The 288,358-nt window shown below is 46.7% G+C and overlaps 6 protein-coding genes and 1 non-coding gene across 9 annotated transcripts; 3 read left to right on the top strand and 4 right to left on the bottom strand.

Annotated features, from left to right (window-relative positions):
• Positions 1-66,875: 66,875 nt before the first annotated feature.
• On the bottom strand, positions 66,876-196,990 carry USP24 (ubiquitin specific peptidase 24). Of its 2 annotated transcripts, none has more exons than XM_083157587.1 (67): positions 196,558-196,990; positions 173,644-173,809; positions 171,067-171,134; positions 170,142-170,285; positions 168,668-168,790; positions 168,544-168,579; positions 168,088-168,153; positions 166,416-166,481; positions 165,254-165,328; positions 163,465-163,623; positions 162,472-162,586; positions 161,573-161,676; positions 160,478-160,585; positions 160,224-160,319; positions 159,989-160,150; positions 158,676-158,783; positions 158,400-158,549; positions 148,988-149,119; positions 146,988-147,099; positions 145,210-145,286; positions 144,951-145,091; positions 144,819-144,872; positions 144,285-144,400; positions 143,898-143,964; positions 142,589-142,699; positions 141,441-141,539; positions 139,390-139,560; positions 139,180-139,265; positions 138,968-139,061; positions 138,732-138,878; positions 138,535-138,632; positions 138,352-138,447; positions 137,730-137,958; positions 137,480-137,642; positions 136,230-136,385; positions 136,017-136,087; positions 135,777-135,937; positions 135,531-135,592; positions 134,946-135,137; positions 134,724-134,841; positions 132,077-132,221; positions 131,463-131,582; positions 130,749-130,874; positions 130,036-130,134; positions 129,761-129,843; positions 128,479-128,620; positions 116,478-116,597; positions 115,645-115,862; positions 115,356-115,480; positions 108,051-108,192; positions 107,121-107,268; positions 101,130-101,225; positions 100,936-101,039; positions 100,589-100,702; positions 100,195-100,291; positions 99,996-100,112; positions 99,295-99,387; positions 99,092-99,194; positions 98,817-98,932; positions 95,281-95,394; positions 75,170-75,235; positions 74,601-74,664; positions 74,390-74,468; positions 72,938-73,013; positions 72,012-72,098; positions 71,746-71,856; positions 66,876-68,763 (listed from the first exon to the last, which is right to left on the bottom strand). In XM_083157587.1, the coding sequence occupies exons 1-67, from the start codon at positions 196,831-196,833 to the stop codon at positions 68,701-68,703; spliced, it is 7,743 nt and encodes a 2,580-aa protein (XP_083013713.1). In that variant the 5' UTR covers positions 196,834-196,990; the 3' UTR covers positions 66,876-68,700. The 2 variants fall into 2 exon arrangements, with proteins under 2 accessions (XP_083013713.1, XP_083013714.1); XM_083157588.1 differs by having other exon boundaries at positions 138,732-138,875.
• LOC146034729 (5S ribosomal RNA) lies at positions 103,261-103,379 on the bottom strand. The gene has a single exon (XR_014460133.1). It is a non-coding gene; the product is annotated as a 5S ribosomal RNA (ribosomal RNA).
• A 59-nt stretch (positions 196,991-197,049) lies between the features above and the next one.
• LOC146026710 (ubiquitin carboxyl-terminal hydrolase 24-like) lies at positions 197,050-214,241 on the top strand. Its single transcript, XM_083157589.1, has 3 exons — positions 197,050-197,110; positions 213,763-213,870; positions 214,001-214,241. The coding sequence occupies exons 1-3, from the start codon at positions 197,081-197,083 to the stop codon at positions 214,193-214,195; spliced, it is 333 nt and encodes a 110-aa protein (XP_083013715.1). The 5' UTR covers positions 197,050-197,080; the 3' UTR covers positions 214,196-214,241.
• A 4,530-nt stretch (positions 214,242-218,771) lies between these two features.
• On the bottom strand, positions 218,772-230,024 carry PIF1 (PIF1 5'-to-3' DNA helicase). Its single transcript, XM_083157584.1, has 13 exons — positions 229,698-230,024; positions 227,907-228,476; positions 226,965-227,094; positions 226,424-226,549; positions 225,412-225,565; positions 225,216-225,330; positions 224,132-224,238; positions 222,869-223,008; positions 222,385-222,491; positions 219,905-219,992; positions 219,658-219,803; positions 219,387-219,578; positions 218,772-219,162 (listed from the first exon to the last, which is right to left on the bottom strand). Exons 2-13 carry the CDS (start codon positions 228,471-228,473, stop codon positions 219,124-219,126), a joined length of 1,911 nt encoding a protein of 636 aa, XP_083013710.1. The 5' UTR covers positions 228,474-228,476; positions 229,698-230,024; the 3' UTR covers positions 218,772-219,123.
• A 149-nt stretch (positions 230,025-230,173) lies between these two features.
• CFAP144 (cilia and flagella associated protein 144) lies at positions 230,174-236,066 on the top strand. The gene is made up of 4 exons (XM_083157586.1): positions 230,174-230,640; positions 231,946-232,005; positions 233,696-233,799; positions 233,873-236,066. Exons 1-4 carry the CDS (start codon positions 230,502-230,504, stop codon positions 233,984-233,986), a joined length of 417 nt encoding a protein of 138 aa, XP_083013712.1. The 5' UTR covers positions 230,174-230,501; the 3' UTR covers positions 233,987-236,066.
• Positions 236,067-236,553: 487 nt separating this feature from the next.
• On the bottom strand, positions 236,554-246,029 carry EBNA1BP2 (EBNA1 binding protein 2). Of its 2 annotated transcripts, none has more exons than XM_083157583.1 (10): positions 245,911-246,029; positions 244,702-244,789; positions 243,919-244,002; positions 242,704-242,864; positions 241,676-241,799; positions 239,865-239,954; positions 239,484-239,559; positions 237,349-237,430; positions 236,932-237,106; positions 236,554-236,855 (listed from the first exon to the last, which is right to left on the bottom strand). In XM_083157583.1, the coding sequence occupies exons 2-10, from the start codon at positions 244,774-244,776 to the stop codon at positions 236,805-236,807; spliced, it is 918 nt and encodes a 305-aa protein (XP_083013709.1). In that variant the 5' UTR covers positions 244,777-244,789; positions 245,911-246,029; the 3' UTR covers positions 236,554-236,804. The 2 variants fall into 2 exon arrangements, with proteins under 2 accessions (XP_083013709.1, XP_083013708.1); XM_083157582.1 differs by lacking the exon at positions 245,911-246,029 and adding an exon at positions 245,830-245,897.
• On the top strand, positions 245,979-286,528 carry CFAP57 (cilia and flagella associated protein 57). Its single transcript, XM_083157581.1, has 23 exons — positions 245,979-246,118; positions 248,408-248,585; positions 250,202-250,518; positions 250,745-251,031; positions 255,839-255,998; positions 256,100-256,252; positions 258,097-258,236; positions 269,830-269,995; positions 272,314-272,427; positions 273,212-273,424; positions 275,191-275,364; positions 277,291-277,452; positions 277,662-277,817; positions 277,971-278,064; positions 278,183-278,373; positions 279,295-279,468; positions 279,623-279,781; positions 279,856-279,999; positions 281,368-281,484; positions 281,972-282,106; positions 283,570-283,713; positions 284,279-284,414; positions 286,188-286,528. The coding sequence occupies exons 2-23, from the start codon at positions 248,429-248,431 to the stop codon at positions 286,370-286,372; spliced, it is 3,678 nt and encodes a 1,225-aa protein (XP_083013707.1). The 5' UTR covers positions 245,979-246,118; positions 248,408-248,428; the 3' UTR covers positions 286,373-286,528.
• The last annotated feature ends 1,830 nt before the right edge of the window (positions 286,529-288,358 follow it).

The raw sequence follows: 288,358 nt of genomic DNA, 5'->3' as shown, positions 1-288,358 counted from the left end.
ATATAAGTGTGTTCAATTATATACCTTGAGGCACATTAGGGCCCACTCATGATTCACCTAATCACTTTTTTTTTTCAAATTACATTTTTATTGAGAATTTCAAAGCATCATATACACGTTTATAACAACAATTCAAAGATAATTTTACAAATCAAGGATGGGGTGGGGATGGGTACAGAAGAGAACCTGGGACCAGGGGTACACCATTCATTTGCAGTCAATAGCCTAAAATATAGAATGTATACTGAGGTCATGACCATCTTACTAACATAGTATATGAAGTGTTACATAGGGAGGCTTCACAGAGCTAGTGGGGGGGGGGGGGGTTTGTCGTGGGTACTGCGGTATTCACTGAAAACTAGTACTTTCAGCTTCCGAAGCATTTGTACAAGTCAGCAGGTTGTGTTATTGTTGATTGGGGTCCTAATCCCCATTTTTAATCCACCTGTCAATGCTCACATTTTCTGGTGTCATGCCATATTTGTTGTCTCTGACTCCATGGCGGCCTCAAAGTTGGACTTTGCAGGGGTCGTGGCAGCTTTATTGTATAGCGTGAGGCCAACCTATCATCCAGATGCTATCATGGCTACCAGTGGCAAATGCCGAATTTTCAAAGGGAGGTTTCCCCAAAAATTGGTTACAAAAAAATTCCAAAATACGCCATCAAACCTATCCCCCCCCCCACACACACACACACACACATACAGCAAAGGCAATGGTGACCATTGACACCCCACACCCACATTCAGCACAGGCACCATCACCCCACCACCACCACAGGTAGCACAAGCACCTTCACCACCCCCCACCCCCACAGACAGCACAGGCATCATCCACGCATGTGCGCCAACGCTTGACGAGTCAGGCAAACCCGTCAGAAAAGAAAGCTGGTGGTTGTTGTCAACACCAGGACCGAATGGCAGCTTTCACCTCGTCAACAGAGTTGAAGTGTTGACCCTTAAGGTGCTCTTTCATCTTTGGGAAGAGGGTTGCAGCGCCTGCAATTCAAGGAGGTTCTGCCACACCTGTCGTACAGCCCCGACCTTGCACCTGCGACTTTCATCTCTACCCAAAGCGGAGAGAGCACATTAAGGGTCAGCACTTTAACTCTGACGATGAGGTGAAAACTGCCGTTCGGTCCTGGTGTCGACAACAACCACCTTTCTTCACCGGCGGGTTTGCCGGACTCGTCAAGCATTAGTGCACAGGCATGGAAAAGGATGGGGACTATGTTGAAATGTGAATAGTGCATTACATAGAGGAGAAACTGAGTTATCATGTACAAATAAACAGTTCAAATGTGTTCACAAAGAAAAAAAAACTTATAGCCATGGAGGTATTACTTTCCAATCCAGCCTTGTAGTAACTACTCTCCAAATATCTATAAACTGTGATAATTCTCTATGGTCTATTCTATCACAGACATGCATAAGCAATGGCTGCCATTGCTGGGGAGGCAGGATCGGTGGCAAATTGACGGGGAGGGGCCATTTTCTGGGCTGGGGAGGGATGTAATCTCTGCTCTGTACCTACCGTATGTGCCACTGCCCTGCCATAAAGTGTATAGGAGGGAGGTGTTACAAGGGGCCGGGGCGATCGCACTGATGCCCCCCTACCCGGATCCACCCCTGGACAGGTCTAGTAGAGGATGAAGAAATGTGCTAGGATACTAGATACTGTAAGTATGGAGCAGGACGGAGCAATGCCGGCACTCTCTTGCGCTCAGGTCCTTACCAGATGGTGCTTAGGAAAGTGAGCCAGCATCTCAGCACAGCCCCCACAACCTGAGTCTATTTCTCTAGAAACAGATTCTAATTAATCTGAATCATACAAATCACACTGAGTACACTGAGCATGGGGCCAGAATGCCTCTGGAAAGAAGGGGAAAACAACAAAAATGAAACATTATGTTGATGAAAGCAGTATGTCAGATGTTCTTTTACAGGGTCATTTGCATTGAAAATTTGGGGCAAGGAGATCGTTTTACCATGTACTTGGCTGTGACTATAAGTCACCAGGGTTGTAACCACCCGCTGATGTTCTGGGCAGTGGGATAAAGGGAAAATAAGCAGAGATTGTTCTCGTTAACTCACTCTCTGCGAAAACTCAGTGTGCGTCAGAGTGTACGCTCAGATGGGGCAACGGAGTCAACAAGGAACACCAGCATAGGGTTGGTCATCAACATTGATGATTACCAGCTATCGATGGCCTGAAGGCAAGCAATGGTAAGCAGGGCTGGACTGGCCCGGGAAATCCTCGGTGGACCCTACTATTTAGGGACCCCGCCCCCTTCCTTTTATTCCAGAGTCAAATTATACATTACTAGTCTATTAGAGGGTCAGATTCGGGTCTGGCCAATTGTTTGTGTCACAAGTCCAACACTTGGTATCTGGTCCCTGAGTGGACAATGTCTAGGTCGACCAGTAAGTTGGCATTGACAGAAAGTTGACATACACTAGGTTGGCATTGACAGAAAGTCGACACAAGCGGGAGGAGATTCAGGAGGATGTGGGGGGGGCTGAATGGAATGCAGCTGGTTTGCATCTTGCATTCTCATGCCCTGATTTGTAAGTAAAGCAAAAAAGAACACAACCGGGCAAATACATGCTGCGCTGCAGGTGGGGCAGATGTAACATGTGCAAAGAGTTATTATGGGTTCAGGAGCGACAGAACTGGATGTGCTGGGGGGAATCCCCCTGACAATGAGCAGGATGTGGCACAGCGACTCCTAACAATGAGCATGTACGAGGTGAAGGGGGGGGGGACGCCTGGAAGTTTCCCAGCGTAGGTCACCATAGATATACTTGCGCCATTGGCCAGCCGCCTTTCCTGCTACGCTCTGGGCCAGATGCACTAAGCTTCAGAAATTGATCAAGAGAAGAGCGATAAATAACCAGTCAATCGGCTTCCAATTTCCATTTTTCAAACACCGTTTGTTGCATGGCAGTTAGGAGCTGATTGGTTGGTAGATTATCACTCTCCACTACATCACTTTTAGAAGCTTATAACATTTGGCCCTCTGACCCACCCCTCCTTACCATTACCGTTCCCCCTCTGTATCGCTAGGTCAGCTCAGGACCGGCGCCACCACTAGGCAGTATTAGGCATTTGCCTCGGGTGCCGGCAACTGGAGGGCGGTAATGAGCATCAGAAAAAGCAACAGCAGCGGCAAAGCTCATGCTGAGGAGAGCAGGAAGAAAGGAGCTGGGAGCAGGTGAGCCACAACCCCGCCCCCCCCTGGAGCCCCGCCCCCCTGGAGCCCGCCCCACACCAGCGCATTGCGGACACAGGAAAGTACTTAGAATATTAATTTATTATACAGGTTGGGTCTCCCTTATCCATGTATTCCAAAAAACAAAAGTTCTGAAACCGTGGTTTTTCAGACTGTTTTGGGGGGTTTTTTCATACTTTTTTTCATACTTACCTCGTTCCCCAAGGCGGCCTCCAGGATCCTCTTTAGCAGCATCTCCGGTCCCAGGGGTGCATTTATTTTATATAAGACATTATTAAACGATCACATAGATGGGATGGGTCGTAAGACCTTTTACGCTATGCAATTGATAGAATGCCACAAGTGTGAATAAATCCTTTAAAGGATACAGTAAATAACAAGCAAGACTTTACCTGTTCAGACAACACGGTAAGAAGCATTGCCTCATTCTTGGGTATTAATTAACGTTTCTGTCTTTTTCTCCAGAAATTCCCTACCCATTTTCCGCAAAGGGCATTGTACCAAAGCTTCGTACTGCTGGCAATACTCATTGATAGGAATTGTTATTAGCCTCTGAGCAATGACAGGATAATTACAGGAAGTTTTAAATAAATTGCATCAGAACAATTCACAACATTAGCTGGAATCTTGGCGGGTCCGCCAGGATGTAGGATAAAATAAATAAGCCGCACGTACCCCTGTCGTATCTCTAAACAGTACAATCTTGTGTAAATATGCTTTCAACTGCCGTCGAACAATAAGTCCCAACATGGAAATAGTTGTATTTGTGCACGAAATACACTAAAACGCTCCAAAAAACAAAACAAAAAAGACATCAAGGAAGTGAAATCTATTAAGATTTTATTTATTTATTATCAGAATAAGAAATCTATTTGGAGATTCCTTTTTAAGAGGATAGGCACACGGGAATGATAATTGAAGTGTAGAGACTGATTCCAGCCAAGAGCACCCCTGCACGTAGCCGAAAAGATGGTGTGGCTTCATGGAAATCCCCTGATCACTTGGTGTGTGTGCTGCCTCCGGAGACTAGCACTGCCTGGCTCCTTCTCAGTGATAGGACCCGAGTGCTGCAGGGTAATGTAACAGTGCAGCACCTGGCCCCTTTCATTGTGGAGGAGTTGGCATTTTGATGTAACATCCCGGAAGCGTGATGCCTGAGTGTGCCCACCCCTGTGACACCTCTGCCCATAAGACTGAGTATGCCCATTTCGTCTTATACTTTTTCAAGACATTTGCCGTCTACCGCAAACATAATTATCACATATGATCTAACATATGCGATAATTATCACAAAAGACAACTATTGCGTTAAGAGCTGTCTTTTGCGCTGCCCCGGCGATGAGCGGAGGGTCCCGGCGGCTCCCCCCTCCCTCTCTTACCTGGCTGCTGCCTGCTGCTGCTCAGTGGCGTAGCTACGTTTTGGGCGCCCCCCCTTCCTCCCGTCGCCGCCCCCCCCCCCCCTCCCACCGTCGCCACCCCGCAAAGCACCCCTACCCCGCCGCCCATGCAAACCCCCCCTCAATCCCCCACAGCCTTACCTATCGCACTGGTCCCGGCGGCTCCGTTCTTCTGCTGAGGACCACCGAAAATGGCCGCCCCCATACAGCAGACAGTTTCAGACAACTGTGTGCTATATGGGGGAGGCCATTTTGTGGTGGTCCTCAGCAGAAGAACGGAGCCGCCGGGACCAGCGCGATAGGTAAGTCTGCGGGGGATTGAGGGGGGGTTTAACTATAGCACCGCAGCCCCCGGCGCCCCCACATGCACAGCGCCCCCCGCGGTGGCGGGGGCTGTGGTGCTATAGTTACCGCTGCTGCTGCTGCAGGGGGGCTGGCTCTCCTCCTCCCTGCACCCGGAAGAGGATGTAAAGTGCAGGGAGGAGGTCACAGGTCCCTGTTTAGAGAATCTCCCCCAGAATCTTATTGGTTGCAAATAGTAGCATCCCATTTGAGAAAGAACTCCCATCTTAGTAAATTTCCCCCTATGTGTGTGAACTCCCAACGACAACTCCGTGAGCACAGACAACGGGCAATGGATGCAGTGTGATTTAGATGCATGTGCAATAGAAAAAAATCGCTCAACTGCATCCACCATCGAGATTACGCCCCATTCAGTGCCAGGCCCATTGTATTGTATTGTCAGAGTCCAAGAAAACTGATATTTTATACACAAGAGTGCAGTGTAAGACAGTAAGACAGTAGAAGAAAGCTGGACAGATGCTGACGCATAACTGACGCTGGTCAGTTCCACAATAATGCTGGGTTAAATTTTTTATCACTGCCGGTGACAATGGGCCTTATTCTAGTTCACTCTTTCTGACCAATTCCTTCTTAGATGGACAAAACCATGTGCACTGCAGGGGGGGCAGATGTAAATGTGCAGAGAGAATTAGATTTGGGTGAGTTATTTTGTTTCTGTGCAGGGTAAATACTGGCTGCTTTATTTTTACACTGCAATATAGATCTCACTTTGAAGTAAAACCCCACCCAAATCTAATTCTCTCTTCACAAGTAACATCTGCCCCACCTGCAGTGCACATGGTTTTGTCCATCTAAGAAGGAATTGGTCAGAAAGAGTGAACTAGAATAAGGCCCAATGTGACATTTAAAATTTTCTCTCTCCCTCTCTTTCTCTTTCTCACATAAGGTGCATGGTGATATTTTTTTTTTTATTGTTTTACAGTTTTGTTTTCCGTATATAACATTAGGACAAAGTGAAGGAAAGGACGTTTCTCGAACGTGACTTGTTCAGGGGAACACTATACAAAAATAATCCATTATATTTTACCGAAAACGTAAGAAAACCATAAAATGATACCCAATTTTCCTACCGATTGCATAGAAGTTTGGGCCACACCGGTCTTTTTATACAAAAAGCCCATTTTGGCCGCCATCCCAGCACTGAAGACAGTCGTATCCATTGCACGACTGTTTCAAGGGCGTTAAAAAAGGTATGGAATTCAACAGGATGCCAGAATATATATCATATATATAACCTTAGTCCTTTATATATATACCTTACATAAATTTCCAGCACACATCAAAAGCCTCATTTTTCCATCTGTTTTATTTCTTAACCTGACTTATTTCAGCACAGTTTGCTTGTGTCATTATAACATTAGCCCTTTTTTTATAGACTCTGGATGAAGTCCAGGTCATCGTTATAGTCTGAATGATCCAGTGCCGTAGACAGATACATTGTATCATCAGTGATATCTTCCAGTACAATGCCCATGGCCAGTACACTCCTATAGTGACAATGCAATTCGGGTGAATGGACCAAAGAAAATATACAAAAACGATCCATTAAAATAAATGACGATCTATAAATAGGACGGATTTTGGCGCAGACCTGATATTAATAAATCTGTCTCGCTGTTCCATTGCCGAGAGAGGGCCAGTGGTCAAAGATTGAGACTTTAGTTTTTTTTCCGCGTTCCCTACCGTCTAATAATGAATATAGAACATTCCGTATATCAATCCTTAAAGGCTTAACACAAAAGGGCGTGATTGGGATTGGGCTATCCAATTGTAATGCAGGCTATAAATCCCAGTCTCCCAGGAAATCATGGAAGCCACGCCGGCGTGGAAATAGATTGTCTCTGGTGCACCGGTAACCTCAAATTAACGAGCGGCAACGTGGCGCTGATGGCTGTGTGTTAAGGGAATTTCATATTCTCACAATCACTCTGTGTGATATTTTATTTACATCCATCCACATATAGGGCCTAATTCAGAGTCACTCAGAAGGGGCCTAATTCAAATTTTTGCCCATCTCCGGCTGAAATAAACGCCAGTTTTCACTGACTTTTATTTCCGAACCATTGGTCTGCGACCATCAAATGATTTCTGTCTGGTGAGCAGGGATGTTGATATATATATACAAGTATATATATACAAGGCCAAATTTACTAAGATGGGAATTCTATGTCACATGGGATGTTGTCATGGGCAACCAATCAGAGTCGACTTTGTATTTATTTAGCACTCTATAGAAGATAATAGATTGTATCTGAGCGCAGCAAGCCATGCGAGGGTACACATTACACTAATTGGGGGTCCATGTTGACAGTTGCCGACATAATAATGTGAAAAATTCATGTCCACCTTTTCATACGTCTAACTTTTTCATCTTGACCTTTTGATCCTGTTGAACTTTTCCATGTCGACTGTTTGACCCTGTCAACCGTTTGGGGTAGACCTGTTAACTGTGTATCTAGACCAGTGTCGGATCCACCAAGAGGCACTGGGGCGGTCGCCCCAGGGCCCCCACACATCAGGGGCCCCCACACTCCAGGATGGTGGTGGGTGGGCAGCAGGCAGTAGGGTCCGGGCAGCGCGTCCCTGGGGTCCAGGCAGTGCAGGGTGGCCAGGGGGTCCCTGCGGCGCCTGGACAGTCAGCGACCTACTCTCTTGTCCCGCTGTCCACGGGGGGGACCTAACCCACTCTCCCCACCTGATCACCCCATGTCCCAGGCGCCATGAAGCGGCCGGGCCTGTGCAGCAGCTCCAACGTGCAGCGAGAATACTGCGGGGGGAAGGGGGGGTGAGAGGAGGGGGCCCCCACAATTTTTTGTTGTCAAGGGCCCCCGCAGACCTTAATCTGGCCCTGATCTAGACACTGTTTATCAAATACTCCACACCCCTCCCCCGTCACTACTTGGAACATCCGTCTCTCAATTTAAATGACACTTTGGTGGCGATGCCACCAGTAGAAGAGCCATCCTCAATGGCACTGGGATCTCGCGGTTGGTGGTGGTGGTCGGTGGGGGAATGTTGCCCATATGTGCCACCGTATAATTATAGCATCATTTTAGGTTGTATTACTTTCTATAACCATAGAATATTCTTTCCAGAATAAGTTACAATACCTTTAATCAAAAACAAATATTCTGTAACATCACTTAGTTCCAACCCAACGAACACCTCTAGAGGCGTCATGTAACACTTCCACTAAGAAGAAAGAAAGAGCGGTGTAATATCAACACACTTGTAAGGCAAAGGTTGTTCCCAACACATTAAGGTGTTTCACCGCAAAAGACGGTTCAGCCTACCCCATCAAGTAAGACTGTACCTAACACGTGACCTCTAATGTCTACATCGTCCTGGTTTCCCGCCTGAAGAACAACCTCAGCGACTGCAGTAATTGCCGTAAGTATTTTTCCCAGACAGAGAAATAAATGCCGAGGCTTATCCCACGGAAGAAATGAAAGCTTTTCTCAGGTAGAACTAGGCATTGAATGGGAGCGTAAGTGTGCGGAGAGAGTCATCACAGTTCTCGGGTTTTTCCGCTATTAGCTCAAATAATCCACAGACGGAATACGGCTCAGAGATGTTGGACGTGTTTTTATAATATTACACCTCCAGCGCGTGTTAATGATGCAGTCAGCTTGTAATGAGAGTTACAGATCACTCTGTGGCTGCTTTGCATAGATATTAACCCCTCCAGGACTGCAAATTGTATTTTGTTAAATAAGTAAAATAAGGTCAGGGACCCTCTAGCATTCACACAACCTACTTTGAGATTGATTTTGTAGGAGATCAGTCGTGGTCCCTTCTGACACTTATGGGTACTTTGTGCTGCTGGACACCAACGGCATACTGCAGATGCGCAGTGATCAACCACACAAGCATCGATGGCAAGTACCAATATTCCCAATATAGCAGCCCCCAACAGCTGACCTGGGCCGCCACTGGGCCTATCATACAATCCCAGGCACAGATAATTAGTACCCGTGCCACACCTCTCTGTGCTCATGCCTGCACATCCCTGTGCCACACCCTCAAGTGTGCCTATTGTGGCATTACTATCCACACCCCCATAAGATCCTTCAGCCCCACACCCCAATCAGGTGGCAATTGATTACCCCTTAGTGCAGTGGCGTAAATTCATCCCAGTTGCCCGGAGGCAAGGTTAGTATTGGTGCCCCCCTAATAGCTCATTCAGTAAGGTGTCTGTCTCCAGTAAGGTCATGTAATCTAATACAGGGTGTGACACTTGCAAACATTATGGTAGAAGGGGGAGTAAGCCACATTAGCAATATCAACTGCTTTCAATTACCTAATTCAAACTCGAAGTGGAGTAGAGGTGCCCCCTTGGGAGCAGGAGCCCGGCGGCAGATGACTCCATTGCCTCCCAGAGTTCTGCCTCTGCCTTAGTGGTATTATCCCCATGTGCATTGCAGGTTGGTGTCCTAGGAGGCTGATCCCAACCCTCTGCTGCAACCCTGACCTTACTTCATAACATTGATTCCAGAATATTCCTTCTAGTTTAATCAACAACGGGCTCTCCAATTTTGGTAACCACATGTTCTTGTGTGTTTATTTTTTAAGTCAAGCAATGACATTGTAATAATATCTTATTAGGAACCACATTTTTGGGATTCATACATTTTATCCTGCGTATGCAGTACTGTGCTATGAAATAAAAATGATCATAGGAAAATGAAGCAGCATGAACCCAATTTATACAAATTATTCTGTTTTGTAAGGTGAGACTTACTCAGGCTGCAGTCACAGAGGGATGCCGCAACCGATGATCGTGAGGTGGTATGCAGGCAGGTAGTGATATGCAGGCAGAGGGTGGTATGCAGGCAGGGGTGGTATGCAGGCAGGGGACGGTATGCAGGCAGGTAGTGATATGCAGGCAGGAGGTGGTATGCAGGTAGGAACAGTTATGCAGGCAGGAGGTGATATGCAGGCAGGGGGTGGTATGCAGGCAGGGGGTGCTATGCAGGCAGGGGGTGGTATGCAGGCAGGGGGTGGTATGCAGGCAGGAGGTGGTATGTAGGCAGGTGGTGTGCAGGCAGGAGGTGGTATGCAGGCAGGAGGTGGTATGCAGACATGAGGTGGTATGCAGGCTTGGGGTGGTATGCAGACAGGAGGTGGTATGCAGGCTTGGGGTGGTATAATGGCAGGGGCTGGTGTGCAGTCAGGGGGTGGTATACAGGCTTGGGGTGGTATGCAGGCAGGGGGTGGTATGCAGGCTGGAGGTGGTATGCAGGCTGGAGGTGGTATGCAGGCAGGGGTGGTCATTACTGAACTAGGCCCTATAGATGGAAGATGGAAAAACATTTTGTCTGTGCTACATACTGAAGTGACTGAGATATAAACATCTTTTCCAAATAAATACACACCCACATTTTCTTTAAAAAAAAGAGCCAGGAAACACAACCAGTCTCCAAGAGATCCCAAACCAAAGCAATTAGCTGTGGGTCTGATGCTGATGGCCACAAACCAGAAGGGTATAATTCCTCCACTGTACCATCCTCAGCACCAACCACTTAACCATATAGCGCAGGGCACCAAAGAGTTTTATCCTAGATCGCCACCGGTCTCCCTTTCTGGCATACTTGCAATTTCCCAGTCATTAGTGACATTCGCACATATATTTTTTCATATTTGCATATCATTTATTTTTAATAGAGAGCAAATGTCTATTTGAGTTGTTTGTTTATTTAGATGCGTACGACGGGTTCCAGCACATAGAAGAGATCACTTTGGGTAACCCGCGAGACAGCAAAGTGTTAATCGCTTAATGACAGCAATCATTTCAGCACAGTAATATCATCAAATGGCATTTACTGGCGGAAGAGAAACTCATTTCAGGAAAGGTGACATCACACGGGCTAATTTCCCTTTCATCTCAGGTTATTTTATCTTTACATACTTTCTCAATTACCTAACTGTGTTTAGATGACTTATATCTCGCTGTGCAAATTGCCCGTCAAACAGCGGGAGGAAACAGCTTCAGTCTTTGTTTCATTGCTCGTTGCAAAAGTTTGCAGTAAGTTTATTGTGAAGATGATGATTTTTAAAAGCTCAATAGTTCTGTAGTTGGTGTTTCCTGCATTCCCTGTTTAACAGATACCAATAAAGTCGGACAGTGGACGTAAAATATGTTATGTGCACGTTTCATCGGTTTAGTACATACCTGCTTCTGTCTCAGTGGAGTATTGTGCACCTTTTTCTAATACAGTACTAAAAGCATCAAATTCTAAACTATAAAAAGTTACAACCTGATGGTCTGTGAGAACTTACGGTTCAGTGCGACTCTGCAGGATATCCTTTAGTTTTACTGTAGGCTGCATATCTATTTGATAAACAATATGGGGCTTGTGTTGCCTACGTCTAAGCAGCACGGATGGTGGAGTGGTTAGCATTACAGACTTATAGATCTGAGTTCATTGGTTTGATTGCCACCATGGCCCTAACTGTACAGAGTTTGTATATTCTCCCCGTACTTGTGCGGGTTTGCTCCGGGTACTCCGGTTTCCTCCCACATTCCAAAAATATACTGGTAGGTTAATTGGCTCCCAACAAAATTTACCCTAGAATTGTAGTTCCACACAGAAAAAAAAGAGAAAATGTATAATGTATATAAAAATATAATATGGAGATTTGAGGTGATTAGCCAAATTTCAGACAAAAATATAGGCCAACCAATTTTAATCAGGTACCTCATCTGGTGGGTCCCTAATACCAAGGTTCAAGTCCAGTATATGGGACCCCCTAGGTCAGCACAGACCAACCGCTCCCAGGCATCATACTAGGGTGAGGTTTAATAAGGTGCTAAAGAATGGATTAACTGTTATAATATCATCATGGCCTGGCAGGTGCAACTCTTACCTGTCCACACTGTTTGGCGGGGGCTTCCTCAGCGGTCTCTGTTTCTCCAGCGGGTGGGCGATGTGACTCCTCATTCTCCAGTCTCTCCTCTTCCTCTGTTGGCACCCGGGGTCTCTCCATGGTGTCTTGATGGAAACAGTAGAACTGTCTGCCAGAAGGTGCCATCTTGTTAAAGCCCAGCCAATAGGAAGTCTCCTAGCCGTTCTGGAGCCAGAACCCGGGAGGTTAAAAGATGGAGTCCTGACTGCAAATAGATGCCAGTACAACACATTCTAGCTGTGAGCAGGTACAGATTCCTGATTTCCAGCTTATCCTTTGGATCAGTACACTGTTTTCTTCAGTTCTTTCCCTCCGGTCCAGTTCCTAGTTATTCTTTGGTATGCAGTATTCTTCAGTTCCTTACCTCCGGTCCAGTTCCTGGTTATTCCTCAGTACTTCTAGTACCCCAGTAGTTATTCTTCAGTTCTTCAGTCTGGTCTACTCAACTTGATTCGAAATATACCAGGCTTTCTACTTCTGTCAACATTCCTGCATGTCTATGGACATCATCCTAGTTTCAAAGTCTTCCTTTGACCTTCCTGCAGTCAACTCATCTTTAATTATTTTTTTTCCAATATATAGAGGAACAGTAATTCTTCTCTCGTTAAAGTTTCAATACAAGAGGATCGCAGATCGCAAGAGAAGGTTGGTTCCAGGTTTCAAACTGGGCAATAGAGTGTGGCTCTCTAAAAATATCAGACTTCGAGTTTGCTTGATAAAGTGTGCACCTCGATTTTTTGGACCTTACAAGTGTCATCTACAGATGACATTTACCTTCTTTTTTTTTTTATTGACGCCCCAAGTCTTAAATTGTTTTTAGAGCAAACATCCTAAAGCTTTTAAAGTATGAAAACCATTGTGGGGTGGAGTTTGAGATTAAGAAAATCTTAGATTCAAGATTTCGATTTTGGGCAGCTGCAATATCTTCTTGACTTGGAGGGGGTACATCCCTGAGAAGAGAACTTGGGTAGAAGCTTCAGATGTCATTCCCTTGCCTGTATCTATTAAGTCATGGAGGGCATCCTGGATGCTGTACGAGAAGGGGTGAGTGCCGAGCATTCTCACATTATATATAAGTATATATATATATATATGTACATGCACACACATCCATACAGACGAACATACCCCCCCCCCCCCCTCCATAAAATACCTGCGTTTGTCCCTGGAATCACGATGAAGAAGTGACATCACTGAGAATACAGCCTTATACATTCAGTAGGAAACAGTGACATCACTGAGAATACAGCCTATACATTCAGTAGGAACCAGTGACATCACTGAGAATACAGCCTTATACATTCAGTAGGAAACAGTGACATCACTGAGAATACAGCCTATACATTCAGTAGGAAACAGTGACATCACTGAGAATACAGCCTATACATTCAGTAGGAACCAGGGACATCACTGAAAATACAGCCTATATATTCAGTAGGAACCAGTGACATCACTGAGAATACAACCTATATATTCAGTAGGAACCAGTGACATCACTGAGAATACTGCTTATACATTCAGTAGGAACCAGTGACATCACTGAGAATACAGCCTTATACATTCAGTAGGAACCAGTGATATCACTGAGAATACAGCCTTATACATTCAGTAGGAACCAGTGACATCACTGAGAATAACAGCTTATACAGTCAGTAGGAACCAGTGACATCACTGAGAATACAGCCTATACATTCAGTAGGTACCAGTGACACCACTGAGAATACAGTCTATACATTCAGTAGGAACCAGTGACATCACTGAGAATACAGCCTATACATTCAGTAGGAACCAGTGACATCACTGAGAATACAGCCTATCCATTCAGTAGGAACCAGGGACATCACTGAGAATAACAGCCTATACATTCAGTAGGAACCAGTGACATCACTGAGAATACAGCCTATACATGCAGTAGGAACCAGTGACATCACTGAGAATACAGTCTATACATTCAGTAGGAACCAGTGACATCACTGAGAATACAGCCTATACATTCAGTAGGAACCAGGGACATCACTGAGAATACAGCCTATTCAGTAGGAACCAGTGACATCACTGAGAGGTCTTCCCTGTTGTTCATGGAGATATGAAAAGATATGAAAAGTCCACTAATAATGCCGCAAAACCTGCGATTTTATTGTCTGCAGGCTACAGGGATAATTCTGGTTAATTCAGTACAAGTATCTGCAATAGATACAAAAAGTTGGAAAGACAAATGAACAGACCATTGTGTACTGTATAACAGAGAACATTGTGTGTATCTTTGTCTGCAGCTTACATGTCTAAAGCTCATCAAAACTTCAAAGTCATTTTTGTCTGGGAAAATGACAATGTCCCAGATTTCATTATTTCAGAAGTACGACATACAGAGAGCTCTTTCTTTGCAATGAAACAGTAATTATGCACCATTGTCTACATGTAGATCACCACAATGCTATAATGCCTAACATCTGTTTAATCGCCTTCAGTTGTGTTCTCTGAGCAGTGTAGTCCGGCCTTTTCTAATTAACGTTTATACATCTGCCAGAGAGAACAATAATATACTGTAATCCTATTGCACATGTATTGTATTCCCAAGAACTTGCAATCTCCCCTATGTCACCACTATATTGTGTATTTTACCGGGTAACTACGCACAGGTATGATGGAAAATGCCCAATGTTGGGCTATCATATCTGCAGGTGATGTACGCTCTGTACACTGCCCATATACATCGTACTGCATATGCAGCTAAGTGATGGCTAAGATGTCACAAGGCACATGTGATCCACATTGTGTATACACAGAAGTGCAGCAGTGGTTGAGACGTATCATCCCAGAAATACGCTGGAAATTAATTGGAACTTCCCAGACGGTGGACAAGCGGTGGCCAGTCAGATGCTTTGTCCAATGGGCAAGTTACGGGTGTCTTAGGTGTGACGTGTCACTGATTGCAAACTCAGTCACTTAATTGCTCATTGGAACTGGTGACCATATTGATGTATGAGACATGGGTGACAAGTTGTTTGGTGCCATGCAGGCGTATTCTGGTACCCACCTTACACACCATCAGGTCATTGATGGCATTCCGATTGATGGTCATGGATCTTAGGTAGGACACAATCTGTGAAGAAACAATCCTGTAAAAGAAGCAGGTGCACAGAACCTCTACAAAAAGAGAGGAACCAACCGAACAAGCCTAGATGATCTTCATTGTCCCCAGTGGATGGTCATCATTGGTGCTAAGCACTGGGGGGATGCAACCCAAATGGAAACACTCAAAGGGGAATGGGAAAGTAACTACTGTACATGCACAAAACACCGACAATGCTTACAGGCCTTACATAGAAACATAGAAACATAGAATTTGACGGCAGATAAGAACCATTTGGCCCATCTAGTCTGCCCCTTTTTTTACCCTTCAGGTAAACTCAACCCTTTTTAATCCTTATTTCTTTGTAAGGATATTCATATGCCTATCCCAAGCATGTTTAAATTGTTCTACTGTCTTAGCCTCTACCACCTCTGATGGGAGGCTATTCCACTTATCCACTACCCTTTCTGTGAAGTAGTTCTTTCTAACATTTCCCCTGAACCTACCTCCCTCCAGTTTCAGTGCATGTCCTCGTGTTTTATTACTTGTTTTCCTTTGAAGAAAATTTCCCTCCTGTACTATGTTAAAACCCTTGATATATTTGAAGATTTCTATCATGTCCCCCTTTTCCCTTCTCTGCTCCAAACTATACATGTTCAGATCTTTTAGTCTATCCAGGTAAGTTTTGTGATGTAGGCCATTAACCATTTTAGTTGCCTTCTTTGTACACTCTCCAATGTATTTATATCCTTCTGAAGATACGGTCTCCAGAATTGGACACAGTATTCCAGATGAGGTCGTACCAATGACCTATAAAGTGACATTATTACGTCTTTTTTTCTGCTACTGATTCCTCTCCCTATGCAACCAAGCATCTGACTAGCCTTCCTCATTGCTTTGTTACATTGCCTCCCTGCCTTTAAGTCACTTGAAATAGTGACTCCTAGATCTCTTTCCTCCTCAGTAGTTTCCATTATATTACCCTTGATACTATATTGAGCCTTTGGGTTTTTGAGTCCTAAGTGCATAATTTTGCATTTTTTTGCATTAAACTGTAGTTGCCATTCTCTTGACCAATTCTCAAGTTTACGTAGATCATCAGTCATTTGATTTACCCCTCCTGGTGTGTCTACTCTGTTGCATATCTTTGTATCATCTGCAAAAAGGCATACTTTCCCTTCAATACCATTTGCAATGTCACTAACAAAGATATTAAAGAGCACTGGTCCAAGTACAGATCCCTGGGGTACTCCACTGGTAACATGTCCCTCCATAGAATGCACTCCATTTACGACAACTGTCTGTTTCCTATCCTGCAACCAGGTTCTTATCCATTTAATTGTTTTGTAATCCAATCCCACACTTTCAAGTTTATTTAGCAGCCTGCGATGTGGGACAGTGTCAAATGCCTTACTAAAGTCTAGATATGCCACATCTACAGCCCCCCCTTCATCTAGTATTTTGGTCACGGAGTCAAAAAAGTCAATGAGACTTGTTTGGCATGATCTCCCTGCAGTAAAACCATGCTGTTTTGGATCCTGTAAGTTGTTTAATTTAAGATATTCCACTATTCTTTCTTTTAATAGTGTTTCCATTATTTTCCCTACTACTGATGTAAGGCTCACTGGTCTGTAGTTACTTGATTCTTCTTTGCTTCCGCTTTTGTGCAGTGGAACTACATTTGCTTTTCTCCAGTCCTCTGGAACTGCACCTATATCTAGTGACTGGTTGAATAAATCTGTTAATGGCTCTACCAACACATCTTTTAGTTCTTTTAGTATCCTTGGATGCACTCCGTCTGGCCCCATTGATTTATCCACTTTCAGTCTTGAAAGTTCTGTTAGGACTTTCTCCCTAGTAAATGTACCTCCATCTACCTTATTTTTATAAATGTCCTTGCAACTTAACTGTGGTCCCTTCCCTTCTCCTTCTATAGTGAATACAGAGCAAAAGTAATTATTTAGATGATCTGCAATTGCCTTGTCTCCCTCCACCAAATTCTCAGTGTCTGTCCGCAGTCTTATTATTCCTCCATTTGATTTTCTCCTTTCACTTATATACTTAAAAAAAGTTTTGTTTCCTTTATCTACTGACTGAGCCATTTTCTCCTCAGCTTGTGCCTTGGCACGCCTGATCACTTTCTTAGCCTCTTTGCGTCTGGCAAGATACACTTCTTTGTCATTATTATTTTGAGTCTGCTTGTATGTCCTAAAGGCCATCTTTTTTGCTTTTACACTAGTTGATACCTCTTTTGTAAACCACACTGGCTTCCTTTTCCTGGTACTTTTCTTAACCTTTTTGATACAAAGGTCTGTTGCCATTAGTATTGCACTTTTTAATTTTCTCCACCTCTCCTGCACTCCTTTCAAGTTCATCCAATCCGCTAATGAGTCACTTAAACATCTCCCCATTTTTGCAAAGTCAGCCTTCCTAAAATCCAACACCTTAGTTTTTGTGTGACTGGAGTTGGACCCTGCCTTGATACTAAACCATACTGCTTGATGATCATTGGATCCCAGGTTCTCACCCACATATATGTCTGATATCCTGTCACCATTTGTGAGTATTAAATCTAATATTGAGTCTTTGCGAGTAGGCTCCCTCACCAATTGCTTGAGAGAGGCTCCCTGTAGGGAATTTAGAAATTTGCCACTTGTAGATGTTCTTGCAAAAGACTCCTCCCAATTCACATCAGGTAGATTAAAGTCTCCCATGATTATGACTTCTCCCTTTAAAGCCATTTTAGTGACATCAAGCAATAGGCTCCTGTCCAAATCCTGCCCCTGGCCTGGTGGCCTATAGATGACCCCAGTACGAATAATGTCCTTCTCCCCCATTTCTATGGTCACCCAAAGGGCCTCAGTTTTTTCTTCAATGTTTTGTATTAAAGTAGCATTTATGTTTTTCTTTACATACATTGCTACCCCTCCTCCGATTCTTCCGATTCTGTCCTTCCTTGTCCTTATTCCCGGTACCTACAATTAAGCACAAGACAAGCTGCCAACCTAGATGGCTACCTCACCCCCTCTTTTCCCTTCGTGTGCCACCCAAAGTTATACAGTGCCTAGGGGCACTATCTCCAGCTGGCCAGGTGCATGACAATGGTACTACAGGAAGGGTGTTGTGCACTCCCTAACACTGGTTCTGATTGGATAATTGCATATTGACCGCTCCAACTGATAGTACTTAATCAAACAGCATTGTAGTTTCATTACTTCTAGTTTTCTAGTTACAGTTTGACTCCAATTGCCTCGGTCTCAGTGATTAGGATTGATTGACACCATTTTTTCTTTCACAGCAGTTGCTGTGGCGTCACTGATTTTCTGAACTGTCGTGCGATGTTAGGATACCACATACACCAGGGACGGGGAACCTTTGGCCCTCCAGCTGTTGTTGAACTACACATCCCAGCAACAGTTTTAGTATGGCCAAACAGCAGGGGGTGCCCCTATGCCCGTGCATAATGTGCATAATGTGCCTAGTGGGAAATCCACCGATGTGCCAGCCCACGGTGCCCTTGTGCCCCGCTACCGTATCGTCACACCTGCCCGGTGAGAAAAGCGCATTGGGTGTTTTTCACCATGAATCCTTTGTAATAAAAGTTAAAGCAGATTTGATGTTTATAGGTGTGAGTATATACACAGAGACAGGACTGGTTTTATTTATCCCCCCACCCACCCCCACCCTCCTCTCCAACCTGACAAGTTAATATTTAATATTTCAGCCTTTAGATCTGCAGTCTCCGCTGGATGCAGACTGACACCTATCAGGATGTGTTGTCAACTTACTGTTATTTGACAACATTCTATATAACTCCGATTTATAGGCACTAAGGTGGTAGAATGCCAGGAGGCTGGTGGGGAGGCTCGGGGTGGGGGGGGGGGCTGTCCCCGGGTCCAGATGGTTGGAATGAACGTTTTGTTCCCTCGAAAGTAGAAATGTGAAATCACGTATTGATCTAAAACATCAGAGCTGGCGAGGGGGGCACAGGGGCTGGTACATTGCTGCCCTTCTGGATACCATTATGGATATCAGCCGGACCCTCAGGGATCTCCCCCTCCGAGGAAGGCTATCAGCATGGATTGCTATGAGTAATGCCTTTATGAGAGCAGGAATAGGCTTACTGCATCGGAGAAGGTTTGCTGCGCGCCACATGTTGCTTAATATGTAACAGATCATGTTCTGCTTATATGATGTTTACAGAACAGTCCCGTGTTCACCTTCATGTACCCCCCCTTTAACTCCTTCACTTCCAAACGTGTGTGTAAAGTACCTGTTCTCCTGAATTCATTAATGCTGGATTACAACCACTTAAGGAAAAATATTTTTTTAAACTTTGCAATTTCAGGGGGGAAAAATAAGGGGGGGGGGGTAATGGAATTGCAGGCACACCACCCCTTCCTGCATACCACCTCCTGCCTGCATACCACCCCTTCCTGCATACCACCTCCTGCCTGCACACCACCCTCTGCCTGCATACCACCTCCTGCTTGCATACCACCCCATCCTACATACCACCCCCTGCCTGCATACCACTTCCTGCCTGCATACAACCCCCTCCTGCCTGCATACCACCTCCTGCCTGCATACCACTTCCTGCCTGCAAACAACCCCCTCCTGCCTGCATACCACCTCCTGCCTGCATACCACCCCCTGCCTGCATACCACCTCCTGCCTGCACACCACTTCCTGCCTGCATACAACCCCCTCCTGCCTGCATACCACCTCCTGCCTGCACACAGCCTCCAGCCTGCACACAACCCCTGCCTGCATACCACCCCTGCCTGCACACCACCCACTACATGCATATCACCTCCTGCCTGCATACCACCTCCTGCCTGCAAACCACCCCCTGCCTGCATACCACCTCCTGCCTGCAAACCACCCCCTGCCTGCATACCACCTCCTGCCTGCATACCACCTCCTGCATGCATACCACCTCCTGCCTGCATACCACCCCCTGCCTGCATACCACCCCCTGCCTGCATACCACCTCCTGCATGCATACCACCTACTGCCTGCATACCGCCCCCTGTCTGCATACCACCCCCTGCATGCATACCTTCCCCTGCCTGCATACCACCTCCTGCCTGCACACAGCCTCCAGCCTGCTTACCACCTCCTGCCTTCATACTACCCCTGCCTGCACATCACCCACTGCATGCATATCACCTCCTGCCTGCAAACCACCCCCTGCCTGCATACCTTCTCCTGCCTGCACACAGCCTCCAGCCTGCATACCACCTCCTGCCTGCATACTACCTCCTGCCTGCACACCACCTCCTACCTGCATACCACCCCCTGCCTGCATACCACCCCCTGCCTGCATTTTCAATCGTATCAAACTGCGTTGCAATTTTATTTTAAGAGGAAGATCATGATGATTGGTCACAGTGTTCCTCTGAGATTGCAGCCTGAGTAAGTCTAACCTCACAGTGCAGTCCTTGGCCTGACCACTTCTGGAAAATGGTGGCGACACACCCCCATTTCTGAAACCGCCTGCCTCCACGTCCCTCCCCCATCGCAGTTTTACAAGCTACATCAGGGATAGAACTGATGCCAGTGTCACCAGGAATAGAACTGATGCTGTTGCCACCAGGGATAGACCTGACACTGGTGCCACCAGGGATAGAACTGATGCCAGTGTGTCACCAGGGATAGAACTGATGCTGTTGCCACCAGGGATAGACCTGCCCCCGGTACCACCAAGGATAGACCTGACCCCGGTACCACCAGGGATAGACCTGACACCGGTGCCACCAGGGATAGACCTGACACCGGTGCCACCAGGGATAGATCTGACACCGGTGCCACCAGGGATAGACCTGACCCCGGTACCACCAAGGATACACCTGACCCCGGTACCACCAAGGATAGACCTGACCCCGGACCACCAAGGATAGACCTGACACCAGTGCCACCAGAGATAGACCTGACACCACTGCCACCAGGGATTTACCTGACCCCGGTACCACCAAGGATAGCCCTGACACCGGTGCCGCCGGGGATGGACCTGACACCGGTGCCAACAGGGATTTACCTGACCCCGGTACCACCAGGGATAGACCTGACACCAGTGCCACCGGGGATTTACCTGACCCCGGTACCGCCAAGGATAGCCCTGACACTGGTGCCACCAGGGATTTACCTGACCCCGGTACAACCAGGGCTAGACCTGATTAACAAGACCGATTGGATTAATGCGGTCCTTGTAGGATGCAGCCAGTCCAGCAGAAAGATGGTGCACATAAAATACAAAGCAGATGCAAATAGGAAATTCATCTTTTTAATGACAACACTTAAAAACATATGTTAATACTTCCCCTTCCCAAACTGCGTGTGAAGCATTGTGTATTTGTATAACATGAGTGTGTACAGCTGGCCACATAGTCTCCCGTTCACAGGCCGCCAACTCCCCCAGGCAGCAATCCTTCCTGGTTACAGGTGCTCACTCCTGTGACTTACAGGTAATGTCAGCTGATGGCCCCTGAAGTAATCTTGGTGCAGGGTTCCAATATACAGTGTGCCATAAGCACTATCTGCTGCCAGCGTTCTATGGCCAATCCCTAGCTCCAGTGTCATATCTGCTTGTCGACCTGTTATGATGTCACTGGTGAACCTGTGCTAGTGACCCTGCCTTCTGGCTTGTCTGACTTCTCCCGGTCTCCAGTTTGGTCCTATGCTTCCACTCTCCATCCACAAATCCCAACTGAGCATTTTAGGGAATAGATAGAGATCCATGATTGTGGGTTCCTGGCAGCCAGGTCCATACTGCCTTGTGTTGACCCCTTGTGAAGATTAGGATACGCTTTAGTCTCGAAACCTCAACCCTACAAGTGCTAATCCTAACCTGCAGTAGAAGTCTCCTCTTCTAGCCAAAGCGGTATATGTGCACTGCAGGTGAGGCAGGTGTAAAACCCCACCCAAATCTAATTATCTCTGCACAAGTAACACCTGCCTCACCTGCAGTGCACATGGTTTTGTCCATCTAAGAAATATTTTGTCAGAAAGAGTGAACTAGAATAAGGGCCACAGTTCCTGCTGGAGCCTGCTGAAAAATAGCCCTGCCTGTACCCATGACCTATTATCCTCACACAGCCTCAACGGTACTTGTGTAGTTTCACTGCGGCAGCTTACGCCAACGGCTGCCTTACTTGTGTAGTTTAACGGCGGCAGCCCATGCTACGCTATCAGCGTAGGCTGCCACCATGAAACTACACAAGTAACTACCATACTGCTGCCGGGAACTGCATCTCTGTCCCCGGCGTCTCTGGCAAGCCTAGTCAGCGCCTCTCTCACACCGCTGGCGCCAGCATGATCCCCTCGCTTTGGCGGAGAGGGGATCATGGTGGCGCCGGGGGAGAGGCGCTTCATCTTTTTGAGATGCAGGAGCTTCTCAGACGCTCCAGTAATGAGACGCTCCTGCGTCTGAGTAGCTATTTCGGCAGGGTACAGCAACCCTGCCGACAGGGTTAGGGGTTCTGTAGCGCGTGCGTCTCCTGTCCAAAGAGGCGGTGCAGATGCAAGTGCATCTCATTCACAATGAAGGAGGCTTTTGCCAGTGCTCCATGTTACATACTGGCAAATGCCTCCATTTGAAACCTCCACTATCCATGGCTTTTCAAACCCCCACTATTCACGGGTGCCTGAATCGTGGCGAGCGATTCCTCCCAACCTTTTCATACCCCCACTATCCACTTCGGCGTGGAGTTGATTTTATACAGTGTGGCGAGAGCAGCGAGCCACCGAGCGCGTGCGTGGTGAGCACAGCGAGCCCTGCGAGGGGTCGTGGATTACATGTAAGGTAATCTGGGTCCCCTCATGGGGTTTGCTGTGCTCGCCACGCTTCAGGCTCGGTGGCTCGCTGCACTCACCACACTATATAAAATCAACACCACGCCGACGTGGATAGTGGGGGTATTAAAAGGTCGGGAGGACGCGTAACGCGTCCCCTCGCGGCGCACGCTGTGCTCGCCACACTTCCAGCTACTGTGGATAGTAGGGGTGTTTCAGGAACACATTCACACCTGCCATATCATACATGACCTACACAATCAGCTCATACCTCACCAGCTCCACCCTCCCTGGAAGCAGATGGTGTTTCGTCCTGGAAATCTTTCAATAAAACATATTATTAATTGTCCCACCAGTCAATAGGAGATGCCTTCATGACTTTCCTATTTCTGTTGTGAATAAGACAACAAACTTCACCCCTCCTGCTCACTGCCTAGGACTAAAGGCCCCCATACACTAAGCCGATTTGGTCCGATTTTGATCGATTCCGACAGATTGGGCCATGAAATCAGACCAAAACGGCTGTGTGTGTGACAAGCCATCGGGTTCGATGCGTGGTCTTGTGCGCATCGGACCCAGACCCTGTGGTTGCACCGGCGGGACATCAGATGTCTCGCAATTGGACCCCTTAGTGGCACATGCTTTTTAGCACCCATGATGTGTTGGGTCCGATCCTAGGTGTGTGCCAGCGGTGAAGCACCGCTGGCACACACCGATGTTCAGCCAGCCGTGTGGTCCATGGGGTGGGCAGCTCATAGTGGCAGACAGCTTGTAGTGGCGGGCAGCGGGGTTGGTCCGAGCAGCTGCCGTGTCTGGGAGCTTGTAGCGGCATTTTGCCGGGTGGCAGGGCGGGATGCGGCTGCTGAATATTTTGAAATGACTGTAAGGACGTAGATTGGCTGAGAGAATTCTCTCAGCCAAACAGATAGAAGGCTGCTGATATGCTGAGAGAATTCTCTCAGCCAATCTACGTCCTTACATGAGAGAATTCTCTCAGCCAATTAGTGTCCGGCCAGTCATTTCAAAATATTCAGCAGCTGCATCTGGACCCGCCACCCGGCAAAATGCAGCTACAAGGCAGCTTCCAGCCACCGCCGCTGCTCGGACGCCCGCAACTATAAGCTGCCCGCCACCTTGAGCTGGGCGGACCCCACTGCCCACCCCCTGCTGCCGTAGCAGCTTCCCAGGTATTACATGCAATAAATCGCATGCAATTTTTTGCTTCTAAAAATGGCACAAGTGCCAGATCGCATGTGAGCCTCCCGGGGAGCAGCCTTGGGGGCTTTCAAGGGCAAACTGGTACGACTTGTCCAGTGTATGGGGGCCTTTATATTTTATTCATATTCAGTCTATATCCAAATCTTATTACATACATCTAAAAATATGCACCTAACTCACAAAGGGTGCAACAAAATCTTTAACAATCTACACTTACAGTATTGTCTCCCACAGTGACTGATGCAAATTCCCACTTACTGGCCTTCCCAATACATTGCAGACATACAATCTATTTTGACGGGTAGTCTAATTTTCTAATAATATTCTTGAACTGCTGCTCTGCTGTTAGTGTATTTAACTAATAGACTATAAATAGGTTCACCTGCGAACAGTCATAAACAGCACTGTACCAATAACATGTACCACGAACAGTCATAAACAGCACTGTACCATAAACATGAATCTATTCACTTGTTGCAAACAAGTGCCAAACTCAGCCAGCCCATATCCTCAAAAGACATTCTCCTCGCCTGTCCTTAAGCATTCCCGGAAAACTACCATCTTTAGACAAGTTAATTAAATTGCCAAACTACCCTCCAGACTACCGTAGGGTATTGTATGAGCACATACAAGAGAACTATTCACTTTTCAAAAATTACTAATTACATTTGTAATATATTTTGCAATAAATAAAAGTTGTTGGGTTTTTTTTTTTTTTGCATAATCTTGACCAGGGTCATGGGCTTACCCACCATGTCCAGGAAACTTCATCAAAGGGTGAGTCCCTAACATTCTAAGTGTTAAAGTCTAGGATGTAGATCGTCCCCTAAACCAGCCCAGCCAAACCACTCCAAGGCATCATGCAAGTGGAGCAATTGAAGTAACAGTGAAGAGTGTTAAATAGCTAAGAGCAGCTACTGCATGTGTTAGGAGTGTTCTGGAGGTGAAAGATAATTGGGTGAAAAATGTAACATATATACAGTACAAAACAAACAATGTGAGTGCTATAGCATGCTAAACTAAGGGTTATGCCCTAGACTTGGAAGGCTAGGACTTACCCACTGAGGGTACCTAGGTGGGTGGGTAAGCCCAAAACCCTGGCCAAGATGACGCAAATGTATTTGACCATTACCGCCTCTTTTGTCTATGTCCGTCTGTTGATACATTGATTTTATTACCGTGTTTGTCTTCATTTCTAAAGTGCATGTACTGGCGCTATATACAGCAAATAAATGTTATTAATAATAATAGTCATCATCATCATCAACAATCTGTTTAAATCAAGGGCAAAACATATTTTGCATGAAATTGGGTTTTCTAAAGTCCACATGCTGGTTCATGTATTTTAAAGCCACTGCACCTCGGGCCTGATTCAGGATCAGTTATAATTTAGTGAAACTTCGCGAAATCACAACTGCCGGTCGTAGGCTATGTGGGGCCACAGCACAGGGAAAGGCAGCCCTGCAAGCCATGTCCCTCCCCTCAATCGCTTCCCCGCAAACACTCAGTCGCTACTCTTCATTGCGTCGTGGACTGCTATCGCATTTCTTGCAATGCGATCGCAGTTCACGGCCCCCTGTATGTGCATGTCAGCAAAAAGTGAGATTTGTAATTTTTGATAATGTGCGTTTTGTACTGAATAAGGGCCTTTGGATGCAATTTAAATTGCATATTAATAAATATTTTTTCTACTAACGGCATCTGAATGATGGTGGACGTGGGCTTTAAAATTGCATTATACACTGCACTATTATATGTCCTACAATCTAATTCATGTTTCCCACTTAATGCATCTCCAATCTTTCAATCCCCCCTCCCCCCGTAAAAAATTATATTATAACAATGAGTGCATTTCATTCAAACAACTTCTGCTCTCCTTTCTTCATAAATGACACAACAGCAGAGCTGTAACTCAATATATACACACTCTGATCTGTTATCACAGTTACATTCAAAATCTCTTCAGCTGAAGGAACTTGGACAGCAGTCAGCAGTGACTGTAGCAAATCACTATGAAATGAGTGGAAAAAGATCTGTCCTAGTTCAGCAGCCCCCTCTGTCTTTCTTTCTTGGTGCCCCTCTGACAGCTGGAGCCCAGCGGCCAGTGTCTCCACTGTCTCTCTGGGCGTTACGCCACTGACGCATTCTCTTCACGAGTTTATTTTCATTTCAGATTTATGCCGTGATACATGGTATAAACTTCATGCCAATCTGCCAGACGAGGGGGCCCAGGTTCATTTGCAGTGTGCGATGGTTTCCTATACAGTGAGCCATTTAACATATCATTAAATTCATTTTGAAGTTGTTACTTCCAAACGTATTCCCCACTCTCATCTATATTACAGCCAACAGAGTACCAGCCTCTGAGCGCTAATTGTGTGAAATGTAAAGTACAGTGTGGGGCCTCTGAGCACTCGGGAGTTGCAGCTTATGCTTTAATTAAAACCATATTTCCTAATGAGGTAATGTTCCCCTTTACCCAGTTTATCTGCATGCAAGGAGGCAGCAGGTGAGCCATTGGGGGGGGACATCTGAATAGCATTGCCGGGCGACTCTGTTCAATGTTAATGTCGTCATTTATCACTCTTGTGTTTTTCTTGTTCTCATTCTTTATTTGATAACTTGACACATGCAGCCAACTCCGCCGAGAACACTAGACTTCAGTTTGCGGTTTCCAGTAATATATCCCCAGGTATTAAAGAAACAGTGTAACTGTTAGAAAGGAAGCTAATAAAACCTGCCCAAATCTTTCGGAAACATTCAATAAAACATATTTTAATATTTTAACATTAAATAAATTGGAAAAACATTGCACACGCGGAAACATGTGTCACTATTGAAATATTTAGTGGAAGAGGTGATGGGAACAGTAGCCACGCACCAAAACACGGGGTGGTAAAACAAGTAACATTGGGGGGGGGGGGATTTACTAAGAGGTGCTAAGTGTCAAATGCGATATAACCAGTGGCGGATCCAGGGGGTGGGGCTGCAGCACAGTTCAAAATTCAAATATGGGAGCCACACCCACTGCCAGTGAGTCAGTTTGGAATGGCAGTTGGTGGCGGTGGGTGTGGCTCCCTTATTTGAATTTTGAACTGTGCGGCAGCCCCGCCTCTGGATCCACCAATGGATATAGCCAGTGCCATTTGACACATTGACTACACAGGTGTATGAACGCAGATGACACAGACAAAATCACCTTCCTTCTTGGTATCAGCAATTATCTAACAATCTTGCCATCGGTGACAAAAATCATGCAGATGTTACTAAAACATGATAAGTAGGGATGCCAATCCCGGGGCATTTTTTCAATTCCGGAATTCGAGATTGAAAAATGTCCAATCCTGGGATTCCACCCTGCATATTTACTTACATGTGCAGTGCGGCCAGGCAGATGGGCGATGGAGCCTTGCGGCCAGCCGATGGAGCCGGCCAGGCGAATGCAGCCAGGGTGGGTGGGTGATGGAGCCGGACGGGAATGCAGCCAGGGTGGGTGGGCGTTGTCATGGAGGCACACCCAGGATGAGTCAGGCAGAGCGGCTGTGTGGCCTGCGCAGCGTGACCTCTTATGTCATCACGCTGCGCAGAGCCGCACTGTCGGGGATGGGAGAAGCCGGGCAGCATCTGAGCACCCACTTAGACGCTGCCTGGCATTCAAACTCCAATCCCGGGATTGAAATCCCAGTGTTTTAGGGGCCAAATCCCAGGATCCCGCCGATCCTGGGATTGGCCACTCTAATGATAAGATCAAGTGTCGTACATGTTACTCTCATATGGGCAAGAAATCTGCGATAGATGTTCTATCCGATGGCTAAACGATTCGTTTTTGTACACTCCAGCGGATGCCTAAACACTATGAACCGCCCGGTTATTTAACCAGTGGGGTAGTTTTATTGAAGGTAAAGCAAATGCAGCCGTACTCACTGTTATACGCAGTGGTAGATGAAGTGGAGTTTGAGCGGAGAGTAGTGTCATAAAGGGCACCAGCTAATAGAAAGGCACTGAGCCGCACTGGATCTAAGACAAAGACTACCGTGACATTCTTATATAGGCTCAATATGCCTCTGCACTTGCTCATTAGTAACCTCAGAAGCCATCTTGGAACAGGGAATGAAGCCTCCCTGTTGGAGAAGCAACATGGAGCCTGTCCAGCAGCACACTCCACACATGTCAGTGCTTTTTGCTTTCTGCTTCACCTCAATTCATGCAAAACTCTAGAAGAATGATATCCGTTCATTAAGTACCACTATAATACAACTTCACCATTATCTTGTGAATACTTATAAAAGCATATGCGTTTTTTTTTTTTTTTTTTTTAATTGCCGATTTGCCATCTGGAGAAAGTATGAAGATTCGAGTGTCAGGGGCGCAGTAAGAACACAGTTGTGACATTTAGACCACAAACAACAAAATGTCGTCATCTTACAACAGCACCATAAAAAGCAGTTTCTTTGGTCAGGGCAGAAGGAGGTTGCTGTAAATGTTTTCCTCAATGTTCCTGAATGCAGTTGTCACCATATGGCCCTTATTCTGATTGAGTCAGATGGCTCCGTGTGCGGTCGAACGGCCGATGTTTGGTATTTGCGCATGTGCAGAGGCGTATCTGCGCATGTGCGAACCTCTCGCATGTCCGAACATGGAGTGAGGTCCGTGCAGAAAACGATTGTACGGAACCATACGAGCAGGGGGTGGAGAGGGGCGTGAAGGGCTGTTTGGGCTCATTACATATACGTACACCCTGCGTTTCATGGGTGTTCCCATGAAAACGATGGGCGTACGTATGGTAATACGGCCATGACGCACGTGTGGGGGGGGCGGACAACTGACATTGCCGGATGTCAGCTACCCACCCATATCCCTGCTTTCATACGGAGAAATGTCCTAGTGGTGCACTCGGTGCTGTCTGACCGCTCGGTCCATCATTCGATGGTCGGCGACCATTGGAGGATGGGGGAGGTTCCCACAGATGGAGGAGGTGTTCACATGAAACATCCACTCGCGTTCCATACACTCGGCGTATTACCGCATTCGGACGGTGTGAGCGATCTGTACGGTAGGCGGGGCTAAAAACACTCGGAGGCCGTCTGAAAATACGCATCCATCCGAGTCAACTAGAATAAGGGCCAATGGGAGAGCATGCAACGCTTGTTTACCTAATAATTATTTAAGACTTATTTAACTTTCCCTTAAATAAACTGATCTTAAATCTTCTCTGACATTCTTTGCATTGTTGTGTAATGCTTTATTAATACATCACTAGAATATATAATCAGAAACATATGTCCACAATGGACTGTCACACTTCGGCAGGTCATGCACTCATCATTTGCTAAATAACACTGGCTGTGGCTGGCTAGGCGGTCAGCCTCCACATGCTGGACCTGGAAGATCATTAATAACCCATCGACATGGGAATTAAAAACACAACCCCCACCTCCTATTCCAAGTAAAACTGTAGTTTATGATGAATTGAAGATGATCATAAGATGAAGAACCAATCGTAGATCTATATGATGCAGCCCATCATCCACACTCATTTCCTACTCTCATTCCGAGTCACTGGACTTTTTATGGACAGCATCCAATATATGGAATTTGCCACCTCATACGACAAGACTTTGCTGTAGAATCCAAAGGTTCAAACTGTGGTGTATTTATAATAGGCACAGTGTGTGTGGTGCATAGGAGTCCCTGAGCCCAGGGGGGTGGGGGTAGAAGGCACATGCTGCACCCATTTTTTAATACTTATCACTCCAGATTGGATGGACAATAATTTCTCATTATTTATCCTGTAAGAAATAGAATTTATTTAGAATTTGGTTAAAAAATATAAATTATTTTTATTTTTATGAATAATTGTTATCTGCAGGAAAATGGCACAGCAATGGGCACCAGGTTTGGGCCATAGACACCATTTGAGGCAAACCTGATTTCCTGGCATCCTCATTTGACAGTTCATCATTCCTAGGCATTGTCATTTGACAGTTAAGCTCTCTACTGCCAGTATTGCTATTTTTTTTAGATTGTCACTTTTTGTTAATTATCCCTTTGAGTGCCAAGTGAATTTGTCAAAATTGGTGTAAAAATGGGCAAGCAAACATTTTTATCCATCATCATGACCTGTAACGTTTACCTTATATAGGAAATATAATCTTTTTTCAAAACATTTTATATTTGAATTTATATATAACAAATGTGTGGGAGGCTGGGATTTTTGGGTGCCGGATGGGTTCCCGACAGTCGGGATCCCGACAGTCATTTACCCGACGTCGGCATCCCGACTGTCAAAACGCCGGCAGCCGGGTGACTGACGGCCACCCGCTATTTTCCCTAGTGGGGGTCCACGACCCCCATAGAGGGAGAATAGAATAGGTGACTCAGGTAGCGAGCCACCGTGCCCGCAGCGTGGCGAGCACAGGGAGCCCGCAAGGGGCTTTTTTGCACTCGCCATGCTGTCTGACTCCAGGCAGTCGGGATCCCAACATCGGGATAATGACTGTCGGGATCCCGACTGTCGGAGTCCCATACCACACCCTGGATTTTTAGCTGATATTTTGCACAAAAATATGTTGGCATTCCAAGGTAAAGGACTAAGACAGACCATAGGTGGGGTGTATCAGGCCTTGGAGAGAGATACATGGGATGAGTTACTTAAAGCAACCAATCAGCTCCTAACTAAAAAAATACTTCTGTGATAGATAAATAACAGTTAAGGCCCCATACACTGGGCAATTTAATTTCAATTTGGGTTCTTTTCCTGTGATTGATTGAAGTTTTCATGAATATGCACTCACACACACTTCCTCGCTGACTCACACAATCACTCACTCACACAATCCCTCACTCAGTCACTCTAACACACACACACACACCCACACATACACTCAATGATCTGACTGAGGGGTAGATGTATGAAGCAGTGATAAGGGAGGAGAAATGAGCCAGAGGAGAAGTGGCGCATGGCAACCAATCAGCTGCTCTGTATAATTATGCAAATTATAGATGGTACTATTGTGCTGATTGGTTGTCATGGGCCACTTCTCCTCTGTCTCGCTTCTCCTCCCTTATCACTGCTTCATACATCTACACCTGAGTGTTTTCCAGACTAGCCCACTCATCTGACTAAGTTATCACACCCATTTACTAATCCCATGTAATGAATTCACTCACATCCATGCACTGAGTAATCACTCTTAAGGCCCATACACACTAGGCGATTTTGAGCTCAAAGTAGATAACTTTTCCCGTTTTGAGCTACTTCGAGTTTAAAAGTCTCTTTAAAGAGTGTGGGTGGGTGTTGAGCGCTGATGCATGCTCTCGCATCATCGCTGGCCATCGGCATGTATTACAGGCTGACTGAACCACTTTCCATAGTCTCCTACTATGGAAAGTGGTCCCCCAGCCCAAAAACACCCAGCGTGTATGCAACTTTAACCAATGAGCTCATTAATTGAGTGATCCAGTTAGTAAATAACTTCACTTAATCAATGACCCCACTCACGCATTTCTCATTGACTCTATGATCCCTCTCGCTCAATGATCTCACTCATTCACTAATCCCACTCATTAGAGGATTTTACTCAATAATCCCTTTCACTGAATGGTCTTAAGGAATATTTTAAAGATCCCGTTAACTGATTTCATGAATGGTAACTCACTGCGGGGTATAAGTGAACCAGAGGAGAAGTTGCCCATGGCAACCAATCAGCTGCTCTGTATACATTTCTATTATGCAAATTATAGATGTTACTTCAGTGCTGATTGGTTGCCATGGGCCACTTCTCCACTGGCTCGCTTCTTCTCCCTTATCACTGCTTCATACATCTACCCCTAAATGATTATTAATCACTCAAAAAAATCATGCTGCACTGCAAGGGGGGACATGTATGATGGGCCTGATTCAGGTCCCGGCTCAACTGTGACATACAGCAAGGTTTAGCGCTTTGTGCAGGCAACATACCCATACCACGCATGTGCAGTATGTCTGTAACATTGGAGTTGATTCAGGTTGGTCCGCAAAGCACATTTGGCTTGCTAATGAACAAAACGGAGTTAGATTTGGATGGGGTGTGTACTTCAAACTGATATCTATATTGTAGTGTAAAAATAAAGCAGTCGGTATTCACCCTGCACAGAATAAAAATAACTCCCTCAAATCTGACTCTCTGCAGATGTTACATCTGCCCCACCTGCAGTTCAGCAGGTTTTTGTCCATTAGCAAGCCAAATGTGCTTTGCGAGCCAACCTGAATGACCCCCCACAATACATTTATTTGCTCTTCCTGCATTGCATCATGGTTTGTTCTAGATAAAAATGACCTATTTTATTTGCTTTGCTCTTGACCCCTAAAACATCTAATTGTCTTGTCTATATTATAGTGGCGCTAATTCTTCAGCCAGATCGATTTGACTTTATGTTGAGGGAACTGTGTAGCCTCTCGCTGGTGACAGGCCCGCTTCAACACTTCAGCCGCAGCACATGTCGGTAAATACAGTCGGCATACCACCACTTTAGAGGACCTCACTGCATGGAATGCCTCCTGCTCTTGCCCCGAGACATATGTGTCCAAATCAATCATGGGCCTGGCTGTTTCAATCACATCTGATATTGCGGCCCGTTGATTGGGCATGTAAACGTAAACAGAATATTAACTCTGCCCAGTGAGGATTTCATCAGATAACGCTAAGTGAAAGCAGAACAGAAAATTCTGTGTAACCCGAGGGGCCTCAGTAACATATGTTGATGAAAAACAAGCTGTAGCTTATAAACATCGCCCTTTAAAGGGCCCCCCCACCCCGAACTTAGTACACTACTGTTTCGTAATTCAGCCTGGAACATTCATTCGCTGTCATGGAGCCCCCTTTGGCCAGTAAATCCAGGTCACTAGAGAGGACTCTTGCGTTGGCCAGGCCGGCTTACACGTCCCCGTTAACAGAAGGCAAGGTTTTCATTTTGTTATTTATAATTGCGGTACAGAGGTTGGAGCATAAATGGAACCAGGTGTTCACTTTTCTTTAAAACATAAAAACAACTTTGACACACTCCAGGTTGTTTGCGATCGCCTGGGCCTGGGGAACCGGTGATATATTGCTCTGGCTATTTAAAGCGACCCCTGCATTGGAGCTTACTTTTTATGTGACCGTTTCTCTGACTGAAGAAGAAAGGAACAGAACCTGAAACAGATTGAAGAACTTTCTCGGAAATGTTACAAAACCTGCAAGTTATTGCCCATATCAATGTACGTACATTGGAAACAGTATACATAGATTGGGCAACTTGTCTTCCTTCTTGTTATTGTCTCAATGGAACACATGTTCCATAGTTAGGAAGGTTTAAAGGTTTAAACATTTTACAGGTTGAGTATCCCTTATCCAAAGTGCTCGGGACCAGAAGTATTTTGGATAACAGATTATTCCGTATTTCTAGATATTTATTATTTTATTTGCATGAAACAAAGTTTTAAAACATGAAATAAAGTTTGGGTGCAATCTCAGGTATTGAATTTGAATGCTAAGCAATCATTTTCTTGTACATATTTAGTGCCAGTTACATATCGTGTCCCCAGTAATGCCATTTACAGATGTCCCCAGTAGTGCCAGTTACATATCGTGTCCCCAGTAATGCCAGTTACAGATGTCACCAGTAGTGCCAGTTACAGTTGTCTCCGGTAGTGCCAGTTACATATCATGTCCCCAGTAGTGCCAGTTACAGATTTCCCCAGTAGTGCCAGTGACAGATGTCCCCAGTAGTGCCAGTTACAGATTTCCCCAGTAGTGCCAGTTACATATCATGTCCCCAGTAATGCCAGTTACAGATGTCTCCAGTAGTGCCAGTTACAGATGTTCCAAGTAATGCCAGTTACTTATCATGTCCCCAGTAGTACCAGTTACATATTTCCCCAGTAGTGCCAGTTATATATCATGTCCCCAGTAGTACCAGTTAGAGATGTCCCCAGTAGTTCCAGTTACAAATGTACCAGTAGTGCCAGTTACAGATGTCACCTGTAGTGCCAGTTACAGGTGTCACCAGTAATGCCAGTTACAGATGTCCTCAGTAGTGCCAGTTATAAGTGTCCCCAGTAGTAAAGTTACAGATGTCCCCAGAAGTGCCAGTTACAGATGTCCCCAGTAGTGCCAGTTACAGGTGTCCCCAGAAGTGCCAGTTACAGGTGTCCCCAGTAGTTCCAGTTACAGATGTCCCCAGTAGTGCCAGTTACAAATGTCCCCAGTTGTGCCAGTTACAGATGTCCCCAGTAGTGCCAGTTACAGATGTCCCCAGTAGTGCCAGTAACATATCATGTCCCCAGTAGTGTCAGTTACAGATGTCCCCAGTAGTGCCAGTAACATATCATGTCCCCAGTAGTTCCAGTTACAGATGTCCCCAGTAGTGCCAGTTTTATATCATGTCCCCAGTAGTGCCAGTTTTATATCATGTCCCCAGTAGTACCAGTTAGAGATGTCCCCAGTAGTTCCAGTTACAAATGTACCAGTAGTGCCAGTTACAGTTGTCCCCAGTAGTGCCAGTTACAGATGTCCCCAGTAGTGCCAGTTACAAGTGTCCCCAATAATACAGTTACAGATGTCCCCAGAAGTGCCAGCTACAGATGTCCCCAGAAGTGCCAGTTACAGGTGTCCCCAGAAGTGCCAGTTACAGGTGTCCCCAGTAGTGCCAGTTACAGGTGTCCCCAGTAGTGCCAGTTACATATCATGTCCCCAGTAGTGCCAGGGTCATAACTAGATTCTTCTACTGCTCCCCCAGACTCCCGCTCTTGCTCCAATGTTCCTCAGAGTGGGCGATTTTGGACTGCATGTGGAAATCCCCATCTAGAAATCCTGCGTTTACCACTGTGGTAGTCTGATATGGAATATAATTAGTGAATAGTGTACCCCCTCGGGCTGGTGTACAGATGTGTGTAGCAAATACGACTTCAGTCGATTACTGGACTGTGACTACCCGTCACCATCTCTTACAAAGCGATAAGTAAACTGACCTGCAACGACCTGCAGCACTCAGGTAACAGAGCATTAACATGAAACCGCTCAAACGCATCTAATCTGACTTCTGTCAGCAGCAGGATAGCAGGAGACACTACATACGTCTCACTCACCTACTTATAGCGTAAGGGCACGCAGTGGACTAATAGCCAGATGGGTGCACTGTACATTAACCAAGGGGCTTAAATGCCCTTTTAGACATACTCCTAAATACCTTGGAATCAGGCTCTGCCGAAACAACAAACATTGGGCCTGATTCAGACTCACAGGCCGGGCAGTTAGCGATAGACTGCACATATGTAGTACCCCCCTTACATTAATTATACTTTTTTACCTACATGCCATGGGGTTTCTTGCAGTGGCGTATCTATAGATTTTCCGGGAAACCTTTCTGATTGTCCCGGAAACCCCCCTCCTCTTGACAAGGGCCTTAACTTATGACAGCAATAGCACCGGTATATAATATGATCAATAGAGCTGGCACCACACCATGCAGTGTAAGGGACAGAGCGGAGCTGCTGCACATGCCCAGTGTACCAGCTTCTTCTACCACATTTACTGTATGTGTGGATCTGAGACCTCAAACATAGCAATGGACCAGAGAGCAGCTGCCAGGAGGAAGAGACAGGAGCCTTACCATGAACTGGGAGATTGTGAGCTTAGAAAATTCTACTGGTTCTATTATGTCTGTGTATTTATTCTGATATGTTTAAATGTTTCCTGACCACTTATCTTATTTTAACGGAAACAGCCTATACTATAGACCATCTGTACCATCCAGTGTATAAAAAGACCAATTTGAAAGGCTGTTACCACTCCCCCAGACTCCCGTACTTACTCCAATGTGCTGCAAAGTGGGAGATATTGGATTATGGCCCTTATTCAGATTCCCTTACCTCGGACGTGTGCACAGGCCGAAGTGAATGTACCAAACCCCTGCATCGCCGGCGCCACCTATTCCAACGCTGAATTTAGCCGTTTAGCATGCAAAGAAATGTTTTACTGCATGTGAACATCCATCAGCATGGGCGGGGTTTGGTATGCCGACCATCGAATGATATGGAAAGCGATTGCCCATCCACGAGTGTTTTAGACCACTCGTACATATGAGCGAAGAAAAGCAGGGATATGGGCGGGCAGCTGACATCCGGGTTGCCAGTTATCCCCCCCACACACACACACACACACATGCATGTCACGACTGCATTTCCATACGCACGCCCTCAGGGCCGGCGCCACCACTAGGCAGCCTTAGGCATTTGCCTAGGGCGCCGGCCCCTGGAGGGCGGCACCGCACGCTGCCAAGGAGTGAGGAGCAGGAATGAAGCAGCGGCAGTCGCCCTGTGTGAACAGCCTGAGCCCAGCATCGGGGAATTTATTGGGGTACTGATGGAGGGGAGCCACGGCAATCACGCCAGCCCCTAGCCAGTGCTGGCTGCAAAGGAGGCTGATAGGTAAGGCTGGAAGAGCGGGGACTGGTGACAGGGTGGTGGGCCAAGGCGTGCATGGAGTTGGGGAGCGCTGCTATGTGAGTCTGGGCTCCGTGTTATTACACGCACCCAGTGATGTGCGGAGGTGGCTGTGAGAGTCACTGTCACAGCCACCACTGCACCCCCACCCCAGCCGCTAGCAACACCTGAGTCTGACCACTGCCGAAGGGCATGGCAGCTGACGTCCTAACCTCCGCCCCCCCCTTTCCGACAAAAAAAATTACATTATACTAACCTCACTAGGGGAGTGGGGAGCCGGGACGGGACACGGGGATGGGGAAGCCGGTGAAGGGGTAGACAAACCGGCACTTCCAAAAGCTTAATTGACAGAGGCTGCTGTGATTGGACAGCAGCTGGATCTGCTGCCCAATCACAGCAGCCCCTGTTAATGCCCCTGTCAATGAAGCACTTCTACTGTACACGCGACTCGGCACCCCCCTTCAGATTTCTTGGGGGGGGGGCGGCAGGGGCAGCTTTGCCTAGGGCATCTACAAGCCTTGCACCGCCCCTGCACGCCCTGCATTTTCATGGGAACGCCCATGAAACACAGGGCGTGCGCATATGGTAATTACCCTGATCAGGCCGCAATGCCCCTCTCCACCCCATGCTCGGAAGGCCAGGAGCGAGCACTCGGCGACCGGACTTCTCGCCTAGTTTGCACGCTCCCTGCGTACAGACATGCGCAGAAATGGTTCTGCACATGCGTAAAAGCACAACATCGGTACGCTGCCCGAATTCGCATCCGAGCAAAGTGATCAGAATAAGGGCCTATAAAAATCCTGCATTTGCCACTGCGTGCATACAGGTAAATTAAATGATGTACAGTATTTTGTATCATTGTCTGGGTATTAACGTAGAGGGGTAAATTTACTAAGGCAAATACGCCTAAAAAATCGTATTTGCATAGTAAAATACATATTTTTTAGACGTATTTGTATTTTTGGCATTTACTATGCCAAAAATACACATATTCGTATTTTTGGCACATTCGTATTTGTATTTACAAATACGAATGTTTATGTCATCGGAAAATACGAATGGGAATCACCTTTGAAAAGACTGGTGATTCCTAATTTGCTAAGCGGCCGTATTTAAAAAGTGCAGCTGCTAATTAGCGTATTTCGGCCGTAGTGTCCTGCGAAATACGCCATGAAAATAGACTTCAATTTCCTGGCGTATTTGGCTTTAGCCTGCACGGATCAGTCAGATCCGTGCAGGCTGCAACCAGCACCAGGTTGAAAGAGCCGGGGCTGGTATTAAAAAATCAAGAAACTAACCAGATAGGGGTTCCCCGATTTTTTAAAACCAGCCCCAGGGTAATGCCACATCCGGGGGGAGACTTTATATACAAGTCCCCTCGGCCAAAGCATTAACCCTACCGACCAGTCATCCTGGCCAGGGGTCATGGGGAAGTGGAGACCCCCCAATAAAGGGGTCCCCCTCCATGACTTACCTAGCCAGGCTGAAGCCTGGTGCTGTCCTCGATGCCCCTGGGTGGTGGTTTCTATCTGGTTGGTTTCTTGATTTTTTAATACCAGCCCCGGCTCTTTCAGCCTGGTGTTGGTTACGGCCGTGGGAGGGACCCAACGCCGGTTTTTTTATTTATTAATTTTTTTGCTATTTTTTTTTACACACTGCAGCCTGCACGGATCTGACTGATCCATGCAGGCTGCCTGTAGGAATTCGTATTAGTGGCTGTATATACTGTACAGCCACTAATACAAATCAATACGACATCGGGTATTACAAAGCAGTCGTATTCCTGATACACAGTGTTTAGGTCAACAATGACAGAAGATCAACATGCACAAAGTCAACTTTAACAAAATGTTGACATGGAAAAGTTGACATGAGGTTGCAAAGAGAGGTCACAAGGTACGCTAATTGGGGCTCCATGTGCCCAGGGGTTTTGACGGTATCCTGTCGACAGTGTCTAGGTCACCAGTCAATAGGTGGTTGACAGCCAATAGGTCGGCATAAGCAAAAGGTTGCCATGGTCTAGAACGAAAGGTTGACAAAGGCAAAAGGTCAACATATCAATGGTCAACACAGGAAAAGGTCAACACAGTTTTTCTATGTGTCTTTTTTTAACCAATTAGGCTGCAGTTGCGACCATGCGAGGGGACGCGGTACGCTCACACGGTGTCCATGTCGACAGATGTCCACATAGACACATAGTCTATGTGCTATGCCAAACCCTTCTTAATAAACCAAATCTCCATTTTTTTTAATTAATTTTAACCGTTTGAGTGTCAACATCTCCGTAAGAGATGCACAAAATATCCATTAAAAATGCCAGCATCACTCGCATTTGTAATATAAATTCAAATAAAAAAAATGTTGTGTAAAAAAAAAGATTATGGGTGAGATTTAATAGGATGAGCAATTCAGAAAGTGAGAGATTTGGGAAGAAAACTCCAGTTTTTTTAAAGTAGCAATCATTTACACTTCAAAATCAAACTGGGTTTGCAGTGTAAATGATAAAAAAAAAAAATAATGGAGATTTCTTACCAAATCTCTCATCCTAATCTCACCCTATATTTCCTATACAAGGTAACATTACAGGTCAATATGATAAATAAAAATGTTTGCTTGGCAATTTTCCCACCTGTTTTGACAAATTCCCTTGGCACCTAAAGGGTTAAACTTTGTATTGAATAGTCAAAATATTTGGGCTTTTTTAATTTTTCAGATTGGGACATGAACAAAAGGGTTTTATTGACATCTGTGCTATTGTCTTCATTTATAGTAAAATAAAAAATTACACTTCAAACATCTGGCAGACAAGAACAGGAAACTGCCACTATGCGGAGCATGGAAATGTTCCTCATATAGGTCAGGAGTATGGTTAATTTGGACTAATTTTGAATCCAAATGAAATGTTTTACATGAAAAATGAGAAATGTTTTACATTTGTTCCCATATTTGGGGAAAAGCGTTTTAAGGGACGATCGTCTGCTTTTCTATTCTTGGTTGATCTTTATTAAACGTTATTGTTTCCTAAATATAAACTTCATTAAAGGATATTTAAGAGGTTGAAGCCGTCTGGGATGGAGAAAATAAATGCTCTCCTCCCGTGAAGAATCTTGCGACAGCTTTAGGGAACATCTCTAGACAGGTAAATTTCTGTGTTTTTTAAAATGCTAAAGGCGAGTTATTTTGCTCACGCGGGTACAGGAATGTGGAAAATGAGACGTCTTTCCATGTACCTGGCGTTTTCTAAGCAAAAATGCTCGTAGGAATGTATATAACCTTCTGTGTTTCATTATTTATTCATTTTTATTCTGATTTCGTTTAGCTTTTCGAAAAGCATCAAAGCACCGTAGATAAAAAGTGAGAGTAAATGTGTTTGTTATATTCTTTTAAACAGTTCATTTTAAGTTTAAAACATGACTTGCCATTAAATCTCCCCTCCCAGTGGTTCACCCTTGTTAAATGTAACCCTTGTAATTAGCTGGCCGTCCCCGGCACCAAAGTCACAGCCTGATTACCATGAGAATGTTCCCATTGGCGCGACTATCCACTGCCGCTCCACGCCACCCAGCCGCAGCCTTAGGTGCGTGCATCCAGGATACAGTCTGTTCGCCGTGGCCGCACGCAACCGGCCTGTGCACATGTGCAGAAATGACCCTGCGCATGTGCATAAACCCACCATCGGTCCCCTTACGAATGTTCTAGTCTGTGCAAATGTATAACCCCTTTAATGCAGTCAGGGCCGCCACTAGAAATGTTGGGGCCCGGGACCGACACAAGCAACGGGAGAATATACAAACGTAATATTTAACACTATATGTGGGCTATAGTATAGGCTGTATTAAACATTTAAATAATATTAAATAAGTGGTCAGGAAAAGGTTAAACATACCATAATAACTAAATACACAAACATAATAGAACCAGTACTGCACTTTCAAAGCTCAAATTCTCCCACCTCATGGTAAGGATCCTGTCTCTTTTTCCCGGCAGCTGCACTCTGGTCCAGTGCACTGATTGAGGACTCAGATACACAAACACACACAGTAAGCTTGGTAGAAGAAACTGCTACTACTGGGCATGTGCTGCAGTGCTGCCACATCCCTTAAACTGCATACTGCATATCTAGTAAGCATATTATATACTACAGGTTTGCCTACCCTAAATGGCCGGGAGGCTCCCGAAAATCCTGTCCCCCTTGCAGCCCCAAAGAAAGGTAGGCAACCCTCCCGGATACCACCGCACCTCCTTGCATCTCCCTGTGGCAGCATTCAATTACAGTAATTCATGGCTTTTGGGGGAGGGGTGTGGCTAAATATGGGAATCACACCATTTTAGCCCAGCACCCCCCTGGAAGACCCGCAAATTGCAGGATTTGTCATACTGGGGGGGCGGGGCTTGATGACAGCTACATCAAGCCCTGCCCCCAGAAGAGACTTGCAAGGTAGGCAAGTATGATATAGTATTGTTACTGATGTCGTAATTTGTGCCACTTGCTAAAAAAAAGAGGTGGGTTTCCGGGCAACCCCTCCTGCATTTGCCTATGAAATGGTAATATTGATGACTAGCAAACAATGCGTTAAATTTGTTAGAAGTTTTGTCTTTGAACCTGTGGTTGGAATAAGCAGTAACACTATTAAACCTATTACAAAGTGGGAAAAACTTTCAGCAAATGCATAAAAGACTCGTTGAGGCCAATGTGATATTCTATACGATGTTCTGGGATCCAATAACAAAGGCAGGATTTTATATAAAAGTCTTCCCTGAACAGAAAGTCTTTGTTCTCTGATACGTCCAGCCCCATCCCCCCCCTCCCCCCAACTCCTTCACCCCAGGTTTGCGATCGGAACTTTCAACTCTTATATTGTTCCTGCCTTTTGTTTGCAGGGAACAATACACAGTTGTGTGTTCCTGGGTAATATCCACCACAGGGCAAGCTGCCCGAAACACATTGCCCAACATTGGCGCGAGGCTGTTTATTAGTTGCAAAATAATTAGATTTGTGTTTGCCCATTTTTGGAAGCCTTGAAAGCAGCTTTATATGAAAATTCCACACATGTTGTGTTCTAAGCCGGTTATTACATGGAGAGCTTTGCCAAAGCCACGGGCTGCTCTGGCCGAAACCTTTTATAAGTGAAATTTCTTCCCTGCTTCTAGTTCCCGATCATAGACATGAACCCGGCTGTGTAGGTATTTCATTCACTAATTGCCCAGTAATGGGAATGAGAAGGTCTCGGCCAGAGCCTTTGATTTGGGCTCTCATTTCCAGCTGTCTTCAATGGCAGAGAAAGTAATGTTAAGTACGTTTAATGCCAGGTTTCAGCGGAGGTCTTGCAGCCGGGGGTCCTGCTAGGTCTGCAGCCGGGGGTCCTGCTGTGTTTTCTGCGCGGATTATCAGATATATATTTTTATAACTAAATGGAGATGGAAATATTATAATATACAGCTTCCTGGAATCAATTTTAGAGTTGCTTGATTACGTTTCCATTGCACCAAGATGTTCGGTCTTAGTAATATTTACTATAAAGGAAATTATACCCTATTTTTACCCAGTATCATTAAAGCAGTAAACAGCTCACACACAAGTTCCAGGGAACATTCTTCTCTGTGCTGAGCAAGAGCTGTAAGGGGGGGTGAGTGGTAGTTTTGCCCACAGGGCCGCCAATAGGGGGGTGCTGTGGGTACAGCTGTCCTGGGGCTTGGCCTCTGGAAGGGCCCAGGCAGCTAATTTTGCCCACTGCAATGCAGTGCGCTGAACAAAGCAGTTCCCAGAGCACAGGCTTCTTCAACCCAGGAAGCCGGCAGCCAATTAAAATGCTGCACCGGCTTTTGAGCCAATCAGAGCTCGCATACCGGCAGCCAACCAGCGGCTGTCAGTATGCGAGCTCTGATTGGCTCACCAGCCGGTGCTGCATTTTAGTTGGCCACCGGTATACTGAGTTGAAGAAGCCTACGCTCCGGGACCTCTGGGCTGCAGCTCAGCAGAAGAGGAGATGGGGTTACGGTAAGTCAAGCGAGATGGGGGGGCCCGAACTGGAAATGAGTCCCGGGCCCCAAAATTCCTGATGGCAGCCCTGGTTGCCCAGGACCCAGAGAATCTGCCTATCAAAGTGCCCCTGCGGGCTATCAGTGTCCAAGCACGGTACGTGTAGTGTGTAGAGCTGCTTGGAGCATTCCTGGAGATGTGTGCCTTCTCCCCTAATCAGCTGTGCCACCTTAGCATGACATTTTTGGGGACAGGGCCCCAGTGCAGGTTTAGACAACCTGTCTTAAGTCCCATACACACTGGGCGACTTTGAGCGGAAAGCTGCTTAGTTTTGTCTTTTGAGTGGCATTTAGCTCAAAAGCCGCCCAGTGTGTACTTGGCAGCGATGAGTGGTGAGCGCTGATATGAGTTCACGCATCATTGACGGCCACCGCAGCTCATGAGCGACGGCGTGGACGGTTTTCTATAGCGTCCTGCTAAAACGGGTGAAAATCATTCAGTGTGTATGGACCTTAAGACAGATGTAGACCAGATTGATTGTTGTTATGCTGTGACTTGTAGTTCCACAACAGCTAAAGAGTCTAAGGTAGCCTATGCCAGGCATAGACCATATCTGCTGGCTGGTCATGCTGAGATTCACAGGGGTAAATTTACCAAGATGGGTGTTCTATTGAAGATGTCTACCTTTCACATCAACCTTTTGACTGTCGACCTATTGTTTGTGTCAACTATTTGACCCTGTTGACGTAAAGCATGTTGACTTTTTTCATGTGTTGACCAATAGTGGCTGACCCTAATGCTTGTCGTCCTAGACACTGTCATCCTAAATACCACATACCAGTTCCGCCTAGTTGCATGGATGTGCACAGCAAGCTGGCAGAGGAGCAGATTGTTACATACAGTAGATGGGTGGAGTATTCGGGAGAAGAGGAATGGGAAACTACATTTCCACAGCAATGTAATTAAAAGATTCATATTCATATTTTCCCTCGGTAGAACTAGAAATGACCTCTGAAAAAGTTTCAAGGTGACTGCAGGTTGACAGGTGGAGAAGAATCTTCTCATCAGTCATGGTGGATTAACGGCTCATTTTCTGCGACTCCTTTCTTTAGCCTCAAGCTGGAGTTAGTTAAAATACTTTGTAGAGGCCTAATTGAATCTTGTCAGAGATGTGACTGTGTCTTATCTCCCGCACAGCATTAGAGAGGCACCTGAAGCACTAGAAACCAGAGCTCATTTAAGGCTTCATCTTTCTAAAAGAAACAAAACATAAGAATCATTGCTCGTATATTCTATAAAGATTTATAATTTGTAGAGATGTGCACCAAACCTATGTGTTTTTGTTTTGGATCTGTATTAATTTTGTGATTTTCTTGTTTTTTTTCCAAAATCACCCTCATTTGTTTTGGTTTAGATCTGTGTTTTTTTTATATAAATAAATACTGCTAAAATAACATAATTTGGGTCTTTTTTGTTTCGACAGCATTATTAACTCAATAACATTTGTTTTCAGTCAATTGTGACCGCCTCACAACTCACAATATCGTTCTCATCCAGTTTATGCCAAAGGATACAGCAAGCTGGCTGATTACACAGTAACAGACCAGCAGAACAAATACATGGCAAGTTGTAGCACATCTTTATAGCAGAAAAGAAAAGTGGAGCAAGATGAACTCATTCTTGGGCCATCCCACCCATATATAGGGTATTTAAAGGGACATACACACTTTAACAAACCAAGCACTTCAGCTACAGGGATTGCCACTTATGTGGCTGAAGTGTTTGGTTTGTTTGGACTGACACAAAATAACATATAAATAGGCTTTAGGCAGAAGAATTAAAGCTGCCCATACAATACTGCAATGTATCCCAGCAGTTAATGGCCATCTGATCCCCCATGAGACCCTCTAAACCTTCCCGGGCGTCAGGATTGCACGCAATACAATGCATATGGTCCTTTCACATGTGATCTGTTGCATGCGACCCCTGTTCCCTGCTGCCGGGAGGGGGGACTGAGTTGGAGGTGGGACTTGCATGCATACCAGAGATATTTTTTTGTGTCAACAGTGATGTTGCAAAAAGTGTCAGTCAGTGTCATCCACTCTGTCATTAAATCCAAATTCTCTTTTTTAATGTGTACAAAGGAATGTCTGGGCCAAGAATATGGCATCTGAGGTTACCTCTCCTCTGGCACATAGACCTGTAAGACCACATATATACATCTATTGCAGTAACAGTATAGTGTGTGTGTGTGTGTGTGTGTGTGTGTGTGTGTGTGTGTGTGTGTGTGTGTGTGTGTGTGTGTGTGTAACAGGCAGCAATGCCTGCAGAGGTCAGTTCTGTAACCCCAGCGAATGATAAAATGACAGCCATCACTGGATGACAAGTGTCTGGGCTCAACACCAGCAGTTTCGGAACAACATCCAAGGAAATAATTTAGCTATGCCAGGAAACATTTCTAGATTATTCCGTGGCGACTTACAAAAAGTTGCCTGTTGTGTGAAATGGACCAATCTGTCTTCTCTCTGGTGGAATAAGGCATTGTCTATTCACATATCTCATCATCACAGGAGGACATTTTCCTTTTATAAAATGCGTGGCAAGTAAATTTGCATTTATTTCTGGCCGTTCGCATAACTCGCCCCCGCTTGTGACTGAAGATGAATTATAATAGGTCATTTAAGCTGTTAGCTGGGGACTATATAAAGGAGATTTAACAAAGCTTGGAGAGAGATGAAGTGAAGAGAGGTAAAGTTCCAATCAGTTTGCTCCTATGATTTTTCAAACACAGCCTGTAACATGGCAGCTAGGAACTGGTTAGTTGGCACTTAGGGTCTCATTCAGACCTGTTCACTAGGCGTATCAAAAAGGTCAGTGCCACCCATTGCCCCGCCAAACAACTGTGCACACACAAACACACACACCCCGCCGCCCCCATATCCCCTCGCTAGTATGCGAGGGGATGTGTACGAGAATACAACCTCTCGTTTGTGAACTGACTTTTATTTCCACTGCAGATCGCCGAATATGGGGTGGACGCAAAAGTCATGTGATCAGGGCCGGTGCACAGGAGCGCCCCGGGGATGGGGGGGCCTCCTGTGCACCGGCCCTGCCCACTGGCTGAGCACCGGAGTAGAGTCAGCCAAGGCATGGGTGTGGCCATGGCAGAGATGACAAATCCCCCCACTGATTCAATTGACTGTACACAGAGCCGGCTATTGGCTACTGTGTATAGGATGGGCGGGCGGATGGGCATGCTGGGGTGGCCTGGGATGCGTCAGAGCCAAGGGAATCAGCAGTGTCTGCTGGTTTCTCTTACTCTCTCCTGCTTCAGCTTCTCCATTATGCGTGTGACGTCATCACATCACACGCTGGAGAGAAGCCGGGGGGGGGGGGCGCCACAAACTTTTTGGCAGGGGGGAGCAAAATTTATAGTTACGCCACTGCCCGAACCGCCCTGTTTGTTCCATCAAAAAAACAATTATGACCTTAATGAAGCACAAGGTCGAGTTCACTGAAATCATTGATGACATGACCCTTAAACCGACCCAAGGGAAATATTACAGAATTGTGGGGGACTCAACAGTGAAGGAAATTAATATAACAAATTGGAATCTTCTTTATTTTGTAAATTTAATTCAATTGATTATTTATTCTCATTCTTAAAATTACGATATTTGTCATAAAAACATTCCAGACTTTAGTAGGACTGACCCAATGAAGGGGGTGTGGCCTGTTTAAAGGGGGCGTAACTTTACATTTACATTGAAGTGATTTTGTCAGGTATCATGGGGGAGATTAAACCTTCTAAAGCAGGCATGTCCAAACTATGGCCCTCCAGCTGTTGTGAAACTACAAGTCCCATCATGCCTTGCAACAATTTTGCTACTAGGAAATGCTAAAACTATGGCAAGGCATGCTGGGATGTGTAGTTTCCCAACAGCTGGAGGGCCACAGTTTGGACAAGCCTGTTCTAAAGAGTGGAGAAGTTACCATTGGTGGCTCTTACCACCACGCTCCCCGTATCATCCGGTCCCGGACGCCGGTCCCCTGCACGAGGCCAGTGCATGCGCAGTAACTTCATACATACTGCACATGCACTGGCCCAAGGCTCCATTGGCTGTCTTTGCAGCAGCCCGCTGAGGCTTAGGGCCAGATGTACTAAGCTTCAAAAGTGATAAAATGGAGAGTGATAAACAGCCAGCCAATCAGCTCCTGTCTGACATTTTTCAAACACAGTCGGTGACATGGCTGGTAGGAACTGATTGGCTGGTTGGTTATCACTCTCCATTTTATCACTTTTGAAGCTTAGTACATCTGGCCCTTAATCTGGTTCCCGGGTCCGGTGCATGCACAGTATGGCACGCGGTACTGAGCATGTGCAGAACCCATTTTGGGGGCTGCCACGTATTTGCGCACAGAGAGGCATCCCAGAGGGAGGGAACACCTCCCAATGTGACTGCCTTGAGTGACTGGCAGGTCGGACATCCAATAGGAAGTTACTGCCAGCCACAAGCTAGTGCAGAGACAGTGGCGGATTTTACCTGGGGGGGGGGGCTGCAGCCCTGCACCCCATAGGTAACAATCGCCACTGGAAATTACCTATAGCAACTAATCACCTTCTAGAGTAACTATTCATTTATAGGATGTATGTACTTGATAAATCGTAGGATCAAGGCAACTTCTCTAGTCTTACGTTTGATTATGTGTAGAGATATCCATCCTTCTTACAGCCGCAGCAGCAGAATGCTCAGGCCTTTGGTATCGTCCAGAATATTGTGCACAAAATACATCAACTTCATATTAAGTTTTTTTTTTTTTTACATTTCCTTATTCTAGATGCAGTTCTGCAAATTTCAAAGCAAGGTAGAAATGTGTAACAGTTACGCTGCAGCTGGAATTCCCCATCGCCAGCTCCACACAGTGCGTCTGCCAGAAGCCCAGGGTAGGAATAATATTTAACTCGTTCTGCCATTGCTAGAGGTTGGTGGTGCCCAAATGCCAGAGCCGTACTGAATTACAGAACAGGTTGGCGCTGTTGAAAGAGAGAGGGTCACTGTCTATAACTCAGACGAATCATCCAAATTAATGTATATTCTATTTGGTTTTCTCCAGGATTCCCGGAGGTCACAAGGCTACGGCCACATCTGGTAGGCCTGGTTTCCACTGGGCGAACGGTTTCATTTCACTCCAAAACTAATAAGGCCCATTGGCGTGGGCCTGACTTCTTATCTATCCCCGGACCTGTGACATATCTGTAGGAAGGAGCAGACAGATAAGTCCCCCGATCGTCAGACTCCGGAGCCAAAAATCATATTTGATTCCACGTAATTAGTAAATAAGCTTCTCTTTTATGTGTGTGCCAGCATTGTGTCGCTGATGTTCTATCACTACGTAACGGGGACAGAGCAACGACTTCCGTTAGGGGATCCAGGACCACTGATAACACTGCACAGATTCAATAGGAGAACTTTCGCCACCGTGTAAATGAAGTATTGTTTTTCAGGGGGCGTCAGAGATAACGGTTATCACAAGGTATTATTCTAACAGCTTCGCTTTACAAAAACACTTCTCTTTAATCAGAACAAATCAGAACAAACAGCTGGTCGCAGTTGGTTGTAGTTTCTCTCCAGGCCATAGACTGGAGAGAAACTACAATTGAAAAAGTGCAGAAGAAAGTTTATGCAGGTAAACACTGCCCCCTGCTGCTCGTTTCTAACAGCAAGATGTGTTCAAAGTATGCACTTTCCAGTGGGATTATTCACAAACCAAAGGTATAAACATACAGTATATCACCGATTAGGTAAATATATAGAGAGAGTCAGAGAGAGAGAGAGAGTTTGTATATTCTCTATATGCTTGCATGGGTTTCCGTGAGTTGGTGGAAAGTTAATGCCCCTACAGAAAAATGTACCCAAGTGTGTAAGTGTGCGTGTACATGTCTTTCGGGCAGACTAGATTGGCCAAGTAGTTTTTATCTACCATTGAATTCTTTATTTCTATGCTACAGGTAGAACATTTGCTTACTGCAGGTTTGGAATAGTAGAGGTTTTGCTCAGTCACTGTGAAAGCTAATTGGCGTCCCTGGCAGGAGGCTGCAGTTGCAACAATGATATCAGTAACAATGCACAATTGTGTTTGCAGACTTGTAGCTATTTTATACAATACATGAAATCATTTCCATGGCAATGTTGAAGGACAGGCACACCTTGTACTAAAACATGCTAGGCACCAGGACCCAGAGTCAGCAGGGAGGTGCAACCTCTTACCACATGTGCCAACTGTGCAGACTGACAATAATTAAACATAATCTCTGCGGTAGTTTAAATTGAACAGGGCTGATATGAATCTATAAATTAGCTAACACAATTTTATAAATAAAATATATTTAATAAATAATAAACCAGTGTAAGTTATAGAATGTCAAATATAGCATGAATTTCTTTATAACAGCATTACACCATTAATGTAATTGAATAATAGTCCAACATTGGATCATCAAAATAGATAGGTAAATGTTCTCCGTCCTTTGTGTTTGCAAACTAGAATGGCAGCTGCCAGTTTCTAGCAATATAGATGTTAATTCTGCCATTTATAAAATCGTATTGGGAGCGCTGAGAAAATCCCCCAGTGGTTATTAACACGCGAACAATATTCAATGCCTCAGATTCGCCGTAGTTTACAGCGAATCTGGCATTTATCCGGGCTAACAGCTAATTTTTCCTCTGAAATAACGATTCTCCCTATTCAATGGAGACAATTCGCTGCAAGTGAACAGGGAATGTCTGCCGATTCGCCGTGTGCGATTCGCCGCGATTCGTCGGTGGTTTTCAATGGGGTTTTTAGTAAAATTCGCCGAGAGTGTATTCAATGCTCAAATGGAGAACTGCTTTCTCCAGTGATTTTGCCATGATTCACCGTTTTGCATTCGTCATCTGTTTAAGGTGAACTGGAATGTGATCTTTTAAAATAAAGGGTTTTTTTTTTTTTTTGGTGTCAAAAAATGAATTTTTTTCTGTGAAGGGGCATGCTATTTTTTGAGCTTGAGCTTGCAGCACATGAATATATATTTAATTTTTTTTTTTAATTTAGAATTTTTTTTTTTTTAGAATTTTTTTTTGTTACACATTCGCCAGCAGGGAGCCGGGGGTCGTTCATTAATATTCATATATTCACTGTACACTGGTCCCGTTCATTAAATATGCAGGAGCGGGACCAGTGCAGCGGCTCCCTATCCCAGTCCCCTTCCAGCTCTCCCGGGGCTTTCCCTGTGTCCCTGACAGCCCTTCTTCACCCCCACAGTGTCCCAGCGATTGTGCAGCGAATCCAAAACAGGATTCGCTGCACAGGGTGAATTATGTCATTGAATACCTGCCTTTGAGTGCCAACGATGCTGTGAGAGATCCTCAAAATATCCATTATAAATGCCAGCGTCTGTTCTTTTAGTATCAATTAATACAAAAACAGCTATGTCAACTAATTGAAGTTTAGGTTAATATTGCACCCAAAAAAAAAAAGAAGTCTCTCACAGCAATGCTGGCACTCAAATTAAAAATGTTTGCTTGGCAATGTGCACACCTATTTTGACAAAGTCCCATGGCACTTAAAGGGTTAAACCAGTGCCTCAGAAGGGACCATTCTCCACTACGGAAGACATGCGTCCAGTGAGTTCAGTCTGTACTATTACTTCTTCTGTACATCAGAGGAACCACTTGCTTCCAAACAGTGAATGATTGTCAGCACTCTCATTGGTGGAAAGCTCCACTCATCCAGCAATATGCTGCCAGCCATTGACTGTTTGGCTGCAGGTTGGAAGACAGGCAGTTAATGTTAGGCTCTGATTGGTGGATAGCTCCAGCCATCCACCAATCAGCATGCTGACTGGCTGCGGGCTGGGAAGCAGGAAGAGAATGCTGCCTGGTTGCTCCGTGATTCACAATCAGAGCGACCAGTGTTTACTGAATAGATGCCATGCACATCAGTGCAGAGAGGCACTTGAGCCCGCCCCCCTCTGCACGTAGCTCCGCCCCTCCATGTGGCATCTATTGCAAATCAATGAGCTTTCATTCATCATAAGTGATGCACTGCGCAGTTATCTGTGGACACTGAACTCATCCGATTTCACCAGTCTGTCCATGGAGAGAGTAGTGAATCTGGGAGTACTACCCCTGTAAATTGGAATTCCTACAAAGTAATTCCAGGGCAGTGAGTAAGGACTGATGTCCATTGAACAATCAGCTTATAGGCATTCATACAATACATCTGTGAACATATTACTCATTTCATTTATGGGTTGTTATTATCCAAAGTTACTGTATAATTCCACAACACTTGCTGCTGAGAGACAAAGACGCGTACAATGTGGTGAGCACAGGAAATAGTGTGGCGGCGACTGTAAAAATAGGAACTTTCACATTAGAGGCTCCATCTCCCTTGTCTGTGATAGCACCTAACAGGCATCTCTTAGCAGATAGATTTGTACCTACAGCTCTCAACCTGACTGACAGTAATATTATTATAATCCAGCCCCTTCTGTCACTCCAGCCTTTCAGCAACTTTCCAGCCAGCCTGCTTCTGTTTCTCCAGCCAGCACCCCTTATGTGTCTCCAGCCAGAACCCTTTCTGTTTATAGAGCTAGCATCTTCTCTGTCTCTACAGCCATATATCTCATGTTTCTCCAGCCAGTCTGCTTGTTTCTCCAAAAAGCCCCATTACTGTCTTTCTCAACAGCCCCACTTTTGTCTCTCAAGCCAGCCTCCTTTGGTCTCTCCAGGCCGCTCTGCCTCTGTCTCTCCAGCTATCCCCTTTCTGTCTGTCCAGCCATAACCCTTCTGTATCTTCAGCCAGCCCCCTTCTATTTCTCCAGCCAGCACCATTACTGTCTCTATAGCCAGCAACAGTTTGTCTCTCCAGCTAGCCCCCGTTTGTCTCTCCAGCTAACCCCCTTTCTGTCTCTCCAGCCATAACCCTTCTGTATCTTCAGCCAGCCTCCTTTTGTTTCTGCAGCCAGCAACCCTTCTGTCTATCCAGCCAGCATTCATTCTGTCTTTACAGCAATGCCCCTTTTGCCTCTCCAGCAAACCCACTTCTGTCTTTCCAGCAAGCACTTTTTTCTGCCTCTTTAGCCCTGTCTCACCAACCAGTACTGCTGAGTCACTGTGCCACCAATGGTGACGTAAGTAATCCGATGCTGCTTCCTTGGACCCTGCACTATATCGCACATGCATACAGGAAGTATCTCTACCAGACACCTCCTACTGCTTTACCATAGCTCAGCTTCACCACTGGTTCCACATAAGCAGAAGCGATGCTCACCAGCCACATTTGAATCAGGCCCCCTGATGTTAGTTGTGATACGTTCCCTGTATCCTCGCTAGTGATACCGGTAATGATGGTTCCTCGCTGGCCAGATCTGCTGTAAGGCCTGACCAGAAGTTCCTACAGTCAGCTAGGGCATGACAATGATGTCTGAGTTTTCATACTCTCACTTCCTTTATTGGGTGATGTTATGGGGTATGGGTAAATACCGGAACCAGACAGTACCCCTGAACGCCGGAACGGACAGGCTCCAGAGCCGGCGCCACCACTAGGCAAATCTAGGCATTTGCCTAGGGCGCCAGCCACTGGAGGGTGGCATTTTGCCCCCCGTGCCCCGGGGGTACCTGTCCTGCGGCGCTGTGTATTTAAAGCTGGCGGCGGAGGCCGCGAGGGGTCCCTGCAGTCAATAAGAAATAACGAGCTCTATCCGCCGGGCTATGTGGAAGCGCTTCTGTTGTGAAAACACTGTCCGCATGCTGATTGGCTGAGATTCAGCCAATCAGCGTGCGCCGTGCGGCCAGTGTTTTCACAACAGAAGCGCTTCCGCATAGCCCGGCGGATAGCACTCGTTGACTGCAGGGACCCCTCTCTGCCGCCGCCAGCTTTAAATACACAGCGCCGCAGGACAGGTACCCCCCCCTCCCCCGGCACCGGGGCGCCCCCACCCTGACTCGCCTGGGGCGCTCCGCTGCCTTGCACCGGCCCTGACAGGCTCCATTCATCAATTTCTGTCATTCCGGAGCTTGTAGTGTCCGGGGAAGGTGTCCTGTCCGGGGTGTCCTGTCTGAGGGGGAGCTGCCTGTGACACCTGTCACCAGGGAGAGGAGGAGGGAGAGAATAAAGCCTGTATGGTCCAGGCATGTAGCAAAAATTGAAACGGTCCGAACCACACAAAGAGGATGTAATCTGCCCTTCCCCATGTCTCTGATGAAAGCTATCACAGGCATCCCCCCGGACAAGACCCCTCCATAGACTGGATACTACAAGCTCCAGAATGATGTCCGTACCAGCTTTCTGGGGTCTTGCCCGGTTCTGGTTTTTACTTAGTCCCGAACTTATGACACTAACCGGTTTCCCTGACAATAAGTAAGTGTGCTGTATCGGAGCGGTGCCTCCTCTGTGCAGTGTGTGCGCCCTTGGACTCTGCTGTTGTGTTTTCCTGCTCTGGCTGATGGACAGAGCGCTGGTCTCTCTGAGGACTGGGAGGACGTACAATATGCAGCTATGTATACACTGCTGCTGACACAGGATGTGCTCCAGTTATGCTTCCTCTGTTTGCATAAGATACATTATGTCGATATGGAGGCGCTGGGAGATTTCGGTGTTTAATATAATCCGTCACATATAGCAGAAATCCTTCACACCTGTTATTGCGCTATCCCACCGCTAACGCCTAAAAATCTCATTAAAATAGGATGAATGGATATGAACAGGCTCCTTCCCAGCATTGCGCTCCTCCATCCTAGCACAGCATTTATACATTTGATGGTTGACGACCGTCGAATGATTTTTCGCCTGCTCGCAGATAAAAGTCAAGCCCTGTACACATTTCTTGATTTTCGATTTGATTTTGCTTATAAAAGCAAAATCGAATCGAATCCTAAACGAAATCGAATGTTTTCTGTGTCACTTTTGATCTACATTCGATTCGATGCGCGCTCTCCCATTTTCACAAAATCGAACAGAAAAATCTACTGTGCAGCCAAGGAAATATCGAATTCGATCTAGTAAATCAAATGTGGGTTAAAAAAAACACTTTGCGCTGCTCAGTGGATAATAAAGTATGTGTGAATTTTTGCAGAGCAAAAAGAGTACTGGACACACTTTGACAATTTAAAGCTTTATATAAAATTAAATAATTAAACATACATACAAAACATAAGATACAATAAATTATTAAAAATGAATTAGCAAGCAAGGTGGCGTTGGTAGATTATAATAATCAAAAGGCTGATGATAATATGGCTTTTTCCGGATTAATAAAAAATGAGTTAATCAGGGGTTAATCAGGAGTTAATTCCTTATGTTTTGTATGTATGTTTAATTATTTAATTTTATATAAAGCTTAAAATTGTCTAAGTGTGTCCAGTACTCTTTTTGCTCGGCAAAAATTCACACATACTTTATTATCCACTGAGCAGCGCAAAGTGTTTTTTCCAACCCTCTTTCTGTCTTCTAGTGAGTCCCCAGCAGACTCATTAAACACCTGCAGCAGCCGTGGATTAATTATTTTAAACTAATTCATTATCCCATTATTGTTTTTCTAATAGCGCCGGGACTGGTGGTTATTGTAGGAGTATATAACTCCACAACACCCACACACCTCCCCCCAGTAAATCAAATGTGTAAAATGTACCATGAATGTATATCGAATTCAATATCTAATGCAAAAGAACAGATCTAATGTCAAATCGAATCTAACATCAAATCTAAAGCAAACCGATGTGTGTGTACAGGGCTCCAGACTTTTATCTGCCCGAGAGATGGCCAAACAGGGGGCAGGCGCCAGCACACACACACCCCCCCTCCGCCGATAATAAAGCACGCCCCCCACCACCACCACCCCCGCCCATGCCCCCATTCCCCGCATATTTACCTGTATTCGCTGCGGTGGTCCCGGCTCCCATCCTGGCTTCATTCAGATGCTATGAAACACGGACCATCACAAAATGGCCGCCCCCATACAGCAGACAGTTTCAGAGAACCGGCTGCTATATGGGGGCGGACATTTTATGATAGCCCGTCGCAATAGCATCAGAATGAAGCCAGGGGAGCCGGGACCACCGCAGCGAATATAGGTAACGCTGCGGGGGATGGGGCATTACAATAGCACCGCAGCCCCCCGGCGCCCGCACTTACCCAGCGCCTCCCCGCGACCGCGGGGGCTGCGGTGCTGTAGTTACGCCACTGGCGGGCTCTAATGTCATGTAGTGTCAGCCGCCTGCACTTACATGGGAACGCCCCATGTTTTTCTGGGTGCACCCACCATTTTTGTGGGCACGCCCAGGAAACGCTGGGCGTCCCTATGCACCGGCCCCCAAACTGCCCACTGTCCGCCTTCCCCAATGTGCGAACGCTTTGGCAACTCGGATAGTCGCTGAAGGCATTCATACAGCGGACCCGCACAGCTGCACCATCGTTCCCCAGCGCGAATCCATGTTGAATCAGGCCCAGAGCTCATTATAGTATACTGTATCATGAGAACAGTAACTGGCGAGCGATCGCCGAGTGCTTGTGATTCTGTAATGTTTCCATGTACTTCTTATGTGCACGACTTCTGGCACAAGCCAGGAACCTGCCCTGAATCCATCACTTTCTCTGCGCATTAATCTAGCAACAATAAGCAAGCGCTGGACTCCGGCCAGTGAGAAGGTGACTGATCAATACATCCCGGGATCCTATGCACGAGATGTCAGCAGCTCGCTATGCTGAGCTAGGCACGGATATCCCAGCTGCCCGTAATGCCATATGCCGATGTGGACAACATGTTTTCTGCTAAGTCTTACTCACAGCGGCCTCAGCCAAGTATGAGAGCTGCGTACAGCTATGCCGTTCCTGCGTCATCACACAAATATGTGTACCGTGTTTCCCAGCCTCACAATGACATATACTGTATCCTGCTGTCACTTTATAAAAACATGCAAAGGTTGGAAAAATGGCCACTTGGTTTTGCTCGATATTTTAATTAGAGAATTCTTTCAGCACAACCGGGTTACTTATATTTATGCAGCGTTGGCACCTATGCGGGCCAGTTCTGTTAGCTCTCTCTCAGGCTGGGAACATGGGGCCTAATTCAGTGATGTAGGAGGATGTGATATTAATGCAGATATCAGTTATTGCTTGCCCTGTGCGGGATCAATAATGGGCATGTGAGGATCTGTGGATGCGAAGGCGGACACAGTGTCCGGTAAGCCGCTGCATGATTGACATACTGCAGCTGTTTGCGGGTGGGAAAGTGTCCTGGAAAACCCGGTGTGTGTCTGTCCCATTTTCAAGGCATCCTAATGTCTATGGGGAGTATTTAATCAGTGCCGCTATTTTCTCCGGCGGAAAAAGCGGCACTCGCCTATTCAATGCTGCCATAATGTCACAGGATGTCAGCCGCCTACCCCGTCTTCGTCCAGGCGCTCGTAAATAAGTCAACCTACGCTAACTTTTATTTGCAAATGGGTGGAACCATCCAATGATTTTTTTCTCACCTTACACTCGCATGCATGGGTCTAAATTCGCTCGCCCAGCAGGTGTCGTCTAAAGGCCCCATACACTGGGCTGATTTGTCCTAAGGAGAAGTCGGACCAGTGTGCCCAAATCGCACAAAAATAGAAGAATAGTGACTGCGCTTTCAATACTGCAGCCCCTCATCGTCCACAAGACTCCTTAAATCTCAATTACACAACAATACAAAATTTGGGTGATCATAGGCGCTGTATCCCCATTAGCAACTCATCCTTGTTTGGATGTGTAGACCCTCAAAATGGGATTTCACGATACTGGTCAGTCTTCCGTCTGGTTGCCCACAAATAGGAACGGTCAACTGACCTGTAGCATGTGCCCAATGTGCACATAGAGGTTTCTTTAAATCTTCAGTAGTGTATCAGCCACTCAGAAGGACCACAGTATTCCCAACAGGTATCCATTAGAATAATAACTCACCAAGGCTTGGAGCCCTATATTCATTGAAAGGTTTCTTTTTCTTGAATTCTCCCAAATATGCCTATTCATTCACTCCAGTTGATCATAAAAAAAACATTTTATTTTCAAGAGATAATAATTTCCATATCAGATATGAATAAAAGTCCAATAAAACACAGGGAACACCTAGGTGCCAGCAAAAAATGCCCAGGGTACCTCCTTTTCCGGATAGAAGGAAACCCTAATCTGGGCTATAGAATAGATGACAAAAAGTCCAAAAAGTTTGCAGGCTGCCCAGGTGTCCTCTCCTCCCACCAACGCATTTCGGGCTATGAACAGCCCTTTTTCAAGGTGTGGAGGCTCTATTCACCCAGCTGGTTTTTATACCAGTTACTGATAGGTGTATCCTAAACATAACCCTAAAACATGGAGGCAGTACTAATATCTAAACTCTATCGTAATTGTTTAACAATCATTCAAAATTGTATCAACAGTTGGAATATAATAATCGGTACAGAAAACATCATTTTGCACATAACAAAAATAAGTGTGCTCGGAGCCCTCTTGCAGCTCCCCGGGAGGCTCACGTGCGATCTGGCACTTGATGTGCCATTTTTACATGCAAAATAAATTGCATGTAATTTATTGCATGTAGTTCTCCGGGGGAGCTGCTGCGGTGGCAGGGTCCGGCCAGCTGGTGGTTGTGGTGGTGGTGTGGGGGGGGGGGGGGGGGGGGGGGTAGCTAGTAATGGTGGGCAGCAGGGTCCATCTGGGAGGCTGGAGCTTGTAGCGGCATTTTGCGGGGTGGCGGGATGCGGCTGTGTTATGAGTCCCAGTGGACTGCAAGACTAGTAGTAATACTTGCTGGAGGAACAGACAACGGAGGCAGAATGGATGTTAACTCACTGTATTATTAGGAAAATAAATCAGGTACAGGTACAAGGCTTCAGCATCAAGTACAGGAACTAGTAACAGGTACAGGAACAAGTCTCAGGTACAGGGACAAGTCTCAGGTACAGCACTACAGACAAGGCTAGCAAGACTATAACTGTCCCTGAGCTCCGGGCAAATGAGCAAGCCAATCGCTGCAGCATACAGAGACAGGCCCCTCAATCTTCAATATGTGCTGCAGCTGGGAATGGTTAATCTGAGAACAGCCTAGTCCAGCTGATTACACCAGCTGGGACTGCTCTCAGAAACCATACTTCTGCCCAACAGCAGCACCTCTGGCCACCCATAGGTATTGAGAAGTACAAGTTTTGGATTCTGCACACAAAATCAGTTAATGCCCTTTATCGAACGGGCAATTGGCCGCTTTTTATTATTTGTTTATATAGTGGGGGTGCCATCCTGACCAACTGTGGGTCCGCCTACAACTGCTCTTCTCTTTTTCTCTTCTTTTTTGACTAATCGCCCATAGGTATTGCAGACCAAAAATGACAGCAGCACCTCTGGCCACACAGAGGTACTGCAAGCTGAAAATAACAGCAGCACCTCTGGCCATCTGTAGGTACTGCAGTCCAAACACAACAGCAGCACCTCTGGCAAACCAGAGGTACTGCAGGCCAAACATGACATCAATGGCAGTCCTGACAGGTTGCTGAATATTTTGAAATGACTGTCGTCGACGTTGATTGGCTGAGAGTCTCAGTATTCAGCAGCCACATCTCACCGCCCGACAAAATTCAGCTAACAACAACCGCCTCTCAGACGGACCCCCGACAAATCATGTAAATCGCCCAGTGTGACACTATCACAATGCTGATGCGCATTTTCATTGGACGTTAGACGATTGTACTGATTTATGAACACGTAGTAAGATTTCTATGAATTAATGACAGCCATACTCCCGGATGTGGACGATATCTTTTGCAGGACTGCACAGTGTGTAGGCAATATATAGGTTGTCTGGGAATTTCAGGGCATTAAAGAGAAATCATGAGCAATATTGTATTATTTAGAGAGGTGTAACTCTGGGAGGCAATGGAGTCATCTGCCGCTGGGCTCCTGCTCCCAAGGGGGCTCCTCTCCTCCACTGCTTGTTTAAATCAGTTAATTGAAAGCCATCAATATCACTTCTGTAGCTGACCTGTCCTAGCATTATTTCTGCTACACCCTGTATTAGAACCCATGACCTGCCTTACTGAGGACAGACCTCTCTGATTGATATTTTAGTTTTTTTTTGGGGGGGGGGGGGGGGGGGACCAATATTTTTCTTGCCTCCAGGCAAATTGGATGAACTTACGCCACTTTTGGGATCTGTATGGAACCGGGACAAATATACTGTCAACAGTGGCGTAACTATAATTTAAGCAACCCCCCCCCCCCGATAATAATGCCCCACCCCCCCAGGTTTACCTGTATTCGCTGCGGCGGTCCTGGCTCCCTCCTGGCTTCATTCTGATGCTATGAAAAATGGACCATCACAAAATGTCCGCCCCCATACAGAAGACAGTTTCAGAGAACAGTCTGCTATATGGGGGCGGACATTTTATGATGATCCCTCTCCATGGCATCAGAATGAAGCAGGAGGGGAGCCGGGACCACCGCAGCGAATACAGGTAAATCTGTGGGTCTGTGGCGGCGGCATTACAATAGCCCCGCAGCCCCCCGGTGCCCGCACTTCCACAGCGCCTCCCCGCTACCGCAGGGCTACGGTGCTATTTGTTACGCCACTGATTTCCAGTCCAGGCCCCTCCAGTTCAGCCTCTATCTTCTGCCCTCCACTGGAACTGATATGTCATAACGATATCTGGGATAGCAACTACCATACCGTGCTGACTGGGATGTATGTACGCATGACCGATCAAAAAGTACCAATTTCAGAAGGTGTGACACTTTCTTGGCTATAATACTAAACTACAATTGCTTCAGTGAATATTAGCATGAAGGCAGGTCCCAGCATCACCAAAAAGCTGTGATTACCGATTTATTCATCCCAATAGCTGCTGCTGGACCTCAGATAAGATCCCCACGTCTATCAGTCAGGGCATGACCCCCAATACTAGGGAATAACACAGCCCTTAACCAACAGTGCAGAATTCTGCATATGTCACACATGTTATCAACCGATTTATAGAGGTTAAGTCAGGGGTTCCCAAACTTTTTTGAATCACGGCGCCACCACTAGGCAGCTCTAGGCATTTGCCTAGGGCGCCGGCACCTGGAGGGCGGCAGTTCGCCCCTCATCCCCAGCACTGTGGTACCTGTGTAAAAAAACTTGCGTCTCCGGCGTCCCTGCTGAGTGCTGGTGCGTGCAGGGGTGTCCGTGCCGCCAGGGGAGCCTGCAGCGCTGTTATTGTGTATAAGCTTGTCGCGGCCGGCGGGGTCCCTACAGTGAATAGAAAATAACTAGCGCTATGCGTGCGGCGGTGCGGAAAGCGCTAGTTATTGTCTATTCACTGTAGGGACCCCGCCGGCCGCGACAAGCTTATACACAATAACAGCGCCGCAGGCTCCCCAGGCGGCACGGACACCCCTGCACACACCAGCACTCAGCAGGGATGCAAGTTTTTTTACACAGGTACCAACCTTCCTCCCCCCCCCCCCCGGGGCGCCCCCACCCCGACTCGCCTGGGGCGCTCTGGTGCCTTGCACGGCGCCCTAGAGCATCAAAATATTTTCAAGGCACCCCTAGGCCAAATGCTACTTATCGAGAAATTCCGAAAAAAAATATTAAATGAATTGCATTGTGTTTATATGTCACAGTTATCTGGCGAGGGACAGGATTTGCTTCAGTTTGTCCACATACAGTATATGATGATTGGCAGCCACAAGCACTGGTTTTGCCTGGTACATTGTCCTGAGGCACCCCAGGGTGTCTAGGCACACAGTTTGGGAAACACTGGGTTAAGTTATCCATAATAGTTGAAAGTTCTATTACTAGTTAAATAAAGTGCTACTATTTAAACCTTTATTGTTACACTTTATTGTTGGTCCTTATCGAAGTTCTCTGATGACTCTGCTATTGTGGAGCTTATCGTAGATGGGGACGATACTACTTGGTGTGTTGAGAACCATCTTCAACTTAATACGAGGAAAACTAGGGAGCTGGTAGTTGATTTCAGGAAACGTCAGCATACTCCCCCCAACACCGGTGAGGATTCAGGGAATGGATATTGAGATCGTAAGAACTTACAAGTATCTGGGTTTTCACCTGAACAATAAACTTGACTGGTCTGCTAATTCTGCTGCTCTGTATAGGAAGGGGCAGAGTAGACTTTATCTGCTGAGGAGACTGAGGTCCTTTGGAGTGCAGGGCGCTCTCCTGAAGACCTTCTTCGATTGTGTAGTGGCATCGGCCATATTCTATGGAGTGGTCTGCTGGGGCAACAGTGTTTCAACAGCCGACAGTAAGAGACTAAACAGACTGGTAAGGAAGGCCAGTTCTGTCCTAGGAATGCCTTTGGATTCGGTAGAGATTGTGGGTGAGAGAAGAATGATCAGCAAGATGACATCATTATTGGATAATGCTTCACACCCGCTCAAAAACGTTTTGACGGATCTGTGTAGCACTTTCAGTGATAGGTTGCCTCATCCTTGATGCTCAACGGAGAGATATCACAGACCTTTACTTCCGGCTGCAATTAGAATGTACAAATGTCATGTTCCTAGATTCTTGAGTTATATTGTTTTGATCTTATCTAATTATGTGTGTTCTTATTATTATGCTATTACTCTTATCTGTACTTGAACCTTGCTGTAACGATTGAAAATTTCTTCATTGTGAGACGAATAAAGGAATTCTATCTATCTTTGTCAGACACAACAGTAGTTAGCTGGAGAAGCAAAATCAACAGGCAATAAACATACAGTATATAAACCCTTCTAAATCATTGCTGGGAAGTATTCAACTATATATCAGGTAGCACGGACGGTGTAATGATTAGCATTACTACCTCACAGCACTGAGGTCATGGGTTCGGCTCCCACCATGGCCCTAACTGTGCGGAGTTTGTATATTCTTGTGTGGGTTTCCTCCGGGTACTTCGGTTTCCTCCCACAATCCCCAAAATATATATATATACTGGTAGGCTAATTGACCCCCATCAAAATTAACCATAGAGTGACTGTGTGCGCATGTGGTAGGGAATATAGATTGTAAGCTCCACTGGGGCAGGGACTGATGTGAGTGTTCATAATATTCTTTGTACAGCACTGCGGAATATGTGTGCGCTATATAAGAAACTGTTAATAAATAACAATAAATTGTGTTTGTTCCACTCCGATATCCTGCTAGGAGGTGGAGTCAGCCACAGAAGCGATATCCTGCTAGGAGGTGGAGTCAGCCACAGAAGCGGGATCCTGCTAGGAGGTGGAGTCAGCCACAGAAACGATATCCTGCTAGGAGGTGGAGTCAGCCACAGAAGCGGGATCCTGCTAGGAGGTGGAGCCAGTCACAGAAGAGATATCCTGCTAGGAGGTGGAGCCAGTCACAGAAGCAATATCCTGCTAGGAGGTGAAGTCAGCCACAGAAGAGATATCCTGCTAGGAGGTGGAGTCAGCCACAGAAGCGGTATCAATGGCTTTCAATTAACTAATTCAAACTTGCAGGGGAGAGGTGCCCCCTTGGGAGCAGGAGCCGGTGGCAGATGACTCCATTGTCTCACAGAGTTACGCCTCTGGGCAATGTATTTAGAATAATACTCTGTATTGTTGTTTCTGTTTTTTTCTTTTAAGGACCATTAAATTAGACTTTTATTATAGGCGGCATCTAGAATTTCCACGGGGTAACCTCTGCTCTCAAAATCATTGCACATCTCATTTGCTTGTATTTTAATTGTTCCAACATCTGAACAATTTCTACAAACTGTTCTAACTAATAGAAACTATTCTATTCAAACTAACTGAGGAAGCTTTTTTGCGAAAGCGTACGCTCGACTAACTACACACCTAGTGTGTCTAATACCCCACTTTCCCCTCCCCACTTACAAACTGTATATATATTTGTTGTTGGCTACATTGGGGTTTCCGTTGGACACGGTCCCCAATCAGTACACTGACACGGTCTCTGGCGCCAGAGCCGTGTGTGTCCCTGCCTGTTCTAGATCCACATGAGCGAGGGAGTGCACACAGGCACACCTCAGACTCAGCTCTGCGGTTGGAACGCAGGTTGTGGAACTACTGGCTCCAGCAAGCCTAACAGCAGCGCTGAAACGGCATCACATCCGTGTTCAAGCGCGTGCTGGTGGCTGCACTAAGTGAGCCTCAGGACTATTGTGATACATTGTATATGATAAAGTTACAAACCTGAGTTATCCACATTACATGACTTTGGTAATATAAACAAGTCTTCTGTGCCACACTATATCTATTATAAATAATAACGGTGATAACGGGTAGTGGGGTCCCGCTAGGTGAGGATTCTTATCCTTTTTAAAAATCACTATTTGTTGTCTTACGTGTTGTCCAGTCCTTTTTATATCTTCGCAACTATTTTAAATGAACTCAATAAAAGTGATGTTTTACTAAGTATTATTTCTCTAGGTGCACCAAGAAAAGGCACTCTTTTCTGTCCTCCTTAAAATATCCTGTCTGTGCCTCTGGTAGCACACCCTCGCATTTACATATATTCAATTAATCAATTATGCTATGAGGGTCCACCCGTTTGTTACAATAAATCTACCTCTGTGCGACTGACAAACCTTTCTCTAAATATTCAGAGACTAAGCGGTATATTTCTCAACCATGGTTTATAATAGTTACGCCTCTGGGCAATGTATTTAGAATAATAATACTGATGAAGCAATAAAATCATAGGTGAAATTAAAAGTGCATTATTTAGTAAACAATGTCCATTTTCCAGCTTATTTTTGTATAAGTATCAAAGTCTCATGGGCATCCTGAATGATGACAAATATAAACAACAGTTTCCGTTTATGTGGGCTCTGTTGAGTGGACAGCATGGTACACTGTTAATACCCGCGTGGTTCCGGGACTCGGGACCTCCAGCGGGGTGACCTGCGTTGGAATGGAAGCCGCATGCCTGGAGACTTAGGGGAGGAAGGTGTTGAAGAAAGCCATCGCGTCTGACCTGCGAAGTTGCTCCCGGCTTCGGCTGGTGCTTGCAGGCATCTCTGTGTGGGAGATGTCAGCGTGTGACAGTCGCGTCTCTCACCTGCGCTGCCGCTGTCTCTCACTCCAGCAGAAACTTGCAGGTGTTTCGGCAATGTAATTTCGAGATCGTTGGCAGAGGAGTAGAGACTGGGCTGCCCAAGTTGACCTGAGTGTCCAGGGTTTTCTTTGGGCAGTGGACAAATTAAGGCTGGTGCAATTTGTAAATCCTGAATGTAGTCCACCAATGCGTTTTGCTCATCTGCTGAGCTTTTTTTAAAGAGTGAATTCACATTGGGCTGAAAGCCCTGATATAACCAGTGTTTAAAGTTACCTTCATTTTCAATTGGGCCAGATAAATTTGTAACAGATGTGGCAATCATTTGCCTCTCAAATGCACATAATGGATCCATTTGTAATCAGTACATTGCAGGTATTTCAAAAAGACTTCTATTTTCACAGAGAACAACATATACAGATCTCTATATGGATCAACACATCTATTATAATAACATAAAAAATCTATCAATTGTTATACAAATTCATATAAAAAAAATGTGCAAAATATGTTTGTGGCTCAAAATGAACCTTTTGCTTGGCAGGTTATGTACGGAACCATTCTGCCACTAGGATTTGTTTACTCATCAGTGTTCTCAGAGAATATAGAAATACTCTGTATTTATCTCATGAGAATTTTTTGTTATTATTCTCAAGGATCTAAGCTTTTAATAGATAAGTAGTTTATGTGTGTGTGTGTGTGTGTGTATATGTATGTATGTATGTATATATATATATATATATATATATATATATATATATAACGTAATCATCATTTTAATAAAAGTTTTTTTGGGGGTATGGATAGTGGGGGTATGAAAAGGTCGGAGGACGCGTACCGCTGCGCTCGCCACGCTTCGGGTTGACGTTGATCGTGGGGTGGCGTTAACAATTGTGGGGGCCATTTCAGACTTTAGGGTGACTATTTGGGCTCTGTGGCCCATTTAACATGGTTTCCTATGGAAAAATCGCGGGTATTGAGGCATTGAACACTAAAATCGCGTCCAATCTCACTTTTAACATTGATCCCTATGGGAAATCGCGGGCATCACACCCGTTTTTTAGTGCATACGATGGTCGCCGTTCTAGGTAAAGAGTACCTTTTTCTTTTAAAGACAATTAAATTAGACTTTTATTATAGGTGGCATCTAGAATTTCCAAGGGTAACCTCTGCTCTCGAAATCATTGCACATCTCATTTGCTTGTATTTTAATTGTTCCGACATCTGAACAATTTCTACAAACTGTATTCAGCTGACTAAGCGGTATATTTCTCAACCATGGTTTATAATTACTATTTGTATAGTGTAAGAAATTGTTTGTATCAACCTTCTTTTTATAAGTGATCATGGATATAGATACCAAGGAGCTCTCCGCAGAAATTGTTAAATGAAGAAAGTTATCAGTGTGGTGATCAAAACAATGAGTGTAAGTGAGATTATAATTATTAGTATTCAAGTGAGAAACAAAATTGTGTGCCTGCTGCTCATCCCCTTTCCAAATTATAATCAAATCATCACTGTAATGGCCATAGTATACCAGATCCACACCAAAGAGTCCATTCCACACAAACTCCTCCTCAAAGTGGCCCATATACAGATTGGCAAAACTTGGCGTAAATCTGGTACCCATGGCTGTTCCCACCACCTTAAGAAAAAAGTGCTCAAATAAAAATAATTGTGTGATCAAATAAATCAAATCTAAAAGTAATCTTTTAATTTACATGTACAATACATTAGGATGGCAAAATGGAGGGGTTGTGGATCAGTTGGTCAACAGAAAGTTGTTAGACAGTCATTAGGTTGACATGTGGAAGAGGTACAGGAAGACACATGGACTGTAAGCTCCTCCCCTAACAATAATTCTGCTTTTAAAGGGAAAATTTCTAGGGTCTTTTTAGACACCAAATCAGCCTATCAGGGTCGTAATCACAAAACACAACATACCAGTATAGACTTGGCAGAAGCCTGAGCAGCCAATATACCAGCATCGTACAGATTCCTTAACGTATAAGGAAGCCTGTCTGATATGAGTGACACAGTCTGGCATCCTCTGATGCATCTTAAAGCCCTGGTAAAATGGCTTTGTGCATGGTTCCATTCGCCTGTCCATAGGTTCCTTTAAGGGAGGCCCTGTGGTAACAGGGAGCACAGAAGGTTTACTCAGATTACATGGGAATCGACTGGGGGAGAGGGGTGTCTCCCATAACTTACAATCCTCAGGTGGGAGAGTATTTCTGGAAAGCAGCCTCTTAAATATAGAGGACCTTTTACCCAGAGCTGAAAGCTCTTCAGTCAAATGCAAGTTTCAAAGTAAAACTCTTGAGGGATTGCTTCACCATCAAAAAACTGGAGGAGCTGAGCATGGAGGTGGGGTTATAGGGGAGAGGTGCTGTGCATCCTAGGACATCTCAAAGCTTTGCTGATTGGAGCCCAGTCCTATGGATCCACCTACAAACCCAATATCACCCTGTGGGGAACATAAAACCTGAAGAAGAAATGTGTCTAAATCGTAATGCAAAGCAACTAGTACCCACAAGGATTATGTGCTGATTAACGTGATAAATGACTTTCATATCTGTAAGACGGAGTCTGTGAGTCTGTACACAAGAGGATACAATGTAAGAGCTGCAGCTTTTTTCCAATCTAAATTCTGTTATAGAAAGAAGGTTTTAAGAGAAATTCTGTTATGCTCCTTGTACAGACTCATGACACTTGTATAGTGTGTGTGTGTGTGTGTGTGTGTGTGTGTGTGTGTGTGTCTATCACATGAATCAGCAGTCTCCTGGTATATCCTAGTCGCATTGTGTTGTGTTCAAATAGCGTTTTCTGCCACAACCAAAAACAGACCTTAGCAGAGCTACACGGGATCAGGCAACTCACCCTACATGTATCGTGGCTAGACCAGGGATTCTCAAATTTGGCACCTCAGGACCGCACCCAGTTCACTTTTTCCCAGGTCTCCCGGCAGTTGCACATGTGCATTCATTACACATTGACACATTTTAAAAGATCCAAAGGTGTAGTTAATTATCTCACATGTTATACTGTGAGGAGACCTGCAAAACATGCACTGTGTGGGTTCCTGAGGACCGAGTTTGAGAACCTGTGGGCTAGACATATGAGGATTTCTTCAGAACAGATGTTCTCAAACTCGGTCCTCAGGACCCTAAACAGTTCATCTTTTCAAGGTCGCCTGTGCCCAGCTAAGTGACCTGGAAAACATGAACTGTTTGAGGACCTGTGTTTTAGAACATTTGGTACGTTGTCCCCCAATATCTTTTCCAGTGACTACCGTATGAACAGAATGCAGTATGATTTGGGAACAATAGGGAAAGGCAGTGGATTAGTAAGGCAGAAGAACTTGAACATCCTCCCAGGTGGAAGGGTATTTTGTATAATATGGTGCATTTATTGGGAAAGAGAAGACCTAAAAAATTAAGTATCAGTGCAACAAATCAAGAAAATATACAACACAATCAATAAAAAATAATTGGCACAAAACATACAAATCATTGTCTGGGGCCTTCTAATATAAGAGATCCCAAACCCAGAGTTGCCATTGCCTGATCTTGTAGGATGGGATCCAGCAAATTCCAGTTACTGAGAAAGTATATATTGATATCATTATATATTACATAAATCAAATCCAATCTTCGCACCATTTAACATTCATTCTGCGCAGGGAATATAAACTAATGTCCCAGAAAATGTATAGCCGGCATCAATGACTGGGCTCCATGGCCAGACTGAGCTTTGATCAATATGTCTCTGTGTGCTTAAGGCAGGAGTTGACAAAACTACTTACAAGTCCATGACCCAAAAATGTCCTATAAAGAAGCGAGGCGCTCTCTCAAGCCCAGCACTTCGGCGTAGCCGTTTTCTGGCTCCTGTTGCGTCTCGGATTACGGGCAAAGAGAAATGTTCTGGATAAAGTGCGTCAAATGGGGTGGATTTCTTAAAAACGTTTCGGTACGATTTGCTTAAGAATTTTACAGCTTCGTTCTTCTGTAAATTCCGTACTGTGAAAAGAAAATCACATTTGCGAAGAAATGGGCATTCCTGCTCTCTGTTTCTAAATAACGCAGCACAGTGTAGTAAGATTTAAATGTTCAAGAGAAAACAATTCTATGGTAAAAGGTTGCACGAGAGGGTAAGAAGTTCTGGAGAAATGTTCTGGGTCTAACTGACCAATTCAATGATATACATCGAAATGCCCCAACTCCTTTTTCCAATCTCCAAGACTTTAAAAAGAAAACCAAAAAAATTGTACAAAAAAAAAAAATGTACAAAAATTCAGATTTGGCAGCTCTGTACAACGTAAATTTCTCCTATATTTCCTTCTAATCCAACCTACAGGAACCTGTTTGGTTTCACGTCTACTGCACATAAGTGATAGAGTCCCTTGATGGGTTGTAGAAATATTCAGCCTATCATTTATTAGGTACAAGTGACATCACTGAGGTAAGAGGCACAATGTATAGCACACGCCTCTGTGAAGTCACCAGCTGCTAGCGAATTGATAGTCCAACCCACAAAAAAAAACATTCGCCTTATCGTTGAGTAGGTGTCCGGTGTTCTAGGGCGAATGTCTGATGATGCAGGTTCCTATGGCAATATACAAGTTTTGGGAGACATATTAAATACAAAGTATCATTATTATTATTTTTTTCCTCTTTAAAAGATCCGTTGCAAACTAAATTTGTACAAGGTTAAGTCTTACACATTTTTACATCATTTTAATATTCCTAATATTGAAAGATTAAAAAGCTGTGTATGCACCTAAAATCAGTCAAGATTTTTCTCTTTTTAATATTTCGTATAAAACCAAATGAAATCGTCGCAGCATTACAGAAAAAGCAACAACTGTACATTCACTCCTTCAACGCTTGCGAACTAAAAAGAAAAAAAAAATATTCGACCACTTTCCAGGCGTTCCTTTTTTGTTTTTGATTTTCAATAAAATCTTGACAAAAATACTTTGTTTTTATTCCTCTATTTTTTTTTTTTTTTGCAGCAATAATAAAGTCCGGTTTAAGACGTTCCAGATATGGCCTTGAGTGGGTCTAGGTAAGTCGCCTCTCAGGAAGAACCCCGTAGAACGTACTGGGCTGTTGACTCCAGTGGAAATGTTAGGATGAATCTGTTGTGGTTCTCAAAGTGCATTCATATCACAGCGCAACAATCCTTTCCCCTTCTGTAACTGGGGAACACGTTTAGGGGTCAACGTCCTCAAGGTCACTTTTTGGTTCTCCAATTATCATTGGAGAGTCAGGGCCCTAAAATAGACAAAATTACAAAATGATAAAGTGCTTTAAGTGATATACCCTCCATTGAACGCTTGAATAATACCTTTTTTTCTATTAAACAGTACATAAATTTAACATGATGTTAAATAAAAAAAAAACACTTGGCCTTATTGAAAAGACAAATTCTCATGCACCCCCAGCGTCCATTTCCTCCCTCTAACATACCATCCACCTTTGTCCACCAATGCATCTACTCCCTGTACGCCCCTCACTAACGGCTTTTACAGGCAGAAACATCTTCTCATGTTGGAACTATAAAATTCCCTATAACTCTTGCTCAGTCTCTCCTCTAGCATTAGGTTGACTTGTCCGAACCGGATTTCCTCGGCAGCTCCATGGGATGGCTCAAATACGATTAGGCACTTGATGTGCCAAGTTTTGCATGTGATAAATCGTGATTTATCACATGTAACTCCTAGGGAGCTGCAGGTAGAAGGAGCCGGGCAGGAGAGTTCATGGTGAGCCAGGCTGCAAAAAAAAAATAAAAATACCTTAAACAAATGAATGGGTAGCCACTGACTGGATGAGAACTCTTAGCCAATCAGCTGCCTCCCATTTGGGAAGCCGATGAATGGCTGGAGAGAGCTCTCAGCCAATCAGTGGCTTTCCATTCATTTGTATGTTTTTGTTTTATTTATTTTTTGCCCTTCCCCCACCAGCTTGCGGTGTCCCCCTCCTCTGTGTTTTCCCGCCAACTCCCAGCATCCCACTGCTAGGCTCCAGAGTCCCCACATGGGATGCGATATATCATGGGAGCTACAAAGCACACACGATGTGCCTCCGATCCGCACGGTACCATGCATCGGGTGTCATACATATGCGATTTGGTCCTAATTTGCGGCCCGATCCGTTGAATTCAGGTGAAATCAGGCCCAAATCACATAGTGTATGGGGGCCGTAATACCCTGGTGACTGTCCCATCTCCACTGTGAGCAATCCTTATTCCTCTTGTCTCAGCTCCTCAGTTTTATCAGCTAATTGTAATGAAACGCTCCTGAGCATGACCCCCTCCAACCTCACACATTCATTTTGTAGGTCTTGTATACCCGTTTTACTTATTCTCTGTTCTACCCACAGTCAAGCACGTTACAACAGTCAATATAATAAGTAAGGCAGCATCCTTATATGAGGAGCACAGCTGGATAAGTGAGGCAGCATCCTTATATGAGGAGCACAGCGGGATAAGTGAGGCAGCATCATTATATGATGAGCACAGCTGGATAAGTGAGGCAGCATCCTTGTATGAGCAGCACAGCTGGATAAGCGAGGCAGCATTCTTGTATGAGAAGCACAGCTGGATAAGTAAGGCAGCATCATTATATGAGTAACACAGCTGGATAAGTGAGGCAGCATTCTTGTATGAGGAGCACAGCTTGATAAGTGAGGCAGCATCTTCATATGAGGAGCACAGTTGGATAAGTAAGGCAGCATCACTATATGAGGAGCACAGCTGGATAAGTAAGGCAGCATCACTATATGAGGAGCACAGATGGACAAGCAAGGCAGAATCACCATATGAGGAGCACAGCTGGATAAGTGAGGCAGCATCATTATATGAGGAGCACAGCTGGATAAGTGAGGCAGCATCATTATGAGGAGCACAGCTGGACAAGTGAGGCCGCATCATTATATGAGGAGCACAGCTGGATAAGTGAGGCAGCATCATTATATGAGGAGCACAGCTGGATAAGTAAGGCAGCATCCTTATATGAGGAGCACAGCTGGATAAGTGAGGCAGCATCCTTATATGAGGAGCACAGCGGGATAAGTGAGGCAGCATCATTATATGATGAGCACAGCTGGATAAGTGAGGCAGCATCCTTGTATGAGCAGCACAGCTGGATAAGCGAGGCAGCATTCTTGTATGAGAAGCACAGCTGGATAAGTAAGGCAGCATCATTATATGAGTAACACAGCTGGATAAGTGAGGCAGCATTCTTGTATGAGGAGCACAGCTTGATAAGTGAGGCAGCATCTTCATATGAGGAGCACAGTTGGATAAGTAAGGCAGCATCACTATATGAGGAGCACAGATGGACAAGCAAGGCAGAATCACCATATGAGGAGCACAGCTGGATAAGTGAGGCAGCATCATTATATGAGGAGCACAGCTGGATAAGTGAGGCAGCATCATTATGAGGAGCACAGCTGGACAAGTGAGGCCGCATCATTATATGAGGAGCACAGCTGGATAAGTGAGGCAGCATCATTATGAGGAGCACAGCTGGACAAGTGAGGCCGCATCATTATATGAGGAGCACAGCTGGATAAGTGAGGCAGCATCATTATGAGGAGCACAGCTGGATAAGTGAGGCAGCATCCTTATATGAGGAGCACAGCTGGATAAGTGAGGCAGCATCATTATGAGGAGCACAGCTGGACAAGTGAGGCAGCATCATTATATGAGGACCACAGCTGGATAAGTGAGGCAGCATCATTATATGAGGAGCACAGCTGGATAAGTGAGGCAGCATCTAGTACAGGGCTGGGCAACACCAGCCCTCCAGATGTTAATGAACTACACATCCCAGGATGCTTTGCATTAGTTTTGCTATGTGGCCATGCTGAAACTGATGCAAGGCATGCTGGGATGTGTAGTTCATCAACATCTGGAGGGCCGGTGTTGCCCAGCCCTGATCTAGTAGATGACTGAGCCTCTCTGAAACTACACAAAACATTCAGGCTAGATGTGGTACAGCCTTGCTATTCAGCATTCTCATAAGTTACCACACTCAGGTCAAAGAAAAAAAAAAAAACAATCAGATGAATCCAATCTTACAGCAGGACATCCTGCCTGCCCCCTATTGGCCAATATACATTATATAACAGACTTGTCTGTGTGTCTTTTCCATTCCACCTTCTCCCAGGCACGACATGGATGAACACTACAGGTGTTATGGTGATACCCAAACAATACACAACATGTTAGTAGTAAAAGAACAGAACTCTCACCTGCTGCATACTCCTCTCTCCATTCTCATTGGCTGGGCTGCTCTCCGACCCATTGCTGCTTCCTGACTGGTCCTTCTCATTTAGCAGGGCGGTGGCATAGGCCAATGTATCCTGCAGCAAAGCAGCAATCAGTGATCATACAACCGTTCTACTCTCCCAGTACAGTGCTACTCACTACCTAACACATTTATGCAGTGCTTAGATCTGCATGTCACTAATCTATCATCCCCCAATCCCGAGCCCTTAGCCGTATGCCCATACCGTACCTGTGCGGAGATGGTCCGTTGGAAAGTCTTCGCTGTAGAAGTCTCGTTAGACACATTACTCTGCGGAGCCCAGCAGTGCTCGGACATCTGAAATGGGAACCGCACAGTAAATCATCCAGGATCAGAGCTTTCTTACAGACACATAGGACCTGTAATCTCCACTGTTATTATCCAGTGCTCTCTTATTAAAAGCAACGCTCACAAATCGCCCCCTTTAGTTGTGAAGATGAACACGGGGCTAATGCAGTTACATTCCAGTCTTACTGCGCATCAGCCTCCACATCTGTGACATTATCTAGTGTACAGAAACTTCCTAAAACGATACACTGGTTGTTTTATTTAAATCACTGCTTCGCGTACCACAGCTTCACTTCATGATCTCTACAAGAAATCGGAAAGTCTCAGATGGGCGTATTGTCCCCGCTGACCATTGCAATATGAAACTACTTACAAAGGATCTATAATTATGGACATAGCTCCATAGGTGCACACTATTGTCACAGCTGTAGTGTTCATCTGCGGATATCCGTACAGAACCACACCATCGGACATTGCGCCAGCCCTACTGAAGCGGACACTGTCCATCTGAACACAGCAGACCACGTCAGTGCAGCCGAGTTAGTAGACACAGTTGCTGTGATGCTCCCGTGTCTGGTTACAGATACATGGACATCCCTTCCTCCACCTCAGTCTCTGTGTGGGACACAATTTGTCCCATGGTTACAGCTGTTGCTACGTAGAATAAGATTTCCATAGAATCTGCCACAAATGTCAGGAGCCGCCACATCAGAGCTTTCAGTTGCCACTAGGTGGCTTTATGAGAGGAACTGTAGAGACCCCGGGAGCCGTGACTGTATTTGTTGCAATCTAGATATACACTGCAGAACCAGAGGCCACAGCTGGGTATATGGATCTGTGTACTGTACCTTCTTCTGTAACCACTGCACGGCCCAGCTCCAATGATGAGAGTTTTCTTTGAAATACTCCTTAGCAGCCGGACACCTGTTAAGCAAACGAAGTGCAAAGAAAACTTACACATCAACGGCTTTCAGAACACAGAGATATCACAATACACTGTAAGGAAGGTTCCGGCTACGCCACAACTCACAAAATTGGCTCGACAAGCCTCTGATTACGCCATTTTTGACAAAATATGTCTTTGTCGCAACATAGTGTGGCCAGGATGCACAAGGAGACTGCGCTGAATAATCTGATACATATACACGATCACGTTTGATAATGAAAAAAAAAAATCATAGACTCAGACGCACGAAGGTCATATCAAATTAGTCAGCAGTCTAGCGTTGCCTCGGGTCATTGTGCCGATGATCAACAGGAAAAAAAATGCAAAAAAAACCCAACGCTCAGAGCTAGAAATATTTCACGCAACCTAACGTGGAAAGACGGGCTGTTAGGTATCACTGCAGCAACGATGCATGAGAACATAGCCGTAGCGTCAGACAGACTCTTTCCGGGGATAACAATAATAGCAATGCTGCCTCACAGCACGGAGGTTGTGGGTTGGATTACAAGCGGGGCAATCATCTGTGTAAGGTTTGTATGTTTTCCCAGCATGTGGTACTTCCACTTGTTACCACATTTTAAATACATACTAGTAGGTTACAGAAACCTAAAGGGCTGTATAATATGTGCTTTATATATTACTATAATGAGAAATATTATTAACTATAAATGTCCTGAGCAGACGCAGGAAACATCGGTATTACACTGGATAATGCACTCCTTAGTTATCAGTGAGCCACATGTAACCGCTTCCATGTCCTGTGCCTTCATATTCCCAACATTAGTATTAGGGTGCCCAATCCCGCACCATTTTTTAATTCCCGGGATTGGCCTCCTGATGGGGGCTAGGGTGAACATTGTTTGTGGGGACCGGCGGGCAAGATGTGCAGGGCCAGGAGATCAGTGCAGCCAGAGGCACAGGGGCTGTCTCATCCTCTCAAGGCTGCAAGTGTCACTGCCGGGAGAAGAGACGGACCGCAGCCACCTGGAATGTTTTGCTGCTGGGCTCCTCCTACAGATGGAACCGCGTTGTCTTTGCAGGGGATGGCGGCAGAATCCCCCCCCCCACCGCCTCCCCTAACCCTGTCAGTCTCCCTGAAGCGGAGACTGACAGGGTTCCCATCGCCCCACCGCCCGGAAACGGAGACGCGCGCATCTCAGTCAGATGGACGCCGGGCTGCTCGCGGATCGCCAGCGGAGACAGTCTGGCGATTCGCCAGCGAGGGAGCCCGGCTCCATCTGTATGTCTAATACAAAAAGACAAACATTCTTCAGATGTAGTGTGTGCAAGTGCAACTATGAAGACAGGCAGCCCGAGCGGAGGATTTTACCCAGCACACTGGGGTTACACTTACTTCTGGGCCAGAGTGACCAAGAACTTCACGCACTGGTAGCAGCGACTGCTGTCTACATGGTTACTGTGGTGCATCAGTGCTGTGGAAGGAGAGGGAACATTTGGTGGTCAAGGCTGATCTATAGGGAGATAACGGCATAATCCAAAACAAGCAGATAACAGCCGGGAGCACAGGGCAACAAGATGGGAAATGATTCGGTTTGCGGACTTACCCAACAACCCGTCGGATTCAAACGTAAACTGAAGCCTTTGCAACTGGACCGGATCTTCCATCACCTTGAAGAAAGAAAGAAATTTAATTCCCGTTTTTGGCTCACAAAAGAAAGAAAGCCGTGCTTCAATTGAGAAATCAAACCCAAACTGGCCACATCTACCTTTCATAGGATTACACTGCGGACTGAGCACATCATGTTTCAGAATAACACATTTAGGTGGATGTTCTATTCCATTTGGGCCCATACATTTTATTGTATAGAACAGCCTCCGATTTGCCAAAAGTGGGGATTTTTTTTTTTTGCCGCAGGATTACACAACAATTGGACAAATGTTTTTTGTTTTTTTTTAATGGAGAAGTGTTGAAAAAAATCTGCACTTTCCGTAAATCAGAGGTGGTTCTATTTGGCCTATCGTGGAGAAGAACAGGGGCAGAATGTAATGAGGTGCTAGCACTTTATGCAAAAGGAGAGCGGATCTTCTTTGCACAGGATTCCCAGTTTGGAGAGAACACAGGCTTCGCGATAACTGTTCCCCACAGAGTTATAGAGGCATCATATGTACATACCAGTATCTCGTGCAGGAGGGTGAACATGTTCTTCAGCTCATGTGGGGGAGCAGACTCCAGCTGATTCTACAAAGGAAACATACAATATATTTCACACAATTAAACATGTAATAATGACATGACATAACACAGCATCTACTATTGCAGTAAACATTGACCCCTGTCCTAAGGTGACAATTAGAAATGCCAATCCCAGGGCATCTTCTCAATCCCGGGATGGACCTCCCTAATAAATAATAACAAAAACATGCCCAATCACCCCATACTGGCCGTCCCACCCATTTACTTACATGGTGGGGCGGACGGGAGCGGAGCAGACCACAGCAGTGCCTCAGGGAGCGAGCGGGTGGCAGCATTAACAGAGCATGTGGTGCAGCCGGAACATGGAGGTGCAGCCTAGAGCAGAGGCGCGGCATGTACAGGGTGACCACTGACTGTCGTGCTGCACAGAGCCATGCGCTCGGTTTGGGAACAGCATCCGAGCCGGTGCACAGACGCTGCCTGGCATGCACAGTCTAACCCCGAAATCCCGAGATTAAATACTTCAATCACAGAAATTTTGGGGTCAAATTCTAGTGCCAATACACTGTGCGACTTCTCAGAGGGGAGAAGGGAATACGGGTCCATCTGGAACCACATACATCGAATCTATTGTATGCGATCGCAGCTAGGCCTGTGTTTCCGATAATTCTATAGAGCAGGCCTTGAGGTCTCTGACTCCGATGTGCGAAGGACCGCGCATCGGATAGGAATCTGAGGTGAAATGCATTCGATTTGACAACGATTTAATCAGATGTGGTGCCAGGTGCAGTGTCCCGCAGCCCAGTGGTTAAAGTGGTCCTGGAGAGGTGGTAGAACTCATTTAACCCGCAACATCAACCGCCCCCCTCCCCCTCAATTAGGTCGAGCCAGGGTCAGTGCTAGTGTGCCTGAAATCCCATACTATCCAAAGGACCAAAAGGCCGCACAAAACAAGGGACAGTGCTCTCACAAGGTAGAGTTCTGGCTACACAATACTAACCCCAATTCAAATTACATTCACCACCCCTCCCTCTCACCGACACAGGCCCATGGACAACACCTTCTTCAATGCCCGCCTCTCTGTCCACTCAGCAGCATAGGGACAGCAAACTCAACCCCCTAGCCACATGTTGTTACACGGCAGCGAAGAGCACCGACTGTGGACATCATAGACTGACACCCCCACTATAGCACGTATTTGTGTTCACAGATAGTGCAGCATAAGCACAGGGCAGCACATGTATAGGGAAGCATAGTGCAGTACATTTACAGTATAAGGAAGCACAGGGCAGTACATGTATAGGGAAGCATAGTGCAGTACACGTACAGTATAAGGTAGCACAGATATATTGAAACAGAGTTTAGGCACTGGATTGGGGGGGGGGGGACTTAGAGTAAGGCTGCAGTGGAGAAGGGGGGCATACTTAGAGTTAGGAAATGGAGGGTGAGGTTGGAGGTAGGCAGATGAGAGGATGGGCTAGAAATTGGGGGAGGGTAAGTATTAGTTAACAAATCCCTACTGGGATTTCCGCCTCCAGGATTCAGACCACCATCATCCCAAACGACGGTCACCTGTATGTATCTCATTCCTTCTATATTCACTTTTGACACTAAACTACCAACATTTTTACATGGAAAGGGGAGTAAGGGGGGCGCAGCATTTAGAAAAGGAAAGCTTATTTCAATTTTACCAGGAACAGAGGTTCACTCAAATCGTTCAGTGTGGCCATGATCAGGGTTGTTCGGGGTCTGCTGCTCCCTCCACCCCCGCACCTCTCTGGTAGGCAGAGAGAGGCCAGCGGCGAGCAGGTGGAATAGGGCGGCTGCTGATTGGCTGAGATGCCTGTGCCGGGACATGGCCATATCGTTCATCATGCTTAAACATGGTACGATGTGGCGATGATCCTGCACAGTGGGTCGTTGATCTCTATCAGCATGATGAAGGGATCAGCAGGCTCGACAAACGACACGCGGGCATCACAGCCCATACGGTAAGTGTTTAAACGATTGGTCGTTCCGATCGGTCGGAAAGGGTCCCATAGTTTAAAAATAAATCTTAACCATGTGTCCATACCTCCCAACATGACCCATTCCAAGAGGGACAAAATGATCTGTTCCTGGACTTGCATGCCAGTGGCAGTTGGAGAGTTGCAGGGCTATAGCACAGTCCAAAAATTAGATAGGGGACCTGCAACAACTGCCACCCCAAACTCCACAGTCAATGAATCACTGGCAGGTGTTTCTCCCCTATTTGAATTTTAGACAGTGGTGCAATCCCACCTTTGCAATAGCCACTGGCGAAGAAGTCCAGGAGCAGAGCCTTTTGTCCCTCCTGGAATGGGTCAGGTTGGGAGGTATGTGTGTCTACAGACAACTTTAGGTTGGTACAAATGTGATTCACTGAACACTAAAAACAATAATGCCTTTCTTATTTATTATAGACAAGAGAAATCACAAAGAAATGAGTCGCCAAGGGACGCAGTCTGCATCCCTTTGGTTAAAATGCCAGAGGTTGCTATACTTGTGCTGGCATCCTGACTGCCGTCTAAACACTGAAGCCTGCCAGGATTTCCTGATTAGGGATACCGGCATCGCTGTTCTGACCTCCGTCACCCTGATTGCCGGTCATCCATAAGTTTCCCCTCCCCAAACCCAGAGATAGTTCACCCGCAATAATTTCTAGCCCTTAAACAGCTTTCTTAATTAGGTGCAGTTTCACTTTAAGAAAAAAAAAAAAAAAACATGTATTATGACATCACAAGTAATATGACATCACAAGGTCATTATAAGCGCCTCCCATGCACTGGCCACTCATTTGCAGTGAATGCAAGGTATAGTATGAATCCTGAGCTCTGTGCATGGAACATTATATTATATTTATTATATGATTGTATTTATTCATTAACATGTAGCCAGAGAGATGCAGGTGCATTTCATAACAATAATTATATTATTAATATTATATGTAGTAATATTTAACCAGAGATGCAGACATATTTCACATTAATATTACTATTAAAATTATTGGTATTTCCAATTGTTATATTTATTTAATAACGTATAACTAGCATACTGCAAGCACATTTATGCTTATTATATTTCATGCATTATTATTTATTTAGTAACATATAACCAGCTCGTACTCGCAGTATTGTTATTAGTTAGTAACATATAACCAGCTCGTACGCGCAGTATTGTTATTAGTTAGTAACATATAACCAGAGCTGTATGCGCAGTATTGTTATTAGTTAGTAACATATAACCAGAGCTGCAGGCAGTATTGTTATTAGTTAGTAACATATAAATAAGAGCTGCATGCACAGTATTGTTATTAGTTAGTAACATATAACCAGAGCTGTATGCGCAGTATTGTTATTAGTTAGTAACATATAACCAGAGCTGTATGCGCAGTATTGTTATTAGTTAGTAACATATAACCAGAGCTGCAGGCAGTATTGTTATTAGTTAGTAACATATAAATAAGAGCTGCATGCACAGTATTGTTATTAGTTAGTAACATATAACCAGAGCTGTATGCGCAGTATTGTTATTAGTTAGTAACATATAACCAGAGCTGCATGCGCAGTATTGTTATTAGTTAGTAACATATAACCAGAGCTGTATGCGCAGTATTGTTATTAGTTAGTAACATATAACCAGAGCTTCATGTGCAGTATTGTTATTAGTTCGTAACATATAACCAGAGCTGCATGCGCAGTATTGTTATTAGTAACATATAACAAGAGCTGTATGCGGAGCATTGTTATTAGTAACATATAACCAGAGCTGTATGCGGAGCATTGTTATTAGTAACATATAACCGGAGCTACATGTGCAGTATTGTTATTTGTAACAGATAACAAGAGCTGAATGCGCAGTATTGTTATTAGTTAGTAATATATAACCAGAGTCACACGTGCAGTATTTTTATTAGTTAGTAACATACAACCAGAGATGAATGCGCAGTATTGTTATTAGTTAGTAACATAGGTTCCCCTCCCCAAACCCAGATATAGTTCATCCACAATAAATTCTAGCCTTTACACAAATTGCTTAATTAGACGCGGTTTCACTTTAAGGGGAAAAAAAACATGTATTATGACATCACAAGTAATATGACATCACAAGTAATATGACATCACAAGTAATATGACATCACAAGTAATATGACATCACAAGGTCATTATAAGCTCCTCCCATGCACAGGCCACTCATTTGCAGTGAATGCAAGGTATAGTATGAATCCTGAGCTCTGTGCATGGAACATTATATTATATTTATTATATGGTTGTATTTATTCATTAACATGTAGCCAGAGAGATGCAGGTGCATTTCATAACAATAATTATATTATTAATATTATATGTAGTAATATTTAACCAGAGATGCAGACATATTTCACATTAATATTACTATTAAAATTATTGGTATTTCCAATTATTATATTTATTTAATAACGTATAACTAGCATACTGCAAGCACATTTATGCTTATTATATTTCATGCATTATTATTTATTTAGTAACATATAACCAGCTCGTACGCGCAGTATTGTTATTAGTTAGTAACATATAACCAGCTCGTATGCGCAGTATTGTTATTAGTTAGTAACATATAACCAGAGCTGTATGCGCAGTATTGTTATTAGTTAGTAACATATAACCAGAGCTGCATGCACAGTATTGTTATTAGTTAGTAACATATAACCAGAGCTGTATGCGCAGTATTGTTATTAGTTAGTAACATATAACCAGAGCTGCAGGCGCAGTATTGTTATTAGTTAGTAACATATAACCAGAGCTGCATGCGCAGTATTGTTATTAGTTAGTAACATATAACCAGAGCTGTATGCGCAGTATTGTTATTAGTTAGTAACATATAACCAGAGCTGCAGGCAGTATTGTTATTAGTTAGTAACATATAACCAGAGCTGCAGGCGCAGTATTGTTATTAGTTAGTAACATATAGCCAGAGCTGCAGGCGCAGTATTGTTATTAGTTAGTAACATATAACCAGAGCTGCATGCGTAGTATTGTTATTAGTTAGTAACATATAACCAGAGCTGCAGGCGCAGTATTGTTATTAGTTAGTAACCTATAACCAGAGCTGTATGCGCAGTATTGTTATTAGTTAGTAACATATAACCAGAGCTTCATGTGCAGTAATGTTATTAGTTAGTAACATATAACCAGAGCTGTATGCGCAGTATTGTTATTAGTTAGTAACATATAACCAGAGCTTCATGTGCAGTAATGTTATTAGTTTGTAACATATAACCAGAGCTGTATGCGCAGTATTGTTATTAGTTAGTAACATATAACCAGAGCTGTATGCGCAGTATTGTTATTAGTTAGTAACATATAACCAGAGCTGTATGCGCAGTATTGTTATTAGTTAGTATCATATAACCAGAGCTGCATGCGCAGTACTGTTATTAGTTAGTAACATATAACCAGAGCTTCATGTGCAGTAATGTTATTAGTTAGTAACATATAACCCGAGCTGTATGCGCGGTATTGTTATTAGTTAGTAACATATATCCAGAGCTGCATGCGCAGTACTGTTATTAGTTAGTAACATATAACTAGAGCTGCAGGCGCAGTATTGTTATTAGTTAGTAACATATAACCAGAGCTTCATGTGCAGTAATGTTATTAGTTAGTAACATATAACCAGAGCTGTATGCGCAGTATTGTTATTAGTTAGTAACATATAACCAGAGCTGTATGCGCAGTATTGTTATTAGTTAGTATCATATAACCAGAGCTGTATGCGCAGTATTGTTATTAGTTAGTAACATATAACCAGAGCTGTATGCGCAGTATTGTTATTAGTTAGTAACATATAACCAGAGCTGCATGCGCGGTATTGTTATTAGTTAGTAACATATAACCAGAGCTGTATGCGCAGTATTGTTATTAGTTAGTAACATATAACCAGAGCATCATGCGAGGTATTGTTATTAGTTAGTAACATATAACCAGAGCTGTATGCGCAGTATTGTTATTAGTTAGTAACATATAACCAGAGCATCATGCGCGGTATTGTTATTAGTTAGTAACATATAACCAGAGCTGTATGCACAGTATTGTTATTAGTTAGTAACATATAACCAGAGCTTCATGTGCAGTATTGTTATTAGTTCGTAACATATAACCAGAGCTGCATGCGCAGTATTGTTATTAGTAACATATAACAAGAGCTGTATGCGGAGCATTGTTATTAGTAACATATAACCAGAGCTGTATGCGGAGCATTGTTATTAGTAACATATAACCGGAGCTACATGTGCAGTATTGTTATTTGTAACAGATAACAAGAGCTGAATGCGCAGTATTGTTATTAGTTAGTAATATATAACCAGAGTCACACGTGCAGTATTTTTATTAGTTAGTAACATACAACCAGAGATGAATGCGCAGTATTGTTATTAGTTAGTAACATAGGTTCCCCTCCCCAAACCCAGATATAGTTCATCCACAATAAATTCTAGCCTTTACACAAATTGCTTAATTAGACGCGGTTTCACTTTAAGGGGTAAAAAAACATGTATTATGACATCACAAGTAATATGACATCACAAGTAATATGACATCACAAGTAATATGACATCACAAGTAATATGACATCACAAGTTATATGACATCACAAGGTCATTATAAGCTCCTCCCATGCACAGGCCACTCATTTGCAGTGAATGCAAGGTATAGTATGAATCCTGAGCTCTGTGCATGGAACATTATATTATATTTATTATATGATTGTATTTATTCATTAACATGTAGCCAGAGAGATGCAGGTGCATTTCATAACAATAATTATATTATTAATATTATATGTAGTAATATTTAACCAGAGATGCAGACATATTTCACATTAATATTACTATTAAAATTATTGGTATTTCCAATTATTATATTTATTTAATAACGTATAACTAGCATACTGCAAGCACATTTATGCTTATTATATTTCATGCATTATTATTTATTTAGTAACATATAACCAGCTCGTACGCGCAGTATTGTTATTAGTTAGTAACATATAACCAGCTCGTACGCGCAGTATTGTTATTAGTTAGTAACATATAACCAGAGCTGTATGCGCAGTATTGTTATTAGTTAGTAACATATAGCCAGAGCTGCATGCGCAGTATTGTTATTAGTTAGTAACATATAACCAGAGCTGTACGCGCAGTATTGTTATTAGTTAGTAACATATAACCAGAGCTGTATGCGCAGTATTGTTATTAGTTAGTAACATATAACCAGAGCTGCATGCACAGTATTGTTATTAGTTAGTAACATATAACCAGAGCTGTATGCGCAGTATTGTTATTAGTTAGTAACATATAACCAGAGCTGCAGGCGCAGTATTGTTATTAGTTAGTAACATATAACCAGAGCTGCATGCGCAGTATTGTTATTAGTTAGTAACATATAACCAGAGCTGTATGCGCAGTATTGTTATTAGTTAGTAACATATAACCAGAGCTGCAGGCAGTATTGTTATTAGTTAGTAACATATAACCAGAGCTGCAGGCGCAGTATTGTTATTAGTTAGTAACATATAGCCAGAGCTGCAGGCGCAGTATTGTTATTAGTTAGTAACATATAACCAGAGCTGCATGCGTAGTATTGTTATTAGTTAGTAACATATAACCAGAGCTGCATGCGTAGTATTGTTATTAGTTAGTAACATATAACCAGAGCTGCAGGCGCAGTATTGTTATTAGTTAGTAACATATAACCAGAGCTTCATGTGCAGTAATGTTATTAGTTAGTAACATATAACCCGAGCTGTATGCGCGGTATTGTTATTAGTTAGTAACATATAACTAGAGCTGCAGGCGCAGTATTGTTATTAGTTAGTAACATATAACCAGAGCTTCATGTGCAGTAATGATATTAGTTAGTAACATATAACCAGAGCTTCATGTGCAGTAATGATATTAGTTAGTAACATATAACCAGAGCTGTATGCGCAGTATTGTTATTAGTTAGTAACATATAACCAGAGCTGTATGCGCAGTATTGTTATTAGTTAGTATCATATAACCAGAGCTGTATGCGCAGTATTGTTATTAGTTAGTAACATATAACCAGAGCTGTATGCGCAGTATTGTTATTAGTTAGTAACATATAACCAGAGCTGCATGCGCGGTATTGTTATTAGTTAGTAACATATAACCAGAGCTGTATGCGCAGTATTGTTATTAGTTAGTAACATATAACCAGAGCATCATGCGAGGTATTGTTATTAGTTAGTAACATATAACCAGAGCTGTATGCGCAGTATTGTTATTAGTTAGTAACATATAACCAGAGCATCATGCGCGGTATTGTTATTAGTTAGTAACATATAACCAGAGCTGTATGCGCAGTATTGTTATTAGTTAGTAACATATAACCAGAGCTTCATGTGCAGTATTGTTATTAGTTCGTAACATATAACCAGAGCTGCATGCGCAGTATTGTTATTAGTAACATATAACAAGAGCTGTATGCGGAGCATTGTTATTAGTAACATATAACCAGAGCTGTATGCGGAGCATTGTTATTAGGAACATATAACCGGAGCTACATGTGCAGTATTGTTATTTGTAACAGATAACAAGAGCTGAATGCGCAGTATTGTTATTAGTTAGTAATATATAACCAGAGTCACACGTGCAGTATTTTTATTAGTTAGTAACATACAACCAGAGATGAATGCGCAGTATTGTTATTAGTTAGTAACATAGGTTCCCCTCCCCAAACCCAGATATAGTTCATCCACAATAAATTCTAGCCTTTACACAAATTGCTTAATTAGACGCGGTTTCACTTTAAGGGGAAAAAAACCATGTATTATGACATCACAAGTAATATGACATCACAAGTAATATGACATCACAAGTAATATGACATCACAAGTAATATGACATCACAAGTAATATGACATCACAAGTAATATGACATCACAAGGTCATTATAAGCTCCTCCCATGCACAGGCCACTCATTTGCAGTGAATGCAAGGTATAGTATGAATCCTGAGCTCTGTGCATGGAACATTATATTATATTTATTATATGATTGTATTTATTCATTAACATGTAGCCAGAGAGATGCAGGTGCATTTCATAACAATAATTATATTATTAATATTATATGTAGTAATATTTAACCAGAGATGCAGACATATTTCACATTAATATTACTATTAAAATTATTGGTATTTCCAATTATTATATTTATTTAATAACGTATAACTAGCATACTGCAAGCACATTTATGCTTATTATATTTCATGCATTATTATTTATTTAGTAACATATAACCAGCTCGTACGCGCAGTATTGTTATTAGTTAGTAACATATAACCAGCTCGTACGCGCAGTATTGTTATTAGTTAGTAACATATAACCAGAGCTGTATGCGCAGTATTGTTATTAGTTAGTAACATATAACCAGAGCTGCATGCACAGTATTGTTATTAGTTAGTAACATATAACCAGAGCTGTATGCGCAGTATTGTTATTAGTTAGTAACATATAACCAGAGCTGCAGGCGCAGTATTGTTATTAGTTAGTAACATATAACCAGAGCTGCATGCGCAGTATTGTTATTAGTTAGTAACATATAACCAGAGCTGTATGCACAGTATTGTTATTAGTTAGTAACATATAACCAGAGCTGCAGGCAGTATTGTTATTAGTTAGTAACATATAACCAGAGCTGCAGGCGCAGTATTGTTATTAGTTAGTAACATATAGCCAGAGCTGCATGCGTAGTATTGTTATTAGTTAGTAACATATAACCAGAGCTGTATGCGCAGTATTGTTATTAGTTAGTAACATATAACCAGAGCTTCATGTGCAGTAATGTTATTAGTTAGTAACATATAACCAGAGCTGTATGCGCAGTATTGTTATTAGTTAGTAACATATAACCAGAGCTGTATGCGCAGTATTGTTATTAGTTAGTAACATATAACCAGAGCTGTATGCGCAGTATTGTTATTAGTTAGTATCATATAACCAGAGCTGCAGGCGCAGTATTGTTATTAGTTAGTAGCATATAACCAGAGCTGCATGCGCAGTACTGTTATTAGTTAGTAACATATAACCAGAGCTTCATGTGCAGTAATGTTATTAGTTAGTAACATATAACCCGAGCTGTATGCGCGGTATTGTTATTAGTTAGTAACATATATCCAGAGCAGCATGCGCAGTACTGTTATTAGTTAGTAACATATAACTAGAGCTGCAGGCGCAGTATTGTTATTAGTTAGTAACATATAACCAGAGCATCATGCGCGGTATTGTTATTAGTTAGTAACATATAACCAGAGCTGTATGCGCAGTATTGTTATTAGTTAGTAACATATAACCAGAGCTTCATGTGCAGTATTGTTATTAGTTCGTAACATATAACCAGAGCTGCATGCGCAGTATTGTTATTAGTAACATATAACCAGAGCTGCATGCGGAGCATTGTTATTAGTAACATATAACCAGAGCTGTATGCGGAGCATTGTTATTAGTAACATATAACCAGAGCTGTATGCGGAGCATTGTTATTAGTAACATATAACCGGAGCTACATGTGCAGTATTGTTATTTGTAACAGATAACAAGAGCTGAATGCGCAGTATTGTTATTAGTTAGTAATATATAACCAGAGTCACACGTGCAGTATTTTTATTAGTTAGTAACATACAACCAGAGATGAATGCGCAGTATTGTTATTAGTTAGTAACATAGGTTCCCCTCCCCAAACCCAGATATAGTTCATCCACAATAAATTCTAGCCTTTACACAAATTGCTTAATTAGACGCGGTTTCACTTTAAGGGGGAAAAAAACATGTATTATGACATCACAAGTAATATGACATCACAAGTAATATGACATCACAAGTAATATGACATCACAAGGTCATTATAAGCTCCTCCCATGCACAGGCCACTCATTTGCAGTGAATGCAAGGTATAGTATGAATCCTGAGCTCTGTGCATGGAACATTATATTATATTTATTATATGATTGTATTTATTCATTAACATGTAGCCAGAGAGATGCAGGTGCATTTCATAACAATAATTATATTATTAATATTATATGTAGTAATATTTAACCAGAGATGCAGACATATTTCACATTAATATTACTATTAAAATTATTGGTATTTCCAATTATTATATTTATTTAATAACGTATAACTAGCATACTGCAAGCACATTTATGCTTATTATATTTCATGCATTATTATTTATTTAGTAACATATAACCAGCTCGTACGCGCAGTATTGTTATTAGTTAGTAACATATAACCAGCTCGTACGCGCAGTATTGTTATTAGTTAGTAACATATAACCAGAGCTGTATGCGCAGTATTGTTATTAGTTAGTAACATATAACCAGAGCTGCATGCACAGTATTGTTATTAGTTAGTAACATATAACCAGAGCTGTATGCGCAGTATTGTTATTAGTTAGTAACATATAACCAGAGCTGCAGGCGCAGTATTGTTATTAGTTAGTAACATATAACCAGAGCTGCATGCGCAGTATTGTTATTAGTTAGTAACATATAACCAGAGCTGTATGCGCAGTATTGTTATTAGTTAATAACATATAACCAGAGCTGCAGGCAGTATTGTTATTAGTTAGTAACATATAACCAGAGCTGCAGGCGCAGTATTGTTATTAGTTAGTAACATATAGCCAGAGCTGCAGGCGCAGTATTGTTATTAGTTAGTAACATATAACCAGAGCTGCATGCGTAGTATTGTTATTAGTTAGTAACATATAACCAGAGCTGCAGGCGCAGTATTGTTATTAGTTAGTAACCTATAACCAGAGCTGTATGCGCAGTATTGTTATTAGTTAGTAACATATAACCAGAGCTTCATGTGCAGTAATGTTATTAGTTAGTAACATATAACCAGAGCTGTATGCGCAGTATTGTTATTAGTTAGTAACATATAACCAGAGCTGCATGCGTAGTATTGTTATTAGTTAGTAACATATAACCAGAGCTGTATGCGCAGTATTGTTATTAGTTAGTAACATATAACCAGAGCTTCATGTGCAGTAATGTTATTAGTTAGTAACATATAACCAGAGCTGTATGCGCAGTATTGTTAGTTAGTAACATATAACCAGAGCTGTATGCGCAGTATTGTTATTAGTTAGTAACATATAACCAGAGCTGTATGCGCAGTATTGTTATTAGTTAGTATCATATAACCAGAGCTGCAGGCGCAGTATTGTTATTAGTTAGTAGCATATAACCAGAGCTGCATGCGAAGTACTGTTATTAGTTAGTAACATATAACCAGAGCTTCATGTGCAGTAATGTTATTAGTTAGTAACATATAACCCGAGCTGTATGCGCGGTATTGTTATTAGTTAGTAACATATATCCAGAGCTGCATGCGCAGTACTGTTATTAGTTAGTAACATATAACTAGAGCTGCAGGCGCAGTATTGTTATTAGTTAGTAACATATAACCAGAGCTTCATGTGCAGTAATGTTATTAGTTAGTAACATATAACCAGAGCTGTATGCGCAGTATTGTTATTAGTTAGTAACATATAACCAGAGCTGTATGCGCAGTATTGTTATTAGTTAGTATCATATAACCAGAGCTGTATGCGCAGTATTGTTATTAGTTAGTAACATATAACCAGAGCTGTATGCGCAGTATTGTTATTAGTTAGTAACATATAACCAGAGCTGCATGCGCGGTATTGTTATTAGTTAGTAACATATAACCAGAGCTGTATGCGCAGTATTGTTATTAGTTAGTAACATATAACCAGAGCATCATGCGAGGTATTGTTATTAGTTAGTAACATATAACCAGAGCTGTATGCGCAGTATTGTTATTAGTTAGTAACATATAACCAGAGCATCATGCGCGGTATTGTTATTAGTTAGTAACATATAACCAGAGCTGTATGCGCAGTATTGTTATTAGTTAGTAACATATAACCAGAGCTTCATGTGCAGTATTGTTATTAGTTCGTAACATATAACCAGAGCTGCATGCGCAGTATTGTTATTAGTAACATATAACAAGAGCTGTATGCGGAGCATTGTTATTAGTAACATATAACCAGAGCTGTATGCGGAGCATTGTTATTAGTAACATATAACCGGAGCTACATGTGCAGTATTGTTATTTGTAACAGATAACAAGAGCTGAATGCGCAGTATTGTTATTAGTTAGTAATATATAACCAGAGTCACACGTGCAGTATTTTTATTAGTTAGTAACATACAACCAGAGATGAATGCGCAGTATTGTTATTAGTTAGTAACATAGGTTCCCCTCCCCAAACCCAGATATAGTTCATCCACAATAAATTCTAGCCTTTACACAAATTGCTTAATTAGACGCGGTTTCACTTTAAGGGAAAAAAAAACATGTATTATGACATCACAAGTAATATGACATCACAAGTAGTATGACATCACAAGTAATATGACATCACAAGTAATATGACATCACAAGTAATATGACATCACAAGTAAATATGACATCACAATGCTATTGTAAGCACCTCCCATGCACTGGCCACTCATTTGCAGAGAAGTGAATGCAAGGTATAGTATGAATCCTGAGCTCTGTGCATGGAACATTATATTATATTATATGATAGTATTTATTTAGTAACATGTAGCCAGAGAGATGCAGGTGCATTTCTTAACAATAATTATATTATTAGTATTATATGTAGTAATATATAACTAGAGATGCAGACATATTTCTCATTAATATTACTATTACAATTATTGGTATTACCAATTATTATATTTGTTTAATAACAAGTGTCCCAAGGCACCCCAGGGTAAGAACCACTGCCATCGAGACTCTCTCAGCCGGTAGGGTAGGAAAGTGCTGCTGTAGGTGCCCCTTTGTAATGATCAATTGTTATATCTGAATTGCTGTCAATAATTTATATATCTTTTATTTGTATAGTGTCGGTAAACAGACTGAGAAGGCCATAAATAAAATAAATCACAGAGACTGCCGCGGCCCCTAGGGCCATCTGATCGGCTATGGCCAATTCAAGGATACCAAAGATGAAGCCCCGAGTACGATCGGTGCCAAAAGAACAAGCTATAGGGAGGCTGCCAGTCCCACAAGCGTTATCGGATAGGCAGTATAATCCTCCATCCCGCATCCCTGTGCGAATGCCGCAAGTGCCCCAGATATCAACGGAGAGGGCGTGTTCTCGACCATCCCGGCTACCAGTGATGAAGCCAAGAATAAGATCAGTGCCAAAAGACCCAGCGATAGGGAGACTGCCAGTCCCACGAGCACTATCGGATAGGCAGTACAATCCCCCATGCCGCATCCCTGTGCGGATGCCTCCAGTGCCCCAAATAACTAAGAGGGTGTGTGTTCCACCATCGCGGATACCAGTGATGAAGCTGCGAATAAGATCAGTGCCAAAAGACAGAGCGATAGGGAGGCTGCCTGTCCCACGAGCATTATGGGATAGGCAATATAATCCCCCATGCCGCATCCCTGTGCAGATGCCGCCAGTGCCCCAAAAAACAACCAAGAGGGTGCGCGCTCCACCATCGCGGATACCTGTGATGAAGCCGCGACAAGAACATGGCAAGCAGCAAGTGCCTCAGATACAGCTGGCACCTGTGAGGCTGCAACCACCAACTGAGAGGGTAAACGCTACACCATCTCGCATCCCCGTGAGGAGGGCATCAGTGCCTAAAATAGAAGCTGCGATGGCACCCGCAACAAACACCAGTGCTGAGGCTACCAATGGACCTTCCAAAATCAATAGTGGTCCATTCAGAAGGAACAACACATACATCGTAAAGCGTTCCAGCAGGCCAAATATGACAAGCATTGTGGAAGACACCAACACTCCCACATTCAGAAGGAACAACACATACATCGTAAAGCGTTCCAGCAGGCCAAATATGACAAGCATTGTGGAAGACACCAACACTCCCACATTCAGAAGGAACAACACATACATAATAAAGCGTTCCAGCAGGCCTATGATTAGCATTGAGGAAGGCACCAACACTCCCATCGGGTCAAGCATTACTGAGGTCGTCAACACCCAGAGCACAGAGGAGGCCACCAACGCACCTGCAAATAACTGCGCCCCCAGAAACACCAAGAAAGGGGCCATAAGATCATTCTTTATAAGGGCCATCAGAGACCTCTCGCCCCTGCAGGATAACATCTACCATCTCAGCATATTTGGGATGTGGTGCGGAGAACATCTAACCGCACCAAGCTTATAAAATGGGAATCTCCACCGAAGCTATGATGAAGATTATATACACCACCGTCCCTACAGGAGCCATCACCACTCCTCAGTCATCATCACTGGAAACTGACACCACCATAACGTTTGGTAAAGCATGGTGGCTTCTGTAATGCCACTTGAGCCTTTACCTAAGGTTATGGTGGTGTCAGTCTCCAGTGATGATGACTGAGGGGTGGTGATGTCTCCTGTAGTGACTGTGGTGTCAATTATTATTATTGTAGCATAGTACCATAATAAAGCATCCTGCACCTCGGGTCAAGCATTACTGAGGTCGTCAACACCCAGAGCACAGAGGAGGCCACCAACGCACCTGCAAATAACTGCGCCCCCAGAAACACCAAGAAAGGGGCCATAAGATCATTCTTTAAAAGGGCCATCAGAGAACTCTCGCCCCTGCAGGATAACATCTACCATCTCAGCATATTTGGGATGTGGTGCGGAGAACATCTAACCGCACCAAGCTTATAAAATGGGAATCTCCACCGAAGCTACGATGAAGATTATATACACCACCGTCACTACAGGAGCCATCACCACTCCTCAGTCATCATCACTGGAAACTGACACCCCCATAACGTTTGGTAAAGCATGGTGGCTTCTGTAATGCCACTTGAGCCTTTACCTAAGGTTATGGTGGTGTCAGTCTCCAGTGATGATGACTGAGGGGTGGTGATGTCTCCTGTAGTGACTGTGGTGTCAATTATTATTATTGTAGCATAGTACCATAATAAAGCATCCTGCACCTATTGTACCTGTGTTCTTGTGTTTTATGTACTCTGGAAATGTACTTCCAAAATATAAAGGTATCATTACATGTATAATGTGGCATAATACACGGCTTATTAAGTGTACAGTACATCTGGCTGGGTCTCATCCTAGCCTTCTGGTTATCCTCACTGCTACCCCTTCTGTGTTCTCCTGTCTATCTGGGGTTACAGAGAAGTTCTGACACTTACTCATTTTCTGATTTATTCCTATATAAGTATTAAGAGGGTGAGAGGGTTAGGGGCAGGCAGTACTGGGGGTGGTGTGAGGGTTAGGGGCAGACAGTGCTGGGGGTGGTGAGAGGGTTAGGGGCAGACAGTGCTGGGGGTGGTGAGAGGATTAGGGGCAGACAGTGCTGAGGGTGGTGAGAGGGTTAGGGTCAGGCAGTGCTGGGGGTGGTGAGAGGGTTAGGGGCAGGCAGCAGTGGGGGTGGTGAGAGGGTTAGGGGCAGGCAGTGCTGGGGGTGGTGAGAGGGTTAGGGGCAGGCAGTAGTGGGGGTGGTGAGAGGGTTAGGGGCAGGCAGTGCTGGGGGCGATGAAAGGGCTAGAGGCAGGCAGTACTGGGGGTGGTGAGAGGGTTAGGGGCAGGCAGTGCTGGGGGTGGTGAGAGGGTTAGGGGCAGGCAGTAGTGGGGGTGGTGAGAGGGTTAGGGGCAGGCAGTGCTGGGGGCGATGAAAGGGCTAGGGGCAGGCAGTACTGGGGGTGGTGAGAGGGTTAGGAGCAGGCAGTGCTGGGGTGGTGAGAGGGTTAGGGGCAGGCAGTGCTGGGGGTGGTGAGAGGGTTAGGAGCAGGCAGTGCTGGGGGTGGTGAGAGGGTAAAGGGCAGGCAGTGCTGGGGGTGGTGAGAGGGTTAGGGGCAGGCAATACTGGGGGTGGTGAGAGGGTTAGGAGCAGGCAGTGCTGGGGGTGGTGAGAGGGTTAGGGGCAGGCAGTGCTGGGGGTGGTGAGAGGGTTAGGAGCAGGCAGTGCTGGGGGTGGTGAGAGGGTTAGGAGCAGGCAGTGCTGGGGGTGGTGAGAGGGCTAGGGGCAGGCAGTGCTGGGGGTGGTGAGAGGGTTAGGAGCAGGCAGTGCTGGGGGTGGTGAGTGCTGGGGGTGGTGAGAGGGTTATGGGCAGGCAGTGCTGGGGGTGGTGAGAGGGTTAGGGGCAGGCAGTGCTGGGGGTGGTGAGGGTTAGGGGCAGGCAGTGCTGGGGGTGGTGAGAGGGCTAGGGGCAGGCAGTGCTGGGGGTGGTGAGAGGGTTAGGGGCAGGCAGTAGTGGGGGTGGTGAGAGGGTTAGGGGCAGGCAGTGCTGGGGGTGGTGAGAGGGTTAGGGGCAGGCAGTAGTGGGGGTGGTGAGAGGGTTAGGGGCAGGCAGTGCTGGGGGCGATGAAAGGGCTAGGGGCAGGCAGTACTGGGGGTGGTGAGAGGGTTAGGAGCAGGCAGTGCTGGGGTGGTGAGAGGGTTAGGGGCAGGCAGTGCTGGGGGTGGTGAGAGGGTTAGGAGCAGGCAGTGCTGGGGGTGGTGAGAGGGTAAAGGGCAGGCAGTGCTGGGGGTGGTGAGAGGGTTAGGGGCAGGCAGTACTGGTGGTGGTGAGAGGGTTAGGAGCAGGCAGTGCTGGGGGTGGTGAGAGGGTTAGGGGCAGGCAGTGCTGGGGGTGGTGAGAGGGTTAGGGGCAGGCAGTGCTGGGGGTGGTGAGAGGGTTAGGAGCAGGCAGTGCTGGGGGTGGTGAGAGGGTTAGGAGCAGGCAGTGCTGGGGGTGGTGAGAGGGCTAGGGGCAGGCAGTGCTGGGGGTGGTGAGAGGATTAGGAGCAGGCAGTGCTGGGGGTGGTGAGAGGGTTAGGGGCAGGCAGTGCTGGGGGTGGTGAGAGGGTTATGGGCAGGCAGTGCTGGGGGTGGTGAGAGGGTTAGGAGCAGGCAGTGCTGGGGGTGGTGAGAGGGCTAGGGGCAGGCAGTGCTGGGGGTGGTGAGAGGGTTAGGGGCAGGCAGTGCTGGGGGTGGTGAGAGGGTTAGGGGCAGGCAGTGCTGGGGGTGGTGAGAGGGTTAGGAGCAGGCAGTGCTGGGGGTGGTGAGAGGGTAAAGGGCAGGCAGTGCTGGGGGTGGTGAGAGGGTTAGGGGCAGGCAGTGCTGGTGGTGGTGAGAGGGTTAGGGGCAGGCAGTGCTGGGGGTGGTGAGAGGGTTAGGGGCAGGCAGTGCTGGGGGTGGTGAGAGGGTTAGGGGCAGGCAGTGCTGGGGGTGGTGAGAGGGTTAGGGGCAGGCAGTGCTGGGGGTGGTGAGAGGGTTAGGAGCAGGCAGTGCTGGGGGTGGTGAGAGGGTAAAGGGCAGGCAGTGCTGGGGGTGGTGAGAGGGTTAGGGGCAGGCAGTGCTGGTGGTGGTGAGAGGGTTAGGAGCAGGCAGTGCTGGGGTGGTGAGAGGGTTAGGGGCAGGCAGTGCTGGGGGTGGTGAGAGGGTTAGGGGCAGGCAGTGCTGGGGGTGGTGAGAGGGTTAGGGGCAGGCAGTGCTGGGGGTGGTGAGAGGGTTAGGAGCAGGCAGTGCTGGGGGTGGTGAGAGGGTTAGGAGCAGGCAGTGCTTGGGGTGGTGAGAGGGCTAGGGGCAGGCAGTGCTGGGGGTGGTGAGAGGGTTAGGAGCAGGCAGTGCTGGGGGTGGTGAGAGGGTTAGGGGCAGGCAGTGCTGGGGGTGGTGAGAGGGTTAGGGGCAGGCAGTGCTGGGGGTGGTGAGAGGGTTATGGGCAGGCAGTGCTGGGGGTGGTGAGAGGGCTAGGAGCAGGCAGTGCTGGGGGCAGGTAAGGGATAAGAGTGGATATTGCTGGGGCAGTGCTGGGAGTGGGGAGAGGAATATAAGTATATATCAGCTGGGGCAGTACTGGGAGTAAGTGATTGCGATATCGGCCGATATATCGATGCGATCCGAAGCGATTTTTGACCTGTTCATAATGATTTTATATAGTGTGGCGAGCGCAGTAATGTGCGTCCGCTCGCCACACTATATAAAATCAACTCCATGCGTAGTGGATAGTGGGGTTATGAACAGGTCAAAAATTACTTCGGATGGCATTGATATATCGGCCAATATTACATCTGATATATCGGCCGATATCGCATTCAATATATCGGGCACCGTGAAAATACACAAGTACCGAAACCCTCACTTACAAAAATTGGGGTCCTACCTGACCTTGGTCCAAACGGAATGACAGATCTTAATAATCATTCCTTTCACACCCCACCCCTCTTTGCACATACCAGGCATCCTTCCCCAAAGCCCCAGCATGGCAAATATGGCCTCCTTCCCCATACCCAATAATGAAGGTGCCGGAGGCGGGTGATGAGCTGCAGCTGGGCACAGACATCCCTGGCATATAATAGAAATGGTGCGCACGCAGGCCCGGGCAGAGCGGGTCCCAAGGGATGCCCCCATCCTGGAGAAGTGAGTCTCATAGTCTGGTAAATACGTGCTATAGGGTGTATTTGTGATCAACGTAGTACAGATCCAATTGCGACCCGCCAGCAGCCACGCCAGCGAGGAGACTGAGACGCGCGTGCGTCTCACGCGCGTCTCCGTCGCTGGCGCGATGGAAACCCTGTCCGTCTCCGCCTCAGGGAGACGGACAGGGTTAGGGGGGGTGCGGGCAGGCGGCGGGGACCCCGGGTTACCGCCGGCAAGCCGGCGGGGACCTGGGGAAACGTATGGAAGCGCCGTCGGAAGGGGACGCGCGCGCGTCCCCTTCTCACGATCGCCATGGCGCTGGCGTGGGATGGCGGCTGGCGACGCCAGCGCCATCCCCTGCCAAGATGGGAAAAGACCCATCTGTATATAGAAATAAATACATATACAGCCAAGACAATTCATTGAAGTTTAGTTAAATATTGCACCCAAAAAGAACAGTCGCTGTGGGCGGCGTTGGCATTTTAACGGATATTTTGAGGATCTCACAGCAACGTTGGCACTCAGAGTTTAATAAAAAAGTTCACTTGGCAATTTTCACACCGATTTTGATAAGTTACCTTGTCACTCAAAGGGTTAAAAAAGAATAGAAGCGAGGATTCTGTGGTACCTTAATGAAGTGCAGCGTGGTGAGGGAGAAGCGCTCGTTACAGAAGCAGCAATACACCAGCATCTCGATGAGAACAGAGAGCGACCCAGGCAGCTCCCTCATTGCAAACATCACCTAGAACAGGGACAGACACAAACAAGCCAGTATTAACAGATGAAACCGCTTCTTATATAAAACACTTTCTAAATCTATTGATCTCGGGCTGTTTGGTTAAAGCTTTATCGGTACTTGTTTCCTATCTGGGCGCCCACGATCATAATCGCGGTCATCGGGGGTAAAAATCGCGGGCATCGCGGGTAAATTGCGATGCCCGCGATGACCGCGATCTTCCCATAGGGAACAATGTTAAAAAGGCTGATTGACCGCGATTTTACTGTTAAATCCCTCAATGGACCCGATTTGGGGCCAAATAGGCCAAATTAACCCTTAAATGTCCCCCCAAATTTTTTACGCCACCCCACGATCCACGCCAACCCGAAGCGTGGCGAGTGCAGCGAGCCCGCGAGGGGCGGCGGTACGCGTCCTCCGACCTTTTCATGCCCTACTATCCACTAGGGCGTGGAGTGAGAATAGAATAGTGTGGCGAGCGCAGCGAGCCACCGAGCCCGAAGCGTGGCGAGCGCAGCGAGCCCCGCGAGGGGACGCGGATACCTTCACAGGTAGACGCGTCCCCTCGCGGGCTTCACAGGTGTCCGCGTCGCGGGGCTCGATGCGCTCGCCACGCTTCGGGCTCGGTGGCTCGCTGCGCTCGCCACACTATTCTATTCTCACTCCACGCCCTAGTGGATAGTAGGGCATGAAAAGGTCGGAGGACGCGTACCGCTGCGCTCGCCACGCTTCGGGTTGGCGTGGATCGTGGGGTGGCGTTAAAAATTTGGGGGGACATTTAAGGGTTAATTGGGGCTATTTGGGCTCTGTGGCCCATTTAACATTGATTCCTATGGGCAAATTGGGTGCATTGAGGCATTTAACAGTAAAATCGTGGCCATCGGGCCTTTTAACATTGATTTCTATGGGAAATCGGGAGCATCGCGTCGCGGGCATCGCGGGTACATTTATGGCCGGCCGCGACGCGACCGACACGATTTCCATGTTTAACATGGGTTTCAATGGGAAATCGCGGGCATCGCGTCGGTCGCGTCCAGACATAAATGTACCCGCGATGCCCGCGACGGGCGCCCAGATAGGAAACAAGTACCGCTTTATCTCCTTCCACTTTCTACAAACTTTGATACATTTCCACTATGGTCACAAAAAATTGGAACTTCTAAAGCTTCTCCCTCCTCTGTATTCCACATTCTGCAGGAATTTTTTTTCTTTATCAAATCCCCCAAAAAACAGAACCAGATACAAAACAAAAAAATATCATCACAAAACCTTGTATTTGGTTGGTGCTCGCAGGTTCAACCAAAGGACTCAAGATTTAGGTAAATACAAAATCATTCTGGTATGAACCCCTGTGGCCGGGTCAATGAAATTACTATGGTTCACTTGAAAATACTGATAACCAGCCAGTTCCAGGTGTTCAGTGCTGTACGCCCTCCCGCAGTCTGTATAAATAGTGGTGAATGGCTCAACATTTTCAATTACAGCAAAGTGGTGGCATCACGTCTGGGCACCATTGGTGCAGTTTCCTGACAAATTCCCCCCAAAATCCACTGCTGTGGTAACGTACGACTGACATTGCTTTTACGCTTGACAAACAAGCTCTCATTGACCTCCACGATGTGCCCTGGACCGCGATACGCCGCTGTGGCTGCGCCATGAGGTCCATGGTGCAAGCCTACCACATCCATCTGTTATACAGGACCACTGTCTTCTTTGATATCTCCAGCTGTTGCTCACGGTAGTTGATGGGTGTGAGCTCCTGGGCCCAGGAAGAGATGAAGCGCACCAAGGTGACAAAAGAAACCAGTGGGCCGCTCTGAGGCTCACCTTGAGACGTCATGGTTCCATCTGGCACCGCCATATACACTGCTTCACTGACAGCCGCATAGCGCGCACATTAGCGCAATTCTGCGTCAGCGGAAGGAGATCATGCTGCTGGAAGAAGGGGATAGCCTCCTCCTCCGTCTGAGGCAAGCTGAACATGTTAATAGATACAGCCATTTGCGATACTTCCGATACTTCCCCAGCAGCTCTGAGGGATGCTTCCATTACTGTCAGAAAATCACCTCAGAATGATTCTGAGAGGATCTGACAGGGAGCGGGAATGACAGGGAGCGGTACTGAAATCGCATCGCATGCCACTATAACGTGATATGCGATGCGATTTCAGTACAGTACCATACATACTGAAAATGGGCGCCGTGCTAGGAAACAAGTACCAGCAAAAGTTAGGAAAGCAGCCTTAGAAACTGCTAACTTAGCCACAATTGTATCCAGTTTGGACATAAACAAGAAGGAACCCTCGATGGGATGCGTTTCTAAGATTTTCCTAGAGTCAGTGTCCGCTGTCCAAGAGTGCAGCCAAAAGGACCTCCATGCTGACACACGGGAGGTTAGGGAGGCAGTATCAAGTGCTGCCTCCCATAAGTAGAGTGCGACCTAATGTACCATCTTAATGGTAGGAAACAGGTTTTCCATGGGCACGCACTTCGGCTGCATCAGCAGCTAGAGTAGTTGCCCATTCCACCATGGCCTAAGCCACCCAGGCTGAAGCCAGGGCAGGCCTAGCTACCACACCTGCAGTGGTGTAAATGAGTTTTAGGAAGTTCTCCAACTTCCGATCTGCCGGGTCCTTAAGGGTCGCAGTTGGAATGGGCAGAGTAGAGGATTGCACTAGCTGAGCGACATGTGCTTCCACCTTGGGAGCCATTTCCCAGCAGACTCTCTCCTCCTGAGGGAGGAGATAAAGGGAGTCCAAACGTCTAGGCAGTGTCAACTTCCTATTTGGTACTTTCCGAGATGATTTTTTTTCCAAGTCTTCAGACAGGAGTCCACTTACGGTCTTTGAAAATAGGGCAGAGAATTTAGGTGGTTCAGCAGAGTCTGCTAAATTAAGGGCCTCTTTTATCGCAGTGACTAAGGCCACCACATCAATGTGTGACAGGGCTTTCTTGGCTGAGTTGTTGTCCTCGTCAGCATCCGCATCTACTATTTTGCCCTGTTCCTCCTCATCCTGTTCATCCTCACAATCAATGGGCAGAGATGAAGAGCTTTCCCTGCCCGTAGCCCTGCCCTTATCAGGCCTACCCTGTAGGGTTTTTTGTAAGCCCTGGACAGAGGCAGATAATGAGCTCATCCTCCAGTTGCGTCTGGCGTGAGCAATCTGAAGTCATACTTGTTACAGCGATCTTCTGGAAGGCGGACACATGTATGCAAACGCTGGGAAGGGCAGAGCAGAAGGAATATCTTTGGTTGCGGGATAAAACCTGGCCATATAGAATACCCTGCATCAGTACCTATATACCATGACGCTGTGATGGCAATTAATTAAATGATGTGCTTATTAAACATTTATTATGATCCTAAAATAATCAAGCAGTATTTTTACAAGTCGCAAATATGCAAAATTAAATGAGGTAGACACGCACCTCCAGCAGGTAAGACTTTCCTTCCGGGGTAAACATCAAAGCTTCAACTTCTGAGTGGAGCGCCAGCAGAGGACCAGGCGTGTTTAGCGTTGGATGACACCTGAATACGCCGGGAGCTGTAGAAGATTACAGTGGTTATATATCTAGCGGAGTCCCTGTAAGTGGGAGTTCCCATTCTGCTGACATTAATAAGTGCTAATTACTGTACTAAGCATTTCGGAAACTGTAAAAGCTGGGGGAGACCAGACTAAATAAAGAAAAAAAGCACGGCTTACCGACAGTCCGATGGGGGGAAATATCGGAATATAGGACCAGCAATGCTATGGTGTTATGTAGGAAGCCAAACTCCCGAGCTTGTGCCGGACTCCAGCGGCGATTCTAGGAACAGACGGAATTGTTAAAGGAAAGCCAGTGGAGTTCCAGTTATAACAGGTCGCAGTGCTAGAACATAACTATAGCCGCATTCCCAGCTGGTTACCTGGTTGTTCTTCCGATTGGGGCCAAGCAGGAAATTGATGAAATGTCGCAGAGCCGAGTATTTCAAGAGGAGATCAACAGCCCGAACCCCTTGCTGCATTTTGTAGAAGAAAACAAATAATATGCTCAATAATGCAGGGGAACAATGTACGCCTTTATCTAATTATGGCTAACTACGAAGCACCTCTAAGTGGTGAACTATCAACCGTGACCACTAGAGGCCAAGTGTCTGATAAAATTACTCCTTTGTGTGCTTAAAGACGCCATAACAGAAAGTGAAAGCAATTTCTGCGGGGACTTATCTGTTTCTAAGTTGTTGGATATGGAGAGAGGGAGCTGTGAAAACAGATATTGGACGTAGGAACAGACAGGTAATGAAGGTGGGTTGGGGAGTTTGTGGACTAAAAATTGTCACAGCTCAAAAGTGAACGTACGTTGCAGAAGCTGTTATTTTGATGGGCTTTTAACTAGTACAGTATATAATTATACAGAAACTGATGTTGAATAATGAAAATACAGCATTAGACCCTCACATTACAGACCTTATTCTTATCTGGACACAGTATTTTGTATGGCTATAAAGCCTGCAGTTATTAGCGAGAACCGGGGTATAGAGGGAGGTGCTTCCATTTGGTTCCCATATCAATGAGTATGTGCCTATATTACAGAAGGAGGAAGTACTGGCCACTCCCACATTCTTACCTTCTGCAGGAAGTTGTTGAAGAGGAAGAAGTACTGAGCACAGTTCTTGCAGCTCTCCGGCACATCTTTATCTAGCAGACTGAGGAGCATTTCGATCAGCAGGTGGACACCATTCACCTGGAAGAACGGCCGTTAACAGACAGATACTAGAATTTCCCTGCTTTTAGTACCTCGCAGCAGAAGGGAAGGTGCTCATTACCTTGTCTTTGTGAAGCAACGCCCCATCCAAGGTCTTTTCTAGGACGGTTGCCACGGCACAACGCACCTCCCGGACACAGGACTCCAGCAAGAAGACTCTTTGTAAAATAAAACACAGTTCTGTGTAAAGACGGTATAATTTACTTGGAATCTTCACATGCCGTCTTCCAGGTCTAAGCGACAGTAGGGCGGTGCTCTGTCTGGGTCAGGAAATGGTGAGCGAGGCTTGCAGAAATGCAAAATACTGGGTTCTAAACCAGGGTCAGTGACCTCACAGCAGCTTAACTGATATTTCGGTCTATTAACCTGCGTAAGGTCCCTAAAGATTTCAATGATAAATATTATAACAAGGACTGTGGTGGGAACTCAGTTGCGACCGGACGATCGGTACTTACTTCACAAGTTCTCGACCCTCAGAGCTGACAAAGTACTCCACGAGCCATTGACACGCCTCGCAGCTCTTGGAGACCAAGGCTTCAATGGTGGCGATCCATTCCTCGGTGTCAACCCTAAAACCAAGACACAATGGAAACTTGGCGGTTGATACATGAGCCGTACAATGTAGTCACTGCCTCCAAGACAGGCTTATTGAGGGGGGCTGTCTGATTTGCCGGAGTGTGAAGCGAGCTAACTGGGATAACTGGATAGCCCCCGGCAAGCCCACAATCAGCGATACCCGTTCATCCTGTACACTGCCAGCAATATTCTCAACCAGTGTATATATCTGCAGCGATTTCCTTACCTGAGTTTCCGCTTTGTCCGGAGATAGGTGTGAAAGAGGAACTGGATGGCCAGCTGTGCACTGACCTTGGCCATGGGAGGATAATCAGGATGCTTGAGCTTGGTCTGCACGAAATGATGACAGTTTGGTAACACATAGCACAGGTATGATACAAGACTGATGTAAAACAATTATGAAACCAAAGAGCTACTTACTGCATTCACAGAAGCCAGAGACAGCACAAAGCTGAAATAGTCGCTGTTGTAAATATCCCTGTTCTTCATAAACTTCAGATTCTCATCTCTCACCATCTAGAAATAAACACATTGTTACAAATGACGGGTCGCCCCCTCTTGACCAGCGTTCTTGGTGAGTTTCACCCCCATTATGGAGCAGATCCACTTTAACAGATCGCAGCTTCTCAACACAGAGCAGATTGTGGCCATGTGATCTGGCGACTCAGAACTCTGATCAGTGGATAGGCAGCATCAAACACAGTCTATACCATCAGCAGATGAGCACAATAAAAAACTGAGATTTATGTCTTACCTGTTAAATCTCTTTCTTCGAGGACGTCAGGGGCCACAGGGATTACATTGGGTAGAGAGTGAGGTCACGACCTTTCCAGCACCAGAAAGGATAAAACTTCTGGACTGCCCAGAGACAGCCCTGGCTCCTCCCTCCTCTAGGCTAGCTTACTTTCAGTTTTTCCCAAAGCCAGGCAGGAGACAAGATAGAAGGAAGAGAAACCCATACAGTAACATATTCAACCAATATATGTGTGTGTGGTTGCTCAACAGAGGAACCATAACTGTGACATGTGTAAGTACCTCAACAAAGGAACTTTTAACTAAGTTCACTCAACGGAGGAACTATGAACTTCAATACCATGAAGCAGGCGCGGCAGGGAGGGATCCCTGTGGCCCCTGACGTCCTCGAAGAAAGAGATTTAACAGGTAAGACATAAATCTCAGTTTCTTCTGCGGCAGACGTCAGGGGCCAGAGGGATTACATTGGGATGTCCTAAAGCAGCCACCTAAGGGTGGGGACGCGCCTGTGCCGCGGCCAGTATATTCTGGCCGAATGCCGAGTTCTGAGAGGCAAACATAACAAACGCAAAAAAGCGTAAGAAATCGTTGGCAGACGACAAAGTTGCCGCCTTGCCAAGTTGCTCTGCCGTTGCACCACCTGTAAAAGCCCGAAACACACCCACAGATGTAGTGGAATGAGCCCGTACCCCTGCAAGAACAGGGAGTGAGGTGAACAAGGAATCCTGCTTGATAAACGACCGCAGATATCGGCTGGCAATAGTCTGCATGGTAGCAGACCAGCCACTCTTATGAATTCTCTAGTGGATAAAGAGAGAGTCAGATGGCCAAAGTATTACAGCGTGATGTACATAGACGTGCAAAGCACAGACCATCTCCAGTTGATTGCTGCCTAGGAGAGACCGCCGGCCTACAAAGGGCAGGGATCACTATCTCTTGGATGACCTGAAATTCAGGAACCACCTTGTGAGGTGTAAAGTAATGTTTCAAAGAATCCGTTCTATGAGAATGAAAGACCATGAAGGGCGATTGACCTGACAGAGCCTGCCGGGCAGACACCCAGCAGCAACGGTCAACAGGAAAACCGTTGTCCCAGTTAGCCTGTAAAGAGCCCTAAAGGGCCTAAAGAATCAGAGAAAGATTTTATCAAACCACCATGTTTGTAACAACCAGAGGTTGGATCTGCAGGACCCCCTGCCAGAATGAGCGGAGATCGTACCACAAAGCTCATAGGCTGTGGAATGCAAAGGAGAGAGCCGAGCCCTGTTCCTTTAAAGAAAACAGGCGGAGGCCAGCCCCCACTACTTCTACCGAAAGGACAAAACCCTAGACAAACGGTAAATTCTGGGATTGAATTGAATCCCGTGGCTCTTAATAAGGTTGTCTTAACAACCCTGTGAGCAGTTCTGGCCCCAGAGGCAGACAGATAAGAGAGACCCCTAACAGGGTTCACAGATCCGAGAACCAGATTCTCCTGGATTAAGGTGCCCCCACCTCCACTTTTAATGTACAAATTACTTTGAGGAGGAGCAAAAATGGGGAAAAGCCTACCTCCGAACGAATAGCCACTGGACTGACATAACAGAGCGTGGACTCTGTAACCTGCAGGGTCTCGAGACCTGGACACATACAGGGTGACCTGGTAAATGTGAAGCAAAGCCATCAATCCACCATTGGTCCACCCCAATGGCCTACCAACCACAGGAACACCTCCGAAGGGAGGGTCCATCTGCCGGTATAGTTTTGCCAACAAGGCCGGGATCTTGCGCTGCACCCATTGGAAGAAGCGGGAGGCCTAAGCCTACAGCACCTGGTATTCCCAGACGGTCTCCCATCCAAGTACTAACCAGGCCTGACCCTGCTTGGCTTCCAAGATCAGACGAGATCAGGCGTGTTCAGGGTGGTGTGGCCGTAGGCTCATAGCCAGGCCCACTCAGAGTGTCACCCTAGTGGTTGATAACAAACCACCCTTTTTGCATCACCCGACTGGACCTGCACAGGGTGACCTAGAAACCAAGGTTCTACCTTGCAGAAATCCCACAGGACTGTCTTTTTCACTTAGGTTTCAAGACAGAAGCATCTTTTCCATAATAGCATTATCCAGTCTATGCCTTAAGATGTACTGTTGCGTGTATAAAACACGGATTTACCAAAAGGATCAGTTTTGGTTATAATGTATGTAGATACATTAGAAAACAAACAGGAAACTATATCGAACCGCTGTTTGAATGTAAGAAGCGAGAATGCTGACCTAGCACCGCTATATATACATACACACATATATATATATATATATATATATATATATATATATATATATATATATATATATATTGTGTATGTACATGTATATATATATATACACATGCACATACACAAATGCCTACAAACATAAACATATGCATTCATGTACCCCTATACAATAGGTCGTACAGATTAAGAGGCAACATATTGGTATATAGCATATGGTGGCGCTGAAATGAACAAGGCCGTCAACATTGGCAACCAGTAAAACTTCTACCAAAGTGAGATTGCGTCCCTGAAGGGATGCATAGTCAAGGCCATATTAGCTTTTAATTATAAAAGCTACAGCCAGTGTTACTCCGCTAACATAACTTAAAGGAGAACTAAAGAAATGACAAACCGAATTGTTTGTGGGAGAAAACGGGAGTACCTGGAGTAATCCCACGCAATTACGGGGAGAATATACATAAACTCCACACAGTTAGAGTAATGGCGTTGTTTGAATGGAACCCATGTTATCTACAACAGCTGGTGTTCCCATGTGATCTCAAACTGAGATTGGGCATATCCAGTGTGTTATGAATATAGATTGACATCAGTGCCGTGAGGTAGTAATGTTAACCATTACACAGTTCGTACTGCACCTCCACAGCTGCATCTCCCAAAAATGCTACCCCGCTGGGGTGCAAGGCTACTAGAGGCCTGGAGGAATACTAAGTCAAATTATCTCAAATGTGCGATCTGCATGCTACATGCATGTGATCCTAATGTAAATCCGACTACATAGTCAGATCCCACACTGGATTGTATTGTGCGTACACACCACAACCAGCTCTGTATGTGACAGTGCAATGTTCAGACTTCCAATGACCAGGAATACCGAAGGTTATCCTGTGGAGAAATTACACTTCAGAGTCCACCGTTGGTGACGTTTGCCATAGTGCCCTGTCAGAACATGAAATAACCCCTGGTATTGTGGGGACTGAATCCTTATGGCCGTGCGCCTTGTCTACTTAAGAGACGGGAGCGTTGCTGATTGAGCTATTGCTCTATTAGGGTAAAACAGGCCTGGACTATGTTCCGACAGGGTTTAAAAGTTAGCAGAGGTGTCTTACACTAAGTGTCTGGACCAGAACTGTAATGGCTGCACACACTGTGATTTTTTAATTGACTTGCTATGGAAAACTTTGCTAACTCATGAGTTAGTAACATACAAGTCATGCTATCTGCATTAGACATTGCTGCCCTTGCCTTTGATTAATGGAGTGACCTCTGTGTCACTCTGATAGCAGGGACTTCCTGCTGTCCTCTGTATGACCTAGCTGGCAGCAAACTGTCCCCCCATAAACTGTAATCTGAGAACACAGTATCTTTCTGGAAGAAAGCAAGAAGGGGTTTTATTTTGTCAGCCAGCAGATACACATTGCACAATTAGAGGCTTATTGCAGAAATCTAACGATCTCTATGTCACAGAGGAAAAATACATCAGGGAAGTCCACAGACACATGCCTCAGATGACAATGTAAACTGAGTTATACACTTTCCACCTGACAATATATACACTACACACACACAGGGAGAGAGAGTAGGTGTAGGTAACCAGAGATAGAATCACTGGATAAGAGAGACAGTATAAGGAGATGAGCTGCCACAGGCCAATCAACAACACCATGGTATATAACACAGGAGTGCTATGACCTAATTTACATACAGCCCAATACTGTCCCACTATGCTCTAAACCCCACTGTCTGAACACAGAACCTGGGGGAGCAGCTGCATTCAATATGCAGTTAATCAGGACAAGCTTGAGCACAGCCCTGGCATTAGTAGTCAGGAGCCTCCAGCAGCGTGCAATGGCGGCAAGTATGTTAAAATGACCGCCAGAACCGCATGATAGCTGGGAAAGTACCATGGACTCCGTCCTTACAATGGCGTCCCTTTTTAAAAGGGTAGCCGCGCCATCAGGCTATACTCATATGCCCAGGCTGGCCGGTGGTACTTGGGCCAGCCTTGCAATGTGTGCAGGACACCAATATAGGAGTTCCTGTGTCACTATCGCTGTCCTCTAAGTTGTACAAGAGGCAGCTAAACTGGTACAGCTAACACCTATACTTCTGACATGCAGTGATGGTGTTAACACAGTTATGAGACATAGCACAATGCAAATAATAAAGTGGCACTGAGCTCCGCAAAGCACAAAGGCCGGCAGGAGCATAAAGTACTGTACCCTGTGCTCCAGTAGGAGAGGTACAGGGGAGATTTTCCCATATGGCCTGGCAGTGAAGAGATGGAACTCCAGACTGGCAAAGTGCTCTCTGTGTCCTTCTTACACTTGCAGCAGGCAGGCAGGAAGAGATCAGGGCTGGAAACCACGTGGGTACATCCTAGCTCCTGTCTCCGGGAGAGGGGCTGTGTGAGGAGAGGCTCCCCCCCCCTACTAGCAAATGGCCACCGGGATTAAATGACTCATGTGGCGCCGGTAAAATGGCGGGGATCCGGCGCTTGCCGGGCGGCCCCGCTTACCGACGCCACTGCCCACACTCAAAGTCTCCCTGGTGGTCCAGCGAGACAGAGTGCACAACACTACGAGAGGCGGCGGTTCTGCCGCTTGCTAGTGCAGCCCGGCGATCCCCCTCGCCGAGCTGCTCAGCCGCCATTAGAAATGCGCACGCGCGCGCTCCCAGCGGGGAGCGCGTTACCTGTAAGCGGTGCTCACCGCTGATGTCCCGGTCCCCGTCGCGGCTGTGCTCTCCAGTGCTTCAGAGCCAGCCGAACACCTCCGCTTGTGGGAGCCACGTGGGTGGTGTTGGGCTGCCGGGTCCCGGGTGATGGAGCGCAGTGCAGGGGTCTAAAAGAGACCCCCGGCGCTGCTGCTCTGTCACTGACTCCAGTCAGTGTAAAAATAAGAATAAAAAAAAAAAAATTAAAAACGAAGTTTAAGCTGCTTTAACAGCAGCCCTTTCAAAATGCGTGTTGGCTCCTGCCAGCACAATCAAAACTGAAAGTAAGCTAGCCTAGGAGGCGGGGTAGAGGAGGGAGGAGCCAGGGCTGTCTCTGGGCAGTCCAGAAGTTTTATCCTTTCTGGTGCTGGAAAGGTCGTGACCTCACTCTCTACCCAATGTAATCCCTCTGGCCCCTGACGTCTGCCGCAGAAGAAAACACATCAGTCACCCACGAAACAAAGCGGATCCTCAGGAAGGTCTGTAGGTCTCATCTGACATATACAACACTAAGCACATATAAATAGAGTACAATTCCAATGGATTTAGGGTATGTCAACCATTATATATTTGTTTACATTAATGGCTCTTCTAGAGAACACAATCTGCGTTTTATGTGTAGCGAGTCTTTAAGCTGCAGAGATTCCCTGCTTCAGTAACACACGTTTAACACTGCTGGCCCCATCTGTATACCTGGTATATCCTGAGCGGCATCTTCTCCACAAACAGACCTTTCTTCTCTCCCTTCCTAACCAGCTTGGTAAGAATAGAGAGGCGATCGTTAGGCCTGTGCGGCCGGGGGGAGGACTGGGGTGAAATGTCAGGAGATGATGGAGCAGACCTAGAACCCAGAATGGCGCAGATTAAAAACATTCAATCATTTTTACTAGGAAAATATACAAAATGCACTTGGGCGAGTGCCGGATGAGCAGTCAGCAGGAAACCTCTGATCAATCTACAATCCTACAGGGCAAACAGTGTACTAATGAATCAATAAAACACTTTGTAAATGGATATTACTGAAACCAGCCTCGGTTAAAAGCCAAAATGTTCATTGTTTGGGAATGATTGGACTGGGTAAAAGTTCCATGCTGAATAAGTCTGAGAGACGCTTCATCTACAAGTTACTGCTTGGTGAACACCAGCGAAGACTACACAGTTGTTCCTCTTGACCACTAGAAGTGTCCATGTCAACTACAAAAACCAAATTTTTTCTTTCCACGCCAAGGTACATTTTAGCCCAAATCCGCCTAAAAAGAATTACCTCCATTTAAAATCACTCTGGAGGGGAAAACATTAAATTTACCAAAGACGATTTTGCAAGCAAATCTTCATAAGCCCCTTGTCTGAGGTCACAGAAAAAAAAAAGAAAGAAAAAAAAAAAGAGTTCAGAGGGATGTTCCTAAGCCTCTCTGCTCACTACATTATATGCTAAGTGCCATGATATCTGTGTCAGCAACCTAACACTGAAACATCAGCAGCATTAACAGTAGCAGGAAGAAATAAACCAACAAGAAAATGCAATTACCAAAGAGATACGTTTAAAACCTAGAAAGTTATAAACATAGAAACATACAACAATGGAGTTCAAGACTTTAGTCACTAATGGAAGTAAATACGTACAGCGTGAGATCCTCAGCCTCCTGGCGCACCACGCTGACTCTGCTTTTCTTTGGTAAAACCGGAGAGTTCTGGTCAGACACGCGTTGATAGAATAGCATGTAGGCATTCCAGTATCGCCGACGCACATCAGGGTAAGGGTTGGCTGCGCAGAATAAAGGCCTAAGTCAACAAATATAGATGCCTAGTACTGCTGATGTTATTATAACCACACAACATAACGGCTATCCATTGTCAAACACCTTTTACTAAGCAACATGAAATATTACACAATGGGGCAGATGTATTAACCAGCGTTAACGCTAGTTAACTGGGGGGGGGGGGGGGGATTACTTTTCCCTAACGTATTACTAGCACACCTAATGTTCGGTACACTTGGCGGGGCTGTCCTCTGCAATCCCCCCCAGTGATTAGCGGCCGGGCAATGTATAAACAGCCGCCAAGGAGTTGTCCTATCCCCCACTGCCGGGACACTAGCCCTGCTGCTGGCTCCGGGCTGCGCTAGAGATCTTGCGATAAAAGCGAGATCTCATGCATGCCCATTACAGCCGTCAGGGGGGGGGGGGGAAGGTGCAGGGCTGCCTGGGGCGCCGATAAGGAGAGCAGTTAATGCCGGGCATAACGGCTCTCCTTATCGGCTGGGGATTGTTTATACTGAACGGGTGCCCGCTTCTCCACGTTATGCAGGAGAATCGAGACCCATTATTTTAAAAACGTTTTGGCCACCATCATACATCTGACAAAATTACAGTTACGTTTCAAAACTTAAGCCCACCAAATAAAATGCACCAATCACAGTACACAGTGAAATGTTAAGTGCTTAAAAAATAAAAATAAAAAAATGAGTCCCATTGCTGGTAATAAAAGTAACTAGCAACATCACTGAGACTTAATACTGGTTCTGCCCGCTAAATGGCAATTTGCGCTGTGTGCAAGACATATCTCTAACATCTTCCTGTGACCAATGGCACATTCATTGATAAATAAGGCCTAAATAAAGGGATTTTTGTAAGAACTTACCGTTCGAATCCCTTTCTCTGATATGGTCCTGGTGACACAGCTCAACACTGGGATGTAGGAGGGTCCGAAGGAGCCAGGCACCTATCCTAAAGTTTTAGAGGGTAGGCTCCTCCCCTACTGCATCCCTGGACTCTTCAGTTCATCTTTCAAAGCCACTGGAATACATTAACTCAGTACAAACGCCTGCACATATTATATGCACATTTTATAACAGAAAACTGTTAACTTTTAACCATTTTAACATGAACATCATGAAACTTCTGGCATACTTACTGAGCGTAAGGGAGGGATCGCTGTGTCACCAGGACCATATCAGAGAAAGGGATTCGAACGGTAAGTTCTTACAAAAATCCCTTTTTCTCTTTCAATGGTCCTGGTGACACAGCTCAACACTGGGACGTTCCAGAGCCGGTCCTTTGGGAGGGTACGCTCAGGTCTGCAGCTCTCAGCACTGCTCGCCCGAATGATGCGTCCTCCGACGCGAACTCATGGAATCTATAGAATTTGGCAAATGTGTGAACAGATGACCAAGTGGCAGCTCTGCAAACCTGCTCAGCTGTGGCCCCATGTCGAACCGCCCAAGAGGTGGCAACTGACCTGGTGGTATGCGCATTTATTTTGGCCGGTACTGGTCTACCCACTTTGGTGTATGCAAAGGCTATCACAGACCGCAACCACCTAGCAATAGTCTGCTTAGATGCAGGCCAACCAATCTTGTGTACGTCATACAATACCAACAATGTGTCAGTCTTCCTGACACTCTTCACTCTGTCCACATATATGCGTAAGGCACGCACAACATCCAAAGTTCTCAACTTGTCCCTTTTCTTAGAACCCTCTGGGGGTTGAAACACAGGTAGAACTATCTCCTGATTTAAATGGAAGGTAGATACCACCTTCGGTAAAAACTGAGGCACTGTTCTTAAAACAGCCCTGTCATCATGAAAAATTAATAAAGGAGATTTACATGACAAAGCTCCCAATTCTGAAACTCTTTTAGCAGATGCTACTGCTAACAAAAACACTAGCTTCCACGTAAGAAACTTAAAGTCAGCCGACCTTAAAGGTTCAAAAGGTGCCTTTTGAAGGCATTCCAAAACCAGTGATAGATCCCAAGGTGCTACTGGTTGTTTGTATGGAGGTTTCAACCTGGATACTCCTTGTAAAAAGGTTTGAATTTCCGGCAAAATGGCTATCTTTTTCTGGAAATAGATGGACAAGGCCGAAATCTGCACCTTCAGTGACTGAAGGCTTAGGCCCGATGAAAAACCATCTTGTAAGAATTCCATCATTCTTGATAGCTTAAAATGAGATGTATGAGCCTTTCTTCTCTCACACCATCGAATGTAAGTCTTCCAGACTCTATAATAATTTGCCGAAGATACAGCTTTTCTGGCTTTTATCATAGTCTGTACTACTGCCTCAGAAAACCCTTTTCTTTTCAAAATGGTGGTTTCAATAGCCAGGCCGTCAAAATCAATCGATCTGAATCCAGGTGATTGAAAGGGCCTTGTCTTAGAAGGTCTGGTCTCAGAGGTAGACGCCATGAGTCCACAGACAACCTCTGAAGCCTCGAGTACCAGGATCTCCTTGGCCAATCTGGGGCCACTAAGATCACTGGAACCTTCTGCCCCTGTATTTTCTTCAGAAGTCTCGGTAACATTGGTACTGGTGGGAATGCATAAAGGAGATCTCCCTGCCAGTGAATAGTCATGGCATCCACTGCCTCCGCTAGTGGATCCCTTGTTCTGGCATAGAACCTGGGCACTTGACGGTTGATCCTGGATGCCATCAGGTCCACATCCGGAGTTCCCCACATCGAAGTGATTTGGTGAAACACCTGAGGGTGTAAGCTCCATTCCCCTTCCTTGAGCTCCTCCCTGCTCAGGAAGTCGGCTTCTATATTCTCTATTCCTGGGATGAATATAGCCGATACAGCTGGAACATTCTGTTCCGCCCATAGGAAGATTCTGGATACCTCCCACATGGCCAATCTGCTGCGTGTACCTCCCTGGTGATTCAGATACGCCACAGCTGTGGCATTGTCGGTCTGAATCCTCAAAGGGAGGTTCTGTAACCTGTCTCCCGCCAAGGAAATGACTTTCCAGACAGCTCTCAGCTCCAAGATGTTGATTGGTAACGCTGATTCCTCTGCCGTCCACAGGCCCTGAAGCCTGAGATCCAGGACTATTGCCCCCCAGCCCCTGAGACTGGCGTCGGTAGTTACTATCAACCAGTCCCAGGTCTGTAATGACCGACCCCACTGAAGGGAATCTACTTCTGTCCACCATTTCAAAGATTCTCGGGTGTCCGAAGACAGCACTATCATCTCGGATTTCATGGTCAAAGTGTTTCCTGACCAAGCTGACAAAATGTTCCATTGGAACCTCCGAGAGTGGAACCTGGCAAATTGAAGCGTCTCGAATGACGCCACCATCTTCCCCAGGAGCTTGAGGCACCTCCATACTGAAATGCTCTGAGCCCTGAGAATCTCCTGGACTAGGGTGACCAGATCCCTGGCCTTTACCTCCGGGAGGAATACCCGATGAAGATGGGTGTCCAGTATGACTCCCAAGAATTGGAGCCTTTGTGACGGTACCAACTGAGATTTTTGCAAATTTAAAATCCAGCCGTGAGCCTGCAAAAAACTGATGGCCTCTGCCAAGTGACTCTGCAGCATGGCTGCTGACTCTGCTTTGAACAGGAGATCGTCCAAATAGGGTATTACTGTGATTCCCCTGAGCCTCAGCACCGCCGCCATTACTGACATTATCTTTGTGAATACCCTTGGCGCGGTTTCTAGCCCAAAGGGTAACGCCCGGAATTGTAAATGCAGGTCTCCTATGGCAAACCTCAACAAGGTCTGATGTTCCGGGTGTATAGGAACGTGCAAATATGCGTCCTGGACATCCATGGACGCCAAAAATTCTCCCTGGTCCAGACTCAGGAGTACTGACCGTAGAGACTCCATTTTGAAATGGTCTACCCATAAATGAACATTTAGAGACTTCAAATTTAGTATTGGTCTGAAAGACCCGTCTGGTTTGGGCACCAGGAACAGCGTGGAGTAAAAGCCTTTCTTCCACTCTGTCTTGGGGACTAGTGTCACCACCCCTTTTTCCAAAAGGGAGTGCGCTGCTCTCACAAGAGCTGTACGCAGCCGTGCCTCCTTTGGTAAGGATGTGGGAATGAACCTCTTCGGAGGTGGCCCTCTGAAAGGGATTTTGTAATCCTGTGTTATGATGTCTAGCACCCAGGCATCCTGGTCTAGAGAAGCCCAAGCGTCCCTGAAGAGCGTGAGACGCCCGCCCACTTTTGTCACTGTCGGGCAAAGCCCCTGACAGTCATGCAGAGGGTTTATCCTCTCCTTTATTGGCAGGCTTTTTGTGAAAAGAGCCAAATTTTGACTTTTGTGTCTTGCCTCTAGAGGGCTGAAACCTTCCCCTGAAAGACTGTCCTCGAAAGGACGCACCACCTCTAGGGGAGGGCCGAAAGGACGGCTTAAAAGCAGAAAATCTGGACGTCTGCTTTGCTGAGGAGGCCGGCAGGAATGTACTTTTGCCGCCTGTGGCCTGTTTTATAATCTCCTCTAATTCGGTACCAAAGAGTACCTTTCCTTTGAAGGCTAATGTTTCCAGAGCCTTCTTGGACTCATTGTCTGCTTCCCAGGCTTTTAGCCAAAGCACTCTCCTGGCATTAATGGAGACTGTGGACACTCTGGTTGCCATTTTAATAGCTTCCTCCTCTGCTTCAACTGCATATTCTGCTGCTGCCTTAATCTTTTCTGCCAGCAGTAATGCACCCGGGTCAGCCTGCAGCATGGTGCATAATTCACCAGCCCACTCTATCATGGCCTTAGAAACCCAGGCTGAAGCAATAAGGGGTCGTAAGGTAAACCCCACCCCTTCAAAGATAGCCTTGAGGTTTCCCTCCAGCTTTTTATCCACAGAATCTTTAAAAGCTGCACCGCCCTGTACTGGTAATACAGTAGCCTTGGACAAACGTGCCACTGAAGCGTCCACAACTGGGACCTTTTCCCAGAGCTCCGCATGAGACTGGCATGGGGTACAGACTAAGGAATCGCTTAGGCATCTGAAGCCTCTTATCAGGAGTTTTCCAAGCCCCTTCTAACAATTCCTGTAACCCCTCATCTGAAGGAAAAGTAACAGCCTCCTTCCGCTGTCGCTTAAAAACACCTTTAACAGGAGTCTTATCCTCCACAGTCAGCTTTAAAGCCTGCTTCACAGCTATAATGAGATCCTCTATACCAGCAGCAGAGTTCTCATCCAAATCATCACCCTGATCCCAGGGGATGTCAGTATACTCTCCTTCCTCTTCATCTACCACAGTAGTTAAGGCATAAGACCTTCTAGGGGTCCCTGCCACATCATCCATTTTGTCCAGCATTTCACTGAACCTGTTAATCCCTTTTGCAGTATCCTGCATCACCTGGATAAGTGCAGGATCTGCCTGGGTAAGAGGCAAGGAGCCAGACGACTGCTGAGATGATGGCATAGGTCTCTGTGATTCTACCAGCCCATCACTCTGCCTGTCCAAAAGCTGCACCAAAGCGTTTACTGACCTGCCTAGGGCCCTGGCCCACGCAGGTTCCATATGCTCTGCCCTATGGGGATCACTGCCCATGGGTCTCACATCAGCGCAAGTAATACATAAGCCCCCCTTGGCCATCTGCTCAGGGACAAATTTCTGTGTGCAAACATTGCACGCGCTCAGTGCATTAAGGGCTCCCTCCCCCAAAACCACAGCCTGATGCTCAGACATGACGCAAGTGATAAATGTATATCTATCAGTATACACAGTGCAAACAATGTACAAGCGTTTATACAGAGGCAATGCACCCAATCACTTATCTGTCTGTTGGTTTCAACTGCGGGGAAGCGATGCCCAGGAAATCCAAGTCACTCTGCCAGGATCAGTAAGCCAGCTCAGCTCCGCTGCAAGCGTTCTGAAAGGCGCCAAAGTCAGAGTGAAGGAAGAGACCACAGGTCCCTGCTGCTGCGGGGTCCGTGACCTTTTGGCGCCAACCACCCCCAGCAAGCCGCTCCTTAGGTAGGATTTCCTAGTTCCAGTGTCTCCCCCTCAAATGGGGATCACTTGGAACATGCCTGTCACAACGCTGCTGTCCTCTCATCTAGGAGCTCAGCGTGTAAGCTCCGCATAAAATGGCCGCCGCCATCACGGAGCGCCTGTCCCCCATGATCCCCACCTAAGCGTGGAGCCGGTTTCAGGGTACTCCGGAGCCCAGGCAGCCTTTTAGAAAAGGCTATAAGCGCTGCACAGGGGGACCAGACAGTGTCTCCCCTGTGCACAGTGAGCTGACAGGACGCGCTTCTGTCAGCTCCTGCTGCGCAAGCAGTGTGAGGATTCACTATGAGAATCCTCACACTGTGCCTACCTAGCTAGGGTAAAAGTTAATAAAATAATAAAAATCCCCTAACTACTCTAATTCTTCGGCTGCTCCTGCAGCCCTTTAGAATAGCACCCACTCCAGTGGGCACCTAACACGAACTGAAGAGTCCAGGGATGCAGTAGGGGAGGAGCCTACCCTCTAAAACTTTAGGATAGGTGCCTGGCTCCTTCGGACCCTCCTACATCCCAGTGTTGAGCTGTGTCACCAGGACCATTGAAAGAGAAACACTGATTATATTAAATAAAAACTATGAATCCACACGTTAGAACAGCATACCTCCCAACTGCACAGATCTTGAAATCGGTACCTGCCGCGCTGAATGCGCAGTCAGTCCGAAAAGGGGGTGAGGATAAGGGAACGGTGGGGTTTTGCGTAAAGGGGGCATAGTCTAGTCTCGCAACATTTTTGGGAGTGTGCCCAGAGCTCTCCTAGCGACTGGGCAGCCCTCGCCACCCCTCTACCCTGCACTGAAGAGATGCCGTGCGCAGGCTCTCAGAGCAGTAGTGATCTCCAGCTCCACCCCCGCCCATAACCGGGACAGTTGGGAGGTGTGGAACAGTCAGACTTCTGTTACAGAATTACAACACGCTCTTCTGAATTCACAATTCAATCGCTTCTGAAATCTTCTGCAATTCTGATTATACATCTTTGTAGGATATGTAATCTGTCACTCATTTCATCTGATGAAGTTGTGAGCTTCTAATCAATGAAACGCATCACTGATGGTATGTGGGACCACTTAACCATCCTGAGCTAATCAGAGTTTACCTAAACTGCCTAATCCAAACCTTTTTTGCTGCAAATACTTGGCAGAAAGTAATATATAAGGTATCCGTAAGATCAAAGAAACAACTTACACTGATCGTAAACCTTTGGTCTGTACTCTCCACCAAAGCATTCGTATTCAATGGTCTCATCATTAAGATCAAACTCCTCTACGACTGTATCGTTAAATTTGTACCATTTGCTTTTCCCACAGGTCCTGCATCAAAAAACAGGTTACGATGTTACAGTGAAACAAACTTTGCTGTGGCAACGCCAACGTAATCTTCACCCGTTCTGCACAATAGTTAATTGTCAATATAAAAACATAATCCAGTGTTCTTTAACATATGTGCGCCCCCTGGTGGAAGGCTCCGGAATTACCTGCGGTCTTTAATGAAGGAATAATAGTGTCCGGCGTGAGCCTGACCACTGTGTACGATCACTCCGACTAACTCATAGTTCTCCGTAGGCGCGACCTTCTTCCGCGGAGACCCTCCGCTGGGATCCGCATGTCTTCCGTTTTCGCCCACCTCTGAGGAGGAATCCTGCCGAGCCATGCCAGACACTGTGTACGGTTCCATATTTAACATCCACGGGAACTAGAACAGAATGGAAAGCACTTGGAAGGACATACGTAGATAACGTTTGTCCACTTTTGACTACAACCCTCATTAAGTTATACGAACAAAGGACATTACATGGCAGAATGTAAAAGAACATGGTCAATGTATTTAAAAAATGTTTAGGAAATGGGATGCGGTATAACTTCTAAACATAGATCCCTCCTGTAGCCTAACCCAACCAACCCTCTGGGTTCCTGTGGAATGTTGACATTCTGCTGATTACAATACGTTCACACAAACTGGACGTGTACGGAGAACGATGACTGAGAAAATCGTTGGGCTGAAAGTGCGTACACACTGAGCGGTTTTCGCCCGTTATAGGAATTTTCCCCGGCGTGGATGGCTTTTGAGCAGGACACTATGGAAAGCCATCCACCCCGTAACACCAGCAGATGAGCGGCAGGGCCAACGATGATATGGGAGTACGCATAAGCGATCATCGCTCATCACTGCCCCGTACATACTGAGCGGCTTGCAGTCGCCTTTACCGTGGATGCATTACAAGTAACATATACTGTCACTAGAGGGCAGCACAGAATCATGCGAGTGACACCTGTACAACCAGAGCACACCACCAGACAAGATCCTTACCTTAATCTGTTCATCATACTTGATAGATCGGCCACTTTCCCAGTCGAATCCAAATCTCATCAAATGAATGACGAGAACACTGGGCAGAGACTTAATGCAAGTCCTCTTTACTGTTGTCCTCTGAAGCAAGAACAGAGAATAATGAATAAGACCACAAACTACATTCACACTAAGTAGTACGCCCAGAAATCTTGCAGGCTGAGCTGCACTGCTGGGGAGCACTGGCCTAGAAGAGTTCCGGGCTACACCACTTTCTTGTTGCGGTGATCGCAGCGGGCCGGAAATCAATATAATCAATGATATGCTTAAGCCCGCCCCCTAGATTCCTATTGGCCTGGCTTAAATGTATTATGCTGCTTCCTGGGCACAGCAGGATGGCAGGAAATCGGTGGTAATGCTGGGGATACCTGCTGGCGATTGGCGCTTGCAATCCCCGGGTGATTGCCCTTGCACTTGGCCCAAATGTAAACCCCCCCCCCCCCGTGCTGGTAATTCTATTAAAAACCAAAACAAAAAAGGGATTTTTGTAAGAACTTACCGTTCGAATCCCTTTCTCTGATATGGTCCTGGTGACACAGCTTCACATTGGGATGTAGGAGGGTCCGCAGGAGCCAGGCACCTATCCTAAAGCTTTTGGAGGGTAGGCTCCTCCCCTACTGCATCCCAGACTCCTCAGTTCAATCTTTCAAAGCCACTGGAATACATTAACTCAGTACAAACACCTGCACATATTATATGCACAATTTTAAATTTAACTTTTCAACCAATTATAACATGAAACATCATGAACACTGGCATACTTACTGAGCGTAAGGGAGGGATCGCTGTGTCACCAGGACCATATCAGAGAAAGGGATTCGAACGGTAAGTTCTTACAAAAATCCCTTTTTCTCTTTCAATGGTCCTGGTGACACAGCTTCACATTGGGACGTTCCAGAGCCGATCCTTTTGGGTGGGTACGCTCAGGTCTGCAGTATTCATCACTGCTCGCCCGAATGATGCGTCCACCGACGCGAACTCATGGAACCTATCGAATTTGGCAAAATATGAACAGATGACCAAGTGGCAGCGCTGCAAAACCTGCTCAGCTGTTGCCCCATGTAGCACCGCCCAAGAGGTGGCAACCGACCTGGTGGTATGCGCATTAATCCTGGCCGGTACCTACCAACTTTTGTATATGCAAACGCAATAACAGAGCGCAACCACCGAACAATGGTCTGCTTAGAAGCAGGCCAACTAAGTTTGTGTATGTCATACAAAACCAGTAAAGTATCAGTCTTTCTGACACTCTTAACTCTGTCCACATAAACGCGCAAGACGCGCACAACATCCAAATTCCTCAATTTGTCCCTTTTCCTAACAACCCTCTGGGGGTTGAAACACAGGCAGAACAATCTCCTGATTTAGAAGAAAAGCAGAGACTACTTTTGGTAAAAATCTAGGGATACTGCCCGAAAGGCAGCCCTATCATCATGACATATAAGGGAGGAAGACTTGTAGAACAAAGCCATCAACTCCGATATTTTTTTTTTTTTTTCTTGACGCCACTTGCCAACAAAATTACCAGCTTCCCTGAAAGGAAACTAAGGTCAACCGACCTTAACGGCTCAAAAGGCGCCTCTTTAAGGTACTCCAGAGCCAGAGATAATTCCCCTGGCGCTACTGGTTGGTTGTAGGGAGGTTTCAATAGATAAACCCCCTGCAGGAAGGTCTGTACTTCTGGTTCTAACGCAATCCTTCTTTGGAAAGAAAAATTGACACGGTCGAGATATGTACTCCGAGTGACTGAAGGCCTAACCCAGAGGAAAGGCCCTCCTGTAAAAAACTCCAACAATTTAGCCATTTTTTAAATCTCGATGTGTGTGACCTCTGTCTTACACACCACCAAATATAGGTCTTCCAGGCCCCAAAATAATTTACAGAAGACACTGACTTTCTGGCTTTCCTCATTGCGTTAACCGCCTCTGAGAATTCTATATTCCTCAAAATGGCGTTTTCAACAGCCAGACCGTCAAAACTAATCGAGCTGAATCCAGCTGGTTGAACGGTCCTTGTTTTAGAAGGTCTGACCTCAGAGGTAGACGCCACGAGTCCACAGAGAATCTCTGAAGCCTCGAGTACCAGGATCTCCCTGGCCAATCTGGGGCCACTAAAATTACTGGAATTGTCTGAGCCTGTATTGTTTTCAACTCTCTTGCCAGCATTGGAACTGGCGGAAAATCATAAAAAGGGGATTTTTGGTTCTTACCTGTAAAATCCTTTTTTCAGAGGCCAAGGTGGATGCTGGGGTGTGGGTATTCCGGGCTGGAGGTCCGGGCACCAAGGAGTAGAAACTTCTTGTGGCTAGTGCAGCCCCAGGCTCCGCCCCCCTAATACCCCTTCCTGTCCTCAGAGACCAGTTTTTAACTTTAACAAGCCGAGGAACAGGTATAGGAGAGGGGAACCATTCAACTTTTTGAACATTCAATCAACAGAACGCTAAAATGTGAACTATAACTAAGTAACTGCAAGATTTGGAGCGGTAGGGCGGGCGCCCAGCATCCACCTTGGCCTCTGAAAAAAGGATTTTACAGGTAAGAACCAAAAATCCCCTTTTTTCTTACGGCCAGTGGTGGATGCTGGGGTGTGGGACGTCCTAAAGCTGTGTCCCTAAGGGTGGGACCGCTCCCGAGCTGCACTGAGGGCACCTCTGCCAAAGGCCGCATCGGCCGAGGCGAAGGTGTCGAATCGATAGAATTTGATGAACGTGTGAGCCGAAGACCACGTGGCTGCCCTGCAGATGCTCTCCGCCGAGACCCCTGCCCTCAGGGCCCACGATGCCCCCACAGACCTGGTGGAATGCGCCCTTATCGAATGCGGTACTGGTCGCCCCGCCAACAAGTACGCCTGCCTTATGGTAGACCTTAGCCACCTAGCCAATGTGCATTTTGAAGCAGGCCAACCCAGCTTCCGGGCATCAAAGAGAACAAAGAGAGAATCAGACTTTCTTATCTGTTCTGTTCTGGTCACATAAATTTTTAGGGCTCGAACAACGTCCAAGAAAACCTCGTTATCCTGCGAATCTGTGGTTGTACTATAAACTGGCACTACTATTTCCTGATTTATATGAAATCGGGATACAACCTTTGGGAGGTAGTCCAGTCTAGTTCTGAGAACTGCTCTATCTTCATGAAAGATGAGCAGTGGGGCCTTACAGGAGAGGGCCCCTAAATCTGATACTCTGCGCGCCGAGGCAATGGCTAGCAAGAAAATAGTCTTCAGAGTAAGCCATGAAAGAGAAACTGATTCCAAGGGTTCGAATGGGGCCTTCATCAAACTTTTTAGCACCAAAGTAAGATCCCATGGGTTTGCTGGTGGACGTATGGGAGGTTGTAGGTGAAGAGCTCCCTGCAGAAATGTATGGATTGTAGATGAAGTAGCGATCTTCCTCTGGAAAAGGACAGAGAGAGCCGACACTTGAACCTTCAAGGATGAATGGCTCAACCCCATGTCCAGGCCTGATTGTAAAAATCCTAGGACCCTATCCAACCTGTATAGCCTTGGGTTGAACCTCCTGGGTTCACACCAAAGGAAATACCTTTGCCAGACTCTGTGGTACACCCTAGCTGACGATGGCTTTCTTGCCGCCAGCAGCGTCTTAATGACTGTAGGAGGAAAACCTCTCCTGCTCAGGATCGACTCTTCAATAGCCACCCCGTCAAAGCCAGTCTGGCTAAGTCGGGGTGTAGGCACGGTCCTTGTGACAGGAGGTCTGGTCGGAGGGGCAAGGGAAACGGTGGTGCCTTGGCCATCTGTAGTAGGTCTGGGTACCATGATCGTCTCGGCCAATTCGGGGCCACTAGGATCATGGTCACCCTCTCTCTCTTGAGGCGTCGAAGTAGCCGGGAGATTAGAGGAATTGGCGGAAATGCGAACACCCTTTGAAACGGCCAGGGTGCTGATAGTGCGTCTACCAGACATGCCTGTGGGTCCCTTGTTCTGGCTCCGTACAGGGGGAGTTTTTTGTTGTGTTTTGAGGCCATAAGGTCGACCTGTGGCATTCCCCACTGGCTTGTCAGGATTGAGAACACTTCTGGATGGAGGGACCATTCCCCTGAGTGGATCGTCTGCCGACTCAGGAAGTCCGCCTCCCAGTTCAACACTCCTGGAATGTATACTGCCGACAAGGTGAGTAGGAATTCCTCTGCCCACAGCAGGATCTGGGTCACTTCCCGCATGGCTGCTCGGCTCCGGGTCCCCCCTTGATGGTTCACGTACGCGACTGCCGTCGCGTTGTCTGATTGTATTCTGACTGGTCTTCCGTGAAGAAGGGTTCCTGACTGTTCGAACGTCCGGGAGATGGCCCTTAGTTCCAGCACATTTATTGGCAACTTTGTTTCCTCTTGTGACCACCGGCCCTGGAATGACTGGTCTAGGGTCACAGCTCCCCAGCCTATCAGGCTGGCATCTGTTGTCACAATGATGTAATTGTGGCTTGCGAAGGACTTTCCTATCCTCAGATTGTCCGACAGCAGCCACCACTGTAGGGACTGTCTGACCATGTTTGATATGGTGAGGAACTGTCTTTTCAAATCCGTGTGTGATCGGTTCCAGCGGGACAACAGGGCCAGCTGGAGTGTTCGGGAGTGGAACTGCCCAAATTCCAGCATCGGAAACGTGGATACCAGTTTTCCCATTAGTGTCATGCAGAGATGCACTGACACTCTGCCTTGAGACAGAAACGCCTGGATTTGTGAGTGAATGTCCTGTATTTTCTTCTTGGGAAGAAAAACTCTCTGGGCATCTGTATCTATTAGTGCTCCCAGATGTATCATGGTGGATGAGGGAGTCAAGCTGGATTTCTTCCAGTTGATTATCCACCCGTGGGATTGGAGCATGTCCAGAGCAATCTGTAGGTGGTTCTGGATTTCCTCCTGTGATTGTGCTACTATTAGTAAGTCGTCCAGGTAAGGGAGAATTCGAATGCCTTCGAGGTGCAGGCGAGCCGCCATTACCGCCATGACTTTCGTAAACACCCGGGGGGCTGTTGAGAGCCCGAACGGGAGAGCACGAAACTGAAAGTGGCGATCCAATATCGCAAATCTGAGAAATCTCTGATGCTCCTGCCTGATTGGAATATGCAAATATGCATCTTGTATGTCCAGTGAGGTCATCAGATCTCCTGGTTCTAGGGTGCTTAGAATGGAGCTCAAGGACTCCATCCTGAATTTTGGTACCCGCAGGAACGCATTGAGTCTCTTGAGATTCAATATCGGACGGAAGGACCCATCTGGTTTGCTGACCAGGAACAGATTCGAATAGAAACCTGTCCCCCTTTGGGAATGTGGAACAGGTATGATCACCTTCTGTTCCAACAGAGTTGAGACTGCAGCCTCGAGGGCTACTGCCTTGAGCGGGTCTTGTGGGAGGCCCGTTGTAAAGAATTGTGTTGGGGGTCTGGAGCAAAAAGTTAGAGCATACCCTCGCGATATTAGATCCAACACCCAGGAGTCCGATGTGGAACCTGACCAGGTCTCCGCAAACTCCAGAAGACGGCCCCCCACCCATGGCACTTTCTTGGTGTGCCCGGCGTCAGGCCGCTGGCTTTTCAGCCTGTTTTGGGGCCTGGCGACGAGCTGCCCAACCCTGTTTGGGCTTGGACTTCTGCGTCTTTTGTGAGGGCTGTTGTGACCTAGTTGGCCAAGATCCTGTATAATGTGATCTGCCCCTGGAGGGACGAAAAAACCGAAAGGCCTGTTGCCTTGGTTTGGAGGTTCCTGTGGGCAAAAAAGCAGACTTTGAGGCTGCAATGGAAGTGACAATCTTGTCCAATTCCGCTCCAAAGAGAATGCCCCCTGTAAAAGGTAGGGCTTCCAAAGCTTTCTTGGAATCGTTATCGGCTTTCCAAGATCTGAGCCAGAGGGCTCTGCGTGCGGCCACAGATACTGCAGAAATTTTTGATGCAAATATTCCCGCATCCAACACACCCTCACTTAGGTAGGAACTAGCCTCTCTAATATTGTCCACAAAAGACAACAACTCAGATCTTTTAGTTCCCGACTGAAGGCCCTCCAGGAGTGCATCTGCCCAGTGCGCTATAGCTCTGGCTGTCCAGGCTGCCGAATAGCTAGGTCTAACTGCTGCCCCTGCATTAACGTATATGGACTTGAGAAACTGATCCAGCTTTTTATCAACTGGATCTTTCAAGGATGTTACATCAGGTATGGGCAGGGCAGTTGCCTTAATTAACCTGGTGACATGAGCGTCCACCTGAGGGGGATCATCCCATTTCTTGTGGCTATCTGGGAGGGGATAAAAAGATGAAATCCGCTTAGACACAAGAAATTTCCTGTTTGGATGCTTCCAGGCTTCTTCAAACAGATCATCCAACTGCTTTGATTGAGGGAAAAAAGCACTATCTTTCTTTTTGCGTTTGAACATTGGTTCAGTATGTACGCCCTCTGCAGTGGCCTGAGTATCCGGCTCCTTAATATTGAAAGTGAGCCGTATCAATTTAATTAAGTTATCTACTCTGGCTTGAGACATGTGATCCTCAGTATCAGTGTCCACTTCATCCACTATATCAATAGCATCCCCGTCCTGATCGTCTCCAGTTGTATTACCCTCATCATCATCTGTGTCCTGTAAAGGAGGCTGAGTTGCCTCACGCCTGGACGGTCTATTTGTACTAGACCCTGTCAGAACATTTTGTAGTGAGGATGAAACCTGCACCAAACCCTGGACTGACTGAGATAGGCCTGCTACCCAAGCAGGTTCTGGCTGGGGCTGGACTTGGGGAGCCGCTGCGGCAGCGGGGTTACGTGACGCTGCCAGCTGGGAAGCTAATTCCCTCATCGCAGAGGACAGGTCTGCCGCCCAGTCCGGTCTGCAGGGAACATCCGCATTGGGTTGCGAACTAGGCCCCGGCTGAGAGCAACGGTCACAGAGGCCTGTGTGGTTCTGCTCTGCACTAGCAAAATTTTCTTTGCACACTGTGCAAGTATATGCGTGCAACACTGGAGCGGGACCAGGCCTACGGGATTTCCCCTTTTCTGCCATGATATGTGTATGTATCCCAGTAAATTTGTAACCTGAGTTAACCAAATACACCAGTAATATTGTATGTGGGAATTGTCAGTCACTAAATAAAAAAATCAGTGAACTAATACTGCGCTCTCTTGTCAGATCTACAGAGAGAGATGTGGTATATGAATACTCACATCAACATAACAAACTGTGGAAAATAACAAAGACAGAAAAATTACACTGCAGTATTCAATCCCTCACACAACACAAACACACAGGATTCGGCACTTTGTTTCCTACACCTTCACCATATAAGTGAGGTGAGGATAATACAACCTGTCACTGATAACAGTGGAGGCAAAGGGGGGCGATTTCTTAAGCTCCTCTCCGTTTAGCAGGCAGGCAGCAAGTGAGCTAAAATGGCCCCCGCTGTGACACAGGGGGGAGGAGAGGAGCGCTCGTGGCGGGAACCCAGGACAGGCCATTGCCGCGAGCATGGGGGCGAAGTTATCTTGTACTCCGTCCCCTCCTGGAACCACCAGCGTAACTCCCTTTTCGCAGGGAGAGATGCTTACGCCAAAACCCCTGGTGGTCTAGCGGTTTCTCAGCATGAGCTGAGTACTGCTGCCAGGCCTCCGGCGGCGCCCCCTCCGCCGGCGGTGTGAGCCGCGATATCCGGCTCCCCTTCAAAGGGAAGCCGCTTACCTGTGCTTCTCCCGGCTGCAGCTCCCTCCAAGTGCCTGAGGTGTCTGGTGCGAGCGGCCGACAGGTCCGTCCACCAGACGCCGGGAGAGGTCTCTGCCGTCAGCCGCAGCAGCGCTGCGAGTCTGACGGCTGTGTTAAAAAAAAAAAAAAAAAAAAAAATAGAAGTAAACTAGGGCTAAAAATGCCCTCTCCTTAGCGTGGTGCCTGTTCCTCAGAGCACCAAGGAAAAAAACTGGTCTCTGAGGACAGGAAGGGGTATTAGGGGGGCGGAGCCTGGGGCTGCACTAGCCACAAGAAGTTTCTACTCCTTGGTGCCCGGACCTCCAGCCCGGAATACCCACACCCCAGCATCCACCACTGGCCGTAAGAAAAAAAAAGATTCCCCTCCCAGGGAATAGTCATGGCATCCACTGCTTCTGCCAGTGGATCCCACGTCCTGTCATACAACCTGGGTAACTGATGGATGAACCTGTATGCCTTCAGGTCCCTATCCGGGGTTTCCCCCTTATTGTAATCTAGTGGAATACTTTTGGATTCAGCCTCCATTTTCCTTCCATCAGTTTCTCCCTGCTCAGGAAGTCGGCCTCTATATTCTCCACTCCTGGTATGAAGATTGCTGATAATGCTAGAACATTCTGTTCCGCCCACAAGAAGATTCGGGACACCTCCCACATGGCCAGATTGCTGTGTGTGCCTCCCTGGTGATTCAGATACGCCACAGCTGTGACGTTGTCGGTCCGAATGCCTAAAAGGGAGCTCTTGTAATCTTTTCTCCCGCCAGAGAAAACCTCTTCCACACAGCCCTCAGTTCCAAGATGTTGATCAGTAAGGCAGACTGTAAAGTATCAGTCTTTCTTAACTTCTGGAGAATGCGAGAATCGATCTCGCTACCTCTCGCATGCTAAGCGAGCGCTCTACCATCTGAGCTAATTCTAAAGTCCACAAGCCCTGCAGACGCAGGTCCACGACTACTGCCCCTCAGCCTCTGAGACTGGCGTCGGAAGTGACTACCAACCAGCTCCAGGACTGCAGGAACCGAATCCCCCGAAGGGGATCCACCTCCATCCACCATTTTAGGAAGGATCGAGTTTCTGAAAACAACACCATTTGTTCTGACCTCATGGTCTGAGTGTTCCCTGTCCACTGGGACACTCTAGAGTGGAACCTGGCGAACTGTAACGTCTCGAAAGACGCCATCATCTTCCCCAGCAGTTTGAGGCACCTCCATACTGCTGTGCTCTGAGACCCTAGGATCTCCTGTACCAAGGCAGCCAGATCCCTGGCCTATGCCTCTGGTAGAAACACCCAATGCAACTGGGTATCCAGACCAATCCCCAAGAATTGGAGTCTCTGTGGCGGCACCGATTGGGATTTTTGTAAATTTAAAAGCCAGCCGTGAATCTGCAAAACCTGATGGTTTCTGCCAAGTGACTCTTCACTTGACTGCTGACTCCGCTTTAAACCGCAGGTCGTCCAAAAATGGAATAACCATGATTTCCCTAAGTCGAAGCACATCCGCCATTTCTGACATTATTTGGTGAATACCCTTGACGCTGTGGCCAGACCGAAAGGCAACGCCTGTTATTACAGGAGAAGGTCTCCTATTGCACACCCTGATGTTCCGAGTGCATAGGAACCTGCAAGTATGCGTCCTGGACCTTCATGGACGCTAAAAATTCTCCCTGGTCCCGGCTTAGCAGCACAGACCTCAGAGACTCTATTCTGAAATGGTCTACCCACAAATGGCTATTAATGCCTTTAAGTTTAGGATCAGCTAAAAGACCCGTCTGGTTTGGGCACCAAAAACAGAGTGAAATAAAAGCCTTTTTTCCCTCCGCTCTGGGGACCGGGACTACCACAGCCTTCTCTAAAGAGAATGAGCCGCTCCCAAGAGAGCTGCACGGAGTCGAGCCTCCTTTGGTAGTGGTGTAGGAATGAACCTTCTCGGTGTAAGAACTTTGAAGGGAATCTTTTAACCCTGGGTTATATTTCTAACCCCAGCGTTCCGGTCTAACAGTGCCCCTGCGTCTTTGAACAGTGACAGACGTCCCCCCTCCTTAAACACCGCCGGGCAAAACCCCTGGCAGTATGCGGAGGATTTTTCCTCTCCTTTGGTTTCTTATAAAAAGAACCCAATTTTTGACTATGGGGCCTTGCCCCAGGAGGACTGAGACTATCCCTTAAAAGACTGTTCTCAAAGGGACGCACCTCCTCTAGGGGAGGGCCGAAAGGATGGCCTTGATGTCTGCTTGGCTGCAGGGGTAGGCAGGAAAGTGCTTTTCCACCTGTGGCCTGCTTATTGATCTCTTTCAGTTGTAAACCAATAACAGCTTTCCTTTAAAAGCTAATGCCTCTAAGCATTTTTAGACTTGTTATCTGCCTTCCAAGCTATAAGCCAGAGCACTCTCCTGGCCTCCAGACACTGAGGAACTCTGGCCGCCATTTTGAGAGCTTACTGCTCAGCCTGAATCACATTTCTGCAGCAGCATTAGACTTCTCTGCCTAGTAACAACACACAAACAACAGTATGTCAACTAGAGCACAGGTCACTGACCCACCAATCCTGGCCTTAGAGACCCAGACTGAAGCCAATCAGAAGACTTGCTTGCTTGAAGGCTTGCACTGGTAGCACAGTGGCTTTTGACAAGTATACCACAGAAGCCTCTACCACTGGAACATTTTCCCAGAGGTCTGCATGATCCTCAGGCATAGGATACAGGCTTAACCATCTATTAGGCATCCAAAGCCTTTTGTCAGGGGTTTTCCAATAAATCTTGTAAACCCTTGTCTGCAGAGAGATATCATTTCCCTCACGCTGTCTCTTAAAAACAACCTTAGCAGGAGTTTTTTCTTCCCAGACAAATTCAATGCCTGTTTACAGCAGTAATCAAATCCTCTACCCCAGAGGGTGAGGACTCTTCAGAAACATCACCCTGAACCCAGGGTATGTCTGTGAACTCTCCCTCCTCATCAGCAGCTAATAATGGCACTGAATAAGACCTTTTAGGGGTCCCCCCAGAATAACCATAAAGCTTGTCAAGCAAGTAATTTAAACCTGCTGATTCCCATAGCAGTATCCTACATGACATGTAGAAGTCAGGATCTGTCTGGGTCCGAGGCAAAGAGCTGGACGGATTGCTGAGCGAATGGTCCTGGTCTAGGGAAATTACCAGCCATCACTCTTGCCTGTCCAGTAATGCACCAAAGCATTTTCCGACCTGTCTCAGGGACTTAGCCCTCGCAAGGTCCGATGCACTACCCTCTGGGGTTCACTCCCCATGGGTTTCACAGCAGCGCAACAAATACATAAGCCCCCCTTAGGGACAAATTTCAGTGTACAACCACTGCAAGCGCTCAATGCATTAAAGGCTCCCTCCCCCAAAACCACAGACTGTTGCTCAGACATGATGTTCTCAATAACACAGTCACAGCATTAAATGTACATACATTATATACAGTGTACTCAGTCACTTAGCTTTCTGTAGTCTTCAGAATGGGGAAAGCGAAGCCCAGGAAATCCAATCACTCTGTCAGGATCTGTAAGCCAGCTCAGCTCCGCTGCAAGCGTTCTGAATGGCGCCAAAACAGAGTGAGGGAAGGGACTAAGTCCCTGCTGCTGCGGGGTCTGTGACTTTTGGCGCCAACTACCCCCAGACAGCCGCTCCCATTGTAGGATCTCCTCGTTCCAGTATCTCCCCCTCAGCTGGGGACCACTCGGAACATGCCTGTAACAACACTGCTGTCCTCTCATATCAGGAGCTCAGTGTGTAAGCTCCGCAGAAAATGGCCGCCGCCATCACGGAGCGCCTGTCCCCCATGATCCCCACCTAGCGTGAAGCCGGTTTCAGAGCGCTCCGGAGCCCAGGCAGCTTCTTAAAAGAAGCTGTAAGCGCTGCACAGGGAGGCCAGACAGCGTCTCCCTCGTGCACAGTGAGCTGACAGGACTCGTTTCTGTCAGCTCCTGCTGCGCTAGCAGTGTGAGGATTCACTAATGAGAATCCTCACACTGTGCCTACCTAGCTAGTGTAGAAGTTAATAAAATAATAAAAACCCTAACTAACTCTACTCCTTCGGCTGCTCCAGCAGCCCTTTAGAATAGCACCCACTCCAGTGGGCACCTAACACGAACTGAGGAGTCTGGGATGCAGTAGGGGAGGAGCCTACCCTCCAAAAGCTTTAGGATAGGTGCCTGGCTCCTGCGGACCCTCCTACATCCCAATGTGAAGCTGTGTCACCAGGACCATTGAAAGAGAAAAAGCCACCACTAAAGGGGTTAAACCACTGTGCTTACCTTTTCCTTGCACTTCTCACAGTAATAGGCATTGCTCCCCTCGAGGACCTCTCCCCGCACAAACTGGTCAAGTGAGATCTCCAGGCTTTGGCAGGAGGTCACTCCTAAATTCAGAGCCATAAATGCTTCCTCTCGCTCATATCTGTAAAACACATGTCACGCATAGATAAAGCGCATCAGCCAACATGGCAACGCAACTCCATAGCGCATTTCATCATACCATCACTTAACCCTTTACTACGAGGAAACCAGGTCAAAAGGACACCAGAGCAGGATGGCAAGACGTGTACTGCATTCTAATTAGATGGATATATCAATGGGAATTATTCTGGAAATAACATTCTTGGCTCAATTTAACAAGATTACTCATCGGGAATTCCCTTTGGGCGCGGGTGGCTTGATGTGAATTATACTGTAGCCTAGAACATCAAAACATAATAGGGCAGATGTATTAAGTCTTAACAAGAGATAAATGCAAGTGAGAGATAAACATCCAGGCAATCACCTGCTAACTGCCATGTTACAGGCTGTGTTTGAAAAAAGTCAGTAAGGAGCTGATTGGCTGGCTGTTTATCTCTCCTTATCACCTTTGCATTTATCTCTTGTTAAGGCTTAATACATCTGCCCCAATGCCACAAATCGTGGCCTTATATCGAACAAATCGTGTGGTTTTATTCTCAGCACCACAGGACTATAACTTGCAGCAGAATCACCGGTTACATAAAATGCCAGGCAACATAATGCATTCCCTATCACAGCACACCAAGAGGAGTACGGATTGGATGCTTTAACTGACATACACTGATGCCTCCAATCCTCTACCCACAAGCCATTAACAGTATGCACGTGCTCTATACAGGGGAAGCCCAGGTTGCTATTCCAAGGCTAATTGGTATTTAATGTCACAATTATGGCTAACTGAGAAGTATCTGTATGAAGGAGTGATAAGGAAGGAGAAGTGACCCATGGCAACCAATCAGCACTGACGTAACATCTATAATTTGAGTAATATAAAATGATACAGAGCAGCTGATGGGTTGCCCTGGGCCTTCCTACATCTACCCCTAAATTACTGTGCATCCCTTTTTACCAAGCTATAGAAAATGTTTCATTGTGCAGAGATCCCCCCCTTTTGCACATTGGCTCAGCACATAGGTTAGATTTTATGGCTTTTTATGTGTGACAATTTTGCCGCAATATCCGGGAATAAAAGGGGCGTCTGTGCATAAGACAAGCACAAGCTACACTACAATAAGAAGCCCACGTTCGTCTCAGCACTGACCTGTGGGGACAATCCTTGCAGATCTTTTGGTCCGAGTAGATGCCCTGAAATGTGTTCTTGAAGAGCTGATCCCGGCCCATTTTCTGCATAGGGAGAGGGGAAAAACGCAGGGACAGGTCAGAAAACCTCACCCGAGACCAGTGCTAATAGTGTAGGAGACACACCACGCTGTGCAGTGGGTCACAAAACTCACGAGATTGAACAAGGTAGTGGGCAGCCGGTAACAAGAACTGCCCACCAGGTAATGCAGAACACAAGTTAGTGCAGTACTGTACCTTGAGATACTCATCCATCTGGTCTATGAGGCTGGTGAAGAACTCGTAGGCGTCCTGCTGCTCTCGGACGTACAGCTCTTTGTTCCACATCTTGAAGATCTAAACATTACAGGTGACAGGTTACACACTTCCCATTTGTTATAGGACGCCCTGACGCAATGTCACAACATAATAAAATATAATTAGGCTAATTGAAAGACGCCATTAAACAACAAGATAAGATTATTCAGTGTTTGGAGTCATTTCATTCACACAAGCAGCAAAGACTTGTATTTTGTAACTTGCTACATTTCGGGGCAGACAACATGGTTGCTTACTTAGTATTAATACCAAGGGCCTATTGTTTGCAGCAATTTGGGCGAGTCACAGCAAGTTACAGTACTGTATATACAAGTTCTATACAGAATGGAGTAATGTTACCTTGGGGAAAATGTGTCAAACCTTCTGAAGAGTGAACCAGTCTATGGGGTGCATTCAATCAGTGTCGGATCCATTCCGACGTTCTTTTGTCAGAATGGATCCGACACTACCTATTCAATGCCGCAGCCAAATCCGACTGATTTGGCCGCTGATTGATGCTCATCCTGCCCCGGGACCGGCGGTATGCGGCCGGGAGGTGGAACAGCGTGGTGTGACCTGCTCCCAACCGCTCCAGCAGAGGGACGGGTGAATAACGACAATACTAGAACGTATAATCTATTTAAGGAAAGCACCTTCCAGAAGTTCTCAGGCACGTAGTACTGCAGTTTGCTTTCCATCAAGTGGCCGAACAAAGACTGGACCTGGTAGAAGACGCTGTCATCTGGATTATCGGTTTCGTCCTCCATGGAGAGCAAGGCCTGTAGGACACAAAACCTCAGGTCACAAGGAGGACGGGAGATGAAACACGCTGGCACTGGTCCGCTTTACAGCTCAGAGCTCCACAAAACGGCTTTAACAGGAAACAAATAACCAGAGTAATAATGTGTAAATAATAATAATAAAAACGGAATTGCCGGCATTGTACCAGAGCTGGGGTGAAATGGCAGAGAAGGTAGGAGGGGGGGGGGGGGGGGCAAACCCATTGGCAAAGGGTATACAACACATGCCGATAGCGGTGGCCATACTGCATTCAGCAGCATCGCCCTTGCTAGCGATGTCTTCAGTTATCCCTGTATGCAGGGTACACACTAGCCGATCCCCGCCAATATCGATATTGCAGCTGCAGCATGGCCGTCATTACCGAGGACCGCCTTCGCCTGAACATGTATGACAAGGGGGGTGGTCGTTAATGCATGGCAGAGCATCTTTGAGTGTAAACACTAGGCGATATTGTAAGCAATATCCGATATTGTTCACAATATCGCCTAGTCAGTGGGTAGAAAGAAACAATGCAGCAGCTCTTCCATAAAGGCTGATAAACGGTAGATTTCAAGTGAATACCGGACCTCAGGAAGACCCGGTTGCATGTACAATTGCTGAAAGACGGCGTTCATGTAGCAGGTCGCTCCTCCGTTCTTAAGGCCGACAAACCCAGAGTTTGATCTGCTGTCAACAGGTGGCAGATACTGGAATATCAACACAGAGAGAACAATATTAACGTCAAGAACAAACTTAATAGGCTAAAAATGTGAGATCTAGCCTCCGAAATAAAGCCGCTATGAAATGTAGCTTTCTCCACCCCCTAACGCGGTGTGCATCTCCAATCCCATATAATAAAAGGCTAGTGCTGCTCCGCACCTCTATGGGGGAATTCAAGTGTTTTGTGCACCGGCGGCCACTAGACGGCGCAATTCAAGCACCATTGGGACGCGAAGAGCTGTTGACAATGAATTTACGGTTACGATGTTCTGTCATTTGATGGGCTAAGTATAAGGAGTGGAGGTGCGGATAAGACGACCCAGCATGGGCCTACATTCATTATAAAACCTATGTGAATAACCAGGGGGATCATGACTGACGAGCTGCATCTACTTCTGTATGCGAACAACATCCATTGTCTGGTTACCTGCAAGGTAACCTACACACACCTGCTGCCCGAGTTAGGTTATACTGTACTCACATCAAATTCCTTGGTGAGGGCCGAGTCTGGCTGATGGTGCATTGATAGCAGCTCCTTCGTGATGAGCTGGAGGTTAGCCAGCGAGCTCTCTGCCAACATCACCAGCACCTCGTACGCTGCCAGCCGGCTGTTTACAGAGCTGCATCTAAAGTCATGAGCAGAGCTTCATTAAAAGGATCCAACACCCTGAATATCAGCTGAACTATTAAAAAAAAGCGGTACTTGTTTCCTAGCACGGCGCCCATCGCATCGTATACCATAAGCCAAACAATGGTATGCGATGCGATGTTACGTGATGGCAGCCGGTGTTCTACAATTTTAAATCGTATACCATCGCATTGTATGCCATATACAATGGTATACGATTTTAAATTGTATAGGCACCCTGATGGGTGTTTTCAATGTTATATGGGCCCCCTATACAATTTTTAATTGTATAAACACCGTAATGGGTGCTTACAATGTTAAATGCACCACCACTATCAACGCCAACCCGAAGCGTGGCGAGCCAGCGAGGGGCGGCGGTACGCGTCCTCCGACCTTTTCATACCCCCACTATCCCCGTCGGCGTGGAGTTGAATTTATATAGTGTGGCGAGCGCAGCGAGCCACCGAGCCCAAAGCGTGGCGAGGTGGAATACATGTAAAGTAATACACGTCCGCTCGCCACGCTTCGGGCTCGGTGGCTCGCCACACTGTATAAATCCAACTCCACGCCGACGTGTATAGTTGGGGTATGAAAAGGTCGGAGGACGCGTACCGCTGCTGCTCTCCACGCTTCGGGTTGGCGTTGATAGGGGGGGGGGGGGGGGGTGGCGTGGGGTTGCATTTAACATTGGTGCTGGGTGCTTATACAATTTAAAATCGTATAGGGTGCTTAAATCCCATCGCCTGCGGCTATATATATGGCATGCGATGCGATACAATGCATAAGATGCCATAGGAATGAAAATCGGGGGCACCGTGCTAGGAAACAAGTACCAAAAAAGCTGTGCCGAACGTTCCTAGGACACCAACTGGGACCATATCTAAGGTGCACCAGTCACCTACCGTACAAAGCTAGGAGAATGCAGACTAGAAGCCATACACCTTTGGTAGAGTCAATTCTCACAGGTTTCGGTGGCTCTAGTTCAGCATTAAAGCATATACCGCTCCTATGAGGCCTGGAAGTGTCTCCCGCGCACTGCATGTGGATTCCATCAGCAGTGGAGCTGGGACAGGTCAGCAGAACAGGTAGCAGGGCCAGCAGGTTACACAGCCGCGTATGGCATCGTCACTCTTCCGTCACGAGCAATTGGAGACAATTGGCAAGGTGAGGGGGCATGGAGGCCGGGCTGGGGGAGCAGCCTTTATTTATATATAGTGTGTGTGTGTATGATTATGCTGCACCCTGGTAGTCCATGTATAGTATTTGTTGGGGAACAGGCTGCAGTTATTTACCTGTCTATGGGAGTGCCAAAATACTGCAATATTTATACACACACATATACTATCTATCTACCTTTCATCACCCCAGCTTCCCCACTCACCCTCTATCTCCATCCCTGAGGGGGGGGTGGGGGAGTTTATTCATTGGGAGGGGAATATTTTACTAAGTGGGAAAGGCCGGTAGATCACCAGTGAGTAAGTGAACAAAAAGTAGATCCCGGGTTACTAAAGTCCAGCCACCCCTGGCCTAGCCCATATGCGGCAAAGCCACAGTCTCAAGTATGTTGAGCAGGGGTGCTCAATATGAGGCTCTTCAGCTACTGTGGAACACAGCCCAGTATGCCATGCCACTGTTTTGCCTTTAGCTAATGCTAAAACTGTGGCAAGGCATGCTGGGATATGTAGTTCCGTTACAGATTGAAAGCCGCATATGAAGCACTGCCGCTTCTAGATTCATCAGGAGTGACATCACCCACGTCCAAACCTTCATTTAACTTTGTGGTCCACTGATGTAAAAGTCAACCACTGCTTTGGTTACTACTGAAAGTTTTGGCTGCATTCTCCTGATTAGAGTGCCACCATCAAGTGAGCTGGTAAACCGTGAACTTTAACTTACTCAAACATAGACATCTAATGGCAACAAATAAGCTTACGGTATCCAACACCTACCAATTCATGAATACAGTACGGTTAGCATTACTGCCTGTAGTGGTTAGCATTACTGCCTCACAGCGCTGAGGTCATGGTTGGATTGCCATCACGGCAATACGGCCCCTTTCACACGCTCCAGCTCCTGCCGGGCGGCGAAACCCTGCACGGCCAAAAGCCGTGCCGTACACAGAAGTTAATAATGGACATGATTGTGTCCATTCACACGGGATGGCCACGGGCAAATGTCATCACTGGAAGGGAGCCGGAGCGTGTGAAAGGGGCCTAACTGTGCAGAGTTTCCTCCGGGTACTCCGGTTTCCTCCCACATTCCAAAAATATACTGGCAGGTTATTTGGCTTATGATCACAAATTAACCCTAGAATGTCTGTGTGTGCGTGTACATGTGGTAGGGAATATGGATTGTAAGCTCCACTGGGGCAGGGACTGATGTGAGTGTTCAAATATTCTCTGTACTGTGTTGCAGAATTTGTGTGTGCTATATAAGAAACTGGTAATAAATAAATATTAGCGCGGCTCACTGGGTTAACCCGGAAGCAGGATGATCTCACCTGGGGTGGAAGTCTTGCTGGCTTAATGCACTGCTACCAGCTGGTGAGTGACTATTTAAGATTATTCTTGAGGCACGGAACAGGAAATCATCCAGGAGCTGTTTAATCAGAGAGGGACCTGTACAATAAGAACACATTAACAGGGTACAGACATGATTCAGAAAGGGGTGCAACACATTGGATGGTTATCGGGGGTGCCTGTTCTAGGCGATAGACACTCACCGAGCATTTCTTTTTCGGTCCCGCACAGCGAGAGGAGAGTTTTTATAAGACGGAGGTGGCCGGCCAGCCACACGTTGTCCGCGTCGCTGGTCTCGCATTCTGCTGTGCGGTTGGGCTCGAAGTTATCCAGCCATGTGATCTCATCCTCCAACATGGTCGCCGGACTAATGCTCAACTGTTCCATCTCCGACGCTGTGTGTTAGAATTACGCATGAAGTGTTTTATTCGCATGGTGCATTTACCCCCTTCAGTGGTAAGTTTTCTTTTAGAGAGCGCTCCCCAGTGGGTGAGTTTTTCCTGGGGAGTGCTCCCTAAAAAAAAACACCATTGTGTCCCCGGGTCCAGACAGTGCCACTGAATCAGCCATTGCACGGACCTTCAACCTGGTATGACGCATAGGGTCACACAGCTGGGGGAGGTGGGGGACAGGGGGGAAGGGGATGCACCACTGATCAGCCGGGCAGCGCTGAAGCTGATTTCAGCCATCAGCTCAGCGGCGCTGCCCGGCTCTAAGCAGTGGTAATCCCGGAAAATTCTCGGGGTTAATCAGTTAACAACTTCTGTCGAAATAGCGGCTGAACTTACAGGTTAAGTCATCGAGGAGCTGACATCTCAGATCGAAATACTCCGTACACTGCGCCAACAACCTGAAACACACAAGCAACGCAAAGTCATGAATTTCCATGTAACAGCGTCAGCACTAAGCAAAGTGCCATCAGGCCACGCCCACAAAACAGAACCAATCACGTGCCCATAGAGCCAATGTGTGAATACATTTACTGATCATTACAAAACAGGAACTTCCAATCCTCCCCTGCAGGGGGCTCCTACCTCTGGTTAATCCCGCGCATTATGCTGGTCGGCGACCACAGCGGCAGTTGTGCGGACAGGATGACGTTCAGCAGAAAGAGATTGGGCTTCTGGACGTCTGGGTAAGCGGAGGTATCCGTCTGGGTCAGAGTGTACAGCTGGTCACAGGCCACATGGCGGATCTATGACAGAAACGATGGATGTTGAATAGAGTTTAAGCTGATGTAACGGTTACATCATAGACTACCGGGCACAGCTCACCTCTGCACTTGGAGACCCTAGGAGGATATCGATGGTGAAGTCAGCGACTGAAGGCAGATTGTAGAAAGATCCTGCAAAGGGAACACATCCATATAAGCCAACAAGATCCGAGCGAGATGCAGAGACACAGCTCACCGTGCTAGGAGCTGGACACTAGAGGTTACAACCGCATTCAAGAGCTAAGCAGATGAGTTATCACCGATTGCCACCTACCCAGTTGCTGGCTGCGCAGCTGTAGACAGGTGACGAGCAGGGACAAGGCCTCTCCAGCGATGATGGCATCTTTGGTAGACACAGACTGCTGCCGGACGCAGATCCAGGCGTGTAGAGATGTGGCCTCCCCTTCGCTTCCGGAGCTGCAATTACTTCCTGAAAGGAGGGCAAGTAGTCATGCACCGCAGACACTGATCCTTCACAACGTGATGGGAAATCGGAAGACTCCCAGTGATCAGAAACGGGATACAACACAATATACATATATAGTATTCTGGATGGTATCGTATATTTCAGTCTATCCCTGGTATAAATTATGATGGACGTACAAATATCACATCATCCAACCTCATCAGCCCGCCTCACTGCTCTACCTGTGCTAGCATTAGTGCCACCGCGTGTGTGGCTGCTCCATCACTCTAGGACAGGTGTTCTCAATCTCAGTCTTCAGACACTGTTAATGTTTTCCAGCTCACCCGGCAGGTGCACAGGTGCATTTATTACTCGGACACATTTTAAAAGATCCACAGGTGGAGCTAATTATTTCACTTGGGATTCGGTGAGGGGACCTGCAAAACATGCACCGTGTGGGGTCCTGAGGACCGAGTTTGACAACCTGCACTCTTGCTTGTAAGAGCTTACATCCTAAACTATTCTCCTTGGCGTTTTCCTTCCTACCACTGCACTCACGGATGCACTTATGGCTGGTACTATCTGGTCAATAGCTGGATCTGCCATTCCATGGTCTGTTTATACTCTGTCGCTTTGCATGTGATTGGTCGTGGTATAATTTTGCATCCGGTCGTTATTCTCTGTGGTCTGCGCATTGTGCGAATGAATGTGTACGGCTGCACACACATGCGCACCTGAGCGGAAATGTCCAAAACTCATCATAACAGGCTCACCATCGGCCACAACTCACCGCAGCCATCATGCAGCCCGGGAATTACTAGGCGGCCACGATGAATACACCCCTGACACGCCCAGAGTTTTTTTGTAGGCGCACACAGCATTTTTCTTGCCGCTCCTAAAATTCGGTCTGTTCCCACCCAACACACGCCCACTTCCTGTCAATCACCTTGTGGCGAACAGAACTCGTGGTAGGAGTTAATCGCAGTACGGCCTTGTGCAAGCCTAATGCGAACCACACGCATGGGCAATCTATCAATAACCGCGCACCAAGCGAATTCACAGCGGCGCGATCAGTTCCGAATCAGGCCCTATATTATAATGACGTGACCGCCTCGCACCTGAGCTGCTCAGTCTTCCACGGAGTCCGGCAGGAAACAGAGTATTGTTGCTTTCTTTAATGGGCTGGTTGCTGCCAACAAGATCCAGCCTGCCGGCCGCCGCTGCCCAGGACAGCCTCATGAAGCAGGCCACCGTGCAAGTGAAATCGTTGACTTCCATGGTCTGAGGGAGAATGCAGAACACAGGGTCACAAGTGACATCACTTACACCTGAATATCAGGAAGGAACCAGCACAAAACCAGAAATCACCTGAATGGCAACGCGAGCAGCAGGAATGATCTCCTCCACCCGGATAGAGGAGCGGTCAGACACGGACAACTGCCGATAAGAGGATTTCTCTGGGGTCCCACAAAGGGACATTTGGCGACTAGACTGGCGGCTTGCGTTCCGGAAAGGCCTCGATGACAGCCCCTCAACTCCATCTTTTGTAAGGTCTTCGTCGAAGGTCGATGGCATAGTCTGCCCTACTAACAGGAACCTGCCAAGGTAAGAAGTCACTTCAGAACACAGGCACACCACCTAGGACCATATTAACTACCCTCCTGAAAATTGGGTCCCTGGAAGGGTGGGTAAGCCTCCTGCATGCCCCTTGGCCCCCCATATCCCCGGCATCCTCCTACTGGCAATATACTGGTGAAAGCAGAGGGGTCGTGGCTAAAACGGGCAAATCGCAACATTTTAGCCCCGCCCCCTCTACCTGCCAAACATTTCTATGGGGTCGGCTTGATGACATCAGGCTCTGGTCCCACCCCCAGAAGCACTGCTGAAAGTCTCCTCTCCGGGCTTCCCCCGGAGAGGAGGAACAAAAAGTTGGCATGTATGCCTGGGACCCACTTGTAACTGACGGGTGGACACTGGTAACAAGACAAACCTGGCCAGCTGTAGACAAATGGAGTAGACCCCTTGTCTCGTCTCGTAATCTACTTCCGAAGGAATAGAATCTCTCTGCATCACATTGACCACCAGACTGTAAGACAACAGACAATTACATTGAGCAAATAAAAAAGTATATCGATACATCAGGGTCAGAGCTGAACACACAACAATGGCCAACCTGAGTCCTCCAGCTTTGAGAAAGTTTTCACAGAAGGACTTGGCACAGTTCCGTGCCATCTCATCGTCGGCAGTTGGCATCAGTTTAGAGCTAAGGACCTATATCAATGATATGTCAAGCAATTAAGTAAAAAAGATAATAAAAAAATAAATAATCAATTGGTTCAAGGCCTATTTCAGCGCTGGTTCCATAATTACCTCCAGGTTGTACAGAACACGGAAGGTGGACATGCCAGGGGCAGAGGATCTGAACAAACTCTCGAGGATGGAGCTGGCGCTGGGCTGGTGGTGTTTGGATGACAGAGATGGGGATTTTGAAGACTGAGATTCTGACAGCAGTGTCTTCTGATTGGAAGAAGGACAATCAGTGGAAGAATAGGGAACAGAGCTAAAAAATATGAAACTCTCTAAGCGAGGACAGACCCTTCACATACCTTTCTACCAAGAGAGTCCAGCTGGTCGAGAGCCTCCTGCACAGCCGGATCTGTAGGGATCAACAGTAGAAGTTTCCGGACCCTCACAGTTATTCTGTAGCGACAAAACAGGTTGTCAGACGATTTAGCACCAAACCAATAAACTGCTGTATATATTTGTCCATTAAAAACATGGATACAATTCTAGGGGATTAACCTCCACAAACTATTACCTGGGCTCCTCTAGGTTGGCCAGCTGGTAAAGCATATCAAACACATTGCAAACCAAGGCCATCACCACGCCTGGAAGGGTCTTCTCCTACGATTGAGAGGACAATCCGTTAGGTGGGAGACTACTTGTCATTTAAAAGATCATGTGATCAGATGGCTAGGCATACTGAAGCATAAAAGGAATTTGATTTCCTGTTCTTGGTGTCACTGACCTGTTCCATGGCATAGGAGGAGCTGAAGCCAGAGCTGCTGCTGCTGGAACTGGCGGAGGCATCTGCAGAGCTACCTGATGGGGTGCCGCTTCCCAAAGTCTTGACGGTGAGTGCCTGGTCGTCGGAAAAGCCCAACTGATGAAGCAGCTTCTGGTCTTTATTCACCGTCAACTAGAGCAGAGCAGCGCAATTAATGGATGTTTTTAACATCTTTTGAATTTAATATTAAACCTTTTGGTACTTGTTTCCTAGCACGGCGCCCGTCGGGTCCCATCGAATCCCTTTAGTTAAGGTATGCGATGGGACCCGATCTGACCAGATATTCGGGTTTAAAGAGCTTCCTATACAATTTTAAAATGGCATGCGATGCAACGCGATGACACCCAATTTCATATTGTACAGCCACCCTGATGGCTGATTACTATATAAAATGCACCCAAACACCAGATTTTTAATAGTACACCCACCCTAATGGGTAATTATTATGTCAAAAGCCCTCCCCCCCATTGTTAACACCACCCCACTATCAATGCCAACCCGAAGCGTGGCGAGCACAGCGAGCCCGCGTGGGGCGGCGGTACGCGTCCTCCGATGTTTTCATGCCCCCACTATCCACGTCGTCGTGGAGCTGATTTTAGATAGTGTGGCGAGCGCAGCAAGCCACCGAGCCCGAAGCGTGGCGAGCCCCGCGAGGGGACACGGAATACATGTGAAGTAATACGCGTCCCCTCGCTTCGGGCTCGGTGGCTCGCTGCGCTCGTCACACTATATAAAATCAACTCCACGCCAACGTGGATAGCGGGGGTATGAAAAGGTCGGAGGACGCGTACCGCCGCCGCTCGCCACACTTCAGGTTGGCGTTGATAGTGGGGTGGCATTGGGATGGGGGGGCATTTGACATAATAATTACCCATCAGGGTGGGTGTACAATTAAAAATCGGGTGTTTCGGTGCATTTAACATAGTAATCAGCCATCAGGGTGGCTGTACAATAAAAAATCGGGTCAGACAGCATCGCGTCGCATGCGATGCGACCCGATCTGATAAACCAGATTACATATGATTAAAATCGGTGGCGCCGAGCTAGGAAACAAGTACCAACCTTTTAAATAAAATTGAAACACATCTGAAGTAATATGTCCCAATGAGGCGGTGTTCCCTGAGAAAACAATATATATTTCTGCTCCTCGTCAAGGACAAAGAGGGTTCCCAAGTGATTAAACTCATTAGTAATGGCAGGGGCATAGGCAGAACTTTGTGGGTCCCATAGCAACATTTTGAAGATGCCCTTATCACCTTCTAAAGGGACCTCTCCACGGCAGTTACTTTATACCCCCAAGTAGTTCATTTTTTGAATAGTGTGGTTCCCTAGTTAATGTTATTCCACATTGTAGAGCAGTAGTTACACCATACAATGCACCCAAGTTCCCGTTATACAAGTTAATGGGCCGTATTCAATGCAATCCTCGCCGTTTAACCCCCGCTCACCCTATTCTACGTGATGATTCCTCCAAACAGCGAGGCTCGCGGCTAATGCAGGGACCCTGCGAGCTGTGACAGCGAGCAGTCCGCACTGCTCACTGTCACAAAAATCATTTAATACACCCAAATATGTTGCTGTGTCCTGCTGCCAGTACAGGTCACACAGTGCCCCTAAGTTAACACTGTGTTCCACAGCGCTTCATTGACAATTCCAAGAACCTAGTATCACTTACAGTAGGTGCAGTTGAGCCAGGCCTCAGAGGCGGGCCCGTTACGCTTCTGTGCCCCATAGTCACTGCCATAAAAGAGCATTACAGCACTCTGTGTGAGCCAGGCACAATGTGCACATGTGTAGCACAAATGCTGTGATTCTAGCAGCAGAGTGCTGTGTCAGGTATCCTGCTGGCAAGATGCAGCAACAGCAACATTCGTACACACACACACATAGTAAGGGCCCTCAGGGTCCCTGAATGCGCTCACACAAACGAACGTAACGGCAGCAGAGAAACCCTGTTTTATCAGCTGCTCCCACAATGGATTCTCGCTACACGGCACCAGCTGATTCCTTACCAAGGTCTCATTAGCAAATATCTGCATGTTTTCCACAGGGCAGTTCAGATGCCTTGCTATCTTCCAGCGGATGCTGCCGACGGTCTCATTGCTGTGGGCCTAGGATGTGAGCAGGGGGAAGAAAACACATTAAAAAGAGAACGATCCCTCAGTCGCAGAAGGTGTGCTGAAATAAAATAGAATTTGCCAGCCATAAAATGAAGTTGTGTGATCATGCGTCATGATGCCTTGTGCGCTATGGAATAAGCAAAGGGTATTACTTAATGTTTCTGCGCACCCTTCATGCTCCTGACAATTTCACATCTGCAACATCTCCAGGATACGGTCGTCCTCACCTTGGAGGCTACTGAATCTACTAAGCCCACCACTGTTATATCCTACCTGGACTACTGCAATTAGGGTGGCCAATCGATCACGGGATTTGGACCCTAAAATGCTGGTATTGGAGTTTCCAATCCCGGGATTTCGGCATTAGACTGCGCAGATGTTGCCTGGCTTCTCCCGTCCCCGGCAGTGCGGCTCTACGCAGCGTGACTGTCCTGGGCACGCTGCCCTCCCATCTGATCAGCCCACCGTCCCACCCTGACTGCATCACCGGCCGTGCTCCCAGCTTCAGCCTTCACTGCCCACCCGCCTCCCGGCTTCACTGCCCGCCCGCACCGCACATGTAAGTAAATATCCCGGGATTGGATCCCTAACTGCAACTGCCAACTCTCTGATTTCCCTTTCTCCCACCTCTCTCTCATCTACTATATGCTGAATGCTGCTGCTAATGCTCCCGGGACCTCCACCTGCACCGTCCTCTCATCCTCTCCGAGCTCTCACACACACAGCCAGCAGCCCTAATCCTTCCCGTCCACGTTTCCCAGGACACTGGGTTGCCGGATGTTACCGCCATTCTCTTAGCCATCTTTACCTCTCATTGGTTTATTATTTTCTCCCTGTACGGCCTGTTTGAAGCTTGCAGTATTGAATTGGTTGTTACATTTCTGTCATTTTCCCTGTACGGACATCTGGCGCCATATAAGAATAATGCTAAGAGTACTGGAGAGGAGTAAGGAAGAGGGGGATCCGAGAGCGGAGAGCAGAGGGCATGGCAGGGGCTTTTCTATAACCTGCGATAGAAGCGTCCTGGTGTGAGAACGTACCTCTATGGTGAAAGTATCTTTGGTAGATTCATAAGTAAGGTTCAACGTTAGTAGATGTCCATGGAAAGAGGCACCGTGAGGTAGGATTGTCCTGGGAATAGAGTACAGATCCTGCAACAAACACACAAAATCAGCACTTACGTGTCTATCGTTACTCCCCAAAGGGGGGACAGACGCACTCGCCAGCGTCATGGACACTATATCTATACCATTTAATTATCAATGTATTATTTACTAACAGTTATTTCTATAACGCACACATATTCCACAGCGCGTTACCGCTGGCTGCACGTGTCGCATTTGTGTCTGATATTACATAGTATGATCACATGCCGACAGGCAGGGTGTAAATACTTAATACCAACAGTTAAAATGCCGACATGATCATAATGCCAACACAGTTGTAATGTCGACATGGACACAGTATATTAGTGTACCACATGGCTCGCCCTATATGTCCACTGGCGTGGTAAAGTATGAACAAGTCAATTTTTGTGAAGAAAAAAATAATCTTGAAAAACTAAAATCGGTATTATTTATTTGTGTCAATATTTTGGCTGACAGTATTGTGACCTGTCTGGGTGCTGGACCTGTCTGGGTGCTGGACCTGTCTGGGTGCTGGACCTGTCTGGGTGCTGGACCTGTCTGGGTGCTGGACCTGTCTGGGTGCTGGACCTGTCTGGGTGCTGGACCTGTCTGGGTGCTGGACCTGTCTGGGTGCTGGACCTGTCTGGGTGCTGGACCTGTCTGGGTGCTGGACCTGTCTGGGTGCTGGACCTGTCTGGGTGCTGGACCTGTCTGGGTGCTGTCAGTATTTTCAGGTTGTTGGTATTTTGATTGTCATGTTCTGTACCTGTCCGTATTTTGTCCGTTAGCAAATGAACTATATCCGATTACTCCGTAATAAGAACCAATTAATATTAAGTTGTATTGCTTACGGCTTCTTAACTAGACCAGCTACAGACCTATGTGCGTGGTACAGGCCTATCACAGTCCCACCGGCCGACTGCAGCAACTGAGAATTGACCGATGTGGGGGAGTCTTCCCACCCGCACGGCTTAACGTGTATTATTTGTCTGTCTACAACAGGGGTAGCCAACTCCAGTCCCCGAGAGCTACAAACAGTTCACATTTTCTGGATCACCTAGCTGTGGCACAGGTGCATTCAATACTCACTGACACATAAGTGATCCACAGGTGGAGCTAATTACTTCACTTGTGATTCTGTGAGGAGACCTGGAAAACGTGCGCTGTTGGTAGCTCTCGAGGACTGGAGTTGGCTACCCCTGGTCTACAATAAACCACTTACCTCTATAGTGATCACATAGCGCTCTGCCAATAGCAGAAGTCTCTCGATTATGACCAGTTTGGTGGACCTGGTGGAAAAAGAACAAATATGTATGTAAGCCCACAGAGATCCTTATTGCATTATACAATATTCATGTTGTTACCCAAATATCAACATAAAACCAACGCTTCCCTCAAATGTTTAAGCAGCCGCATAAAGAAACCAAGCAGCTTACAGTCTGCACGCCATGAGTTATGTAAAGCGGCAGCGCACCTTTATCAGTTGAAGATGGAGGGCCAAACAGATACCGCATATACATAAAAAGACGTCAGAATGTGTATTATACTGTAATGCGAGACTAGAAACTCCTTCTAGAGTTACAAACCCGCGTCCACTGCAAACGCTTACCTGTATGGGGACTGCACAGAGGTGGCCACCGACGGCATAGCGGTGGCAGTCAGCATTTTCGTCGCTCTGGTGACTGCGTGGGTCAGGGTGGGGCCTCCGAGGGCTGAACTAGCCGCCTGAAGATTAATATAGGCAGTAAGGTTTGCGAACATTACTCAAACCAACCAGAAATTTCTAACTTGCACTAGTGCAGGCATGGGCAAACTACGGCCCTCCAGCTTTTGTGAAACCACAAATCCCATCATGCCTTGCCACAGTTTTTCTATTAGGGAATGCTAAAACTATGGCATGGCATGCTGGGATGTGTAGTTTCACAACAGCTGGAGGGCCGCAGTTTGGCTATGCCTGCACTGAACCAATGAAAACGAACAGATAATGGAATTCTATGGCCTAGTGAAGGTGTTGCCTGAACCAAGAAACTAACTAAACTGAAGGAAACAAATAAATAAGCCAGATGAAGGAATCTAGAACAAACTAAATATCAAAATGAAGCGAGTAGATCAGACGTAATGGGGGCTATAAGGAGCGCCTTACCTCTAATCTTGTGTAGCAATCGGCTATGAACTTCTTGTGCAATGACACGGAATCCTAAGGAAGAGACAACAAGTTGCTGCAACGCTTTCTCCAGCACAGAGTTGTGTCGTCCCTCACAAATCAGCCACTTACTTTCTTCAGCCTTGGGTTGAGGTTGATGTAGCTGTAGTTAATGATCAGCTGTATAGCTTCATTGGCAATCTCTTCATCTGGAGATTCCACAGCAACCTTCCAAATGAAATCCATGCCGATCAGTTCCAGCTTCTCCACGTGCTGAAAATACCAGAACAGAAATTCTTATTCCTGAAGCATCAAAACTTTATTTAGACCTAAAGATTTTTTTTTTTTAAATCAGCACAAGCTTCTGTAGCGGTGATCGTCATATACTCACCAGCTGGGTACCCTGCCGCTTTAACCGATGATCACAAAGATTTACATTTTCAAAAAAGGTCTTAAAGAGATTGAAACCTGCAAGCAAAATATATGAGAGGATCTTAAGAACTCTATAAAGAGATAATGTACAAGCCAACAGCCTATAAAATGTGTTAGATTACACAGCAATCTGACACCCTCCACCCAAACAGGATATCAGGTGCATACAACCCCTGTCTATGAAGAACATATTGCCTACTGATAAAACACCAGCTTGGCGCTGGACTTGTAGCCTATCCCTCTAATACCCCTTTCACACTGACAATTTTATCCCGGGTTTTTGCACATGAACGTGTATCAACCCGGGATTTAGCTCAATGTGAAAGGGTCTTGAAAGAATATCCCGGGATAAGCATTCCGGGATTTCTACCCCGGTCCTGACCTGGGTGGATTCCGGAATCGACCCGGGATGCGATCATTGTGAATGGTCCCGTACCTGGGATCAGGTACACGGGACTTTAAAAATGCTGCTGATTGGACCTTTCTTGGGCTCACAAATACTGATGTCATCTTTCAGAGCCCTGGAGTCCATTTCTAATGACCTGCATATGTATTTGTAGGGATTTCCCGGGATCAGTGTGAACGGGGCTGTCACGAGTCGATCCCAGGTCTTAGTGCGGTGTTAAAGGGTACATTCCCGTGAAGCGTCCAGGAACACATTCTCGGGCATGACCCCGCTCTGTAGGTGTGAAAGGGATATAACCTGGCACCTTTTTCAGACCATCGCCGAAACAATCACATGCTCCCGCTTTGACATTAAGTAGGGTGATTGTGTCGGTATCTGGTCGCCAATGTCTAGGTCAATAGTCTCTAGGTCGACGGTGATTAGGTCGACACCTAAAAATGGTTGACATAAACTAGGTTGTCAATGACACAAGCAAATGGTCGACAGACATGGTCGACACAGGAAAAGGTCTAAATGACTTTCAGGGTTTTTTTCTTTTGACATGTCGATGACGTGCCCTTGTTGACAGACCCAAAAATCCCTGAAAAACTCATGTCGACCTTTTACTACGTCAACCATTTTCTTGTGTCGACCTCGAGTCAATGCCAGTCTAGTGTATCTCAACCATTTTCTGGTGCCAACCGAATCACTGTCGACCATCAGTGGTCGACCCAATGACTGTTGACCTAGACCAGGCATTCCCAACCACGGTCCTCAAGGCCACCAACAGTGCAGGTTTTGTAGATATCCAGACTTGAGCACAGGTGACTTAATTAGTATCTGATGGATTCTGATTAAACCATCTGTGCTGAAGCCTGGATATCAGTAAAACCTGCACTGTTGGTGTGCCTTGAGGACCGTGGTTGTGAATGCCTGCCCTAGACACTGTCCATCTTTTATCCCAGAACCGTTGTGTCACAGGCAGACATCATTGCGTCTGCCAGACAGCTTGACCGCCAGGCCCCAAATAACCAATCCCGAGGCACCAAGTACATCCAAAATGGAAAATTCAGGAATCAGATCTTATAATAAACTATTATAACGTTTTTACAACCATGGTGGTCTTTGTAGTTAACATAAATATAACCCTCACTACAGCTTCTCAAATGTGGTCCTCAAGGAACATTAACCATCCAGGTTTTAGGTGTATACATGGGGACTTAGTAAGAACCTGCTTCATATTGATTTAACCATCTGTGCTGAGCCATCCTCAACACCTGGACCGTGTCAGGAGGCATTGAGTAAGCACCAGGATTCTCTGCAGCCCCCAGCAGGCTGACCAGTCCCCGTACCGTTCATGGTGATTTCATAGGACTCCAGCTTCAGAATCTTCTCCTTAAAAAGTTGCTGCTGGACGTCACTCTCCAGATCGTGCTGCCCTTTTGTAAACCACTCAAAACACATCTGTAATACATATGGAGAACCGTTCTTCGTTACACATGTCCCTGGCTGGCCTGAGTTATAAGGCAGAAACCCATGTCGACCTTGCGACCTGTCGACGGAAAGTCACGTTGACTGTTTCACCTGTACATTCTGTATGTCGGTATTTTGACCCTGTCGGTATTTTGTCCTTGTCGGGATTTTAAATGTCGGGATTTTTTCCTTGTCGTATTATGACCCATTTGGGATTTTGACTGCATCCCGTCCTGTGCACCTGAGTCCACTGTATACTGTAACCCATCCGCTATACTGTCAGAACAACCGTCATGTGGACCCAGAGTGAAGCACATCAGGCCACTTGGTTCCACTGATCAGGTGTCAGGCAGAACGGTTCCATCCCAAGGGGATCAGTGCAATTACTATGTTATATCACCTTCTACCAGTTAGACATAATATCTGATAGAGGTCTCTTAGTATAGAAAGATGCCCTTTCCACCTTGGGGAAGGGGACCAATGGGGGCGCAGTGGGCAAGAGCGGTTTGACTTCAGAGCAGCTGCAAAAAGTATCAGGTACGTCCAATCTGACAAATGTGATTACGAAAAAAAGAGAATAAAGCAGCGCTATGAATAATTACTTGGATTAACTTTACATGCATATTGCAATTAATAGGAAATATAAAAAAACATTTAATGTACCATTCGACAATGGGTTGATAACAAATGGATAGGTGTGGAAGGCACCGCTAGTTGTAAATTGGAGGAGATTCCGGTCTGTACAGGCTGGTTGGAGCAGCGGGCAAGAAAGTATTGCTGAAGCTTGTAATCCACCTGACGCGTTTCGCTGTATCAAAGGTAGGCTATCCATGTGGATCTACATAAGAGGAACTCCGATCCTCCAAATCCAACAGGTGGGTGGTAATTTCCCACTCTTGATATGGTCCTCATTCATCCAGGTTCAATATAGGAACGGACAGTGAAGACCGCGTCAAAAGCGATCACCATAGCAAATTTGCAATTGTTTGATTTTATTCTTATTTTTTAAGATTTATATATGTTCTCAACCCATGGTCAAATGGTATATGAAATGTTTTTTTATACTTCCTGTTAATTTCAATATACATGTAAAGTCAATCCAACAAGTATCTGAGTAATTATTCATAGCGCTGATTTTTGTCTCTTTTTCTGTGATAGAGTTCTCTGCTGCCATTCCGGCCAACCGTATAATAAGATGTGCGGATTTAATAAGCTTGGCGAAGTGACAGGTGATAACACAGCAGCCAATCAACTCCTGTCGTTTCAGGTTGGGTTTTTAAAAAAATTACAGTTAGGGACTAAGCATCTTCCATTTGATCGATTCACCAGGCTTAATAAATCTGCCCCACTATGAGATACATCAGGTACTAACAATACTTTGACAAATCTCCCTGTTATTTTGGGGTTCTTGATCAGAACATCTTTGCCTACTAGGCATCCTCTTTGGATCAAAAGGTAGATACTCATCAATCTGCAATAGTGGTCTCTTGTAACCAGGTTACCATCTGCCCCTACTATAAGAAATGTCAGTCTTTGGCGTTTTCTGATGGGGAATAGAGAGGACTAAAGGCCCCCCCATACACTACAGCAAATTGTGCCAATTTCTCCTATACCCGACAGACTGCACTGAGAAATCGCCCCAAATCGGATGCGTTTGATGGCACATTCGGACAATTGTCTCGGGCCACCCTCCTGGCGGCTAGGAACAGGGGTCGCATGAGATATATCACATGTGAAAAGGAAGGCATGCGATCCTGCTGCCAAGGAAGGCCCCGGGCGGTTCATGGGGGATCATTGTACACATGAAGGGAGTACCAAGGGCTACCGGCATGCAAATCTGAACATAAAACCTGGTCCATTTCTTCCACTCGGCACTTACTTCACGGTCAAGTTCGCAGACATCATTGCCGGTCACAAGACACTCCCAGATCTCTTTGGCGCGGCTCCAGCCAAGATATAAGGTGGCTTCTTGCAGGAAGAATGCCAGGAATTTCAGATGTGCTTCCAAATACTGAAATATTTAAAAATTATGGAATTATTCATTTTTTTCAGCAGTAACAACTAAATAAACATATATTGCGGAAAAAAATCTGACAAAATATTTAGTATATTCTTTAAAACCAGATCATTTGCTAGATTAGATCATCTTTATCTGGCACACCGAATAACAGCCAGATGTGTCTACTTTGTTAAAGAGCTTTCTGGACCTTTTTGAACATGAAAAAGTATTTTTTACTAGTTACCAGCCCATCAAAATGATGGAAAATCATAAGCGAAATATCAGCCGTGGCGGCTGTGCGCGCCCAAATGGAGAAATACTAAAATTGCTCTGTCAGGGGTCATCTAGTGGCTGCCAGTGCACATCTGTGAACCAACCCCATAGAGCTGAGAATCAGCCTTAGGGGGGTATTCAATGCTGTCTTCCCCGACAACATTAAACGGGGTACCTCGGCAGAACGAGCCCGACTTCACAAGCAGTCGGGCTCATTCTGCCGAGAATGGCTGGGAACTGACGAGCTTCCCGGCCGCAGATAGCGGCCACACCCCCTTCTCGTCCTGCAGGCGGAACATTGAATCCCGCCTGCTTTTTCTCGGTTGAGCAGAACGGGACAGGGACACAGCTGTCAGGCCAGCTCGACAGCCGTGACCCAAGACTGAATACTCCCCTTAGCCTTTAATTATATGGAATTTTATTCAGGCATTTTGATCCCTTTAAAGAATTATATAATCCATTCTGTCATAAGGAGGCAACCTAGATGATAGCCTATTACATCAAAACCACTTATTTTATTTCAATCTTTAACTAGTTTAATTAAATAGCCAAAACCGTGTATTATGTATTGAGCTATGCGTAATCCATATTACATCCATAAATAGAAAGACATTTGGGGTAAGTCCCAAATGAATTGCTTATTAACCTTCTGTATTATTTAATACACAAATTTTCAACATGATTCTAATAAACATTTGATATTTATCTTAGGCTGCTCAATTCTATAAATATTCACATTGAAATATATGTAACAGTATTAATGATACTTTCCATAATATTTTTTCTTTTTTTTTATTACCAAACATTTCCCTGACAAAAACATGTGGATCTTTCATGGAATGCGTTAGTTCTGTATACTGTATTCAAAAGCATTCTATTAGCTGCAGTGCGTGGATAATCCACTAGATGGCAGAATTCTACATGTATCAGGTTGTATTAAGTAAAGGAGCGATTGTGCTATTTTCTAAGCGATCTGACTAAATTGCTTAGAAAGCAAGCACAGATCTCTCCGTGTGTATGCCCCAAGAGCTTAATTATCTCAACTAAGTCAATGCATGCAGTCAAAATCTAGTCACATTGCTTATCAAGTGACTTGAAATCTGTGTGTGTACAGGATGAGAGATTCTGAGTGCCATCTCTCACTCTGAACCACTACCCGGCCTTTTCTGGCTTAAGCAAAATTGCTTAGCACAAATCTCTGCATGTGTATGGGCTCCCCATGGTAGATCTGATAGCAGGAAATCGCCTACCCTAAATAGCTTAGCAAAATTGCTTAGCACACATCTGTACATGTGTATGCCCCTTAACCCCTTCCCGACATTTGACGTACATTTACGTCATGGTCGGGAAGCACTTCCCGACACATGGCGTAAATGTACGTCATGGATTTAAACTGTCACCGCGTCTATAGACGCGGTGACAGTTTCAACATGTCTGCTGTCCCTGACAGCAGACATGTCCGTGCATGCCCAGGGGGGGCTGCGATGCCGCCCCCCCGTCGGCGATCGCTGTGATTGGCTGTTCAGTGTGAACAGCCATTCACAGCGTTTTCCTGTGTCACCGGCGAATAACGTTCGCCGGTGACACGGGATCAGAGGTGATTGGTGCTGTAAAGTACAGCACCAATCACCGCGGGGTGTAAGGGTGACACTGGTGTCACCCCACCTCACCCCGCCCGCCCCCAAAGGCCGTGATTGGTCCGTCGGACCGACGGACCAATCACAGCCAAGGAGGGGGATTTAAACTAACGGTGACTGCACTGCAGACGCCATTCCGGTCTGGAATAGCGTGCAGTGCGGTCACCGTACCCCCCTGCCGCCATACTGACCAGAACCTTGCTCCATACTTGCTCCATACTTACCTGATCGCTGCTTCATCACTGCTTCCTGGATCCTGTTGCTACTTGTGCCTTCCTGTGAAATTGTGCTGCTGCAGTGTACTAGCTAGATAGAGAGATAGATAGAGAGATAGAGAGAGATAGAGAGATAGAGAGAGATAGAGAGAGATAGAGAGAGATAGAGAGAGAGATAGTGTCAGAGAGTGCTATATTTTGTGCTGCTGCAGTGTGATATAGTTATAGATAGAGAGAGAGAGATAGAGAGAGAGAGATAGATAGAGAGGCCTAGTGACAGAGTGCTATATTTTGTGCTGCTGCAGTGTGATAGTTATAGAGAGATAGAGAGAGATAGAGAGAGAGAGATAGAGAGAGATAGTGACAGATTGTGCTATATATTTTTTATATAACTGACTGCTGCCCCCTCCTTTTGTGCTGATCAGTATAAATTAACTGATCAGCAACTTTTTGGGGGCGCAGGTTTTTTTTTATATATAGATATACCTGTCAGTGCTGCTGCTGCAGTGTCATAGAGTGATAGATAGTGAGAGATAGAGAGATAGAGAGAGATAGTGACAGAGAGTGCTAAATTTTGTGTCTGCTGCCCCCGCCTTTTGTGCTGATCACTATATCTGAGGTGATCAGCAACTTTTTTGGGGGTACAGAGGTTTTTTTTTTTTTTATATAGACCTGTCAGTTGCACCAAAGGTTGTGCACCTGCTGCACCTCACTGGTAATCAGTGTCGCATCACTGATCACCTTTTTTTTTTTGTGTGTGTGCTGTGGGGTCTTTTTTTAATTTTTTTTTTACACACACTGTGATTTTGTGGGTGTCCTGTGGCCGCTGTGCGCTGATCAGTGACGTACATCACTGATCATCTTTTTCGGCACAGGGTTGATCTATTTTTTTTTTTTTTGATCAAATTCCTGTTGCCTTTGAGCGCTGTTCAGTGACAGACGTTACTGACCAACATCTGTGCTCAATTTTTGGCGCAGGACCTTTTTTTTTTTTTTTAACCCCTTAAATTTTTTATTTTTAACCCCTTCATTTTTTTTTTTTTTATTGGTATAAAGTATTTTTTTTTTTTTCTGCACTACATACACACTACACACTACATACCCCCCGGATTGAAATAAAGTTTGTACCCCCCCCTACACTATACACGTGTTGAAACATTTCACTACCAGTAACACAAAAATAAAAATGGCATCCCAAATGTCCTCCCAAATGTCCTCCCAGTCATCCAGGAGAATGTATTCAGTGGAGGAGGCATATGCCATGCTTGCTTCTGACTCTGACACAGCCAGTGATGCAAGCGGGGAATTTGAAGGATTTGCCTTAAGCTCCTCTTCCTCCTCTGGTGATGAGGGACCCCCTCAAAGACGCCCCCGTAGAGCAGCTGAGACCCCCCCCCCCCAATAATTGATCTCGTATGTACCCCACCACCAGACAATTTTGAGCCCCAGGTTCCTGAGTTTTTGGCCATGCCAGGAATCCAATTTGATTCCACAGGTCTCAGAGAAATTGACTTTTTCAAATTATTTTTCTCTGATGATTTTATAAATTTAATGGTGGACCAAACTAATTTATATGCCCAGCAGTTTATTGCTCAAAACCCCACGTCATCATTTGCTAGGTGGACCCCTGTAGATGCAGTAGAGATGATGACGTTTTGGGGTCTGGTGTTTCATATGGGCATAGTAAAAAAGCCAGAAATTAGGCAATATTGGAGTACAGATGTTCTGTACAGTACTCCATTTTACCGTATGGCCATGACCCGGACTCGATTTGAGACAATTCTTAAATTTATACATTACACCGATAATGCACAGTGCCCACCCAGAGATGATCCCACCTTTGACCGGCTATTCAAAGTCAGGCCGGTCATTGATCATTTCAGTGCCAAATTTGAAGAGGTGTACATCCCTGAAAAATTTATTTGTATCGACGAGTCCCTTATACATTTTAAAGGAAGGGTTAAATTCCGCCAGTACCTTCCCAGTAAGAGGGCAAGGTATGGCATAAAAATGTATAAACTGTGTGAAAGCACCTCAGGGTACACCCACAGGTTTAGGGTTTATGAAGGGAAGGATTCAAGAATTCAACCGCCAGAATGCCCCCCCCTCCCTCGTAGGTGTTAGTGGGAAAATTGTCTGGGATTTAGTGCACCCCTTCCTGGATAAAGGTTATCACCTCTATGTGGATAACTTTTACACTAGCATCCCCCTGTTTAAGGCCCTTGGTTCAAGAGGTACAGCAGCTTGCGGTACTGTGCGCAAGAACCAAAGAGGCCTCCCAAAAACGCACATTGCCCAAGTAATGAGAAGGGGTGAAAGCAGGGGAATATGCAACGAAAATATGTTGTTGGTCAAATATAAGGACAAGAGGGATGTCCTTATACTGACAACAATTCACGGAGACAGTACCACCTCCGTCCCTGTACGAGGTACCAGTACCCACACCTCCAAACCTAATTGTATCCTGGATTACAATAGGTACATGGGCGGAGTGGATCTTTCAGATCAGCTACTGAAGCCGTACAGTGCCCTGCGGAAAACAAAAATCTGGTACAAGAAGGTGGCCGTGTATATCATCCAGATGGCACTGTATAACGCTTACGTGCTATTCCGTTCTACCGGCCAGAGGGGGACATTTATGCACTTTCAAGAGGAAGTCATAAAGGGCCTAATATTTGGGAACCAGCAGGCAGAGGGCCCCAGTACTTCTAGTACTGGCCCCCGTATTGTACCAGGGCAGCATTTTCCTGATGAAATCCCCTCCACTGGAAAAAAGGGCAGGACACAAAAAAGGTGCAAAGTTTGCTATAAAAAGGGAATAAGAAAGCAAACTATTTTCCAGTGTGACACTTGCCCCGACAAACCCGGCCTATGTATAAAGGAGTGTTTTAAATTATACCACACATCTATGGAATATTAGGTTCATAATTTCACCGTGCTTCGGGGGTCTTGCTAATGCCACATAGCACCCACCATTCATTCCACCAGAATCTGAGCCGCAAAATCCAAAAATCACTCCTTCCCTTCTGAGTCCTGCCATGCACCCAACTGGTATTTTTTGGTCACATGTGAGGCATTGCCGTACTTGGGAGAAATTGGGGCACAGATTTTGGGGTGCTTTTTCTCCTTCATTCCTTGTGAAATTGAAAAATTTTGAGCCAGAACTGCATTTTTGTGTAAAAAAATGTAATTTTTCATGTTCACTGCCCACTTGTATCAAAATTGGTGAAACCCCTGGGGGTTTGAAATGTACACTATACCCCTAGATGAATTCCCTGAGGGGTGTACTTCGCAAAATGGGGTGACTTGTGGGGGGGTTCCACTGTATTGGTGCAACATAGCACCCACCATTCATTCCACCAGAATCTGAGCTGCAAAATCCAAAAAATCACTACTTCCGTTCTGAGTCCTGCCATGCACCCAACTGGTATTTTTTGGTCACATGTCAGGCATTGCCGTACTCGGGAGAAATTGGGGCACAGATTTTGGGGTGCTTTTTCTCCTTCATACCTTCTGAAAATGAAAAATTTTGAGCCAGAACTGCATTTTTGTGTAAAAAAATGTAATTTTTCATGTTCACTGCCCACTTGTATCAAAATTGGTGAAACCCCTGGGGGTTTGAAATGTACACTATACCCCTAGATGAATTCCCTGAGGGGTGTAGTTTGCAAAATGGGGTGACTTGTGGGGGGGTTCCACTGTATTGGTGCTTGGGGGGTCTTGCTAATGCGACATAGCACCCACCAAAATTCCACCAGAATCTGAGCTGCAAAATCCAAAAAATCACTCCTTCCGTTCTGAGTCCTGCCATGCACCCAACTGGTATTTTTTGGTCACATGTGAGGCATTGCCGTACTCGGGAGAAATTGGGGCACAGATTTTGGGGTGCTTTTTCTCCTTCATACCTTCTGAAAATTAAAAATTTTGAGCCAGAACTGCATTTTTGTGTAAAAAAATGTAATTTTTCATGTTCACTGCCCACTTGTATCAAAATTGGTGAAACCCCTGGGGGTTTGAAATGTACACTATACCCCTAGATGAATTCCCTGAGGGGTGTAGTTTGCAAAATGGGGTGACTTGTGGGGGGGTTCCACTGTATTGGTGCTTGGGGGGTCTTGCTAATGCGACATAGCACCCACCAAAATTCCACCAGAATCTGAGCTGCAAAATCCAAAAATCACTCCTTCCCTTCTGAGTCCTGCCATGCACCCAACTGGTATTTTTTGGTCACATGTGAGGCATTGCCGTACTCGGGAGAAATTGGGGCACAGATTTTGGGGTGCTTTTTCTCCTTCATACCTTCTGAAAATTAAAAATTTTGAGCCAGAACTGCATTTTTGTGTAAAAAAATGTAATTTTTCATGTTCACTGCCCACTTGTATCAAAATTGGTGAAACCCCTGGGGGTTTGAAATGTACACTATACCCCTAGATGAATTCCCTGAGGGGTGTAGTTTGCAAAATGGGGTGACTTGTGGGGGGGTTCCACTGTATTGGTGCTTGGGGGGTCTTGCTAATGCGACATAGCACCCACCAAAATTCCACCAGAATCTGAGCTGCAAAATCCAAAAATCACTCCTTCCCTTCTGAGTCCTGCCATGCACCCAACTGGTATTTTTTGGTCACATGTGAGGCATTGCCGTACTCGGGAGAAATTGGGGCACAGATTTTGGGGTGCTTTTTCTCCTTCATACCTTCTGAAAATTAAAAATTTTGAGCCAGAACTGCATTTTTGTGTAAAAAAATGTAATTTTTCATGTTCACTGCCCACTTGTATCAAAATTGGTGAAACCCCTGGGGGTTTGAAATGTACACTATACCCCTAGATGAATTCCCTGAGGGGTGTAGTTTGCAAAATGGGGTGACTTGTGGGGGGGTTCCACTGTATTGGTGCTTGGGGGGTCTTGCTAATGCGACATAGCACCCACCAAAATTCCACCAGAATCTGAGCTGCAAAATCCAAAAAATCACTCCTTCCGTTCTGAGTCCTGCCATGCACCCAACTGGTATTTTTTGGTCACATGTCAGGCATTGCCGTACTCGGGAGAAATTAGGGCACAGATTTTGGGGTGCTTTTTCTCCTTCATACCTTCTGAAAATGAAAAATTTTGAGCCAGAACTGCATTTTTGTGTAAAAAAATGTAATTTTTCATGTTCACTGCCCACTTGTATCAAAATTGGTGAAACCCCTGGGGGTTTGAAATGTACACTATACCCCTAGATGAATTCCCTGAGGGGTGTACTTTGCAAAATGGGGTGACTTGTGGGGGGGTTCCACTGTATTGGTGCAACATAGCACCCACCATTCATTCCACCAAAATCTGTGCTGCAAAATCCAAAAATCACTCCTTCCCTTCTGAGTCCTGCCATGCACCCAACTGGTATTTTTTGGTCACATGTGAGGCATTGCCGTACTCGGGAGAAATTGGGGCACAGATTTTGGGGTGCTTTTTCTCCTTCATACCTTCTGAAAATGAAAAATTTTGAGCCAGAACTGCATTTTTGTGTAAAAAAATGTAATTTTTCATTTTCACTGCCCACTTGTATCAAAATTGGTGAAACCCCTGGGGGTTTGAAATGTACACTATACCCCTAGATGAATTCCCTGAGGGGTGTAGTTTGCAAAATGGGGTGACTTGTGGGGGGGTTCCACTGTATTGGTGCTTGGGGGGTCTTGCTAATGCGACATAGCACCCACCAAAATTCCACCAGAATCTGAGCTGCAAAATCCAAAAATCACTCCTTCCCTTCTGAGTCCTGCCATGCACCCAACTGGTATTTTTTGGTCACATGTGAGGCATTGCCGTACTCGGGAGAAATTGGGGCACAGATTTTGGGGTGCTTTTTCTCCTTCATACCTTCTGAAAATGAAAAATTTTGAGCCAGAACTGCATTTTTGTGTAAAAAAATGTAATTTTTCATTTTCACTGCCCACTTGTATCAAAATTGGTGAAACCCCTGGGGGTTTGAAATGTACACTATACCCCTAGATGAATTCCCTGAGGGGTGTAGTTTGCAAAATGGGGTCACTTGTGGGGGGGTTCCTAAATTTTAGCATCTTATGGTGCCTAGAAACCTACATGGTGCCTAAAAAATAATCTCATAAAAATGAGTCTCCAAAATCAAGTAGGTGCTCCTTCTATTATGAAGCCTGTGGTTTGGTCAACGTGCACACTAGGGCCACATATAGGATATTTATGAAAACAAAAGAATTGGGGGAATCAATTTTTAGTCACATTTCTCTAGTAAAATGTACTGTGTTCCTTAGAAAAATGTATTAAAATTGCAAATCTGCAAAAAAAATGAAATTTTGAAATTTCACCTACACTTTGTTTTAATTCCTGTGAAACACCTAAAGGGTTAACAAACTTCCAAAATGCTGTTTTGAATACTGTGAGGGGTGCAGTTTTTGAAATGGCATCATTTATGGGGGTGTCTCACATACAAGTCCCTCAAAGTCACATCAGAACTGAACTGGTCCCTAAAAAAATCAGTGTTTGAAATTTTCTTGAAAATTTGAGAATTTGCTATTCATATTGTAAGCCTCCTAGTGTCCAAAAAAATTAAAAGGAAGTTGAAATAATGATGGAAATATAAAGTAGACATATGGTCTATGTTAGTTATTAACTATTTTGAGTGGTATGATTATTTGTCTCACAAGCAGAAAATTTAACATTTTGCAAATCGCTAAATTTTCCATTTTTTCACGACATTTTGGTATTTTTCACAAAAAAACACAGACTGTATCGACCCAAATTTACCACTAATTTGAAGTACAATGTGTCACGAAAAAACAATCTCAAAATCACTGGGATAAGTAAAAGCAAAAAAAAGTTATCCCCACTTAAGTGATACCTGTCAGATTTGAAAAAAATGCCTCTGTCAGGAACGCAAAAACTAGCTCTGTCAGGAAGGGGTTAAGGATCATGTCTCAAACTCATAGCAAATGAGTTGATATTAGAGAATAACATACGCATAATCATTTGTGTTCCTGTTATCCGTGTTTTTCCTGCAGCGACAGCTGGATCCACATTTCTAGATCTGCATAACAGACTCTGACACGTGGTACTAACAATGATCATTCGAATTAAACCGTTCTAATATTGGGGAACACACTCAACCTCTACTTATATTTGATTTCTAAAGCAAGACGTTCAATGTCAGATACCTCCCGGTAAGTGTATCTGCCATCGACCAGAGATGATCCGACCAGCCCACCGGGACCGACAGCGATGACTGACAATCGATGGCATGCCACTAAACTCGCTGTCACCAACTTGACGATTTCAAAATTCTTCTTCAGGTCCTGAATGATGCTCTGAAGACAGAGAGAAACAAATTTACATGGAAACAGCGTTGACAACAGGTTACGACAAACCCTCCTGAACTACATAAACTCTAATGTAAAAGATAAACAGGAGACAACTGGACCCTGAGCCTTTACCTTGTCTTGCTTTTGATAGGTCTGCTTGTTAAATGACCGCGTGATTTCGTGGAGCTGGCGTAAGGCTGGGACCACCCACACAACCTGTGGATTGTTGTGCTGAGATGACTGGAAAGGGGGAGAGAGGAGACACCATCATATTAGTTAGCTCAAACATAACTCCTGATTATTGTACCATACTACAGGGTTTCCCAAACTCGGTCCTCAAGGCACCGTAACAGTGAGGTGGTATTCAATCTGGGATTCTGACTGTCCGAACGTCCCGAAAATATGAATACTGGACGTTTTCGCTGTGTGTATTCAAAGTACCGGCAGTCGAGTGTCGGAAACTCCTGAAATGGTTGAAATGGCCACAAATTATCGGAAATGGGCGTGAATTCGACAACACGGATCTGACAGCCTTCAATGCTGTCGGTAACAGCAGCATTGTTGTTGTTAATGGCACAGATTAAATAACCCCCTAGGTTTTAGGGATAGCCATGCTTGTGCACAAATGGTACAGCCAAACTAATGGAGGTCCTAATTAAATCACCTGCACTTGTTCATGGATATCCTTAAAACCTGAACTGCTGGAGTTACTCGAGGACTGAATGTGAAAACCACTGCCATAGAAAGTGTAGAAGGCACCACCTAAACTACAATAAATGCAGTGTCCACAGTAGCCAGCAATGCCGCATCCTCCTTCTGAGCATGCATAGGCTTAAGGGGTGTGGTATAGGGTTCCGACAGTCAGGATCCAGACAGTCGGGATCCCGACTGGCCAGACTCAGACAGCATGGCGAGCGCAACAATGCCCCTTGCAGGCTCGCGGCGCTCGCCACGCTGCGGCCACCTATTCTATTTCCCTCTATGGGAGTCGTGGACCCCCACAGAGGGAGAATAGCCGGTGGCCGTCGGGAACCCGTCTGTCGGTGTTTTAACAGTCGGGATCCCGATGTCGGGTAAATGACTGTTGGGACCCCATCCGGCACCCGGCTTAAGCTGGGGCTTCACTACACATGTGCCTGATACACATATGTGCAGAAAAGGCCGCGAGCCCACCTTCTTCTGGCAGCAGAGGGTGCGGGTCCAAGAGGCTGAAGTGGCATCACCAAGTACTCATTCCATTTTGGTAGGGGATGGAGCATATAAATGATCCAAAAAGTTTCAAAACCAAAAAGGAAAACAACAGCTGCACATGTGCGCACGCACACACACACACACACATAGAAATTACCATAGTCCAGACACAATCCACCTATTTGCAAAAAGATCAACTGGGAAAACCAGAAGACCTGAGTATTGCAGGTAACAGAGATCTCCATGAGACAAACCTTCTTAATGTCCTCTATGCACTTTATAATGTAACTCCTCTTTACGGTTTCTTTCACTGCATAGGCGTCGCTAAGGATTGTCAGGTGCTCTTCTAAGGCTTGTTGGATTAAGTTGCACGGTAGAGTGGGCAGGTGGGCGAGATCCCAGAGGACCTCCAGGACCTGTAACAAGAACAGATGTGAGTCAGGTGGCCGCGACAGTCCGGAGGTGCTTCGGATTGTTCTAGACGCTCACCTTTCCGGTCGTGGTCTCGTTGCGAGATTCTCGCCCAATGCGACCGATGAAGCTCAGTAATTTTTGCCGTACTCGGTCAGACTCTGTTTCCCAGCTCTGCGGAGAGGGACAGATAAATGTGGACACAGGATAGAGGACAGCAGTATTCTACGGGTAACATCCTTCTCCGTATGGAGCGCCCTGTAGGCCCTACAATACATGAGTGGAACCCCGCTCATCCTAATGATAGAATTCGGGACACTTTGGTGCTTTACCTTTTGAATAAGCACAAAAAGATGGTTGAGCTGTTCGGCGCTGAACTTCACAGCCGCAGCAGCAATAATGGTATGAATGTTTTCTATCACAGTGGAGGACTGCCCGGACTGCGAACAGGGAAAGACAACAGGACACCGGATTAGGGAACAGAAAGCAGCTTCTGGAGACAGAGAACAGCTTCATAGAACACCTTGTACAGCCTGCAGGAGCTTCAACGCTACGGGCCCTATGTACGAAACGTCAAAAAGTGATAAACAACCAGCTCCTAACTGTCAGGATACAGGCTTAGTGTTCGTACTAGCACCCGCTGTCTTTGAAAACTCATGCAATTCATGTTCCCTGCCTGTGGAGTCGCTGTCTGCTGTGGTGTTTCTAGCACAGGTCTGGTTTGCATATCAGTGCTGATAAACAGACCACACTGTACTCGAAGCACTACAGCAGACAGCGACACCCCAGGCAGGGAACAGGAACTGCATGAGTTTTCAAAGACAGCGGGTGCTAGTACGAACACTACAGGCTGGCTTTGAAATGAAATGACAAGTTGGAGCTGATTGGCTGGTTGTTTGTCACTCTTCACTGTATCAGTTTTTGAGGCTTGATACATCAGACCCTAAAGGGTTACATTCTTGTCCACTACATGACATAGGATTGGGTGTCAATGTAAATGGTGGGATGACTCCTGGACTGTATTCTGTAAAACTTGTTGTCATGGCCACGGTAGACCGTGTCGGTAGGTTGAAACAACCATCAGGTCAACATGAGATTTTCACTTTTTTTTGTCCCGAAAGTCGACATGGACACCGTATCAGTGTACCGTGTCCACCCGCCATGCTTCGGGCACACTACTATATTGTCCCTCCACACCCTAGTGGATGGTAGGGAATGAAATGTGAAAAACTTATGTCGACCTTCCGATCATCGACCTAATGGTTGTGTCAACCTTCTGACCATAGCCATCTCAACATATTTCATATATCAACCCAAGCCCTGTCCACCTTTAGTGGTTGACTTAATATATGTCGACCTAGCGACCGTATCCCAATGACACAGTAGTCAGGGATCGGTTACCATAGAGGTCACCGAATATCACGCACCTGTATCTTCCAGATTTTGGAAAGCTCATCCAAGGACAATTTACTGCCGAGCAGTTCGATAATTCCCTTTATCCGGTCACAGTACTGAGCTTGGTCAATGTTACCTGAGGGGAGAGAAACAAGGAGAGGATACGGCAAAGACACGGTCAATGGGGAATTCAGCTGTCAGTCAGAAACATACAATGTGACGGCAGATAAGAACCACTTGGCCCATCTAGTCTGCCCCTATTTTAACATGTTCCCTCAAACCATATTTGATCCTTATTTCTCTAAGGATATCAATATGCCTATCCCAAGCATGTTTACAGTGTACTACTGTATTTGCGTCTACCACCTCTGATGGGAGGCTATTCCACTTATCCACTACTCTTTCTGTGAAGTAATTCTTCCTCACATTTCCCCTGAATCTTCCTCCCTCTACTGTCAGTGCATGTCCTCGTGTTCTGTTGCTCCTCTTCCTGTGAAGAATGTCTCCCACCTGTACCTTGGTAAAGCCCTTGATATATTTGAAAGTTTCTATCATGTCCCCCCTTTCCCTTCTCTGCTCTAAAGTATACATATTAAGATCTTTTAGTCTTTCCTGGTACGTTTTGTGATGTATGCCATGCACCATTTTAGTTGTACAGTCTCTAATGTATTTATAACCTTCTGGAGATATGGCCTCCAGAACTGAACACAATACTCTAGGTGAGGTCGTACCAATGACCTATACAGTGGCATTATTACTTCTTTCTTTCTACTGCCGATACCTCTCCCTATGCAACCAAGCATCTGACTTGCCTTCGTCATTGCTATGTTACATTGCCTACCTGCTTTTAAGTTGACTATTGACTGTCTACCCAGACACTGTCCATGAGCCGTCCAGATACCGGATAGGAGATACAGAACATAATACATACCTTCCAGTGCTATTGAAAGGACAGAATTTTCCACCAGCCAGTCCAGAAGCCGGTCCGTATCTATGGCATTCTTCACTGACTTTGATAAAGTGCTATCTTCTATTAATTTGGTTACCTTGGGATGAAAAGAATCATTCAAGAGTAGGAATCTTACTCTATTGTGATAATAACACAACATTCAAATCTGACCATTATCTGCTTCCATTAAACCATTCCTCCCAACATGACCCTCTCCAGGAGGGGAACAATGTCTGCTCCTGGATTTTCTTCTTAATGTATGTATTAACTTCATGTTGAACAGGTTAACTGATAAGAAAGGTGTTTCCCCACAGGTGATGGCAATCATACAGATGTAGCCCCTGCCATCCTTGGCCAGGGCTCGCTAGACCCTCCCCGCTGGCTAGCGCCGGCGGACAGGGGCTACAATGAACTGGGACGCGCGTGCGCCTCACATGCGTCGTAGTCTCTCGGCGGGGACGCTGCCCATTTCCGCTTCAGGGAGACGGGCAGGTTAGGGGGGTGCTCGGGGCGGCGAGGGGTACCTGCGGCGGGGACCAGAGGCATGCTCTGTTGCCAGGGGGCGCGTGCGAGAGCGTCTCGTGCGCGCCCACTGGCGGGGGCTGGTTATGGAATCGCCAGCCCCTACAAAGACGGGCTGAGCTCCATCTGTACATTGAGAGGAAAGTGCAGGAGCGGAGCATTGTGCCCCTCCTGGTGAGGGTCATGTTGGGAGGATTAAACTCTGGAGTAACTTCATACAACCGATAATAAGAGATGCTGAAGCAGAAGAGAGCCACAATAATCGACAATGCTCTGTGTGAAGTATAAAGAGAGCAGATCTAGTCCGAAATGCTTTTCTCTACACCGTGGCTAAAGGTTTCCACCATACTTTGCAACTCATTCATTACACAGGGCAGTGTAATGGAAATAAAGCAGGCAAGTGGCGCAGGCCTTACCAGGCCTCCAAGCCCATCCCCCGCAGAGGCGACTTACTTCTTTTAGAGAATTCATTTTTGCGCTGAAGTGCGGAGATTTGAGCATTCGGAGTAGGATGTCCAGCCTGAGGTCATCCACGGCATTCACAAGGTCTGGCTGGAACCGCATGCAGAGCAGCTTAATGGCCGACAGGAGCTCTGGTATACTGACCAACCTCTGCAAGACAGACTGCGGTTATAGATCACAATGACAAGCAAGTGGAAGCATGTACCTGCAAGGACGGGGTTATGGATAGAGCTCAGCTGCTACTGTGCAAACAAACTGCATTTCCCTGCAGGTGATCTAGATGTAGCGGGGTACTATTTCTGGACCTTTACCTTTGATTTGTTCTCCTCTTTCTATAGACTGACCACACCATGCAGCTACTAATGTGAGGATTGTAGACTATTACACAGGGTAGTATGAAACACCTCAATGCATTGCTATGGGCAATTAAATTGCTGGGCAGTATGAACGAAGGCCCTTAGCTAAGTGCCGTGAATTACGTTCCCACCAGCCCCCTCATTATTGCCCTTTGTCTTTACCACTTTCATTGTTTATATGTTTGGTTCATCTGGAAAGAGAATGAATGAGAATTCCCATCAGGCCACCCTCCAATAACCTAGTGTAGGTGGGAAACAAGGGCAGAGAAAGTTGGAGGTTTGGACGTCATTTATAAGGCAGCGTTCTCACTTTGGGGGTTATTCATAATTATTTGGATCCCCCGTTTCTGTGCATGTGCAGACCCATGGTGTGTGCACCCACGGCGAGCAGTTCATGGGGTGCATTTGGTGGACAGGCAAGGCAGCCTTGCGAACCAACCAGAATAACCCCCTTTGTTGGGCAGGCGTTCCTTCCGTCCCACACGGTTATTCAGCGGAAAGTGGTGTAGTATGCGGCATATTGTCTGCACCGCACTGATCAGAGCTGCCCAATCCACCCCTGCTGGGAGAATGATACCGGATGCACACTCCCCCCTCCGACCCAGGCCTGCCTGGCTATTGGACACCAGCACTGAAGTGTCACCGCCTCTCCCCTCTTGCAACACGGTCATTGGTTCCTGATCTGATGGGAGACCAGTGATGGTCAATAAGTTCTGGAAATAATGAAAACTGGAAGTACCCCTAATGTACAAGTTTATGCCAATAATACATCAACCTATTAACGAGCAGAACAACAGATATATTGGGGCAGATGTAATAAAGCCTGGAGAGGAGATAAAGTAGAAGGTGATAACGCACCAGCCAATCAGCTGGCGCTTGAAAATTTACAGTTTGGAGTTGATTGGTTGGTGCGTTATTACCTTTTATTTATCTCCGATTAGGGGACACCCCGACAATCGGAATCCGGGATTGAATACCCCCTTTTATCTGGGGTGCGGTCGGCACAAGAAAGGTCGACACTCCTTGTGGTTCCACAACAGGCCATCTTACCATCCACTAGGGCAGGCCTGGCCAACCTGTGGCTCTCCTGATGTTGTCAAACTACAAATCCCATCATGCCTTGCCACAGTTTTGCATCTAGAAGCCTAAAATATATATACATATATGTGTCGACCTTCTGCATTGTTGACTTTCCGCCAGTTGACCTAAGGACCCTGTCGACCTTCTGGTGTCGACCTAAGGAGCATCAACCTTAATACATCTGCCCCAATGTGCGCACATTTTCCATTTCTCTTATTGACAAACCTGCCAGCCCAGGAACGACAGATATAAAAGAACAGGGAGATTGTATATAAAGCAGTAGAATAACGCTGAAATAACAAACCCTACTTTGCTTTACGTGAAAGTCTAGTGGATCAGATTACCTTGTCCTTAAGATCTTTCTCTTCCACACCCTGCACAAACGTTATCATCTTGTGTATCACGGGATCCAGCATTGGCTGATGGGAAAGAAATATAAAATCATCTGCTAGATAAAGAGCCTTATTCGGAGTTAGCCGTAACTCGGGCTTGTGACTGAGCATGGCACCAGGGGACCAGGACAGACGTTGCAGTGGGCATGTAGATGAGGCGTAAGTACAGTAAAGGTGTGTTGTGCAGTATAGATGTGAATGGTTGGCCAACTGGTGGCCAAAAAGACGCATGTACCCAGAAAACAGACTCGCAGGTAGAGAAATCCTGGTACAAGTTATGAACTGTTGACTATGGATGAATGGCAGCATCTGATTGGACAAAGGTGACTATGGACACACCCATTAAATGCAAACTGTGGTTTCAAAATTAAAAACAAAATTATATTTGTATCTCGATTGCTTAATATTTCAGATGCTCCAAAGAGCCCACACAGCGGTCATTTAATATATGTATGCATTGTGGAATATTATATGTTTGCAAAGAAGCCACACATCAAATTGTATACCGGCTCACCTGGCACAGGAATTCGCTATTACATTTGCACGCAATTCTGAATACGAACCATAGGGGTCTATTTACCAAGCCAGCCAATCAGCTCCCAACTACCACGTTACAGGCTGTATTTGAAAAGTACCAGCCAAGTAGCTCGATGACTGGGGGGGGGGGGGGGTCGGGTAAATTAAGCATGACAAGAAGATCTTATACCGCAATCCCTGCCATTTTTAGCAGATATTTTGCACCTCTCTTATAGAGATGTTGGCATTCAAAAGGTTAAAACTTCGTAAATAGACCCAATAACGTTAAACTTAGTCACATTGCAGATCTATTTGGAAATCGTTCCTCATTACTTTATATTACTAACCTAAAGCCTATGATAACAAGAATTCAGCATAGTATCTTTTTGCTTGTTTATACATATTCGTGTTAATTGTTTCTAGATATTGGTTATGATGCCATGCTGTGGAGCCGCCGTTTCCATTAATGTCTAAGCTTAAAGCAGCCAACATATACAGTGATTTGGCAGAGAGGTCTCCCCCTCACATGTGATTCCAGCTATATTACTTCCTGTGCTCTGTCACACCGATAAGCCCATCCCCAGCACAGCACTCTTACCTGTACAGTAGAGGAATTGAGGTATTCTGCACAGACTCCGAGAGGTTGTACTAACGCCGACACAGCCTGAATGGAGAATAGAAAAGAAGTCCTATGAGGGAGGTATTCTGTCCCCAACATACGTAGATTCACAGCATGCAACACTCCAACCGAGATGATGGTACCCACAGCATCTTACTACCCAAGACTCACACACCAGACAAGGCGGGATACAATGAACCTCTTTGTATTTCATGGAGTAATGCTGTTACACTGGCTAGAACTGCTATAGTGACACAGGTGATCAGACCTGGACACGGCATATCCTGCCATCGGGGACACAACTGCTCAGGAAAATCCTGCTGACATCACTAGATAACCCAAAACGCTGCCGAATGCAGAGGTTTCTCATACAATCAATAAACAGCACATATGTTGTTATGGGGCATAAGACAAGCTGTGGGCCATGTGCAGGGGTGACCGTCAGGGCTGCAATCTATGTGGAAGTTACTGTGACACACCTACCGAACCATTGTTGCAGACCAAGTGTCCCCTTCATGGCAACAGTATGATGGCAGTGGGATAATAGGACCAGCCACAGCGCAAAATTGTTCAGGGATGGTCTGCGGAACATGACAAAGGCCAGTATTCAATGAGAAAAGTTCTCGGTGTTTTATGGAGAATTTGTGCTTTGGACGGAGCATTTTGCTCTCCAAAAGCGAGCAACCCTATTCAATGTGAAATATTCTCCGTCTTTCTAAGTGATTTTCTCCGTCTCTCTCCGTGTAGAAATTCTCCATCTTTTCATAGAGATCTGGAATGTGAACTTTTAAACTAAAAGGTTTTTTTTTTTAATTTTGGTGTAAAAAAAATCAGGTTTTTTTTTTCTGTGAAGGGGCATGTTATTTTTATTCATGTGCTTAATTTTTTTTTTACACAGTGCAGCCAGCAGGGGGCCGGAGCGCTCGAGCCGCTCATTAGATATTCATATATTCACTGCACCCGATCGTTAATATGCACGATCGGGTGCAGTGAATACTAGGTCCCCCACTGGCTATAGGGGGGGGCAGCCTATGCTGCCTGGGTCCCGGGGAGCCCCCCTACCCTCCACATTCCTCTGGAGCAGCCAGGGAGACTTTAATCTCTCTGGCTGCTTCCGTCCCCCGGCTCCCTGAAAGCTCCCTGCCGCGGACGCTCGTCCGCTGCAGGGGTTAAGACTCGCCGCGAGTGGCGGCGAGTCTTAAATACATTGAATAGTGGGAGCAGGAGGCTCCGGAACAGGGAGAATCTCCGCTAAAACACGGAGAGTGCATGGAGAGCGAAATAAAACGCTCTCCATGCACGGAGAACTTTCTCATTGAATACTGCCCAAAGTGTCGACTTGGCCGCCACATGTCCCAGATCTCTCTGATCTAGGATCTGTGGGATGTGCTTGAAAAAAGTTCAGGTCATGGAGGCCTCAACTTACAGGACTTAACTGATCTGCTGATAGACCTAAGCAGCACAGGACTCCCTATGAAGACTTGTGGAGTCCATGCAAGGACAAGCAAGGGCTGTTTTGGCAGCACAAGGGGGACCTACACAATATTAGGCAGGTGGATTAATGTTATGGCTGATGGGAAATAACACCACATTTAAGGGCTGAGCAGCCCCCTGTACCTATAGCCATTGATAAAATAAACAGCTCACTTACCCCAATTTCTATATCTTCAGCGTTCAACTTAGACTGAATTGCTGTTAAACCGCCCAGCTCTCCAAACTGCAGAGAGAGAGAGGGAGAGAGGGAGAAAGAGAGAGGAGAGGAGGGGGGGGGAATGTTTTTTATACATCATTATAAAACCCTTAATTACATTTCTGAGACTACTGGAATAAAATTCTCCCTTTTAGACAGTTTCCAAATCCTAAACTCTACAATAATTCAAATGATCTGCTTCCAATGTACTGTGCTATAAACATTTATATAGAACCGAAAAGGGGGAAAGAGTCTTTATTTATTTTTAAAGTCACCTTGAGAAAAATACAGAATGATAACTTCTGTAGCAAAAGGAACCCAACTTTAACCCTGTTATTTCTGTGAATTTGACTCATATAATCGGTTTCATTAAATATGTAATGTTTCTACACGGTTTCCCTTCTGTCTGCGACTTACCCTGTTGACCAGATCCACCAGCCAGCCGTGGGGTTCCTAGGAAAGACACAACAGACAAAATAACTCTACACGCCGTGAACTGGAGCTGTATTAGCACCATGAGAACGAGGCGGCCGATTCCCACCTTCTGCAGGTTGCTGGCCGGCGATACCGCGTAAGTGTTCCCGTCTCCAAACACCTCGGACCAGTTCTTCTGGCACATCTTCATCCGGTTCTTGAAGTGGTACTCATTGTCAGGATTGAAGGCCTGGTCCAGTGAAGAGAGGCAAAGAGAATTCATTTTTAGTTCACAATTCTACCGGCGGCAGGCCCATACACCACACACCGGAACTAGCTAGAAACAAGCAACATCGCTGAGACAATGAGGTCCCAGTACACTATTGATTTTTGGGTACTGGTTTGGTCGATGAAATTGGGGACCTCCAAGGAGTGCAGGTGTGGACTTTATTGAAATCATTTTCAGTTACATTTAAAATAAAGTCCGGTTTACACACAGCATGGGCGGTGTAATGGTTAGCATTACTGCCTCACAGGTCATGGGTTCCATTCCCACCATGGCCCTAACTGTGTGGAGATTCTATATTCTCCCCGTGCTTGCGTGGGTTTCCTCTGGGTAACATAGAAACATAGAATTTGACGGCAGATAAGAACCACTTGGCCCATCTAGTCGGCCCCTTTTTTTAAACATGTTACCTCAAACCATATTTGATCCTTATTTTTTTGTAAGGATATCAATATGCTTATCCCAAGCATGTTTACATTGTACTACTGTATTTGCGTCTACCACCTCTGATGGGAGGCTATTCCACTTATCCACTACCCTTTCTGTGAAGTAATTCTTCCTCACATTTCCCCTGAATCTTCCTCCCTCTATTGTCAGTGCATGTCCTCGTGTTCTGCTGCTCCTCTTCCTGTGAAGAATGTCTCCCATCTGTACCTTGTTAAAGCCCTTGATATATTTGAAAGTTTCTATCATGTCCCCCCTTTCCCTTCTCTGCTATAAAGTATACATATTAAGATCTTTTAGTCTATCCAGGTAAGTTTTGTGATGTACTGTAGGCCATGCACCATTTTAGTTGCTCTTCTTTGTACTCCCCTTTCCTCCCACAATCCACAAATATACTGGTAGGCTAATTGGATCCCAACAAAATTAGGTTAAGAATATAGATTGGAAGCTACACTGGGGCAGGGACTGATGTGAATGTTCAAATATTCTCTGTAAAGTGCTGCGGCATATGTGCGCGCTATATAAATGTTAATAAATAAACACACAGTAAAAGCACTTAGACTAGTTAGTGGGTTTGTTATGAGTGGAATAAGCAGTCTTGGCTGTGTCAGCAAATTACTGATATACATAATGGAGCGCATGAATTAAGACACTTCCACAGATATCGTTATGGATCGCTACTAAGATAATGCACTACAGGGAGACCAAAGCATCTCCTGAGAGCACAGGCCTGCCGTTCCAGTGACGGAGCAGACGCTTCCTGATGGATAACTGAGCGAGTAACTGGGGGGGGGGGGGGGGGGGGGGGGAGCTCTTGCAGGAAGTGCTGAGCACAGCATATATGGGAACATCACGCAGGAAGACACGTTACCATGGTGAGCACGCCCAAAAGACACGTGGGAATTGGTTCTTGCTTGATTCGTTCCGCCACAAGATCTACTAGAAGCATCAGCATGTTGTAGATTCCCTCGTGGATCTCTGTGCCCCATTTGTGGACAGCACTGGACGTCAACAACTTCATAATAAAGAATAACAAGAAAAAAAAAACATGAGAATGTGGAATTGGCCCAAATCAGGGGTACTAACAAAAGCACTACACGCTGCATCATAGACATTCTAGGAGTGTGCGAAAGGTCGTGACCTCATGCCTCAGTCATGTGACTGGACCCTTATGAACTGTGAAACTGCATGTATAGAACATCTGCCTTTCTTGTGTGTGCAGCTCAATGCTGCGGCTATGCGATACGCCCACACTGCATATACAGCAGCCCCTCGCCCAGCCCGATTGCATATTTGATCATAAAACACACCCTGCACCTAAATATAGCGCTAGTTACCCCCAAATATAGAGGCGTGACCATGGCTTGGGGCTCACACATAAATTTGCGCAAATATATTTAACCAATATCTCTGAATCCTATTATCATATAGTGTTACTAATACCGTTCAGTGAGCTGGGAGAAACCATGAATTGTTACTTACACAGTATTACCCCTCCTCTGAGTGGTATTACTAAACTAATTGTGCACCTGCCACTATCTATACAAATAAATATAGACTGGTCAGCAATCTGCCAATAGGTCATAAAGTCCTCATGTGATGGAAGAGGAAGTTTGTGCAGCCCCCTGACTCTGCATTGTGCTTGTATTGTAGGGGCAGAGATCCCCCTTCCCCCAGTGTAATATGGATTCATTGTTACAGCTTGGTCCGATGTCACAAAGCCACAAGTAGTTACGTTTCTGTCCTGTGATCTGAGAAACGAACGTCAGTGCGGAGAATGTGATCCTCTGTTTTACCTTCTTGAAAGCTTCTGGCATACATCTCTCCATAAACCTTTTGCAGTTTTCATCAGAGTCGGACAGACCTGCGGGAAAGTTACACAAAACAGAGGGAGATTACCAACATCAGACGTGGTAGGATGAAAGCAGTCACCTGTTGTGTATTAATCAGGAATGACAACATCTAAAGTACTAGGAATTAGATAACAGCCTCCTACACAGACAGGAGCGCTGCTCTATACAGCGTGGGGGGCTGGGGAGGAAGAGTATGGGGGCTGTCACTACAAATGAGTCACTTTGCCTAATACGTTGTTTTCTTACAGTTCCCTGAGGAATGATGTAAACCGAGTCATTAATGATGGAGAAATGCTCAATATATAAGTGCTAGCACTGTAATAACAAGTAATAAAAGCACTACATGCACACACAACGTAACACATGTAGCTGTCATACTGGATGGTTAAACATACTGCTGGAGAGAGTGGCGGAAGTTGAAATACAAACGCCGGAATCCTGATTTACTGGCAGAAGCCTCGTCCGGAATATAAACATTGCCTAAGACACCCATGCTGGAATACTAATTTTAAGTATGGTAGGCGTTGAGGGTGGTTTTAGGCTAGAATAAGGGGAGGGTTAGGGTGCAGGGTAGGAAGGTTAGGGTCAGGCTGGGACCATATAGTGGCCAGGCTGGATCCGTTCAGCAGAACCCCCTTGGCTGGTAGGAGGCTGTATGGGGTCACACACAGTGTTGTGGCCAGATCCTGCAGAATAGGTTCTGGCCACTGCCGACCGGATTTCAAAGGGAACACAGTGGCACAGCCGCACTGAAATCCATCCTGTCCAACTGGAGCATACTGCTGCTGGACCTGGCAGTTGCGGCCCCACCGTATATGCCAAGCAGCGCCACTATGTGTGGCATGAGGCTTGGGTAACAGGGATGGATGGGCTTAGGCTGCAGAAAGGGAGAGTGCAGGGAAAAGTTAAGTAATCTTACGCAGACCCCTGTTAGGATTCTCTGCATCGGTCAGTCTTCTGACCGCCTGCAACCCATCTGTACTGCAGTCATACCCCACTTCCTTTTCGCTCCTCGCTTATCTTCTAATATAAAGACTGGGGTATCAAATAGTAGATAATGGAGGAGGCCGTAGAGAGCTCCAGTGCTGTGTGAAATACGGGTTTGTAGCTGCTATCTAGTATGCACAGCTAAAGCAGAATTTTAGTCCTGGCCCCCATGGCTCCCACCCACAGCTAGAACGGAGAGCAATTGAATTAGTGGAGGTTGCTGCAAGGAGCTGGCACATTCAGACCAACCACAGACAGCCACTCATAGGTGCTAATTACATGGCCCCAAAACAGTCTTCCAATTAACCCAATGTGCATTAGTGTAAACAAACACACAGCCTAGAACCTATTACACTGTATAAACCCTTCAGCAACCAGAGATGAGGGTTACCGTTCTACCGTAACCGATGTGATGTCACCCTTACAGTGACGCCAAACACCGGAGAGATTATAGTGTCAAATACATCTGCAAGAGATTACCAGGCCTGGAAAGTCGCAGTGTGTCCGTAGTAGATAATCTCTGCTAAAATAAATACATTTATCCCAGTTGTGAAATCGCTACAGTACCGGGATCCCAAATAGGCAATGAAGGATTGTGACCCGTAGATGCTGGCTAACTGACGTACACAATGTACCAGAAGTCTACGCTAGTTCTACAGGATCCTCAGCCCTGGCGCACACGTCACAAACATCAGATGGTAAGTGACAAAGTCTCTGGCACAAATGCAGCTTAGGTATTCACCCCCTGCTGGCACTGCCAGCCTCATTCACAGCCTCGTTAGCTTCGTTCCCACTGCTCAGACTGGAACACATGACACTACACTGATCTGCTGCTCCGTCTAACACACACACACACACAACTCCTGGCTGGCACATCGGGGTTGGTCTGCAGCTTGGAGCAGTAATAGCTATTATAGGGATTATTGTGTATGCAAGAATTTGGCATATGCAACATTAATAGAAGGCAATATAACGCAAGCTCTCTCACTACTCATCGGAGGGGCTACATGTGCTAAACATGCAGAGTAATAGTGGCCGCTTTGCAGACCCGCTGTACAGAAATGCACCTTGGGGGATTGTCTGAGCCACACACACGGGGGCTGGGTGTGTGGTTATTACAGTTACAGACTAAAGATCCCAGCTGGGGACCACACTAAAGATTCCCCAAAGGCCTTATCGGAGTGTCTGTGTAGCAAATGTATAAAGACCTTTGAAGTAATAAAGTGGAAGGTGATACCGGTCCAGCCAATCAGCTCCTAACTGCTACGCTACAGGCTGGGTTTGATAAATGACAGTTATGAGCCGATTCCCTGCTGCGTTATCACCGGCCGATTTATCACTTCACCGGGCTAAATGAATCTGCCTAGAGTGAGCAGGAAACAGATCTGCAATGGTGTAAATGAATAATTGGCTTTAGAAGTGGTAACGCAGCCTTGAGATGCTACTTCACAACCCCCCCAGGAAATCTGGCAGCTGGACAATACGATGTCTTCTGTCAGCATATACACAATGAGGCGGCAGCGGGGGTCTTACCTAGCTTAGCCAGATAAGTAGAAGCTATCAAGCACTTTCCCAGGGACTCCTCTCGCTTGTACGGAATGGACCAATGATCTGTGAGCACCCGACTCTCCAGTTCATAGAGGTTGGTGGTGGGGAACTCGATACTTTCTCCGGAACAGTTGCCATTCTCATCGTTCTTCTATAAAGGGAGAATATAGATAACAGCAAAGTTATAAAATGATACATCTTATCCTCCTTACCCCATATACTACTGTAAGCTCATGAACTGCCTGGACTGCTCCACGCTGGAGAATAGCCCGTCAGTCGGCATTACGATGTCGGTATACTGAGCCTCGGGATCCCGACAGTCGGCTAGTACTGTGGCACAAGGTACACCAATGAATTTGAGGCTATTATAGCGGTATGCAGTCAGCGCAACAAAGCACCGTGCCTGAAACATGGCGAGTGCATCGGTACACTTAGGAGGATATTCAATCTCCTGCCGCTATTCTCAACGGGGGAAATAGCGGCGGGGCCCTATTCAATGCGGTCTTCCCCGACAGCACTGAACAGGGATCTCGGCAGTACGTACCCGACTTTACAAGCAGGCGGGCCCATTCTGCCGAGAACGTCCGGAAATTGTCGAGCTCCGGGCCGCTGCTCGACGATTTCTGCCAGCTTATCGCGGCCACGCCCCCCTTCTCGGCAGTCAGCAGGCGGGACATTGAATCCTGCTTGCCAAATCAGAGTCGAGCCACCCGAGAAAGGGACAGGGTCACGGCTGTCAGGCCAGCCTGACGGTCGTGACCCTGCATTGAATATCCCCCTTAGACGGTGTCTATACCGACCTATGTTGACATAAGACACGAAAAACTCCAGGTCGACCTTTGGACCTGTCAACCTAGACATTGTAGTCTAATATACTGTAACCATTACAGCAATGTAAGTGCGCTAAGTAATGCACTAGTGTAAATGCATCCACATATAACTATCAAGTGAGAGCCCATCTAGGGTACACCCCTTTATGTGCTGGAGACATGAAACGTGCCCTCTGCCACTTCTTACATCACGTCTATAATTATTTGTCAAAACACCTCCCTCAATCCACAATCTATTCCCATTGGGAGATGCAAATCTGTAAACCTCAGACGCGGGTATCTCAGTTTCTAGACCCACGCACTTCACCAACATGCCATCATAAATCAAACATTGTGCTGTGGGGGTAACAGCTTCCCGCAAACAATCTATAACGAAGGCAGCGGAAAACGCAGAGTATGAAGCGGACACCAGTGATTGGACCGCGGCGGAAACAGGATGCTGTGGATGCAACTGGAATCAATGTGCTCTCACAAGAGCAGAATGCACAACCCGATTTGGCAAGGCTAGACTGTTGGCATGGGCTTACTATGGGCCCTCGAGCATGAATGAGGTTCCAAAGGCCGCAGAGAGGTCGCATTGTCAAAGAGTGCGCGGCGGCAAAAGAGACGGACTTCGTAACAGCCAAGACATGGGGATCGTTTATATCACTCTCAATCTGTACTGTAGACACCTGCATATGGAGGAGAGAGAACTGCGTCTTTCCATTAACACCCTTCTGGCAAATAAGATAAAGTTTATAGTAGACATCCTGTAATTTGCTGCATTACTTGAAGGGGTGAAAAGGAAAAACAAGCAGATTATACGATTTCTTATTTACACAGAGAGTCTACTGAATAATTCACGAGACACGATCATTAGGCAAAGGCACCATGCCATCGTCGCAGCTGGAATAACAAAGCAAACAGTGTGAGAAATCATGGAACAGTGACAGCGTGGGGGGGGGATGGTCTTTCAAGGACCGGGCAGTGATTGTGCGCTTTCTCTATTGCTGAGCACTGGCTGCTCATCCAGGAAGTCCTGTGACCCACACAAACGTAAACTTCCTATTCCCAGAGACACACAGCATTGTATTCAGGAGATGGTGGTGTATATCAAGATCATAGTGCACACCCTAGGATAGGGTGCTGACCACCGAGTAGGGCACATTTTACAGTCCAAATATTAAATTAGAAACCAAAACAAACCAGATATAAAAAAAATAGTTCACTGCACCAGGATCACACCTGTTATTACACATTTTGCCACACACCGTAACGTCCATTACATAGTGTTCCCGCTAGGCTGTTTTAGCGGGGCGCTGCGCCCTGCCCGATTTCTTAAGGGCAAAATGCGCCCTGCCCCTCCAGCAGCACCCCGCTAAAAGAGCCTGCTGCCTGACTAATGTTGTGTCCGGGGAAGCTCCAGGCACTGCAATCTCGGCGGCGCTAGGCTTCCCCGGCAGCTCACGGACTTCGGCGGGGCCAGACGGAGGAAGCCCGGGCACGCCCGCTTTGGTGACGCGGCGGCCCGGGACCGCCTACAACGATGACGTCGGCGGGCCCGGTCCGCCCCCATCCTGTACAGCGGCGCCCTGCCCCTAAAAATTCCTAGGGGGAACACTACATTACACATTATGCCACAAATTGTATTGCCCATTATGCCACATAAGTGCTGCTTACCTACGTGTTTGTTGGCATGGGTTACATGCTGGTTGCCACGGGGGGGGGGGGGGGGGGTTGTTTCAAGCTGCCATGTGTGGGGATATTGTCACTCATCTATTCTATGATGCCATTAACGGCAGCATTGAAGGGCATCAGATGCAATTTATTTAAAGTCAGATCTGTTTGGTCGCAACGGCCGCGGAATGTCGAATTCACGGCCATTTTTCAACAATCCGCGTCCATTTTCACTGAACCACGGACTTTGCGACACTCAGAACATTAAATTCAGACTGTTGTTACTGTTGAATGAACCAAAAACGGCCCGGGATTCCAACTTTCAGGACGTTCCAACAGTCGGAATCTTATATTGAATACCCCCCATTATGTCCTTTTTTCCTTGTGACAGCTGAAGTGATATAATAATCTGATTTCCTATAAACCAACTACTACACATAGGGGCAGATGTCAGTAATAAAGTGGAGGGTCAATCAACTCTTAACTGTCCTTTTTTAAATACAGCCGATTGGCTGGTGCGTTATAACCTTCCGCTAGTATCTATGAGGAGGATGTTGTATGACGGTTGTCAGGCAGTTGCGGCAACATTGGCCTGCAGAATTCCTGATGTTGAGAGCCGATCTGATGGGTTTGTGAGTGACAGTAGGCTCCGAGGGACGTACACTGGGCCTGATTCACAGTTGTTCGCTATGCCAACGTTTTCACAATTATCACCACATTAGTCATGTGCCATGACAACATGTCTTGGTAAGTCGGCTCGCAGTGTCCCCAGGTCAGATACAGCCCAGCTGCGTCCTGTACAGTCTTCTGTTGTTGCCTGAGCAGAAGCTAAACGCAGTACTGTATATCTGACAGACAGCTGTGATGTCAGATTACATCTCCGATTGTTATGTAAAGTGGAGCGTGGGATGGGTGAATCTTATAGAAGTAGGGAAGATATACTCTGCAGAGCACCCAGACATCAAGAAACTCACATGCAAAAATAGGGTGCAACATACACTCATAGTCCAATGCATATTTCATTATCGTTATCTGTATACATGGACACAAACATTACACAACTAACATTATGTCAGGGCTTGTGTACACAAGTGTCGCGTCTCCATTCTTTACACAATCTGTTCTTCAGCAAACTGACCAATTATATGCACACACACACACCTGTGCAAGCGATACTTTTATTTGTAGATAAAGAACTTCCATTTATACCCATTTTCCACCAAAAGTCACGGATCCGACCCAGCATTTGGAATTTGGATCCAAGCCAGGTCGGATCCGGGATTTTCACTGTTCGCACTGCGGTGCCTTCCTGCAGTGTAGACGGAGGCGGCTCTTGGAGATGACATCATCTCCAAGTTCCGGGACAGCGATCACCCCCGCTGGGACCGCCGATCGCCACGCTGGGGGTGAATGGATGCCGCACACAGGCATCCGTTAACCTCCTCCCTGTCGCCTCTGCTGTCTGCAGAGCACAGCAGACAGCAGTGAAGACTGTGTGTGCCCCCCAACGTCCGACCTGCGGACGCTGAGGTCCAGAGGTTGGACTTGATGTAAATGTGAGCCGGGTCGGATGACCCGGCGTACCCGCTTACACTGCCCTCTACCCAGGTCCTAGCCGTGTTCAACCCAGGTCAGGACCTGGGTAGAAGTCCTGTGTAAAAGGGACACAGGGTGACCCATTTACACCGCCACTGACCCGGGTTTTTGCGGTGGAGTCCAATTTAATTTACGGAGTATAAATATGGCACCCAGATGATGTGTCGACCTGGACACTGTCGACCTCATAGTCAACAAGCAAAAGTCGACGTGCCAATAATCGACGCGCGAAGAGATCACGGTGTTTCTTTTAACCCTTATATTTGGTATCTTATACCAGAGATAAGGCGGTAACACTGTTTAGAATGGACAACTGTTGCTTTCTGCATTTCTTTTTGCCAGCGCAGTTCTAGATAACGGCAACGTCTTTGATCCCCGACACTGATTAACAGGGATAGAGATCTACTGACGAGACTTTTGATCCGCCAGCCTCCTTCACACAGAGAGCTACTAATGCAGCGCCCCCAACACTTTCACTCAGCGACAGCGACTAACAAAGGCGTAATTAGCTTCTGCTTCAGAAAAGTGATGTCGCTCCTGTTAATTAACAGCGTCTGAGAAGTGGAGATTAGGGAATTATTGCATTACACAAGGAGACGAGATGGAAGGATTAAAATGCACAACAGTTTTCCGTAGAAGAACATTTGGTCACGCTACAAATTGCCATCAAGGAAAATAAAGCAGAAACGCCAACAACCTCAACAGGTGGCTAGTCTGTGGCCCTACTAACAAGGAGCCACAACCGCATTCTCAAATTAAGTAATCAGTACTTTCTCACTGCCACAGATGTGCCAGTACTACAACTCCCAATATCCCCAGAATAGGTCAGCTTTCATTATTGATTTGATATAATATGGTCGGTATCTCTCTGTGCAGACCATAAAGCGAAATGGGTGTGGGTCATTAGATCGGCCCAGGAAGGTTGACATGCATTACGTCGACCACTGAAGGTCAACAGGTTGACACGTGAAAAATGTTGACATGGATTTAGGTAGACAGAAGTATCAGGTTGACATTGGGAAGGTTTTTCACCCTGAATGTCGACGCAGTCAAAATGGAAACCATATTGGTGCACCGATGCGCTCGGCATACTTCGGGAATGGTGCCTCACTAATTTTTTTTTTTTATTTTTTTTTTTAAATACCACGTTGACCTTCCCAATGTCGACCTAATGCTTGTGTAGACCTGTGTATTACCCTGTCGACCTTTTTATGTGTCGACATAAGGCCGGTTGACCTAGTGACCAAGTATACCAAGCAAAATACAGAAATACCAACAATTTCGGATACTTCCCTCCCAGAAACAGGGTTACAAGTTCCGACACCACGACAATATGTGGGAATAAGATTACAAGCGCAGCTTCCGTTAGCCAAGCTCAGACACCAAGAAGATATAATATTCCCTCTGGTGTCAGGATATAAGCTAGGAAGATGTCGGTGCTTCAGACTGAAGGAATGAAGAGCCCGACGAAAACACTGCACCCAGTGTTACATCCTCAGGTCCCCTGTAAGCCGTGTTCCCCACACAGCGGGTACAATGTAGCACGGGGTTACGTAATAGCACTAGAAATAGCAGGCGAGTCACTGGGTGAGGATGCCTTGTGGCACGCACTCACATATACGCTAAACTTATCTGTAACCTTTACCAACCATTTCCCCCCGCTGACAGTAATAACCGGGCAAATGAGCTTTCTGCTGAGCAGAATCGGAGCTCAGGGACGCATTGTGAAACGGGATCTTGACTCACTGCGTAAATGACAGATGACCTTGAGCCGGGGAGGCAGGAAAACAAATCCGAGGACCACGTTCCTAATATACTTTTATTACAGTTTATCGGTGAAATCGCCCTGCGCTATGAAGAACCGGTGGGTATTCGGAGAGCTCTGTGTACAGACACTAGATGGGGCCTTTATCTTCCGCCTTACTAATATTACAGGATATTGCAAATATTATCCAAGTTTTATATTTAATAAAGAAAGTTCTGAGGGAGCGCAGAAAAGTCGCCATGACACAGTCAGTCAACGCACCGTATACATCAGAAGGGGGTCTTCAATACGACCAAGATCATTCTCATTTTATAGGCTATGCTTAGCAGTCACTGAACGGAATACCGTAATCCTGGTTGGCTTCTAGGGGTTCTTTCCGCATGCCAACATAAGAACACTTGCACTGGCGCCCTACGTATCCCTTAGTTGGGCCCTCTGCCGTTGGGCATGTGAATGCAGACTGGTACAGTGCCGTCACGTGTGGTGTCTGTCCCTCCCCGGCTGTCGCTGATGTCATCAGCAGGCATCAGACAACCCTTCCTGTCCAATTAAAACCGTTTTTATGTGGCCAGAGAACAAATTCCCATGCTGCATCCTTTAGATGATACCAATTTCACAGCGCACAAATAGGCCGGGTCAGACCTGGGTCATTGCGTGGTATGAAAGTGCCAATAGGATAAACCAGGGTCCAGCACCCCGACATTGCGACCCAGGGTAAAGGAAGGGTTTTACCCGGGTCAGACTCGGTTTGCTGGGCATTGTACACGGGTAACCTGGGTTGAGCAACCCGCGTCCTGTTTACATTATATAGAGGAGGCATCCTCTGCTCCAAGCGCGGCCTCAATAACACCCCCCCCCTCCCCAATAAAGTGCCGCCGCTCCCTCCTGCCCCGCGTGACTTCAGCAACCCGGGTCGCTGAGGGAAACTTCACCTGGCAAATGCCGGATCGATCCCAGGACAGACCCGTGTCTGAATACCAGGTGGTGCTTTTCAGGAATAAAATGCTGGGTTGAAAGACCTGGGAGTTTGGAAAATATCTTAAAGGGGTATAAGTAAAGTTCCTTCTCCCCCCCTGCCACATCTGGCTTTACCCCAACCTATGTTTGTCCCATCCTCTGGCTGCAGCTCTACTACCCCTTATGGGTGTGCATCGCCATATTTGTATTTGTCAGATGCAAATCGTATGATCGACTGAAGAAGCCACCGTACGTACAATAAAACACATACGATCTGCTTACAACCGCAAGTCACCCCAATGGATCATGCTAGCAGCACGTATGATCAGTTGAGCAATCGCTCACCCCGCGGGACCGCCCAAATATACCTCACGATGTGCAAATCGTTCTAATGTATGGCCAGCTTAAAGCTGCGTGACGACTTGAGGCGCTTTTGGAATCACTGTATATCTTTGTAGCAGTTTTAACTTCATCTGGTATTTTTTATTGAAAATAACCTGTTTTTTGCACAATGTTTACAGCACATTCTAAAACAAATCTCACAGCTCTACTGCAGTATATGAAACCCTTATAACCTGCCCTGCTGTGCGTATCAGCATAAGTGTACACACGTAGGGAAACAAGTGATTACCAAACAGAAGCACGTTACATTATCTCCACGAGACCTAGCGGTTACCTGTCATTACATGAAGGGTGGGGGGGGAACCACCTGCACAAAGAACATTTCCTTTAGGTTCTATGCTCAGTAATGCTCCTGCTGAGCAACTTCTACTGGTAGGAAATGACAAGTATTATTACTAAATAACATTTACACAGAACCGATAAGAAGAACAGCATGAAGAGAATGAAGGTACTTTCCATAGGACTGTACAGACAGCAGGCTCGCAATCAGTTGCTACATCATATTTATAGAATTATTCTTGGAATCCGTTTCTCCACCGTGTAATGAAATTACCCCATTATCAATTAGCGGATTCCGCCATCCAGTACAACGGCCTGTATCTTTGTACCACCAATGTCCCTTTTTCCTGCCCCGCGGTGCCAGTTACAAATCTGTTGTGACTGGTTGGCACCCTTTGAGTTCCAACGCTGTGAGAGATCCTCAAAATATCCAATAAAAATGACAGCGACTGTTCTTTTAGTATAAATAGGCCCAAATACAGCCAAGTCCATTCATTGGAGTTTAGTTAAATATTGCACCCAATCCGTTGAGAACAATGTCCAGAGAATGCACCGCTTTAATTTTGTTTTATTGTAATGTTGTCTTGTTTTGACGAATGGAAATGACCCCAAAAAAAAGTAATACAAATTGCTTGATTTAAAAAAAAAAAACATTTGCTGTGAGCGACGCTGGCATTTTTTGATGATATTTTGAGGATCTCTCTCATCAATGTTGGCACTCACACATTTAACACACTGCGCGATTTTCCCCCATCCAAGCAAAATCGCAAAAATAAAAAAACGCAACCCATTACATTTTGCCCATGGTGCGACAGTCTGCCATGTGTGATGATAACTGTACTTTTGTAAGTTTCCGATTTGCGGGATCCCAGGATATGGCCCTAAAATTCCTGGGATTTCAATTATGTGCAGTCTAATGCAGGGCAGCATCTGTGCACCCGCTCAGACGCTGCCTGGCCCTTCCTGACCCCGGTTGAGCACAGCGGCTGCCTGCAGATTCCTGACCCCGGTTGAGCACAGCGGCTGCCTGCAGATTCCTGACCCCGGTTGAGCACAGCGGCTGCCTGCAGATTCCTGACCCCGGTTGAGCACAGCGGCTGCCTGCAGATTCCTGACCCCGGTTGAGCACAGCGGCTGCCTGCAGATTCCTGACCCCGGTTGAGCACTGACGCTCCCTGGCCATTCCTGACCACGGTTGAGCACTGATGCTGCCTGCAGATTCCTGATCCCGGTTGAGTACAGGCGCTGCCTGCAGATTCCTGACCCCGGTTGAGCACAGGCGCTGCCTGCAGATTCCTGACCCCGGTTGAGCACAGCGGCTGCCTGCAGATTCCTGACCCCGGTTGAGCACAGCGGCTGCCTGCAGATTCCTGACCCCGGTTGAGCACAGCGGCTGCCTGCAGATTCCTGACCCCGGTTGAGCACTGACGCTCCCTGGCCATTCCTGACCACGGTTGAGCACTGATGCTGCCTGCAGATTCCTGATCCCGGTTGAGCACAGGCGCTGCCTGCAGATTCCTGACCCTGGTTGAGCACTTAGACATGCAATGGTAGACCATGCATTGTACATGTGTCACGTAAGTAATGCAAAAATCATACTCAATAAGCCATAGGATTTTAATACGGCAAGCCCCGTGGTAATTAAATATGCCACAATTTGGCAGAGTTTGTAGCGAGATGTATGGCGCAGCTGTCGCACAGCCTGTGTTGCTCTAAAATTGGCTATTTAGCCCACTTTGAGGATCGGTGTATATGAAAACTTTGGAGAGTTTGTAGCGAGATGTATGGCGCAGCTGTCGCACAGCCTGTGTTGCTCTAAAATTGGCTATTTAGCCCACTTTGAGGATCGGTGTATATGAAAACTTTTGTAGCAGAACCAGCACCCTATCAGGTTTACCCATTGTACATTTAGTCTTCTGTGTCCTTGACTACACAGAGAGATCCCCAAAGTAATTTCATACACGCACCCACTAAATATGCATATAACCATGTATCAGTAGCCGTAGCCTCAGGCGTTACACTGCATACTCCAATACCCATTTAATTTGCAGCTTAGTGACGGTCTTTAGGGAAGAGGCGGCCGGCTCTGTATACACTGTGCTAGTAGTACAGTATATAACCCTCTATACATAAAGATCATGAGCGTGTCTATACTTGCAGAATGCACATTACAGGTCACAAAAACACTTGATAGGATTAACAGCCGCTGTGTTCATTGTAACCACTCACAAATCTGCCTTCCGCCCATTAATCAGGATGGAACACGCAATAGGAGAGGTGGTGTAACCAACAGCTTCCTGTTATCAAGTGTCCTAGCCACACACGGCACACAGTCACCTGCATGCAGATTAAGGAGCCGTAACGGGGTCAGCACTAACAGTCTCGTGACCGCAATTAATTAGTGACGACGCAGAGGCACGGGCAACATTACCGACATTCCAGCCAATACATTCACTGGGCACAAATAGCGGCGCAGAGCCATGGGGCACCTTAGCCGCCCTCAGGTGACACTTTAAGGGGCATATTGACTGAAGTGGGCTTTACAGAAGTGCAGAGGTTTCCCGTAGTAACTAGACTATTTATCTAGCATCCTCTAGAAGCAAATAGATTGAATAGAATTGGTTGGAATGGTTATATAGTTTTCCAGCTGGCAGAAGAGGAGAACGTTCTGCAAGAGACCGAGATCATAACACAACCACCTGATAAACAGAGCACACGCTCCAGTGATTTCATAGCCGTATAAATAGCCGATGTATTGTATTTCATTACCCGATCCAGGTAATTATTAACCATGTACTGCCCGTTACATTATACCACACAACAACACACTATCAGCTGGTAATGGCCGTTTCAAGTCCCAGAAGAAATGTTGGGACAATTATTATTTTAATGGTTTGTGTTTTTTTATTGCTGCAGCTCTAATTACAAACTTGTCGGTAACGGGACGGAATGGCGGTATCCCGCTCGTGGCTGTGTAATAGGCCGCTGCACATATAACACCCTACAGGCACCTTTTCTAATCACCAGTGTGAAAAGAAGGTTTGGGTCCACCTGCAGCACCCAGATTCTAACTGCGCATTTCCCGGCGATGCGTCGGACTCTCTGCCGCGGGCCACTCTTACCACTGCGCCTGGTTTCATGGTATGCGGACAAAGTCACCACTGGCAATGTCGACACCAAATCGCCAACTGTTATGTCAACAAGGTTAAAATGTAAACATAATTAAAGCTAGCACCTGGAAAATATTGACATTAGGTTATGGGGCCTACACACTTAGCGATCCCTGGGAAATTGTTAAGCTATCTCAATAGATCGGTAAGAAAATGCCGCTACATTGCTCAGTGTTTTGCAACACTGTCCCTGACAGACTGCTCAGAGGCACATCGCAGAAACACATTGTGACTTTCTTTCCATGTAGGCGTGCCATCAATGAGTAAATGACGACCTAATATACAGAATAAAAAAACCAAGGGGTCCTAGTCAAGGAACCTTTGTAAAGCGCAATGGAATATGCTGCGCTATATAAGAAACTGTAAATAAATAAAGAAATATCACCGCAGCTTATGTGGTATTCTAGGCTGTTTAATGGAAGATTAGCCCCTTTCCGAAAGAGCCCTACGCAGCTCCGTGATGCCCCCAGCAGTTCCCCCCCGATCCCTTCCCATCTCCCTGCCGAGGTGTTGACGGGTATCGCCAGCTAAGGGAATCTGGTGATTCCCAGTACTGGCTGAGAGGCGCTCCATCTGTATAGTCCAGATTTGACGGCACCTACAGACGACAGAGGGGGACTAAAAAGACCCGCAGGGGCATGCATCCTTTAGATAAATTGCCGAATGTGTACCCAGCATAAGAAAGGCTCCAGGGGTCTCTAACAGCAGCTGGCAGCACGTTGTGCCATCTACCTACTGCCACCTCACCAGTGCCAGGTTATACTCAGATGGAACAAGCCAAGGTGCTAAAAGGTCAACAAGATCTAGTTTATTGCCTGCTGGTGAAGTGACTCTATGACATGGTAACAACAGAATAGATGTGTCTTATAGGAAACCAAAAACAACTGAAAGCAAAAATTACAAGGTGGGCGTCCAGGAACGTACACAGGGACCAGTAACTGAGATTGTACAGCAATTTGTTACACTTTACAGCAGTGTTATGCAAGGCCTCCCTGGCACAGGAGGATATTCTGCAAGATCCCTGACAGTTTTGCAAGGATGCAGAATTGGCAGCAATCCCAGCAGACTGCGCCGACGATCAACAAGCATGGCGCGCACTGATAAGACTCCTTTCCCTAAAAGGTAGTACAATATGGAATACCCAACCAATTACATTAGTGTCAGTACTGAGAAGGCGCTGTGGTCAATGGGCCTTACTCAGACCTGATGAGTGAAATCCCGCCCTGAAAAGATCTCCAATCGCCGGCCAGATGCAGGTACATTCGCAACTCTCTCAACTCTAATGACTTTCCCAGTCTGTCTAAGTGTGCGCACCCTTCCAGGACTCCGCGACAGACAGACTGATGGGGGCTGGAACTGGTGTCACACGCTCTCCCTGAAACCGCTTGCGCACCCCTGCATTTTTCCTTACACTCCCAGAAAATGGCGGGGTTACCACCCACAAACGGCAGCATCCTATCTGTCGAGTTGCGAGGGGATTGCTGAAATAGTACTCGCTGATTTTTGGGACTGTTTGGGCTCATGTGCACTACGATCCGAATATATGCCCCGTCCTTCCGATAATCAAACCGTTTGCAAATCTGTACACCGGTGATCAGCTCTGAACAGTCCCCGACTTACTTTAAGGTGCGCCCAGCATGGGTGTCTGATCTGGGACACTTGTGAATGGGATGAAAAATATCTGGTGCATGGCGACATCACACAGTTGCTGCAGATCTGTCAGGTGCACATTGCTGCTGCAACTCTCCCGTTTCATCACATCCTACGGCTGCTCTATTGTATTGAGAGGATGTTGGGGAACACTGCGCTCAGTGATGGTGGATTAAGTGAAAGAGGATGTGTGCTGGGCGGCATGGCGTCTTACCCTGCTGGAACAGCCATTAGAGTTTGGGCATACAGTGCCCATAAAGGGATCTAACTGGTCGGCAACAATACTCGCTGTGCCATTTATACACTGGGATGTTATGGTCGTATCAGGTGAGCGCTGGTAATACCAGCAGATGAGCGGCGGTTGACGACGATGGGCGGCTTTTAAACTGAAAGCCGCTGAAACTTAGCTGCTTTCAGCTGAAAAGCGGCCAGTGTGTATGGGCATTAGGATTATCTTTCCAATCTGGCTGGTTGGAACGAAAACCTAGTAATGTGTGGGAATAAATTACAATCAACCATTTGCTCCAAGAAGCTAGAAAATGGACAAAAACAGTCAGTTGCCTAATTTGGTTTAATCAGAAGGCTTTAACCAATTTGTATGAATTACTATTTTTGTCCGTTTTCCATGTTTGGGAGCAAACTGTTGATTGTCATTTGCTCCCAGAAGTGACCAGATTTTCATTCCAGTCAGATAACCCATAAAATGTCATTATTTCTAACACCTTTTCTTTAGCCTCATTACAATAGCCTTATAACAATGGGTGCCGGATGGGTGCCCGATAGTCGGGATTCCGACAATCGTTACGCCGATGTCGGAATCCCGACTGTTAAAACCCCAACACTCGGGATCCCGGCGGCCACTGGATATTCTCCTGCATGGGGGTCCACGGCCCCATAGAGGGAGACTAGAATAGGTGGCGAGCTTAGCAAGCCACTGTGCCTGCAGTATGGTGAGTGCAGCGAGCCCGCAAGGGGCTTTGTTGTGCTCCCCCTGCTGTCTGAGTCTGGGCAGTCGGGATCCCGACGTCAGGCTAATGACTGTCGGGCTCCTATACCACACCCATAACTCTATGGTACAAAGGAACCAGACCAGCGTCATTCAGCCCTATAACCTAGCAGGGATATCTTGTATGGCTTCATTCACATACATTCTTTAGTATGATGTGTGACTGGAGATTACACTGAATATTTCTATGAGATATTAATGTGTAAAGTAGCACTCAATATCATAGCTATTACATATTGCAGAGTGCGTGCTTGCCATAGCCAAGCAAAGCAGAACATAGCATCAGATAGAGACATGCAGCATTCCTGCTGGGCTGTGTCAATGGGGCACCGCTCCCCGCACCGTTTCAAATGTGCCTTGCCCTTATGGAGGTGCAGCACTGAAACTGCCTATTGGATGCGGCACCCACCTGTAGGCCGCAGTGTCCTGAGGGGGAGGGGTGAAAAGATTCAGTGCATTACTCACAGTGCAGCTTGGGGTAGCCCAACATCTCCACAAGTACCAAACACAGCCCCTAGAATGGTGAATTGTAGGTGTACACAGAGGTGCCCTATTTCTTGTTCGGCAAACTTCCCTGCAGTCGCCCTGGAGTTAACATTTAGTTTATAGTGTTTTTCCCATATTAAGCTACAATAAAATGGCTCCGCTGGGAACCCTGTAGTGACAACCGCTGGCGTAACCAAGCCCAACGGACGCAGTAAGTCAGCCGACTATAATGCTGTTATGGTACTACAAACCCCACAATTCCCTGCAAGCAAACAGCTAAAGGTGCCCTGCAAGGCTTGCCTGCATCTTAGCCTGCATCGTAAGCATGGCAACTGAAGCATGAGTTTGACTGGAGAGAAGTTCTAAAACCATCTCATCTCCTATTTTACAGGTACATGAATCCCATTTTGAACATCTGATGCTTTTCGTTTAAAGAACAGTCTGCATTGTGAATTGTTTTGTTACTTGGAGCCTGCAACTTCCCCCTTCCACTAATTAGCCTGTTGAGGAATTTGTGCAAACACCAGCCCCTCCCCCTGTACCAGCTGACCCAAACTTTCCTTTAATATTGGAAATTTTTGGAAGCCTGCTTTAAAGGCTTGCCTGCATCTTAAGCATGGCAACTGAAGCATGAGTTTGACTGGAGTTTGGACTGGATTTGGACTTACACCCGCACATGGCATCTTTTTATTTTTCACCAATTACCACCTCTCTCAGCCTCTAAGCTGATGAAAGCTATGTATTTTCTTTGTTTACTGTTTCTTTACAATGATTTGTACCATGTACCTCTGTAACCACTGTTTGCAAAGCCTGTATGCTGTACCATCACTAGTTGCACACCCTGCCAGCAACAAGCTGGCAGGGTGTGCAAGCTTTGGAAGAAAAGTGCTACATCCGGTTGAACTCATGCTTCAGTTGCCATGAAAATTAATATTATTACTGCTGCCTTTGAGCAGCATGATCAAGATGGCGCCACTGATGGCTGCCTAGGAGCTGTGCAGCTCAGCCAAATATGTTCCATGTGTGATAACTGTACTGTCTCTGCTTGTATTGATACCTACCTGGCTGTTTCGGTGACCAGTGGCGCCGCTGATGGCTGCCTAGGCGCTGTTCAGCTTGGCGGGTATGTGCTCCCTATGTGATAACTGTACTGTCTCTGCTTAATGTTACCTTCCTGGCTGTTGCAGCGACCAGTGGCGCCTCTGATGGCTGCCTAGGCGCTGTGCAGCTCGACGGGTATGTGTTCCCCACATGTAATGTCTTAATATAATGTATGTAATGCCTTCACCCCCCTTTATCCCTGCTTGATGCTGCACTGTAAATCCACAAAAAATTCCTAGTTTGCGCAAGCATACATGGCCAATAAAGTTGATTCTGATTCACGGTACAATTACCGAGTGCGATGCGCTCTCCTGCGCACATCACATCGCACACCACAAAAAGTATCTGCTGCATGTACACTGCTTTAGCACATCGCATGTGTTTGGAACTAGATGCGATTCGATCTCGTTCAAAACACACAATGTGCATCGCGCCGTGTATGGGCGACTTTAATCCTTCTTGTTCTGAAGCAGAAGATACAAACTGAAACAGATTTCAGAGTCTCTAAGGCATTTTTATCTATGTAATCTTGTAAATGAGGTTACCCTACCCTAGAGACTGTCTCTTCTGGTATCAGCTGCAGATGTGCCCACTGCTTTACCCTGGTCAGTAGGGACTCATATACAACAGGTTGGAATACGGTCAATAGGTCGAAATGCATTGGGTTGACATCTGAAATAGTTTACATAGGTAAGGTCGACACAATTAGGTCAACAATGGGAAGTTTGACAGTCAAACGGATGCAAAAATGGGAGAAAACACACACAAAGTCATAGAAATGTGTGCATTTGCGGCAATTTCACCCATCCACGTGCTTTTCGACGATGCTGGATTTTTCAACCTGGCAAAAAATCAGCACTGGGGTTTAATAATGCGAGTCAAATTCTCCCCCAAAAAGCTGAAAAATTTGCCTGGAATTGAATGCTACCCATAGGGTTATTCTGGTTCACTCGCAAAGGCAAATTCACTCTCTAATGGACAAAACCATGCTGCACTGCAAGGGGGGGGGGCAGATGTAACATGAGCAGAGAGTGTTAGATTTGGGTGGGGGTTGTATTTCAAAGTGAGATCTATATTGCAGTGTAAACATAAAGCAGACAGTATTTACCCTGCACAGAAACAAAAAAAAAACTCACCCAAATCTAACTTTCTCTGCACATGTTACATCTGCCCCACCTGCAGTGCACATGGTTTTTTCCATTAGAGAGTGAATTTACCTTTGCGCGGTGTCCGGGCCGCCGCGGTCATGAAAGGGGGCGGGCCCGGCCGCTGCCGTCTCCGAAGGGGGCGACCCCTCCGAAGTCTCTATGTTGGCGCCGTCTATGGTGACGCTGGGCTTCACTGTGAGGCTGTTTTAGCGGGGCGCTGCGAGAGGGGCAGGGCGCAATTTGCCCTTTAAAAATCGGGCACTGCTAAAACAGCCTAGCGGGAACACTATATGGGGAAAAAAAGCCTTGCTGCCCATGGCGAAGCGGTTACACCAAGCGTCAGTGCCCATATGGCGGCAAGATGCTAATTGCAGGGGGACACATCTGTAGTATCTTACTGCAAAAGGAAGCTATACAGGTGGCTAATAGCTGTGGAATCATCGATATGTCTAGTGACTGTCTGGTAGATTTATTAAACGTCGATCAGGGGAATATGCGCTATCCCCGTGCGTTATAGCAGGGGATAGCGCTTCCCCTGATCTATCACACCCGCCGAGCGTTTACTCTAACGCCGGCGGTGTGGGGCAGGAGGCATAGCGCAGGGGCGATGTTTTGCACTGCGCCCCTGCCTCCTGCCAGATTTATGAACAGTCAACATCGCTGACCGTTCCGCCGCCTGCAGCTGTCGACTTCGCCAGCTGCAGATGGCGATGCCTATACCTAACAACAGGGACAGCGCTGTCCCTGCTGCTGGGGCTGAGCTGCGCTGGGATCTCGCGAGACTAGCGAGATCCCGCGCATGCGCAGTCAGCCGGCCGGGGGGGGAAGGAGACGGCGCATCAGTATTAACTGATGCGCTGTCTCCAGGAGGGACATCGCCGGAGGGGGGAGTTAGCGCTCCCCCACTCCGGCGGCAAGATCTTAGTAGATCTTGTCGGTGTCCCCTCCTGCTTTGCCTCGCTAATGAGGCGAAGCAGGAACTGTTATAGCGGCGCGATAGGCGCCGCTATAATAAATCTACCCCTGTGTGTCTATGAAACATTGCCATCTGTTGGAAGCGAGTGAAACTACATCTCTCTCTCACAGAGGCGACTAGCTTTCAAAGCTTTTGCTTCAAGCAGGCTTACTAGTATGAAATAATGATAGGAAAGAGGAAATAATGCACCAAAAAATATAAAAAAAAAAAAATGGGGCAAATGTATTAAGCCTTAACAAGAGATAAATGCAAGGGTGATAAGGAGAGATAAACGTCCAGCCAATCAGATCCTTACTGACTTTTTTCAAACATCCTATAACATGGCAGTTAGCAGGTGATTGGCTGGACGTTTATCTCTCCTTATCACCCTTGGATTTAAAGCTTTATACATCTGCCCCTATATTTGATCTTGCCCTTTAATTGAAGTTACAAATCTCACACACAGGACACACGTGTGTAAACAGCAGACCTCCTCTATTAATAGTTAGTAACGCACAGCATTTCATCACACTGCGGCCTGTCCTGCAAGCTCAGCACCTTTGGCAGACAGATGCAACACAGTTATTCCCTGATTCATCTGTCACAGAACAGGCAGCAAAAAGAAACAGAATTTTAACAAGCGACTTCATCAGCAATTTCCATGTTCTTCTGATATATTCTCACTACGGCTCTGTGGGTGACAAAACGTTGCTCCGACCACTCAGCTTATGGTGACAACCTCAGCTGGTCTTAGTTTAAATGGATTTATGTCAATAATCTTAACTTGATATTCCCCGGTCTTCACAAGTGTCTTAGCTTAACAGACATTAGTTGTACTTAGGAAATGAGATTATCTTCAAGGCTGATTGCCATTTTCTGCCAAGAAGAGATGTCAATTTATTGGCGATTTGAGACAATGAATTGTTTTTTCCACCTACACCACCCTCGGCTATTACACAACAGCGGCAGGGATGTGCAGGGAGAGAATCTGGCCAGTCGCTGCCTGACAGCTGCAGATTCCACTCACGCTGCTGTATACGCTCCTACAATAATCTCCATAAATCAGAACTCTTCTAATGGAAGCCAACCCTTCACCTGCAGTACTTCATTCATTTACAGGCCCTGAAAGAGATCCCTGTAACAGGGGGTGAGGTACTTGGAGGAGCAAATCAATCACAGCAGAGGCTGAGAGTCGCACAATTGTTCGCTGTTCTATAGGGCTTCGAACACTCGTGTGTAGTGCGGATGATTTCAGGCCCCAAAGGGTGCAAATTTAGATGCTATTGCCGGACCCTTAGGAGGAAGCATTTTCCCATTCTAGCTAAGGGAAGGAATAGGGGAATTGCAACCAACCAATTCAGATCTATAGGTTATGCATGTTCGACAGAACAATATTTACTGATTGGTTGCAGCAATACACTGTCCAATTATCTGCCCTAGACAGACAATTATTGGCTAATTGGGCTGAATATTGGATAGTGTATGCCGAGGATTCATAGGTTAGTAAATAGCCAGTGCTTGACACTTGTCGCTGCGGCGCCGCTGGGTGGGAGGAGGGAGCACGGACGAAGGGGAGGAGGTGTCCGCTCAGCTGCTGCCGCCGGAGGAGGGAGCGCAGAGGAAGGGGAGGATGCGCCCTCCCAGCTGCTGCTGCCACCGCCGCCAGAGGAGGGAGAAGAGGCGAGCACTGCTGCAATGACTCGCAGGCAGGGGCTTGCGCTCCTGATGACCTGGCGACAGATTTCACCGGCGGGAGGTATGACCAAGGAGGTGCAATGCAATGCGCACGAGATTGTCATGTACATGTAATCTGGGCACTGTACATGCGATTACTGAAATCGCATTTAAATTGCCAAAATTGCGAGTATATCGCCCTAGCGTAAGAGGGCCTTTAAGGTCCCCATACAGGCTGCAATGCTACGCGTTATCTGGCGGATCATATCGCAAGCGATTTGCGTGCAATGCGATTCGCAGCGTGTATGGGGACCTTTAGAATCACATTGGCCAATCCATACGATACTGTCTTATGGTCAGCTCAGTGGGCGACGCGGTACTACAGTTTCGGTGTTGTAGTTTCATCAAAAGCATCACATTCTAATTCCCCACATACACGAGTAATAAATATATGCTTATTTCCATTTTACCCAGTAAGAAATTCCCACTGCTTATCACCAAACTGGCAGCGCAAGAAAGGAGGTTCCAGCACAGACATGACCCAAAGTCAGAAGCCAGGAAACCTGTATGTTAGACACTGCTGCCCGTAACAACCAAACAATCGTGCCAGCAACAGGCTATGCGGAGACCAGCATTACAAGTCTGTGCTTAGAACAGGTAGGACAATAAAATACACTGAATAACACAAGACATATCTGCATTATTTTGTGTGTTTAACCTCAACCACTTCTGTCATTTTTTTTCAAATCAATTCTTGTTCTCTTTCAACTCTTGTCACCGCTTTATAAACCTCACTCCACCTGGATGGGAGAACAATGTAAATGCAATCTGTGCCTTAAGAGGCCTACACACCGGCGATACTGCTGAGCGATCTGAGCAATGTAGATTGCACTGCAAGATCGCTCAGCGCTGTGTGCTGAGCGATCCGTCAGGGCCAGTGTTCTAGCTATCCCTATGGTCCCTACACACAGAGCGATGTAGGGTTATTTTCTAAGCGATCTAGTCAGAAATCGCCCCGTGTGTAGGACCCATTACAAAGTGCCTAAAAAGGCATCAGACTGAATGTATTTGTAAGCATTTTAAACAATTTAGTCAATAGGCATTTTAGCACGCCACATCCATAACATTACAAAGGCCAGCTGCTAAGGGTCCGATTCAGATCTGATTGCAGGGCAAATTCCTGCCGGTGTGCACGGCTGTGTATTCGTTTGCAGCTGTGGACGAGGGGAAAACCCTTCGCAATCACTAACCAGCGAATGGCATTTCCCTCTGTTCACAGCGGTGAGTGAGCCAGGACTTACTCTGCGCTGCGATGGCCGTGGGACGTCCCGCGGATGTCCCAATGGACGGAGAACACCTGCGTTTTCTGGGGCACTCGCAGAAAATGCAGGGTTACCACCCCCAAATGGCCATGGCGTGTCAATCACCAAGCGAGCAGCCATCACACAGCATACTGTAAACATGCGCTGTTGTCTGATAATCATCAGGGCTGTGAATTTGCAGTCCGGTATTTAGGTCTGAATGAGGCCCTAAGGCACACAATACGTAGATACATTCTAAAGCTGGGTACACATCTCTCACTGTACACACTGTATAGCGGCGTGACGTATCACTACATGCGGCATGTATCAGCCTGGTGACGGCAACGGAATAATCCCATTGGATGTGCAGCACAACCAATGGGATACTGCAACCACAGAATTTAAATTGGGAGGATTTGTGGGTAGATCACAGTGTGTACGCAGCTTTACAAGTACAGAAAAATTCAAGTGGGGCAGTACGGACGGTGTAATGGTTAGCAGCATTACTGCCTCACAGCACTGAGGTCATGGGTTCTATCCCCACCATGTGTTATATATACAGGGCAGTACGGATGGTGTAATGGTTAGCAGCATTACTGCCTCACAGCACTGAGGTCATGGGTTCTATCCCCACCATGTGTTATATATACGGAGCAGTACGGATGGTGTAATGGTTAGCAGCATTACTGCCTCACAGCACTGAGGTCATGGGTTCTATCCCCACCATGTGTTATATATACGGGGCAGTACGGATGGTGTAATGGTTAGCATTACTGCCTCACAGTGCTGAGGTCATGGGTTCTATCCCCACCATGTGTTATATATACGGGGCAGTACGGACGGTGTAATGGTTACATTACTGCCTCACAGCGCTGAGGTCATGGGTTCTATCCCCACCATGTGTTATATATACGGGGCAGCACGGACGGTGTAATGGTTAGCATTACTGCCTCACAGCGCTGAGGTCATAGGTTCTATTCCCACCATGTGTTATATATACGGGGCAGTACGTATGGTGTAATGGTTAGCATTACTGCCTCACAGCACTGAGGTCATGGGTTCGGTTCCCACCATGGCCCTAACTGTACAGAGTTTGAATATTCTCCCCGTACTTGCGTGGGTTTCCTCCGGGTGCTCCGGTTTCATCCCACAATCCAAAAATATACTGGTAGGCTAATTGGCTCCCAACAAAAAATTTACCCTAGAATGTCTGTGTGTATGTAAATGTGGTAGTGAACGGGTGCCAGGCGGGGTCCTGACAGTCGGGATACCGACAGTCATTAACCGGACATCGGGATCCCGACTGTTAAAACACAGACGGCCGGGTTCCCGACGGCCGTCGGCTATTCTCCCTTGTGGGGGTCCACGACCCACATAGAGGGAGAATAGAATAGGTGGCGAGCGAGAGTGCAAGGGGCTTTGTTGCGCTTGCCACGCTGTCTGAGTCCGGCCAGTCGGGATCCTGACGTCGGGCTGATGACGGTCGGGATCCCGACTGTCGGAACGGCATACCATACCCGTAGGGAACATAGATTGTAAGCTCCACTGGGGCAGGGACTGATATTCTCTGTAAAGCGCTGCGGAATATGTGTGCGCTATATAAGAAACTTAATAAATAAATAATAAGTGGGAATTTTGCATACAAAAGATAAGCATAATGTATGGTCATATGAATCAGCAGCTCAGCTACAAAGCTACCAGACCACACAGTGCAGCTGATTGAGGGCTGCTGTGAAAATATGCCAATGCTCCCAGTATTTCACGCTCTTCAGAGAAACCTCCATCCTGTAGGATAGCAATATACAGTACCCTGACCACCTAATACTGCACAGCATAAGAAAACACATAATACTTAAAGCCTCAAGATTCCCCAACACTAGAGCCCCCCCCCCCCATCTTCTGCTGGTCTTATATCCCACATCACAAGAGGGCACAGGACCTTTGGTAGGTCTAACACATCACCCCAGTGATATTTACCTAACCCAATCAGCAGCGGACGCACACGCAGTGACTCCCCCAGTCATTAGCGGGCACACATCTCAGTGACTCACCCCCTTGTTGGTAGCGGATACACACCTCAGTGACAGGCACACATCTCAGTGACTCCCAAGCACCCCTCCCCCCATCAGTGGCAGACACACACACACACATCAGTGACCCCGTCAGTGGCGGGCACACACACATCAGTGACCCCCCCCCCCCCGCCTGCCAGTGGCGTGCACACACATAAATGAACCCCCCCCCCCCCACTGCCAGTGGCGGGCACACACAGTGACCCCCCCCCCCATGCTATTGCCGTGCACACACATAAATGACACTCCCCCCCCCTGTCAGCGGCGGGCACACACATCAGTAAACCCCTCCCCCACCTGTCAGCGGCGGGCACACACATCAGTGACCCCCCCCCACCTGTCAGTGGCGGGCACACACATCAGTGACCCCCCACCTGTCAGTGGCGGGCACACACATCAGTGACCCCCCCTGTCAGTGGCGGGCACACACATCAGTGACCCCCCCCCACACACACACACACCTGTCAGTGGCGGGCACACACATCAGTGACACCCCCCCCCCCCCCACCTGTCAGTGTCGGGCACACACATCAGTGACACACACCCCCCCCCCACACACACACACACACACACACCCACCCTTTCAGCGGCGGGCACACACATCAGTGACACCACACACACACACACACACACACACCTGTCAGCAGCGGGCACACACCCCGAGGATCTCCCCGTCAGCAGCGGGCACACACCCCGGGGATCTCCCCGTCAGCAGCGGGCACACACCCCGGGGATCTCCCCGTCAGCAGCGGGCACACACCCCGGGGATCTCCCCGTCAGCACTGCAGCGGGCACACACCCCAGAACCCGGTGACACATGGCGGCCGCAATGACAGCCCAGTCTCCCTCACCTCAGGCTCCACAACCTCATGGTAGGCTGGGGGCGGGTCGAAGCCCGTGCTCCTGCCGCCGCTACCACCGCCGCTGCTGCTGCTGCTGCCGTCACCCCGGGTGCCGCTGTCCATGGGCTCGTAGCCGTAGTCCAGCCCGGGCCGCTCGTTGGTCAGCAGCGCCACCGCCTCGTTGATGTCGTTCTTGGCCATACGCAGCGCCTTGCGGATGGCGCCCGGCTCCGAGAAGCCCATGCACAGCAGGGTGGTCATGTGCTGCTCCTCCTCCGTCTCCATGCTGCGCCTCCCCGGGGGCCCGCTGCTCCTCACGCCGGAGATCAGGCTCCGTACCTCACCGCAGCGCCACTGTGCGCCGCCATCTTCTCCGCCGCTCCGGCCCACGCCCGCCCGGACAGAGGGCGTGTCCACATGACGCCTCACGTGACCGGGACGGTCGCCATCTTGTGGTTGGCTGGAGGCTGGAAAGCGGTAAAAGGCGTGTGATGATGATGATGTTGATGATGATGATGATGATGTTGTATCGATGATGTTTTCTGCAGAGAGCCTGAGCACCGTGAGCAGCACTAGTAGTCAGTCAGTCAGTCAGTGAAAAGTGATTGTTCTAAGCAATCGATCAGCTAATAGCTATTCATCTATTTATATATATATATATATTATATATAAAATTAGACTCTTTCATTCATTTATTTATATACACAAGGGCCCTGGTGACAGTGACAATCACCTATGTGTACTTCCCCCAATCTCTGTAGCCTGCTTTAGCATTGTGCTGTGGGACCTGTAAGATTTGCTGATGTTACTTATGTCTCGCCTCATATAAGCATATTTTGTGCACATTTATTTTGAATGCTGAACTTAGAATGTATATTTGTATTTTATAATTACGTTTTTGGAGCATATTGCACTATATATTATTTATATATTGCACTCATTGCGAAAACTCCTGGGAGGACCAGGGAAGGCCAGAGATGGACTAAAGGTGCGTAGACACGGGCATTTATCGCTGGCAATATGGTTGCTGGTCCCTTTTTATCAGCGACATCTACCCCTCCATCAGTTCCCATTCGTTCCTACTTATCCTATTGTTTTTCGTTCGTCCACCCACCTCCTTTTAGTCTGTTATCTCTTATGAGTAGGGTCCTCCTGCCTCACGTACTCACCCTACCTCTTTACCTCACCTGTGCTCCTGTCCTGTTCTTCCCTTCCTCTCCTTCATCTTCAGTCTCCTCGACAATTTCGACACCTACTTCTGAACTGATGCTGATTTTAGTTCTACCAGCTATACCCCTATTTATGCTGTATTTTATTAACACACCCTGTACGTTACCTTGCCATTTGTTTTTATCTTTGCTATGTACGGCGCTGCGGACACTTTGTGGCGCCTTATAAATAAACCAGGGTTGCCGACCCTACCGGAATTTGCGGGAGTCTCCCGAAAATCGGGTCCCCCCTCCCGGCCCCCAGAATGGTGGGCAACCCTCCCGGAATCAGGGGGACCCCCACTGAGCCCCCCCCCCCCCGATCGCGGCATTTAAATGCCGCAATCCACGGGTCTCAGAGGAGGGGGCGGAGCTAAAATGCCACAATCGTAATGACGTCACCGTTAAGCCCCCAAACTCGTAATGAAAGATTCCTCTCCGGGCTTCTCCCGGAGTAGATCTTGTGCAAGTCGGCAACCCTGAAATAAACTACTACTAAGGTCGATGCAAGCATTAGGTCAACAATGGGAAGGTCGGCAGGCAAAAGGTCGACGTGGGTTTTTCACGGGATCGAATGGGAAGCGAAACACGCAATTTTGACACCTTTCATCTAATTTCTCAGCCCGATCCATCGGAATCAGATAAAAAGTGCCCCCCCCCCCCCTCCCCCCTATAAACTATGCGACTTCACCCCTCGGAGAAGTTGCATAGTGTAAGGGGGACTAGTGATATTAGGAACAACAATTCAGCCACAAAGCAGAAAACAGCGTAAGGCACAGAGTGGGGTCAACGACCGCTAAGGAGCATGGGACCTTATTCAGGTCAAGTCACAAAGGCTGTTCGTTCGCATGGGGACAGATGTTGTGTTATTGCACATGTGCATATGCAGGGTGCGTGCACCCACTGTGAATAGACGGATCGCTGGGTGCACGCACCCAGAACAGCGTTTGGGGGGGGAGAGGGTCGGTGGGCGGCTCCATTAGCATATGTGAACACCCAGCGTTCTCATGCTAATGAGGCCGTGACATGGGCGCCGGGGGTGGGCAGCTGATATCACCAGATGTCAGCTGCCCGCCCACCTCCTTCTGAACGTGCACCTTACATATGCATGCACCTTCCACATCATTCGATAGTCGCCGACCATCACATGATGCGGGTGTTCCCCTGCAGGCTGCAAATGGATGTTTATGTAAAACATCCATCCGCAACCAGTGCGAAGGAACGTGCCTTGCGAATGGTGGGCCGGCGCAGCGTCACTCGCAAAGCGGGGTTAGGTTCACTTGCAAGGATGCAAATTCGCATCCGAGCAAATAAATCAGACTAACCCCTAAAGTGCAGTAAAGTCACAGAGCAGGGCCAACGACCGCTAAGCTGCAGGGTGCAGTAAAGTCACAGAGCAGGGCCAACGACCGCTAAGCTGCAGGGTGCATTAAAGTCACAGAGCAGGGCCAACGACCGCTAAGCTGCAGGGTGCAGTAAAGTCACAGAGCAGGGCCAACGACCGCTAAGCTGCAGGGTGCAGTAAAGTCACAGAGCAGGGCCAACGACCGCTACGGTGCAGGGTGCAGTAAAGTCACAGAGCAGGGCCAACGACCGCTAAGCTGCAGGGTGCATTAAAGTCACAGAGCAGGGCCATCGACCGCTAAGCTGCAGGGTGCAGTAAAGTCACAGAGCAGGGCCAACGACCGCTAAGGTGCATGGTGCATTAAAGTCACAGAGCAGGGCCAACGACCGCTACGGTGCAGGGTGCAGTAAAGTCACAGAGCAGGGCCAACGACCGCTAAGCTGCAGGGTGCATTAAAGTCACAGGGCAGGGCCAACGACCGCTAAGGTGCATGGTGCATTAAAGTCACAGAGCAGGGTCAACGACCGCTAAGCTGCAGGGTGCAGTAAAGTCACAGAGCAGGGCCAACGACCGCTAAGCTGCAGGGTGCAGTAAAGTCACAGAGCAGGGCCAACGACCGCTACGGTGCAGGGTGCAGTAAAGTCACAGAGCAGGGCCAACGACCGCTAAGCTGCAGGGTGCATTAAAGTCACAGGGCAGGGCCAACGACCGCTAAGGTGCATGGTGCATTAAAGTCACAGAGCAGGGCCAACGACCGCTAAGCTGCATGGTGCATTAAAGTCACAGAGCAGGGCCAACGACCGCTAAGCTGCATGGTGCATTAAAGTCACAGAGCAGGGCCAACGACCGCTAAGCTGCAGGGTGCAGTAAAGTCACAGAGCAGGGTCAACGACCGCTAAGCTGCATGGTGCATTAAAGTCACAGAGCAGGGCCAACGACCGCTAAGCTGCAGGGTGCAGTAAAGTCACAGAGCAGGGCCAACGACCACTAAGCTGCAGGGTGCAGTACAGTCACAGAGCAGGGCCAACGACCGCTAAGCTGCAGGGTGCATTAAAGTCACAGGGCAGGGCCAACGACCGCTAAGCTGCATGGTGCATTAAAGTCACCAACACTGCAGGTTCCATAGGGCAGGGGTTCCTAAACTTTTTAGAATCACGGCACCCGATAGTATCAGAATTTTATCAATGGCACCCCTAGGCCAAAATTTTGTTATGAAAAAATTAAATAAGTTGTAAATGAAATTCGATAAATTGTCTTTATATAACATCTTTAGGTTTATTTATGCAGTGAAGGACAAGATTCGCTCCTGTTTGTCCAAATCATTTATGACTGACAGCCACAAGCACTGGTTCTGCCCATCACATAAACCATAATTAACTTGAGGCACCTCAGGAAACCATGGCACAAGGGTTACAGTCACTAGATCAATTTACCTTAAGTCGACATGCATCGGGATGACATGGCTTATGTCGACACATGGAATAGGTCGCTGAGTGCAGTGAGTTACACTGGCATTAATGTACTACTGTGTGGCATAGCAAGGGGTACTATTATGGTATAGGTCAGTGATGGCTAACCTTGACACTCCAGCTGTTGTTGAACTACACATCCCAGCATGCCCTGCTACAGTTTTACTATTTGGCCATGCTAAGGTCAAAGGTAAGCCATAGCTGCCTACTGGAGACTCCCTGACATAGCAGCAATCTCCCTCTCTCCCTCATTAGCCTAGCAATCTCCCTCATGTCACCTAGCCCACATTACACTGTTACATCATAGTTACCTCCCCTCCTGCATTCTGCAGGAGACTCCCTGACATAGCAGCAATCTCCCTCATGTCACCTAGCCCACATTACACTGTTACGTCAGTTACCTCCCCTCCTACATTCTGCAGGAGACATCCTGACATAGCAGCAATCTCCCTCATCAGTCTAGCAATCTCCCTCATGTCACCTAGCCCACATTACACTGTTACATCATAGTTACCTCCCCTCCTGCATTCTGCAGGAGACTCCCTGAAATAGCAGCAATCTCCCTCTCTCCCTCATTAGTCTAGCAATCTCCCTCATGTCACCTAGCCCACATTACACTGTTACATCATAGTTACCTCCCCTCCTGCGTTCTGCAGGAGACTCCATGACATAGCAGCAATCTCCCTCTCTCCCTCATTAGTCTAGCAATCTCCCTCATGTCACCTAGCCCACATTACACTGTTACATCATAGTTACCTCCCCTCCTGCATTCTGCAGGAGACTCCATGACATAGCAGCAATCTCCCTCATTAGTCTGGCAATCTCCCTCATTTCACCTAGCCCACATTACACTGTTACATCATAGTTACCTCCACTCCTGTATTCTGCAGGAGACTCCCTGACAAAGCAGCAATCTCCCTCCCTCCCTCATTAGTCTAGCAATCTCCCTCATGTCACCTAGCCCACATTACACTGTTACATTTTTTGGGGAAAAAGGAATGAGAGAAAGATACATTTACATTGAATCATCAACATACCGCCCAACTTCTTCATCAGAGGAAAAATGGGACAGTTGGTAGGTATGCATCAGCATGATTTCCTATCTGTCTGTTGTTACCCAGTTTGTCTTATCACTGTCTACTATTGTAAAGCGCAACGGAATCTGCTGCGCTATATAAGAAACTGTAAATAAATAAATATACTGTAAGTGATTTTACAAGATTCCTCTCAGATGTAGCAGCACACACCCACGCTTCTAGGTGCCACGTTCACAATCTCTCCATATATGGAACTAGACACGCCCTTTGGGTGGAGCATGACACGCTGGGGCGCGGTGCAAAATTCTACTACCAACTATAACCTCTATACCAACTATAATATAAGGTGTACATATGCCAAAGGCGTATCTGTGCCCACTGCTGATAGAGCCCCAATGTGGGCAATATTTATGTGTTTGGAGGCACTGGTCCTTTAACTTGCTGTTCCATCTGACCACTTTGTAAAACCAGTAGTACCGGAACTAAAGCTACTTCCCCTGTATAGAGTCTGGGGAATACTACATTCCACTGATTGCCCTGGGGCTACGCTCAAAGCCCCAACTGAACAGGAATGTGAGAGGGTAGGCCAATCACATGGGATACAAAGTATAGACCGGAGGTTCTCCTACAAGGGTGACCCTCGTGACCCTGCTACAGTACGTGTACTTGTATTTTTTTTTTAAAAGGATCACAAGTAGACAGTTACTTTTAGCATTCTGATTCTGTCCACATATATATATATATATATAAGTATTCTTTGTGCACATGTGACATTGATATGTCTGTAACCCAGCACAAATACGATAGAGATGGTACAAAGAAGGGCAACAAAAATAGTGCATGGCCTACATCACAAAGCTTACCCGGGAAGACTACAAAAACTCAGTACGTATGGTTTGGGGGCAGAGAACGGAAAAGGGGGACATGATAGAGACTTTCGCATCTATTAAGGGTTTTAGCAAGGTCCAGGAGAGAAACATTCTTCAAATGAAGGGAAGCAATAGAACACGAGGACACCACTGACAGTGGGGGCAGGGAGGTTCAGGGGAAATCTGAAGAACAAATTCTTCCCAGAAAGGGTAGTGGACAAGTTGAATCAGCAGCCGCCCATAGTTTTTAATGTGGGGAGAGCACCTCTTCTGTACGACGCTTCCCCGCACGGGGAACGGATGCGATACACCATGGGTGCTCAAAAGCCCCCACGATGTGCTGCTGACAGCTGCACATATGATTTATCTTATGTGCAGCCCGTCCGACCTTCTATCCGATGCGCACAGTACTGCGCAGCGGATCGGATGTCAGACATCCGATTTAGGCCCAATCTCTGCCTGATCCGTCAAAATCGGATGAAATCGGACCCAAATCAGACAAGTGTATGGGTACAAAATAAGGATCAAATAGGGTTTGAGGGTTTGACGCATGCGTGTCCCATTCTCAGCGATCGGCGAGCCAAGGAGGGACACTATGCTGTGAAGGGAGTAAAGGTAAATGTGTCTCCATCTGTAGATAGATATAGTTGTGGACCCAGGTTTACTTTGGCTGCCTGCATCATGATTATTCTCTGGCCGGTTTTGCTGATGCTACTTACCTCCAAAGGTGCCGACAGGTTGGCAAAATGAAGGGGCGTGGCCACTGGGTAGGGACGTGGCCAAAGGGGGGTGCCTCTGCTTTGTCCCTCCCTCTCTCTCTCTCTCTCTCTCTCCTATTCTCTCATTTCTACTGTAGAAGCCAATCCCAGAACTTGTAAGTGGTGAGTCCAGATGCAAAAATATATTTCTCTTTCGTCCAGTCCGGTGACACAGCTCACGATGAGATGTAGGAGGGGTCCGCAGGAGCCAGGCACCTATGCTGAAAGTCTTTGGGAGCAGGCTCCTCCCTACTGCATCCCACAATGCTTCAGTTTATTTTAGGTGCCCACAGGAGTGGGTGCTATGCTGAGCAGCTGTACTTTTTTCTTCGGATTTTTTATTAGACTAGTTAGGTTTTTATTGTTTTATTAATTTAGTAGTTAGAGCAGGTTTTTGGCCAGTGTGTTACTTCTTATGAAGTTCACACACACTGAGAGCGCAGCAGAGGCTGACAGAATCGCATCCTGTCAGCTCTCTGTGTGCAGAGGGAAGCTGTCTGCTCCCTCTGCACAGCGCTTAACCTCTACCTAAAAGAGGTTTTTCCAGGGCTCCGGGGGTGTCCTAACCAGCTCCTGGCTTAGAAGGGGATCTTTGGGGGCGGACCCCCTGCGATGGCGGCCGCCATCTTGGATGAGCTTAAAGACTGAAATCCCACCAGGGAGTTGAGGTCTTTTACAGGAGTCCAGTGCTGCTATACAACTCCAAGTGGTCCCACAGTGAAGGGGAGACACTGGAGGTAAGGAGAGGCACTTGTGGGAGCGGCTAAAGGGGAAAGGGTGCCAAAAAGGCTACCCTCCCCGCTGAAGCAAAGACTTGGTCTCTTCCTGCTCCTTGCACTGGCGCCATTTCTCTCCATGCTGCGGAGCTGAAACAGGGTGGATTTCTGGACACAGAGTGCAGTCTCTCCTGAAAAGCGCTTCCCCCCGCTGATCGCTGGCAACAGAAAACAAGACACAGATAAGTACACTGACATTATTCTGTGCTTTGCCTGATGTTTTACATTGTGTTTTTAACATGACTGACGGTTGCACTTCTGTTGCTTTGGAGGAGGGAGCGCCAACATGTTTGTTTTCTGCAAAGTGTGTGGAGTTAAAATAACATGTGAATAGGGGGACCAGGGGGAATTGTGCCCTTCATGTGACTCTGTTCCCAGTGGGTCGCAGGTCCCGAGGTCTAAGCAAGCTGAACGAGCATGGGCTGCTGCTTTACGGAGGTCCATGAATGCCTTAACAGAGGCTTTAAACAGGCAAAAGGATCCCTTGTTAGGGTCTCCTGGCCATATTCCTTCATCTCAGACTTCTGTGGGGTCTGTTACCCCAGCACAGGGGGACCTCTCTTATGGAGCAGTTTACCAAATCCTCTGAGGATATTGTTCATAGACACCCTTTTTCTACACCCCCACTCTTGAATTTGGATTCTGATGATGACGGTGTATGTGAGGAGGATTTGGGTTGGGACTGGAGTGAGGAAGCTGATGCTTCGCTTCCTGGTATTGAGGATTTCATTTTGGCTGTGAAGCAGGCTTTAAATCTATCTGAGGAAGAAAAAGCCCCTGCGCACTGTGTATTTAAAAAGAGTCGCAGGGACCCTATTTCTTTTCCTTCTGATGAAGGTATGATTTCCTTGCTGGGTGAAGCAGGGAAAACTCCTGACGAGAGATTGTTAATGTCTAAGAAAACTGCTAATATGTACCCCATGCCAGAGGAACATGTAAAGTTATGGGAAAAGGTTCCTTTGGTAGATGCATCTGTGGCCAGATTATCTAAATCCACAGCGTTGCCAGTACAAGGGGGCCTTTAAGGACCCAGTGGATAAAAAAGTGGAAGGTTGACTTAAGGCAATTTTTGAGGGCGTGGGTTTCACGCTGCATCCCATTATTGCTTCCGCTTGGGTTGCTAAAGCAATGATCAAGTGGGCGGAAGCTCTGAGCAGTCAACTCCACCATGATTCGGAGGCTTTTACTTTGGATGAAAAGTTGAGATGTGCTGCAGAGTACATTTGTGAGGCTGGTGAGGAAGACGCTAAAATGGCGTCTAGGGTCTCCGCAACCTCCGTTACAGCTAGAAGAGCGCACTTTGGCTAAAGGCATGGGAGGCAGATAGCGAATCCAAAAAGTCCCTTGAAACTTTACCGTTAAAGGGTGAGTTACTCTTTGGGACGGAACTGGAAGCCATTATAAAACAGGCTGCGGGAGAAAAGAGCACATTTCTCCCAACTACAAAGGAAACTGAATCCCAATAACTGCGCTAATGATTAACGAGGTGAATATATGACTGAATTGATGCTACACACAATTTATATCAAGTAATATTTTTAATAAAATGTAAAAAAAGTGTATATATACCAAAACACAATAAAAAGAAAAGAAAAAAGAAATAATAAATAAATATGAATATCTATAAACTTTTGCTCATATACAATATATTAGGTTGCACCTATTTTTCACATTTATATACAGTTGCTTTATTTAATATATTTTACATTTAATTATATAGAATTAATCGTGTTTAAAAGATTATTATATGAAAATGGACCCCGGGATATTAGCCTCCAGTTTTGTATATGAGGAAAACAGTGTCCACTTTATGTGCCAAGATATTGGGGGTTATTCTAGTTCATTCTTTCTGACAAAATCCTTCTTAGATGGACAAAACCATGTGCACTGCGGGTGGGGCAGATGTAACTTGTGCAGAGAGAATTAGATTTGGGTGGGGTTTTTCTTCAAAGTGAGATCTATATTGCAGTGTAAAATAAAGCAGTCAGTATTTTCCCTGCACAGAAACAAAATAACTCACCCAAATCTAATTCTATCTGCACATGTTACATCTGCCCCACCTGCAGTGCACATGGTTTTGTCCATCCAAGAAGAATTTTGTCAGAAAGAATGAACTAGAATAAACCCCATTGTTATCCAAGTCCCGTTAATTGTAATGTTCAATGGATATAGATCTCCACTTAGCGCACCGTTAATTGTAATGTTCAATGGATATAGATCTCCACTTAGCGCAATACTCACGGACTCCAATTGGTTTTGTATCTGACAGATACAAAACCAATTGGAGTCTGTGAGTATTGCGCTAATTGGAGATCTTTATCCATTGAACATTACAATTAACGGTACTTGGATAAAGTACCGTTAATTGTACCATAAAGTTTCTGGCATCTCTGTATATTCAGGATGCGTACCTCCATGTACCCATTTACAAGGAACATCAGTCCCTACTCCGGTTTGCAATAGGAGAGAACCATTGGCAGTTTCAATCTCTGCCGTTTGGTCCGGCAACGGTTCCGAGGGTATTCACGAAAGTGAATGGCTGCAGCTCTCAGACTGAAAGGAATAATAATTACTCCTTATCTGGACGACCTTTTATTCAAGGCGGAGTTGGCGGAGAAGCTTCAGGAACATCTGAGCATCGTGACACAATTCTTGCAAGATCAGGGGTGGGTGCTGAATCTCCCCAAGTCTCATTTGACACCCACGTAGAATCTGCAATTTCAAGGGGTGATTTTGGACACACACCTTCACAAGGTGTTTCTACCAGAACCCAAGGCAGCGGAAATTCGTCAGATGGTGTTGACAATTTTACAAGAATCTGCACCAATGGTGTGGCAGGAAGTTCGGTTGCTTGGGAAAATGGTGGCAAAAATTGAGACCCTTCAGTTTGCCAGATTCCACTCGAGGATTTTTCAGTGGAACATCCTGTCGTGTTGGTCGGGGAATGCAAAGACTATGAAGCAGGAAAAGTTGGTTCTGTCTCAAGAGTCGAGAGAATCCCTGAACTGGTGGACAGATGTAAAGACTTTACAGCTGGGATGTTCCCTTTGCTCCTGGGATTGGCTGGTCATTACGACCGATGTCAGTCTCAGGGGTTGGGGGGCGGTAGTTCTTCACCTACGGTTACAGGGTCTCTGGTCCAGGGAAGAATCCAGTCTCCCGATCAATATCTTGGAACTTCGGGCAATCTGGTATGCTTTGCTACAGGCGGAAGAATTTCTGAAAGGATCACCGCTACGAGTACAGTCCGACAATGCCACAACAGTGGCTTATCTGAACCACCAGGGCGGAACTCGCAGCAAGATGGCAATGAAGGAATCAGTGATACTTGAAATAGTTTATTGCAACAGACAGTGACACTATCACTATTATTGTACAAACAAACACAGGCTTCAAAGTTAACCAATTAAGTATCTGCAACAAATAGCGATACATAAAGTATAAGTATCAAGCTACAGATCACACAGATTTATTTTAATCTTAAAATTCTTTTTTTCTTTCTATATCTTTATCTAATTTTAATATTTTTCGCTACTTTAAAATTCCTGGCACAGGGAATTATTCAATAAAGGTCACACCTTTTTTCTAAAGGTCACACATAATTAATAAAATTTGACAGTGATTATACAATATGATGGCTTACTAGTTTAACAAGTTATTAATCAATAAAATATACACCTAGAACTAGGTAATTTTAGTAACAAGTCTCAATGGGCCTTATTTTGGTTCACTCTTTCTGACAAAATCCTTCTTAGATGGGCAAAACCAAGTGCACTGCAGGTGGGGCAGATGTAACATGTGCAGAGAGAATTAGATTTGGGTGGGGTTTTACTTCAAAGTGAGATCTATATTGCAGTGTCAAAATAAAGCAGCCAGTATTTTCTCTGCACAGAAACAAAATTACTCACCCAAATCTAATTCTCTCTGCACATGTTACATCTGCCCCCCCCTGCAGTGCACATGGTTTTGTCCATCTAAGAAGGATTTTGTCAGAAAGAATGAACCAAAATAAGGCCCAATGAGATCGTGTGGATGAGGAGTGCGTCCTCACTCAACTGACCTTTTTTCTTCACTTTTTTCAATTAAGGAAGTATCGCAGATTTTTACCTGCAGAAATCAATATTCCAGTGTTGTTGGCTGTGTTCATTCCGGGAATCCGGAATGTGGAAGCGGATTTTCTCAGCAGGGCGGATCTGCTGGAGGGAGAATGGGCACTTCATCAGGAAGTTTTCCAGGAGATTGTCGACCGCTGGGGTCTACCAGAGATAGACCTAATGGCGTCCAGGAGCAACTGTCAGGTGCCGAGGTTTTGTTACCGGTCAAGGGACACGACAGCTTGGGCGGTGGATGCCATGACAATTCCTTAGCGGTTCAACCTAGTTTACGTATTTCCCCCATTTCCAATGATCCCGAGGGTACTGAAGAGAGTGAAGGGCCAGGGCGTGCAAACTATTCGGATTGCACCAGATTGGCCCAAGAGGTCATGGTACTCTGACATACTGAGATTGTTGATGGAATCTTGGCGTCTTCCTCTTCGACCGGATTTGCTAAAGCAAGGACTGTTTCTACACCTGGACTTAGCTTGTCTCAATTTGACGTTGTGGTTTATGAAAGAAGAAGGAGTTTTCTGATGCAGTTATACAGACCATGCTCAGGGCTCGTAAGCCTGTGTCAGCACCAAATTACCATAGGGTCTGGAAAATATACATCACATCAAGTGGTGTGAACGTCAGAGGGTTCACACTTGTAAGTTCAAAGTTTCGAGACTTTTGGGATTCCTGCAGGATGGTTTCTCTGCCGGACTTAGTCTACAGTCTTTAAAGGTGCCGATATCTGCATTGTCAATTTTCTTTCAAAAGCGGGTAGCCTTGTTACCCGAGGTTCAGACCTTCTCACAGGGCGTAACCAGAATTAAACCTCCTTACAGACAGCCTGTAGCACCTTGGGATTTGTCTCTAGTTCTATCTGTATTGCAAAATCCTCCTTTTGAACCGTTAAGATCAGCTGATCTTAAATATGTTTCTTGGAAACTGACTTTTTTGTTGGCCATTGCCTCGGCTAGGTGTGTGTCAGAATTGGGAGCCTTGTCCTGCAAGTCGCCATTTTTGATTTTTTCATGATGATAGGGTTGTGCTTCGAACAGTACCTAAGTTCCTACCTAAGGTAGTGTCTTCTTTTCATTTAAAACAGGACATTGTTCTTCCGGTGTTTTATCCTGAGGGAGTGAGGAATAGGGACAAATTAAAGAAATTTGACGTGGTTCGCGCCTTGTGAATTTACGTGGATAGGGTAAAGGACATTTGCAAATCTGATTTGCTTCTGGTGTTGTATGATGTGCATAAGATTGGGTGGCCTGCTTCAAAGCAGGCCATTGCTCATTGGTTGAGGTCAACAATTCCCTTTGCCTACTGTAAGGTAGGCAGACCGGATCCTTCACGGATCAATGCCCATACCACCAGGTCAGTTGCTTCGTCGTGGGCTGTGCGCCATGGGGCTACGGCGGAGCAGTTGTGTAGGGCTGCCACCTGGTCCTCTGTTCACACACCTTTACCAAATTTTACAGGTTTCATTAGTTCGCGTCGGAGGACGCTTCATTTGGACGGGCAGTGATGAGAACTGTCAGTCTGAGCATACCCTCCCAAAGGACCGGCTTGTGAACGTCCCATCGTAAGCTGTGTGTGTGCTCCGACCCTACTACACTGCACTGCTCCCGGCTGAGAGGAGGGGTCCTTGCTGGAAGAGGCTGCGCAGGGGCCACCCCCTTTATTAAAATGACCTTGAGGTGGAGGCAGAGTGTGACACAGAAAACTAGTGGGTGATAGGAAGAGGGTGGCAGGGGCCCTGGTGTACAGCATCTGCTGTACCAATGGTAGTTTCACCTCTGCATACGATACATGGGGTTGATAGGATGGCCCAGGCCCTCAGGAGAAAATATAAAACCTTCATGAAATCATACAGGGGTGGGGGGGGGGGGTTCTTTGAGAACTATGGAGCCCACAAAGGTCTAGTTACTGTAATGTGGATGGTAACGCAGGGTTCCTGCTAACCAGAGTTTGAGGGCAACGCCCCAGTTCCTCAACTGCACTTCAAAGTAACATATTTTGCCGATCCTAAAGGTGGGATGTATCATCCCTCACACGCAGGGACAGGGTTTCGAAAGGAGCCCGTCCCTGCGATGCGCTCAGCCGGAAGCCAGGGGGGTATGCGCAGGCGCAGTTAGCCCAGGGATGGGAAGCTTGGGTGCGCCGATTGGTGCGGCGGTTCAGGAGGGATCGGAGGGATCGCAGCAGGGATCAGTGGCTCCTTCTGCTGTCCCTCCTACATACATTTGGGGGATACTTAATACTTAAACTGGTGTTTTCGGGGATTTAGCCACAAATATAGCATGATAAATGGGCCCCTTACCTTACAGGGACCCTGTATACTTTGGGTAATATCCATGACTGACCGAGTTGTCCCTGAATCTACTCTGGACTTTAGCGACATCACAGTTGGAATGAGTTATTAACTTGCCTGCCATCTTGTGGACAATCAATATATAGCAGTGATCCTTTTAGATAAAGATACCGTCTGCCACTTTGTGGACATTATGGGGATGATTCTAATTCACTCACTCCCAAGCAGATTCGTAACAGAAACCGATGTTTACGTACTGCGCATGCGCATAATAGCATATGTGCAGGGCTTCTGTGCGGGTACCTTCAGTGACTTGCATAGTCACTGTGGTGCTCGCATGGGGGAAGGGGGGGGGGGGGCAGGATGGGTGTGTGTATCAACAGGTCACCAGCAAGTTGTTAGACCAGCAAGTTGTCATTAGGTCGACATGCAGGAAGGTTGACATGAGTCTAAGTCAACAGGGTCATAAGGTCGACATGGTCATTAGGTCGACAGGGTCATTATGTCAACATGGGTAAGGTCGACATGGTTAAGGTAGACGGTAAAAAAGTCGACTTTTTGTTTTTTACACTTATGTCGACACAGTCAACATAAACACTAAACGTACAGCCGCGTCCCCTCGCATGGCTCGCTGCACTCACCATGCTTCGGGCACGGTGCCCCGCTACGCTCAGCACACTATTTTATTCTTCCTCCACGACCTAGTGGATGGTAGGGCATGAAATACCGCCTGTCGGCACATGTCGGCTCTAAAAAACAGTAAAAAAAAACATGTCGACCTAATGACCCATGTTGACCTAATGACCCTGTCGACCTAATCTATGTCGACCTGTCGATCTAACCCATGTCGACCTAAAGTCTTGTTGATCGTACTGCATGTCGACCTAAAATCATGTTGACCTAAAGTCATGTCGACCTAGTGGTGTCGACCTACTTGGTGGTGACCCAATGACCGTATCCCCAGGATAGAGGCGTCCTGCATTTTTTGGGCATACCCACAAAAACAGTGGGTGCGCCTAGGAAAATGCAGGGCGTCATCGTAGCCCAGCCCACCGCTAATCATTGCTTTTTTTACAATGCTGTATTGTACAGCTCACAGAGCACTGGCCCTGCCGCAAGTGCAATGTCATTGGGAGGCTCACAGGAGCATCATCCCCGCAAAGCCACACCTTCTTTTGCATAGGCTGCGGCCCCTTACCAGTAGTCCCGCTGCCCTGACCTTATAAGCTGTGAGGTATGCTTTCAGCCATGCCCCTCCCCCCCAACTAGGCCAGATTACCACTGGCAGTGCTCCCTATACATGACCAGGTACGTTTTTATAGAGCAGACCTAGCTAACCTCTGGTTCTCCAGCTGTTGTGAAACTACACATCCCAGCATGCTTTGCGACATTCTGAGCATTCCCAAACAATAAAACTGTGGCAGTGCATGCTGGGACTTGTAGTTTCAGAAAAGCTAGAGAGCGATAGGTTAGCCGGGCACACACAGAATGCAAGACGGAGATAAGAAAGGCTCCATGGGTCTCTAACAGCAGCTGCCAGCACGCTTCCCTCCTGTTCTCACAGCACTCTTCTTGCATTTCAATTACAGCTCTCTTACTCACCTACAATCTATACCATCCCTATATCTCAGCTGTATTGTGTACTAAGATTTGTGCTTTATTTGTGTTATGTCTAGTTCTGTGCACCCTGGTCAGCGGGGTCGTGGGGGGGGTCAGCGCGTAACCACGCATGCGCAGACACACACACACCCCACCCCACCCCCCCACCCCCGGCTTCCAGCTCCGGGAATCGCAGGGACGGACTCCTTTCGGAGCCCTGTCCCTGCGCCTAGCAGGTAAAACATTCGGGTGAAATGATCGCATTTTACAATGTGATCCTGGCCGGTAATATTCCGCCCAGATCGCATTGTAAATGCGATCAATGATAAATGGAGGCCTTATTCCTCTGTGATGTCACATTATGACACCCAATCCTATGTCATGTAGTGGACAAGAATGTAACCTTAAGGGTCTGATGTATCAAGCCTCAAAAACTGATAAAGTGAAGAGTGATAAACAACCAGCCAATTGGCTCCAACCTGTCATTTTTCAAAGCCAGCCTGTACTCCTGACAGTTAGGAGCTGGTTGTTTATCACTTTTTGATGTTTCGTACATAGGGCCCTTAGCGTTGAAGCTCCTGCAGGCTGTACAAGGTGTTCTATGAAGCTGTTCTCTGACTCTGGAAGCTGCTTTCTGTGTGTGTGTGTGTGTGTGTGTGTGTGTGTGTGTGTGTGTGTGTGTGTGTGTGTGTGTGTGTGTGTGTGTGTAGCTGTTGTTTTCCCTTTTGGTTTTGAAACTTTTTGGATCCATCCTCTACCAAAATTGAATGAGTACTTGGTGATGCCACTTCGACCCGCACCCTCTGCTGCCAGAAGAATGTGGGCTGGCGGCCTTTTCTTCGTATACGTGTATCAGGCACATGTGTAGTGAAGCCCCAGCTTAAGCCGGGTGCCGGACGGGGTCCCGACAGTCATTTACCCGACATCGGGATCCCGACTGTTAAAACACCGACAGACTGGTTCCCGACGGCCACCGGCTATTCTCCCTCTGTGGGGGTCCACGACTCCCATAGAGGGAAATAGAATAGGCGGCCGCAGTGTGGCGAGCGCCGCGAGCCTGCAAGGGGCATTGTTGCGCTCGCCATGCTGTCTGAGTCCGGCCAGTCGGGATCCCAACTGTCTGGATCCTGACTGTCGGAACCCTATACCACAACCCTTAAGCCTATGCATGCTCAGAAGGATGATGCAGCATTGCTGGCTACTGTGGACACTGCATTTATTGTAGTTTAGGTGGTGCCTTCTACACTTTCTATGGTAGTAGTTTTCACGTTCAGTCCTCGAGTAATTCCAGCAGTTCAGGTTTTAAGGATATCCATGAACCAGCGCAGGTGATTTAATTAGGACCTCCGTTAGTTTGGCTGTACCATTTGTGCACAGGCATGGCTATCCCTAAAACCTAGGGGGGGGTTATTCAATCTGTGCCATTAACAACAGCAATGCTGCTGTTACCGACAGCATTGAAGGCTGTCAGATCTGTGTTGTCGAATTTACGCCCATTTCCGATAATTTGCGGCCATTTCGACGATTTCAGGAGTTTCCGACGCTTGACTGCCGGTACTTTGAATACACACAACGAAAACGTCCAGTATTCATACTTTCGGGACGTTCGGACAGTCAGAATCCCAGATTGAATACCACCTCAGACTGTTACGGTGCCTTGAGGACCGAGTTTGGGAAACCCTGTAGTATGGTACAATAATCAGGAGTTATGTTTGAGCTTACTAATATGATGGTGTCTCCTCTCTCCCCCTTTCCAGTCATCTCAGCACAACAATCCACAGGTTGTGTGGGTGGTCCCAGCCTTACGCCAGCTCCACGAAATCACGCGGTCATTTAACAAGCAGACCTATCAAAAGCAAGACAAGGTAAAGGCTCAGGGTTCAGTTGTCTCCTGTTTATTTATCTTTTACATTAGAGTTTATGTAGTTCATGAGGGGTTGTCGTAACCTGTTCTCAACACTGTTTCCATGTAAATTTGTTTCTCTCTGTCTTCAGAGCATCATTCAGGACCTGAAGAAGAATTTTGAAATCGTGAAGTTGGTGACAGCGAGTTTAGTGGCATGCCATCGATTGTCAGTCATCGCTGTCGGTCCCGGTGGGCTGGTCGGATCATCTCTGGTCGATGGCAGATACACTTACCGGGAGGTATCTGACATTGAACGTCTTGCTTTAGAAATCAAATATAAGTAGAGGTTGAGTGCGTTCCCCAATATTAGATCTGTTTGATACAAATGATCATTGTTAGTACCACGTGTCAGAGTCTGTTATGCAGATCTACAAATGTGGATCCAGCTGTCGCTGCAGGAAAAACACGGATAACAGGAACACAAATGATTACGCGGATGTTATTCCCTAATATCTACTCATTTGCTATGAGTTTGAGACATGATCCTTAAGGGACCAAAATAGCTCGGGGCGCTGAAGTGACACACTAGACAGTTAAATTCAATCAAATTTATTGGGTACACATATCATAATGGCTACTGTGCAATTTGCATGACAATATTCACAATAAAAATACACACAATAAAAACCAAGGAAATTAAACAAATAAATGAAATAAACAAACAGTAAAATAAAAATAAAATAAATATAAATAATAAAGATAAAATACAATGGGTGGGGAATATTTAGCTGGTTGAGTATAAGCTAAACACGTGTTTGATCTGAATGAGGGGTCAGCCTTGAATGAGGCACGAGGCACTGTCCAGCATTAAGTGCAGTTACCCGCGTCCGGGTTTTTTATATATAGTGCTAGAGCTTTTGGGCAGGTATAATTCCAACTTCTGGTATTTATGTTGTTATACTTGAACAAGTCAGTGCTTATAACACAAGCGAATTCAGCGCTGAGGTACAGTCAATGTATCCAGACAGTTATAATGGCAAGTATAAGGTATATTACCTGTCCCAGATGTGCGGCTATTCAGCCTGATTGGCGCCGCTACGGGGAAGCTGGAGATGCACGGTGCTTCTTTGGAGGGCTGCACCGCTTGGGGCTGTTGTTGCGGCTCCAGTGAATAGCGCACTTGGCGTGGGTAATACTGGCCTCAGTCTCTCCCGGCGGCGGTGTGCCATTACTCGCTAGACTCACGTGGAGCAGCTACACCATGGGTTGCCGACTATCTTATTCTGCTCTCCGGGAGAAGCCCGGAGAGGAGAGTTTCAGTGGCCGCTCAGGGGGCGGGGCTTAAGCGTGCCATCACTAAGCCCCGCCCCCATGCTGGTAAACCAGCAAATTCAGTGATCTCCATGGAGGGGGCGGGGTTAAAATGACGCGATTGTGTCATTTTAGCTCCGCGATCCGGGGGACAGCGGGGGTCCCCCCTGAATCCGGGATGGTTGCCCACCCTTCCGGGGGCCCGGGAGGGGGACCCGATTTTCGGGAGACTCCCGGAAATTCCGGGAGGGTCGGCAACCCTGAGCTACACCTGGGAACTCTGCCACAGTTCCAAGTGTGCTGCCGAATAGCAAACCCACGGGTCAGATGGTGATGTGGAGGTGCCGGGTGGCCAGCTTCTGGGATAGACCATTGGAGTTTCTTTGTGGTATTTGGGGAGGTTGGCATTCCTCCAGCACGGTGGCTGCAGAAGGTACACTGCCCAGTACACACTACGCTAGCCCCGAGCGCCGTAGACATTTGTTGTTCCATGATACTTAAGGGGCATACACATGTAGATGTGTGCTAAGCAATTTTAGGGTAGGTGAGTTCCTGAGATCGGGAGCACATACACATGCAGAGATTTGTGCTAAGCAATTTTGCTTAAGCCATAAAAGGCCGGGTAGTAGTTCAGAGTGAGAGATAACACTCAGAATCTCTCATCCTGTACACATACAGATTTGCAGTCACTTGATAAGCAATGCGACTAGATTTTGACTGCATGCACTGATTTAGCAGGAGATAATTAATCTTGGGGCATACACACGGAGAGATCTGTGCTTGCTTTCTAAAGGTGCCCATACACAAGTAAAGGGGCATACATACGTATAGATCTTTGCTAAGCAATTTTGCTGGTGTCAAGATCTCCCATGGAGAGCACATACACACGCAGAGATTTGTGCTAAGCAATTTTGCTTAAGCAAAAAAAAGGCCGGGTAGTGGTTCAGAATGAGAGATTGCGATCAGTATTTCTCATTCTGTACACACAGAGATAGTTGCAGTCATTTGCTAAGCAATTTGACTAGATTGTGACTGCATGCACTGACTAAAGGCCCCCACACACTAGAACGATTTTTTGGCCAATTGTCCGATTTCCGATCGATCGTCCGATATATTTTTACCGATAATCGACAATAATCGACCGATTATCGGTAAAAATCTGCCGATATATCAGCCGATCAATCGGAAATCGGACAATCGGCCAAAAAATCGTTCTAGTGTGTGGGGGCCTTTAGTTAGCAAAAGATATTTAATCTCCTGGAGCATACACACGGAGAGATCTGTGCTTACTTTCTAAGCAATCTAGTCAGATTGCTTAGAAAATAGCACAAATTTGCTCCGTTTGTACACCCCTTAAGATTTATCTTCAGATCTGGCTGGTTGGAACAAAGACATGGTTATGGATGAGTGACAGTTTGTCAGTTTTCCAGCATTTCCAAGCAAATGGTCAACCGTCATTTGCTCTCATCCATAACCATGTTTTTGTTCCAACCAGCCAGATCTGGTTCCAACCCCCCCCCCCCCCCCCCCGCGCGCAATTCGCAGACACCCGCCACCTCCCCACCCCCACCCCCCACCCCCCCATTCACGGCAACCCCACGATTAAATGGCACATGCAAAACACTGACATGGCTATGGTCGACAATGAAAAAGGTTGACATGAGCTTTTGAAGATTTATTTTTCACTTTTTGAATGTTTTCATATTCATTCTCATGTGTCGACATGGACACCAATGAAGTGCCACACTTATGTCAACATTTACATGTGTTGACCTTTCTGTGTTGATTTTTTCTTGTGGCACCCTCCCGCAATTCGCAGCACACCCCCCACAATTCGCGGCACCCCCAGCAACTCCCACGATTCGCGGCCCCACCCAGTGACACCCCCCCTCCTGCGATTCGCCACACTCTGCGACCCCCCCCTCCCACGATTTGTGCCAACCCCCCGGGCCCCCCCTCCCGCGGTTCGCGGTACCCCCCTACCCCAATTTCCCCCCCTCCTGTCATTGCGACAACCCCCCGCGACCCACCCTCCCACGATTCACTGCAAACCCCCGCGCCCCCCCCCTCCCGCGATTCGCGGCATCCAGCCACGATCACTCCTCCCGTGATTCGCGGACAGCCCTCACCTCCTCCCTCCCACCCCCCTGCGTGATTCACGGCAACCCCAGGATTAAATGGCACATGCAAAACACTGACACGGCTATGGTCGACAATGAAAAAGGTTGACATGAGCTTTTGAAGATTTATTTTTCTTTTTTTGAATGTTTTCATATTCATTCTCATGTGTCGACATGGACACCAATGAGGTGTCAACACTTATGTCAACATTTACATGTGTTGACCTTTCTGTGTTGATTTTTTCTTGTGGCAATTTTTTTCCAGTGACAACTATGTGCACGTCAACCTAGACATCATCAACCAATTCTTTGTATAATATATAACACCTGTTCTGTTTTACTGTAGGTGCTTTAAGTCAGATCTTTTACTGCTACTATTACTGTTTATGTAAATGCATTCTGAATGACAGCAACATCCTACAAGAATATATAACCAACTAGGTTGATTCATCGCGCCCCGTGCCCCCCTCCCGCAAATCGCGGACTCCCCCCTCCCGCGATTCACGTCACCCCCGCGCACCCCCGCGCACCCCCCCTCCCGCAATTCACAACCCCCCCTCGCGCGCTTTGCGGACCTCCGCAGACACCTGCAACCCCTCCATCCCTTGATTCACGGCACCCCCCGTGCCCCTCCCGCAATTCACGGCACCCCTAAGCCCCTCTTTAGTCCCCCGTATACTCACACACCCCTATCACTACCCAGCTTCCTGCTCTCCTGAACCGTAACTTCCATCACTGGGGAGTCGCTGACGCTGTTTTGCCCACATGCCCCTATCATGCCTCATAGCCCAACCGCCTCCTGCTCTCTCTCATGCACCCTAACTCCCACCCAGTAGGAGGAGACACTGACTCAGGGCCACCATCCTGTACTGCCACACTGGACCCTCACCCACTGGCAGAAGCTGCATAGTATCTCCCACCCTCCTCTTTAGTCCCCCTTATTCCCACACACTCCTATCACTACCCAGCCTCCTGTTTTCCTGTGTCGTGACCTCCGCCAGTGGGGAGCCGCTGACTCAGAAACACCCTATTATACTATTGCGCGCGCACACACACACACACACACACACACACACACACACACACACACACACACACAGCCCCCCCCCCACCCCCACAAATGTCACTGTACATCTTTCTCTGTAACCGATTTTTAATTAAACAAAACAATACACACCCCCTTCCACATCATATGCTCTCTATTTAACACATTTCACCTATAACTCAAGTTGCAATACAGGCATCTTACATACAATTCTAACCATCTTTCTCATATACAAATGTTCACAAATTAAGGGGGCGCAGCCCCTTACGCCGGTGTGAAGAGCGCCCGTAGGGCGCGATGAATCACTTAATCCTTCTATAAGCATTTCTATGCACATAATTAGATGGTTCTGGTTGATAGATCTTCTCCTAGATAGACAGAAAGTCACAAGGTCTATCCCAAAAGGTTAACATGAAAAAGGAAGACACATGACATGGTCAAATGTAAGTTTTTCAGGATTTTTTTTTTTTTTTAAAGCGGCTTGTTCTTACTTCATCCATGTCAACATAGAGGGAGAATTTAATAGGGTGCCAAAAATGTGAAGAAAAAAAAAGTGCTTATGTGTAAGCTCTAAATATCTGTGGTTCTGCGGTGATCTTCCCTCGGACCAGAACAGACTGGTGAATACTCAAACTGCTCCCAGCTCACCTCTGGAGAACACATGGAAAATCCTAGACTTTAACCATTGAGTCAGTCCATATATTTCATAAAAATCTTTATTAAAAAAAGTGCATATTTGTTCTGTACACTAATATTTACATAGTAAACAGTTAAAGGGACATACAGCATCTGCCAATCAATTCTCCTTGTTCTCCAGGAAAGGGTCAAGACATGTCTGGCGTAGGGGAAGAGAGAGAAAGAAGGTATAGTTAGATCTGATTGGTTAGTCCTTTCCCCCTCCAAGGTTTGATACATCTCCCCCTATGCCATTTAAAAGGCATCACAAACTGATTCCACCAGCAAACTGCACGTACGGTAACATTCGAAGTGGAGCATACTAGCATGTGGGTTAGAGCCACAAATGGGGGGGTGGGGGGAGGCACAGGGGGTGTCGCTCACCTGCTGCAGAGCTCTCTCTTTCCTGAGCCTGGCATAGAATTGGAGAACATAGGGATTGGCGTTTACAGCTTTAGGATCAAAATCCATCACTCTGAGGCCTTCCAGACTGCGAGCTCTGGAGAGCGCAACGTAGGCTTGTCCACTCTCAAACACTCGCGATAGAGAGATCTCCACACAGTCCAAGGTCATCCCCTGCGGAGAAGCAAACAAGGCTTTAGGCATATTTTCCATGTATTTATGAGAGCACACTTATATGGGAAACGTGGACTACCTGGCTCTTGTGTATGGAAATGGCCCACGCTAGCTTCAGCGGCAGCTGCTGCCGGCTCAGATAGATCCCACCATGACCTTTTATGACCCAACGCTCCATCTTCATGACCTCGGTGGCCCCACATAGAAAACGCACTTTGGGCAGAGCTGAATAAAATGGTATAAAAGAGGGTGAGAACAGAATTAGTAGGTATCGGCCTACACTAATACATTGCGGAACGCTCCGTGGGTCAGAGGGTTAGACTGACCTTTTTCCGTTCCCTCAAACCCAATGACGACTCCTCGCGCCCCATTAACCAAACCACGAACTACATCCAAATTCTTGGCCAGCATAACCTGTAAAAAGCCAATAAAGTTATATTGTGGAAGAAGCAGGATCCTCCATCAGCGCAGAGCAGTTGCATCAAAAGAAACCACCCTCGACCCCCATCCCCCACAGGAGTCGGACTTTTGTGCCAGAAGCAAAAACCCGCATAATAGTCCTCTAGAAACTGCATATTATTGCAGAAGCATTTATTTCCCATTATTGTTTCATTTGATTGTAACATCATCTGTGTCATTTGATTGTAAATGTATGTATACCTGCACCATTTGAAGTATAATTCATTTTACACAAAATCCCATTGTTTATTCATCCAACCCTGGACCAATCGCACACCCACCACCAAAGGAGCGGAGCGCAACACTAAACCCTACTTTTGCAGTTGTGCAAAAAAGATGCGGTACTTGTTTCCTAGCACGGCGCCCACGATATTCAGTCGTATGGCATTGTATCGCATCGCATGCCATATACCCTCATGCGATGCGATTATAAATTGTATAAGCACCCTAATGGGTTTTGTCAATGTTAAATGGTCCGTCCCCCTATACGATTTTTAATTGTATAAGCACTAATGGGTTCTTACAATGTTAAATACACCCCCACGCCACCCCAAAGCATGGCGAGCGCAGCGAGCGGCTGCGGTACGCGTCCTCTGACCTTCTCATACCCCACTATCCACGTCAGCGTGGAGTTTATTTATATAGTGCGACGAGCGCAGCGAGCCCGAAGCACGGTGAGCGTAGTGAGCCCCGCCCGTACATGTATTCCGCGTCCGCTCGCCACACTATCTAAAATCAACTCCACGCCGACGTGGATGGTGGGGGTATGAAAAAGGTCGGAGTACGCATACCACTACACTCGCCACGCTTCCGGTTGGCGTTGATAGTGGGGGTGCTTTTAACATTGTAAGCACCCATTACGGTGCTTATACAATTAATAATCTTATAGGGGGGTATTTAACATTGAAAGCACCCATTAGTGCTTATACAATTTAAAATCATATACAAAATCGCATTGTATGCCATATACAATGGTATACACTTTTAAACTGTATAATACCGGGTGCCATCGCGTCGCATTGCATACCATTGTAAGGCTTATGGTATACGATGCGAGGGGCGCCGTGCTAGGAAACAAGTACCAAAGATGCATTTAGCACCACAATGTATGTCTGGAACTATATACAGACGGCGGTTTTTTTATTTTGAAGTGATGATTTACCAACACTGGTGAAAGCTGCAAATCTACATTCGAACCAAAGCAACAAACAGACAATTTGCTTGGATCTCTCCAGTGCAAGTCTGACGATGAAAGACAGCGTCTTACTGGCTGCTGCGTTTTAGACACAACGAAGGGTTTCTTACCAACATTTAAGTTCAATGCAGTTATGGGTTGGGATCATTAGGTCGACACAGTTGTAGGTCGACACAAACATTAGGTCGACAGTCAAAAGGTAGACATGGGGTTTTGACCCGAATGACGACACGGACTCTGGTTAAAGTGAACTGTGTCCCCTCGCATGGCTCACTGCGCTTGGCACATTATTTTTTTCTCCCACCACGCCCTAGTGGATGGTAGGGCATGAAATACCGCCTGTCGACATGGACACCGAAACGTAGCACCTCTTCCGCTCGCCATGCTTCAGGCACGGTGCCTCGCTACACTATTTTATTCTCCCACCACGCCCTAGTGCAGTGGTTCTCAACCTCTGTCCCCAAGGACCCCCAACAGTGCACATTTACCTGGTCTCACCGAGGTTGAGAACCACTGCCCTAGTGGATGGTAGGGCATGAAATACCCATGTCGGCTCATAAAAAAAAATAAAGTCAGTCCAAAACCCCCATGTCGACCTAGACCATGTTGACCTAAAGCCATGTTGCCTAATGATTGTTGACCATCATGCTGTAGACCAAACGACCGTATCCCGCAGTTCTAACAATCCACAGCCATGTGGGAGCGGTCACTATGAGACGTAAGTGTTCATCATCTCCCCACAATCTTGGATTGGAGTGTCACTTTAGGTTTCCATTGAGACGTGACTGCCTCCAAATTATTACATATATTCCATTGGCTACGGTTTATATAGTTCCATTGCATCATATGTATCTGATGGAAGGTTACAATGGATCTAGTTTTTATTGTGTGTATTGGTTGGCGCATGAACCTCTACTATGGACCGCTTCACATCGTCAGCTTCCGCCAAAGCAGCATCAAACAACCACTGTGTCCTGGTTACTAACAGATTTATGAAAACATAATATAACAGATAACAGTGGCCACTGTTAGCATCGCAAGAATACTAGGACAATGGCGAAGCCCATCACTGGGGTAGTGTCTTCCCTGGCGGAGGCCCTGGTAGATTAACCCACACTTTCAGCACCTGCTGTCCCATATCTTCCATCTTACCTGAGCTCCTTTCTTCAGCTGAATCTGCTGCCCAACCGGACACTGCGTGTTCATGGTCTTCACCAGCATGGGGTCACTGTCCAGGGCATCATACGTGTGACAGGCTCCTGTACAAAAGGTCACATTATTTGCAAGAACGCTTACTAACAGCGTCTGCCATTCCCTCAATAGCTGCCATACTATGGGCAGGATGCACTAAGCTTCAAACATGAACAAATGGAGAGTGATAAACCACCAGCCAATCAGCTCCTACCTGCCATGTCACAGACTGTTTAAAAAAAATGTCAGGCAGGAGCTGATTGGCTGGTTGTTTATCACTCTTCATTTTATCACTTTTGAAGCTTAGTGCATCTGGCCCTATATTTTTAACTACTTCCTGTGAGGTGCCAGGCACACAGTTTGTGCATTAGCCAGGTAGAGAGCCGAGTGGGCCAGTAAAACAAAACGAATGTCAACCACAAACCACAGTTTAGCCTATTGGTACCTGGTAATTGCTGTAGCCGGCGCTCATTGGTCAGGTCTACGTCGTCCTTGTGAGTGCACAGCCGGGTCGCCAGGATCCCGTCTCGCTCTATTTTGTGGTTGCCGGTCAGAAGTAGCTGATTGGTGACCTCTTCGGTGCATCTAGGGGTTATGCAAATAGATCACAGTACATTAAATGTGTCCAGTTGGTAATTGCAGTGGTTTCAGGAGGATTTATCCTGGTTTAACCCATTGAGTGGTGGGATTTGCTGGGGCAGGACAAACCTACCATGGCAGGACCCCAGCAATACTGACCACTCAAGGCAGCAGCCAGTCCCGATTCCCACCCCCTCCATTATCACTGCATCAGTGACCAGGTGGCTGCCCACCTGGTCACTGATGCACCGATAATAGCGGTGGCAGCAGCAGAGCTCCAGTGTATGATCGCCAGAGTGCAGAGTTCGGGGGGGGTGGAGGAGCAAGGGGAGGGTGCCGCTGGCACACACCAACCTGCTGGTGGTATGCCCGGAAATTTCAGGTAGGAGAGTCCATAAAGGGGAGAAAGTTTGGGAAGTGCAGTTTGTGTTCATCATCATGATAAAGAACGCTGCATGTCGTTCCATGTGACTGCATTGCTGTAAGGTTTGGCACCTACTACCCCACACCACTGACTGACATACATTAAGCCTGGCGAAGTGATAAAAAGGCCGGTGATTATGCACCGGCCAATCAACTGTCAGGTTGCACGCCGTGTTTGAAAAATGGCAATTAGGAGCCAATCGGATCCTGTGTTCTCAACTTCCACTTTATCACTTCACCGGGCGCTTAATAAAATCGGCCTCTGAATTTCAACCACAGCCCTGTGTGGAGTTTGTATGTCCTCACCATAGTTTTCCTTTGGCTACTCTACTTTCCTACCACTATCCCAAAATTATATAGGAAGGTTAATCGGCATTCAGCAAAAAAAGTTATCCCCTCATTAGAATTGCATTATTTTGGGCTCGCCTACTCCGACCGACCCAAAAAAAAAAAAAAAAAAAAAAAGATTCCCATGGAAATACCCCAATGATGCAGGAGCGGGTGGGGGGCAGCTGACACTTCCTGCACAGGGCGCTCGGACATCTGAAACGCCACAGAGGCCTCTCAGATCTGCGAGCGCTGGAGAAATCATTCCATGGTCGCACGGCCGGCGTCTGGGGGACTCGCAAGGCTGTGAAATTCGAACCCTTGCGAGTCAACCAGAATAAGGGCCACAGTGTAACCAGTACATAGGGACAAGATGTACCTCCCCAGGCGAATAGCTTGTAACAAGGAAATGAACTTCTTATCCGTCTGTCTCCTCACTTCCATTAACTCCATGTTCAGATGGATGCATCTCCTCCAGCTTCTTGCCTGCACGGAGCACAAAGCCGGACAGGTCAAAAACGCACCGAGGTAACCGCTAGAACAAAGGATAAAGAGTAACGCCAAAATGCTCCGCTCTTTAAATAAATGCACCATGTTCCTTAGCAGGGCACATAAGCAAAACCATTTTGGCCACCAGAATCCGGAGCAATACACCATAAACCAATGAAACAAGTCTCCCTACCGCCCATGTTCACCTCACAGCACATATAGATCTGTCCCACAGATAATGTCAGCAGACCCGTGAACGAGCCCTGTCAGGGCACCAGGTCCGGTGAGACTAGTAGTGTTGGAACTCTTTTTGCCAAATGTGTCTTCATTGAAGTGTTGTGATGTGACTGGGATGGACCAGGAGACTGTGCTGACAGATATATATAGGACATGTGTATATCTGTGTGCAACTGAGTCCCTGAATCTGTACATCAGGTGCTGCTATGTAGCGGCTGCAGCCCCCCTCCCCCCAAAATACAAATTCAGTTGTTGTGCTCTGGATACAGACTTCCACACCGATATACAAGTGTTGCATTTGACATCAGCATAGTGCCTTTTCCATCATAGTCTTGTTGCATTGTGACTAGAAGCTGACCATACATCTACAGATTGATTGTCAGATTGGAGCAAAATCCTGGTAATATCTGAATGAGTTTTTGGCAGTTTTCCAGCATTTCAAAGCAAATGGACAACTGTCATTTGCTCTCATCCATTACCAGGTTTTTGTTCCAACCAGCCCGATCGGACAATAAATCTGTAGACGTATGGCCAGCTTTAGACATTTAAATAAATAAAAATTCAGCTCACTCATGATGCCCGACACTAGAAGAGTCTCATGGAACCCAGTGCGCCGAGAGGAGCTGTATGGCGCAATGGCAGCAATGATGCTAGGACTCATATGAAGGACATAAGCAGCCTCTTGCTGGAAATGCTCCGACTGCTCCATGTAGCTTGTAGCACATTCTGGTTCCTACCTGGAAGCAGAACTTTGTCTGACTTGAAGCCTGAGTAACTGGTGGAAGCTGGAGGAAGTCTCCACAGACAATAAGCTGGATCCCACCGAAGGGCTCATCCCGGCCACGCACTGCCCTGCAAGAGACGACGTTATCAGTAAACGGTCAGTGAGAAACCCTTGGTGCCCTCCGTCCCCACACATTCCAGACACCGTACCTGGCAACAGCCTCCAACTTGTCGAAGAGTTCACCTTCCACCATGGAGATCTCATCAATGATTAGATGTCGGCAGCTTACCCAGTGTTGACGTACCCCGGGTCTCTTTGCCAATTCAATACACTGCTCCAATGGGGCCTTCCCTGAACCGATACCTGAAACACAATTCCAATATACTGTTCTAGAAACAGATAAAACCACTGGGAGTGCGGCCTGCAAGGAATGAGGCGGGTTCCACCAGCTACGTGTTCTAGATTGTAAAGAAGGCCCTCATTCTGGTTGACTCGGTAGGCTTGCAGCTTCCCGAGTCCCAAAGGGCACACCTCGCCGCCACCGTATCCTGGGATGGGTCACGAAGGCATGTGCCCACTGCCGGAGAAGTCATTTGATGGTGGCCGACCATCAAATTATGTCTCCAGGGCTCGCAAACATAAGTCAGTGGAGATGGACTTATATTTGTGGGTTTCCAGCCGAAGACAGGGAAGATGGCTGACGTCATGTGAAATCAGCCCCCTGCCCTCGGCACGCCCAGCGTTTTCATGGCGACACCCATGAAACGTTGGGTGTTCCTATGGCATGACCCAAGTCCATCGCCCCACGCCCCCAACCCGCAGTGCCACGTGCGAACTGCCTAGCAACATTGCAAACTAGAATTACCCTCAGAAGTTCTGCGGGTCACTGCTCAGACTATGGGCGATAATCAGCTCTTGGCCAGCCGGTATGCCAAATTCCTACCCGTTCCACAATCTGCGGCCGCTTTCACCAATCCACAGACTTTCCGACATTCAACAGCTGGAACATTGAATTCCAACTGTTGAGTTACTGTCGGATGAAACGACAATGGCCCGGGATTCCGACAGTCGGAATCCCATATTGAATACCCCCTAGACTCAACATCATCCATAGACTACACCGGGCCAGTGTCAATAATGCTAACGTCATGGCAAGGGCAGGGACTTTCCAGCACTCAGCCATCTGCAATTATACAACATGGACATTGATCTCCCACTTACCTGCAAATGCGTGCAATGTGGTGCCACCAATGTGACAGGCGGCCACGCCAGTACTTGCTGTGGCATAAGTGCTTTTTGGTGGCAGAGCGCCGACAATCCTCTTCAGTAGATAAGACTTCCCTGTGCCTGGGGAGAAGGAAACCAAGAGCAGAGACTAAGACAACACAATGCACATTACAAGGCAGCATTTAAAGTGCACATGCCCACTATGTACTACAAAGGCAGACATTTTGTAGGTGGAGCCAGGGTTTATGAAAATGCAACCTATTATCTCACTAGGAAGTAGTGACATCACTTGGAAATGTACTAGTGACATCACAGTTTCTGATACGTTGATTGGCTGCATTCAAGTAAATACTGGCCATGCCCACAAAATGGCTTCCTCCACCATTTATTGACAGAACAACATTAATGAATACACTGAAAATCAGAGAGTCAATATCTTTCGTTGCCAATAATTGGGCTCTGCTATACAAGAAATATATTTGTGTAATACACAACTAAGCTCTGTGAATTAAGAGTTCACTCTGTCACCACCAACCTGCACTCCCTGTGAAGAACACATTCTTTCCACTGAGGACGGTGCTGAGGACCATGGCCTGTTCAGTGGAGAGCTGCATTTTCCTGGGCATGGTCAGGGTTGGCTTCTTGCTGGGACGGAGCTCGGAAATCTGAGGCAGGATAGGAAAGAATATGCAAGGTGAAGTGAGAAGACATCGGGATCAAAAGATTGATGCTCACAATGGCATCCACCCACCCAAGAGACAGTTACGAGTTCATAAAGGCTTTTTGAACAATTTAGGCCAGAGCGATTTGCTGTAGAAAAAGATTCAGGGGCAGATGTATTAAGCTTGGAGAAGAGATAAACTGGAGATAAAGCGGAGAAAGTGTAAAAGGAGATAAAGCACAGCCAATGAGCTGTGTTTGAAAAAGACAGTTGGGAGCTGATTGGCTGGTGCTTTATCTCCAGTTTATCTCTTCTCCAAGCTTAATAAATCTGCCCCTCAAAGCCAAAAACACATCCTAGTCCTACACTTCCTACGAAGACCAGGACCTGCACATTTGGGAAGACCAGATCGGAAGATGTTCTAAACCAGTGGTTACCAACCCTGGTCCTCAAGTACCTCTAACAGTTCATGTTTTCTAGGTCATCTGTGGATTTTTAAAGTGTGACAGTTGGTGATACAGGGTGCACCGGCTGGGTGACTTGGAAAACATGAACTGTTAGGGGGTACTTGAGGACCAGGGTTGGGAACCACTGTTCTAAACACCAGTTCAATGATTGTTATAAAGTAGCACCTTATGAATTTCATTGTGAAAGGATATTAACCTTGATGAAGTTGTGGGTTCACAATGAAACGCGTCACTGATGCTTTTTTAGGACTAGGATCTTTAATACATCCTCAGCTTAATTTATAGTAACAAAACCAGAACCACACACTACATATTTAGTTGTGAGAGTCCACTGAGTGATTTAACTTACTAGACTGTTCTCTGAAGACTCTGTTCTTGCCCGTTTCTGCTGACATCGGTTGGCTGCGTTGGGTCCGCTAGGACCAAGCCCTTTCCTCTTAACAGGGGTCTCAGTGTTGCATTTGGCGCGCATCTCATTTGCCTGTGCCACGTCTTTCTTTTGCACGGGGCTGATGGTCTCAAACACCCGGGGGAGACCCGACAACAGTCGCATCCGTTCATTAACTGGTTTTTCGCTCTTTGAGGCTTCGTGCTTAATCGTCAGAGTCTTCATAAAGTGCTTTAGCTTGTCCGAGGGGCAGTTGGAGATCAGCAGCTGGACATTGTCTGGTTGAAGAACAATTGAGCCTTTACCATCTTGGATGAAGCGGTTGAAGAGCTTGATCTGCTTCAGGGTAAAGTTCTGAGACATTTTCCCATCATTCACCCTCAACACCAACTCCCGGAACTCATTGCGTCCGAGTGTGGTGAATGCATTGCGTATAATTTTGCGCTTTAATGTCTGCCCAGATGCATTAAGATACTCGATTGTGACACTGCTCTGGATCTCTGCGGACAAGTGGTCGGCCAGATTCATTTCCTGAAAAAAAATCCTATTGGTCAATATTAGTATTTAATGAGATGCCAATCTTGGAAAGGCATTTCTAAACACATCCAGATCATGCAAGGAACATTTGCAATTTGAATACTTGTTTAGTTTCACGGCGGCCGATATATCGGATGCGATATCAGCCGATATCTTGTCCGTTCCGATGCGATTTTTTTATCTGTTCATAACCCCACTATCCACTACGCATGGAGTTGTTTTTATATAGGTTGACATGCATTGGGTTGACCACTGAAGGGTCACACCTGAAAAAGGGTCAACATGCCTAAGGTCGACAGGGTTAAAAGGTTGAAGCATTAGGCCAACAATGGGAAGGTCAACAGATCGACATGGGTTTTTCACTTTTTTTTTCTGAACGTCGACATTGACACAGAAAAAGTGCACTGCACTTGCAATGCTGCGCTTGGCAGACTACTGTTTTCTCCCTCCATGCCCTAGTGAATGGTAGGGCATGAAATACCTCCTGTCTGCACATGCCGGCTCAAGAAGGAAAAAAAAAAAAAAAACAACAACATGGATTACTATTAAATACTGCACTTCTGTTCAGGGTGCATAGAGAACGGAGTTATCATCCAACACAATTAACTGTAATAAAAATACATTTTTATTTTTGTTAAATAAAAATGTTAATAAATGAAAATCATAATATATATATCAGGGTTGCTTACCTGACCCTCTCCTTCAGGGAGAAAATGCTCTGTTCCTGCACATCCATGATAATGTAGGATTGCCAGCACCTGTGGTGAAACACCTTTCTTATCAATTACTTAGCTCCCCACAGGTGCTGGCAATCATACATTACCAGGGAAATCCAGGAACAGAGCATTTTCTCCCTGACGGAGAGGGTCAGGTAGGCAACACTGATATAAATGTTCCTTGTTGTATTCTAAACCGTAGGTGGCCACCTAACTTAAAACAAAAATACAAGCGTTTAAAACTAACAAGGACAGTTTGATTAAACAGCTGATACCATATAGACCATCTTGTATGACCCTTTGATCGGTCAATTGATATATGTAGCTTTTTATATAACAATTGGTAGATAACCCCACCAAAGTGTTTAGAACTGCACCTATGTATCGTAGGAGTGGTGTCTCGGTAATAACTCCTTATATACTATTTGATCACAGTGTATCCATCTCAATAAGCCGGCACTATTATACCGTTACTCGCCGTGTCTCCGAAGTTACTTACTCCGTGGTCCCCCTAGACTGAAGTGAGCTCCTCTGGGTTTGATTGTCGGGGAGAAGGGAGGACCTGCAGCCGCGTCTCTGGCTGTCGATGTTGTAGTGCAGCGTCCTGCAACCCGGTGCTCAGCTCAATGGTGGTAAGTGATGCACTTAGACAATGGTCCTTTGCCGGGAGCCCTGCTCTCTACGGAGCCGCCACTACAGGTCCCGCACCGCTCCCCTTGCTGCGGCGGGTCATTGAGGGTGGCAGCGTCGGCCGGGTCTTCCCTCTCACCTGCGATCCCGATAGCAGCACCGGTCTGCGCCAGAGATGGATCACACACAGTCACACACTGAGCAGCAGACGAGCATCGTTCAAATTTGTCGACAGGAGGAACAGACCAATCATGACTGGACCTTTAAAGAAGCAGCCAATCAGCGTGCAGTGACGATCTGACTGTAGAGCCGTTACAGAAGACTTTTGTTTTTATCACGTGACCCGTCCGGAGGCTGCCGCGGCCATTTTTGTTCAGGGAACATCAATCGGTCATCTTTATTTGTCAGCTGGCACGGCGACCTCTATCAGCAGAGAAACATTTTAGTCCATGGGCATCTATCTGCAGTGCCCAATAGCCGGGAAACGCCCGTAGCCTCAGGGATTTCTAGTAATCAGAAAATCAGGCACTGGTTGGGGCAGGCTGAGGAGATCCTATGTTGCCGTGTGAGCCATTGATCAGGCGCCGTTTAGGGCAGTCCGAGGGGGGTCCTAAAATTGGTTTCCCTGGTAACAGGACGCTGAGCAGGATCCGCAGGCCGGCCGGGGAGAGAGATGGCAGGGACGGCAGCTGCAGCAGTGAAAGCCCCGCGGGACGAGGTCACTCTGAACGCCATTCACCGGGAGACCGTCCGCAAGGAGGACCGCTGCCACCGGCTGGTCACCGACTTCTCCATCAACCCCTTCCATAAGAGTAATGTACCCGGCTGCACAAAGCTAAACACAAAGATTCTGCTGCCCATACACTTGTGAGATATTGCATACAATCATTCGATTTCGACCACATCTGGCCGATAAATCAAATGATCGTATGTATTTTTAAGGGACCATGCGACGTGATGTCACGGCGATATATGGTATGAGCTGCAAATAATATGTAATGAATTGCGGGAGCGATCGCATGTGGTTTTTAACCATGTGTTAGCTTGAATGCAATCCACCGGTGGGGGGCGGAAGGATTGCGGCGGCGTTGCGTTTGGGGAGAGGGGGCCGGAAGGGCTGCTGGCGGCATGGAAGAGGGCGGGCAGAAGGTGGTGGCAAGGGAGTAACTACCATAGGTGCAAGGGGTGCAGCTGCTATGGGGCCCAGAGCTGAAGGGGGCCCATCTTTGCTGTCTAAGTAATGTTTTATATACATTTATCACCTGCCAAATAGGGGCCCTTACAAACTTTTGCTATGAGGCCCACAAATATCTAGGTACGCCTCTGGGTAGTGGAGTAGCGAAGCAGGGGTCAGCGGGGGTGGCAGATTTGTTTAAAATACTGGGCAGCCCTCTGATTGGCTGAGTTCTCTGAGGGCCACCCAGTGTGTTCAATTTTCTTTCAAATTCTGCCGCGCTTTCCCCGCTAGTGCTACTTCTAGCCATACGCTATGCCACCACCACCCTCTTCCTGTCCTCTTCCAGCACCCGATGTGCCATCACAAGACATTGGTTGCTGAAAGGGGGCAAGTTTTGCACCATGAGATGCGATCGGATTCGATAGACATCACACTTCGATGTCGCATCGAATCAGTTCGCATAAGTGTATGGGTAGCATAAGATAGATAGAATTTATTAGATAGATATACATACATCTACATACAGTATACTGTACATATAAATTCATATAGGCTTACATATACATTCAGGCTTACATAGATCTATCTATATGTAATATACATCGCACACAGGGCAGGACTTCCATGGCTGACATCCTGTCCCTGTCCATATGAGGTCAGAGAACTGTGGGCAGACGGTCACCTGAGCAACACTGTCAGACAGCAGAAGTGTTGGGTGTCCGTTCCAGACTGTACTACAGCGTAACATATAGCCAGTCCCCATCAGCACTTTTACAGATATTCGTTAATTACCTTTTAAGAACAATGACTTTTAGACGTTGAATTTCTAGCATTAATATAATGTGTATAATAAGCTTTAGATAACTACAAACAAATATAGTGAATGCTTGTTGTATCACATAGTACAAGCAGAAACCTCACCCATGTCTTCTTTCATTAGTTCATGCAGTTACGGGAAAGCCGATGGCATGGCATGACAATCAGACTGAGCCTATCGATGGTAAGATTTCTAATGTTGGAGAGCATTATGCCTTTACTAGTTAGCCCATCAACGTGACGGCTTCTGCAATGTACTTTAACTTTGAGCTGTGACAGTTTTTACTTTGCTTGAGGTGTGATTGTTTTTAACCCACAAACTCTCTCCACCCCCAGCCAGGGCCGGATTTAGCCTTTGGGGGGCCCGCAGCACTTTAGACAGGGGGCCCCCTCCCACTTGTCAATACTGTCCGCAAAGTGCACGGGAGAATATTACACTGTCTAAACACAGTATAAACTTGGTCAATGGGTAACAGGGGGGGGGGGGGAGAGATTAATACAAACATAGAATTCCACATGAAAGGCCTGTGTTTGTCCCTCTGTACCTTACTCTGTAGGAGCCTTGACATGCCCAGTTCTACCAGTGATTAAAAATCCTCCCATGACTAGGCTGATGCTGCAGTCCTCCATGGGCCTGAGAAGCATGTAATGAGCTCCACCAATCAGAGCTCAGCACAAACCTCTCAGCCTCTTGTGCAAAGTGTCATGGGACTTAGCTCCCAGTAATGCACTGCACACTTGCAGTCAGTGTGCCTTGGGCTCCCGATGCTCAGCACCATTAATCATTGTCACATTGGCAGACAGGTGAAGCTGCAGCACTACCCCACTCCTATGCACAAACCCTGTGCCCCCCCCCCCTTTAATCCGGTCCTGCCCCCAGTCGCCATCTGCTCCTACCTCCCATCTCCCTCTCTCCGTATTCAGAAAGTTTAGAACAGAGCAGTGTCCCCGCAAAAATTGCTTTTACTTTCTGCTATGAATTTAGACAGTCTAGTGGTAACTGGTGGTATTTCACCTTAGAGGGTGAAGAGTACCTGGATAGAGATTATCTATGTATCTATCTATATAGGCAGGAGACCAGCAACATCCACTGTGTGAGAACAGTAATACTGTGCCGGGTGCCCTCACTTAATCATGGATAGGGCAATAGAGGTGGTGCAGCACTCACAGCAATAAAAATTCAGTTCTGTTTCCTGACTGAATCTTTATTGCTGAATTTATATTGTGCAGACTGTAACAGAGACCATGTACCTATTGCCTGACCTGATCCCATAACCCTAAGGTTGTGGAACAGAAGTAATAAACTGCAATTTGCAGGAGCGGATGTACTTTTGCAGGGTTACTAGATTTAAAGCGGCCACTAGTTTAAAAGGGAAAAATAACCTGGTTTTGCCTTAAAATTAATTGCTGCTTTAAATGTTGTGAGCATCTCACCGGCATCGCCCTGGGTCTGGCAAATCACAGACTGTTAAGCCCTGTGTCTTGTGATTGTATAGTACATTAAAACTAAGAACGGCTTGCCACCACTCGCATCAATATCGCCATACAGAACTGTTCATTAAGTTGTACAAATCAGGATATTAAAAGAAACTTTCACATGGTTTTAGGGCACAGGTTCTCCAAACTCGGTCCTCGGGACCCCACGCAGTGCATGTTTCGCAGGTCTCTTTACAGGATTACAAGTGAAATAATTAGCTCCACCTGTAGATTTTTTTTAAACCTGGAAAATTTGAACTGCGTGGGGTCCGGAGGACTGTGTGGGGTCTTTGAGAACCTCTGGTTTAGGGTGTTCTGAAGCAACAGAAAAATTACAATGATGATATTGTAAAAATAAAAAAAATGTAATAAAATATCTATGTATTTTTCTCAACCAGAAAACTTTCTGAAGGTTGTCCATCACACGGCGCTAGAACCCACTAAAAAATACACTGAACCCCAAACCACCAGCCAGGAAATCGGGTGGATCTCCCAACCGCTGGTAGGTACTGCCTATGGGGGAGTGGGAGGAAAAGAGGTCATGTGACTGTAATGGTTGAATGCTCCTGTTACAGATTAACGTTGATAAGACGGACAGACGGCTTCATCACCACCGCCCCAAGACGGAGATCACTGCATACATGGAGGCAGCTTGGCGGCTTAAAGAACAGCGTATGAATCTACAGTAATGGCGGCATGTTAGCTTAGAACATTACTAAAACAATTGGGTCATCTCCTCTTGTGTACAGTCGTGTTGAATAAGAACGGTTCAGTGGCTGAAAGTAAAAGTTGTATCATGTCTGGCCCATCCACGTGGCGCCTTGGAAATGCTTTTGACCAGAATAAGTCCAAATAAAAATGCTAAAGCCAAAAGTCACCTGAATTAAAGTATGAATCAACCTTTTAGAATTGCCCTCACATGGTAATGGAAGAGCCTTCATCATATTCCTCTGTCAGTTCACATATTACCGCTTTCTATTACTTCATCACTTTTCCAAAACTTTGTAAGATTTTAAAACTTATTTGACACTCGCACCCAGAGCGATTCTGTGCTTAGCAGTAGGCTCTGGGCGCATCTGTAATGAATGAGACCCTGTAAACACACAGAGGGGTAGATTTATTATGCTCAGTGAAGTGTCTGGATTTTATCACCGGCCAATCAGCTCATCATTTTTCAAACCAAGCCTGTAACTTCACAGTTAGGAGCTGATTGGCTGGTGATAAAAACCAGACACTTTATTACTTCACAGAGCTTAATAAATCTGCCCCTCAGTCACACACATCTGGTAGGATCCACGTGTAACATTCTATTTGCTCTGGTGGTTTTGTAAGCGTTAATGAGGATGCATTGCATTAGACCAGGGGTGGCCAAACCTGTCCTCAATATCTACCAACAGGTCGTGTGTCTCAGGCAACCTGTGGATCTATAGTAGGAATGAATGCAACAGGTTTGACAATGTGACAGTTAGTAATGACTACAGCTGTGCACCAGCTAGGTGATCTGGGACATGTGACAGTTAGTAATGACTACAGCTGTGCACCAGCTAGGTGATCTGGGACATGTGACAGTTAGTAATGACTACAGCTGTGCACCAGCTAGGTGATCTGGAGAATGTGACAGTTAGTAATGACTACAGCTGTGCACCAGCTAGGTGATCTGGGAAATGTGACAGTTAGTAATGGCTACAACTGAGCACCAGCTAGGTGATCTGGGGAATGTGACAGTTAGTAATGGCTACAACTGAGCACCAGCTAGGTGATCTGGGAAATGTGACAGTTAGTAATGGCTACAACTGAGCACCAGCTAGGTGATCTGGGGGATGTGACAGTTAGTAATGACTACAGCTGTGCACCAGCTAGGTGATCTGGGACATGTGACAGTTAGTATTGACTACAGCTGTGCACCAGCTAGGTGATCTGGGAAATGTGACAGTTAGTAATGGCTACAACTGAGCACCAGCTAGGTGATCTGGGGAATGTGACAGTTAGTAATGACTACAACTGTGCACCAGCTAGGTGATCTGGGGAATGTGACAGTTAGTAATGACTACAGCTGTGCACCAGCTAGGTGATCTGGGGAATGTGACAGTTAGTAATGACTGCACCTGTGCACCAGCTAGGTGATCTGGGAAATGTGACAGTTAGTAATGACTACAGCTGTGCACCAGCTAGGTGATCTGGGAAATGTGACAGTTAGTAATGGCTACGTGCACCAGCTAGGAGATCTGGGGAATGTGACAGTTAGTAATGACTACGTGCACCAGCTAGGAGATCTGGGGAATGTGACAGTTAGTAATGACTACAGCTGTGCACCAGCTAGGTGATCTGGGGAATGTGACAGTTAGTAATGACTACAGCTGTGCACCAGCAAGGTGATCTGGGGAATGTGACAGTTAGTAATGACTACAGCTGTGCACCAGCTAGGTGGCCTGGGGAATGTGACATTTAGTAATGACTACAGCTGTGCACCAGCAAGGTGATCTGGGGAATGTGACAGTTAGTAATGACTACAGCTGTGCACCAGCTAGGTGATCTGGGAAATGTGACAGTTAGTAATGGGTACAACTGAGCACCAGCTAGGTGGTTAAGAAAAGGTGAACCTTTGGTAGATCTCGAGGACCTGTTTGGCCACCCCTGAATTAGACAGAACCCCTTTATGTATTAGACTAATTGATCATCAGATTTGATAGTATTAATACTTCTGTCTGAACCAAACAATTCATATCCTGATGGCACAATCTAAATAAATGTGACTGTTCTCCAGAACGATACACAGACTCCTCCTTTCTTTTATGTGATGCCATGATTGCCACCGTGTTTATGGTGCACATAGGAACTGTGGCTGCGCTACTATGGGCCAGATGTACTAAGCTTGGAAAGTGATAAACTACCAATCAGCCCCTAACTGTCATGCTACTGGCTGGGTTTGAAAGTGACCGTTATGGTCATATTGGCTGTTTGTTTATCACTCTTCAAGGCTTAGTACATCTTGCCCAATATGTGTACTCTGCTGAGCTGCACTGCCACCTAGTGAGCAATATGTGCATAGGTGTCCCCCTGGCTCAGTGGTTAGCCTCGGACCTGCATTTATATTGAGGCTGTACAGCATATATTGAACAGCAGGGAGGACAAGATGACCAGTGAGAAGCTGCTTACACCCATCATTCTGTAGCTGCTTTAGGTAATGAAACTTTATACGGACATGGAACCAGCCAAAGGACATCCCACCACTTTCCCTGAAAGCAAAGAGCTGGAATACATTTCACATGTTATTTAATAGAACTATCAAATATTTATGTATAAAATGATCTGCAAACAGTCCGAATAGAGCAGACGCGTCTCGGGAGGAGATGCCGCTGTAATAATGTAAATCGTTTGCGGCCTCTGAGGAAATAAAAGTCTCCAGTGTTCTCTCTGAAGACCCAGAGAGTAACAATATTCAGTCAGATCCTGCTACAGCCGATAGGCCGGTACCATTGCTGGTGGCGTCCTACATAACCCAGCTTCTTATCTTCCCTTGTTCTTCATCTTCTGTCTCACCTTCTTACCAGGTCTTTTCTGCAATAGAGATTAACATTAGATACTGGCAGTGACGCGTTTCGCACAGTATTCCTGGCTTGTATCCTCTACTCACGTTGGCATTTTTGCCTCCTTTCTTCCCAGGCCTGTGGGGGCCCCCCCTTCCATGGGCCGTACCCGCCCGGAAACCAGACACATCATTGAAGCTTTCCTTCGTGTTCCTCTTGGTGCCTTTCTTCCTTCCACCAAAGCCAAATTTCTGGTCTTTGTATTGTTTCTTGGCACTGGGTCTGTAGAAAATGAAACCCAACGTGTTAGAACTCCATAAGACAAACATCATTCCATAAACATAGATAAAGAAAATCTGCAGAGTACATTAAAGGACACCCAACAGAGGTAAACAAGTTACTGCTTATCTCATTATAAGTGGCCCAACTGAGGGTTGCGGGCAGTTCAGAAAGCAGATTACTCACAGCAATTACGAACGATTATGAGCGCCTGAATCTACATGCGCCGAATCTCGTATGCTTACCCTCGTTTCCCCTTTTGCGTCGCTCCGCTAGTTTTCTTTTGAGGCTGATCACCCTCTAGAAAATCCAGTTTATCAGAAAGACCTGAAGAGAAGAGATACAATCACATTGTAAGCGTTCTTACCTGACCCACGCAGTAAACAACCTATTAGTCCATGGATCAACATTTTCACCTTCACCATTTATAGAATATAAAATCGCTTTATAGTGTTCATTCTAGTTCCTTGCACCTGTCACAACCCCTGCAGTTCCCCTTTCCTGCCTGGGGTGACACGCTCTGCCCTAGTGCTTGTAGCACAACTCTAGTCTGTACCTCAGCATTGAGGGGTAGAATTATTAAGCTCGGTGAAGTGATAAAGTGTCTGGTCTTTATCACCGGCCAATCAGCTCCTACCTGTCATTTTTCAAACCAAGCCTGTAACTTCACAGTTAGGAGATGATTGGCTGGTGATAAAGTACCAGCCACAGCCACATTATCACTTCACCAAGCTTAATAAATCTGCCCCTGAGAAATAGACCAGGCTGTGTTACAAGTAACAGAAGAGAGCGCGGCACCCCACGTAGGAAAGAGGATCTCCATGGGATGTGCAGGGTTTTGAATGGACACTCCTTTAGTTACTTTATTCTACACAATATAAGTGTTAGTTTGCACTATACCAGTGATGGCTAACCTTGACACTCCAGCTGTTGTTGAACTACACATCTGAGAATGCCCGGCAACAGTTTTAGCATGGTCAAACTGCAAAACTGTAGCAGGGCATGCTGGGATGTGTAGTTCTACAACAGCTGGAGTGTCAAGGTTAGCCATCACTCCACTAAACGATATTAAAACAAGAAGCGTATTTGGCAATACGCAAAAGGAAGACCACCATTGTATCCAATATGTCACCATATTCCCTCTGTGCTAGACATTAGGGAGTAGATTTACCAAACTTCTAAAGATCTATTTATAGCAGTGGTTCCCAAACTGTGCGCTTAGGCTCCCTGGGGTGCCTCGAGACACTTGCAGGGGTGCCTCGGGTAGGTCGTCCAGGACCAATTCAAATTATTTATGATCAATTATTGCTGGACAAGACCAGTGCTGGTGGCTGCTAACCATAAAATGTGTACAATCAGAACCAAATCCTGCCCTTTACCACATAACTGAACCTTAGAAGCACATATACACACAATCTACTTCATTTGATATATATTTTTTGGGGCCTAGGGGTGCCTTGGAAAAATTCTGATACTCTAGGGTGCCGTGATTAGAAAAATATTGGGAACCCTTGATTTAAAGGATGCAATAAAGCAATGAATGTGACTGGTTTCCAAGGGCAACAACACCCCTTCTCATTTTTAGATACTTTAGTAATTCTATCCGAAACCCCTTTCACATCGCACCTAATTACTGCGTACAAGCCGGTTTGACCTGGTAATTCGAGCGATGTGAAAGGGGTTACTGGTTACGGGATGCAGTTAATATCCCGGCGGTCGGGATCCCGGCGTTCAGAATCCCGACCGCCGAAATGCCGACACATTCTCCCTCCTGGGGTGTCCACGACACCCCTGGAGGGAGAATAAATTAGTGTGCTGAGCGTAGCGAGGCACCGGGCCCGCTGTGTGGCGAGCGCAGCGAGCCCGCAAGGGGGGGCGATCCACGTCCCCCCCTTGTCGGCATTTCGGCTGTCGGGATTCTGAACGCCGGGATCCCGACCGCCGGGATTCAATACTGAATCCACTGGTTACAGCTAACTGGTAGCAACAAGGCAATCTGAACCGGGTAAAAAGCAGAGTTCTCACCGGTTCATTGCCGTGGTGCTGTGCAGTGTGAACTGGTTGAACAGGTCGAGAGACCAGTTTCCTGTTCACACTATGGAGGAGGCAGCAATTGGAGCAGCGCCAGCTCTAAGCGCTGCCTCCTCCCAGCCGTGCCGACGCTCCACCTCACGTCAGCGTAACGGCAATATTGCCAGTTTGCTCCTGCAACCTGAATGACCGCACATAGGGTCGCACCGGGACTGAACCGTTTAATAGTCCCATTGTGACCCTGCGTTTGCTGTCTGAGCGCGGTATAAAAGCAAGATTTAAAAATGAATAAAAGCAAGGAGTATGTTCTCTTGCTTCATTGTGTACCACTGTCCGGGGTAATCCTTACCTTTCTGGTATTTTTTAATTTGGTTCATCATGTTAGATTTCTCTTTCTGTCTCTTCTGTAATACCTCAGTTTGCACCTGAAAGAAAGAAAAAAAAATTCAGAACGGTCACAGAATGGAAAATACAGCTCAGCGGCTGGAAGAGACATAGAAACGGGACATTTTATTTACAGTTTCTTATATTATACAGAGTATTCCACTGTGCTTTAGAATAGCCTGTGACTTTAAGGCATCAATAAGTTTCCGGCCAGTCTGAACGATGTTTAATGTGGTATCCGTTTAAAATATATAAGCTGGTGGCAGCCTATCACATTCCCTCCCCCCCCCCAATAGCCTGTAGGTGAACCAACATGTACATACATTAGGACACAGGAAGCACTCACCTTTTTACCGTATTTCCTCAGCTCTCTAAGCTGTTTCGCTTTCTGAGATTTTTCCATTGCCGCCTGTTTGGTTTGAAGTTTGTGACGGACCTGGAACCACGAGACAAGAACACAGAGGATTATTGCTTAACAAATCAATGTGCTATGGTACCCATACGTGGGTACAATCATGTGATTTTGATCATTTGCAGCGTCAATAACATCTGAAAATATGTGCTGCACATAAAATTTATCGTGTGGTTTTTAAGGACATGCGATTTATCACAATGCGATGTGCAATCTGCCAGTTTATATACAGCCAGATAGCTCAGCCCTCATTCCATCACCCGATTTCAGCAAAGGGCATGCGATTTATAGCATGATTGTATGCACGCCGAAAGCAGAAAAAAAAAAAAAAAAAAAGCACTTCATTTATCACAGGGGAGCTTCAAGGGAAACTGCAGCGCGATATCACATCGCATACAATCGCCCATATGTAAGGGCACCATTAGTGAGATTAGAGAAGCAGATTTCACTATATGTAAATGAAAGCTCTGTGTGTGATCGGGATTATGCACACAATATAAAATGACACATTAAACATCTGCTAGACAGTAGACAATCATCTTTAAATAAAAGTGACTAACGCAGAAAAGCTCTGCGACCACCAACATATTGGGCGCCAGCTGATGTGGTGAGAGCCTGATCACCTGCAGAGTACTCAGTCACAGAAATAATGCTGCCCATACACGCTGCTGTTCCGATGTGTGCTTTGAGGTGCGCGCTCCCGCGGCACCTCATCGCATAGTACAAAAAGTATGTGCTTGCACATACTTTTTGTACTTAGGTTTCATCACATTGCATGCACAACGGATGCACATGCAATGCAATGTGATCCCTGCTAGTACAGCACGGAAAGCACGCCCACAAAGCATCGTGTATGGGCTGCTTAAGGGGGAGATTCTCTAAACAAGAAATGCGGTAAAAACCCCGTTATCGGGGTTTTTACCGCATTTTGGCTTACCAGCTTACCGCGGCGGGGGGCATCGCCATCACCGTTATCGGGGTTTTTACCGCATTTTGGCTTACCAGCTTACCACGGCGGGGGGCATCGCCAGAAAAATCTGGCGATGCCCCATAGAAGCCAATGGGCTTCTACCGCATCCCACTTCCGCCCCGCAACGACCCCCCGCCGCCCCCTCACCTGTGTCCGGGCAGCACAGAGCTGTGCTGCCCGGACCCATGACCTCCTCCCTGCACTGATCCTCTTCCGAGTGCAGGGAGGAGGAGAGCCCGGCGCAGCAGCAGCAGCGCCGGGTGTGGGAGGGAGCCGCCAAGACCTGCTGGGACCCAGCGACTCTCACCGCAAAGGACAGCTCTTAACGCAAGAGCTGTCCTTTGCTATAATTATCGCATATGTTAGAACATATGCGATAATTATAATGGCGAAGAGAGGCGAAGGGGGGCGGAGATTTAGAGAATCTCCCCCTAAGAGAGCCAGTGTTCTAGGATAGACCAGTGCTTAAGCAGCCCATACACTCTGCTATGAGGGCGTGCTTTCCATGCTGTACTAGCACGGATCACATTGCATTGCCTGTGCATCCGTTGTGCATGCAATGCGATGCAATGTGATGAAACCGAAGTACAAAAAGTATGTGCAAGCACATACTTTTTGTACTGTGCGATGAGGTGCCACGGGAGCGCGCACCTCAAAGCACACATCGGAACAGCACGCATAGCAGCGTGTATGGGCAGCATTAGTCTTTACAACACATAAAGAGTCTCAAGAGGAGCAGACTGAAGAGGTGATTGCGCTGTAGAAGGCGGCATACCTTCTGCATGTGTTGGTCTGTTTTAGCCATCTCGGCGAAGTAATCGTCAGGACGCCTGGTTGCGATTTTTAGCTTCTGTAGACGAGGCAGCGCAAAGAGTACGGCAGCCTGCGCTTGTCTGTAACTAAGGGAGAACAAAGAGGAAATTATCTCAAATTATTAGGGATGACCAAGGGCAGGATTCTTCCAGTTACTGCCCCAGAGCTACAGGAATACTTATAATCTTTACCAGCTACTCTCTGTACTCAGCACTCTGGACAGCATGGTAGATGGGTTTATATGGTCTGTACAATACCTCATTTACTATACAGTGCAGCTGTAGGCACAAGGACTGGTCATGCTGGGGGATTATTCAGGTTCGGATGCTGTTCCGTCCTGTGCTGCAAAGTACTGATAATGGATAGTTTGTGCAGGACACATTCCGCTTGTGCGTTAATGGGTCTGCAACACTGGGACAGCATCAGGCATAGTGTCTGATGCCGTTTGGAGAATGACGACGGCCCCTGTGTGTGACATTTAGGGGAGGGAAGCATTTAGGGGAGGGAAGAGGACAGGGATCTCGGTCATGCAAATGGTGGCTTACTCAAGCTATTGGGCACCACAAGCCACCCTATAGTGCAGTGGTAGCCAACTCCAGTCCTCGAGAGCTACCAACAGTTCACATTTTCCAGACAATCCAGCTGCTGCACAGCTGCACTCATTACTCACTAACACATTTTAAAAGATCCCCAGGTGGAGCTAATTACATCACTTGTGATTCTGTGAGGAGATCTGGAAAACCTTAACTGTTGGTAGCTCTCGAGGTCTGGAGTTGGCTACCCCAGCTATAGTGGGTAATCCAACGCTGCGTGCTTGGGTGCAGGTTGGACCACTACTGCAGCCAGAGACGTCTCCTTCTCCAACTATATCTGAATCTCTACTGTGTGGAGATCGCAGGACACAGCCGGAATTTATCTCCGGGGCAAATACTGGGAACTATTGCCATAGGAAGGACATCACAGCACAGACTGCTCCCCGCGCTGACTTACAAGCACATCTCCCGCTGGAAATCATCTTCTGCATCTGCAGCCGGTTCCTGAGCCCCCTCCCCGTTCTGCTCCGGCGCGTCTGGTATAGCAGTCGTGACATCCAGGCGCTCCACCCACGGCATATCCTTCTGCAGATCCTTAAGGCACTGCTTCAGTCCACTCTAAAACGAAATATGGAGGATTGGTCAGGAAATAATCAGTCATCATTTACAGAGGTCAGACACTTATTAAAAGGATATCAAACTCTAACATGTGTACTAATAAAAACTCTGCCAAGAACTCCCTAGGTATCGTGCATTCTTAGAAGCCTTTACAAGATGCCGGAGCAACAAATGTGAGTGTCCAGTGCTTGATTGGAACAGTAGTATTTAAAAGTGGCAGGAAGACCATGACACGCGCTCCTCTCCTGCCTGCAAAAGCACCTCTATGCCTGTGACACCGATGTACCTTTCCTCCGCCAGGCCTTTCCAAACTCCTGCATGTCTGATTGCTCTCTGACATCCCCACTTGGGTGACTTCACTTTACTTCATCCAAACCTGACCTTATCTTTCCACTACACCGTGTCACATCCCATCCTCCCCTCTCTTCTGTTAAGTTGTGCGCCTCACCAACGCTACCGTCAACTTCCCTCACACACTACCTCCTATCCCTGATCCATATGGTGTTGCCTCCACATTCACAACATTGCCAAGATTCACCCTTTATCCCCATGGACCATCCCCTCACAAACCTCTGTCTCCTGGTATAAAGTCATGAACCAACAGTTCCTCTTCTGTCTACCCTTACCATCTCTATTTACTTCCCGACCCCACCCTAAACTATTATCCCATTTCATTGCACTTACCGAATCCACTCATTTCCTTTAACCCATACCGTCTATTTTATTCCCTATAAAATCCATTGTTCAGATTTACCCCAACAGTCCTTTTATAAAGTAAGGCATTAACATCCCTCCTGCGCCACCACAGTAAGCTGAAGCTCCTCCCGTATCATGAGCCAACCAATCCACACCATACATTACTGTAACAGGTCTGATATGCTGTCAGTCACTCTCTGTCTGCAGTTCTAGAAGCCCCTCCCTCCTAACATGGCAGCTGCAGCAGACGTGATAGCATGTTGGACAAATGAACACTCCAGCATAGTATAATACAGTATTTAACATAGATGCATGCCAGCTATAGAGATACAATAAATGCAGCAACGCCCACACTTACCACATTATTGGATGCAACCTTCCTTCCTTCAAGCACCACATTCAATCCAGGCTTCAGCTTCCCTTGAGAAAATGCTTCTTGTAACTGTAATAAAAGTGAATAATGAGACAGTGTTACTACATATAACCATATGCACAAAATACTGCACAATGTCCAACTACATTTTAATTATATCAGTGAAATCTGTGTGATCAGTTACTAGGTGACACTACATGGAATCTACAGGCTGAAGGCCCCCCAAACAGCGGCCACCCAGTCTTTTTAATATGATTTTTTTTTGTATGCTGCCGCCTGCTGCTCCCCCGGGCACTACTTTCCTGCCGCTACCCCGCCTGCAGTTTCCCCGGACCCTGCTCTCCCGTCCCCACCAGTGCCCCGCTCCCCCGGACCTCGCTCCCTGCCGCACAGATTTATCTTATGTGCAGACCATCCGACGGTTCTGATCCATTGCGCACGGAACCGCACATCGGACCAGATGTCATACACTTCGCAATTTGGGCTATTTCACCCGATTTCTCGGCCTGATCCTCCAGAATCGGGCCCACATTGCATAGTGTATGGGGGTCTTGAGTCCCAAACAGGTCGCAATATTAAGGAGACACGAATGAGGTCCGTACATGAAGAATACAGACAGCTAATGAAATCACTTACACATGTTTATAACCAGGACAAGCGGGATTAACACACCGGTCATCAGAGGACTTTTTTTTTCCCCTTGTATTTCATGCATTTACCATCTGAAGAAACACTGCAGTGTCTGTGCTCTGAGACGCTGACACTCACCTCTTTATCGGTCAGCTCTGAAGGATCCACGTCAGAGTCTGATTCTGACGCGCTATCTTCTTCATGGTCCAACATGGCGGCCGATAACCTGGAAGAAACACAGCAGAGTATAAGAAGGGGATAGCAAACACTGGGCTCCATTTAAAACCTTGGACATCGATAAAGTACCAAATTACCAGCTCCATACTGCCATTTAAAAAAATGTGGGGTAGGTTTACTCAGTCTGGAGAAGTGACAAAATGGAAGGTGATAATGCAACAGCCAATCCGATTTTTAATCCCAGCACATAACATAATGACAGAGGAGCTGATTGGCTGGTGCAATATCACCTTCCACATTAGATATTTGTATTTTCAAACTAGCCATTTACATACAAAATTAACATTAGAAAGAGTCCTCTGCTTCTACGCTATCAACTGCTACTGACACCAGCTGATAACAGAGTACAGCGATGGCGCTTCTATGCTGCTGTCCACACATCACTTTCCCAGAAACCCATTCATCAACCAATAACTAGGATCTACCTACCATGGTGCACTACAATTCCCAGCATGTCATGTGCGGTCAGTGGAGCACTACAATCCCCAGCATGTCATGTGCGGGCCGTGGAGCACTACAATCCCCAGCATGTCATGTGCGGTCAGTGAAGCACTACAATCCCCAGCATGTCATGTGCGGGCCGTGGAGCACTACAATCCCCAGCATGTCATGTGCGGGCCTTGGAGCACTACAATCCCCAGCATGTCATGTGCGGGCCGTGGAGCACTACAATCCCCAGCATGCCATGTGCGGGCCGTGGAGCACTACAATCCCCAGCATGCCATGTGCGGGCCGTGGGGCACTACAATCCCCAGCATGCCATGTGCAGGCCGTGGGGCACTACAATCCCCAGCATGTCATGTACGGGCCGTGGAGAACTACAACTCCCAGCACATGACCTATACTAAACATGTACAAAAGTTGTGTCTGTAGTTTATATTCTCCTACTTGCATTATCTACCTATGTATAATATTATGCTGAGATATAGAGGGGGAACGCTGCCATACAGGTGAGATAGATATTACACAGGGACAGACCACCCACCCCCGGTGACACCCACGCCACTGCCCCTGATACAATGCACGCACGGTATAGGGGTCCTGTGGCGACCACCCCGGGCCTCTGAGGGATCACCCAGCATACAGGGGCTGAGGGAACCACACACTCACCGGGAACACGCAACTCCACTTCTTCACGTGTAGTCGGGCGGAAATCATCGGCGCCTCACTTCCTGCTACGTCACGTTGAGGGTAGAACTACAGGTGCCTTAGCGATGCCTCTGCCAGGACTACATGTCCCGGGATGCACCGCGGCCCCAACTTTCCCTGTGCTAGAGTCCTTTCCCCATGGCAACGGAGTATACAGCGGAGCATCCAGGTAATGCCACTGTGTCTCTACCAGCTCGGTGTGCCCTATCTTATCGCCAAATGTATCACCTATTATCCCATATGTGTTTACTTTATATGTAACGCGTGCCCCCTATATATCCCATATGTATCTACATTATGTAATGTGTGCCCCTATATATCCCATATGTGTCTACTTTATATGTAATGTGTGACCCTACATACCCCATATGTGTCTACTTTATATGTAATGTGTGACCCTATATATCCCATATGTATCTACATTATGTAATGTGTGCCCCCTATATATCCCATACGTATCAACTTTATATGTAATGTGTGCTATATCCCATACGTATCTACGTGATAACTAATGTGTGCCCCTATATATTTCATATGTAGCTATACTCTATATGTAATGTGTGCCCCCTATATATACCATACGTATCTACTTTATATGTAATGTGTGCCCCTATATATCCCATATGTGTATATTTTATATGTAATGTGTGCCCCTATATATCCCATACGTATCAACTTTATATGTAATGTGTGCCCCCTATATATCCCATACGTATCTACATGATAACTAATGTATGTGTGCCCCCTATATATTTCATATGTAGCTATACTCTATATGTAATGTGTGCCCCCTATATATACCATACATATCTACTTTATATGTAATGTGTGCCCCTAGATATCCCATATGTGTATATTTTATATGTAATGTGTGCCCCTATATATCCCATACGTATCAACTTTATATGTAATGTGTGCCCCCTATATATCCCATACGTATCAACTTTATATGTAATGTGTGCCCCTATATATCCCATACGTAACAACTTTATATGTAATGTGTGCCCCCTATATATCCCATACGTATCTACGTGATAACTAATGTGTGCCCCTATATATTTCATATGTAGCTATACTCTATATGTAATGTGTGCCCCCTATATATACCATACGTATCTACTTTATATGTAATGTGTGCCCCTATATATCCCATATGTGTATATTTTATATGTAATGTGTGCCCCTATATATCCCATACGTATCAACTTTATATGTAATGTGTGCCCCCTATATATCCCATACGTATCTACATGATAACTAATGTGTGCCCCCTATATATTTCATATGTAGCTATACTCTATATGTAATGTGTGCCCCCTATATATACCATACATATCTACTTTATATGTAATGTGTGCCCCTAGATATCCCATATGTGTATATTTTATATGTAATGTGTGCCCCTATATATCCCATACGTATCAACTTTATATGTAATGTGTGCCCCCTATATATCCCATACGTATCAACTTTATATGTAATGTGTGCCCCTGTATATCCCATACGTATCAACTTTATATGTAATGTGTGCCCCCTATATATCCCATACGTATCTACATGATAACTAATGTGTGCCCCCTATATATTTCATATGTAGCTATACTCTATATGTAATGTGTGCCCCCTATATATCCCATACGTATCAACTTTATATGTAATGTGTGCCCCCTATATATCCCATACGTATCTACTTTATATGTTTTGTGTTTCCAAAAAGAGAGCCTGTGAATCAGAACAGCCTGTATGATTGTTATTGCCTTCCAATCCCTATATTATCTCAGTATATATTTGTTCCCCCCCCCCCCCCCCCAAAAAAAAGATGGGGGTGCACCCAGGAATATGTATATAACTTGAAGAAAAGAGAAAGAAGTATTCCTATACAGGGCCCTCCAGGTTGGCATCTCATTGCTTCTGTTTATGCTCTGTAATGTGGTTCACTCTGTAATTGCAAGAGCATAACAAGAAGCAATTACATGCCAACCTAGAGTGCCCACTGCCCTTTATAGGAATACTTCTTTCTCTTTTCTTCTTCATGTTCTGTGTGTCCCCTATGTATTCCCTACACACATATACATGTACCCCTATGTATCCCATGTGTGACCTTACTGTGTCATATGTATTCCACATATATAGCAAATGTTTGTCCCCAATCATGTACCCCATATATATATATACATACTAAGCTTGTTCTCTAAATATCACATGTGCTTCCCCTATATATGTCACATCACATGTATATCATATATATCCTCTATAATCCTTACAATTATCATATTTATCCCCTACGTGTGTGTATGTATATATATATATATATATATATATACACTATAGAGAGAGAGAGAGAGAGAGAGAGAGAGAGAGAGAGAGGATCAGCACTCACCCATTCCAAGTCAATTCACTTCCATAGCTCCTTATATCCTTATGTCTCCCCCTCCTAATGCCCAGCCCTGTTTTGCAGGCTCATCCTCCTTAGTACACCATGTCGGTGATTGTGGCTCAGTCACATTACATCTTTGGACTCAGGGCACAAGTTCTTAATAACATCTGTTACTTTGACGAACAAACCATCATCTTCCCATCCGGTAACAACTGTATAAAGTACAACGTAGATCAGAAATGGCAGAAGTTCATCCCAGGTAAGACCCTTGTGCAGGGCCGGTGCAAGGCACCGGAGCGCCCCAGGCGAGTCGGGGTGGGGGCGCCCCGGTGCCGGGGGAGGGGGTACCTGTCCTGCGGCGCTGTCCGGTGCCGGGGGAGGGAGGTACCTGTCCTGCGGCGCTGTCCGGTGCCGGGGGAGGGGGGTACCTGTCCTGCGGCGCTGTGTATTTAAATCTGGCGCCGGAGGCAGCGGGGGTCCATTAGAAATAACGAGCGCTATCCGCCGGGCTATGCGGAAGCGCTTCTGTTGTGAAAACACTGGCAGCACGCTGATTGGCTGAGATCAGCGTGCGCCGTGCTGCCAGTGTTTTCACAACAGAAGCGCTTCCGCATAGCCCGGCGGATAGCGCTCGTTATTTCTAATGGACTGCAGGGACCCCCGCTGCCTCCGCCACCAGCTTGAAATACACAGCGCCACAGGACAGGTACCCGGGCGGCATGGGGGGGGGGGTCAAAATGCCGCCCTCCAGTGGCTGGCGCCCTAGGCAAATGCCTAGATTTGCCTAGTGGTGGCGCCGGCCCTGCCCTTGTGCACATTAGTGTGGATACGCTGGGCCGCTATTGTGCAGGAGCTATGTATTATCTCCTACAGCTAAACAACTGAAATACTCCATTGGAACGCACAGTGATAGGACATATACAGGTTCACATATATGTGGCATGTTCTCTCACTGAGGCTGGTCCTATCAGCTATTGCAAGGTGCTACGTTTCAGCGTGAAAAACCCCATGTCGACCTTCAACATTTCGAACTAATGCTTGTGTCGACCCAATGACCCTGTCGACTTTCAGCCATGTTGACCTTCCTGCATGTCAACCTTCCTGCATGTCGACCTCGATGCATGTTGACTTAGTGGTGTCGACATAATGCTTGTAGACCTAGTTGCTGTCTATCCAATGATCCCATTAAGCTACACCTGACAGGCATGAAGGCCTCTGCTTATGTTAAACCTCACGAGGTTAGGAATAAATACGAGGCACAGGAGCTAGCTCCATCTGTATGTTTGGATGGGTGGAAATGTGACCTGCACTGGTGGTGTAAGAGGTGGAGCAATACATTTGAGTAGCCTGGATCAGAGAGAATAAGGGCCAGATGCACTAAGCTTCAGAAGTGATAAAAATGAGAGTGATAAGCAACCAACCAATCAATCAGTTCTTGCGTGTCATTTTGCAAACACAGTCTGTGACATGTCAGTTAAGAGGTGATTGGCTGTTGTCCATTTTATCACTCTTTGAATCTTAGTGCACCTAAGTCTCTATAAAGAGCGGCATCTGCAGGTAACATTTGAAGGACAGAATAATATAGGGAATAGTAAGAGGTTCCATAACCTCTGAGAAGCACAGGAGAAGTCTATGAGGCAGGAGTCAGACGTTATAAGAGAAGAAGAGTAGAAGACCAGTCCAGCTCGAGCACAGAGGTCATCTAACAATGGTCAGTTGGGGTGGTGGAGCCGCATGAGGTATGTTTAGTATTATGAACAATCTTAGAAATGTCAGGATCGGGAAGACGACGCAAGCTTTAGATGTGTCTTGTTCATCCAGAGCAACATATTGAGGTGGCATCTTGGTCTCATTTGGCATCACTTACACTCACAGGCTCGGAGAAGAGTCAGGGCATGCTGGCACTAGCAATCAGCCCCAACCATCGTTACCTCGCCATGTCCGAGAAGGGCTCAGACAAAGCGACAATCACAGTCTACGACTTGGCGTCCACGCCGTTCAAGAAGCGTAAAGTGCTGAGCGTTCCTGAATTCCAAGCCCAAGAGTTTGTCAGTATTGCTTTTTCCCCGGACTCCAAGTACCTCGTGGCTCAGTCAGGGTTTCCCGAGTGGCAGATCGTCTTCTGGATGTGGGAGAAGCACAAAGTGATGGCAACTGTGAGGATAGAAAGTCATAATAACTCAGTTTATCAGGTAATGTGTTGCTATAAATAAATAAATACTAGTGTCAATGGAGTAATACGTTTTTATGGGCGAGGAAACTGCACCTGTGTGTTGAGAAGACATAACTCCCAGAATCCTCTGCCAGTCAGCGCAATGAAAAGTTTTGTTTGCCAAAGTCTACATTACAAACAGCTCCATAATCTGTGTCCAGTTGATGACCAGAAATCTCAATATTCAACCTTTTTTAAAATTCTAGGTGAGCTTCAACCCCCATGACAACACACAGATCTGCGTCACGGCCAATGGGGTATTCAAATTGTTTCGTTACATTGAGGGGAACCTGAAACAAATCAACTTCCAGAAAGTGGAGGCCCAGAACTTTCTGTGCCACACGTGGCTGTCTGAAGACCGCGTCATCTGCGGAACGGACAATGGCAAACTCTGTCTGTGGGAGTCTGGGGATCTGCGGTGGGAATATAACATCAGTGGAGAAGACGTACGCCTTGGCCTGTCCGAAAAACGAAGCCTAACGGACGAAAGCCGGTAACTATACCTCATGGTTGGGGGATTATCTGAAAATTATTGTGTGAGAAACTGAACTTAGAAGAGTTGCCCTGAACAGCAGAATCACAATAATAATAGTATCTGATTGGTTACCAATGTCAGCATCCCATCTGAAATAGAATTCCCATCTTAGTAATACCCCTTTTACACCAAAAATCCCGGATCTGACCCGGCATTTGGAAGAAGGATCCAAGTCGGGTCGGATCCGGGATTTACTCCATTTACACTGTGGTGCCCACCCGCAGTGTAGACGGAGGCGGCGCTTGGAGATGACATCATCTCCAATCGCCGGGACCGCGGTCATCCACGCCGGGACCGCTGGCTCAGGTGTGTCCCGGCTGGCCCAGGCGCCCCGACCGCAGCCCAGCATCAAGGTAAGCTGCTGGGCTTCCCTCAGCCCCCGTGTACCCCACCAGCCGTCGTCCGGGAGGTGAATGGATGCCGCACAATGGCATCCATTCACCTCCTCCGCTGCTGTCTGCAGGGTATAGCAGATAGCAGCGCAGGCTGTCTGTGCCCCCCCTCCCCCCATCCAACCTGCGGAAGCTGCGGTCCGCAGGTTGCATGTCCTGCATTGATGTAAATGGGAGCCGGGTCGGATGACCCGGCGTACCCATTTAGTCCGCCCTATACCCCTATGTCCCCAGTAGTGCTAGTTACAGATGTCCCGGTACTTGTGTATTATCAGGGCGCCCGCGAAATCGGCCGCAAATCGCATGCAAAAATCGGATGTGATTTTGTGGCCGATTTTAAGCCAGTTTTTCGCGTTTTCCGACCGATTTGCATGCTGTTCCATCATTGCACACCTTGCACAAACCCGATTTCCATCGTAGTGCATCGCATCTGATGCAATTCGATTTTATATTGTACAAGCACCCTGATGGGTGCTTACAATGTTAAATACACCCCCATTGTCAACGCCACCCCCACTATCAACCCCAACCCGAAGCGTGGCGAGCGCAGCGAGCCCGCGCGGGGCGGCGGTACGCGTCCTCCGACCTTTTCATACCCCCACTATACACGTCGGCGTAAAGTCGATTTTAGACAGTGTGGCGAGCGCAGTGAGCCACCGAGCCCGAAGCGTGGCGAGCGCAGCGAGCCCCGTGAGGGGACACGGAATACATGTAAAGTAATCCGCGTCCCCTCGTGGGGCTCGCTGCGCTCGCCACGCTTCGGGCTCGGTGGCTCGCCACACTATCTGAAATCGACTCCACGCCGACAGGGATAGTGGGGGTATGAAAAGGTTGGAGGACGCGTACCGCCGCCCCTCGCGGGCTCGCTGCGCTCGCCACGCTTCGGGTTGGCGTTGATAGTGGGGGTGTCGTTGACAATGGGGGTGCATTTAACATTGCGAATCGCATTGCATGCCACTTGCTGGCATGTAATGCTATGCGATATTTAATTGTACAATATGGGGCATTTCCACCGAAAATCGCATCGCATACCATCGCATAGTACCTGGGGGTGTGCAAGGATAGAATAGCATGCAAATCGGCAGGAAATGGCAGAAAATCGGCCGAAAATCGGATGCAAATCGGATGCTAAATCGCATAGCAGATCAAATCGGCCAAAAATCGGCCGCAATTCGGCCGATAAATCGGATGCAATATCGTATTCGATTTACATTAAATCGGGCGCCCTGATAATACACAAGTACCGATGTCCCCAGTAGTGCCAGTTACATATCATGCCCCAGTAGTGCCAGTGACAGATGTCCCCAGTAGTGCCAGTTACAGTTGTCCCAAGTAGTGCCAGTTAAATATCACGTCCCCAGTAGTGCAAGTTACAGATGTCCCCAGTAGTGCAAGATACAGATGTCCCCAGTAGTGCCAGTTACAGATATCCACAGTAGTGACAGATGTCCCCAGTAGTGCCAGTTACCAATGTCCCCATTAGTTCCAGTGACAGATGTCCCCAGTAGTAACAGTTACCTATCATGTCCCCAATCATGTTCCCAGTAGTGACAGATACATATCATGTCCCCAATCATGTCCCCAGTAGTGCCAGTTACATATCATGTCCCCAGTAGTGCCAGATACATATCATGTCCCCAGTAGTGCCAGTTACATATTATGTCCCCAGTAGTGCCAGTTACATATCATGTCCCCAGTAGTGCCAGTTACATATCATGTCCCCAGTAGTGTCAGTTACATATCATGTCCTCCGTAGTGCCAGTTACATATCATGTCCCCAGTAGTGCCAGTTACATATCATGTCCTCAGTAGTGCCAGTTACATATCATGTCCTCAGTAGTGCCAGTTACATATATCCCCAGTAGTGCCAGTTACATATCATGTCCCCAGTAGTGGCAGTTACATATGTCAGGGCCGAAACTAGGGTTTCCGGCGCCCGGGGCAAGGCAGTCTTTTGCTCCCACCCACCCCCCCCCCTGACTGGGGGGGGGCAAATGACTGCCTTGCCCCTGGCCCCGGAGGCTGAGCGAATCCTGCGCCCACATACCTCTGTTGTGCAGCGGGGTCCGGGGACTGCGGAGTAGTCCATAATACGGGATATACAGGGGGTCGGTGCTGTGTCTGCCGCAGTTTCTCCTGTGTATAGCGTCAATCACCTGACGTACACAGCGCCGGCTCTGGGACATCCCCACAACGCGCCGACGTACCTCAGGGAGCCGGCTAGTGAGCGGCGTGTGGGTGCGGGATCCCCCCCCTGACAGAGCAGCAGTTGGTCTGTTCCGGGCTCGGGCTGCACGCGGGGAAGCTCCAGCAGCGAGGTCTCCGGGTTTTTATCACCTGCTCCGTCTTCCTTCCAGTGTCCGTGGCCTGTGCAGCTCCCCGTCAGCAGGGGAAGGCTGAGATCACTCCCGCCGCCAACACAAAGGGAACGTTACTCCCATCGTCCCCGGGTCCCCGCTGCCTGGCCCGACAGCGCCCCGACCATGTAGCGCCCGGTGCGCGTGACCCCCCAGCCCCCCCCTAGTTACGGCCCTGCATATGTCCCCAGTAGTGCCAGTTACATATCATGTCCTCAGTATTGGCAGTTACATATCATGTCCTCAGTAGTGCCAGTTACATATGTCCCCAGTAGTGCCAGTTACATATCATGTCCTCAGTAGTGGCAGTTACATATCATGTCCTCAGTAGTGCCAGTTACATATGTCCCCAGTAGTGCCAGTTACATATCCTGTCCCCAGTAGTGCCAGTTACATATCATGTCCCCAGTAGTGCCAGTTACATATGTCCCCAGTAGTGCCAGTTACATATCCTGTCCCCAGTAGTGCCAGTTACATATCATGTCCCCAGTAGTGCCAGTTACATATCATGTCCCCAGTAGTGTCAGTTACATATCATGTCCTCAGTAGTGCCAGTTACATATCATGTCCCCAGTAGTGCCAGTTACATATCATGTCCTCAGTAGTGCCAGTTACATATGTCCCCAGTAGTGCCAGTTACATATCATGTCCCCAGTAGTGGCAGTTACATATGTCCCCAGTAGTGCCAGTTACATATCATGTCCTCAGTAGTGGCAGTTACATATCATGTCCTCAGTAGTGCCAGTTACATATGTCCCCAGTAGTGCCAGTTACATATCATGTCCTCAGTAGTGGCAGTTACATATCATGTCCTCAGTAGTGCCAGTTACATATGTCCCCAGCAGTGCCAGTTACATATTCTGTCCCCAGTAGTGCCAGTTACATATCATGTCCCCAGTAGTGCCAGTTACATATGTCCCCAGTAGTGCCAGTTACATATCCTGTCCCCAGTAGTGCCAGTTACATATCATGTCCCCAGTAGTGCCAGTTACATATCCTGTCCCCAGTAGTGCCAGTTACATAGCATGTCCCCAGTAGTGCCAGTTACATAGCATGTCCCCAGTAGTGCCAGTTACATATCCTGTCCCCAGTAGTGCAAGTTACATATCATGTCCCCAGTAGTGCCAGTTACATATCATGTCCCCAGTAGTGTCAGTTACATATCCTGTCCCCAGTAGTGTCAGTTACATATCCTGTCCCCAGTAGTGCCAGTTACATATCATGTCCCCAGTAGTGCCAGTTACATATCATGTCCTCAGTAGTGCCAGTTACATATCATGTCCCCAGTAGTGCCAGCTACATATCATGTCCCCAGTAGTGCCAGATACATATCATGTCCCCAGTAGTGCCAGTTACATATCATGTCCCCAGTAGTGCCAGTTACATATCCTGTCCCCAGTAGTGCCAGTTGCATATCATGTCCCCAGTAGTGCCAGTTACATATCATGTCCCCAGTAGTGCCAGTTACATATCATGTCCCCAGTAGTGCCAGTTACATATCCTGTCCCCAGTAGTGCCAGTTACATATCCTGTCCCCAGTAGTGCCAGTTACATATCCTGTCCCCAGTAGTGCCAGTTACATATCATGTCCCCAGTAGTGCCAGTTACATATCCTGTCCCCAGTAGTGCCAGTTACATATCATGTCCCCAGTAGTGCCAGTTACATATCATGTCCCCAGTAGTGCCAGTTACATATCATGTCCCCAGTAGTACCAGTTACATATCCTGTCCCCAGTAGTGCCAGTTACATATCATGTCCCCAGTAGTGCCAGTTACATATCCTGTCCCCAGTAGTGCCAGTTACATATCCTGTCCCCAGTAGTGCCAGTTACATATCCTGTCCCCAGTAGTGCCAGTTACAATGTATAATATTAGGAATTATTAGAGAATAAGGATGATTACACAGAATGACTGTCCATGTGCATTGTTGACAGATCACATTAAGTAGTTGAATATCTTATGAATCCAATATGTTTGCTGTGTAACATCCCAGCACGTATCTCTGTCTTTTTGCAGTACTTCTTCCACATTGGACAGCGCTGACTCGCCTCATGTGCGCATTCATTCTATTTCGGTCTATTCCAAAGGATTCCTTTGCTCCGGGGGCGCCGGCAGAGTCTCTATCTTTGAGAAAGTAGAAGATCGAGAACTTTACAAGAGAGGCCGGAATATTAGAGTAAATAAGGGATCAGCTGCTGTTATCAATATACTGTATATATACGGTTCTGTAACACTTATAAGAATATGTCTGTTTTCTTCCCTACATTTCTCTGGCAGATCCCACAAAATGAGCATAGCAGTGACCCCAGTCTGTCAGAGCAGCAGGAGGTTCTGTGTGTGTGTCTGAGCCCCTCGGAGGAGACCGTTCTCATCAGTACCAATAAGAGTCAGCTCTACAGCATTGCCCTGTCCTCTGCCGAAATTACTAAGGTAAGATGCACGAGCAATGACAGAGCGCATTACACTGGTCACCAGGCAAACACAGGATCTATATATATATATATATATATATAAAAGCTGAACTACGCCTCACCTGAGGTAAAGTACAGCCACTGGCCACTAGAGGCCACTGGACAGACCAAATTACTGTACTGCTTAACAAAGTGAAAGCAAAATGATCTGTTTCCAACTTCCTGCATATGGAGAGAGGGAGCTGTAAGGACAGAGATTGGATATAGGAGCAGATAAGGACTAAGCCGTCATTTTGACTAGTACATATATAAATCCTTTCCACTACATAGGTGGTGCAAGGTGCATGTATGTGTAGGAAACCACTGCAGAAGTGCCATAGAGTAAACTGGGGTCAAATCCACCCCTTTTGGAACTCCACCTGAACCAGGTCGTTCATTAATCTGATTGATTTATCAATTACGATACAGTTAAGGGAAGAAATGTCCTTGTAATCAGCTCAGTGTGCTTATATGCTATCCATATTCACAACCGATGATGTACCCCTGATGAAGTCTCGACAAGAGACAAAACGCATCGGGTTTTCCTTACTTTTGTGATCCCCGGCCTTCATAATGAGAAGTGGGGAGAAAGAATTCTGACACTGTTCATCATGTTTTTGATTTTATGTTAAAAAATAACTTTTATCCCTTTGAGTGCAAAGTGATGAAAGTTTTTAAATAAAGGTGTCCGAGTCTCCGAAACCCTGCCATCTGTTGGCAGAGAGTGAAACTACATCTCTTTATCACACATGGACAAACACAGAAGGGGTATCCGGACTGATCATAGAATGACATATGGTCGACCACTAATGGTCGACAGGGTTTAAAGGCCGACAGTCAAAAGGTCGACATGGTCAAAATGTCAACATAGAAAAGGTTGACTTGCAATTTTTTACTACATTTTCAGCTGACATGTGCCGACAGGAGGTATTTCATGCCCTGCCATCCAGTAGGGTGTGGAGGGAGAATAAAATAGTGTGCCGAGCGCAGTAAGGCACCAAGCCCGAAGCATGGTGAGCGCAGCGAGCCATGCGAGGGGACGCGGTACACTTAAACAGTGTCCATGTTGACCTATGTCGACATAGACACCCTAAAACATTAAAAAAAACAAATGTCGTCCGTATGACCATGTCGACCTTTTTGAAGTCGACCTTCCGACCTTTTGACCGTCAACCTCTGGACCCTGTCAACCTTGAGACTGTCGACCATATGATTGTAGACCTAGACACTGTAGATGTTTTATATCATAACCCACAGAAGGTAGCAGACTAGTTTTTGAAGCTTTTGCTTTGAGCAGGCTTACTAGTATGTGTGTGTGTGTTTGTTTATATATATATATATATATATTCACACACACACACACACTAGTGTTATACTATACTTATTGTACATATTACTCCACCAATAAAACATGCTACTGTACTTCTATGCACCTTGAAGTACTGTCAGTCTTTCATCTGTCAACCTTTCCAATCTGTCTACTATTGACTGTCCAACAAGACCGTGTAGATGTAGCCTCCCGATCCCCTTTACTCTTCCCCATTAGCACTGACTTTTATATCCGCTATCATTACATCTTACAGCAGCTCATATGTTTATGTTGTCGCAGTTTAGTCCCAGTAACATACAGAGGTCTTCTGTTGGTACTCCCATGTCTGAGAGGTGCACCTTGACAATTATATAGTAGCTGAGAGTATATATGTATTTGTGGATGACGGGTCTAGCACTTTGCTGTGTGATCATATGTCATATATCACAGCCAGACAATGTCCTGTCTGCTGCGTCACTTCTCATCTGCGGATGCACTGTCCATTCCTCTTACAGGGTGATGATGCCCATTTTGAGTTCCTGACTGAGTCTTGGCATTCCTCTGCCATCACCGGCCTGAGCGTCTGTATCCGAAAACCCCTCATCGCTACCTGCTCATTGGACCATTCTGTTCGCATCTGGAACTTTGAGAACAAGTATGTGACTGGTCTCACCACGGTCCCCCCCTCCTCACCTACAGTTGCAAGAAAAAGTATGTGAACCCTTTGGAATTAAATGGTTTCTGCATAAATTGGTCATAAAATGTGTTCTAATCTACATCGAAGTCACAACAATAGACAAACACTGTCTGCGTAAACTAATACAACACAAACAATGATATGTTCTCATGTTTTTATTGAACACACCATGTAAACATTCACAGTGCAGGGTAGACAAAGTATGTGATCCCCTAGGGTAATAACTTCTCCAAGAGTTAAATGGAGTCAGGAGTCAGCCAACCTGGAGTCCAATCAATGAGACTGTTAGGGTTGCTGGGTGTCCTCGCCAACCCTGACTCCGTTGTCACCGAATGGAATTGGCGGACGCGTGCTTAGCTAGACTTTACCTCTAATAGCCGCGTTCGGCAGAGCCCGTTAGTCAGGCTCCGCCCCCGATGCCACCAGGTCTTACGGGAGACAACGCCGCCGCCAAGGCCAAGGATAACAAGGGGGAAACTAACTGCGTACCCAGAGGCGAGGACCCACTAGCCCCCGGAGGGGTGATGTGGAGATACCCCCACTAAGGAATAGTAATAACAAGATGCACGTACAGAGGTGTAACAATACACAGTGAAGCTGAAACAATAATAAAATGTATCGGGACCCGAAAGGGTAATACCGAAGTACACGGGTGTAACAATACACAATATAGCTGGCACAATAATGACAATAAATCTGAACCCAAATCGGGAACTGCAAAAGCACACAGGTGTAACAATACACAATATAGCTGACACAATAATGACAGTAACTTCCAAGGCAATGAGTAGAAACCCCCACTTATCTGAAAGATGGTATGCAGCAGACAAGAGGATAATCCACCAGGCTGGAAGAATGAAGGAATGCAGGAAACCAAGGCTGGACACCACTCCGACTGGAAAGGCAACCTGAGGCTGGACCAGGAACACTCTTGGGCAAGACAGAGCTATAACCGGCACCAGATAGCCCCAGCCATGGGTTTAAATGGAGTGCAGCTAATAGCTGCCGGGGGCTAATTGGCTACCCCAGCGGCCGTGCGTGACCCCTCCTCCTCTGTACGGCTGCCTGGCGTCCCCCGTCGCCTAGGCAACCACTGAGGCCGAGGAGGAGGTGCCTGGACTCCGGCACATGCAGGAGCGTCCGGCGGGCTTCGCGGCTTGGTGACGCGGCGGCGTCCCCTGGTGACGCCGCGGCGCACCGAGGTGACGCGGCCGCGTCTATGTTGCTTAGCAACATGCTCAGCATGCCGCACGGAGGTCGCCGGGCTAGCGCTAGAGCTACCCGGCCGGCCTCTGACAGTACCCCCCCATTGAGGAGGGGTCACCGAACCCTTAAAGCCTGGTTTAAAAGGAAATTTCTTAAAGAACTCCGCCTTTAATCTGGGAGCATGAAGCAATCTATCCGACACCCAGGATCTCTCTTCATCCCCGAAGCCTTGCCAATGAACCAGGAACTTCAATTGACCCCGGGTGATCTTGGAATCCAGGACCCGTTCGACCAGAAACTCTTTATGGCCCTGGACCATGACTGGTTTACAAGTCTGACTGAAGTGGGAAGATGACGAGACAGGTTTGAAAAGAGAACAATGAAAGACATTATTGATTCTCAATGATCTGGGTAACTGTAATCTAAAAGCTACTGGATTGATTTGCTTGGTAATAAGGAATGGACCAATGAACTTAGGTCCTAGTTTAGGACATTTCTGGCGAATCTTGATATGACGAGTCGACAACCAGACCCTTTGACCCACCTTAAAAAGACATGGTCTCCTGTGTCTATCAAAAAAGACCTTAGACCGTGCTGAAGATTGTCTAAGAGCCAGGTGGACTTTCTTCCAAGCCTTTTTGAGAGAAGACACCGCAGTGGAGGGAGAGCGAGGCTTTTCCATGGGAATGTCGAAAGAATTACATTTGGGATGAAAACCGAAATTGCATAAAAAGGGCGAGCTCTTAGATGCCACATGGTAGGCGTTATTATAGGAAAATTCAGCCAAAGGTACCAGATCTGCCCAATTGGTCTGACATTTAAATACAAAGCAACGTAAATATTGCTCCAATGCCTGGTTGACTCTTTCGGTTTGACCATTGGACTGTGGATGATACCCGGAAGAGAGGCTGACCCGTATCCCCAGACTAGAGCAGAAACACCTCCAAAACCGGGCCACGAACTGGGAACCTCTGTCCGAAACTATGTCCAAAGGAAGACCATGAAGCCTAAAGATGTGAGTAATGAATAATTGGGCTAGCTCCCTGGCAGTGGGGAGTTTGTGTAAGGGAATAAAGTGTGCCATTTTGCTAAACCTATCGACAGTGACCCAAATGGTGGTAAAATGGGCAGATGAAGGAAGGTCAACAATAAATCCATGGAAATATGGGACCATGGTCTTTCCGGAATAGACAAAGGAAGGAGTTGACCCACAGGAGATGATCGAGAAGACTTATGCTGAGCACAGCTGAGGCAAGAGGAAATGAAGTGGGATACGTCCTGCTTCATGGTGGGCCACCAGACTGCTCTGGACAAATGTTCAAGGGTCTTGGTCAATGTTCCCTCTAATTTTACGAAGGCTGTGTGCGGCTAAAGATTTTGGCTGTGCAACTTTGGAATGAAATTTACATTTTTGTGCGTCACTTATATATAACTGGAAAATGACGTTCAGCATTTGTGTTAACTTTACTTCAAAATGATATTAAACATTTAAACATTCAAAATACAGTACACAATGTAGTTAATGGGTGAAACACACATTAATTGAGTCCACAACTGCAAAAAGGGACCACTGCTGCTTTGTGCGCTCTGTTGTAATGTCTGTGCGCACGCTCGTCGAGTTGTGTGCGCGCGCACGTGCGCACAGCTTAGAGGGAACACTGGTCTTGGTGATTCCTGGATGTCCAGTGACTTTACTGGAATGAAAATCTCTGAGGACCAATTCTCGCAGATTCTTGGGCACAAAAAGACGATCTTGCGGAGTGTTCCGGGGAGCCCGGGACTGAGAAGCAAGAATGCGAGATGCCAAATCTTGGGTCAACCCCGCAAAGATGACAGAAGACGGGACTATGGGAGTTTCATCAAGTCGGGTACTTTGAGTGGTCTGAAAACTACGGGAAAGCGCATCTGCTTTCGTGTTCTTGGGACCAGGTCTGAAGGTGATGATAAAACGGAACCTGGTAAAAAACAAAGCCCACCGCACTTGTCGCGGATTCAATCGTTTGGCCGACTCGATGTAGGCCAAGTTCTTATGGTCCGTGATTACTGTTATGACATGTTCTGCTCCTTCCAGCCAATGTCGCCACTCCTCAAAAGCCCACTTTATGGCCAAAAGCTCCCGATTACCCACATCATAATTCCTCTCAGCTGCAGAAAATTTGCGAGAAAAGTAGGCACACGGGTGGACTTTTTGATCATGTTCACTTTTCTGAGAGAGGACAGCTCCGGCCCCAATATCCGAGGCGTCTACCTCAACAAGGAACGCATTTCTGGGATCTGGATGATGAAGAATGGGAGCCGAACAGAAAGCCTTCTTTAACCTCTCAAATGAAACCAAGGCCTGCGGAGACCAGTTCTGGGGGTCTGCCCCTTTACGGGTCAATTCGACAATAGGGGCAACAATATCAGAAAAAGATCGAATGAATTTACGATAATAATTGGCGAATCCTAGGAACCTCTGAACCGCTTTAAGGTTTGAGGGGCGCGCCCAAGACAGGATGGCCTGAACCTTACATGGATCCATCGAGAAACCCTTGGGGGAGATAACATAGCCAAGAAAAGAGATCTGAGGAACTTCAAAATCACATTTTTCCAGCTTGGCGTACAACTGGTTCTCCCGCAGTTTTTGGAGGACCATACGGACATGCTGCCGATGCTCAGAAAGGTTTTTTGAAAAAATTAAAATATCATCCAGGTATACAACAGCAAATAACCCCAGAAACGGACGGAGCACCTCGTTGATGAAATCCTGAAACACTGCGGGAGCATTGGCCAACCCAAAAGGCATTACCAGGTATTCATAGTGGCCAGAGTGGGTATTGAAGGCGGTCTTCCACTCGTCTCCCCGGCGAATTCTGATGAGGTTGTAGGCTCCCCTCAAATCAATCTTTGAAAAAATAACAGCCTCCCGAATTTGGTCAAATAGGACAGAAATGAGAGGCAACGGGTAAGAATTCTTTATGGTGATTTTGTTCAGGGCCCGGTAATCAATACAAGGGCGTAATGATCCGTCCTTCTTCTCCACAAAAAAGAACCCTGCGCCCACGGGAGACTTTGAAGGACGAATGAAGCCCTTTTCGAGACTCTCTTTGATATAAAGATCCATGGCCTGCGATTCTGGTCCCGAAAGAGCATACAGTCGCCCCTTGGGAAGTCTAGAGTTAGGGACGAGGTCGATAGCGCAGTCAAAAGACCGGTGAGGAGGCAATGTCTCGGCTTCCCTCTTAGAAAAGACATCAGAATAGTCTCTGTAGGGACGGGGTATGGAAGTAGAGACAAGGTGAGTGGCCCGGAGAGGTAGCGAAAGACAGTTATCGGTACAATAAGACCCCCACTGGGTTATCTCCCCTGAAGCCCAATCTATGCAGGGACTATGTTCCCGTAACCAAGGTAACCCTAAGACTAATGGAGCCCAAGGACATTGAAAGAGATAGAAAGAGATCTCCTCCGAGTGAAGAGCTCCTACCAAGAGTCGTAAAAGGGGAGTGCGTGAGGTTACACTGCCATTGGAGAGCGGGAGGCCGTCCAGACCACAAACAGACAGGGTGCCCTCTAGGGGAATGGGGTCGAACCCTAGTGAGTTGACCAGGTGGACATCCATGAAGTTGCCGGCCGCGCCGCAATCCAAAAAGGCAGGAACCTCTAACACTCGGGTACCACAGGAAACAGTAACTTGAATCATGATCGAATCTACGGGGTTAAAGCTGGATAGGCCTAAGTGAATCCCCCCGAAATCACCTAGGCCCTGTCTTTTCCCACCTTTAAAGGACAAACCACAGCACGGTGACCCTGACCACCACAATAGAGGCATAAGCCCTTGAGTCTCCTACGGTTCTTTTCAGAGGTGGAAAGACGGGTTGCTCCTATCTGCATGGGCTCTTCCCCTGTACTCTCCAGGGAATCCCCGGAGGGAGAAGAGGGGAGCACCCCCGACTCTCTCTCTCTTTGGCGTTCACGAAAGCGCCGGTCCACTCTGATTGACAACTGCATGATCTCATCAAGAGAAGCAGGAGTGGGGTAATGGACAAGGGCATCCTTAAGATATTCTGCCAAACCAATTCTAAACTGGCTACGCAATGCCGGGTCATTCCAGCCAGAGTCTATGGCCCACCTCCTAAAGTGAGTACAATACACCTCGGCCGTACCTTGGCCCTGCCGCAGTGCCCGGAGATTAGCTTCGGCAGATGCGGCCCTATCCGGGTCATCATACAACAAACCCATTGCCTTAAAAAAGGAGCTTACCGAAGAGAGAGCCTCATCTCCGGCTGGTAGGCCGAATGCCCACGTCTGAGGATCCCCCTGGAGGAGAGAGATAATAATACCCACACGTTGGGTCTCAGAGCCAGAGGACGCCGGTCTGAGTTTAAAGTATAATTTACAGGCCTCCCTGAAATTATAAAAATGCAAACGATCCCCAGAGAAGCGATCAGGGAGACTAATCTTAGGCTAAGGGTTTCTTGCAGGGGATATGGCCCCACGTACCTGTTCCTCCTGTGTGTTAACCCTGAGAGTGAGCTCCTGAAGTCTTTGAGTTAGGGTGTGCATCTGCCCTGCCAAGGCATGGCTAGCGGCCTGTTGAGCAGGGTCCATGACTGACAACTGGAACCCCCAGAGTAATGTGTCTTTTGGCCGGTTATAATGTTAGGGTTGCTGGGTGTCCTCGCCAACCCTGACTCCGTTGTCACCGAATGGAATTGGCGGACGCGTGCTTAGCTAGACTTCACCTCTAATAGCCGCGTTCGGCAGAGCCCGTTAGTCAGGCTCCGCCCCCGATGCCACCAGGTCTTACGGGAGACAACGCCGCCGCCAAGGCCAAGGATAACAAGGGGGAAACTAACTGCGTACCCAGAGGCGAGGACCCACTAGCCCCCGGAGGGGTGATGTGGAGATACCCCCACTAAGGAATAGTAATAACAAGATGCACGTACAGAGGTTTAACAATACACAGTGAAGCTGAAACAATAATAAAATGTATCGGGACCCGAAAGGGTAATACCGAAGTACACGGGTGTAACAATACACAATATAGCTGGCACAATAATGACAATAAATCTGAACCCAAATCGGGAACTGCAAAAGCACACAGGTGTAACAATACACAATATAGCTGACACAATAATGACAGTAACCTCCAAGGCAATGAGTAGAAACCCCCACTTATCTGAAAGATGGTATGCAGCAGACAAGAGGATAATCCACCAGGCTGGAAGAATGAAGGAATGCAGGAAACCAAGGCTGGACACCACTCCGACTGGAAAGGCAACCTGAGGCTGGACCAGGAACACTCTTGGGCAAGACAGAGCTATAACCGGCACCAGATAGCCCCAGCCATGGGTTTAAATGGAGTGCAGCTAATAGCTGCCGGGGGCTAATTGGCTACCCCAGCGGCCGTGCGTGACCCCTCCTCCTCCGTACGGCTGCCTGGCGTCCCCCGTCGCCTAGGCAACCGCTGAGGCCGAGGAGGAGGAGGAGGTGCCTGGACTCCGGCACATGCAGGAGCGTCCGGCGGGCTTCACGGCTTGGTGACGCGGCGGCGTCCCCTGGTGACGCCGCGGCGCACCGAGGTGACGCGGCCGCGTCTATGTTGCTTAGCAACATGCTCAGCATGCCGCACGGAGGCCGCCGGGCTAGCGCTAGAGCTACCCGGCCGGCCTCTGACAGAGACGAGATTGGGGTTGTTGGGTAAACCTGCCCTGCCCTATAAAAAAAACACACCAGTTTTGAGTTTACTATTCTCAAGAAGCATTGCCTGATGTGAACCATGCCTCGCACAAAAGAGCTCTCAGAAAACCTACCATTAAGAATTGTTGACTAGCATAAAGTTGGAAATGGTTACAAAAGTATTTCTAAAAGCCTTGATGGTCATCAGTCCACGGTAAGACAATTTTTTTTATAAATGGTGACAGTTCAACACTGTTGCTACTCTCCCTAGGAGTGGCCTTCCAGTAAAAAGTGTCAGCTAAAAACCTACAGAAATCTCTGGCACATGCTAACATCACTGTTGATGAATCTACGATGTGTAAAACACTAAACATGAATGGAGTTCATGGGAGGACACCATGGAGGAAGCCAGTGCACATTGCAAAAGAGCACCTGGTAAAATATTCTGTGGACAGATGAAACCAAAGTTGAGTTGTTTGGAAGAAACACAGAACAAACACTATGGGCCTTATTTTGGTTCATTCTTTCTGACAAAATCCTTCTTAGATGGACAAAACCATGTGCACTGCAGGGGGGGCAGATGTAACATGTGCAGAGAGAATTAGATTTGGATGAGTAATTTTGTTTCTGTGCAGGGAAAATACTGACTGCTTTATTTTTACACTGCAATATAGATCTCACTTTGAAGTAAAACCCCACCCAAATCTAATTCTCTCTGCACAAGTTGCATCTGCCCCACCTGCAGTGCACATGGGCCCTTATTCTGATCGGTGCGGATATATCCGCGTGCGTTCGGCCCGCCGATGTTTTGTGTCTGCGCATGTGCAGAGCGGGGCGTACGGCCAAATCCCGCATGATATGTGAACACTCCGAACAGGGGGTGGAGAGGGGCGTGAAGGGCTATTTGGGCTCATTACTATATGCATACGCCCCGCGTTTCATGGGCGTTCCCATGAAAACGCTGGGCGTACGTATGGTAATGCGGCGGTGACGCACGTGTAGGGGGCGGATATATGACATCGCCGGATGTCAGCTGCCCGCCCAGATCCCTGCTTTTGCACGGAAAAATGTCCGTGTGGTCTGAGGTTGCGCGAGCTGGTGGAGCACTCGGTCCTGCATTCGATGGTCTGCGATGGGGGAGGTTCCCTTAGATGGAGGAGGCGTATTCCGTGAAAAATACACGTGCGGTCCGTTCGGACAGCTTCTTACCGCATACGGACGGAGTTGGCGATCCGTATGGAAGGCGGGGTTTCGCACGCACGGTCCTGGCCGCATAATCGGCTCCGGCCGCACCAATCAGAATAAGGGCAATGGTTTTGCCCATCTAAGAAGGATTTTGTCAGAAAGAATGAACCAAAATAAGGCCCTATGTGTGGAATACCAACATCAAAACCTCATCCCAACTGTGAATTATGGTGGAGAGAGCATCATGGTTTGGGGCTACTTTGCTGCGTAAGGACCTGGACAGATTGCTATTATCGACGGAAAAATAAAATCCCAAGTTTATCAAGACATTTTGCAGGTGAACTTAAAGCCATCTGTCCACCAATTGAAGCTGAACAGAAGATGGGTGATGCAACAGGACAACGACCCAAGCACAGAAGTAGATCAACAACAGAATGGCTTCAAGAGAAGAAAATACACCTTCTGGAGTGGCCCAGTCAGAGTCCTGACCTCAACCCGATTGAGATGCTGTGGCATGACCTCAAGAGAACAATTCACACCAGACATCCAAGTTGCGAAGGTCCGATATGCAACTATAGGAAACGTTAGTTAGAGGTTATTGTGGCCAAAGGAGGGGCAACCAGTTATTAAATCCAAGGATTCGCATACTTTGTCCACCCTGCATTGTGAATGTTTACATGGTGTGTTCAATGAAAACATATAATTGTTTGTGTGGTATTAGCTTAAGCAGACTGTGTTTGTCTATTGTTGTGAACACATTTTATAACCAATTTATGCAGAAATTCAGGCAATTCCAAAGGGTTCACATACTTTTTCTTGCAACTGTATGTATCATTAACCCCTTCCTGGTGAGGGACTACCGGTAACTGCATGAATGTAAATCTGCAGAGCTGGTTCTGTAGTAGGACCAGGGCTATTTTTCAGCCGGAACGGTCCGGAACGCCGTTCCTGAAGCTCACATAAAAAATGACGTCATCAGGAACGGCGTTCCGGAACCTGCTCCAGGCCGCCCGGCATCGCCTGCCCGCTTCCCACTCCTCCCTGTTCCCCGTCCCCAGTCCCCGCTCCCCTGCCCGCTGATTATTTACAGAGAGAGACGTGCTGCTACTGTAATGTAACATTCACCTCTCACGCTGGACCGCTAGCCAATGGGTGCTTGCGGTCCAGCAGCCAATCAACTGGTGGCTGCTGGACCGCGAGCGCCTATTGGCTAGCGGTCCAGCGGGTGATATGAATATTACATAGCAACACGTCTCTCTTCTGGACTGCTGGGAGACGGGAGGAGCAGGGCTGACAAAGCAGGGAGCAAGACTTCATGAACACAGCGCCACCGCCCCACCTGACCCACTGGAGGTTACAGCTCTGCCCCGGTTGCAGAGCCTCATATTCCTGCTGTGGACCGAGTGTCGCTCGGTGGCTGCCGCTGACTTAAAGCCCCAAGATTCCCGAGAGCGCACAAGAGAAAATGCGCTCTGGTTCCCTATACAACAAGCATCACGACTACCATGGACAGAGAGGCAGCGCCGGGGTCAGCATCAGCAGGAGATCACTTCTCTGCAACAGTTCAGGTCACTGGGTGGGGGAGGTCACTGTCCCTCTGTCACCCCCTGTGTTCTGTCACCCTCTCTGTGTTCTATCGTTCTGTTTTCTGTCGCTCTCAAGCCCTGCCACTCCGTGTTCAGTCACTCTTATGTGTTCTGTCAGTCTCACCCTGTGTTCTGTCACTCTCAACCCCTGCCACTTTGTGTTCAGTCACTCTGTCACCCTCCCTCTGTGTTCTGTCACCCCCCATCCCCCATGTTCTGTCACTCTATTACACCCTCCCTCTGCGTTCTGTCACCCACCATCCCCCCCCCCCCCAAGTTCTGTCACTACCCCCCTCTGTGTTCTGGCACTATGTTATGTCACTGTGTGACACCCCCCTTTGTTTTCTGTTGCCACACCTTCTGTGTTCTGTCAGACACCCCCCAATCTGTGTTCTGTCACTCTGTCCCACCACTGCCGTGCTACGGTGAGTGGCATATGTATAATGGAGCATTATGGTGAGTGGCATATGTATAATGGGCATCACGGTGTGGCATATGTATAATGGAGCATCACGATGTGTGGCATATGTATAATGGAGCATCACGGTGTGTGGCATATGTATAATGGAGCATCACGGTGTGGCATATGTATAATGGAGCATCACGGTGTGTGGCATATGTATAATGGAGCATCACGGTGTGTGGCATATGTATAATGGAGCCTCACGGTGTGTGGCATATGTATAAGGGGCATCACGGTGTGTGGCATATGTATAATGGGCATCACGGTGTGTGGTATATGTATAATGGAGCATCACGGTGTGTGACATATGTATAATGGGCATCATGGTGTGTGGCATATGTATAATGGGCATCACGGTGTGTGGCATATGTATAATGGGCATCACGGTGTGTGGCATATGTATAATGGGCATTACGGTGAGTGGCATATGTATAATGGAGCATTATGGTGTGTGGCATATGTATAATGGGCATCACGGTGCGTGGCATATGTATAATGGGCATTACGGTGAGTGGCATGTGCATAATGGAGCATTATGGTGTGTGGCATATGTATAATGGGAATCTCTTTGTGTGGCATATGTATAATAAGCGTTACGGTGTGTGGCATATGTATAATGGGCCAATTCTCGGCGTGCAGGTTGCAAAACCGCTGTATAAAGTAGTCTGTTCCTGCAATGATGTGCCCCTTGCAGTGAGGCTACACCCCTGTTTTTTGGGGTTATTAGCCACTTTGCTGCTGGGGATTGTTAGGTTAATGCCACTGTTGGGAGAAATTATATATATATATATTTTTTTTTTACTGTAATGCCCCGCCCCTTGTGTAGCTCCTCCCACATCACCGCCCACTTTCTGCCCCCGCCCACAGTTCCTGAACCTATTTTTCTACAAAAATAGCACTGAGTAGGACACATATAGAATGGGATGTAGCAGAGAGAACATCCACTGATCCCAGGTTCTCCGAATACACACATCACACATGCTGGAGGTAGACATTTTGTGGGCTAAATGCATGTAAATAATGATGGATCATTGAGGAACCAGTGCTTCAAAAACATACTGGCTTAGTTATTTTATAGCCTGCTTTCGAATATAATTTTTCTACATCGGGAACCTCACAAAGAGGCTAGGAGGAAATGCTACTGGTCCTTAGTCAACCAATAGGCTACATGTGAATACTGGTTCAGTATATCCCAGCATGCCTCAGTGATGCTACTTGTTTCTAGTAAGTTAGTGGCAACATGTCACAGATATTGGTTCTCCAAGAAAATGGCCACCTTCATTGCATGAAGGGTTGCGGGGAACCGACTCCCGCTGCACATAGCACGACAGACTGTCCGCGATTATATCGATAGATTGTAGCGTTGCCAAAAGCTTCAGCGTAAGGCTTTACTGGCTGCAATACTAATTCATCTGTGAATGGACTGAAACCATTGTGTCTTATTGTCTGACAGCACTCTGGAGCTGTATAAGGAGTACCAGGAGGAAGCATACAGCGTCTCTCTGCACCCCTCCGGCTTGTATGTTCTGGTGGGATTCTCCGACAAGCTGCGTCTGATGAACCTGCTGATCGATGACATCCGTCCAGTCAAAGAATTCACAGTCCGCGGTTGTCGAGAGGTGATCTATAAGGGCCTGTGTTCTGTTGGAGAAAGAGTGCTATAGAAATCTATATTCATACAATTGGTCTGTACTCTGGTACCTCAGCTCTAGTGATTGAGATTTCCTGTTTAAGGAACCGCATTAGCGGCACACCTGCGACACTCCCATATCACAGGCATAACACGGACCATCTCTGTGCGTCTGAATACTTCCCAGTCACCGTCCAGCACTATTCCAAGACGTGTATTCACAAGGAATAGTCAGGCGCTTCTAGACAGTAGCTGTGTTTCTGGTATAGCAGCCGCTCATGGGGTGGGGGTAGTCAATCCCCACTAAAGAAAAATACAACAGGATTCACGCACAAGGCATGCAGGGCCGGCGCCACCACTAGGCAGCCTTAGGCATTTGCCTAGGGCGCCGGCCACTGGGGGGCGGCACTTGGGAGCCCCCCTCATGGAGCAAGTTGAGAAGTAGTGCCGCAGCGGCGCCCACACCATCCCCCCCCCCCCCCCCCCCCCCCCGTGGAGCCGGGTGAGCACAGCGGCGCCCGCACCGTCCTCTAACCCCTATGGAGCCTGGTGAGTTAGCAACGCCTGCACCATCCCCACACCCCGCCCCTCGTGGAGGGACTCGGTAGCAGCGGCCGCATTCCCTCCCCTTTCTCGGCTGTAAACTCTCCCCCTCGTGGAGCGTGTGTGTTGGGGAGAGGTGGAGCAACCCGCCGCAACTCTCCCCCACCCCTGTTGTGGAGCGACTCAGCGGCCGCATCAGCCCCCTCAGGTGAGCGGCGGGAGGCGGCAGGGAGCTCCCTCCCGCCTGGGGCGCTGCCATACCTGGCACCGGCCCTGAAGGCATGTGAGCAGTGCTAGGACATAAATTACCAATGACCAGTGTTTGAAACAATATAAAATTTATATTTATATAAAAAGACTTTACTGTCACTAAATGTGACCACAAATATACATATACAATAAATATGAAAAACAATAAAAAAAATAAAGAATGATAAATGATACTAAAATGAACAGAAATAGTTCCGTGCCACAGGATTAGAATGATAAAGATATATTGGACTGCCCAAAACAATTTAGGTAAGTGCACATTACCAATACTTGTATACCATTGGGCGGTATTGATTGTTTCCCTTTTTCCATATGCTGGATATCCTCACAATGGTTACGGAGCTGTAGACTACCGCTGGAGGTGATGGATAGGCTTCCGCTCACAAGGATGTATATCCACTCGTGAAGGTGGCTTGAGTATGTCACCTGAAGAGTTCATGGAGCGGTGTCCGCCAATACTAGGCTGAGATGTAGGCTGCCGCACACAGGGGTAGTGTCCTCCCACGTAGGTGACTGGTGGGGGAGTAAAATCACCGATAGAGTCCTGTGAGCAGTGTCTGCTAATGGGGAAACAAACAGGGGGGCAATGAATGGATGGAGGTAGAACAAAGTCCACATCAATGGGTAGTCCGCACTGGATAATCCTGGGCAGGAGACAAGCAGCTAACGCGTTTCACTGCAGCCCTGCAGCTTTATCAAAGGTGAATCCTGTTGTCCTATTCCAAGACGTTTCTCGTGTCTTACATATCACTACAGCCTTTGTGTGCCATAGGAGTCTTTAACTCCGAGAACACTCAACTCCGAGAACAACATCATTTCAGCCAGCTCTAATCTAGACACAAAAGGGGGAATTTACTAAAGATTCTGAAAGCAAAAAAGTGGGGGATGATCCCATATCAGCCAATCAGACTCTAGCTATCATTCCTGAGTCCTAGAGAATGATAGACAGAGGGGGTTATTCTGGTTCACTCTCAAAGGCACAATCACTCTCTAATGGACAAAACCATGTGCACTGCAGGTGGGGCAGATGTAACATGTACAGAGAGAGTTAGATTTGGGTGGGGTTTGTACTTCAAAATGCAGCGTTCATCCCATGCTCACCCTGCTCCGAAACTGAAAATACATCACATGAAATGTTATAGAGTGATCTGATTGGCCCCTGCGATCCTCACAAAGATCACAGGGGCCAAATGAAGGGTATACGGTCATTAGGTTGACGCTTTTAAGGTTGACATGCATCGGGTCGACCACTAAGGCCAACAGGCCTTAGGTAGACTCCTGAAATAGGTCGACATGAATAAGGTCAACAGGATCTGAAGGTCAAACCAATGGGAAGGTCAAAAGGTCAACGTGAGCTTTTCACTTTATTTTGTCTGGAGTGTCCATAGATATGAGCGCCGCGTCTGTTATTCCGGGGGCCGTTCTCTGCTGCTGCCTCTGTTCTGTTGCGGATATTAGCGCCCCGTGTATCACCCCTCTCGCTTCTTATTACAGTGCGTGTTTAGCCACGGAGGGCACCTGTTCGCTGCAGTCAATGGCAATGTCATCCACATTTATTCCACTATAACCTTCGAAAATGTAACAAATCTTAAAGGCCACAATGGAAAGGTAGGTACTGATGTCATAAATGAGTTTATATGCAGAGTTTGCATCATACCTATCCGTTTCATAGCCATTGTCATCTGATTACTGATCATTTAAGTTGTCTGATCTGGAACTGATAGAATGTGACGGCGGATAAGAACCACTTGGCCCATCTTCTGCCCTTGTACACTCACACTTAAGGCGTGTACACACTAGAAGATTTACTAAACCATATACATGGTAATGACACATGATCATGTATATCATCTATTGTGTATGTGCTATGGGCCTGATTCAGATCTGATCGCTGGGCTGCGAATCGTCAGGGTCCAACAATCAGGTAAAGACCACCCCACCAGATTATCTCCCCGCCTCTGTGTATGGCTGCACATGCGTTCCTAGCCCTGCGGAGAGAAGGAAATCCATTTGCAATCACCCACCATCGAATGGACCCCCCCCTCCCCTGCCGGCCATGTAGGTCAATGCTTACTCGTGGCAGCGATGATCAGAAGTCAGAGGTCCTCCCCTGCAACGGCCAGATCCGCCTGCATTTCCTATCGGCAATCCCTGCCGCCATCCACCCCGATCCTTGTGTACGGCTTGGCGACTATGCAAGTCACCAAAGCCATGCACAATGGGGAGCTGCACAAGCGCATAACAGAGCATGTGAATGCGCAGGTCCCTTAAACATCAGGATGGGGCTGAATCCCTTCTCCAGTGTATCACATTATTATTAATGATAGTTGATTTATAAATGACAATACGTGGGTTATTATTTGGGACATGACACTGCTGTTTGCGGCTGCAGGTGCGCTCGGTGGTGTGGAGTGCAGATGACAGTAAGCTGGTGTCTTGCGGCCTAGAAGGAGCCGTGTACGAGTGGAACTCGCTGACCGGTAAGAGGGAGTCGGAGTGTGTACTCAGATCCTGCAGCTACAGCTGTGTGGCCCTGTCCCCCGACTCCAAAACCATATTCGCTGTTGGATCCGACCAGACGCTGAAGGAGATCAGTGATTCCCAGGTAACATTCTCCTCAATAAATACCAGGTTCATCGCTACAAATGCTGTCTGTTGTTTCTGTATCTCAGTAAACAGGTCCTTGTGTAGGCAAAAAGGAGGCAGCCATTTTGTGGGCATAACTATTCTGAATGCAAGAGAATTTTGGTCCAGCCCACAAAATGGCTGCCTGAACTGGGCGCAACTTTTTTTATTTTTTACAGGTACACATCATGGTAAAATCAGTAAAAGAGGCTGATATACTTACTAACTATTGTTATAATGTTATATATATATATATATATATATATATATATATATATATTGTGTTTAACATTGGTCATTTACCAGATTATGCAACCACAATAATCATAATATATAGTGAGAGTGTGTACAAAAAGGTGGATTGTAATAAAAGGTAAAATAAGAGAGGAGGGGTCTTGTGTGCAAAGTCACCATGTTTCCTGTGCTTCCTGTCCTGTCCATGCGCAAAAGATCTCCACGAAAATGGAGGAAGCAGCATTTTCTCAGTGATTTGTGCTGCACAGACATACAACTTGTAGGGAGACGGAGGAGGGACAGAGGGATGCGCCTAATCAAAGGGGCATTGCCTATACTCGCGGATCCCCCGCAAGGCCACACCCCCATTTTGGGCATGACCCCTGGCTGCGGGAATAGACCCCACTGCTCAGCAGCTGACAGGGAAACTCCCAACAGCCCCCCCCCCTCGCCGCGGGACACTGCCAACCGCGGGAGTGAAGCAGTAATGTCCCCAAAAACCGGGACATTCCCGCGGTAATCGGAACTGTTGGGAGGTATGGGTAAGTATACTAAATGGCAGGGCTGTAACTAGGGGACTGATTGGTGCCGCTACAAAGAGCGCCTGATTCTGATTTGGGAATATTGTAAGAAAGAGCAAGTAACTACATCTACTATGTTGTTGTTTTTTTGCATGCAGGGTAAATACTGTCTGCTTTTGCATGTAGCCCACATTATTAAGGAATATGAATTCTTTATATTTAAAAAAGCATGCTTGTCTGTATGGTGGGTTCTCATTACCTCATAAAGCCGATCCTCTACATTTAATGGTGGATCTAAAAGATATTCTCACACCAACCAAAACACAAGAAGCAATCTCAAAGTACAGTATAGAGTATCTCAGCCAAATATAAAAAAAACTCATCCAAATATAAAACAAAAATCTTTAAAGAACCTGAACATTAATATAAAATCGTGCCGTGAGAGGCCACATTACACGTTTCACTTAGGACTTCACATGTCTAGGATTTCTGCAGGGATGAAGTGTATTTTCCACAACATGGCCTCTACACTTCAAAGACATCTTAGATCAGGAACAACTAGACAAGAGTAATCGCTTGTAGAGCTCTCCCAGTATTTGATGAATCAGTGTCTGTCTATAGCTCCTGGGACTGGTCTGTCCAGATGAGCCATTATAATTTATATTAATAAACAGAGTTTAAAGAATCTTTTTTTATGTTTGGTTGAGATTAAAAGACAGTGACCTTTGCCATATTTCTCCTATTGTGGTTGGTGTGTAGGTATCAGAACCACCAATAAACCAGGAGAATTCAATATTGTAGTTTCACATAAGTAAAGCTTAGGTTTATAACTCATGTTCATTGTGGCTGAGGACCTGGTGAGAGAAACGGTGACCAATCCTTATTGTGACTGTTTGTACTGTATACAGATGGTTTGCATATTTTTGCATATAATGTGTTGGGATTGCTCCATATAGGATGAATTACTGGTATACATTTGTATCTCTGTTAGATAACGCGGGAAGCTCCATCCTTCGATGTCACATACACAGCAGTAGCCATTTCTCACTCTGGGCGAATGGTTTTCACTGGTACATCTAACGGAACTGTGCGCTCCATGAAATACCCACTACCACTAAGCAGGGAATATAATGAGTACCAAGCCCATGCAGGGGCAGTGACCAGGGTAAGGACTGCGATCTTTAGCTGTGACATGCCTTCTTACAAACACATTCACTGAACTGAGGAACAAACATAAAGCAACATGTCTTGCAGAATGCTACGAAACAGCTCAGTGTAACAACACATTGATGAAACATGGCACCTGTACTGCAGGTCAATAAAAATAACTTGGATCTAGCAGAAAGCCAGATGCCAATATCTAACATTCACTGCATTACATATCTAGCTTTCACCTCCACACCTCCTTACATCTCTAGCTTTCATCACCTTACATCTCTAGTCTTCAGCACCTTACATCTCTAGCCTTCACCTCCTTACATCTCTAGCCTTCCCCATCTTACATCTCTAGCCTTCACCTCCTTACATCTCTAGCCTTCACCACCTTCCATCTCTAGCTTTCAGCTACTTACATCTATAGCCTTCACCACCTTCCATATCTAACCTTCAGCTTCTTACATCCCTAGCATTAAGCATCATACATCTGTAGGCTTCGCACTCCTTGCATCTCTAGCATTCACCACCTTACATCTCTAGCCTTCACCTCCTTACATCTCTGGCCTTCAGCTCCTTACATTTATAGCCTTCACCTCCATACATCTCTGGTCTTCACCTCCTTACATCTATAGCCTTCACCACCTTACATCTTTGGTCTTCACCTTCCTACATCTCTGGACTTCACCTCCTTACATCTCTAGCTTTCATCACCTTACATCTCTAGTCTTCAGCTCCTTACATCTCTGGTCTTCACCTCCTTACATCTCTAGTCTTCACCTCCTTACATCTCTAGCTTTCACCTCCTTACATCTCTAGCTTTCACCTCCTTACATCTCTAGCCTTCACCTCCTTACATCTCTAGCCTTCACCTCCTTACATCTCTAGCCTTCACCTCCTTACATCTCTAGCCTTCACCTCCTTACATCTCTAGCCTTCCCCATCTTACATCTCTAGCTTTCACCTTCTTACATCTCTAGCCTTCGCCTCCTTACATCTCTAGCCTTCACTACCTTCCATCTCTAGCTTTCAGCTACTTACATCTCTTGCTTTCAGCTACTTACATCTATAGCCTTCACCACCTTCCATATCTAGCCTTCACCTCCTTACATCTCTAACCTTCAGCTTCTTACATCCCTAGCATTAAGCATCATACATCTGTAGGCTTCGCACTCCTTACATCTCTAGCCTTCACCTCCTTACATCTCTAGCCTTCACCTCCTTACATCTCTGGCCTTCAGCTCCTTACATCTTTAGCCTTCACCTCCATACATCTCTGGTCTTCACCTCCTTACATCTATAGCCTTCACCACCTTACATCTCTGGTCTTCACCTCCTTACATCTCTGGTCTTCACCTCCTTACATCTCTAGCATTCACCACCTTACATCTCTAGCTTTCATCACCTTACATCTCTAGCTTTCAGCTACTTACATATATAGCCTTCCCCATCTTACATCTCTAGCCTTCACCTCCTTACATATCTGGTCTTCACCTCCTTACATCTCTAGCTTTCACCTTCTTACATCTCTAGCCTTCACCTCCTTACATCTCTAGCTTTCATCACCTTACATCTCTAGCTTTCAGCTACTTACATCTATAGCCTTCACCACCTTACATCTCTGGTCTTCACCTCCTTACATATCTGGTCTTCACCTCCTTACATCTCTAGCTTTCACCTTCTTACATCTCTATCCTTCACCTCCTTCTAATCTTCAGCTTCTTACATCCCTAGCATTAAGCAGCATCATACATCTGTAGGCTTCGCACACCTTGCATCTCTAGCATTCACCTCCTTACATATCTAGTCTTCACCACCTTGCATCTGTAGCCTCCACCTCCTTACATCTCTAGCCTCCACCTCCTTACATCTCTAGCCATACAGCTTTAAGCCTCAGTCATGTTTAAACCTCCAAGGTCATACAACTTCCTCCTTGCAGCTGATGGTGACATTTGATGACCAGTATCTACTGTCAATTTCTGAAGACGGATGCTTGATGCTGTGGAAAATTTCCGACAAGGAGGGCCGAGGACTGAAGCGTGATAAAGAAGTGGGATATGCCGAGGAAGTCCTGATTACAAGTTCTGACCTGGAGGAGAAGGTAAGAAAAACCTTCCACTACTTTTTAATGAGGGATCAGAGTTCCTAAAATCCATACATATGGCTTCACGTATTGTCACCAACAAATCATGTCTAGAAATGATGTAACCTATGTCCAATACGTATAATTAAACTAAATTATTAAATAAAATGATTACAGCTAAGCTTTATATATCATTGTCCCTGTTGTCTGGTGTGGTTGAACAATAGAACCAGGTGATGTTGGAGCTAAAGACACGTGTGGAGGAACTGAAAATGGAGAACGAGTATCAGTTGCGGTTGAAGGACATGAATTACAATGAGAAGCTGAAAGAGTTGACGGAGAAATTCATCCAGGAGATGGAGGTGCTTAAAACCACAAACCAGGTAGGAGATTCATATGTGATTTTATATATATTTATTTATTTACAGTTACTTATATAGTGCAGCATATTTCGTTGCACTCTACAATTGGAACATGCACGTCCATCGTCGGATGGCGGTAGAGAATGATACACCCTTGTCACGTTTATCTTCCAGATACTGAAGGCCGAAGCAGAAAAACAGGAATTGAGATATCAGGAGGAAATATCGGAGCTGATAGAAAAACAATCGAGAGAAATGCAGGATCTGGGTACAGTATACAGCTGATATATATATAGATATATATCTTAGAAGATATATTGGCCTGGTATCTAATTAGCAGCACTACTCTCTATTCTTATTTCTTGAATGTAACCGGTCATATTTAGAGATGGCAAATAACCAGAAGCTTCTACTGGAGTATGAGAAGTACCAGGAGCTCCAGGTGAAATCGCAGCGGATGCAGGAGGATGACGAGAGACAGCTGCATGAACTGGAGGAGAGCAAGTCTCAGGCCTTGGAGGAGCTGACCGAATACTACGAGACCAGACTACATGAGAAAGTGTCCCAGCTGCAGCAAGTAAGAGTCACATAGACGGACAGTACCTGCTGGTTACAGAAGATTAGTCATGTCATTAGTGCGTTGACCGATTTCCCCACCACCAAAAGCAATTTCAGTTCATCGACAACTAGTGGGTGTGGTCTATTGATTTGTCCGGGTGGGTCAAGCTTCGTCTTGGTGGACAAGGGGTGTGGTTGTGGCAATATTGTAAAGGACATAACCTTATTGATGGGGTACACTGTCTGGGCCCAGGGTCCACATTATGCAATTCAGTGCTCTAACCCTCACAACCAATCCCAGAGAACCTGTACAGACTGTATTCTACAGGTTATTTATTTATTTACGGTTTCTTATATAGCGCAGCAGATTATAGACAGTGATAAAACAAACTGGGTAACAGACAGACTTGGAGGTAGGAGGGCCCTGCTGCAAGCTTACAATCTATAGGGATATAGGAGGGAAACACAAGGACAGGCACCAGTAATAGTGTAGCAGTCCCACCAAATTATAAGTCCAGAAGGGAAGCTATATAATACATAAGTGCCTCAGATGGTTATGCGTGTGGCACTTAAATATGATAGGCTTGCCTGAAGAGGTGAGTTTTCAGGGAACGCTTGAAAGTTTGGAGGCTAGGTCATGGAATAGCTTGTGGCTACACGTTATGTTATTGTATCCTATTTCCACCTATCTTTCATCTATAGGAGGTCAGAGAAACAACAAGTAAAGGAAGCAGAAGATAAATCATTTTCATGGTGTCCGATAGTAGAGAACATAGCTATTTCCCTTGTAGCTTCGGAAATATATTGCTCACAATTTGGAAAATGTATCAAGCCTCCAAAGAATAGAGAAGTGGACAAGTTGAAAGTTCCCCATAGCAATCCGATGTTGGTCCTGCAATCTCTGACCAAGTCCTCATTTATCTTGTTGTGTTTGTCATAGACCCAAGAAGAAGCTCTTCAGCACCTAAGGGAGTTTGAAGAGACAAAAAAGCAGATAGAAGAGGATGGAGACCGCGAAATCCAGGACATAAAGATAAAATATGAGCGGCGCCTGCGGGAGGAGAGAGAGACCTCGCTGCGTCTGAAGGGAGAGAGCGGAATCATGAGGAAAAAGGTAAATCCCCAATCTCTTCCATGTTCCTAAGGGATAGGATACCTATAAGCTCTCCAGCTGATAGTGCACTACATTTCCCAGCATGCCCTGACAGTGGCTAAACTAAGCAATAGCTGGGACTCTACTGATTATACGTCTATGGTTCTGTATGCAGTTCAGCAGTCTACAGAAGGAGATTGAGGAACGCGCCGCGGACATTGAGCGAATGAAGATGGAACAGCAGAAGTTGCAGAGTGTCATTAAATCACTGGAGAAGGACATCCTGGGGCTGAAGAGAGAGATTCAGGAGCGGGATGAAACCATACAGGACAAGGTGGGAACTGGGACCCGACCTTATTTAGGTCTTCCCCCAATTTCGTAACTAAATATCTGTCAATTCTTGTCCAGGAGAAGAGGATTTATGACCTAAAGAAGAAGAACCAAGAATTGGAGAAGTTCAAGTTTGTTCTGGACTATAAAATCAAAGAGCTGAAGAAGCAGATTGAGCCTCGGGAAAACGAGATTAAAGAAAAGAAGGAGCAGATCCAGGAGGTGATATTCCTGTCCTGGTGTGAGACTGATGGTTTCACACCAGCCTAAATTCCCGGGTTGGTCACACCGCGACTAGTGCTGGTGTGAATGGTTCGATACTTATATGTTAGTTGGACGCGGAAAGCAAATAGCTTAGTGGGCGCCCAACTAACATATAAGTACCAATGGTTCCCAGCCCAAATTCCTGGTAACAATTTCTAGCAAGCAGGGTTGCTCCCAAGCCCTTCCTGGACTACAGGCTGGTATGAAAGATACTTACCCGGCATCCTGGCTTAATGTCATTGGCCGCGGTGCTGTAAGTGAGCGACGAACGCTCTGCGCCACTGAGGAAGCCGCCGGGTGAGTGCTGGGGACGGAGTGTGCCCCCCCCCCTCCCCTTCCATCAGGAAGGAGAGCCAGCGGCGGCCAATCCCAGGCGCTCCAGTACCACCCGCATCCCACTCACAGCTCCGAGCCAATCTCAGGCCGGCCCCGCCAGCATCATGCAACTCTCCCCGCTGCCTGCACTAATTCCCCCCCTCACTAGGGATGCCAATCCCAGGGCATTTTTTCATTGAAAAATGCTCATTCCCGTGAATCCCGGGATTGGCCTCCATAATAAAAAAACATGACCCCACCCCCAAATGTCACTGTAAATGCCCTCTAACTCCGCCCCTAAATCTTTCCCTACCTCCATTCTCTGTCTTCACAGCTCCCTCTCTCCATATCCAGCAATTTTGAAACATATCATTTTGGTTTCAGTTTCTGTTAAGGTAGGGATGGCTATCGACCATCGATGATTAGACATCATCGATGGTTTATGGCCGATGTCAAATAGTTTTGCTATCAATGGGGGAGAACCAGATGGTTTCCCATCATCGATGTAAAGCTTAAGCGAATAGTTTAGTTTTTGCTGTTTTCCCTAAAGTGCCGGGACGCGGAGCATAGCTCCGCCCCCGACACACGTGAAGCCCCTCCACCACATTTTGATTGGCCCACAGGCCACTCAATCACAGCAAATGGATGACTATCGATATACAAAAACATTGATGGTCATCAATTGAATAGTTATACACTATCGATGGCCAGTTGCACTTTTGCCATCGATGGCAACCATCGATTGCAAAGGCAACGATGGCCATCCCGATGTTAAGGAGTAATTTGGTCGGTCTAGTGGCCTCTAGAGGTCACTGGCGATACTCACCTCAAAAAGGTGAGGATTTACCTTTTGTATATATAGATTACTGGTGTATTTTATATGCTCGTTATTTTGCAGAGTTATGTCCAGTCCAGTTTGTTGCCTATATAGATGATGTTCTACTTATATAACTGTTCTTCAGAAATTGAGCTGCCCACTTCCTAATAATAATAATAATCTCTGTGACTCAGATGGAAGCGGAGTTGGAGCGTTTTCACAAGCAGAATACGCAGCTGGATCTGAACATCACGGAGATGAAGCAGAAGTTGAATGCGGCACATCGGGAGATGCAACGGGAGAGACAGAAGGTGAGTTGGGGTCTGCTTACAGGGCCGCCAATAGGGGGGTGCTGTGGGTACAGCTGTCCCAGGCCCCGGCATCTGGAATGGCCCAGGCAGCTCATTTTGCCAAAGTTTTGTTTCTTTCCGATCAAACTACAATTATATCACATGTGAAGTATTTAAAATATAAATTTCAATGCACACCATATTATTTCATAGAAATCTGCCATACAGTGCTGCGAAACACTTGTGGCACCTTATAAACAAAATTTGGTACTTGCGTGTTAGCATGGCGCCCACTAAACAATTTGCTTAGTGGGCTATTCTGCGGTAGAAAATCGCATCGCATCGTATTGTATAGCGATGCGATTTCCCAACGGTGCCCTACGTAGCAAAACTGGGCGCCGTGATGATACACAAGTACCCAAAATTATAATAATAATAATATTGGTGAATTTGCTCTATCCTGAGGTTTATTTGGAAGACGTAGTAGTGGGTTATGTTCTCTCTGCAGGTCCGTGATGTGGAAGCCGTCGTTAAACGCTTCAAGATTGATCTGCACAACTGTGCTGGGTTTATTCAAGAGCCTAAAAAGCTGAAAGACACCATCCGCGAGTTATACCTGAAATATGTGCAGGAGGGAGACGCAGTGAGTCCTTGTGCCTTATGGGCAGAGCTCTTAGCCATTCAGACAATAACTAGCACTGACCCGGCATAACGTTTGGGTAAATATAGGTAGTTACTGAGGGTCTAATGGTTAGGAGGCCCCTTAAACACTAAGGATGGGTACACACTAGAGTTTATTCATGTCGATCAAGTCCATGTCGACCTTAAGCTTGTGTCGACTATCTATCATTGTTGACCTAGGGCAGGGGTGGCCAAACCGGTCCTCAAGATCTACCAATGGTGCATGTTTTCCAGGCAACCTGTGGATCTATAGTAGGAATGAATGCAGCAGGTTTTAAAATGTGACAGTTAGTAATGACTACAGCTGTGCACCAGCTAGGTCATCTGGGGAATGTGACAGTTAGTAATGACTACAGCTGTGCACCAGCTAGGGGATCTGGGTAATGTGACAGTTAGTAATGACTACACCTGTGCACCAGCTAGGTGATCTGGGGAATGTGACAGTGAGTAATGACTACAGCTGTGCACCAGCTAGGTGATCTGGGGAATGTGACAGTTAGTAATGACTACAGCTGTGCACCAGCTAGGTAACCGGAAAAACGTGGACCGTTGGTAGATCTTGAGGACTAATTTGGCCACCCCTGACCTAGGGTATGTCGACCATTTTTAGGTGACGACCATTAGTGGTCAACCTAGTTACTGTCAACCTAGACATTGTGGAACCAGGGATCGCATACCGCCGCATGTAGGTGAGTGTTGCACCTTTTGCAAATTTAGACTATCATCAAATAGATGTTTCAGGATGGGGAGCGGTGGCAGCTCCGGAGGACGGGCTGCAGTATTGTCCAGAATTCAGGAGTCGCACCAACTGCCAGTGAGTCCCGGCCGGCGATGTTTAGCATCAGTGATGGTGGCAGTTGGTGTGGCTTTCCTGTCTGAATTCTGGACTGCACTTAGGCCCCTCCTCTTGAACCACAATGTGACAGTTGGTATCGGGATGCAGTGAACAGCTGAGTTGTGATGGAAGTGCCTTGGGTGTGTACCCAGTGCATGCTGGGAAGGAATGGAGCTAATGAAAGTGCATCTAAAAATGCTGATGGTAGCGTCTACAGACGCTGGAGCAATGGGCTGTATAGGCTTGCCTTAGCATGTCCACGGATTTGCAACTTTATTTGTAAGTGGAATGCCAAAGCCGGAATGGACCAATTCGCAATGGTCCCCTATATGAGTGATATCATCTCATCATTTATTCATCCTTGTCAGCGGCCAGAACTCTGCGTCACCGGTACACGGAGCGCCGGCCGCTGACATGAAGAAGTCACAGCCGAGAGCATGGAGCAATGTGCAAGGCAAATAGAAACCCTTCTATTGTATGTCTCTGCAGCCACATTGTCTCCATTCCTCTGCTGTAACCTACCTGCAGGAAAGCCACCTACCTCTGAATGACATTTCACAATATGTTTTCCTATAATCCTGTGTTTTCAGGCAGAGATTGTTGGTAAAGATGCAGACATCCAACGGGAGTACTCTCAGCAGCGGGAGCACCTGGAGCGCAGCCTGAGTACACTGCAGAGGAAACTAGTGAAGGACACAGAGATTCACCGGGCGGATAACGTGCGGGTCATGCAGGTCGGTACACTCACCGGGGTGATAAGGAAACATGTACTGCACTCCTCTAATGTGGTAACTTTCCTGTGTCTTGTGGTAACTTTCCTGTGTCTTGTGGTCACCTACCTGTGTCTTGTGGTCACCTACCTGTGTTATGCTGTCACCTACCTGTGTTGTGCGGTCACCTACATGTGCCGTGTGGTCACCTACCTGTGTTATGCTGTCACCTACCTGTGTTGTGCGGTCACCTACATGTGCTGTGTGGTCAACTACCTGTGACTTGCGGCCACCTACTTGTGTCTTGCGGGCACCTTAGCAGTGTCTTGCGGGCACCTTAGCAGTGTCTTGCGGGCACCTTACCAGTGTCTTGCGGGCACCTTACCAGTGTCTTGTGGTCAACTACCTGTGTCTTCTGGTCAACTACCTGTGTCTTGGGGCCACCTACATGTGTCTTGGGGCCACCTACATGTGTCTTGCGGTCACCTACCTGTGTCGTGCGGTCACCTACCTGTGTCGTGCGGTCACCTACCTGCGTCTTGCGGTCACTTACCTGTACCTTGTGGTCACCTACCTGTGTCTTGTGCAGGAGAACGTAACACTGATAAAGGAGATCAATGAATTACGTCGGGAACTGAAGGTCTGTCGTACAAAGGTCCATGAGCTGGAAGTAGCGCTTGGGTTGGACAGAAAGAATAGGAAGAGCAGCCTGACAGACTCAAAAGGTAATAATGTGATGTGACGCGGCTGCCAGCAGTAGTCCGGTCTCTGTAGGGAACAGCGCTCCCTGCTCTGAATAATGTCACATATTACAATGGTGCGGTTCTCCAGATGGAAACACTGGATGTTACAGAACCTTATACATCTGCTGTTTATGGAATGAAATCGGTAGAACAGGCTTTTATGTTGCAGTCTTAATTTTTTTTTAAATGTACATGCACGCCTATATGGGGATCAGAATGATTTATTGGCTCAGGATGCCGGCGGTCGATATTCTGGCAATGCTGACAGGGGCTCAGAAGTTAAGACCCCCGCCTCCACTACCCCCTAACCCTTGACTCTCACAGCATATCCCTAACCTCCTCCCTTAGTGCTTGACCCTAACCTTCCCTCCCCTCAGCCTAAACATAACCATCCCCCTGAAGTGCCTAACCATATCACCCCCTCGGTGGTGCCTAACCCTAACCTCCCACTTAGTGCCTAACCCTCTCTCCCCGCAGCCTAAACGTAACCCTTCCAACTTAGTGCCTAACCCTAAATCCCCCTTGGTGGTGCCTACCCCTAATCTCCCCCACCCGCAGCCTAACACTAAACCCCCCCCCCCCCCCCCCCATATTTATTTATTATTTATTAACAGTTTCGGGTACTTGTGAGTTATCTGGGCGTCCGATTTTTTTTTGATTGTATGCCTTAAGTTAAGGCATACAATCAGATGCGATGCGATGCGATATCGCATCGCATCGCATCGCATGCGACCATCGGATGCGATGACCCGATTTTTCCATAGGAATCAATGTTAAAATGGACTGAGTCCATTTTAACATGGAATTCAATGGGAAAAAGGGGTCCTTTTCATACCCCTACTATCCAAGTGGGCATGGAGTTGGATATAAACCTGTGGCGAGCGTAGCGAGCCACCGAGCCCGAAGCGTGGCGAGCGAAGCGAGCCCCGCGAGGGGACGGTATTCCGTGTCCCCTCGCGGGGCTCGCTACGCTCGCCACGCTTCGGGCTCGGTGGCTCGCTACGCTCGCCACAGGTTTATATCCAACTCCATGCCCACTTGGATAGTAGGGGTATGAAAAGGACCCCTTTTTCCCATTGAATTCCATGTTAAAATGGACTCAGTCCATTTTAACATTGATTCCTATGGGAAAATCGGGTCATCGCATCGCATCGCATCGCATCCGATGGTCGCATGCGATGCGATGCGATGTCCCGATCCGACCCGATTTAAAAATCGGACGCCCGGATAACTCACAAGTACCCAGTTTCGTATATAGCGCATACATATTCCGCATCGCTGTACAGAGAATGTTTGAACATTCACATCAGTCTCTGCCCCAGTGGAGTACCCAGAGGAAACCCATGCAAGTACGGGGAGAATATACAAACTCTGCACAGTTAGGGCCAAGGCGGGAATCGAACCCATGACCTCAGCGCTGTAAGGCAGTAATGCTAACCATCCGTACTGCCCATATGTGCCTAAACCCCCTGCCACCCCCCATCCCCAGCTACATTCTCACCTGGCAGGATCTCATCTGTCGGGATTCCGTTCGCCGGTGTCACGACCCTGGTCGGGATTCTGGTGTTGGGATTCTGGACGGTGTCAAAATTCTGGTGTCGGGATCCTGACCGGCGGTATTTTAACTGCATCCCCTTATATGTACTATTAATAGTTTATGCTACGGTTTGCACTAAGAATATATTACATAGCTGAAATAGGGATGATCTCCAAGGCCAGGTATAATCTATTACTTTACCATATTACCCATACCAGAGTCCTCTGTTGGGGTCCAGCCGCCCCCAGGAGTCCTGCGGTTGAACATCGAGGAAGAGACGGAGCGGATCATTGATATGCAGAAACTGGAGATCAAACGATTACGAGACTTGATTTTATCCCAGGATGTCACAGTGGGAATCAGACCGCCCTCTGGGGGTAAATTACCTTCAATCACCACCTGATCTTACAGAGATCACTGCAAGAAAACTGAAATCATTCACTTACTAACTTAATAAACGTGATTTGTCTCATGTCTGTTATCCAGCGTATGATTCGCCGTCTGTCGGCGCGGTTACTGTGGTTACTAATTGCCTTAATAAAGAAAGATGGTTACAGCAGTTTTTTGATTCTATAGAGAAGAATAAGTCGTGTCCTCGGATAAGAGGAAAAGAACAGAGAACAAAAAGCTTTTGTTCTCCCATGTGATATATATATTGGGGACCTGCACATCGTCAGGGCGCTTGTACGGGCAGCGATGTTTTGCTCTGTTTGATGGGATGCTGTAGGTTACTGAAGTTACACAAGGAAGGGCGAAGAGGGGGATGAGACAGGTGCATATTTAGGGGGTTGTGGTATAGCGAGTTGTCATGGTCGACCACCCTAAAGGGGCCCACCCACTACAACAATTTTTTTGCTGATCGGCCGATTATCTCAAATTGGCCGTAAATTGAAAGATCAGAAGCGTTAGCAAAAGATCAATAGGAACGCACATCGGATCTTCAGATAAATCTTTTGTGAAAATGTGCACTTGCCCAAGATCTTTTGTCCTTTGATCTTCCTAGTGTGCGGGCACCTTTAGCCGACCCGGCTGAGTTATGCTGGGTACACACCAGGACGACAAGGGTCCGATCCCATCAATCTAGATCCAATTCCGATTAATTGGATGTAGATTGTGTGGTGATTGGGTCCTTTTCTGTCCTGGTGTGGACCGATACCAATCCGATGCGCGGTCTCGCGGGTCGGTCGTTCTTCAGATCCTACCTGCTGCAGTTAGGATCTGAAGAACGACCATACTCCCGGGTGCGGGTCGCCATCAGATCGGACCCGCTCACGGTGCACATCGTAAGCGGGTCATGCCCCCCCGCGTCATCATGAGCGGCTTAGAAGAAACACTGACGACCCGCTCACGATGTGCATCGTGAGCGGGTCGTCCTGGTGTGTGCCCCGCATTAGACGTGTAAAGATCTTCGTCGGCCGCTAGTTAAGGCCCCCATACATTAGGCCAACTTGTCCTAAGGACAAGTCGGACCCAATTCTTCTGTGAGCCGCCCGCAGCTCCCCGGGAGGTTCACATATAATTTGGCACTTGATGTGCCGTTTTTTACATGTGATAAATCACATGCGATTCATCACATGTAAAACCGGGGTGCTGCAGCAGGCGGGGAGGAACAGAGGGGCGGGCGGCGGGTGCTGAGCGCCAGCAGGTGGTGATCAGCAGGACGGGCAGCGGCTGGTATTAGAATTTTAAAATAATGTGTTAAATGACTGGCTGGCCTCTGATTGGCTGAGAGAGAGCACTCTCAGCCAATCAGCGGCCGGCCAGTCATTTGATTAGTTATTTTAAAATTCTAATACCCGTCCCACTAATCGCCATCCGCTAGCGCTTAGCAAGGTGACTTGCAGGGAAATCTACAGCATGAACAAACGGACATCATCTTACGTGCTGCACCTCCGACCTCCTGACCCGGTCCGATGCACATGGGACCGCGCATCGGGTCGGATGTCACACACATGATTTTGGGCCGTTTTTACTTGATTTATCAGCCCAAAGTGCAGAAATCAGGTGAAATCGTGCCAAAATCGCATAGTGCATGGGCACCTTTAGACAGGGGTGGGTGATCGGCAGGACCATGTTTGACAGGACTTTTGCTGGCACACTATGCTATTCTAACGCTATGTCCACTTGGATAGTAAAGAATGATCCAAGTGGACAGGCACCAGAAAAACCTTAAAAAGTCCCTTCGACCATTTATATGTCTGACTAGCGTTACTCATACTTGCCTACTTTTGAAAACTAGTTTCAGGGAGATTATGGTTGGTAATAGAATTATGCAAAGCGCCCCATTGAAGGGGCGTGTCAAGCTCCGCCCTAAAGGGCATGTCTAGTTCCATATATGGAGAGATTGTGAAAATATATTGTGAATGTGGCACCTAGAAGCGTGGGTGTG

Source organism: Crinia signifera, chromosome 8, assembly GCF_055691185.1.
Source record: "Crinia signifera chromosome 8, ASM5569118v1, whole genome shotgun sequence".
NCBI classification, from domain to species: Eukaryota; Metazoa; Chordata; class Amphibia; order Anura; family Myobatrachidae; genus Crinia; species Crinia signifera.
Note: the sequence above shows the minus strand (reverse complement) of the source record. Positions and strands in the feature narration are given on the sequence as shown.

Bases quoted from the DNA above. Each gene is read 5' to 3' on its own strand.
- USP24 (XM_083157587.1), bottom strand. From the start codon at position 196,833: ATGGAGACGGAGGAGGAGCAGCACATGACCACCCTGCTGTGCATGGGC. The intron at 163,624-165,253 runs GTAATCTGATCC...TCTGTCTTGCAG, and splicing joins AGAAAGATCTTAAGGACAAG to AGGTTGGTCAGTATACCAGA. The intron at 130,135-130,748 runs GTGCTTTCCTTA...TGTAATGTTTAG, and splicing joins TGCCTGAGAACTTCTGGAAG to ATCTTCAAGATGTGGAACAA.
- LOC146026710 (XM_083157589.1), top strand. From the start codon at position 197,081: ATGATGTTTTCTGCAGAGAGCCTGAGCACC. The intron at 197,111-213,762 runs GTGAGCAGCACT...CCCCCTTTCCAG, and splicing joins CTGCAGAGAGCCTGAGCACC to TCATCTCAGCACAACAATCC. The intron at 213,871-214,000 runs GTAAAGGCTCAG...CTCTGTCTTCAG, and splicing joins CCTATCAAAAGCAAGACAAG to AGCATCATTCAGGACCTGAA.
- PIF1 (XM_083157584.1), bottom strand. From the start codon at position 228,473: ATGAATCTGGCCGACCACTTGTCCGCAGAGATCCAGAGCAGTGTCACA. The intron at 227,095-227,906 runs GTAAGTTAAATC...ATCCTGCCTCAG, and splicing joins AGTCTTCAGAGAACAGTCTA to ATTTCCGAGCTCCGTCCCAG. The intron at 225,331-225,411 runs GTACGGTGTCTG...CGTCTCTTGCAG, and splicing joins AAGTTGGAGGCTGTTGCCAG to GGCAGTGCGTGGCCGGGATG.
- CFAP144 (XM_083157586.1), top strand. From the start codon at position 230,502: ATGGCAGGGACGGCAGCTGCAGCAGTGAAAGCCCCGCGGGACGAGGTC. The intron at 232,006-233,695 runs GTAAGATTTCTA...TTTCTCAACCAG, and splicing joins TCAGACTGAGCCTATCGATG to AAAACTTTCTGAAGGTTGTC. The intron at 233,800-233,872 runs GTAGGTACTGCC...CTCCTGTTACAG, and splicing joins GGTGGATCTCCCAACCGCTG to ATTAACGTTGATAAGACGGA.
- EBNA1BP2 (XM_083157582.1), bottom strand. From the start codon at position 245,882: ATGCTGGGTGATCCCTCAGAGGCCCGGGGTGGTCGCCACAGGACCCCT. The intron at 239,955-241,675 runs GTATGCCGCCTT...TCGTGGTTCCAG, and splicing joins CAGACCAACACATGCAGAAG to GTCCGTCACAAACTTCAAAC. The intron at 239,560-239,864 runs GTGAGTGCTTCC...TCTTTCTTTCAG, and splicing joins TGAGGAAATACGGTAAAAAG to GTGCAAACTGAGGTATTACA.
- CFAP57 (XM_083157581.1), top strand. From the start codon at position 248,429: ATGTCGGTGATTGTGGCTCAGTCACATTACATCTTTGGACTCAGGGCA. The intron at 277,453-277,661 runs GTAAGAAAAACC...GTTGAACAATAG, and splicing joins GTTCTGACCTGGAGGAGAAG to AACCAGGTGATGTTGGAGCT. The intron at 282,107-283,569 runs GTGAGTCCTTGT...CTGTGTTTTCAG, and splicing joins ATGTGCAGGAGGGAGACGCA to GCAGAGATTGTTGGTAAAGA.